The sequence below is a fragment of the Sturnira hondurensis genome, unplaced genomic scaffold (genome assembly GCF_014824575.4).
Source record: "Sturnira hondurensis isolate 20B ecotype Veracruz unplaced genomic scaffold, ASM1482457v3 Scaffold0015509, whole genome shotgun sequence".
In the NCBI taxonomy this organism is placed as follows: Eukaryota; Metazoa; Chordata; class Mammalia; order Chiroptera; family Phyllostomidae; genus Sturnira; species Sturnira hondurensis.
This window is the reverse complement of record NW_028088140.1, coordinates 12014127-12302484: the sequence shown is the minus strand read 5'-3', so window position 1 is coordinate 12302484 and position 288358 is coordinate 12014127. Positions and strand designations below refer to the sequence as shown.

The following is a 288358-nucleotide window of genomic DNA, read 5'->3' as shown; positions in this document are numbered from 1 at the left end:
AACAAAAGTAAAACATGAAAGAAAAAGATTTATGCAGTGTATGGTGAAGGTGCTGCAACTTATCAAATGTGTCAAAAGTAGCTTGTGAAGTTTTACACTGATTTCTTGCTGACAATGCTCCAGGTCAGGTAGACCATTTGAAATTGATAGCAATCAAATTGAGACATTAATTGAGAACAATCAATGTTCTACGACAGGGGAAATAGCTGACATACTCAAAATATCCAAATCAATAGTTATTGGTGAAAATGAAAACTGTGTCTTTTATTTTACAGAAAAACTACAGTCTTTTCAGCCAATCCAAAATTTAAAATCAGGGAACATGAAGCCGCTAGCTCAGTTCTTCTTTTTCAAGATTGCCTTGGCTCTTCAGGGTCTTTTATGGTTCCATACAAATTGTAGGGAGGGTTCTTTGTTCTCTTTCTGTGAAAAATACCATTAGAATTTTGATAAGGATGGCATTTGATCTGAAGATTACTCTGGGTAGTATGGAATGGAAATTTTAACAATATTAATTTTTGTAATCTGTGAGCATAAAATATCTTTCCATTTTTGTGTCTTTTTCAATTTCTTTTATTGAGTTGTTTAATGGCTTGGTTAAATGTTTTTCTAGGTATTTTATTCCTTTTGATATAATCTTAAATGGGATGTTCTTAATTTGTTTCTGATAGTCCATTATTAGTGTATATAAATACAACAGATTTTCTGCAAATAGTGACATTTTTACTTCTTTCTTACCAGTTTGTATGGCTTTTATTTCTTTTTCTTGCCTAATTGCTCCAGGCAGGCTAATATTATGTTGAATAAAAGTGGCAAGAGTGGGCATCTTTGTCTTGTTCCTGATCTTAGCAGGGAAAAATTTAAGCGTTTCACAGTTGTTAGCTGTGGACTTGTCATATATGGCCTTTATTATGTTGTGGTATGTTCCCTCTATACCTACTTTGCTGAGAGATTTCATCATGAATGGATGTGGAATTTTGTTAAGTGTGTTTTCTGCATCTATTGAGATGATCATATATTTTTATCTTTTATTTTTATGATGCAGTGTATCACATTGACAAATTTGCGGGTGTTAACCCATCTTTATATCCCTGGAATAAATCCTATTTGATCATGATGTATGATCCTTATACTGTATTGTTGAATTCGGTTTGTTTATGTTTTGTTGTGCATGTATTTTCATTAAGGATAAAGGCCTGTAATTTTCTTGTGGCATCCTTGTATGGTTTTTGTATCAGGGTAATACTTGCCTTATAAAATGATTTGGAAGCATTCCCTTCTCATCTGTTTTGTTTTCTTTTTAAGAGTTTGAGAAGGATTGGTCTTACTTCTTGGAATGTTTGATAAGATCCACCAGTGATGCCTTCTGGTTCTGAACTTTTGTTTGTTGGAAGTTTTTTTGATTCCTGATTTACCTGTATTTTTCAGACCATAAGATGCACCTAGGTTTTAGAGGAGGGAAATAGGGGAAAAACTTTTGAAGCAAAAAATGTAAAATATTTAATAACAGAAATAACATAGTATTTCACCAATGTAAATGTAAACAGAACTCAACAGCAGCGTTGACAACCATTATTCCTCCCAAATTTGGGAGGCAGAGGGAAGGGGTGCGTCTTATAGTCCAAAAAAGTGATCACCTTACTTGTAACTGGTCTGTTGAGATTTCTTATTTCAACATGATTCAGTCTTGGTAGGTTATATCTTTCTAGGAATTTACCCATTTCTTCTAATTTGTCCAGTTCATTCATAGTAGCCTGTCATGATTTTTTTGTATTTCTGTGGTATCAGTTGTAAAATCTTCTGTTTCATTTCTGATTTTATATATTTGAGTCCTCTCTTTTTTTCCTTGGGGAGTCCAGCTAAAGGTTTGTCAATTTTATCTTTTCAAATAACCAGCTTTTAATTTCATTGTTTTTTTTCTGTTGTCCCTTTAGTCTTATTTCATTTATGTCTGCTATAATCTTTGGTATTTCCTTCCTTCTACTAAATTTTAGCTTTGTTTGTTCTTTTTTTTAGTTCTTTGAGTTAGGGTGTTTATTTGAGATCTTTCTTGTTTCTTGAGGTGGGCATTTATTGCAGTGAACTTCTTTCTCTTCAGAACAGCTTTTGCTGCATCCTATAAATTTTGGTATGATATGTTTCCATTTTTATTAATCTCGATATTTTTTGATTTAGCCATTACCAACATCCTTTTAGAGCATAGAATGCAATAATTCTATTATCTTATTTTTTAAAAGTATTCACAGGAGAGCTTGAAAAGAGTACTTGTTTCTAGTTCCAAAGATTTTTAAAGCAGTTAGAGACCATCTGCCTGGCTGTCTTAGGGAGGAAGATAGGAGAGACCCATGAAGCCTGAAGGAGGCTCATTGTAATGTTCCCTTTTTCTCAGAAATAAGCTAAAACTGGTATAATTTTGGTTCATGTACAGTTTTGGTAAGGCATTTGTCTTGGATTGTATTTAATAGCTGGGAGTGAGAGAATACTTTTTGGTCATCTTGGAAGCAAGGAACCAAGAGCCCCACTTTTTTTCTTATAAAAACACTTTTGTGCTTTAGAAGCATTATGACTGATGTGATTGCTTTGCAATGGCTGCCTTTGCCCTCCTCCTGGCCCACTTGGATACTTATGCCCCCAGGAAGTAGAACATAGGGGCATTCCAAGTAAATTTACATATTTTATTCACAAACTAGGATTTCTTGATAACTGGTCACCAGCCCAGAAGTATCTCAAACTCTCTTTCACCTAGTCTTTGTTTTAAAAGTCTAGACAGAGCCTGTGTGAGGTGTGTGTGTGTGTGTGTGTGTGTGTGATATGACTACAACAGTCTTATATTTGAAACTCAATAAGGAAACAACTGCATTCCAAAACAGATAAAAATGAAGGTCCAAAATAATAAAAGTATTTTTTAAACTGCCACAGTCATCAGTACTGCCTGAGCAGCAATGTAGATAAATACCACTCCAACATGTCATGGCATAGGAGGTTATCCCCAAATGTTATCAGACCTAATTACCTCTAAGCAGTAACGCATAGTGGCAGGTGACTTTTTCTTCAGGCCTGAAGATGATTTTCAGTCAACAGAAAGAGGCGGGAGCCACCATCTCTGCACTGTGGTTCTAAGGGATTCCTGACGGGCTCAGTGATTACATGAGATCTGTGAAGGCAGAGACCTCTTAGGCCACCTGAGTAAGTTGTAAGTAATTTGTGGAAGAGACCTTTCTCTTAATGTACGTTTAAGATACCATATATAATGTGCCGTAGAAACACCCTACATTTTTGTAGTTTCTGCTGAATGATTTAAGGTGACATTGTCCTATGACTCAATTTATTTTAGACTGAAAATTATAGTGTTTTAAACATCTCTGGAATATGTGCTGTCAAATCCATGACTTTATTTCTTAGTGATGATGAGCATTTGTCATATGAGGAAGAGCTAGCCCTCTTGTTTGCGATATTATTTATGATTTAGACATTTTTCCAGCACAATAAAAATCCTCTTGTGCTTAATGCAAAAAAATTCTTCACAACTTGATTGTTTTTCACAGTCATCTGAAAATATGGGGATCCCACAGAAATCAGTAAGTATTTATTGAATAGAAAACTGGTGAGTTTTACCCTCAAGAACAGTTTTGTGCATTTTATTTAAAGTCCTATGCATTAGTAGTAGCTATTTTTAATCTTTTAATTTCCTCAGCACCCCAACAAGGTTTCCTGTAATCAGACACCATTCATGTTTATCGGTTTCCCAGACTGACCTTAGCTCCAGTCAATATCCAGTGCATCTTCTAGAATATATCAAGTTCATTACCCACAGCCCTCAGTTATCATATGATAGAACCCTTTTTTAATACCGGTTTTGGGAAACAGGCTTAACACTTGCCTATTACATTACATTTCTATTTTGTAGAGTTATATTCTGGAGTATATGATTTGACTCACATTTTATTTGAACTATTAAACAATAGTCTTGTTACAATAGGGTTCTACAGTATTCCCTTCATTAACTTGTCCTCAGCTCCTCACTAATTTGTTATTTTCTATATTCTCCGTCTTGAGGATTACTATCTGGTCTGGGTTGAAGGAATATTTTCTTGGACACAAACATGCATCATCAACCAAAACAAAAGAGCTGTTCTCCCTTGATGTGTCTTCCTCCTTCTTCCTGGTCCTGGGATGGGGAGGCTGCAGTTTCCAGCTGGCTCTGGCAGCCAGCATTTCTGGGATGAATTAAATGAGCACACATGATTGAGGTATAGCTGGACTATATCACTGTCTTCCCATTATCCTAGAAGATCAAAGCAGAGCGCAAATAGAGGCTTAGTCTTTAAAATATTTAAAACAGATGGTTGATTCTTTTTGGTGAAAATTCAGGTTTTAAGGCAAACAACATGTTAGCAAGATTTCATTTCTTTTCATTGAAAGATAGTCAACACTGAATATATACCATCCTTTCTTCCTCCATTTCAAGACAAGAATCACAAATTTTTGTATGAGGAGGGATTTGGCGAACCTAGAAAACTCTCAGACTATCTGGGTTCAGTTTCTTTTCTTGTAAATATAAAATAAGCTATTCAAATTTTGCATTTGTCATTTTGGTGTTAAGTGAAAACATCTTCAAAGTTTACATTGTCATAGTCATTTTGTTGGTGGGTCACTGTTTAAAATTTTGCATTCATATTGTTATATCTTCCAGAAATTAAACGAAGAAGTTCATCTCTAAATTTTGTTTACAAACTGAAAAGCACATTTTCCACAGTCCTTATCTTTGACATCTGTGGTTTGAAGTTTTTATTGTTTGGTTAAAAACTGGCTGAAATGAGAAAAGAACTAAAATAATATTTATTGGGAGTCTACCTCATACCTACACGGCATTAGGTATATCGATTAAAATGCCTATCTAAAACAAATACTAAACAACATATTTTCTCCAACAGAAAACACTATGAAAGGTGCAATAGAAAAACCCAGTTCTCCACAAGAGACAAGGGTTCATAGAGGAGGTGATATGTGAGCTGCCTCTTGCAGGAGCACTAGGCATCTGCCAAGCAGGTCCAGTATTAGATAATGAGACAGCATTTGCAGAGATACAGAAGCATACCCAGCATAACAAATTTGGTATAATCTTGGTAGTTCACTATGAATAGTCAATAATTACCTACTTCTACATAACACATTACCCCAAAACTTGTCAACATAAAACAATAAAACTTTGTTGTCTCAGTGGTTTCTGTGGGTCGGGGATTCAGGAGCAGCTTAGCAATGAACTTATCCTTAGTTCTTACTTGGAGTTTCTTAGGGGATTATAGTCAAGCTGTCAGGTGAGATTGCAGTTACCCAGTTCTGGGGTGGAGAATCCAGTTTTAAGATGCTCACCCACAGTTCATGCTGGCTGTTGGAGACAACCTGCCATTTCTTACCTTACAGCCTTGTCCACAAGGGTGCTGGAATGTCCTTGTGACACAGTGGCCAATGTCACCCAAACTCAATGATTCAAGAGAGGAGAATGAGGAGGAAGCCGTAATGTTTTTTGTGACCTAGAATCAGAATTTACAAACCATCAGTTCTACTGCATTCTATCCTGTAGAAGCCCTCACTAAGACCATCCCATAGTTGATGGAGCAAAGTGTCTTAGGCTCTACATTTTGAAGGGAGGAATGTCAGAATTTATGAACTGATTTTAAAACTGCCGCAGAGTGAGGGTTGGGGGGCAACAAGCCATGAGGCTAGTGTAGTCAGCAGCAGGTATCACAGAGACCTTAGTATGCCATGCAGTCCATGCAGGATGGATGGAAAGGGGCAAATGCTAGAAACAAGGCCAGTTAGGAACTACTTACTCTGTTCTGGAGAATACTGCTGTGGGCCCAAATGGCTACAATAATAGAGGCATTCCAGAAATGGGAATGTATTCATTATCAAGAAGCTTTGGCTCTTCTACAAATGTCCCAAGTTGTTTTTAGTCTTCTTTGTTTTAGAAAATAGAGAACACAATATGAAAACCCACTTACAGTTCAGAAAGTTCACTTGCCCACAGGAACTATTGTGATAGCAGTGAGATAAAGCCTTCATGTTCTGTAATTGGTCAAGGTGAAAAGCAGCAAGCTGTGATGCAAGTAACATGTCCTAACTATATTTACAAGTCAGGTTGCCTCTCTGGGTCTTACATTTTTCATTTAGAAAGTGAGGCAAGGAGAAGAAGGTAAGCAACCTAGATCTCCAAAATGTCTAACATCTTTATGTTCTGTACTCAAAATGAGTACAGGATGCTATTTTGATCCAATTAGTGTTTTATACTTGTTTAACTTGGAGACTGTATTACTCAATGGAAATATTTGACCTGTCACAAATATTTAAGTCAGGTTATTCCAATGTCAAGGGATTTTCACTGAACATTTCCTGGAGTTAAAACTAAGTTAATTTAGTCAATTTCTTTATCAGTTTTCTCTGCATGTAGTTGAAAATGTCTAATTTTTCAATATTCTTATTTTATTAAGGCATTTTAATATCAACTATTTTCCATATGTAAAATTTTATAAAGATTTTATTATTTATAAAATTTTTGTTTATTTATTACACAGGGTTTTGTGTATATGAAATTTTGCTGATTATAATTTTCTGCAACTGTGAATTTTTTTATGCCTATGGTTAAATATAAGACTATTATTTTAAACTAATCTGTGAGAAAATTATAAACATTTCTTCTCTAATATTATAGTTACCCTGTTATCTGGAATTGGTCTATCTTAAGAATTGGCAGACATTTTTGTAAAGGCCCAAATAGTAAATATTTTATGCTTTGTGAACCACACACCCTGTCAAAACTATTCTGTTCGCAGTGCTGGATTTGGGCCGTAGACTATAATTTACCAGCCTCCAGTCTGCTGTATTGCTTATCCAACTCTTTGTCCTTCTCATTACTTCCTGTGCCATTATCTCACCATCCACAGTCACCGAATATACAGTTAAGGGCAAAGATAGGGTTAAAATGTCCTCAGGGTCTGATGTCAGCTGACTTGCATTTTACAAGTACTCGAGTCCTCAGAAGGATGGACATTAGTATTCCCATTTTACAGAGGGTGAAACAGATTCTTGGAAATAACAATAGGTAGTAATTATAGAAGAAGCTTAGTATGTGGTGGACATATGGATTATTACAATTCCACAGAAAGCACTGTCCCAGAAGTGACTTGTCAAAGTCTCATAGCTGGAATGTTGCAGGCCCTGGAGTTAAGCCAGACAGTCTATCTATAAAGCCCATGCCCTAAGTCCTGCACTGCCTCACAGAGTCATCAAGACAGCGCAAAGATTTTATACCACATAATGTAAGTCATACAATCGGTCTATGCTAAGGAATGTCTCTGGGTAAAAAAGCCTTTTTCCATCACAGTCTCTGAAACCCAATGCTCAGGAATTAACATGATTACCAGCGAAGGGCCTGTATGCTCATGCCTAAGGTGTTTTAATGAGTCAGGACCATGTCCACAGCCAGCTGCATTGCCTTCCCCAGCATTAAAGAATAGAGATGTCTGTGTCTGCTTGAAACAATGTGAGATGCCACGGCAACTTTTGCCAGAGAAATGTTCAAATAGATAAAATTCTTAGTTATGATCATGAAATGCAGAAGCCTATAGTTAAGTTAACTTAATTCCATGGCTAACTAACAAAAACTTTCATGAGGAAAGTAACTAACATGAGAGCACATAAGGCAAGCAGCCAGGCAAACAACTGCTTTCCTAGAAGGTACAAGTTGGAATTGCTCCAAGAGACCCACAGGAACTCCAGAAGAACCTGGCCTCTGCCAAGCAGACTATACTATGTGTGCATTTGTGTGTGTACACATACGTGTATCTTCAGTAACATGTGAACCTGATGCTTTTTTCTCAAGCACAGAATATGTGATCCATCAAGATGGGCATATTAATGAAATCTTCAGGTATATTGAATGTACGGCACTGAACTCACAACATAGTCTGACAAATATGTCAGTCTTAGGAACACTTTGGCAGTGTTCTTTGAAGAGATACATCTGGAAATGACATGTGGCTGGTTTATTAGACGAATAACAGAAGCATATCAGACCAAACCACATGAGATCTTAGTGCTTAGATGAATAAGATGGCAGAGGCTTTGTGCCCCGTGGATAATCCAAGATGGCTTTCTCTTTCTTGTCAGCAGAAGCATCCCATATGTAAGGGGATTGTAGCAGCTGAAACCCACAAGATGACTAAATGGGAAGAATCCTCCAAAACTGTGTGGCGCATGTATCTGGGCATATTGGTTAAAGTGTGGAGATAGTTATTCTTCCTCTTAGTCACAGTTAAAGTCTATGGCACCCACAATGTATGACTCCCTGAAAAGAGGCCACAGCAAAGCACCAAATGAACAGATTAACATGATGAAGAAAAGGTGTGTTTCTTCATTCTCTTGTCCCTTTTCTTCTTTGCCTTATCTGCAGAGTTTCTGTCTCTTTCATTCTGTTTCCTATTTTCTAAACACCCATAGTATACAATAGGTACTCTGATTATATCAGAAACATGGTCTGTATCTTTTGTATTTCCTCACTAAAACTGCAACAAATTTGGATGTGGGTGCCTATACTAAAACGTAGGGTTAGAACATGGTTTATAAAACAATTATAAAGACTCTGTAGAAACTTAACTTTTTTCCTCCCGCTGTGAAGACATTTCACAACTGCACTAGGAGCCTGCTTACTCTTTGTCAAGTCATGCAGCTTCATAGGCTTCAGCCCAGATGTACCACATTTATGGTTCCTTGGAATGTTCTCCCTCAGCCTGTCTGTCTCCACCTTATTTTTCCACTTGCTAGTGCTCTCTCAGGGCCTGTCAACTTTGTCAAAATGCTAGGCTTTGCTCTTTATGATCATTCTGTCTCTCCCATTCCATTGTGACTGCTCCACTATGCCACTACACCTCCAAATTGATCATCCGTCAGCATGTAAGGAGCCCTGGGTTAGATAGAGGGAATCAGGGCACATGGACCCTTCTTCCAAAGACTGGATTGTATGTACACAAAGGCTTGGAATGCTGCAAGCTATTTAATCCTGAATTCCCTTGGCTGTTAACCTACAACATGTAACATCAGTCACAACTTGGAAGATTTTTAGTACTTCTGTGCAGAGCCTGTTTTGTCAGTCTCGTTTATATCCTCAAATAATAGAGCTTTGCTTAGGTATCAATGACTAGTAATATAGAAATGGGGGAGGGGGAGGTTAATTCATTTACTGTATGGGAGGCCTTATTCTCAAATGAAGGAAATGGGTCCGGCCAAGATAAGGCTTCCTCCCACAACCAAAAGAAGGACAACAAATTTAAGAACAAAGAACAAGCAGAACTGCCAGAGAAGGTCTGTATGGAAGTCTGAAAACCAAGGAGTTAAGGAAGAAACATTCATTCAAACTGGTGGGGGGAGCAGACACAGGCAGCTGGGGCAGAAAGGACACACAGCAAGGCGACAGCTGGAGAAATGGGCAGTCCCACATTTGCATGTGAATAAACTGGGAGGAACAACTAGGAAGCAAGATAGACCATACAACCTAGGGTTCCAGCATGGAGAAATAAAATCTCAAAACCTCTAGATGTAAAAACCTATAGGTGTTGCGGTGGTGGGATAAACTCCCAGCCTCACAGAAGAGTTCTTTGGACCCACGGGGTTCTAGAACAAACCCACCTACCGAGGAATCAGCACTAGAAGGGCCCAATTTGCTTGTGGGTAGCAAGGGAAGTGACTGAAAACCAGCTGAGGGCTGAGCAAGTAGCACTGTTCCCTCTCTGACCACTCCCTGACATAGAGTGCCACAACAAGGCAAAGTGGGTTACTCTGCCCTGGCAAATACCTAAGGCTCCACCCCTTCCTACGTAACAGGAATACAGAGACAAAAAAAATATGGCCCAAATAAAAGAACAGATCAAAGCTCCAAAAATAGAACTAAGCAATGGAGAGGTAGCCAACCTATCAGATGCAGATTTCAAGACACTGGTAATCAGGATGCTCACAGAAATGGTTGAGTATGGTCACAAAACAGGAAGAAGTGAAGGCTATGCAAAGTGAAATAAAGAAAAATATACAGAGAACCAACCATGAAGGGAAGGAAACTGGGACTGAAATTAACAATGTGGACCAGAAGGAAGACATTAAACATTCAACCAGAACAGAATGAAGAAATAAGAATTCAAAAAAAAAAAAAAATGAGAGGCTTAGGAACCTCCAGGACAACTTTGAATGTTCCAACATCCAAATCATAGGGGTGCCAAAGGGAGGAGAGATAGAGCAAGCAAGAAAGAAAACTTATTTGAAAACATAATGGAGAACTTTCCCATTCTGGCAAAGGAAATAAACTTCCAGGAAATCCAGGAAGCTCAGGGAGTCCCAAAGAAGTTGGACCCAAAGAAGTACACATGAAGGTACATCCTAATTACATTACCCAAGATTAAAGATAAGGAGGGAGTCTTAAAAGCAGCAAGAGAAAAGGAGACAGGTACCTACAAAGGAGTTCCCATAACACTCAGCTAATTTCTCAAAAGAGACCTTGCAGGCAAGAAGGGGCTGGAAAGAAACATTCCAAGTCATGAAAGGCAAGGACCTACATCCAAGACGACTCTATCCAGCAAAGCTATCATTTAGAATGGAAGGGCAGATAAAGTGCTTCCCAGATGAGGTTGAGTTAAAGGAGTTCATCCTCACAAAGTCCTTATTATATGAAATGTTAAAGGGACTTATCCAAGAAAAAAAAGAAGATGATCAAAACTATGGACAGTAAAATGACAATGAACTCACAACTCTCAACAACTGAACCTATAAAAACAAAAACTAAGCAAATAACTAGAACAGGAGCTAGAATCACAGAAATGGGAATCACATGAAGGGTTATTAGCAGGGAGTGGATGGATGGAGGAGAATGGGAGAAAAGGTACAGGGAATAAGAAGCATAAATCGTAGGTACAAAATAGACGGGGGGTGGGGGGGTGGTTAAGAATAGTATAGGAAATGGAGAAACCAAAGAACTTCTATGTATGATCCATGGGCATGAACTAAGGAGAGGGGGGTGAACGCTGGTGGAAGGGGAGGTACAGGGCAGAGGGGAGAAAAAAATGGGACAACTGTAATAGCATAATCAATAAAATATATTTTTAAAAGAAAAGGGTAGGAAAAAGTCTTCATAACTTTTGTTTTTCCCTAATCTTTTTTCCCACTCAAAGCCTGGATTACTCCCAAGGTAAAAGGGGGTGATGTCTGTAATTATTAATCCAGAGATTTGTTCTTGGCATATAAAAACTTCAGAAAGAATTTGCTTTTTAAATATGATTTCCTGATTGACTGTGACAGACATAAATCCAGGAAGGACAATTCAGTCAGCGCAGCCAAAATCCCTCCTAGAGTCTCAGATACATGACACTTTATGGTGCATGTGTATGCGTGTACTAGAAATAAAGATTGTTCACATGGGTAGGTCAGGAGGAAAGAGAAGAGGCAGAGAGGAAAGCAGAAGACGAATAGTGTGTGGAGACAAAGCAAAGCTGTGGTAGGTAAGGGTGGACACCCATGCCTTTTCTGGAATTAGCTGCCAGCTCACTGAGAGCCTAGCATTTTGTCAATTTATAGTAACAGAAGGAAAAAGTTAAGGAGACTCCCTTAGTGCCTCCTGGCCTGACATGGTTTCAGTTCTTGAGGCATTCTTTTGTGCTCTCAGGTCTGTGGAGTTCTAAGCTATACTAAAGCTGAAACTACTGTCTCAGAACCTTCTGCTCAGATCCTTCCTCCCATCCTACCCTTGCATCCCTCTGCCAATACAACCATACACATGGCCATTTTCATACACACACCCAATTGCAAATGTTTCTCACCTGTTTTTTTCCTATTTCCAACTTTAGCAGTAAGAGATCAAACTCTTATATGTAATTTGTCTTTCTCTCAATAGCACAGGTACCTGTTTCTGATATGTTTACACAGCTACAGATAGGTAGGTAAGTGGAGGTTGCTATTTTCTATTTTCCCCCTGCATTCCAAGTGATAGGTAAACTCTCTTTCCACTCCACCAGTAACCTCTGAGGCCACGTTCTTGTTAAGCACTGTTTAATGAGGAGCCATGTCTATCAAAGGCTTCAGACACAGAATGAGACTCTCAGTGGCCACAGTAGTAGACTTCTAAATATCTACATGGTCTGTTTTGTTTGATTTGACACTGGAGTTGAAATGATAATATGACTACTGGCAAATTGCTTTTGTGTACTCTCCCACTCTCCTGTGTATACACACAGCATTCAGGCAGACACCTTTAACCTGACCTTGAAATAACTGCTAATCATAGAAGAGTCTCCTGCAGAGACTGGCCTCTGTTTGGGAGCTCTTGTACAGATAAGCTGTCAAATCTCATACTTGGCTCTTTTCTTCTATCTGTTCCCATGGAGTATTTGAAGGAGCCAAAGGATGTAGCCCTATAAATTAGACTCACCTCCTTTGTTATGTTATTCCTTATCTTTTGAGATATTGTCAAGGCTAAAAGATTGCTTTCGTTTACTCTGAGCAACTCCGCTTGGCCTTCCCCTCTACACCCAGTGCAATTGGTACATTGCTTTAAAGAGAAATGATGTAGTAAGGTTGTCACTGTGTTTTGCCCAGAAAGTAACAAGCAAATTGCTGTTTTTCAGCTCCATCTGTCTAGCAGACATGTAATAATGCCAAGAAATTCTGTGGCACCTGAGTACAGCAAACCTTTACAGCAGGGCTACTTTAGACATCAGACCTCACAGATCAGAGTGCAGCGTGAGTGATCAGTTTCAGCACTCAAGTGTGTGCACAGACATGCAAGGAGTGGAAGACAGTCATTTTGCCTGAGGCCAACTGCCTACCAAGATTTTCCTTTCAAATCCAGCATCAGCATCAACTTTCATTTGGCTTGCTAACCTCTCTCAACCTTTTTGGCCTTCCCCCCACCCCCAACTCCCCACCCCATGCCTAGACTTTGTCCCCTGTGGTTTGTTATTAAGTTCTGGAACTTTATAGTGGGGAAGTCATGCCACTATTCATTTTTATTTTTTATTTTATACACACACTAATATGTAACCCCTACATTGTTCACTAAAATACAACAAGTGATTTATTGTGGAGAGCTAAGCCTCAAGCCAAGAACTGAATCAAAGATGCTTTCCTATCTTTATTAGTTCTTAAGATCAAGGAAGAAGAATTTTGGAACACACACCTGCTCCTAAGCAATTCTGAATCTAGTGGGGTGGGTGGCTTTCCTGATTCTGGTTATCTCACTGTCTCTCAGCTGACCGTCCCTTCAGGGTGTGTGATATGTGTGCCCTTGATTGGTTAGCTTGTAATACATTCTGTGCCTCATGATAACAGTCTCTCCACTCAAAGACCATTTAACTGCACTGTCTTTATCTGGACATACTTGTGTGCCCCCTTGTCGGTTAATAATCTTATTTTCATGTAAGTTACAACTTTTCAAGTATTAAAGCAAGTACTTGAAATAGCAACAGCCATAACATCCTCCATTAACACATGAATAGATGGGCTCATCAGGAAATTTCCTTCCTTCATTAGTGGGCAGCACTCACCATACACACGCTGCTGTCTTTCTGAGTAGCATTTATTATACTGCATAAGATAGGATAGATTTTCACTGAAAGGAGAGTAAGTAGACAGAATGCAGTTACCAGCTCTATAGTTCGAATTTCAAGATTTATTTTATTCTTTTTATTTCCAGTTTCTTCTTTTTTCTACTTTGTATTGTTTATTCTATTAGTTGTCCCAATTTTTCACTTTTGCCCCTCCCCACCTAGCCCACCGTGTTTCCCACAATCACCGCACTGTTGTCCATGTCCATGATCTTCAACTAATCCTTTCCCATTCCTTCCACCATTCCCTGCCTCCCTCCTCTCCTCCCACAGATGTCAGTCAGTTCCATGTTGCCATGTCTCTGGTTCTATTTTTCTCGTTAGTTTATTTTGTCCTTCAGATTCCAGTTGTAAGTGAGATCATATGGTATTTGTCTTTTGCCAACTGGCTTATTTCACTTAGTATAATACTCTCCATTTCTATCCATGCTGTCACAAAAGGTAGAACTTCTTTCAGCTGTGTAGTATTCCATTGTGTGAATGTACCAAAGTTTTTTGATCCACTCATTTACCGATGGGCACTTAGGTTGCTTCCAGCACTTGGCTGTTGTAAATAGCACTACTATGAACACTGGGGTGCATAAGTTCTTTTGAATTTGGTGTTTCAGGATTTTTAGGGTATATTCCCAGAAGTGGAATCTCTGGGTCAAAGGCAGTTCCATTTTTAGTTTTCTGAGGAAATTCCATACTGTTTTTCACAGCGTCTGCACCAGTCTGCATTCCCACCAACAGTGCAATAGGGTTTTCTTTTCTCCACATCCTCGCCAGTAGTTGTTTATTTATTAATGATAGCCATTGTAGCAGGTGTGAGGTAATATCTCATTACAGTTTTAATTTGCATCTCTCTGATGGCTAGTGATTTTGAGCTTTTTTTCATTGACCATCTCTATGTCCTTTTTGGAGAAGTGTCTATTCAAGTCCTCTGCCCATTTTTTAATTGGGTTGTTTGTCTTCCTGGTATTGAGTTACTGATGTATTTTGGAGATTAAACCCATGTCTGTTGTATCATTGGCAAATATGTTCTCCCCTACAGTTGGTTCCCTTTTCATTTTGTTGATGGTTTCTTTAGCCGTGCAGAAGCTTTTTAATTTAATGTAATCCCATTTGTTTATTTTTTATATTCATTTTATTATAAACCCTGTTTCCTATCTCCTTACAACTTTGAGTACAGATTTTTTTTCCTTCATATCTGTATAAAGAAATTGAGAATCTTTTGTTTTGTTTTGTTGGAGTGATAATGTATCCTTCAAGATAAATTGACAACAGATTTTTGAGCTTTATAAAAGAAAATGATTCCCACATTTTTTAATATTGCAGAACCTGTAGCCTTTTATAATTTTTATAGACACGCCTGCACTGTAACAAACCATAAAGCCCTTTAAGTCTGAGAGCTTTGGTTGTTACTCTAAGAACAAGATATTTCTATTTGTAATAAGATTTCTAATTAACATCTCTTCCTCTCAGTGACCTTGTTAAAAATTTCATGGCGGAAAGCTTTTCTGAAAGAAAGGGTTTATTGAGCCAAATGCTAGCCAGGGAAGAACAGGTCCTGGGGGTGCAGTCTAAGCCATTGGCAGCAGGGCTAGATGGAGAAGGCAGCATGTCCTCTGCCCTTGAGTTCATAGGATCTTTTATATGCAGGGGTGGGCAAAAGTAGGTTTCCAGTTAGTACAATACAATACAATAATTATACAATAATACAATGATTAATATACAGTAATACAAGAACAACTCGTGTACTTCAAACTGGAAACCTATTTTTGCCCATCCCTGTATATAAATTATGTTTTGAGGAAGAAAGGTTTAAGTTGTTTTGAAAGAATTTGTATTAGCTACAGATAAGTGGGTGGGAAAGATGAAGGGAGGCTGTTCTTAAGGAAGGTGCATAGTCCTTAAGGAAGAATATTTACTATTGATTGGTGCTGGGCAAGTCCTGGAAGTTCATGCATAAGCAGGATGTGGTGGTGTCTGGTGGCTGATTACTTCTTTTTAGATGGCCCCTTGGGATTTAACACTAATTCAAAATAATATATGCACCCCTGTGTTCATTGCAGCATTATATTTGCAATAGTCAAACTATGGAAACAATCTAAGTGCCCATCAATAGATGAGTGCATAAAAAAAACTATGCTACATATATACAATGGAATTTTTAAAAAGTGAAATTGTACCCTTTGCAACAGCATGGGTAGACCTAGAGGATATTCTACTAAGTGAAATAAGCCAGTCAGAGAAAGACAAATACCATATGATTTCAGTGATATGTGGAATCTGCAGAACAAAATAAATGAACAAACAAAATTGAAACAGACTCAGAGAGAACCGGTAGTTGCCATATGGCAGTGGGGTGTAAGTGGTGAAGAGACTAGGAAGACAAATTGATAGGCTACAAAACAGTTATAGGGAAGTTAGTAAATCATGGTAAATATAGTCAATAATATGATAACTATGTGTGGTACCAGTTGGGGTACTGGAAATATCAAGGGGAACACTGAAGTATATGCTTGTGTAACCGCTGTACTGTGTACCTGAAACCAATGCATAATTTAAAAAAATATAGATGGCCCCTTGGGAATTGATTCAGAGCTCCAAGGAATGGAATTCAGGAATGTGGGCCCTATATTGTTAGTTGGTCCATAGCTGTTAATGGGAACTACTTTTGTCTGTTTCTCTCACTCTCTCCACCTGCTGTAATGTAATTCAGGACATCTCAGAATTAGTCTTGTCAACCTAGAGGTCCATGGACCTGAACTCCTAGTGGTAAATGAGTATTTATTATTCCTCTCATTTACCCAGTGTTAAAGAAAAAAATATTATTTACTTGTTAACGAACAGTAAGGCAGACTTTCTTTACTCGGGACAATCATGGTAGGTATAGGGACCACTGCAAGGGGGTGTTAGGTGGGGGGAGATGGTGCTCCACTCCAAATATAAGGAAAAGTGAAAATCTATTGCCAAGGAGGATGGTGGAGGCCAGTGGACAGACACTTACTAAGTGGAAACAAACATCAGGGATAAGGGGGATTCTGGTTAAATAGGGTTCTTCTTAAGATAGGCCAGAGTGACCAGACAGCACTTAAAAGATGGTGGAGGACAAAGAATCTTGTCAGATATTGAGCTTGATCAAATATCAAGGATGGGATATTCTGTTGTGGATTTTTTTTTCATTTTATTAAATTTATTTAGATGACATTGGTCAATAAAATTATATAGGTTTCAGGTGTACAATTTTATATCGTTGTATATTGCATTGTGTGCTCATGACCCAAAGTCAAGTCTCCTTCTGTCACCATATATTTGACCCCCTTTATCCTTTCTGCCTCCCCCACCTCACTCCCTCTCTGGTAGCCAGCATGCTATTGTCTGTGTCTGTGAGTGTGTGTTTGTTTGAGTGAAATCATATGGTTCTTTTTTTTTCTTTTTTTTTAAACTATTTAATTCTTGTTCAAGTACAGTTTTCTGTCTTGTATTCCCAGCCCTGCCCCCACCAGTGCTCCCCACCTCCCTCCCATTTCCACCCCCCACCTTAGTTATTGTCCATGTGTCCTTTATACTTGTTCATGTGAGTCCTTCCCCTTTTCCCCTGTGATGGTTCTTGACTTTTTCCATCAGACTTATTTTGTTTAGCATAATATTCTCAAGATCCACCCATGTTGTCACAAATAGCAATATTTCATCTTTTCTTATGGCTGAGGAGTATTCCATTATATATATGTACCACATCTTCTTTATCCAATTATCCATTGAAGGACGCTGGTTGTTTTCTTGTTTTGGCCACCATTAATAATGCTGCAATGAACATAGGGGTGTATATATATATATCTTTACAAATAAATGTTTTTAAACTTTTCAAGTAGAATCTCAGGAGAGGGATTGCTCGGTCGTATGGTAAGTCTATTCTTAATTTTGGGGGGAACCTCCATACTATTTTCTCTAGTGACTACACCAGTTTCATTCCCACCAACTTAGGTGGGAAAGAGGGTGAGGATGAGAGATTCTATAAACCAACTTAGCAGAACTCTTGCTGGAAGTAGTGTAGAGATGAACACAAAAGCCTAAAATTTGAACAAAGAATCTTTGGCACCAGAATACAGATAAGGGGGATGAGAAGTTAATGGATCCTAAGTGATTTCCTGGTCTACTAGTTCCCATTAGTTTTATTAACTAATAATAATATTAGTTAATAAAGGGATGCTGTAAGGGATGCTGAGGAAGGAACGCTGTTTAGTATAGAACCAACATTCTAAGTACTTAGTAAATATTTGTAGGAGAAGTAACATTATTCTGGATTTGTTGCTTTTTGCCTGTTTTTATTTCTGTTTTGGGAGATAAATATAAGATAGTCACACTTTATAAAATTTGTTTGGGGAATCAAATCGATATAAAAGAAAAAGTTTTGAAAGGGGGATTAGGATTTGGAGCTCTGAAGTGCCTTGCCTTTAACTTTAAGTTATCTTTTAATTTTTTTTGAAATTTTAGGCTTTTTTATGTGTTCCTAAAAGAAACACAGCTGTGTTATAACAGAAATTTTTCCCTTAACTGTTGCTCTCTAACTAAGCCCTCAAACTCACTCTCAAGCTACTGAAACTTTCCAGATTCCCAGTATGTTAATAGGATTTATTATGGAGATGATACAGGTGTACCTTAAAACCTATTCCAAAGTTTTGATTTCTTTATATGTTATCATGAGGGTGTAGACTAGGTAGGCTTGTTTTTGTCCAGTGTATCCCTTGCAAGAGAAGTATAAAATAAGAACTATTTTAAATGTATTTTTTTGGTTAGGATTAAGAATAAGTAAGGAGTATAACACCAAAAACATTTAGGAATTCCATTAATATCCTTCTGTTTGTGCTTCCAGTGGGAAAGCTGATTAAAAGGTTGGTTCTCAGAGACCATTAAGAATAAAAAAACTTGCTGAATTTCATAACTTGACATATGAAGATTAAGTCAAACTAAGCACTCAACTCAAGTCAAAAGGTTTACTTAGCAATTTAAGTGTTTGCTTTAAGTAAACTTCAAAATTAAAGTTAAAACAAAGAAATCATGAATTTATGCATTTTAATTCTAGTATACACTCAACATATTAGTTCTATTATTTCATGATTTTTAAATGTAAATTAGGACCACATCTTATTTCTGATACTCCCATCAGACAATGGCATTCACTAAATGTTGGTTAAGTGAATTATATAACTTTTTAGTTTAAATATGTGTGATTTGACTTGCAGTATATCTGATTAGTGTAGTAAAAATTTTACAAAGGTTTACTATATTTTCAAAAAGTCTGTTCTTTCACAAAATAGCTGTATTTAAGTGAGAATATACACAAAACTCTAAACCTTTGTGAAGAGACTAATACTGTCCTTCATCTTTCTCATCCTGATGTATGTCATTGACCAAGAAGATAAAGTTAGTTATTAAGGGGAAAAAGACTTTGAGACTGGACTCATGAATTTTATTTTCTTGCCTCCTTTTTTACCTTTTAGAATTTAGCTCTGTGCTGAGGTTTCTGGACAAGTGTACCATTAAGAGAATAATGCCTCTGGGAAGTTAATATGTTAATTGTTCTGGGGTTTTTTTGATGTACCGACGTTGGAGGACAGAGGTGTGATGGTAACCCAATGAAAAGCTAGTACTGCCACTAGCATATATATAGTTATTATGTGGACAGTTGAACTCTCCTCTGAAGACTTCACAGATGGAAGAACAAAAAGATTTTGTAGCCAATTAAGGGCAGTGAGCTAACCACAGAAGAATCATAGAAAATATAAAAATAATTTGCCAGGAATACAATAAATAGTAGCTTTAAAAAAAAGTAGCATCTTTGAAACAACAAAGCATTGGCACTCAGAAGTCAAATACCTTAAGCCCCAAATAATTTTCAGCAGCTATCAGTCTTTGTGATGCAAATATTCCATTCCTCTCCAAGTGAGGTCCTACAATGTGTTGCTACCAACTAACCGATATTTAGAGTAAGTGACACAGAAACAGTAGAGTGGGAAGAAAAAAGCAGACCATGTAGGAACTCATTAGGGACCTTTGGCTCTGCACATTCCATCCTGGTATTGAGAAGCTGAAAGTTCTAAGAAAGTATATTCGGATCTCATAGATAAATGGGCTCCATAAATGGAGTACTTAGAATTTCCAATTAAATCTGTATAAGACAGTGCAGGAGCAACCCATCTATATTCAAAAGTCCTTAGCCACCAAACCTTACATAAGAGAAAAGAAGGTTAATAAACCCTTTGGGAGGATCACGGTCCTCTGTCACCATATGTCATCCAACGCTGGTCTCTAAAGCCACGTTGAGGATCTAATATATAAGCAAATAAATCCTTGCCAAAAAAAAAAAAAAAAAAAGCCCTCTTACCAATAATTAACCAATACATCTCTCATCCCTTTTTATAATTTAAATTATTTTCCTTAACAATGTGGTGAACATAGGATTGGGAGAATATGGCTGTTTTGGCGTTATACTTGATACAAGCAGAGATTATAGGGGGGGGTTTAGAGGCTGTGTTAATAAGTTCATTTTTAACTTTAGTTAAAAGCTAAGTATAGCTTTTAGTTCTGTAGCTATAGAACTAATGTTACTTGACCACATTTCTGATTGTTTCTGAGAGGACTCCTTGTCAATGCGCTAAAGTTGTATGTGGACGAAAGACACAATTTACGGATTCTATAAGGCATCCTTTTCTCCTTGACGAGTGTCCCTCTTCCCTCTCGAGATTAGGCAATGGCAGTTCTACCTTGTGGGAAATGCAATTTCTTTTCTAACTGGCCTACCCAAGTTTTAGATTGAGGGTGGGGGGAAGAGATAAGGGCATTTCCCACAGATGACATGGGTGTCATGGTTAATGTGAGTGACATGGTTAAATGTGGCTTGTCAAGAAAGACTAGAGTGTTGTTTGTTGTTTTTTTTTTTTAAGGATAGATTTGGGAACTATGCTAGTTGGGCACTTTCATATACTCTCACATAGTAAACTGTAGGTTTTTGTTTTTGTTTTTTAGAAAGCAATTCTTTTTGACATCAGAAGAAAGAACAAATATCTTGTCCATTTCATTGAATAGATTTTTATTCTAGGAAAAAAATTTCAAATTCCATCATTTTTTAACTATTCAGTTGGACTTTAAAAAATTACAGTGCAGAACACTGTAGTGTTTTCTAAACAGTTAGCACTACATGAAATGCATTTAAATCAGTTTGAAATTCATCTCTAAAAATGGGGACCTAAAATGTCAATTTTTTAAAATTCTCAGCCATGGAGTAACAAGCTTGTGTCTTTCCATTTTACTGTGAGAAACCTGACCTTTTGATTATTGTCATGTATAATATTGTCCCCTTCCCTGACTGGTCATACTATTTTATGCCAGTTTTTCAATTCAAATGGTAATTACCTAAATCATCTTGTGTAGCCTCACAGCCCAGATGTAATGCCAGCCACACACACATGCACACACACAGAATGGTAGTCAGTTGAACAAACCCAGTGATTTTTTAAATCATTTTTATCAATGCACCTATGAAAAAATAGACAAGTCCAAGCTAAAAAAGGGGGAAATTAAAATAGATTAGCATTGCTTGGAAGCATGAGGGATGTGCTAGTAGAACCACATGACTAGACAATTTAGTTATTGAAGGGCAGATTGTACATGCACTTAAAAGAATATTGCCTTTAAAGGTTACATTTTGGAATTCTTTCTGAACTTTCTACAGCGTATGCATTTATTTTCAGAAATAAAATAGGGTTTTTTTAGAGAGATTAATGTTGTTTGTGAAAAATTGTACAATTTCCCATTGTCCGTATCCTTGGTTTTATTGAACCAATCTCTTCCTTTAGCAATTGGTAGTGTTGATATGCCTGTCGTAGCATAGGTAAGAAATGCCAGCACAGAACTGGTGCCACTAAGCCTGCCCATCATGGGTCTCTTATAGAGCCCAACAGGTTTTCACACCAGCACCTAAGTGTTTAACCTTTGCCCTTAAATAATTGTCTGTATGTGAGAGATTAAGAAATAAAAATAATGCTAAAATAAACTCACTTTTTCTGGTTAGCCTAGTCAGACTAACTTCTATATTGTATTATAATACATGGGCATAAACTCTGAACTCTCATCTTTCAGTAGGCTAAAGATTGTTTTAGCCACTAAGCCCCGGCTCTTCTGTCTTTTAATTTGTCATGGAAGTAATATTAGAAATAAACAAAATGTGGTATATTTATAAAGCAGCCATTAAAAATTATGATTTCCATTAATAGTGTAACTTTGTAAAGAGTACTCGCAGTATAACAGTAAATTGGTAAACAGTATGTCAAGTAAATGTAAAGTCTGACAGTTATTAGAAGTTGATTAATATAAGTTACTAAAAAACTTGGGCCCTGGCTAATATGGCTCAGTGGATTGAGCACCAGCCTGTGAACCAAAGGGTTGCTGGTTCGATTCCCAGTCAGGGAACATGCCTGGGTTGTGGGCCAGGTCCCCAGTAGGGGGCGCTTGAGGGGCAACCACACATTGATATTTCTCTCCCTTTCTTTTCTCCTCTCTAAAAATAAATAAATAAAATCTTAAAAAAACACTTGGAAGAAAATTACTAAAATGTTTCAGGTGGTATTTTGTTGTTCTACTTGTTTATTTTGTTTTTTAAATTCAGTTATTGATAGATATGTACTTATTGCCATTTTATTGTTTATATTTTCTATCTTTTTTTCTTCTTCAAGAAGACCCTTTAACACTTCACATAATACTGGTTTGGTGGTGATGAACTCCTATAGCTTTTTTCTCGTCTGGGAAGATCTTTATATGTCCTTCAATTCTAAATGATAGCTTTGTTGAATAGAATAATCTAGGTTGTAGGTTCTTACTTTTCATCACTTTGAATACTTCTTGCCAATCCCTTCTGCAGAGTTTCTATTGAGAAATCAGCTGACAGTCTTATGGGAGTTCCCTTATAGGTAACTAACTGCTTTTCTCTTGCTGCTTTTAAGATTCTCCCTTTGTCTTTAACCTTTTATATTTTAATTACAATGTGTCTTGGTGTGGGCCCCTCTGGGTTCATCTTGTTTGGGACTCTCTGCACTTCCTACACTGGTATGTTTATTTCCTTCACCAAGTAAGGAAAGTTTTCTATCATAATTTTTTCAAATTCCTTACTCTTTCTCTTCCCCCTCTGGCATCCCATCATGCAAACATTAGTACACATGAAGTTGTCCCGTGGACTCCTGACACTGTCCTCATTTTTTAGGGAGGATTCTTTTTCCTTTTTGCTGTTCTGACTGGGTGTTTTTTCTGACTGCTTCCTTATATTCCAAGTCACTGATTTCCTTCTTGGCTTCATCTACTCTACTTTTGTTCCCTGTAAATTATTCCTCATTTCAGTCAGTGTATCCTTCATTTATTATTGGTCCTTTTTTATACTGTTGAAGTTCTGGAAGTTCATTAAGCATCCATATAACCAGTACTTTGCACTCTGCATCTGGTAGATTGCTTGTCTCCATTTTGTTTAGTTCTTTTTCTGTAGTTCTGTTCATTCATTTGGAACATGGTGTTTTTTTTTTGTCTCCTCATTTTAGCAGCCTCCCTGTGTTTGTTTCTATTTATTAGGTAGAGTGTCTATGTCTCCCAAGCTTAACAGAGTGGTCTAATGTATAGTAGGTGTTCTATACAGTCCAGTGGCCCAGCCTCCTCAATCATTCAAGCTGAGCCCTCAAGGTATGCCCTCAATGTGGGCTTTCTGCACTGTTCTGTTGTAGTTGAGTCTTGATTGCTGTTAGCACATCAGTAAGAGGGATTTGCTCTCAGGCCAATCAGCTGCAAGGACTGGCTGTGAACACTGACCTCTGACCACTGTGGAGGATAAGCTCTACAGGGGCCCACCTCACAGAACAGGAATTACTTCAGCAGGACTCTTGAGTGTGTCAGTTGTAGAGGTGGTTGGGTCATGGTGCTTTGATGTGTTCTCAAGCTGTTCACTGGGGCCTCCAGGAAGTGTAGGTCAAGGTCAGCCACCACCTGTGTTCTTCCCAGGACCACCAGACATGAACCACAAAGCAGTCTGCAAATGGTTGCTACTTGTGCTGGGTTGGGAGGTGCCTGGGCAAGGCCAAGCTGTGAACCAAGGCCAGCTGCTGCTGTTGCCTGGCCTGCGCCCCCCTAGCAAGAGGTGCAGGGTACACTGTGGTCAGATGCTGCTTGTTTGAGAGATTTTAGGAAAATCTGAAGTATGAGCCAAGACAGACCATTTGTGTGAAAAAGCCACTACAGACAGCTTACGTGGGCCTGAAAGTTGAATGGGATGGGGCCTTGGAGCTAGGGCAGGGCAAACAGCGTGAGCCAGGTCAATGGAGTGTCAGATATGGTACCCACGTGCCAGCTCTGTTGAGGGTGTGGGATTTCAGAAAAGGAGCAATGGCTTCTGCCAGCACTTCTGTCTGGCAAAAAGTTGCCCCACCCCCAGTTCTTGCCCTGATGCTTGACAATTTACTTCCTCCTTGTATGTCTCTGGTGCCTTTCAAGCTGCTGCTTCAGGACTTGAGCTCAGAAGGAGTGGGTCCCAGTAAGGCTGTGCATGGGCCCTTTAAGAGGAACTGTCTGGCACTCCAGAAGCCCTCTGTTTCTCTCAGCATCAACCCCCCACTGGTTTTTTACAGCCAGAAGTTATGAGGATTTCTCTTCCTGGCACTGGAATCCTGTGCTTGGGGGCCTGGGGGGGACTGGCACCACTCATTTCTCAGACAGTACCTCCACAGCTAAAATATCTCTCCCAATTTTTATCCACTATACATGGGTGTGGGACGAGCACATTCCACTTCTCCACCCCTCCTACCAGTCTCAATGTAGCTGCTTCTTTAACTCCCTAGTTGTAGGAATTCCAGTAAGCCAGATATCAGGTTGTTCTGAATGATGGTTGTTCTGTAGTTTAGTTGTAATTTTGATGTAGATGTGCAAGGAAGAAGGTTCTGCATTTGCCTATGCTACCATCTTGACCAGAAGTTCTCAGGTGGCATTCTTGATGGAATATCTGTAGGCTATTTTATTATTTCTTTTGTAGTTTTACATGTTTTTCAGAGTAAAATATGTGTTGATTTTGTAATTTAAAAGTATATAATGTTATTTTCTTAAAAAAAAAAAAACTTCTAGAAAGGAAAGCAGCAGTCAGTCCTCTGAGGAGGCCAGGGAGAAATCAATGTCACTACTGAAAGTCAGATTATTGAGCTCCCTATTCATTCGGTAGGTCAGAGGTGTAATAATGATGAAAATGCCAGCCCAGTGACATATGACAGGTGCACACCTCTGCTTTGCAAACCCTGGGAACATTTTGAGAATTGCCAGCATTTTGGCCATGTTTTGCAGCTCTCACAGCTGTTGTGTATCAAGCAGATGCTGCTCTAACATTTCAGTTCTGAGATGTGAGATAGGCCCCAACTGTTCCTAAACACCCCAGGCTTTGACCAACTACCAACTACCTGACCCAAGAGTACTGTCATGAGAGCTGTTAAATGAAATTCTGGGGCAGAAACATCTGTTATTTAATGTGCTTTCAAAGGCAAAGGAAGAGTTGTTCATCCAGGGCGAAGGGAATATAATATTTCAAAAAAAATAGAACAGGACCACTGTTCAGGAAAGACACAGAACCAATGTTACAACTGAGAGAATTTCAGAGTCCATGACTGTGAGTCCAGTATTTGGTGTTACATAAGGAGTTACCAATCGCTGTTTTAAAAGAATCTCAGATAGCCACTATGAAATGAACAACAGGAGCTTATGCCAGGATGAGGCAGGTTAGTAATGAGTTCACCCGTCACATCTCTTGGCCAAGGAAAACACCCATCTTCTCCAGAGACAGACTTTTTCTTCCATTCTAGGAGAAGGAGGAACACATGAAGTATATGTTGTTCAGTTTTTCAGATGAGCAAATTTCACTAGCAATATTTTGTAACCTACTCATAAATAAATGGAGAGAGAAATTGTGAGGTAACTAGAATCTTTATCAGAAATGTCATCCCTATATAACATTAGTCCTGTGCTTTAATCCCCTCCCAAAGTATGGCACTTTCAGTCTCATTGATCCATTAAGCCAACATTCCCTATTCGTCTCCCAGGATGGTAGTTGGGTGTGACACTGTAAATGTGCAGGGATGTGGAACTGTTTCATTTTATAATCCTGAAGTTGTCAGTAGTCATTAGAAGAGCTTTAGTCTTTTGTCAGTTTTCTTTGATTTGGGAGGCGTAAAGATACATAAACTTCTCATTTCAGATTGACCTTGACTTTCCTCATTTTTTTTCACCTCAGATCATTCAGCCTCTCTTAGAACTTGATCAAAATAGAAGCAAATTAAAACTGTATATTGGACACCTGACAGCCCTCTGCCATGACCGAGACCCCCTGATCCTTCGTGGGCTCACTCCACCAGCTTCCTATAACTTGGATGATGACCAGGCAACTTGGGAGAATGAACTGCAGAAGATGACCCAGGAACAGGTAAGTTGCTTGAATTTTGATAAGACCCTATTAAAATTCAACTGATACTTGAGTTGTTGTAATAAAAGCTACCTTGGAGAATTTAGTGCTCATATTCAAGATTCTTACCAGTGGTTCATTCTTCAACATATACTAGGAATTACCATGTGAAGGAAGTGCTACTTTATTCTTCCCTCAGTATAACTTGCTCAAGTATCAGAAAGGGTAATTTAGATGGAAGAGGGTAAAGGACAATCTGTTCACATGCCATGAATTATTTCATAGAAGTGATGGACACTAATAATTATAGCCCCTGAAGGAAAGTCTAAGTTAAGGATACTTGGGTAAGAGATTTCTGACAAGTCAGTAGCACATATCTTTACTTGTCTCTGGGGAACTATGGGTTACAACATACTAAGTTTTTAAGAAAAGAACCATTAGATGAATTCGTTTAGGTTATCATCCCCATGCTGTGTTTTCTGATCACTGTTGCCTGTTGATTCACTTTTTTTATGTTGTGATTTTTTTCTAGTTCAACAAATAAATGAGAAGGTTAGTCTGGAGACAAAAACTATGAATTAAATAAAGAGAAAACAGAATGAGGATAGGGATAAAGAACAGATATGCAAAGTGAAAGAAGGAAAAAATGAATAAATACTTAGAAATAGAAAAAGAAATAAAATAGTTTTTAAAACATTAATTCTAAGCTCTTCTGTTTCTAGTTTAAGTGTTGTAAATTTACTAAAACTCTTCATCAGAATTTGAAGAGATGATATATATATAAATACATATATATATATATATACTATTCTTCAGCCAAATGCTTCCTGTTTGGTAAAACATTATCTGTTATTCATAATAAGTGAAGGAAAACTGTGTTTAATACAAAACCTCTCATAGTTGTGATGTTAAATATAGCAGTGATGACTCACAGGTCGAGAAAGATGAACTAGAATCTAAGAGCTGTGCTTCCTTCCCCGTGGAGTATATGTTGCCTAATAATAGACATAGTTAGCCACCTGATTAGTTATTTGCCTTATTTATTTGATGTGAAAAGATAAGAACTACCTTTCAAATTTAGCATGTTGCTGAAGAAATTTTAATTCCTTTCTTCTTGAAAGAGGGAAAGTATAAAGGACAGAATTAAATGGAATCCTAATATCTCCTTTTGGTATTAATAACCATATTGTGAAAATGCAATGGAAAGCCCACTAGATACAAAGAGCATGATGGGTTTTAATTTTAGAAGCTTTTACTTCAAAATTTTGCAGAAAGACAGTGCTTCTTAAAGCACTAACATAGTGGTGTGTCAAAGTTTAATTGACATTCAATTATTTCTTTGTAAACAGCTTGTCTTTGAAATGGAAAAAAGTATTTTTATTCTCAGTCCCATTTTTCAGTATGTCCGAATGGACTTAACTCAGCTTTCCAAGGGCAAAAAATATCTTCAGGATGAGACCAAGATAGAAAATTTCAAACTAAGAATTTTTCAGAAAGTTTTGAATGAATGAAACGAGAAATTCATTAATAGATTTGCCATTGCACATTATGTTACAGTCAAGCTACTGTGATTCTCAAAATAATTTTGCTTACATGCATGACTTGTGTTGATGTTGTCGTGTTCTCCTTGATTGAGTATTTGCTTCCATTACTGAAGTTATTGCTTGAGATATGTGGAATAGTATCTCCAGCAGGATTTCCTGTGAAACAGGTGACTTAGATCATCTGTGAAGGAATGTAGCATCTACCACCACCTTCGATGAGCTTCTCCATGACTGCTAAAGATTGTTAGAGAGATCAACCAATATGCTGCCCCCTTGCCTCAAGTAAAAATTTGAGAGAATAACTAGGGAATAACTATTGAGAAAAATGACCTCTAATACAAAATGACTTGCCTCTGACAGTATTGTGATCACAGTTTGATTTCAGTTTTTGAAGCCCCAGAAACATAAGATATGAATCACTGCCAGATACACATAGTTTATTTTGTGCGTATGTTCTGTTTATATTTTTCTTTTGGAGATGTAGAGCCTTCTGTGACTGACATTTGTGTTATTGAACTCTGTATGTCCAGTGCATTTCACTGCTACCATGCTCCCTCAAATGGCATCCCCATGAGGGCAGGACAAGAGCCTTGTCTATCCTTTTCAATGCTGTATCCTCTGCACCAAGAACAATGCCGGTGACATAGGATCTGCTTGATAAATATTTATTGAATGAGGACTTCCACCAAGATGGAGGCGTAGGTGGAAACACCGTGCCTTCTCCCACAACCAAGTTTGAATACAACAAAGGTTTGGAGAAAAAAGACGAAACCAAAGAACAGGAAATTGAACTATACAGAAGTCCAACAACAACGAACTGTTGAACCAGCACCGGTAAGAGGGGTGGAGCCAGCAGCGGAGCAGGGACAGGCAAGAAAGATCCCCCGACCTCAGATGCCCAGGCAGCCCTGTGTCCGGCTGACCCAGTGAGGCCTCGGGGCAGGGGGCTGGCTGCGGTCACACATTCCTTGCAGATAAACCGGCAGGGAAGTGAGCAGTGAGATGGACCGAGAAGGCCCCAGTAGCGAATCCAGCAGTGGGCTGACCGTGGTCGCACATTCGCGCACACACGGCACAGCACGAGGTGGTGGCAGAAGGCAGCAGAGGAAGCCCGACATACAGCGTCACAACCCAGCGACTGAGTTGCCCTGCTCTGGTGAACACCTAGGGCTCCGATCCTGATACGGAACAGGCACAAACGGTCCAAAATATGGCTCAAGAAGAACTCAAAGCCCCAGAGCCAATAACTCTAAGCGACCAGGAAATAGCGAACCTCTCAGATGCACAATTCAAGACACTGGTCATCAGGATGCTCTCAGAACTGGTTGATTATAGTCACAAATTAGAGGAACATATGAAGGCTAAACTAATTGAAATGAAGGGAGATGCACAGGAAACCAATAGCGATGGAAAGGAAACTGGGACTCAAATCAGTGGAATGGATCAGAAGGAAGAATGAAACATCCAATGAGAAAAGAATAAAGAAACAAGAATTCAAAAAAATGAGGAGAGGCTTAGGAACCTCCAGGACATCTTTAAACGGTCCAAAATCCAAATTATAGGGGTACCAGAAGGGGAAGAGGAACAGCAACAAGTGGAAAACTTATTTGAACAAATAATAAAGGAGAACTTCCCCAGTCTGGCAAAGGAAATAGACTTCCAGGAAATCCAGGAAGCTCAGAGAGTCCCAAAGAACTTGGACCCAAGAAGGAACACACCAAGGCACATCATAATTACATTAGCCAAGATGAAAATGAAGGAGAGAATCCTAGAAGCAGCAAGAGATCAGGGGACAGTTACCTACAAAGGCGTTCCCATCAGACTGTCAGTGGATTTCTCAAAAGAGACCTTACAGGCAAGAAGGGGCTGAAAGGAAGTATTCCAAGTCATGAAATCCAAAGACCTACATCCAAGATGGCTCTATCCAGCAATGCTTTCATTTAGAATGGAAGGACAGATAAAGTGCTTCTCAGATAAGATCAAATTCAAGGAGTTCATCATCACCAAGCCCTTATTATATGAAATGTTAAAGGGACTTATCTAAGAAAAAGAAGATAAAAATATGAACAGTGAAAGGGCAGCAAACTCACAGTTACTAACAACCACACCTAAAATGAAAGCAAACCAAGAGGACAGCTAGATCAGGAGTGGAACCATAGAAATGAAGAACACATGGAGGGTTAGCAACAGGGGAGTGGGAGGAGGAGAAGAGGGGAGAAGATACAGAAAATAAGTAACATAGATGGTAGGTAGAAAATAGATAGGGGGGAGGGCAAGAATAGTAGGGGAAATGTAGAATCTAAAGAACTTGAGACACATGGTCATAAACTAAAGGGGGAGAATGGTGGGGGAGGGGGTGTGCAGGGTGGAGGGGAATGAAGATGGAATAGAACAACTGTAATGGTTTAATCAATAAAATATATTTTTAAAAAACAAAAATATTTATTGAATGAATGAGAGAGAGTAAGAGGAAATCAGGAGGATAGGATAAAGTTCATATTCCTTATCATATCACACAAAGCCTTCTTTCATTTGGCCTAATGATTAAATGTGCATCCCTTCCCACCTTATCCTTGAAGCATACCAGACCACTTACAATTTTTTTAACTGTTAAACTACTTAGATCTTTCATGCTTCTGTCCATTTAGTCATGCTGACTCTTCTGCCTGAAGTACCCTTTTCTACCTTTCCTACCCAGGAAATACCTAAATAAAAATCTGAGTTCTGAAACTCAGCTCAGACATGATTTTTTTCCATGCATTCTGTTCCTGAAACCCCCCCGCTCAATGTGCTGCTCCCTCTTTAGGGCTGCCATAGTACCTATAATAGACTTAAATATTTTCATGTCTCTCTCCCATTCTAGACTTTTCTGTTGAGGACATGAGCCAGATCATTTTCACCTTGAAATTAGTACCAGCTACTTGTTACTTGCTCAATAACTTAAATGAGTATGTGAATTCTAGTGACTTTATAATTTTGTATTTCATATTTGTGATTCTTAATCCTCCAGCTAGATAAGTTTCTTCATTGCCAGAACCATGTCTTGTATTTCTAAATTACCTCACATGATACTATGCATGTCCAGAATGCTTCATATATGCTTAGCTGGTTATTTATTGGTGACTCGAGATAATTTCCTCAGTGTAATTTAGTAGCTTTAGGTAATCTGACTGTTGATGTCAGGAACCACTTAGACTCCATCCTGCATCATGACCCTATAATTTCTAACTGACTGGCTTATAGAAATATAACCTGAATGGACTTTAAAGATTTCCCAGAGTTGTTTTTTTTCTTTGCCTTCTTAGAAACTGGCTACCATACCAACTAAATTTATGGATTTGTTTATTTTCTTACCTTATTAATTTTTGCTTTATGTGTCTTGAAGCTATTATTAAGTGCATACATGTTAAAGATTGTTAGGTCTTCTTAATGAGTTGACTCTTTTATCATTATGTAATGTCTCTCTTCAAAGCTGGTAATATTCCATGCTCTGAAATCTGCCTTGTCTGATATTAATGTAACCACTCCATCTCTCTTTAAATTAGTGAGTACCTGGTCAGTCTTTTTCCATATATTTGCTTCCAAGCTCTGTCTTTGTATTTAAAGTGAGTGTCTTACATACAGCATATATCTGCCAGCCCAGAGGGCACAGGTCTAGGGTGCAAGATTATCTCTCTTCCTCCTTGGTTCCAGAGGGTAGAGCTACCTCCTTGGTTTCAATAGGCCAGGCTGCCACTGAGGGCCAAAGGGCTGGATCTGCCATCCCAGAAAGCCTGGAGGGCAGAGCATCCAACAAAAGAGAATTATTCTCAAACCTTAAAATCTAATGGAATTTTCCCTACTAGGTTTTGGACTTGCTTGAAACCCATAATCCCTTTCTGTTCTTTCCAATTTTTCCTTTTTGGAATGAAAATGTCTGCCCTACCTCTTTCCCACCATCATGTTTTAGAAGTAGATAACTCCTCTGATTTCAACATGTTCACAACTAAAAAAATTGTGCCTCAGGATAAATCATATTTTGACTTTCACCCACATTTGGTTTCGATGATATTTTGATGAGATTTAGAACTTAGAGTTGATGCTGGAATGGGTTAAGACTTTTGGGCTTTGGGAATGGGGTTGAATGTGTTTTGCATGTAAGGCCATGATTTGGGGGCTAGAGAGCATGGGATGTTCCAGGCTGAATTGTGACCCCCAAAGTTCATTGAACCCATAGATTCTAGACTGTGGCTATGTTTGAAGATAGGGACTATAAATGAGACTGATAGTGTGGGCATAATCCAGTCTGACAGGTGACCCTATAAGAAAAGAAGATTAGGACATATATGAGACATCAGGGGTCTGTGCTCACAGAGGAGGAAAAAAAAAAAACACGAGAGGACACAGCAAGAATGCAATCATTTATAAGCCAAGAAGAGAGCCCTCAGAAGAAACCAGTCCTACCAACACCTAAATGTTGAATTTCTAACTTCCAGAACTGTGAGAAAATAAACTTGTCAATAAGCCACCCAATCTATGGTAGCTTGTTATTGAAGCCCTAGTAGACTAATATACTTTTTTTTTTTTGCTCAATCCTTCGATTTTCCCCAACCTCCCATATACCTTCATTTTGAAAAATACTCTTCTCTAGGTATAGAATTCTAGGTTGTTTCTAGTTTGTTTCGGTTTTTAATACTTTAAAGATGCTGTTCCATTTTCTTCTGTTAAAAAGTCTTATATATTCTCTTTTTAAAAAAATAGTGTATTGTTTATACTATTACAGTTGTCCCAATTTTCCCCGTTTGCCCCCCTCCACCCAACCCACCCCCCCCATTCCCACAATCAATCCCCACAGCATTGTCCATGTCCATGGATCATGCATATATGTTCTTTGACTCTTCCCTTCACCTTTTTTCAGCCAGTCACCACCTCCCTCATCCCTTCTTACAGTTGTCAGTCTGTCCCTGTCTCTGTGCCTCTGATTCTGTTTTGTTCATTAGTTTATTTTGTTCATCAGATTCCACTTATAAGTGAGAGCACATGGTATTTGTCTTTCACTGACTGGCTTATTTCACTTAGCATAATAGTCTCCACTTCCATCCATGGCATCACAAAAGGTAAGAATTCCTTCCTTTTTACTGCTGCATAGTATTCAATTGTGTAAATGTACCACAGCTTTTTTATCTACTCATCTACTGATGGGCGCTTAGGTGGTTTCCAGACCTTGGCTATTGTAAATAACTATGCTATGAACATAGGGGTGCATACATTCTTTTGAATTGTTGTTTTGGGATTCTTAGGATATATTCCCAGAAATGGAATTGCTGGAACAAAAGGCAATTCCATTCTTAATATTTTGAGGAAACTTCACACTGTTTTCCAGAGTGGTTGCACTGTCTGCATTTTCACCAATAGTTCACTAGGATTCCTAGGATTCCTTTTTCTCCACATCCTTGCCAGCACTTGTTGTTTGTTGATTTGTTAATGATGGCCATTTTGGCAGGTATGAGGTGATATCTCATTGTGGTTTTAATTTGCATCTCTCTGTTGGCTAGTGATGTTGAACACTTTTTCATATGTCTGTGAACCATCTATATTTCCTCCTTGAAGAAGTGTCCATTCAGATCCTTTACCTATTTTTAATGGAATTGTCTATCTTCCTGGTTTTGAGTCATATAAGTTCTTTATATATATATATTTCCCCCCCACTGTGCAGCCCACAAGCAGAGGCTAGGCAATGGTTCCAGGCCAGGATGCTCTGGCATGAGGCACTAAGTATATTTTGGATATTAAACCCTTGTCTGTTGTATCATTGGCAGATATGTTCTCCTATACAATTGGTTCCCCTTTTCATTTTGATGCTGGTTTCTTTAGCTGTGCAGAAGCTTTTTAATTTGATGGAGTCTCATTTGTTTATTTTTCCCTTTGAACGAAGGATGATATATATCCTTGCCTTAGGATATATATCAGCAAAATTATTGCTATGTGAGGTATCTGAATTTTCCCTCAGAATTTTTATGGCATCACAACTTATATTTAAGTCTTATATCCATTTTTAGTTTTTCTAATGTATGGTGTAAGTTGATGGCCTAGTGTCATTTTTTTCCCAAGTATTAAACCAATTCTCCCAACACCATTTATTGGAGACACTGTCTTCACTCCATTGTACGTTCTTGCCTCCTATATCAAATATTAATTGACCATAAATTGACCATGGGTTTATTTCTGGGCTCTCTGTTTCATTGATTTGTGTGTCTGTTCTTATGCCAGGACCAGATGTTTTGATTATAGTATAGTTTGATATCAGTTATTGTGATCCCTCCATATTTGTTTTTCTTTCTCAAGATGGCTGAGAATATTCAGGGTCTCTTTTGGTTCCATACAAGTTTTTGGAATAGTTGTTCTAGATCTGTAAAAAATACCACTGGTATTTTAATAGGCATCTCCTTGAGTCTACAATAGCTCTGGGAAGTATGGGCTTTTTAATGATGTTAATTCTTCCAGTCCATGAACACAATATATGTTTCCACTTATTTGTATCTTCCTCACGTTCTTTTTTCAATGCCCTTTAGTATTCTGAGTACAGGTCTTTTACCACCTTGGTTAAATTTATTCATAGGTACCTTTTTTTTTTCATGAGTAAATTACATTGTTTTTTAGTTTCTCTTTCTGACAGTTCATTACTGATGTATAAAAATGCCATCAATTTCTGAGTATTGATTTTGTATCCTGCTGTTTTGCTGAATTTATTTGTTAGGTCTAGTAGTTTTGTTTTGTTTTTTGGGTGAGAGTTTGGTTTTGGGTTTTTTTTGTTTTTTTTTTTTTTTTTTTGGTGGAGCCTATAGGTTTTTCTGTATACAATATCATGTCATCTCTGAATGATGACAATTTTACTTCCTCCTTTCTAATTTGGATGGATTCTATTTCTTCTTCTTCCCTGATTGCTGTGGCTAGGACTTCCAGTACTAAGTTAAATATAAGAGTGGTGAAAGCAGACATCCTGTCCTGTTCCTGGGAAATGCTTTTAGGTTTTGCCTATGGGGTATAATGTTGGCTGTAGGATTTTCATATGTGGCCCTTATTATGTTTAGGTATGATCCATCTATTCCCCCTTTGTTGAGAGTTTTTTATAATAAATGGGTGCTATGTTTTATCAGATACTTTTTCCACATCTATTGATAAGCTCACATGATTTTTTTTAAATATAATTTTTATTTAATTCTTGTTCAAGTACAGGTTTCTGTCTTATATTCCCAACCCTACCCGCCCCCCACCCCATGCTCCCCGCCTCCCTCACCTTTCCACCCGCCACCCTTAGTTATTGTCCATGTGTCCTTTATACGTGCTCATGTGAGTCCATTCCCTTTTCCCCTATGATTCTCTCCCCTCTCCCCTCTGGATCCTGACAGCCTGTTCCATATTTGAGTGTCATTGGTTGTATTTTGCCTCCTTGTTTGGTTTGTTTAGATTCCTGGTGACGGTGAGATCATATGATATTTGTCTTTCACCGCCTGGCTTATTTCGCTCAGCATAATGCTTTCCAGTTCCATCCATGATGTTGCAAAGGGTAGGAGTTCCTTCTTCCTTTCTGCAGCATTGAATTCCATTGTGTAAATGTACCATAGTTTTTTGATCCAGTCATTTACCGATGGGCATCTAGGTTGCTTCCAACTCTTGGCTATTGTAAATTGTGCTGCTATGAACATCGAGGTGCATAGGTTCTTTTGGATTGGTGTTTCAGGGTTCTTAGGATATACTCCCAAGAGTGGAATTGCTGGGTCAAAAGGCACGTTCATCTTTAGTTTTCTTAGAAAATTCCATACTGTTTTCCATAGTGGTTGTACCAGTCTGCAATCCCACCAACAGTGGACCAGAGTCCCCTTTTCCCCACAACCTCTCCAGCACTTGTTGTTTATTGCTTTGTTTATGATAGCCAATCTGACTGGTGTTAAGTGGTATCTCATTGTGGTTTTAATTTGCATCTCTCTGATAGCTAGTGATATCGAGCATCTTTTCATGTGTCTCTGGATTCTCTGTATGTCCTCCTTGGAGAAATGTCTGTTCAAGTCCTCTGCCCATTTTTTGATTGGGTTGCTTGTCTTCTTTGAGTGGAGCCGAATGAGTTCTTTGTATATTTTGGAGATTAAACCCTTATCTGAGGTATCATTGGCAAATATGTTTTCCCAAGCTGTTGCTTCTCTTTGTATCTTGATACTGTTTTCCTTAGCCATGCAGAAGCTTTTAATTTTGATGAGATCCCATTTGTTTATTCTTTCCTTTATGTTCCTTGCTCTAGGGGACGTATCAGTAAAAATATTGCTGCGTGGAATATCTGAGATTTTCTTGCCAAGGCTCTCCTCTAGGGTTTTAATGGTTTCACGGCTTATATTTAAGTCTTTTATCCACCTTGAATTTATTTTGGTGTATGGTGTAAGTTGGTGCTCAAGTTTCATTTTTTTGCATGTAGCTGTCCAGTTCTCCCAACACCATTTGTTGAAAAGGCTGTCTTTACTCCATTTTATGTTATTGCCCCCTTTGTCGAATATTAATTGACTGTAGAGAGTTGGGTTTATTTCTGGGCTCTCTGTTCTATTCCATTGGTCTATGTGCCTGTTTTTGTGCCAGTACCAGGCTGTTTTGATTACAGTGGCCTTGTAATACAGTTTGATATCAGGTATTGTGATCCCTCCTACTTTGTTCTTCTTTCTCAAAATTGCAGCAGCTATTCGGGGTCTTTTCTGGTTCCATATAAATTTTTGAAGTGTTTGTTCTATGTCTGTGAAATACGCCATTGGTACTTTAATAGGTATTGCATTGAATCTGTAAATTGCTTTGGGTAGTATGGACATTTTGATGATGTTAATTCTTCCAATCCATGAACACGGTATATGTTTCCATTTATTTGTGTCTTCCTTGATTTCTTTCTTCAGTGTTGTGTAGTTTTCTGCATACAGGTCTTTTACCTCCTTGGTTAGGTTTATTCCCAGATATTTTATTTTTCTTTTTGCTATATCGAATGGGATTTTTTTCCTGATTTCTGCTTCTGCTGCTTCATTGTTGGTATACAAAAATGCCTTTGATTTCTGGATATTAACTTTGTATCCCGCTGTTATGCCAAATTCATTTATTAGTTCCAGCAGTTTTTTGGTAGAGGCTATAGGGTTTTCCATGTACACTATCATGTCATCTGCAAACAATGCCAGTTTTGTTTCCTCCTTTCCGATTTGGATGCCTTTTATTTCCTTTTCTTGTCTGATCGCTGCAGCTAGAACTTCTAATACTATATTGAATAGAAGTGGTGAAAGTGGGCAACCTTGTCTTGTACCTGATCTTAGTGGAAAAGCTTTTAGTTTTTGCCCATTGAGTATGATGTTGGCTGTAGGTCTTTCATATATGGCCTTTATTATATTGAGGAATGTTCCCTCTATTCCCACCTTGCTGAGTACCTTTATCATAAATGGGTGTTGTACCTTATCAAAAGCTTTTTCCGCATCTATTGATATGACCATGTGGTTTTTGTCTTTGCTTTTGTTTATTTCGTGTATTACATTTATTGATTTGCGTATATTGAACCATCCTTGCATCCCCGGGATGAATCCCACTTGGTCGTGGTGTATGATCTTTTTGATATATTGTTGGATGCGATTTGCCAATATTTTGTTGAGGATTTTAGCATCTATGTTCATCAGTGATATTGGTCTGTAATTTTCTTTCTTTGTTGTGTCTCTATCTGGCTTTGGGATTAGGGTGATGCTGGCTTCATAGAAAGAGTTGGGGAGTTTTCCCTCCTTTTGGATTTTTTGGAATAGTCTGTGAAGAATAGGGGTTAGCTCTTCCTTAAAAGCTTTGTAGAATTCTCCTGTGAAACCATCTGGCCCAGGGCTTTTGTGTGATGGGAGTTTTTTGATTACTTCTTCAATTTCATTTGCTGTTATTGGCCTGTTCAGGTTTTCTGCTTCTTTTTCATTGAGTTTTGGAAGATTATATTTTTCTAGAAATTTGTCCATTTCACCCAGGTTTTCAAATTTCTTGGCATACAGTTCCGCATAGTAATTTCTTACAATCCTTTCTATTTCTGTGGTATCAGTTGTAATCTCTCCTCTTTCATTTCTGATTGTGTTTATTTGTGTCCTCTCTCTTCTTTTCTTAATGAGCCTACTTAAAGGTTTGTCTATTTTGTTTATCTTTTCAAAAAACCAACTCCTGGATTCATTGATCTTTAGAATTGTGCTTTTAGTCTCTATGTCATTTAATTCTGCTTTGATCTTGGTTATTTCCTTCCTTCTACTTGCTCTGGGCTGTCTTTGTTGTTGTTCCTCGAGTTCTTGCAGGCGTTGGGTTAGGTTGTTTGTTTGAAATGTTTCTATCCTCTTTAGGTGAGCCTGTATCGCTATGAACTTCCCTCTCAGGACTGCCTTCACTGTGTCCCATAAATTTTGGGTTGTGGTGAGTTCATTTTCATTTGTTTCAAGGAGTTTTTTGATTTCCTCCCTAATTTCAATCTTGACCCATTCATTGTTCAATAGCCTACCATTCAGTCTCCATGATTTTGGGTGTTTTGGGTTTTTTCCTGTGGGGTTGGTTTCCAATTTCAGTCCCTTGTGATCAGAGAAGATGCTTGGTATGATTTCTATTTTCCTGAAGTTGTTGAGACTGGTTTTGTGTCCTATCATGTGATCTATCTTTGAAAATGTTCCATGTGCGTTTGAAAAGAAAGTGTATTTAGTTTCTTTGGGATGGATGGCTCTATATATATCAATTAGGTCCATTTCTTCTAGAGTGTCGTTTAATGCTGCTATATCTTTGTTGATATTTTGTTTGGAAGATCTGTCCATTTTTGACAGTGGGGTGTTAAAATCCCCTACTATAATTGTGTTGCTGTCAATATCTTTCTTGAGGTCCTCTAGGATTTTCTTTATATATTTGGGTGCTCCTGTGTTGGGTGCGTATATATTTATGATGTTAATGTCTTCTTGGTGGATTCTTCCCTTGAGTATTATGAAGTAACCTTCTGGGTCTCTCTTTATAGCCTTTTTTTTGAAGTCTATTTTGTCTGATATGAGGATTGCCACCCTGGCTTTTTTTTCATGTCCATTTGCTTGGAAAATTTGTTTCCAGCCTTTCACTTTCAGTCTGTGGTGGTCTTTTGTCCTGAGGTGGGTCTCTTGTAGGCAGCATATGTGTGGGTCATGCTTTCTTATCCATTCAGCTATTCTTTGTCTCTTAATTGGTGCATTTAATCCATTTACATTTAAAGTTATTATCAAAAGGTACTTATTCATTGCTATTTATGTACCTGTGTTCCTCTCTGTCTCTCTCTTTTCCTTCCTTTCCTTAAAGCAGCCCTTTTATTAATTCTTGTAGAGCTGGTTTTGTGGAGGCGTATTCTTTTAGACTTCTTTTGTCTTGGAAGCTCTTTATTTGGCCTTCTATCTTGATTGAGAGCCTTGCTGGATAAAGCAGTCTTGGTTGTAGGCCTCTGTTTCTCATTACTTGGAATATTTCCTGCCATTCTTTTCTTGCTTGGAATGTTTCCGTTGAGAAATCATTAGCCAACCTTATTGGGACCCCCTTGTATGTTACTTCCTTTTTCTCCCTTGCTGCCTTTAGGATTCTCTCTTTGTCCTGGAGTTTTGCCATTTTCATGATGATGTGTCTTGCAGTAGGCCTCTTTGAGTTCCACCTGCCTGGGACTCTCTGGGATTCCTGGATTCGTGTGACTTTCTCTCCCCTCATCTTAGGAAAATTTTCTGTTATTACTCTTTCAAGTAGGTTTTCTATCCCTTGTTCTTCTTCTTCCCCTTCTGGTATTCCTATTATTGGGATATTACTATGTTTCATATGGTCTTGCATTTCTCTTAGACTCTCCTCATTTTTTCTCATTCTCTTTTCCATTACCTGGTCCGTCTGGGAGATTCTTTCCACCTTGTCTTCGAGCTCGCTTATGTGGTCTTCTGCCTCATCAGTCCTACTCTTCATACCTTCTACTGTGTTCTTCAATTCAGAAATTGTATTTTTCATTTCCTCTTGGCCTTTGCTGATGGTTTCTATTTCCTTTTTCATGCTGTTATAGTTTGCGGAGAGTTCATTGTAGCTCCCCTGTAGTTTCTGGTAGCTCGTTGTAAGCTCTTTGAATTTCCTAATAACCAGTGCTTTGAATTCCACATCTGATAGTTGACTTGCCTCTGTTTCATCTAACATTCTTTCTGAGGCTTCCTCCTTTTCTTTCATTTGGGGATTGTTTCTTTGTCTCCCCATTGTTTGTGCTGCTCTTCTCGTTGGCCTCAGCTTCTTAGATTGATCTGTTCTGGTACCCTGAGTTTATGGCGTGAACTTCTGTGGAGGATACCTGTGGAATTCAGTGGTGCAGTCTCCTGTAGGTATCTTGGTCTTCTCTGCTCCCACTGCTCCTCCGTTTGGTGTCCAAGGAGTCAAACCGTCTGGTCTCACTAACTGCAGCAGCCTGAGGGGCTGTTGTTGTGGCTCTTCTCGTGGTACACTCAACTGGTCTTGCCAGTACCCCCCAAGATCCAGACTGGCGCCTCTCACCCGCGCCCTACTGAGAGCGGATTTTCTCCCAGGCTTCCCAGCCCTGGTCTGACATGAGGGTGCGTGCTCCCAGCCTGGCTTTCTTATTCTCGTAGTCTTGGGTGTGGACCTTTCCCTGTGTTGTGTCTGAATACACAGGGCAACTCACAATTCTCCCAAACCAACAGCAACAGCCTGACTCCCTGTGTTTCCCTGTCTGCACCGACTGAGTAGGGGTGAAGCTGGCGACTGCCTCTCTTCCAGGGGCCCAGCCAGCAGCCAGACTCCCCGAATTTATTCGCCAGCAGGTGCAGGTCCTGTGCCACAGGGATTACCTGGGCGACTCTCAATTCCCCAAGCCAAGGGTCGGCGCAGACCCCGCCCCACCGGAAAAGCAGGGGAGACTGGCAGTTCCCCCAGTACACAGCCTGCTCGCGGCCCCTCGGGGGGCCGGGAAGGCGTGCGCCCCAAAGCCAATGAAGCCGGGGGGCCGGGAAGGTGCGCGCGGCTGAAGGAGCAGGCTCCGGCGATGGTGCAGGGGACCGGCGGTTAACGAAACCGGGGCCGGGAAGGCCCTCCAGACTGGTGGTCAACGAAGCCGGGGGAGGGGGGGGCTGGGAAGGCTCGCGCGCGGCTGAGGGAGCAGATGCAGGCAATGGCGCGGGTCGCCCCGGGGGCGGGAAGGTGCGCGCTACCCGCGGTCGAGGAAACCTGGGGCCCGGGAGGGGCGCGGGACCGGTGGTCAATGAAGCTGGGGGGCTGGGAAGGCGCGAGAGGCTGAAGGAGCAGGCGCCGTCGATGGCACGGGTCGCCCGGGCGACTTGCAGCCGGTCAAGCCGAAGATCAATGCTTGACTCACAGTGTCTCCTAGTCTGCGCCAGCTGAGCAGGGATGGAGCTGGTCTGCGCCACCAGGGGAGCAGGGATGGAGCTGGTTTGTGCCGGCTGAGTAGGGATGGAGTTCGCAACTGACCCCCTTCTGGAGGCCTTGCCAGCAGCCCAAGACCCCCGGGACTGCTCTCAGGCAGGCACGGGCCCCTCGAAGCAGGGAGTGCTCTGGCAACTCTCAGTTCTCCCAAGCCGGCAACCTGACTCCACGGGTTATCAGAGCTGTCTGGTGTGCTTCCAAATGCTCACTCCTCTCTCTGCCACTACTGGCAGACCAATCTCTTATGGTGTTTTCCAACCTGCGCCCTGCCAGACGGGGGTGGTGCCAGTGACCAGTTCTCTCCCAGAGACGGTGTTGCCCACCCTCGGCTCTCAGAGACCTGGGTGGCTGGCCAGGGCCCTGGCTCGGCCTGGCAGGGGGCCCGCCACCACCTCTGCGCTGCTCTCTCGTACCTTGTTGATCTGCGGTCATCTCCTCTCCTCAACCTCTGGTCATTCAGTGTCCGCTACAGTCTCTGGAGTCCTGCCTTCTTATATGCTGGGTCCCAGTTTGGCATCTGCTGTGCTCTTCCGCAGATCAGCCAGGTCCTTCTCTGGTGCGTGGAGAGAAGCGAAATCCTTTGTCCTACTCCGACGCCATCTTTCCTGATCTCCTCAAGCTCACATGATTTTTATCTTTCATTTTGTTTGTGTGGTGTATCACATTTACTGATTTGCAAATACTGTACCATCCTTGCATCCCCATGATGAATCCTACTTAATCGTGGTGCATGCTGTTTTTAATGCATTGCTGTATTCAGTTTACTAATATTTTATTGAGGATTTTACCAACTATGCTTTTATTTCTTTGTTGTGTCTTTGCCTGGTTTTGGAATTAGGGTAACACTGGACTCATAAAAAGAGCTTGGAAGTCTTCCCTCTCCTTGGGATTTTTTGCAAGTTTGAGAAGAAACAATGTTACTACTTCTTTGAATGATTGGTAATAATTCACCTGTAAGATCATCGGATCCAGGGCTTTTGTGTGTCGGGAGTTTTTTTATTACTGCTTCAAGTTCATTTGTTGTTATTGGTCTATTCAGGTTTTCTGCTTCTTCCTGATTCAGTTTTAGAACACTGTATATTTCTACAAATTTATCCATTTTGCCCAGGTTGTTCATTTTCTTGACATATGGTTGTTCATAGTATTTTCTTACAATCCTTTGTTTTCTGTGGTGTCAGTTATCACTTCCCCTCTTTCATTTCTGATTTTATTCATTTGAGTCTTTTTTCTTTTTTTCTTGATCAGTCTGTTTATAGGTATGTCTATTTTATTTATCTTTTCAAAGAACCAGCTCCTGAATTCATCAGTCTTTTACACTGTTTTTTTATTCACTATGTCATTTATTTCCACTCTGATTTTGATTATTTCCTTCTTTCTGCTCACTCTGTGCTTTGTTTTTTGTTGTTTTACTAGTTCTTTTAGGTGTAGAGTTAGATTGTTTATTTGAGATTTTTTTCTGTCTCCTTTAGGTAGGACTGTAATGCTATGAACTTCCTTCTCAGAACTGCTTTCACTGTGTTCCATAGATTTTGGATTGTTGTGTGTGCATTTTGTGTCTAGGTGCTTTTGATTTCTTCCTTGAAATCATTGATGACCCATACATTTTTTAATGACATGCTAATTTAGCCTCCTGTGTTTGAATGTTTTTATTGAGGTTCCTTCCTAGTTTCATGCCATTGTGATCTGAGAAAATGCTTGATGTGATTTCAGTTTTCTTGAATTTGGTAAGACTTATTTTATGTCCTACCATGTGGTCTCTTTTTGAGAATGATGGACGTGCACTTGAGGAAAATATGTGTTCTGTTGCTTTGGGATAAAATGTTCTTTAAAAGCAATTAAATCTGTTTGAACTAGTGTGTCATTTAAAGTCACTGTGTCCTTGTTGATTTTTCATCTGGAAGATCTATCCATTGGTAACATTGGAGTGTCAAAACCCACTACAATTACTGTATTGCTGTCAATCTCTTCATTAAAGTCCAGCAAGATTTTTATATATTTATGTGTTCCTTATTTTGGGTGCATATATGTTTACAAGGGTTATATCCTCTTGTTGGATTTATTCCTTTGGTATTGTGTAGTGACCTACTTTGTCTCTTGTTATGACCTTTGTTTTGAAGTCTGTTTTGTCACTTATAAGTATTACTACCCCAGCTTTTTTTCATTTCCATTTACATGGAATATTTTTTCCATCTGTTCACTTTCAGGCTGTGTAAATCTTTTGTTCCGAGGTGGGTCTCTCATAGCCAGCCTATATGGTTCATGTTTTCTTATCCATTCTGCTAACCTGTATCTTTTGATTAGGGCATTTAATCCTTTTACATTTAAGGTTATTATTGGTAGGTACTTATTCATTGCCATTTTATTCCTTTTCCCTATGTTCCTCTATCTTTTACTATTTCTTCTTTTAAATCAGTCCCTTTGACATTTCTTGGAGTGCTGGTTCGGTGTTGATGAGCACCTTTGGCCTCTTTTGCCTGAGAAGCTCTTTATTTTGCCTTCAATTTTAAATGATAGCCTTGCTGAATAGAGTAGTCTTAATTGCAAATCCTTGCTTTTCATTACTTTGAATACTTCATGCTAAGCCATTCTTGTAAGAAGTGTTTCTGTTGAGAAATCATCTGACAGCATTATTGTACCTCCCTATAGATAACTTACTCACTCTTGCTACCTTTAAGATTCTCTCTTTATCTTTAAAAACTTTGCCATTTTAATATGATGTGTCTTAGTGTGGGTGTCTTTGGGTTCGTATTGTTTGGGATTCTCTGTGTTTCCTGAACTTGTGTGACTTTTTCCTTCACCAGGTTAGGGAATTTTTCTGTCATTATTTCTTCAAACAGGTTTTCTATTTCTTGCTCACTTTCTTCTACTTCTGCTACTCCTGTGATGTGGATATTGTTATGTTTCGCATTATCACAAAGTGCCCTTAACCCATTCTTATTCTTTTTCAGTCTTTTTTCTTTTTGTTGCTCTAGTTGGATGGTTTTTTTTCTACCTTATTTTTCAAATCATTGATTCAATCCTCTGCTTCATCTACCCTGCTTTTAATTCCTCCTAGGGTATTCTTCACTTAAGATATGCATTCCTCATTTCCAGCTGGTTCGTATTCATAGTTTCTATGTCCTTTTTTATGCTGATGTAATTCTCACTGAGTCCCTTATAGTTCTCACTAAGTTCTTTAAGCATCCTTATAACAATACTTTGAACTGTATGTCTGATAAATTGCTTGCCTCAATTTCATTTAGCCCTTTCTCTAGGGTTCCTGCTTTTTTTTCTTTGGGGGGTTATTTCTTTTCTTTTTTTTTTTAAAGATCTTTTATTTATTTCATAAAGAGAGGGGAAGAGAAGGAGAAAGAGAGGGAGAGAAAGAAATACCAGTGTGTGGTTGCCTCTCACACACACCCCCACCCCGGGAACATAGGAACCTGGCCCACAACCCAGGCATGTGCCCTGACTGGGAACTGAACCAGTGACCCTTTGGTTCTCAATCCGTTGATCTAACCCAGCCAGGCAGGGGGTTATTTCTTTGTCTCTCCATTTTAACTGACTCTTTTTGTTTCTATGTATTTAATACATCTGTTTTGACTCCCTGTCTTCATGAGGTGCATTTATGTGGTAGGAGTCCTGTGGGACTCAGTGTTGCCCTCTCCTTTATCCCCTGAGCTGGATGCTCTAGAAATGTCCTTTGTGTGAGTTATGTGGGCTCTCCTGTTGTACTTGGGTCTTGATTGTTGTTGGCATATTCATTGGTGGGATCTTCCCTCCTGCTGACTGACTGCAAGATTCAACCCCCACTTACATCTTTCATGCTTTTGTATAGTTGCTGACAGAACAAAACAACACAACTCACACACACACAAAACCAGACCTAAATCAAGTTAAAAAAAAATCCCTGAAAAACAACAGCAAAATCAACAACAAAAGAGTAAAGGATAATAAGAGTGGAAAGAGAAATGGAATAGTAAAAGGAAGAAAGTATACAAGAGGATCAAAGGAAAGGAAAATGATTATGAGAGGAGAAAAGGAAGAGAAGCAATAAAAGTAAGGAATCAAAAGGGGAACACCAAAAAAGAAAACAGAAAGGGAAAGAAAAATAAGAAGAAAGGAAAGAAGGGGGAAATGGAGTAAGAAAAAGGAAGAGTAAAATAGGAGATATGAAAGAAAAATTGAGAAAAAAGGAAAATGAAGAAAAAATAATAAAAATGCTCAAAAAATTAAAATAATGTAAAAGAACTTTGCTGTGTATAATGCACTCCCATGTATAATGTACACCCATGTTTAGTTGCATTTTAATGTGTGAGTATAAATAAAAGAATTAAAAACATTTATATGGAATTAGTACCTCCCATGTATAATGCACATCCTTATTTTTCCCTCAAAAATGTTCTTTATGCATGGCAAGTTACAGTAAGTGAATTTGTTTCAGCTGATTTGAGTGCTCACCTACTGCGTTTTTTTTGGATTTGGCTCTGTTGTTGCCTGAAGCTGGTGTAAGCCAGTATCAGATTATGTCTATGTCTAGCCCTCAGCACTTTGTGACTGCCTCTTCCAGGCTTGGCTGTGCCCTGGGTGGGTGTTGCTATACTGTAGGCTGGCTTTTTTCAGCTCAGGGTACAGGTGTGGATCAGCAATCCTCCAAATGCAGCATAGGGTCTACTGCCTCCTGCCTCTGCCTACTGACCTTCTGTCAGTTTTAGTCTAGCTGCTGACCCAACTGTTTCTGAGAGGGCTTCTGGCGGAATCACAAGGATGGGGATCCCTGGATCTCACATTGCAGGTACTATTCAGACTTCAGGGAAGATGGTGGGTTAATCCCCCATCCCCACAACACACTGCTGAGTCTGTCACAGATTATTTTCCTGAACTCAGCAGGGCAGAGCTCCTAGTAGGAAAGCAGATGGGGCCTCCAGATCCCAGAGAATGGGTCTGCTGGAAACCAGGAGGGTGTTTCTGTGGCTCTCCTGTGAGGGGGGAGCACGGGTCTGGTTCCCAGAAACATGTGTGGAACGGCTACACCCTAAAGCCAATCTCTGACACACTCAGAGACTGCCTATTGCTGTCTCCTCAGCAGGGGTTAAGATGTAGGGTGGGGCAAAGTAAGGGGTAAAAAAGATGCAGGGTGGTCCAGCAGAATTCCATAGGGTAGGGTAGGCAGGATCCCAGAGGATGGGGCAGTTGGTTTCCCACAGGGTGGGGTAATTCTTTTATCCTTGGAAGGGGCTTGCTCTTCTCAAGAAAAATGGCTGCTGCAGTATTGAGATACATGTAGGCACAGGCAATCCAGTAGGCATTCCCCAACATCTCTCCCCAAAGCCTCCCTCTCCAGACTCTCCTCAGGTGACTCCAGTCTGCACCACCCTCCTTTCACCTGAGCCCGAGGTGAATGGCTGCAAACAATGAATGTGTGCTTTGGCCCCATAGGAAAAAAAAACAGTGGCTTTTTCTCCCAGTGGACTCTGTCTCTCTCCTACAGACAAAACCCTGCAGCTACACAGTAACCACTGGATACTACAGGGTCATCTCATCCTGGCACTGGCATTTTGTGCTTGGGAGTCTTGTTGAAGGTTCAGGCTCCACTCCTCTCAGGGGAAGCTCCCACAGTAGCACCATACCTCAGCCTGCCACCCCTGGGAGCAATGCAAGCCCCTTTCACATCCCCCCTTCCTACTCATCTGGACATGGTTTCTTCCCATCCTTGGTTTAAGAGTTGCCTCTTCAGGTAGCCTTTGGGTGTTTATTTCAGGTGGCTGTGCCTCTCTTTGTTTTTATTTCCTATTTGGTTCTGGGAGATAGTGCGAGATGACAGATCCTCCTACTTGCTCCCCTTCTCTTTTTTTCCTGTCACGTTTCTTTTTTCTCTACTATCAGGATTTTATTAATTATTTTTTGTTTTCACACATTTGAATATAATGTGCCAACTTCTCATGTTTGTTTTTCATGTTTGGGCTAAAACTCTGTTTGGGATCTCTGATTCTCTTGGATTTACAATTTGTTAGTTGTTTTTTAAATATATTTTATTGATTATGCTGTTACAATTGTCCCATTTACCCCCCTTTATTTCCCTCCACCCTGCACACCCCCTCGCACCTGCATTCCCTGCCTTCTCCATTTCCCATACTATTCTTAACCTCCCCCTGTATATTTTCTACCTCCCATTTATGCTACCTATTCTCTGTACCTTTTCCCTATCTATCTCCTCCCACTCCCCCTCTGATAACCCTCCATGTGATCTCCGTTTCTGTGGTTCTGTTCCTATTCTAATTGTTTGCTTAGTTTGTTTTGTTTTAGGTGTGGATGTTAATAATTGTGAGTTTGCTATCATTTTGCTGTACATATTTTTTTATCTTCTTTTTCTTAGATAAATCCCTTTAACATTTCCTATAATAAGGGCTTGGTGATGATGAACTCCTTTAACTTGACCTTATCTGAGAAGCACTTTATCTGCTGTTCCATTCTCAATGAAAGCTTTGCTGGATAGAGCAATCTTGGATGTAGGTCCCTACCTTTCATGACTTGGAATACTTCTTTCCAGTCCCTTCTAGCCTGCAAGGTTTCTTTTGAGAAATCAGCTGACAGTCTTATGGGCACTCCTTTGTAGGTAACTCTCTTCTTTTCTCTTGCTGTTTTTAAGATTTTCTCCTTATGCCCTGGCTGGTGTAGTTCAGTGGACTGAGCACAAGCCTGTGAAGCAAAGGGTTCCCAGTCAGGGCACATGCCTGGGTTGCAGGCCAGATCCCCAGTAGGGGACACATGAGAGACAACCACACATTGATGTTTTTCTCCCACTCTCCTTCCCTTCCCCTCTCTCTAAAAATAAATAAATAAAATCTTTTTAAAAGGTAATTACACTATAAAAAAGATTTTCTCCTTATCTTTAGTCTTCATAATGTAATTATGATGTGCCTTGGTGTGTGCTTCCTTGGGTCCAACTTCCTTGGGACTCTCTGAGCTTCCTGGATTTCCTGGAAGTCTATTTCCTTGGCCAGATTGGGGAAGTTCTCCTTTATTATTTGTTCAAATAAGTTTTCAATTTCTTGTTCTTCTTCTTCTTCTGGCACCTCTATGATTCAGGTGTTGGAACATTTCCTGTTGTCCTGGAGGTTCCTAAGCCTCTCCTCATATTTTTGAATTCTGCTTTCTTCATTCTGGTAGAATGTTTTACTTCCTTCTCCAAACCATTGAATTCACTGAAACAAAGTGAAATGAAAATCAATGATTCAGTGAAAATTGTTGATTTTCACTAAAAACAAAGAGAGGCACTGATTTCTCTTCCCTTCACTGTTGGCTCCCTGTACATTTTCTTTTATTTCACTTTTCATAGCCTTCATTTTTTCCTCTATTTTGCAACCATACTCAACCAATTCTGTGAGCATCCTAATTACCAGTGTTTTAAACTGTGCATCTGATAGGTTGGCTATCTCTTCATAGCTTAATTGTATTCTTTCTGGAGCTTTGATCTATTCCTTCATTTGGGCCATTTTTTCTTTGTCTCAGTGAGCCTGTTATGTAGTAAGGGGCAGAGCCTTAGGTGTTCACCTGGGCGAGGTAACTCATGTCCCTGCATTGTGACACTGTGGGGGGGCGTAGGTTCCGAGAGGGAACAGTGCCACTTGCTCTGCTCTCTTCCTGCTTTAAGTTTCTTCCCCCAATACCCACAAGCAAATTGGGCCCTTCCGGTGCTGATTCCGGGTGGGTGGGTTTGTGTACATTCTAGAACCCTGTGGGTCTCTCCAGCAAACTCTCCTGTGAGGCTGGGAGTTTCTCTTCCCACTTCATCCCCCACAGGTGTTTTTAGTCAGAGACTTTGAGGCTTTATTCCCCCAAACTGAAACCCTGGGTTGTGCAGTCTGTCTCGCTCTTCAGTTGTTCCTCCTGGTTTATCTGCATGTGAATGTGGGACTGCCCAGTCCTCCAGCTGCCACCTTGCCTGGTCCTCCAGCCCCAGCCTTGCCTCATGTTCTCTCCACCTGGCTGCCTGTGTCCACCCTTCCTACCAGTCTTAATGAATGTTTCTTCTTTAACTCCTTGGTTGTTGGGCTTTCATACAGTTCGATTTAATTTGTTATAGTTCTCCTTTTGGTTGTACAGGAGACACAGTGTGTCTACCTATGCCTCTGTCTTCACTGGAAGTTCTACATTTTGTTTTTAATTTGGGAATTCTTAAGTCAGTTGCTAGCAGTGAATTTTAATTTTTGAGTTTAATGTGTCTGGCCTAGAATTTTATACTCTATGGTGTTTTCTTTGGGTGTGATATATTAGTTTTCATTGGGCTGATTTGATAGATGGGTGCATAAATGACAGGCAGGCATATATACATCAGTGCCTTGTGATACTCATATATACATTAGTGCCTTCTGATACTCATATTATTATTAACTTCAGTGTCAAATGAGAGTTAGGGGCACACATTTTACAGTCAGTTACAAGTAGATTTCTACAAGTAGATTTGTGTTGTTTACCTCTCCTGACTACCTGATCTTAGTTTTCTGAAAATCTCTACCTGTTCTTTCATCTTTCTACAGACATAATGTTGTGGGAATTATTAATGCAGGTAGACAGTAGTTTTTAATGCTATTACCATCATCATTATTTTCAGTTACTATTTTACTAAGATTCAGCATAATGGGCCCCATATCAACCTTGGAATTTTCCCACATTCTAGAATCTTTTTTTTCTAATTATTTTATTGTTGTTCGATTACAGTTGTCTGTATTTTCTCACCACCCCTCTCTCCCACCCCCTCCAAACCCACCTCCCTCCTTTGCTTTCATCCTCCCCCTTGCTTTTGTACATGTGTCCTTTATAGTAGTACCTGGAAACCTTCTGCCCTCTATGCCCTCCCCCCTCCCATCTGGCTATTGTTAGATTGTTCTTATTTTCAATGACTCTGGTTATATTTTGTTTGCTTTTTTCTTTTGTTGATTTTGTTCCAGTTAAAGGTGAGATCATATGGTATTTGTCCCTCACTGCCTGGCTTATTTCACTTAGCATAATGCTCTCCAGTTCCATCCATGCTGTCGCAAAGGGTATAAGCTCTGTTTTTTCTCTCTGCTTTGAGGATTTCCTTTTGTGTAAATGTACCATCATTTTTTTTAACATGTTTTTTTAAATATTTTATTTATTTATTTATCTTTAGAGGGGAAGGAGAGAGGGAGAGAAACATCAATGTATGGTTGCCTTTCATGCATCCCCTGCTGGGAGTTGGCCTGCAGGGAATCGGCCTGCAACCCAGGCATGTGCCCTGACTGGGAATCGAACCGCGATCCTCTGGTTCGCAGGCCCGCGCTCAATCCACTGAGCTATACCAGCCAGGGTACCATCATTTTTTGATCCACTCATTTGCTGATGGGCACTTAGTTTGCATCGGGCACTTAGTTTGCATCCAGCACTTGGCTGTGATAAATTGTGCTGCTGTGAACATTGGTGTGCATAGGTTCTTTCGGATTGGTGTTTCAGGGCTCTTAGGGTATAGTCCCAGCAGTGGAATTGCTGGGTCAAAAGGCAGTTCATTTTTAGTTTTCTGGGGAAATTCCATACTGTTTTCCACAGTGGCTGCACCAGTCTGCATTCCCACTAACAGTGCACTAGGGTTCCCTTTTCTCCTCATCCTCTCAACACTTGGTTACTGATTTGTGATGGCCATTCTGACCCATGTGAGGTGGTATCTCATTATGGTTTTAATTTATTATGCCTACTTCAGGTTTTTTTAGTACTAAATATAAAGCCTTCTTTGTTCTCCTTCTCAGTTGCTTTTTTTCTTTTTCATCTGCAGTAGGAAGTACAGTCCTAAGTTGATGTGCATTTTTATAGTTCATATTTTTACCTTTTTAAATACACATTTGTTTTTATAAATAATACATAATGTTTAGTATGATATAAATTTGAAACAGCTTGTATCATATCATACTACTTAGGCTATATTTTTGTTCATTATTGTTTACTGAACTCAGGCCCTCTAGACATTTACGTTAGAAAAAAAGACATTGTTGAAATTTTTCAGATAAGTATAAATCTTATAATATTTTACATATGGTTCTGGAAACCTAAAGAAGCTTTCTTTGAAAAAATAGATTGGGGTAGTATCATGGCAGGATGTTTTTATGGTACACAGTATCTGAAAAAGGTTTTATTAAATAATTTTATATTTAAACATCTTCATTTATTTCAGGACAGTCTCATATTTGACCACTATCTGTTATCTTACAGAATCATAGCTCATAATTAAAATTCAGGTTGAGGTTTCCCACACTACATGTCTGCCTTCTCCTTCTGCATAAGATGCCTTCATTTCTTTACCATGCCCTCTTGACACCTCTTGGGAAGAAAACTGTTTTTAGTGTCTTTGTGACTCTGGCATTGACACTTACTAACATAGAACCAACATCTATTTAAGGATTTGAGTTATGGGTTCTTAGGTTGACTATTCTAAAGCTACATGAAAACTGTGGGAAATTTTTAAATAAAACTTTTCAGACAGATGACTTTTCCCTTCAATATAAATGTAAACAACATGAGATTTTAAATTTTTTAACTTAACCATATTTTGCCATCTATAATTTGCACTATTTTGCCGAAATTTTTGATGGGCAGAACATTTTTTGGAAAAAAATTTTCCAAATTTTTGGAAAAATAAGGGTGTATATTATACATGAGTATAATAACCCTGCATATAATTTGTACAAAACCATGGGTGTGCATTATATACAGGAGCACAGTATACACATCAAAATACAGTACTTATTTTCATAGAGATCAGGAATTTGTGTCCTGGTATGTTTGAGAGTGATCACAGTGAGGCTAACATAAATGTTATGTGTTCTTAAAAGATTATACTGAACATATGCTACATATCAGTTTTTTAGTTTCAGGAGAATGCACTAAGGAGGGACACTCCAGATGCTTGCAGGTACAGATATTGGAAAGACCACTCGCTTATGTGTAATCTCTCTTGTAGCACCAGGTGATTGTATTCAACTTTACAATGAGGTGAAAACATTTATAAGTCTCCTGTGGCTCTCTCATTCATACTCTGCTGTGCTGTATAACATGATTTTCCTGCAGCCATAAACTTCAACTTTTTAGTTTGTCACCTGTGCAATGGCTCATATAGTTATAAAGTGAATGGGGTAACTAACTTGGAGCATAATATTGTTCTTGGGTCAAAATATATCTTAGTTTGAAGAAACTTTGTGTATTGTGATTTCTACCTACACTGGCCAGAGCCAAATAGTCACCATAAACTAAATAGATTTGGCTTGGGGTACCTATGGTTAATTGTATGCACTTTAAGTATTCTGGTTCGCTGGTGAGTGGATACATGCAAATTTTATTTTGAAGCCTCAAGTGTTTATATCCTATTCCTTTGGTTTTATGTTTCTAGACTTTACCAAGTACCATATTTTGCCATGTATAGTGTGCTCCCATGTATAATGCACACCCACGTTTTTGGCCCAAACTTTCAGGAAAGAAAATCTTTTGTTTAATTTTTTTAATTCAATTTGATATTGTTTTTGTATAATAAAGGAATTTTAGCATTTATTTTTGAACATATTATGGTGCAAGAGTTACACTTTTAACTTATAAACATAAATAGAAGAATTAAAATCATTTATATAAATATGGAATTAGTACTACCTGTGTATAATGTGCATCCTTATTTTTCTCTCAAAAATTTGTGCCAAAAGCTTACATTATACATGGCAAAATACGGTATATATTGTTCAGGTAATGAATTTAAGGGCATTTTTACTTCTGGCTATAATCTTGCCAAGTTCCAACAACTATAGACCGATGGTTGCCACAGGGGAGAGGAGTTTGGGGGACTGGGTAGAAAAGATGAAGGGATTATGAAGTACAAATTGGGAACATAGTCAATAATAATGTGCTAACTATGTGTGGTGCCAGGTGTATACTGGAAGTATCAGGGGAATGCTTTGTAAAGTATAGGATTATCTAACCACTATGCTGTACAACTGAAACTAATATGAGATAATATTGAATATAAATTATAATTGAAAAATAAAATTTAAAAAACCTAACTAAATAAATTTGGAACAAGTCACATTTGAGATACTTCACGGCCAAGGATTGCTTATTTTTAAATGTCTTATATACATGAATAGTCATTATTTTATCTCTTTGAAATAATTTTTTCTAGTTTGCATTGTATATTTTTACTTCTTACATATAACTAGAAGTTACATTCATTATTTTATACTTGGTCAACTTTAAGGTTAACGGGGAGCATGACCCAGATGATGGAGTGAGTAATCAGAAACTCAGGTCTAATTCTTACAGTACTCCAAAATGACTGAGCAGTACTTCTCAGAGAGGATAAAGGATGTCAGAACCCCCTAAAGAATTCTCCCTTTTTTTAAAATTTTTAAAATTTATTTGTAGAGAGAGGGGAAGGGAGGGAGAAAAAGAGGGAGAGAAACATCAATGTGTGGTTGCCTCTCACACACCCTGCACTGGGGAACCTAGCCCACAACCCAGGCATCTGCCTTTACTAGGAATCAAACCAGCAATCATTTGGTTCACAGGCTGGTGCTCAATCCACTGAGCCACACCAGCCAGGGCAAGAATTTTCCCTTCTTCATTCTCAACTACTTGATTCTAATAAGGGAGAAGGAGGTCAGAAAAATACAAGGTAAATCCAGGAGTGAGCTCTCAGGCACTGTCAAAAGAGAAATTTGATTAGTTATGGTTCTCAGATCTGAGAGAAATTGTTTTTTGGCTTTATTGAGATATAATTAACATACAGCTAGTATAGATTTATGGTATACATCATGTAGATTAAATACACATATATTATAAAGTGGTTACACCATAGCATTAGTTACCATTTCCATTCTATTACATAATTATCATTTTTTTTTTATGGTAAGAACATTTAAGACCTACTGTCTTAGGAACAATCAAGTATATAATTACTTGCTACAGTATTACTAGCTATAATCACTATCCTATATGTTAGAGCCTCAGAATTTATTAATCTTATAACCTGAAGTTTGTACCCTTTGACCACTATCTCTCTATTTCCCCAACACCCCAGCTCCTGGTAACTGCCACTTAAAGTACTGTCTGTCTCTGAGTTAGGCTTTTTTGTTGGATTTCACATATTAGTCATATCATACAGCATTGGTCTCACTTATGTCACCTAGTATAATGTCCTCAGTGTTCATGCAAGTTGTCACAAAGAGCAGGACTTTATTCTTTCTCATGGCTGAATAATATTCCACTGTGTGTGTGTGTGTGTGTGTGTGTGTGTATCACATCTTCTTTATCTGTTCATCATTGACAGACACTTAGGTTGTTTCCATATCTTGGCTATTATGAATATGCTGCAATGAACATGGAAGTGCAGGTATATTTACAAGATCCTGATTTCAGTTCCTTTGAGTAATACCCAGAGTGAGATTGCTGGATCATATGGTAGACCTATTTTAAGTTTTTTGAAAAATCTCTATACTGGTTCCCTAATGGTTATACCAGTTGGCATTATCACTAATAGTATACAAGCAAGGGTTCCTTTTTGTCTTCCCCAATACTTGGGATATCTTTTCATTTGTTTGTGTCGTCTTCAGTTTCTTTCATCAAAGTCTTTTTTTCAGTGTATATACCCTTCTTGGCTATATTTACTTCTGAGTGTTTTGTTTTTGATGCTCTTGTGAATGGGATTGTTTTCTTTATATCTTTTTCAGATGTTTTGTTGTAGTATATAGAAACAAAACTTTTCTGTGTATTGATTTTGTATCCTGCTACTTAATTGAATTTGGTTTAGTTCTAGCAGTTTTTTGGTGGAGTCTTCAGGACTTTCTATATATAAAACCAAATGATCTGCAAACATAATATTACTTTTTTCTTATCTATTTGGAGGCTTTTTCTTTTCTTTTCTTGCCTGATTGCTATGGCTAGGATTTCTAGTACTATGTTGATAGGAGTGGTAAGAGTGGACACCTTGTCTTATTCCTGATCTTAGAGGAAGAGCTTTAAACCTTTTATCATTGAGGATTGTGTTAGCTAGAAGTACGTCTAATTTGGACTTCAGTGTGTTGCAATAAGTTACTCCTGTACCAATTTGATAAGTGTATTTATCATGAAAGGATATTGTATTTTCTCATATGCTTTTTCTGTATGTATTGAAATGATCATAAAAGAAATTTCTTCTCCATGGGTCCTTTTAAAGAATCAAACTGGGCCTTCCGGTCAAGATGTTACATGGGTAAACACAGCTCACCTCCAACATTTGCATAATATGGGTGCTAGAAGGAGGAAGAAATTGAAAATCTATTTGAAAAAATAATGAAAGAACATTTCCCTAATTTGGTGATGGAAACAGACATGAAAATCCAGAAAGCACAACAAGTCCCAGACAAGATGGATGCAAAGAGACCCACAACAAGACACTTCATAATTAAAATACCAAAGGTTAAAGATAAAGAGAGAACCTTAAAAGCAGCAAGAGAAAAGCATTTAGTTACCTACAGGGGAGTTTCCATAACATTGTCAGCCAATTTCTCAAAAGAAACTTTACATGCTAGAAGGGATTGGCAAGAAATATTTAAAGTCATGAAAAGTGGGGACCGACAGCCAAGATTGCTCTACCCAGCAAAGCTATCATTTAGAATCAAAGTGCAGATAAAGAACTCCCCAGACAAGAAAAAAAACTAAAGGAGTTCATCATTTCCAAACCATTATTGTATGAAATGTTAAAGGGGCTTATTTAAGAAAAAGAAGATGAAACCTATGAATAATAAAATGGCAATAAATACATATCTATCAACAATTGAATCTCAAAAACAAACCAACAAGAAGAACAAAGAGAGAATCATGGATACAGAGAGGGTTTCGATGGTTGCCAGATGGGAGGAGGATGTGGAGGGATGGGTAAAGAGGTAAGGGGATTAAGAAGTACAAATAGGTAGTTACAGAATAGCCACGGGGATGTAAAATACAGCATAGGAAATAAAGTAGCCAAAGAACTTACACACATGACCCATGGCCATGGACAATGGTGGGGGGATTGCCTCAGGGAGTGGGGGATGACGAGTGGAGGGAGCAAAGAGAAAATTGGGACAACTCTTATACATAATCCATAAAATATAAGTAAATAATAAAAAATCAAATTATAAGCAACATCTTCAATAGTGTACACAACAGTGACTTCCATAGGCCGTTTTTTTCCTTAATATCTCAACAATATTATAACACCAAAGTTTATTTTAATAAAAACCATTTTATAGGAAACCCTAAATGTTGCTACCCAAGTGCTCAGATATCTAATGTGTTATTTTATATAAGTAATAAATTTCAACTCTTTGGAAAGTATTCAAGCAGTATACCCTAAATATTAGCCTTATCGAAAAGTTTTATATGGTAAGTAGTACTAGATTTAAGTACTTAGTTCCTGACAGAAACTAGTATGTAGGTGTTTTGTGTTCCTCTGAAATACAGTCAGCCAATTTACCCCTTCCTCTTTATCATGGCTGAAGAATTAGCTAATATGGTCAATGGGGCTGAGGCCAAGTCTTTGGCAGATATAACCAAGATAACCAGCAGGACAAAGGGTAAGGATTTGATCAGTATTGCTGGAATATTTGGCCTGGAGCTGGATCCATGGATTGGAGCATCTATATTTGGTGGGACCAAGGATTCTGCCAGCACAGCTGATGTATTTAGTGGGCAGGGGCCAAGGACTCGATCCACATTACTAGCATTTTGGCATGGTCTGGATGAGAATTCCTGTGGTACAGGGGAATTAGTAAGCCAGGACCAAGATGGTTACAGACATGGGCGGGAGATTGGTTACATAACAATGAAGTTGAACAAATGAGTAAGTATATTGAGGATAATAGGAGCCAGATTTGTCACTATAGGAGAAGGGTCTAGTAAATATAGAAAGGTAAAGGCAAACCCTGTGATCTCAGATTGTTATTGGAGGTATTGATAAGGGTTCATGATTTTTAATAGGTAAATTAATTATTGATTGATTGGTTTAGATTTCTCTGTGTATGTTTGTGTGTGTCCATCTACATATATCTATCTATCTACTTATATGTTTCCTAGCCTTATCTGCTGAGAGGACTTAGAAGCAGTGATACACCAGTAATTTCTAGATGCACCAGTAATTTTCCCATCAAAAAGAGTGAGGGCTTCAGGAGACATGGCTGAGTCTAGGGTGTGTATGGCAAAGTACAACGTAAATCCAGCACATCATATACCAGAAAGTAAGAAAGTATTCCAAGAATGTTGAGGATATGTCAGAAGAACACAGGATTTCCAAATGATAAAATCCTGAAGATCTGAGCAGCAAAATAAATAGTGATGGTAACAGGTTATAACCCATTTAAAATGGAATTGAAATAAAACAGAAATATGTGACTCTGTATTGCTATAACGAAGTCAATTAACAAACAAATATGGAAGAACTGAAAGCTGTGTCCTGACTTCCGCCAAGATGGAGGCATAGGTGGAAACACTGTGCCTTCTCCCACAACCAAGTTTGAATACAACAAAGGTTTGGAGAAACAAAGACACAACCAAAGGACAGAAAATTGAACTATACAGAAGTCCGACTACATCTAACCTTTCAACGGGGACGGTAAGAGGGGCAGAGCCAGCAGCGAGCAGGGTCGGGCAGGACAGGGCCCCCGACCCAGGCGCGCAGGCAGACGGGAACCAGTTGGGGTGCGGGGCAGACCGCGGGCGCATATTCGCGCACAGTGAGACAGACCACGCAGGCCCCAGGGGGCGAGGGCTGACGGCGGTGGCACACTCTCGTGCAGTGGGACGAAACGCGTGGGCCCGGTGACGGCAGCAACTGCGGCACCGGTGAGGGCCGTGGCAGCAGGCAGCAGACAGGACACCATAGTCCCTGTTTGACCCCGCCCCCACATACAGCGTCACAACCCAGCGACTTAGTTGCCCTGCTCTAGTGAACACTTTAGGGCTCTGATCCTGCTATGGGACAGGCACGAACAACCCGAAAGATGGCGCAAGAAGAACTCAAAGTCCCAGAGCCAATAACTTTAAGCGACTGAGAAATTGCCAGCCTCTCAGAAGCACAATTCAAGACACTATTTATCAGGATGCTCACAGAACTGGTAGATTATAGTCACAAATTAGAGGAACATATGAAGGCTAAACTAATTGAAATGAAGGGAGATGCACAGGAAACCAATAGTGATGGAAAGGAAACGGGGACTCAAATCAATGGAATGGACCAGAAGGAAGAACAAAACATCCCACCAGAAAGGAATGAAGAAATGAGAATTCAAAAAAATGAGGAGAGGCTTAGGAACCTCCAGGACATCTTTAAACGTTCCAACATCCGGATTATAGGGGTACCAGAAGGGGGAAAGAAACAGCCACGAGTGGAAAACTTATTTGAACAAATAATAAAGGAGAACTTCCCCAGTCTGGCAAAGGAAATAGACTTCCAGGAAATCCAGGAAGCTCAGAGAGTGCCAAAGAAGTTGGACCCAAGAAGGAACACACCAAGGCACATCATAATTACATTAGCCAAGACCAAAATGAAGGAGAGAATCCTAGAAGCAGCAAGGGATAAGGGGACAGTCACCTACAAAGGAGTACCCATCAGACTGTCAGCGGATTTCTCAAAAGAGACCTTACAGGCAAGAAGGGGCTGGAAAGAAGTATTCCAAGTCATGAAATCCAAAGACCTACAGCCAAGATTGCTTTATCCAGCAAAACTTTCATTTAGAATGGAAGGACAGATAAAGTGCTTCTCAGATAAGGTCAAGTTCAAGGAGTTCATCATCACCAAGCCCTTATTATATGAAATGCTAAAGGGACTTATATAAGAAAAAGAAGATGAAAAATATGAACAGTGAAAGGACAGCAAACACACAGTTATTAACAACCACACCTAAAACAAAAGCAAACCAAGAGGACAGCTAGATCAGGAGTGGAACCATAGAAATGAAGAACACATGGAGGGTTAGAAACAGGGGGGTGGGAGAAGGAGAAGGGGGGAAAAGGCACAGAAAATAGCATAGATGGTAGGTAGAAAATAGATAGGGGGGAGGGCGAGAATAGTGGGGGAAATATAGAATCCAAAGAACTTGAGACACATGGTTATAAACTAAGGGGGGAAGAATGGTGGAGGAGGGAGGGTGCAGGTGGAGGGGAATGAAGGGGGGGAATAGAACAACTGTAATGGTATAATCAATAAAATATATTTTTAAAAAAAGTATAAAGAAAAAAAAAAAGCTGTGTTGTATAGTAGAATGCCAGCTAATAAATGTAGAAGGAATGATGGAACTAGAGAATAACTATATGGCATCCATCATAGTAATAGCTAGTTTGAGCAGTGAATGTGAAAACCAGTGGATAAAAGTTTGTAGAATAGGATATTTTCATAGTTTGAAAGTATCTCATCACCAAAAAATTATATTAATTATTTAGCCCAAAATTCTTTTAGTTTATTTACATTGGTAAAACCTGGGATACACCATCTAAACCAGGCGACTAATGTTAACATCACCAGTAACAGGACAAATCAGCACTGTGTGCTTCCTGATAGTATGCATTGAGAAGAGCACAGGTGGGTATTCCTGGAAAGTAATATGTAATCTTAATTTAACAATTAGGGAACATATTTAGAGAGGGAGTTATATAGCTATACATACAGATTAGATAGATAGATTTGTATACATACACAAATCTACATCTGTATATCACAAGAGAAATGAATGATAAGGCAAAGATAGTAAAATGTTAGCAATTTGGGAGAAGGGTATGAGTTTTTTGTACTATTCTTACAACTTTTCTATAAGTTTGAAATTTAAAAACAAAGAGTTATTAAAGATTTAAGTCAGTATATTTGAGGTTCAGATTTTCATCCTCTTCTTAAAATGGAGATACTTTTCAGTATCCTCTTCTGAAAAACCAATATTGTTAACAAGAATATTGAGCCCTGGCTGGTGTGGCTCAGTGGATTGCATGCTGGCCTGCAAACCAAAAGGTCACCGGTTTGATTCCCAGTCAGGACACATGCCTGGGTTGCAGGCTGGGTCCCCAGTGGGGGTTGTGCAAGAGGCAACCACACATTGATGTTTCTCTCCCTCTATTTCTCCCTCCCCCTCTTTCTAATAAATAAATAAGTAAATAAAATGTAAAAGAAAATAATATTGAGAATACTTATTAAAATGCATCAAATTGTACATTTAAAATTTGTACATTTTGCTGTATGTCAGTGATGGTTTAACTTAAAACAAAAACGGAAAGAAATTGTACCCCACTACCAGTCTCCTTTTGAACTTTGTGAAGCAGTTTGACAGATGGGCAGATTCTGCTAAAAAGCTAAAAATCGAATTTCTCCCTAGAGTACAAATTATTTTTTTCCACCGTGAATGCCAGCCTCCCATCAGGGGCCTACCGCACTGGAATGAACTTGTATCAGCTGGCCTGCTCTGTGGGTCATGGGACTTTGGATTCCAGCTCCCTTTCCCAGCACTCAGTCCCATTTTTAATTTTCAGGGAAGTATTGTTTCAAAACTTGGCTAAGACCTTGTCCTCTCCTTGGATTCCTTCCATTTGTTTTCTCGATTTTGATCAATCACTCTTTGGCTTGTACCCCTCTTTTCAAGGTGGTGAACCAGACAGAGAGTGTGAATGCTGGGCCAGAACTGGGCACAGAACCTGAAAGTCATCTCCCTCACTCAGGGAACGCATCCATCATGAGTCACGACATGACATTCCATTCTTCTCTCCTGAATGCATTTGTAGATTGTTGTACTGCACGAGTGAGCTGAATGGACATCTGAGCTGTTGGGGGCAAGGGATAAGGGGAGCAGGGAGAGAAAATAAGAAAAAAAGAAAACAGAAGAATGGTTCTTTGTGGGGTGACAAACTTTGTTCTGGTTCCCAGCCTGAATGTTTCTGGTCTGGTTTTCTTCTTTTTGTGATGTTTGAAATTGTTTCCTCAGTTCCAGTGTTGAACTCTTGTCAGAAAAACTAAGAGCAGCCGAGTATGAGAGGCTGAGAGGGGCAAGAGCAGCAATCCAGCAGAAAGAACTGCAGAGCCATGAAGATAAATGTGTGTCTATATCGGGCCTGGGCTTGAGAGTGTGTGTGTGTGTGTGTGTGTGTGTGTGTGTGTGTGTGCATGTAGTAACAAATTTACAAGAAAAACCCTGTGGAGTAATCTTACTTTTTTCTCTCCTCTCTGCTCTCAGAGTTTGGCCCTTTCTCCTTCCTCTGGAGCTGCCATTAACCCTTTTATACAAAGAGCAGAGTATCTTGTCAGTTGCATTTGAAAATCTGGCAAAGAAAAGCTTCTTCAAAAATAGAGGAGGAAGACGTGGAACAGCTGGGCAGACACCACAGGCATGAACAGGGGCAGACAGGGTGATAAGTTGGGCCTGAGGACACAAAGCTACTACCTTGCTTCTTGATAAAAATCCCTTAAAACTAAGAATTTTGGGAAAGGAAGAGGAAATGAGGATTGGGAAAAAGAGAAGAGGAACTCTTTTACATAGTTGAAATTACACAGATATTAAGCATTAATTGAAATTAACTCTCATTGTGAGGGTAGCCTGTGGTGTAAATACAGGCAAGATTGCATACTCTATGTAGAATGATAGAGTGTAAATGTAGAATGATCTTGTTTGTGGAGAGAGAAATAGCAGCGAGAGATCTAACTAGGCCAGATTGTTTCTGATACAAAAGATCCCCTCAACCGTTTTCTCTTTAACTTGTCTCAGAAAAGGGGAGTTCTGCTCTCTGTGTTGTCTGCAGGCCTTCCCCACACTTCTTGACTAGGACTGGTATCTGCCTGCAACTTGCTGGGACTGAGATTGAACATAAAACACCTACTCTGTATTCAGGTCTCATGGGCCCTTGGCTTTGCAGCAGTGAATGCAAGAACCTTTTTTTAATTTAACTTTTATTAGTTTGGTTTTGCACTGGACTCTTTAGAGTTCTGAAATATGAAAGTGGATTTTTTTAAATCACAAAGTTTTATATTTATAGAGATCTTAATTTTTTGTTTTTTATTTATTTTTGTATTTATTTTGCTGCCCTCTTAGCATGTGATCCCTTGTGGTTCACGTGCTTTCATGGGAGAAGCAGGTTAGCACTCTTGGTTCCCTGTGGTTCCTGCAGGGGCAGTTATTTACCATCTTGGAATTTTAATGAGTCCTGACAATTACTATAATTCAGAACATTAAACATGTGTCTCTCCTCCCCAATGTCAACTTCCAGAGATAATTTGCTCCCCCATCTAAGCAAAGAAGAAAATTAAGTCTTATGAATGAAAAAAAAAATGACCAGAGTCAGAACTGCAAACTTAAAGCCAGTGGATCTTTTAAACCTTGGAACTGACAGTTTTTCAGCTTATTCAGAGCATTTGAAATAAATTATCCTGTTTTCTTCCAAGCTCTATGATTCTTTACAAAAGGTTTGGTGGGATAATCTAGAAATAGAAATAACTTAATCTACTGTGGTACATGCAGGTGGCTCTCAACCATATTTTTTGCCCCAGCACCCCTGAAGAATATGAAACTCCTATAGTAACAGTGGCTATGTGCAGTAGTAATTCTCTAGGGAAACCTGTGTAAAGCTTAAAAAAGCGAAAGCTATATGACCACACACCACTCCTGGTGAGGCATGACTTCCCAGGTATAAAATCAAAAGGGTATTGCAATATATAAGCAGTCCTGTTTTTGTATACAAAGGCAGTGCTGCTGTTGCCACCTGACTCCCCTGTACCCCATAACTTAAAGCCCTGCTGCCCCCCGGAGAGCTAGGAGAAATACTGCCACAGTCTCCCTTCAAACTATTAACTAGTCCGAAGAGCCCCTGCTACTTGAATGACCCCGCCTTCCAGAGCAGCCACTAGCTGCTTTCTAGCTATGGTTGCTATTAGTTATCCTGAACTTCAAAGAGAATCTCCTGCACCTCTTAGAAGTCCTTCTGTGGGGCTACTGCCATAGAAATGAGGTTTCCCTGAACTCCTTCCAGTGCTTTGTAAGAAAGGTGGAACTAGGACACACTCACTTGCCACTGGAGCAAGTGAAGATGTGTTTCTGATGTCTGGAGTTAGAACTCAGAAGGCATCTTCCACTAGATAAAATGTTATGAATGGTGGTTAGGTTGTGTGACAATATTGTATTTGTTTTCAAAGCTTCCATAGCATAGGACCATGGGCTAGATGGCTTAAACAACACAAATTTATCTTCTCGCAGCTCTGGAAGTTAGAAGTCCAAGATCAAGGCTCCTCCTGAGGCCTTTCTCCTTGGCTTGCAGATAGCCACCTCTTTGTATCCTGTGTGGCCTTTCCTCCGTGCACGTTTCCCCAGTGTCTCTTTTGTGTCCCCATTTCCTTCAGAAGGACACCAGTGAGATTGGAGTAGAACCCACACAAACAGCCTCATCTTAATCTCCTTAAATTACCTCTCCAAATATATTCACATTCCGAGGTTATAGGGGTTAACATGTCAACCTGTGAGTTGGGGGAAGGGGCATGATTCAACCCCTGACTACAGTTATAGGTGAAGAGTCTTATGGGGCCTACTTGGGAACCCAACTACTACTTAGGTAATTTTTTCAAGGTTTCAAACAACTGACTTCCAAACAAACTTTAGAAACTACTTTCCAAAAAAATCTCAGGGCCCTGCTGATGATGGGAGACAGGAGAGACAACTATAGAATCTGTTACTCACACCCAGTAATTACAGCATACTCCCTTAGGGAGACGTGGGCCTGCTGGTGACTTTAGTCCCAAATAGGATGTGAAAGGAACTTAGTAACTGAACCTTTCTTAAAAAGCTATGTAACAGACATACTGTTTAGTGCAATGAGTGCAATGAGGAATTTTCTGGAGATTAAAATTGTGATGTTCTTCTGTACTGTATAAATGCTGTCATACTGCTTTGTCTGCCTCTTTTATACAAAAGACCACCTAGGCACAAAGAAAATGCCCCTACCTAGCATGTGCTGTCCTGGTGAAAGGCGCTTTTCATTTTAACACTGTAAAAAACAGTTTTTACTGTAAATTGCAGCAATGCTGAATACCCCCAAAAGATCAGGTTTTGATTGATGGCATTTTTCATGGAGTTCTTGTTAAAGTTACATAGTGGTTTTAATGTTATCAAGCTAAAAATAATCTTACCTTTTTCAAATATAAAGCCTAATCCAAACTTCATACATTAACACTTTATTGCCAGCTTAACAAAAAGCATGCTATGGTAGTGGTTTAAAAGAAGTGTGAGACATTTGATAAAGCTCCTGCCTATGTGCCTAAAATTTCAGTGGCTCAGTTTATTCCTTTGAATCAAGCTTCTCTTTAAGGCACTGCCTTTTAAAATGTAGGTACAGCATCTGAACACTATAATGGTAAGATCAGTGAGTGACTGGGAAAGAGTTCAAGAAAGGACAAAACTGCCAGATTAAAACCAACTTCATCTCCTCCTCAGGGGCCCCCAGGCCTAGTGATAAAGCTCATTACCCTCTAGGTTCTCTGACTCTCATGTTGTTTGACAGTCTAGAGCCTATGGAAATAACATCAACCTGTGCGTGTCTTTAGCCTAAATTTAAGTCAGTGGATGTTTTTTCCTGAAAGGAAGTTTTCTAAAAGTAAGATGGGTGTCAGGATACAACGATCAGGAGGGTAGGGAATCATGGAAAAGATAAAATACTGACTTTTCTCTAGCACCCCACAGTGAGACCCAGAGAAGGTGCAGCAAGAAGCCTTCTTCAGCCCTGGCTGGCGTAGCTCAGTGGATTGAGCGCGGGCCTGCGAACCAAAGAACCACAGTTCGATTCCCAGTCAGGGCACATGCCTGGGTTGCAGGCCAGTTCCCAGCAGGGAACTCACGAGAGGCAACCATACATTGATATTTCTCTCCTTCTCTCCTTCCCTTTTCCTCTAAAGATAAATAAATAGAATCTTTTTTAAAATATTTTATTTATCTTTAGAGGGGAAGGGAAGGAGAGAGGAAGGAAACATCAATGTATGGTTGCTTCTTGTGCATCCCCTGCAGAGAACTGGCCCCTGCTGGAAACTGGCCTGCAACCCAAGCATGTGCCCTGACTGGGAATCGAACCGCGATCATCTGGTTAATAAATAGAATCTTAAAAAAAAAAAAACAGCCTTCTTCAGAGCCAAGAACTCCATCAAGAAATAGCCTGCTGGCAACCACTGTCCTAATGTTATTGAATCCAGAATGAGCTCTATTTATTCAAAAATTATAAAAGCTGAAAGGAATTTAGAGATCTTCTTATTTCCTTTTTTGCACATAAGGAAGCTGAGGCCAGAGTGCTGAAGTGACTTGCCCAAGATGCTAAAGTTAAGTGGCAGAATTGGACTAGACATTTTCTCCATTTCCAAACTTTACCTACTATTTTACCCTGCAGATGCCTTGGAAGAAGATCCTTAGCCTGGCAGAGGAAGCTCTAGTAACAACCGTTCTCCTGAAGCAATGCTAAATCATCCGCAGGTGGTACAAGGCACTTTCCTTCTAGCTCAAGCAGTGAGTGTTAGTGATAGACACTGGCAGATAAGATGCTTTTCTGTCCTGGGCACTGTGTGCTGACCGAGCACCATGACTTCCTCTGGGGGAGAAAAAGGAATAGTAGGTAATTCAAAATGTGTGAAGTTTCCTTAACCTCCTTCAGTGCTGTGGCTTTGCCAGCATCTCTTGTTCCCTGCACTGTCGTTTGGACCTCATAAGCCCTACTGAGTATACTGCAGCCCACAGGCAGCAGTTCTGCAGGTGTGAGCATTGCTGGAGAGCGCCCCGTGCAGACATTGCTGGGGCTGTTCACTTGGATTTGCCTCCTCAGATGTGTGCAGTCGGGTGACCCACAACATCCCCATCTTTTCTTGCCTGTGTAGAGCTTGTTTTCTCACTTGACTGCTTCTGAGATTGAGCCCACCTCCCTCTCCGGCTCCTTTCTTGGGGAGAAAAATAGAGAAAAAAGATGGTGACCCTGCTCCTCTTCAGTAGTCTAGGTGAAACCTCCCAGAAGTACTAGTTTGGGGTGGACATTCCTTTCCTGTGGAAATGAAGCTGAATGTGGCTATTTGAGCCCTGAAATGCTGTGGCATTGTCCATACTCTCTGGAGGAACTTTGCTCACAAGCGTAGTGACTCTTAGGCATTCACTGAGCCAAACTGGACTAGATATGTCAGAGTCTCATCCTTCTTTACCTAAGTAAATAAACACTGGCTACACAATTCTCTGAACATTAGGGGGCTATGGGAATATTTTTCTTTTAACCCCAGCCTTCCCCAGTAACTTTCAAATCACATCACATACTTTTCCTTTTAGCAATCCAGAATTAGTGGTGTGTAACTCCAGACCACCTCCGCCTCACCCTCAGCCTTCTTCCTATCAGCCCAATCAGACACCATTTGCTACGTAATCATATTGTGCTTGTCCCTCTTCACATGGCCTCCATGGATGATCATGTGAGCCCAGGGTATCACTCAGAACAGCCCACATGACCCCAGAGCCTTGATCAGTAATGACGCCCCTTCCATGCTCCTGAATTACTGAGCCAGGAGCTTGTACCACACTAAAAGGTCATTTCGTCATCTCACCAGGGAGTCAAGAGACACCACCCACTAACAGCAGAATTAAGGAAATTTCAGTTATACAATATGGAGGTATCACTGTAGTCACAGTTGGCTCGTTCTTTGAGTGACATGCTACATCACAGTTCCATTGGTGTTCCAGAACATTTCCACATGAGAGATGACTCTTGGCTCTTGAAATTTAATGTGTGGGGCCAGTCAAACCAAGACCCATAGTTACCTGTGGAAGCCTTTCCAGTCTTCCTGTCACACTGGCCCTAGAATCAGACACTGCTGGAAATAGCAGATGGCAGTCTTGGACACAGACCATGCATTGAGCACATGCCACTGTGGTGGAAGAAACTTTCTTCTTGCTTCCTGCTTGGTCAGAGAGATTGGCTAGACATGGGTTCAGCTTTGTACTAGTTTAGCCCTCAAATTTCAGCTGTAACAGAATCTTGTTCTTTGAACTGGCTTGTTTTTCTGTTTCTTTGTTTTCCAGCTCTATCAAGATATAATTAATAAATAAAATTTAAGATGTTTAAAGTGTACAATGTGATAATGTATTATGCATATACAATGTGAAAAGATTCTCATCACTGAGTTAATTAACACATTTATCACCTAACATATTTACCTTTTCTTTACATTCAACTCTCTTAGAAAATTTCAATTATACACTACAGAGGTATCACTGTAGTCACAGTTGGCTTGTTCTTTGAGTAGCATGCTACATCACAGTTCCATTGGTGTTTGTTCCAGAACATTTTCACATGAGAGATAGGTCTTGACTCTTGAAATTTAATGTGTGGGGGACAATCAGACCAGTGTAAGTGTCCTATGGGGTATGGGAGGTAAGGTGTCTGTTCCCACTTTTACCTTTCATGGTCCTGCCTTCTGTTTTCCTGCTGTACCCTTTCTTGTCCACTCCCTCTCCTCACTTGCTCAGAGGAGGTCTAACGCCTGTATCAACATACAATCTTTCAGGAAAGCTGGTAACGTAGGAGGTTCTTTTGGCACAGACTATCACATAGAAAAAACTCATTATCTCAGCCAGGGAAGAATGCTTTCTTAGGCAGGGAAGCAACCAGTGTTTTAGAAGTGTCTAGACATACAAGTAGGTTAGAAATCAAGGTGTTACTACGTTGTTGACATCGGCAAATACATAATAGAATCATCAGAAAGCAAAAGTTTGTGTTGGTTTATGTGCAGATACCTGTCTAAAACTGGATTGTTAACGCCCATTCTACATGCCAGGTTCCAGGTCTTGCTATGTGTAAGGAGATTAATTTGGAGTGAGAGGTGTTAGCAGCATGTGTTTTGGCCCCGTAAATTGCGCTGACCCCAGGTCATTTGTCTACTTTTACCTGCATTACTTGACTTCTTCTCAGTTGTTGGTTTTCACAGAATCATGACTGACTCTAACCTTCAAAAGAATGATAAGCTACGGTGAGTGATGTGACAACTCTAAAAGGCTGGTAGTTAGCCAGCAAGACCAGATTTCTTGTAAAACTACCTGTGATACAGGGGAGACTTATTCTTTTTCTTTATGGAGAATGTGTATATCTGGAGATGGTAGAGTTTGATTTCCTAACCACTCACTGGTTGGGCTTCAAGGAAGGATAATACGTAAGCTTCCCTGAGGCAAATGTTTATGTCTGTCTGAATGCCAATAGCCACTTTACCTCTGCAGTCCTCAGCTGTCTTCCTTGTATGGTTAGAGAATTGAACTTGTAGTCCTGTTTGCTCCCTTCCAGGTTTATGAGTCTGAATGTCAGAACTGGCCTGCTTTTAGGTTTGATATTTTGTGGAGCAGGGGGTTAATACAGAATATGAAATTGTGTGCTGTGTATTAATACAGATTCACCAAAAATCTTAACTATTTGTTTCCTTCGGGAGTAGAGAGTTGCTGGTATCACAGTGTAGAACTTTGAGTGCATTGGTAGAAAGCAGAGAAGCTCTTGATTTTGTTTTCATTTTTAACTTTTTAAAACTAAAGGTAAAAATACATAGTGATATAGCATTAAAAAGTTGACCTACCCTAAGGCATATGGCAAGCTTTCATTTGATAAATATTTAGGGAGCTACATATACTATATGCCAGTCATAAAGTGTTCTCGATAATACTAGAAAATAATTATATGACTTTCATTCTTTGAGAGGCTGAAACACTTGGGGTTCCCTCCCACCTGATGTTTCTGCCATGAGGATAGGAAAGGAGGAAGTTCCTTTATATCACCAGAATCTGGAGGAGCTTACTGTGGAGTATCACACTGTTCAACAGTGACACTGTGGGTCATGTATGTACAGGCCCTCTTGGTGGGATGGAGCCAAACTTTTATTTTTATTATGCCATTTTGTTCAATATTAGTTATGGGAGAGCAGTAACATCTTATTTACTTTCAGCCTAAGCAACAACAGCCTTTCCTTCTTGTAAAAACAAATTCAGATATTGCCTGGCAAAGGAGTTCACCACAAAGTGGGGGAGGGAGAAGGGACAAGGCCCAATAGCAACCTCATGATCATTACCACTTCCAGCTGCACAGAGCCCAGAGCCATGGTGCAGCTACTTCCAGCTCCACACAACAAGCACCAGGGGTGGGTGGAGACTTAGAAAGCAGGGAGAGTCAAGCTGCAAGCTCAGACTTGAAGTATTAGTCTCAATCTGTGGGAAATAATCATAGGACAAATTCTTCAAGGGTAACTTTAGTTTTCCCTGGTACTAAATGTTAGAAGGATTCTACAGAGTAAAAAAAGTGATCAAAATACCTGTAGAAAAGTAAATGACTGGACAAGAAATATCTACTCTGACCACCTAAGTTATATGTTTGCTGCTTTAGCCAACACATTATTACAAAATATATTTCTGCTTATTCTGGTTATTCAAAAATCTAAAGTCAGAAGTTATTTTGTCCTCGTATCTCCTAAGCAGATATGTCTAAACAGCCTGCTGATTTGGTCTGGGGGCTGCACCCAGATCTGGACAGGACAGAAGGGCCATTTCAGCTTGACCATCATCTCTAAAGGCTCCAGTCATATGCCAGTTTTCAGCTAAGACCTCATGGCCTGTGCATCCTAGGACCTAGCTGTTAAAAACCTCAAGTTCAGATTCTTGTCTGCTTAAACCAAACTAATCATCTCTGTAAAATTCTCTGCCCACCACCAAACCATCTACAGAAGGGAGTTCATCTGAGTCACTGCCAGCCACAACTGACTTCATCCAGTAACCTCTCATTCTTTATACCCAGCTATACACCTCATGTTTTATGAATGTGAATAGAGAGTTGTTTACCTTGAAATAAGGCTGTGTTCTCTCTTTTAAGATTTTCTTACTTCGTGGATTTCTCCTAGCACTCCCTAATGCCCTCACTCAGCTATGGAAAGATGGAATACCTATTGTAAAATCAGTCTTGTGCTGAGCTGTAAATGCCCTGGGGCAGTTTCCCTGATTCAGTCAGGCCATCCCTCCGCTGTACTTCCATTCCTCCATCCAGCCAGGCTATGTTCCTTCACACTATCAGATCTGTTCCCTAGCCATTATCCTAACACTGAAAGCAGGAAGGGAGCTCAAGTGGTTTCCTTACGGTCAGCCTTTCACAATAATGCTTTTGGGGGTATGAGATTGTATAACATTATCTCTGAAATACCTCACTTTACTTCTGAGGCTTCCTCTGTCAATTTCTCCCCTGAAAAGTGGTGGAGGCTCAAGTGTTGCCTTTTCTTCTGGAGCACACACTCCAAATGTGCATTGCTTTTAGCAACTCAATTCAGATTGAGTTGCTATTGCATTTGTGATTCTTGGCTCAAGGCCCTCTAGAAATCATATTACTACTCTGAGTTCAGGGAGGGCTGGAATAGCTATTAAGAACAGAATACATTATAATAGCATTCAGCAGACAAAGCCAGAAAACTCCTGCCAGAGGCCACCTTGGTGTCCTGTACTTGTCCCATATTCCATCTTTTGGAAACTTTAAACAAAATGGGGTAGGGGGTGACCACGTGAAGGAAGTAATCCCTTGCTCAGCTGTGGACCCCAGTAGAGGGCAAAGTCCAGAAGGGGAAGCGGATCACAGGAGATTGAAATGTACCAAAGAAGAGTTCTAAGAGGATATACTCAGTTGTCCTGCTGTGATTGAAAAAGATACTACTGTCTTTTCCCACTTTACAGGTTCCTGAATTCTATTACTGTAATGATTAACTCTACTTGCTTACATGCTACGTCTATTTACTATTCTTTACTCTCACCTTACCTCAAAATCTGACCACCCGCAACCTCACTGCTTTCTAGATACAACTCACAAGCCTTCCCTCCCCAACAAGAGACTTATCTTTGGTCTATCCTTTCTTAAAATTGACAAATTGGGTTGAAGATTACAGTTAACCCTGTGTAGAGCCTAAAGATCGTCTTTCTCTTCTCTACCAGCTGTGACTGTAAATATCATAAAGTACTCTCCTGCTGTCATAAACCATTTTGCCTCCCCCTCCAGCTGATCACACACACACAAAGAAAGGAGTAGGTGGAAGCAGAGAACATCAAGATACCTGCAGGAGACTGTACCACTGAATTTCACAGGTATTCTACCACAGAAGGTCACATGATAAACCCAGGGAGTCAGAACAGATCAATTTAAGAAGCTGAGGCTAACAAGAAGAGACTCATAAGCAATGGGAAGACAAAGAAACAATGCCCAAATGAAAGAAAAGGTGGAAGTCTCAGAAATAATGTCAGATGAAAGAGAGGCAAGTCAGCTATCAGATATTGAATTCAAAGCACTAGTTATCAGGAAATTCAAAGAGCTCACATGAGCTACCAGAAACTAGAGGGGAGCTACAATGAGCTCACCGCAAACTATATCAACATGAAAAAGAAAATGGAAACTATCAGCAAAGGACAAGAGGAAATGAAGAATACAATTTCTGAACTGAAGAACACAGTAGAAGGAATGAAAAGCAGGATCGATGAGGCAGAAGATCTGATCAGCGAGTTGGAGGACACAGTAGAAAGAATCTCCCAGAAAGAGCAAGAAAGGGAAAAGAGGCTCAAAAAGAATGAAGATGGACTAAGAGAAATGCAAGATAATATGAAACGTAATAATATCCGAATAATAGGAATACCAGAAGGAGAAGAAGAAGAACAAGGGATAGAAAACCTATTTGAAAGAGTAATGATGGAAAATTTTCCTAATTTGATGAGAGAAAAAGTTACACGAATCCAGGAATCACAGAGAGTCCCATTCAAGAGGAACCCAAAGAGGCCCACTTCAAGACACATCATCATTAAAATGGCAAAATTTCAAGACAAAGAGAGAATCCTAAAGGCAGCAAGGGAGAAAAAGGAAGTAACATACAAGGGAGCCCCAATAAGGTTAGCTACTGACTTCTCAATGGAAACACTCCAAGCAAGAAGAGAATGGCAAGAAATATTTCAAGTAATGAGAACCAGAGGCCTACAACCAAGGCTACTTTACCCAGCAAGGCTCTCAATCAAGATAGAAGGCCAAATAAAGAGCTTCCAAGACAAAAGAAGTCTAAAAGAATATGCCTCCACCAAACCAGCTCTACAAGAAATACTAAAAGGGCTGCTTTAAGGAAAGGAAGGAAAAGAGAGAGACAGAGAGGAACTGTGGTACAAAAATGGCAATGAATAAGTCCCTATCAATAATAACCTTAAATGTAAATGGATTAAATGCTCCAATCAAAAGACATAGAATAGCTGAATGGATAAGAAAGCATGACCCACACATATGCTGCCTACAGGAGACCCACCTCAGGACAAAAGACCATCACAGACTAAAAGTGAAAGGCTGGAAACAAATTTTCCAAGCAAATGGACAAGAAAAAAAAGCCGGGGTAGCAATTCTAATATCAGACAAAATAGACTTCAAAAAAAGGGCCATAAAGAGAGACCCAGAAGGTCACTTCATATTGCTCAAGGGAAGAATCCAGCACGAAGACATTAACATCATAAATATATATGCACCCAACATAGGAGCACCCAAATATATAAGAAAAATCCTAGAAGACTTCAAGAAAGATATTGACAGCAACACAATTATAGTAGGGGATTTTAACACCCCACTGTCAAAAATGGACAGATCTTCCAAACAAAATATCAACAAAGATATAGCAGCATTAAATGAAACTCTAGAAGAAATGGACTTGACTGATATATATAGAGCGCTTCATCCCAAAGAAGCTAAATACACATTCTTTTCAAATGCACATGGAACATTTTCAAAGATAGACCACATGGTAGGACACAAAATGAACCTCAACAAATTCAAGAAAATTGAAATCATACCAAGCATTTTCTCTGACCACAAGGGACTGAAATTAGAAACCAACCCCACAGGAAAAAACCCCAAACATCCAAAATCATGGAGACTGAATGGTATGCTATTAAACAACGAATGGGTCAAGATTGAAATTAGGGAAGAAATCAAAAAGTTTCTGGAAACAAATGAAAATGAACTCACAACAACCCAAAACTTATGGGACACGGCCAAGGCAGTCCTGAGAGGGAAGTTCATAGCAATACAGGCTTACCTAAAGAAAATAGAAACATTTCAAACAAACAACCTAACCCGACGCCTGCAAGAACTCGAAGAACAACAACAAAGACAGCCCAGAGCAAGTACAAGGAAGGAAATAACCAAGATCAGAGCAGAATTAAATGACATAGAGACCAAAAGCACAATTATAAGGATCAATGAATCCAAGAGTTGGTTTTTTGAAAAGATAAACAAAATAGACAAGCCTTTAAGTAGGCTCATTAAGAAAAGAAGAGAGAGGACACAAATAAACACAATCAGAAATGAAAGAGGAGAGATTACAACTGATACCACAGAAATAGAAGGGATTGTAAGGAATTACTATGAAGAACTGTATGCCAAGAAATTTGAAAACCTAGGTGAAATGGACAAATTTCTAGAAAAATATAATCTTCCAAAACTCAATGAAGAAGAAGTAGAAAGCCTGAACAGACCAATAACAGCAAATGAAATTGAAGCAGTAATCAAAAAACTCCCATCACACAAAAGCCCCGGACCAGATGGTTTCACAGGAGAATTCTACAAAGCGTTTAAGGAAGAGCTAACCCCTATTCTTCACAGACTATTCCAAAAAATCCAAAATGATGGGAAACTCCCAAACTCTTTTTATGAAGCGAGCATTATCCTAATTCCAAAACCAGATAGAGACACAACAAAGAAAGAAAACTTTAGGCCAATATCACTGATGAACATAGATGCTAAAATCCTCAACAAAATATTGGCAAATCGCATCCAACAATACATCAAAAAGATCATACACCATGACCAAGTGGGATTCATCCCAGGGATGCAAGGATGGTTCAATATCCGCAAATCAGTAAATGTAATACACCACATAAACAAAAGCAAGGACAAAAACCACATGGTCATATCAATAGACGCGGAAAAAGCTTTTGATAAGGTACAACACCCATTTATGATAAAGGTACTCAGCAAAGTGGGAATAGAGGGAGCATTCCTCAATATAATAAAGGCCATATATGAAAGACCTACAGCCAACATCATACTGAATGGGCAAAAACTGAAAGCTTTTCCACTAAGATCAGGAACAAGACAAGGTTGTCCACTTTCACCACTTCTATTTAATATAGTATTGGAAGTTCTAGCCACAGCAATCAGACAAGAAAAGGAAATAAAAGGCATCCAAATCGGAAAGGAGGAAACAAAACTGTCACTGTTTGCAGATGACATGATAGTGTACATGGAAAATCCTATAGACTCTACCAAAAAACTGCTGGAACTAATAAATGAATTTGGCAAAACAGCGGGATACAAAGTCAATATCCAGAAATCAAAGGCATTTCTGTATACTAACAATGAATCAGCAGAAGCAGAAATCAAGAAAAAAATCCCATTCGATATAGCAAAAAGAAAAATAAAATATCTGGGAATAAATCTAACCAAGGAGGTTAAAGACCTGTATGCAGAAAATTACACAACACTGAAGACAGAAATCAAGGAAGACACAAACAAATGGAGACGTATACCGTGTTCATGGATTGGAAGAATTAACATCATCAAAATGTCCATACTACCCAAAGCAATTTACAGATTCAATGCAATACCTATTAAAGTACCAATGGCATATTTCACAGACATAGAACAAACACTTCAAAAATTTATATGGAACCATAAAAGACCCCGAATAGCAGCTGCAATGTTAAGAAAGAAGAACAAAGTAGGAGGAATCACAATACCTGATATCAAACTGTATTACAAGGCCACTGTAATCAAAACAGCCTGGTACTGGCATAAAAACAGGCATGTAGACCAATGGAACAGAATAGAGAACCCAGAAATAAACCCAGCTCTCTACAGTCAATTAATATTCGACAAAGGGGGCAGTAACACCAAATGGGGTAAAGATAGCCTCTTCAACAAATGGTGTTGGGAGAACGGGATAGCTACATGTAAAAAAATGAAACTCGAGCAGCAACTTACATCAAACACCAAAATAAATTCAAGGTGGATAAAAGACTTAAATATAAGCCGTGACACCATTAAAGTCCTAGAGGAGAACATTGGCAGGAAAATCTCAGATATTTCACCCAGCAACATTTTTACTGATATGTCCCCTAGAGCAAGGAATATAAAGGAAAGAATAAACAAATGGGATCTGATTAAAATAAAAAGCTTCTGCACAGCTAAAGAAAACAGAATTAAAATAAAAAGACAACCAACTGTATGGGAAAACATATTTGCCAATAATACCTCAGACAAAGGTTTAATCTCCAAAATATACAAAGAACTCACATGACTTCACTCCAAGAAGACAACTAACCCAATTTAAAAATGGGGAAAGGATTTGAACAGACACTTCTCCAAGGAGGTCATACAGAGGATCCAGAGACACATGAAAAGATGCTCAATATCGCTTGCTATAAGAGAGATGCAAATTAAAACTACAGTGCGATGCCACTTTACACCGGTCAGAATGGCTATCATAAACAAAGCAATAAACAACAAAGTTGGAGAGGGTGTGGGGAAAAGGGGACTCTGGTCCACTGTTGGTGGGATTGCAGACTGGTACAACCATTATGGAAAACAGTATGGAATTTTCTCAGAAAACTAAAATTGGACTTGCCTTTTGACCCAGCAATTCCACTGCTAGGATTGTATCCTAAGAACCCTAAAACACCAATCCCAAAGAACCTATGCACCCCGATGTTCATAGCAGCACAATTTACAACAGCCAAGAGTTGGAAGCAACCTAGGTGCCCGTCAGTAAATGAATGGATAAAAAAACTATGGTACATATACACAATGGAATTTTATGCTGCAGAAAGAAAGAAGGAGCTCCTACCTTTTGCAACATCATGGATGGAACTGGAAAGCATTATGCTGAGTGAAATAAGCCAGGTGTTGAAGGACAAATCCCATATGATCTCACCTTTAACAGGAAGCTAAACAACAAAACAGACAAGCAAGCAAAATATAACCAAAGACACTGAAATAGAGAACAGGCTGACAGTGACCAGAGGGGAGAGGGGAGGGAATTTCAGGGGAAGTAGAGGAGGGATTTAGAGGAACATATATAAAGGATACATGGACAACAACTGAGAAGGGTGGAAATGGGAGGGAGGCGGGGAGCACGGGGGTGGGATGGGATGGGAGTAATAGACAGAAAACTGTACTTGAAAAATAAATTAAAAATTGGGGGAAAATGTGGGGGTACAAGAGTATATAGTTTATGTGCTCTGCTATGAGGTCTGTATTTTCAGACAATCTTGATTTGAAGATGGTTCAATTTTTACCTAAAGAAGTTCTTTGGAAAGTTATCAGTGTTCCCCCCCCAGGATTAGCATCTATTCATTTAGTTTACTCCCTAGTCATTTTTCAACTGTTTGCTGTGTGTTGGGTGTTTTGCTAGTCAGCATTGGTGTGTGAAAACTCATCGAGAAGTTTATGGAAATGTTGGGTAATTAACATATAGCCAGCTCTTAAAATCTGAAATAAAATTAGTACACTAGCAGTATTCACCTCTGAATAAAAAAGGCTTCACAGAGAAAGGGGGAAGCTGAGCCCAGCCATGAAGGATGACTGAGACAGGGACGAAAGGTGTGGAGGAGATAAGACTGTCCATGTTGTAGCATGAGAGAACTACGTCGAAGTTAAAAACAAAGACCAGGGAATGACAAGGATGTACCAGCAGGTGAAATCAGAAAAGGATGATGGGGCTGCCAGATTGTGGCTGCCATGCCAAAGAAATTTGGACTCCATCTCATAAGTTAGGAAACTATTTAAGATATTGGAAGAAGAAGAGGGAACCTAATCCAACCTATTTTAGAAAGATTGCCCTTACAGACCAGGGCAAAGTAGTTGTGAAGCTACTGAAATCAGCAAAGGATGTTAGGGGGTGGCAGCTGGTGTTTAGGGCTGTGTCCAGAAGATGGTCAGCAGTAAAGAACCTAAACCAAAAAGCAACATGGCCAGGCATGGGCAGTAACCAGATTCTCACAGGAGAATTGTTTTTGAGAAGAGTATTTAATCACATGAAAAACTATTTGTAGTAATTATTACATAAAAAGAGTAGTTTATTAAATAGTATAAACAGTATGATTTGATGTCTAAGAGCAACATTCACAAAGAAATATTTATCAGGCATTTGAAAAATGTGAGTCTGACACGTAGGAAAGAAGGGAACTAGCATCATAATTATATTGACAAACCTCGATAATGGTTACATTTATGTCATGTAAGGGTCATATTTACTATTCTCTTTTATCATATGTACTATTCCCCTTTGTGTATGTGTGGAATTTTCTGTGGTAAATAGAAAGTTTTATTTAGAAAAACATACCTCAACAGAAATAATGACATTGGCAAAGAAAATGGATTACAGGTGTTAGTGTGCTAAAGCACTTGGGACAATACCTGGCCTATAATAAATGGCTAGTAAGTTCATCGCTATTATTATTACTGCTTTATAAAGCTAAGATAGATAACGTTACTTAAGCCCAGGGTGTAAGAGGAAGAACACACCTCTTAGACCTCAGCAATCCCCTACATGTGTGGGAGGAAGCAGAAAGAAGAGGAACAGTAGCAGGACAGAGAAGAAAAATATGGTCAGTCAGAGGAGAGCCAGAAAGTCAAGAGGGGAGATGATTTTAGAAGGAGGTCTTATCAGGGGCAATTATCACAGAAGGAGCTCAAGTAGGATGAATGAAGACTGAGTTAGGTAAACATTGAGATTTGTGTTGTCAGGGGTTTTGAAGTTTTGGATTATACAAGCATACAAAAAGTACACAAATATTGTGTATGCAACTCAGTGAATTTTTGAATGCTCATAATGAGCACCTAGAACAGGAAGTGGAGTCTTACCAGCACCTCAGAAGCCCCTTGTCTTGCCCCTGTCCAGTCACTACTTCCCCCAGCAAGGGTCAACTGACTTTTTTTTCTTTAATTAATTAATTTATTTATTTATTTATTTTTTATTTATTTATTTATTTATTTTTAGAGAGAAGGGAAGGAAGAGACAGTGAGAAAAATATCGATGTGCTAACTGGGGGCGACCTTTTGGTTCACAGGCTAGTGCTCAATCCACTGAGCCACACAAGCCAGGGCCAGGCCTTTTTTTAAATTGTGTTTTATTTATTATGCTATTTCAGTTGTCCCAATTTTATCACCTTTGCCACCCTCTTCCCAGCAGTCCCCCCACTATTGTCCATGGCCATGGGTCATGTGTATAAGTTCTTTGGCTACTTTATTTCCTATGCTGTACTTTATATCCCCGTGGCTATTCTGTAACTACCTATTTGTACTTCTTACTCCCCTCCCCTCTTCACCCATTCCACCGCATCCTCCTCCCATCTGGCAACCATCAAAACACTCTCTATATCCATGATTCTGTCTCTATTCTTCTTGTTTGCCTAGTTTGTTTTTTGAGATTCAATTGTTGATAGATATGTATTTAGTGCCATTTTATTATTCATAGGTTTCGTCTTTTTTTTTCTTAAATAAGCCCCTTTAACATTTCATATAATAATGGTTTGGGGATGGTGAATTCCTTTAGTTTAGTTTTTCTTGACTGGGAAGCTCTTTATCTGCACTTTGATTCTAAATGACAGCTTTGCTGGGTAGAGTAATCTTGGCTGTCGGTCTCCACTTTCCATCACTTTGAATATTTCTTGCCTAACCCTTCCAGACTGCAAAGTTTCTTTTGAGAAAGTGGCTGACAGTCTTAGGGAATTCCCACATAGGTAACTGACTTCTTTTCTCTTGCTGCTTTTAAGATTCTATCTTTATCTTTCACCTTTGCATTTTATTTATGATGTGTCTTGGGGTGGGCCTCATTGCATCCATCTTGTCTGGAACTCTCTTTGCTTCCTGGACCTGCATGTCTATTTTCTCCACCAAATTAGGGAAGTTTTCTTTCATTATTTTTTCAAATGGATTTCCAATCTCTTGCTTGCTCTCTTACCTTTCTAGCACCCCTGTGATGCAAATGTTATTTATACCTCTTGAAGTTGTCCCAGAGGCTGTTTACACTATCCTCATTTTTTTTTGGATTCTTTTTTGATGTTGTTGTTTCTGATTGGTTGTCTTTCGCTTCCTTATGATCCAGATCATTGATTTGATTCTCAGCTGCATCCACTCTACCGTTGTTTCCATATAAATTGTTCTTTATTTCAATTAGTGTATCCTTCATTTCTAACTGGATCTTGTTTATGCTGTTGAGGACTCACTAAGTTCCTTGAGCATCCTTACAACCAGTGCTTTGAATTCAACTCTGCATCTGAAACATTGCTTATCTCCATTTTGTTTAGCTCTTTTTCTGGAGTTTTGATCTGTTCTTTCATTTGGGCTGTGTTTCTTTGTCTCCTTGTTCTGGCAGCCTCCCTGTGTTTGTTTCTGTATGTATTAGGTACAACTGCTATGGCCTAATGTAGTAGGTGTCTTGTAGAGTCCAGTGGCACAGCCTCCCCAGTCACCCAAGTTGGGTACTTGAGGTGTGCCCTTCATGTGGGCTGAGTACAGCCTTCTCTTCTGGTTGAGCCTTGGTTGCTGTTGGCAGGTCAATGGGAGGTATTTACCCAGGCCGGTCAGCAGCAAGGAATGGCTGTGACCACTGAGCACCAACTTCCAACCTCTGTGGAGGATCAGCTGTGCAGGGGCAGGGTGATGTTGCTCCAACGTGGTCTGTAGCTGTCCACTGGATGCACAGGCTCTGGTATTTCCCAAGTGGTGCATGCCAAGGTCAGTCTCCACCTGTGGTCTGCCTGGGGCCACCCTGCATGAGCTATAAAACAATCTCAGATGGCTGCTACTTCTGTTGGGCTTGGAAATTCCCAGCCAAGCTGTAAATACAGGCTGACTGCTGCTAGTGCTGGGCCTGGATCACTTAGCCAGAGCTACAGAGGCTGGGGGCTCACTCAGGCAGGCAGTTGCTTGTTTGATAAGATTTAGAAAGTTGTGAAGCATGAACCAAGGCCAGCCATTCATATGAAAAAGCCACAGTTAACAGCTTGGTTGGGCTGGTAAGTTGGGTGGGACAGAGTCTTAAGGAATCTCCAAGGCTGGGCAAACAGTGTTAACCAGGTTGATGGATTTTCGGGTATGGTGCCTGCTTGCCATCTCTGTGGCTCTGTGGCAGGAAGGCTCCAAAAAGGGACAGTGGCCTCTGCCCTCTTTTCTATCTGGGAGAAAGCTGTCCCTTTGACTTGAATTACACTGAATCTGTAGATTAATTGGGACATAATTAACACTTTTATTAATTCAACATTGAGTCTTCCAATCCATGATCATGTCATATCCCTTCATTTAAGATGTTTTTTAAGTTTAAGTCAAACAAAAGACAAACATCATATGGTTTGATTTATTAATATATGTGAACTCTAGCATTTTAAAAAATTTCTCCAAATGATGTGTTATAGTTTTCGATGTAGAGGTCTTAGTAACCATTTGAGAAAGCAATTTTGGTGACAAAAATTAAAAGATGTTAAGGAGGGAAATGAGAAACAGGTAGCACACATAGACTATTTATTCCATTGAAATGCTTCGTGAAGAAAGAAAAAGTTGGTCCTAGCTTGTGAGAGAAACCGATGAAAAAGGTCTTTTCAAAATAAGTGCCCTTGGCAGCCCTGGGGAAGGAGGGGGTGGGGAGAGACTGGGAGCGCAGTGTTTGTTGGAGGGATGGGCAGTGGAAGAGTGGCCCAGGTCGGCCTGGAGGGGGAAGAACATGTGCTGTTGTGGGACATTTGGAGGTAGGATGTTTGGTGGCTGCATTCCCTGTGACAGTTTCCTCAGAATCACTGGTTGTTTCTACAGCGAGTGGCGTTGAGCCACCATCGTGTTGTGCCCTTTGCCACTCAGAGCACCACACCCCACCCCACAGGCAGGAAGTTGGCAGCAGCCAGACTTGGTGCCCTCATGGTCATTCTAATCCACATTTTCAGATCCCTGTTTCTTTTAGCACAGCATATTATTTTATATTTTCTCTATTGGAGGGACATACCTGTACATTTATTGTTCCAATAGTCCTTTCCTCCAGAGTGTTAGTTAAATTAAGGTTTGATGGAAAAGGGCTTTTCACTAAATCTTGAAGTGCCCAAGGGCTTGAGGAAGATTTTATAGTATAGATCTTTTGTATATGAAGAAAACTAAGATGCTGAGATATGAGGTTTAATGCACAAGTTATAGAAGATGTTTGCAGGATTCATGGGAACAAATTTGTTTTGCGATTCAGTGGAAAGTATTTTACTTTGGAAGTGATTTTAAGTTTGTTGTTGTTTGTCTTTGATGCAAAGCTTTCAATACATACACAAAAAGTTGTTCATATTCAAAGAAGGAATTGTGTAAACTTATGTGCTGCACATATAGTTATAGTGCTTTTAAGAAAGTAAAGAAGACAGTATTTTTCACTGTAGTTACTTGCAGTGATGGAATTTACCTGCCGATACTAGAGAGCAGAGAGTAGGAAATGGAAGATTGGATTGCTGGGTCTAAGTTTGAATTTGTAGCTGAAGGGAAAGAGGGAGAGAGAAGAATTGAATTCATTGCAGCTAGGATATAGTAAGCATTTTCATTAAATCCCAAACATTGCATGTTTGTTCTTTGGGTAAATTCTTTGCTGATGTTAAGTATGAAGGGGTGTTTCTTCGGGAAGAAGGTGAGAGATGGATAGGCAGGCGTGGAGGGTGTTGGGCAGTGGCGGGGGAGAGAGAACAAGAGTATCTTGAGTGAGATCTGGTAGATTAGATTTCAGAAGCTGAAATACACTCTTCCCAATGTATCCATCGGACCTGCTGCATATGGAAACCATACAAAAACTTCCTTTTTTACAAGTGATGCACATGCTAATGAAAGACTTTAAAATAACAAGACACTAATGCATTTCAAGATTTGTTTTCACACCTGTGCTGTGTAAGTGTTTAGTTTGGTTACTTGACACTGCCTTTCTTTCCTAAGTGGTCTAAACAGTTTAACAATGCTTTCCCGTGCTCCTTTGACTTCTGAATGACTGAAGCTTTGCGTTTCAAAGTCAGAATAAAAGCCCTCATTTTCAAAGTAATTCCTATTTCACAAGAAAAGTTGATCTTTGAGATTTTTTTTTCAAGACAGGAAATTTTAGCATATAATGGATCAAGTGCCAGCGAAATCTCTCCGCTGCTGTACCCACGTTTAATACTGCTTTCAGATAAAATGCAAGCCACTCATCCCCCTTGGGGAACAGAGAAGGGCCTACCAGATGTAAAGCAACTGCAGTTAACGAAGGAACACTTCCTTCTCTAAACTTTTTGATTCTTCTGATCCCTTTATTTTTTTAAACACCTTTTCCTAGGCAAACCATTCATTAGACCTTGGAAAAGGCAGAGCCTAATGGTCTGCCTCTGGCTTTTCTGTCCCCATCTTTTTCCAGCACCTTTAGTTATACCTCCTCCTCCAGTGTGGATCACTCTGCCCGCTTCTTGTTTATTCCCTTCTGACATTTATAGGTAATAATCACATTCCCTCCCCTTGGTGTTCAGTTAGTCAGGTCTACGATTTAGTTCTTCTAATCCTGCCTCATAAAAGGATCCTGTCAGCTTCTTAGTCATGCCTGCCACTTTTCTTTGAACTTATTCCAGTTTGTCTCATTCTTCTGGTAATGAGGTGCCTGGAATGAAACACAGTTCCTAGGTGTGGCTTCACGGCAGCCATGTAATGGACCAGGAGTGGAAGGTTCTCTGAGGGATAGTGCCCAGGTCTGGCCAGCCGGGGGCCTTTGTCACCCTCAGAAAGGAGGCATTGCTTCTATGAAGACCAAGTATGTCTCGTATTCCTGGGCTTCAATAAGCAGCCCGGTGTGTTTCCTCCCTCATGCCTCATCAGTTTATTCTCCTTTTCCATTGGGAACAACCCTTTTTTCTGTCCTCTGATACCAGTTTCCACTTTTATTCTCCTCCTCCTTTTTGCCCAGCAGAAGGCAGTAGCACTTTAAGCCTTTCTGACTTACTGCTCAGTGTTTTGCATGGAGGACTCAGTCAGTAGTTTTTTATAGTTTTATTGAGATAGAGTTTATACACCATTACAATATACCCATTTAAAGTGTATTACTCAACAGGTTTAATATGTTTTCCGAATTACGCAACCATCACCATATGCAAGGGTGCAGCCAGGGGACCCCCAAAAGAAGAATTTGCAATGGGGTCCAGAACTCAGGGTGTCCAGGAAATATTAAAATATGGGATGTCTTCACCCCCACAAGTCTGAGCTGGGGGGATGGGATACATGGAGCAGGGCCATTGACTTATTTTGCTTAGCAACAGCTTTGCAGATAACCTCTAGCATGGTCATTTAACATATCTATAACCTTTAAGTGGTTTCATACATAGTTAAATAGCCATGGCCATACGTTGATCCAGGGAGAAGGAAGTGACTTTTGTTGCATCCACCAACCACGAGAACAAATGTCAGAGACTTTCAGGGTTTCAAAGATGTTACTTTATTGGCCAAGTTTAACCTGCGCAGGGGCGAACTCTCAAAGTGTCCGGAGACACGGTGCCCGCAGGGGCTGCAAACGAAAGTCGCGCCTAGCGCTTACAGCCAAGTCCTTATATAGGAGCAAGCAAGCAAGCATTACACAGAAGATGTGGTGGTTAGCTATTGGCTTACAGAGCCCACGCGCAGGAACAGGGTGGGGTCTGACTCAACTGAGAGGAAAGTTTTGAAACTAAACAGATGGCAATCAACTTACAGGATATTTGCTAGGGACCCAGGCTCCTTGGGGCTGAGACTATTTTTCTTGTTCCCAACAACTTCCACCCAAGATGTAACTGGGAGGCAACTCCCCTGCCCCCATTACAGCACCTGTGTAAGAGCTTGGAGATGATTGGCTCCGCACCATGGGGCCACGCCTGCCCAGACTCACTATGGCAGCCCAGTAAAGCTGGGAGGGTATGGAAGTGCTGGCAAGTGTAGCCGATTGTGGGAGTGTTACCGAACAAAGAGTCCAAGGGGGGGGCAATACTTGGCCCACCGAGGGATGCCAAAAACTGCTACAGAAAACAGGGGCCCCTCCCAATGACGATACACTAATATCTATAGGGCTCTTCTGTCCGCCGCCAATTGGAAAGACATCTCTCAATGCCAGAGATTTGTGAAAAGGAAACAAAATGTTTATTTAATGGTATTCAGGCCTAATGCCTTCCTTAAAATATTAAAGTCTTTAAGGGTATACACCTACACACACACACACACAGCGCTCCCTTCTCCCACTGTCCCAACTCCGGGTACCGTAAATCAGGAAAAGAGCACACGTCCGTTTTTCTCCCAGGCCGCTGGCACGTGAGCTGTGTCGCCTGCCTGTCCAGGCAGGATCTCCAAGTAATCCAAAGTCATGTGGCACCTTTCACCGGCAAGAGTTCTTTGTACCAAGTTCCAGTCAAAGTCTCTCCTGCTTTCCAGGCCACTCAGCCAAAGGGAGCAGGCCAAAGCTGCGTGGGCCTCTTCTACCAAAGCTGCACTCCACCAAAAGTGCGCGTTTTTCTTCTCCACCCGGCCGCAGGGATCTCCATTGTGGCAAAGCTGCGTGGTCTTCCCTTTCACCTGGCCAAAAAGGGGTCTTCACTCTGCTAAAGCCACATGCATCTCTCGCAGGCACTCTCTCAGAGAAGCAGCCCCCGTTTTCTAGCCTGGTTAGCCGCCACTCTGCTAAAGCCACATGGCTCTCAAGCAGGCCCTCTCTCTCAGAGAAGCAGCTCCCGTTCCAGCCTGGTTAGCTACTCCTCACTTCTCCCTGGCCCAAAACTTGGCCACAGCTCTTTAACATATCTATGAAACCAGTTAAAGGTTATAGATATGTTAAATGACCATTCCCGAGGTTAGCTGCAAAACTGTTGCTATGCAAAACAGCTCTCAATGGCCCTGCTCCATTCGTCCCTTCCCCCAACTGACACCTTGGGGGGGGGCGGGGTGAGGACATCTTAATATTTCCTCCAATATTCCTGTACACTTTGAGTTCTGGACACCATTCTAAATCTTTTCTGGGCCCCCCCTTGGCTGCACCCTGTATCAGGAGGAGTCAGAAATGGGGCTGCAGAGGAAGATTGGTGTGGGAATTTAAACCCAGACATGGCAGCCATTGAAGAAAGAACCACGTGCTTTTGGCCAGAATGGGGACTCCCGCAGCCATGAGAAGAATCACCACTCAGCTTTAGCAGAGAATCATCATGTGGCTTTCTATTTCTTTTCCCGAGATACGGTACCTTGGACTGGGCAAAGGAGGGGAAGAAGGACCGTGTGTGTTTGTGGGTGTTTTAAGGGACTTTGGGATTTTGATGAAGACATTAAGTCATTACTCTTAAGTCTGTATAACTTGAATAAATAATTCCTTTCCTTTTCATCAATCTCTAACATGGAGAGCTATAATTCTCTGGTGAAGGGAAAGGTGAACCTAGTACAGGGGAACCCCCTTCCTTGGCGGCCAATCAGGGAAAACCACAGGAGACCACATGTGCAGTAGCTTTACAACTACTTGTCACAGTAAAAGCCTGCCAAAACTAGCCAGGAAGGATCCGCCCTATAAGAATAGAGTCCCTCCAGTCCACAAGGTCAATCTCTGCTTGGAGTTCTCAGCCAAAAACTCTGGGTGTTCGGGTCAATTCTTTGTCCTAATCACCAAGAACCCGGTTACCTGTGTCCACCTGTAATAACCACAACTGATTTTCAAACATTTTCATCATTTCAAAAAGAAATCCGTACATAGCAGTCACTCCATATCACCCCATCCTACCCCAGCCCAAGTTGGCGCCTTAGGTTATTAGGGCAGTCTGGCACCTCTTACATTGGACATTTTATAAAAATAGAATCATACAATATGTAGTCTTTTGTGACTGGTTTATTTCACCTGATGTGTTCATGGTTCATGTTATAGCAGGTATAGTTTATATCAGATCTTCATTCCTTTTCACTGGCAAGTCAGTCGCTGCTTTTTGAGTGAGTATTGTATACATTTCTGTGTTCCTTCTCAACGTCTTAGAATACAAGAATTACACATTTAAAATGCATGAAGCTTTGAATATATTACATACCTTTATTTATATTTCTTTTTTTAAATATTTTATTTATTTATCTTTAGAGGGGAAGGGAAGGAGAGAGGAAGAGAAACATCAATGTATAACCCCTTCTCCTGCATCCCCTGCTGGGAACTGGCCCCTGCCAGGAACTGGCCTGCAACCCAAGCATGTGCCCTGACTGGGAATCGAACCGCGATCATCTGGCTCGCAGGCCCGCGCTCAATCCACTGAGCTACGCCAGCCAGGGCCCTTTATTTATATTTCTTATCATAAAACTGATGTTGCTTCTGGTATTAAGTAATATGGAAGTATACAGAGTAAAACTGGATGTCTTTCCATCCACTCAAACCAGCTACTCAATAGTGTTGTTTTTGCTTTTATACATATTTTTATACATAGGTCCATCCAAGCATAAAGCTTTCTCTTGCCTCTTTTTTGACACTATGTTTGTTAATATATTTTTGCTCTTATAAATTTCCTTAGTAAACATGCTTATGCATACATTCTTGAACTTCTTACTGGTATTTCTATAGAATATTCTTTTAAAAGTAGAATTATTTGATCAAAGGATACATACAATTAAATTTGGTTGGTAAGATCATATTGTGTGCCAGTCTACATTCCCATCAATAGAGGTATAAAGAGTACCCATTTCCCCTAATCCTTACCAATTCTGATTTTTAGCAGTCTTTGAAACTTTTGCCAATGTGATAAGGGAGAGAAAACCCTATCATGTTTAACTTGTATTTCTTCCATTTTTAATGAAATTGCACATTTTATGTGCTTATTATCCATTTGTATTTTTTCAATGAGTTTTTGTTTACTCTGACCATTTTTCTAGTAAGTTATTAAACTTATATTACCACTTATAATATATTGATATTAATCCTTTGTCATTTTGTTCTTTGTCTTATTTATCATGTTTCCTAAGCCATCACTTGTATTTTAATTTAAGTTATATCTCCTCTGTCTTCATAGAATCATTTTAAATTTCTGTACAGTCAAATTTGCCCTTTATTTTCCTTTTATGGCTTTCTTTAAACACATTACCATCTGGTATTTTGCTATAACAAAATACCATAGCTTTTCTTTGGTATTTTAAGAACGCTATAAAAGGTATAACAAAATACCTTTTATAGCTTTCTTTAAACACATTACCCTCTGCTATAACAAAATACCATAAACTATGTGGCTTATCAAAAACAGAAATTTATTTCTCACCATTCTGGAGTCTGGCAGTCCGAGATCATGATGCCAGCATGGTCAGGTTCTGGTGAGGACCTTCTGCTACCTCACAGACTGCCTTCTTCTCCTTGGATCCTCAGATGGGGGAAAGAGCTCCAGCCAGCTCTCTGAACTCTTCTTATAAGGGCACTGTTCTCATTCATGCAAGTTTTACTCTCATGACCAAATTATCTCCCAAAGGCCCCACCCCAAAATACCATCACACTGAGATTAGGATTTTAACATACATATTGGGAGAGAAGGGACACAAACATTAAGTCTATTGGAAAATATAAAATAAAAAGCATTTACCAGTCTTCCAGCCCAAGATTATTTTAAAATGCTCCTAAATTTGCTTCTATACTTTCATGATACAATTTTTACTGAGATATAATTAACATAATATCATATTAGTTTCAGGTGTGCAAAATAATGATTTGATATTTGTATATATTCAAAGTGATCACCACCATAAGTCAAATTACCATCCATCACCACCCATGGTTACTTGTTCTTTTTTGTGATAAGAACTTTTAAGATCTAATCTCTTAGCATATTTCAGATATTCGGTACAGTATTATTAACTGTAGTCACCATGCTGTATATATTACATCTCCAGGGCTCACTTCTTTTATAACTGGGAATTGTACCTTTTGACTCCCTTTACCCTTTTTCCCCACCCAGTCACCCCTCACCTTTGGCTGTTCTGCCTATGATTTTAGTTTGTTTTGTCATTGTTGCTTTCTGTAGGTTCCACATATAAGTGAGATCATAATCGTATTTACCTATCTCTGTGTAGCTTATTTCATTTAGCATAATACCCTTAAGTTTTATGTGTATTGTTGCAGATGGCAGAATTTCCTACTTTTTTCAGCTTAAATATTTCATTCTGTGTTTGTGTATGTGTGTGTGTGTTTACATTTTCTTTTTTTTAATATATTTCATTGATTATGCCATTACAGTTGTCCTATTCCTCCCCTTCATTCCCCTCCACCCTGCACACCCCCTCCCCCACCATCTCCCCCCTTAGTTTATGTCCATGTGTCACAAGTTCTTTATATTCTACATTTCCCATACTATTCTTGGCCTCCCCCCTGTCTATTTTCTATCCACTGTCTATGCTACTTATTCTCTGTACCTCTTCCCCCTTCTCCTCCTCCCACTCCCCTGTTGCTAACCCCCCATGATCTTCATTTCTTTGGTTCCGCTCCTGATCTAGATGTCCTCTTAGTTTGCTTTTGTTTTAGGTGTGGTTGTTAATAACTGAGTTTGCTGTCCTTTCACTGTTCATATTCTTTATCTTCTTTTTCTTATATAAGTCCCTTTAGCATTTCATACAATAAGGGCTTGGTGATGATGAACTCCTTGAAGTTGACCTTATCTGAGAAGCACTTTATCTGCCCTTCCATTCTAAATGAAAGCTTTGCTGGATAGAGCAGTCTTGGATGTAGGTCTTTGGATTTCATGACTTGGAATACTTCTTTCCAGCCCCTTCTTGCCTGTAAGGTCTCTTTTGAGAAATCAGCTGACAGTCTGATGGGTACTCCTTTGTAGGTGACTGTCCCCTTATCTCTTGCTGCTTCTAGGATTCTCTCCTTCATTTTAATCTTGGCTAATGTAATTATGATGTACCTTGGTGTGTTCCTTCTTGGGTCCAACCTCTTTGGGACTCTCTGAGCTTCCTGGATTTCCTGGAAGTCTATTTCCTTTGCCAGACTGGGGAAGTTCTCCTTTATTATTTGTTCAAATAAGTTTTCCACTCATGGCTGTTTCTTTTTCCCTTCTGGTACCCCTATAATTCGAATGCTGGAACATGTAAAGTTGTCCTGCAGGTTCCTAAGCCTCTCCTCATTTTTTCTAATTCTTGTTTCTTCATATTTTTCTGTTTGGTCATTTTTTTCGTCTTTCTGGTCCACTCCATTGATTTTAGTCCCAGTTTCCTTTCTACCACTATTGGTTTCCTGTGCATTTCCCTTCATTTCAATTAGTTTAGCCTTCATTTGTTCCTCTAATTTGTGACTAAAATCAACCAGTTCTGTGAGCATCCTGATCACCAGTGTTTTGAACTGTGCATCTGAAAGTTGGCTATCTTTTGGTTGCTTAGAATTATAGGCTCTGGGGCTTTGAGCTGTTCTTGAGCCATAATGTTTTGGTCTGTTCATGCCTGTTATGTATGAGGGGGTGGAGCCTTAGGTGTTCACGAGGGTAGGGGCTACCCAGTCGCTGGGTTGTGATGCTGTATATGGGGGTGGGGTCAGAGAGGGGCAGTGGTGTTTGTTCTGCTCTCTCTTGGATTTCAGTCCCCTCTGCTTCTTCCCACAAGCAAACCTGGCCCCCCTAATGCCGGCTCCTGGGTGTATGGGCCTGTGCACCCTCCAGGACCCTGTGGGTCTCTCCAGCAAACTCTTTGTGAGCCTGGGAGCCTCTCCCAGCACCTCAACCCCAAAAGTCTTTCCAATTGGTGCTTTCAGGCTCTAATTCCCATCGCCGGGACCTTTGCCTGAGTGGTCTGTCTCACTGCTCACTCCTTCGCTTGGTTTATCTGCATGCCAATGTGTGACCATGGTCAGCCAGCCACCTTGCACCCTCACTGGGTTCGTCAGTTGCCATCCCACACCTGGGATCCACCAACCGCCGCCTGCGCTCCTGCACGCCTGGGTCGGTCCAGCCAATCTTTCTTGCCCAGCCCCACTCCACCGTTGACTCCACCCCTCTTGCTGGTCTGGCTGAATGGTTTGTTGTTGTGCAACTTCCTTACAGTTCAATTTTCTGTGTTTTGGCTGCATTTTTGTTACTTAAACTTTGTTGTCTTTAAACTTGGTTGTGTGAGGAGGCACAGTGTTTCCACCTGCGCCTCCATCTTGGCTGGAAGTGATCTACATTTTCTTTAGCCATTCATCCATCAGTGGACGCTTAGTTTGCCTCTATCCCTTGGCTATTGTAACTAATGCTGCCATAAGCATGGGCGTGCATATATCTTTTTCAGTTAGTGTTTTCATTTTATTTAGATAAATATCCAGAAGTAGAATTGATGGATCATATTGTAGTTCTATTTTTAACTTTTTGAGGAACCTCTATACTGTTTTCCATAGATGCTGCATCCATTCACATTCCTACCAACAGTACATGAGTGCTCCCTTTTCTCCACATCTTCAGTAACATTTATTATTTCTTGTCTTTTTGATGATAGCCATTCTAACAGGTGTGAGGTGATGTCTTATTGTGGTTTTGATTTGTGTTTCTCCGATGATTAGGGATGGTGAGACCTTTCTCATTTACCTACTGGCCATCTTTGGGTTTTCTTCAGAATATGTCTATTCAATACCCCGGCTAGTATTGCTGAGTGGATTGAGTGCCAGCCTGCAAACCAAAGGGTCTCTGGTTCTATTCCTACTCAGGGCACATACCTGGATTGCAGGCCAGGTCTTCAGTTTGGGGTATGTGAGAGGTAACCACACACTGATGTTTCTCTCCTGCTTATGTTTTCTCTCTCTTACTGCTTACGTTTTCTTCTAGAAGTTTTTAGATTTCAGGTGTTACATTCAAGTCTTTAACTCATTTTGAGTTAATATTTGTGTATGGTGTTAGATAGTGGTCCAGTCTCATTCTTTTGCATGTGGCTGTCCAGTTTTCCTAACACCCTTTATTGAAGAGATAGACTATCCCTTCCCTACTACATATTCTTGACTTCTTTGTCATAAATTAATTGATCATATATGTGTGCGCTTGTTTCTGGGCTCTTTTCTAGTTCATTGATCTATGTGCCCACTTTTATGCCAGCACCATACATTATAATTACTATAGCTTTATAATGTAGTTTGAAATCAGGGAGCAGGTACCTCCAGCTTTGTTTCTTTTTCTCTGAGATTACTTTGATTATTTGAGATCTTTTATAGTTTCATATAAATTTTAGGATTGTTCTATTTCTGTGAAAAATGCCATTGGAATTTTGGTAGGGATTGCATTAAATCTTCAGATTGCTCTGGGTAGTATGGACATTTTATTAATTTTCATTATTTTCATCTGTGAGCATGGAATCTTTTCATTTACTCATGTCTTCAACTTCTTTCAGCAACATCTTAGAGTTTTTAGTGTACAGGTCTTTCACCTCATTGGCTGAATTTATTCCTAGATACTTTATTCCTTTTGATAGAATTATAAATGAGATTGCTTTCTCTTTCTGAATTCTTTATTTGTTTATAGAAACAACAGATTTCCATATATCGATTTTGTTCAATAGTTTTAACAGTTTTTTGGTTGAGTCTTTAGGGTTTTCTATATATAATATTTCATCTACAAAGATTGTCAGTTTTACTTCTCTTTCTATTTGGATGCCTTTTTATTTCTTTTTCTTGTCTAATTGCTCTGGCTAGGACCTCTAATGCTGTGTTGAAATGGCAAAGTGGCATCATTATCTTGTTCCTGATCTTAAAGGAAAGCTTTCTTTTCAGCTTTTCACCATTGAGTATGATCCTAGTTTTAGGAATGTCATGTATGGCCTTTATTATGTTGGGGTACATTCTCTCTGGTGTACATTTGAATTTGGTCAAATGCTTTTTCTGCATTTATTGAGATGATCATATGTTTTTATCCTTCACTTTTCTAATGTGGCGTATCACATGTATTGATTTACAAATGTTAAACTACCCTTGCATCACTGAAATAAATCCCACTTGATCATGGTATATGATTTTTTAAATGAATTGTTGAATTGGTTTATTCATATTTTGTTGAAGGGTCTTTGCATTAGTGTTTATTGTGGATATTAGCCTTCAGTTTTCTTTTTGTATGGTGTCCTTATTTATTTTTGGTATCAGGGTAATGCTGGCCTTATAAGATGAGTTTGGAAGTTTACGCTCCACTTCTATTTTTTGGAAGAGTTTGAGAAGGATTAATATTAATCCTTTAAATGTGGGGTAGGATTCACCTGTGAAGTCATCTATCTAGTCCTGGAGTATTGTTTGTTGGGAGGTGGTTGATTACTAATTCATTCTCCTTAGTAGTGTTCAGTTTGTTCAGATTTTCTATTTCTTCATGATGCAGTCTTGGTATGTTTTATGTTTCTAGGAATTTACCCATTTCTTCTAGGTAATTGATTTCTAGTTTCATACCATTGTGGTCAGAATAGATGCTTGATGAGATTTTAGTCTTCTTAAATTTATTAACACTTGTTTATGGTATGATGTATGACCTTTCCTGGAGAACATTCCATGTGCACTTGAGAAGAATGTGTATTCATACTGTAATTTTTAAATTTGGATCTTCAGCCTGTTTGAAGTTGATGTGTATGCATGAATGAGCAGGACTCTAACTGCAGCTATGCCCAGACAACCTAAAATAGTCATGGATTATTTCTAATGCCTCCTGATTATATTCTAAGTCCCACTGATCAAATTTTATCAATAGAATACTTATAAGTAATATACTTTTATACTGTGTTTTATAATCTGGTAGAGCAATTCCCATGTCATTTTTATTTCTTTGAAATATTTTTGACTCTTCATATTTACACTTCCGGATAAATTTTAGAATCAGTTGCAAAGTTCTAGAAAGAGTCTTTGGGAATTGATTTGGAAATGTATCTATAGTATACTTTTAGGTAAAAATAAAAACAGTGTATAATATCATTGCCATTTTGTTTCCAAAATTAGATGTGTGTATAATAAAAGTCTCAAAATATATATGACAAAATATATAGCAGTGATTACCTCCTGATGCTAATGTTGTGATTTTTTTTCTTGGTGCTTTTCTTATCCAAACTTTCTACAATGCATATGTACTACTTTTTAAATTCAAAAAAACCTGGAAAGTGTTATTAAAATAAAATGTATTTATTAGTAACTTCTTGTTTACCTACTCAACATAACAGAATCCAAATAGAATTTTTAAATATTTAGTGGGAAATAAATATGCAACTTGTACAGAGTCAAGTACAGATACCTGGCTCCGAATATAAACCAAAGTTGTTCAGAATATTCTTGAGAATAATCTGAAGCAGTACAACCTGACATCGTCCTTACTCACTTTGAGTGGTTGACTTCAGTGCCATTGACGAGCCTTGAGACTTGTAGTCCTTTCACATAGCAGTATTTCTGGATTATATTTCTGGATTGTATTCTGTGCACCTGGCCTTCTTGGTTTCCCCATTTCAGAGATTTATATTTATATGACACAGCCAGGCCTTGTTATGCACCAAGACTTAGTGTGGTCTAAAGCCAGCCCTTGCATGTCAACATGTAGCAGAAAGAAGATTTCTGAATCTGTTCCCAGCTCTTTGATATGTTTGAAGAAGTGGCATGTTAATTCTTGGCTCAGAGCATCTAGATTCTATCAACACTAGTTAGAACTTGGTTCTGTTTGCTTTTTAATCTACATGGACTTTTGGGGTAATCTTACTGATTTAGTAAAAACACAATAATGATGATTACAACAACATCTAACATTTATCAAGCATTTTCTATGTATCAGACATTATACTGTACCTTATAAGAATATCTAATTAGCCCTGGCTGGTGTAGCTCAGTGGATTCACCACGAGCCTTCGAACCAAAGAATCGAGGTTCGATTCCCAGTCAGGGCACATACCTAGGTTGCAGGCCAGTTCCCAGCAGGGGATGCATGAGAAGCAACCGTACATTGATATTTCTCTCCCTCTCTCCTTCCCTTCCCCTCTAAAGATAGATAGATAGATAGATAGATAGATAGATAGATAGATAGACGGAAAGAAAGAAAGAAAGAAAGAAAGAAAGAAAGAAAGAAAGAAAGAAAGAAAATCTCATTAAATCTTGACAACAACCCTGTAAATGTTATTGCCCCATTTTATGAATGAGGAAACTGAGGCTCAGAGAGGTCCACGTCATACAAACTAACAAATGGCAGAGCTGACATTGAAACCCAGGCAGCCTAACTCTCTGGAGCTTGTGTTCCTAACTACACTTTAAACTCAATTTTTAATTTTCCTCCTTCCCTAAAACCTGCTCTTCTTCTCATTTTCAGTCTTATTTGTCTAATATTCCAAGCTAGAACTGTCAAAATTATTTTCCATTCTCTATCACTTTTAACTCCTCCTCTTATCAGTCCTACCTTTGGGAAGTCTTACATTCATCAGCTCCTCTCCTCTCCGAACCCCTACCTTCGTTTTAACCCTCCTTAACTCTCACCTGGGCTTGTAACAGTTACCCCCCTTGACTATTCTTTTTCCACTCAGTCTAACATGTTTTTATCTTTATAGCTATCTTCTAAGAAAATGAAGCTGATTGTGTCTCTGTACTGTTCAAAACCTCTTGCACTTCCTCTTGTTGTTGTTGTAGTTGTTGCCTTAACCAAATTAAATCTGAATCCTTAGCTTTACACCCACAGTTGGGCCCCAATCATGTCTCTTCAGCCTCATTACCTCTCATTCCCCACCCACTCCCCCTACCTTGTGTTCACACTATATTGTCTGTCTCAGTCCTCCCAAAACCTGTGCCAAGCCCTTTATAGCTCTGCATCTGCACTTGTTTCATCTGCTGAAAGCCTCTTCTGTCTTTGATTTCGCAAACAAACTCCTATTCAGCTCTCAAGATCCAAATCATATGTCGCCTTTAGTAACATCTTGGATTCCTCCAGGATGAAAGCATCATTCTTACGTCTTCCCTGTAGCATATGTCCATGCCCAGTTATGGTCCTTACCATACCGGGTTGTAGTTATCTGGTTATATGTTTGTCTTTTTTATTAAAAGGATCTTACTAAATGGATCTTGAGGACAAGAACCAAATCCTGGCTCTTAGTAAATGTTGGTTTAATACTTGAAGGAATATCTAAGAGGGTATTTAGAACAATAGGAAGGTAGAAATATACTTAACCCTAAACAAAGACTACCTCATGTCTAAATTAACAGGCCTAAGGTAGGGTAGTTTAATGCACTGAATAAAAGTGGTACATGGAAATAGGAGAAGTCTTTTAAATCATAAGTTTCCTTTGGTCATGGACCATTATGTAAGATTAAGGTCCTATCTGGGATCATCCATGCACCTGTGTGATATTCAGGCACAGTGGAGAGAACACTTGGATTCTCACTCACAAGTTAACACATTCATTATCTCACATAGTTCCTTTTTTCTTCATGAGAACACTTATGCTATACTCTGTTGGCACATTTCAGTTTTACACTGCGGTATAATCTGCTATTGTCACCATGTTTAACCTTCGATCCTCAGACCATACTCATCTTGTATCTGAAAGTCTGTGCCCTTTTAGCAGCCTCTTCCCACCTCCCCCACTCCCCAGCCCCCTGGCCACTACTGTTGTACTCTCTGATTTTATGAGTTCCACTTTTTCTTTGTTTTCAGACTTCACATTTAAGTGCTACCTTGCAGTACTTGCCTTTCTCTGCCTGGCCTATATCATTCAGCATAATGTCCTCCAGGTTCATCCCTGCTGTTGCAAATGTCATTTCTTTACTGGTAAATGATAATTCTTAACTCAGTGCAAATAGGATTGTTTTATTTTATCTTAAATCCATCTTTCCTCTCCCTTTCAGCTTCAAAAGGAGTTGGAGAAAGTTGAGCGGGACAATGCAGAGCTGCAGGAGTTTGCCAATGCCATCCTTCAGCAAATAGCAGATCACTGCCCCGACATCCTGGAGCAAGTGGTCAATGCATTAGAAGAGTCATCCTGACTCTGCTTCACAGAGCTTGGCAAGCCCAGCAGCCCGATACAGTGCACCCAGGAGCCAAGAAAAGATAACTGCAAGGAACAGGCACCCCGCAAACACCCGAACTCTGTCCTGCCTTGGTTAGTACTTCAGCACCTTCCCACAAGTCCGTCATCTCACTCTGCCTTTCTACTTGGGGTGTTTTCTCTCCACTTATTTTTTTGATGTCCTGGGTGGGTAAGTGACCAGGTCTCCATGAAGAACTGCCATCTAGTCATGAACAGTGAAGAACTCTGGAAGCTGGTGGCTCTGCCCTCACAGAGGAACATGGAGTAGGGAGGGAGCCTCTTACCTTCTGTCCATGACCTGAGAACTAAATCTAGAATCTGCTTGAAGTTCAACATCCTGAGAGAAGAGAGCTGTGTCCTAATATCACAATAGGTGCTTTTCTCCTAAAAAGGTATAAAAACATCAAAGATATTGTTAGAAAAAGAGAGAATGGGGACAAAGAGAAAACCAACTCTTCTTTTTATAGTCTCTGTGTTTACTTTCTATCTGTAATGTCTTGAGCTGCAAGCAGGCCTCCCTGTGGCCCCATGAGCACTAATGCCCCGGCCTTCCCATCTCATTTACAGCCAGTTAGCAAGAGGACGGTGCAGGCAGTTCTCCCTCTGGTTCCTCTCATGTAAGACCTATGGCTTTTTACTTAGTTTGCCAGATGGTGCAGAGGAGAGGGGTTTACATGAGGACCATCATCCCCAGCTCTGCATCCATAGATGAGCATTCCTCAGGATCAGGCTGGTTTCTCCTGAACATCTTTCTCATCAGGTCCCTGAGCCCCCCCAAAATGCTTCTGCCTTCCCACCGCCGTGCCCCAAGCTCTTGCAGCCCAGCACTCACTGAACTTTGTGACCCACCTTCCACCCTTACAGCCTTACTCATGATTCGCACTTGTAGAACTTTGGCCTCGTGCATTGCCCGGAGCCTCCTTCTGGCACAAATGAATGTTTCTCATCTCCCATGCTTTCCTTCCTCCATTCTTTCATTCAAAGAATATTTATGAAATGCCTACTGTTAGGCAATCATCCTTGAAAAACAGTGAGGGAGAGGTGTAAAGGATTCAATGAGATATACCTGCCTAAGTCAAAGTGGTAAAAGGCACACCATTCCCCACCTCCATCTTAAGAGAGGTATCTTTTTCCAGAAAAGTTTTTCACAAACAGCATTTCTCATTTCTCACTCTAAAGGAGTGATGAATTTGGGGTTGAGGGCTGAGCCACTTACTTGCCTGCAGGATCCCATTTGGTATTGCAGGATTTTTGTTTATGTTGTCACCCTCAAAGATTGTGCTGTGCAGGGGTCTGTGGTAGTGGGTAGTGTTTTCTTAACACATTTGTGCGCTCCTCCTGGCACTTGGCCAGCTCCATGTCACAAATCAGAAAATTGACCCCAAAGTTGCAAATCCACTTGAGGTATTGGCATCTTAAAGGGTGGTTTTCCCAAGCATGGACAGCGGCACTCGTAAATAATCAGGCACCAAGAAATAGACCACTTAACCAACTCTAGGCCTTTGACCACCTCTGTGGCCAGACGCCCACATCTTATAATAAGAGTTGCTGGGCTAAATGTCTTTGTCTTGCATTTTCTCCTTTGCCCTTTCCCAGTCACTCACCCACCCAAAGAATCTGATGCTGCCTGTAAAGTCATCACAGCCATCAGTTCAGTATCTTCCCACCAACAAACCTTGACTGTCTCATTAACTTACATGGTCACATCTCCCACTGTCCTGACTCCCTATTCTAAAACACTCTTTTCCTGTGTGGAGCTGTAGAGTGTACCTTATTGAAGGTTTAAGTGGACTCTGCTCATAAACTTCTTAACGATATACTTCCTGATACCAAGCCTGGCCAGAGTTGGGGTGCAGAGGTTAGATATTAAATGGTGGTCAATTACCTCAATTCCATTTATTTATTGCACTGCCCATAAATCATGTAGATAGCCCCTAGTATTTTATGGCTAGAGTATTAGAATCTCACTTTAAATACCATAATGCAAAGAACTGAAGTAGGCTAGCACCCTTCACAGGACTGCCCCATAGCAGAGAGAGCAGAGGAGGCCACACTCAGAGAACTGGCCTGGCCTGGTGCCGACTCCTGTGGTCTGGCTGGTCTGGCAAGGAGGGCATCAGTCTGGTCTTTCCCTGGGTCCTGCTGATCCTGCCTTTACTATCAAATACAACCCCTGCCACTCTTGCCCACGTGTTGCATGACTCTCACTGCACCGTCTTCCCTTCCCTTCTAATTTCAGCCCTTCCCATTGCTCTCCCTCTAAACCGTTATGGGAGTTCTCTAGACAAGTGCTGCTGAGAAGAAAAATTTCTGGTCTCTATGAACCATAGCAGGGAATCTCATTCATCCTTCCTGGTATGTGGGGACTGCCCAGTCCTTGATGAAAATAGGCTCTGGCTAAAGCTTAATGGTGAATATGACCTGTACCTATAAGGGCAAACTCAATACAGTTTTGAACATTTAGAGTATCTTATTGAGTTTAGCTCATTCACTGAGCTGGCATTTACTAAATGCACAATTCCTGTCATATAAGGACCTGTCATTTCATGACCTTCTTGTGCTATTCAAAGTTTCACAAGGGCACTCAACTACTACCAAAGGTCTGTAGCCTTGAAAACCCACTGCAGGTTGCCAATGAAGTTCACTAACCTCATCCATTCCATTGGCAAATCTAGTTTCCCCTTAACATCTGTGCTCCACATGAAGATCATCCTAAAGGGGACAAGAAGAGTGGATGGAATCCAACCTGGAGTTCATGAGTGAAGAAATACAATGTGACTTTCATCTTTGCATATACCTCTACCCCAGGTGCTCACTGAATTCTTGGTGAAGTATCTGAATTGAGGTTTATAAGGACGTTGGATACCATTTGAAATAGAAAAGACTTTAAATAGTCTTTAATGCAGTAAGAAGTTTGAGTGGGAATCCCAAAATTCATCTCAATTCTAACCTTTGACTTTGTGCATTGCAACCTAAAGAATATCTAAGTCCTTTTCTCTTTTTCTTACACTTGAGCTTCAAAAATACAAATAAGGCAGACTGGACCCAAGACCACCTTCAGTGTCAGTAGTGACAGTGTGACTTGGCACTTTTTGTCAATGAAAGTATTTGGTTTTCCATGAAGAGCTCATTGGCTCACCCGTCCTCAGAGTGAGAGAGAGAAAAGGAAGAAATGTCACCATGGAGTTTCAGTCAACTGGGAAGCAAGCCTTTCCCCTGCCAATGGCTAGGACTAGCATTTGGATTTACTGCTAGAGAGTCCCGCCAACCCCAGGACCATCCCACCCTCCTGTTTGACCCCATTAACTTAAGCAGAGGCCTACTGGCTGCCCTCAGGGTCTTTGAGGAGAGAGCAAATCAAGGAATATGTTACTGCATAGAGTGTGACCCTCACATGACACTAAGTTTTGGTGTGCCCTGTGTCAGCAATATCAGTGACTTTCATGCCTGCCTCCCCAGTTTCATCTTCCTACCTGCAAAGGTTCAGAACTGTGGGGAAGGAGATGAGAAGAGGATTCAGGCAGCCTGCCACCCTTGGCAGAACCTGCAAGGCCACCCATCCATCCATCACTGCCAGTCCCTGGGTTTCTCAGGACAGTGACGTGAACCATTTAGAGAAATGTTTTAAAAGAATCTGGAGTTTTCCACCAGGTGAACCAAGGGAATACTTGGGCAAGAAAAAAACATACATTACAAGGAAATCCTTCTGAACAAAATGGCTGTTCTTATTCTTTTAAAGCAAAAACGATTTCCAGACTTTTTAATGTTAAAACTGTAACCAAGTGTCTCCTGGTTTTTCCCTAATGTATTAGTGAGTGCTGTGACCCTGATGTAGGTGTTTCTTCTCCTGACTCTGTTGGAGGGGAGGTGGTTTTAGGGACTGACTGGGGGATGGGCTTTGTCCCACCCCACCTCCTCTTCTGTTTCTCTGCTTGTCAATATTGTCTGTTTGGTTCTGAGGGTTTGGGCAGTTACATTGTGTCCATTGTTGAGATTATTAAGATATTAAAAAGTAGTTGTACAACTGAAAAATTAAAGAACTGTGTTTTAAACAATGCAAACCAATATCATGTTAAAGGAATTCAAGCTATGGGGCAGCCAAATTCTTCCCCTCCTCCCGAGTTGGCTCAGGTGGCTGCTGGGCTGGCTGCTTGGGAAGCACAAGGACCGCAGTCCAGGTAGGTGACCTCCTGGCTGGACAACAGCTGCTGAGGGAAGGAATGGGAGTCTGGGGCTCAGAGTTCCAGCTGTGCCAGCGTTTTCCTATACATCCTCAGGCCCTCTGGGTACAGGTTTCAGTTTGTGACCCCATAACCACTGTCACCCCCACATTGGCCCAAGCTCAGTGTGTCTAATACTGTGTGGTGACCAAGGCTTGACCCTGAAGCCCCACACCTGGCAGCAGCCCTGTACAGGCCACAGAACCTCCTTCTTGCCCACTTGGTGCTATATAATCCAGTGACCATCCAGTACAGGCTGAGCACTGGCCAGCCCAGGGGCTGCAGTCCCAGAGAATGAATTGTACTTGGATCTCAATTACTTCCGGCTTCAGTCCAAGATTCTTTCCTTTTAAAATTTTTTGAGACCCAAGATCTCCTGGGCCAGGCCGTCCATCTTGGTCCCTGAGATGTCATGTTCAGGAAAGGAAGTGGACCTTGCCGAAGCCAGAGCAAGCCCTCTCAGCCCAGCCCTTGTGTCCACACCACACCAGTATTGCATTGCCCTCCAGTGCAGCTAGGCCCATCAGGGGTGGCACGCCACCCATTCTGGCCTGCCTGCCGCATGCAGGACTAGCCCCAGAACCTGCCCACACACCCAGATGTCCTAGATGGAGACTTGGCATCTCCCTGGGTTCCCACCCCTCCGCTGCAGAAGAAAAGTGCTGCACTTTAGCTAGGAGCTGGGGGCACTGGCCACTGACTCCTTATAGCTTGAGTTCTTTCAGCAACAGTAGCAGCTGCAATGGTGGTGTCTGTGATGCAAATGCACCCACTGCCTTCCCATATGTGTGCAAGTGAGTGTGTGTGCGCGTGTGTGGTGGCTGGAGTCGTGTTACTGTCAGGATAATGACACTACAAAGAAATTGTGTTATAGTCAACTTTGCCTTGATAATTATTGTAAACACTTTGTTCATTTTTTTCTTTTTTATTCACAAACTAAATTCATCGGGAAATTATGAAATTATTTAAAAATTGTTTCGTGTTTTTCTTTGAGTCTCATTCGATCTGATAATTCAAGCAAGATATGTCCTTTCATGCTGAAAAAGCAGGGAGAGGCCAGTAGTCCCCAAGAGGTCAAGTCCAGTGGTTGACAACCGGAGAACCAGAGGTGCTGGTCCCTAAGGCAGGCAGAGGAGTTGAGGTTACCCTCCACCCTATCAGGCCTAGCTGGGTGATCTCAGAGAGAAGAGGAAGCCTCCTTTAAGTTCCCACCTGAACTCGGGGTTGGCAGCCCCTCAATTGCCTTTAAAAATCAATTTTCACCCCCCTCTTTCCTACCTTTCAACCTAGACCCTGAGTCATGTTCCCCATTTCTGATCTCACTGTGCATCAGAGCTTAAAGTAAGCACCCACAGCTGAGGGGTCATGCAGTGGCTCAGGCTCAGATGGCAGAGCAGTGGGGAGGGGCACAGCTTGAAAGGGTTTTTTTCACAACTGGGATTTGAGCTTCCCTGGGTGTACTCATCTTCTGATGTTTTAACTCTGGGATGTGTGAGCTGCATCAGTCAACAGAAGCATGGATACCAGCAGTGAGAGGGGCCAAGAGAACCTGTGCTTCAGAAATTCCCAGCCTTGGCATTTGTCTTCAGCCTGATGCTCAATAAGATGTCATTCTGGGCCCTGGCCAGGTAGCTCAGTTGGTTAGAGCATTGACCCTATACACCAAGTTTGTAGGTCCCATCCCCAGCCAGGGCACATGAGTCAGTCAGTGAATGCATACATAAATGGAACAACAAATTAATCTCTCTCTCTCTCTCTCTCTCTCTCTCTCTCTCTTCTCTCTCTCTCTCTCTCTCTCTCTCTCCCTTCCTCCCTCTCCCCACCGCATCCTCTCTCTTAAAAAAATTCAATTTTTTAAATTATTCTGGGGAATTTCTTTTATGAAAATTTATTTTCTGCTTATACTCATTTCTGTGTCAACCCCAGAAATGAAGCAGCCTGCTTGTTGCGCTCCTTTCCTTCCCTGGGAAGTTCTGTTGCCCCCTGTGTGTTGATGCTTAGCTACAGCATCAGAGCCCCTGGCAGGCTCTCCAGGTGACTGCCAGGCTCTGCCCTGCCTCACCCTTTGCAGCTGGAGGGCACCAGGTGGAGGGCACTGGAGACACAGGGCCACTCGCAGGACTGAAACCTGGTGCTGCTCATCATCACAGCACGAAGCGGGATCCATTCTACGAGCAGAAACATGCTGTACTCCACACTACAGAACAATCACAATCACAAGCAGATGTGTCCACAGAAAGCTGTCAGATTGCCCTGGTCAGCTGTTTCCAGGGGTTTCTATTAATCTTTTCCACTGTTTGTTTATTCACTCTGTGGTCTACCAGCGCTCAGCTTCAGACAAAATGGATGCAGAGACCATGAGGCTTAAGGAAAATATGAGAGAATTTGCCATTGAGAATTCCATTCATTAGCTCAGTTTTTTTTTCTCTGAGTTGGGAAAGGATGCTATTATTTGATTTTTTGAAGTGGAATATCTCAAGCTGGCTCAAAGTTTATTAAGATTAGTCTGACCCTCGGGTGAGGGGATGTTCTGAGGAAGCTGGTTGGAGATCCACAAGCTCTTCCAGATGTCCTGGGAAGAGCCCTGGACTCACACCCTGGAGCCATTGGCTGCCCTTGACCTCTCAGCCTCCCTTTCACCTGTCCCTCTGTAAAGCAATGCCTCCATCATCTAGCTCACAAGCAATAAGCCATAGGAGGATAATAAATAGCTATGTTTTTCCTTTTTGAAAGCTCTTTTAAGATAAATAAAATCTTTTTTAAAAAAGATTATGAAGCATAGAGTCACTTTCTTCACATCTACAATTTGCTTTAAAATTATCCAGTGTGTGTTGGGGAGGGAGCAGAAAATAGAACAGGATTGACCATGAGTCAATAATGATTGACAGTAGTCACTGGTGGGCAGGTTCAGTACACTCTTCTCTATTTCAGTGTGTGTTTGAAATTTTCCCACATTACATATTCACATCTTTCAATTGGATTTGCTCAGTCATCACTCATAATGCTTCCCCAGCTCCCCGCCCCAGATCCAAGTAACCCACACTTCACAAACTGCCACCACAGCACTCAGTGTCCACAGTGTCCACAGTGTCCCTGTGTTACAAGGACTGGGCATACAGATAATACCGGCACGTGCCGGGTTCTGTTTGCAACTCTGCACACATCTCCATGGCATCATGAGAGGTACTGTTATCCCCATTGTATGGTGTTGGGAACCCCTGGCTCTGCCTGGTTTCAGGAGTTGTAACTGCCCCCCATGGCTAAGGCTAAGTGAGCAACCTCCAGAATGCGAGCCACTGAGGAGACAAAGCTTGTCTCTGGTAGCAAATGCTACCTCTGCTTCCTCCCCTACCCCCAAAGCATGGTCGGTTAGTCAGAGATGGGTAAGACTCCTCAGAGGAGGGGCAGCCTAAGCCAGACATGATCACTTGTGAGGCCATCATGGAAGGACTCGGGGCTGCAACAATGAGGGAGTGATGTACCCTCCACCCCCTGGCTATGGGACATAGCCCGAGTCCCCATGTCCTCTGGGAGAAGTGCTTCCTGGCTCTAATCCACTTGAGCCTGAAAACCTGTGATGGGGACAGCAGTTCAGTCAGCCCTTTGCCAGCTGGAGCAGGTTCCCAGGTGATCGGGCATAAGAAAGAATCCATATAGTCCTATGAAGCCTGCTTTGCTAAGAGTGCTTTCATTCATATGATAAGGGTCAGAGCAGGAAATGAGTATGTCTCCCAAAGTTTCTGCAACCCCCTTTCCTGACAGACACTGACTCAGACTAAGCCCTCAGATTTCTTTGAAATGTTATCTAGTGTTTGATCCTTACTGCCTGTATTCCTGTGTATTACAACCCCATAAAAGCCGTTGAGGAAGGGGCTCTTGGCCTTTCTCCTCTGAGAAATTGGCCACCTCCCCAAGCAGATCATGTCTTGGTAGTTTCACTTTCATCTGTGGCAAGTGGTGGGGGGGACTTGCGGGAAAAGTCGCCCCCACAGTACAGATGAGGCACTAGTGGCTACCCACCTACTGCCATGCGTGTTTTGTTCCACCAGTGGCTGCAGCCACGTCTCTCAGGGAGCTCACACCCAGTGGAAAAAACTCACCCTGGTGAGAAGTGTGGGAGCAGGCAATGCTTGTCACAGGCCTTCAAGTCTGCCTTGAAAGAGGAATTGAGTTTTGCCAGCAAATGAGTTCAAGAATGAAGGGGGCAGAAGACAGCCTAAGCAAAGACAGGGAGGTAGGAAAGGCCATGGGATATTCAGTCAGCAAGAAGTCCAGAGTTGGTGGGTCAAATACTGGTTGGCTCCAGAGCATAGAGGAGATGACATGGGGCCGCAACTTCAGAGGAGGATGGACAGGCCTGTAGCATGAGAGGTCTCTAATGCTCTGGACAGGAGGGCTGTTTGGGGAGAGAGCATGACCCACACCACCAGTGGCCACAGCCCCCGCATGAGGCTGGTCAAGAAAATAAGGTAAGATAAAACTAAAAACAGTACCAGAGTATGTCTGCTCTGCAAAGCCTCCAGTCTTGCTGCCCCAAGGGCTGCTGGAGAGAGTGAAGAAAAGGCCTTGGCCTGGAGCTGTCTGTTAAGGAGAGCTACACAGCCAGGACCTGACGGACCTGGGCTGCAAACCAGGGTGGGGCTGGTTCCAGACTGGCTCACAGCACCATCAAAGGCACAAAGCCAGCTGGACACTGAGGAGACCTACCAGCCTTGGAGGATCGGAGGCATCAAGGCCAGGCGGTGGTTGGCGGGGGCTCAGATGAAAGAGGGAAATAATGAGCCTGGCTTGCCCAGCAGGGTGGACATGAGTCACATCAGGAATTCATGCTGTGCTGAGCTCTGGGTACTGTTTATTCCCCTAGAATCAGACAATGAGGCACTATGAATGTTCACACGTTCTTCGGGCCATTGGTGGGAAAGGAATGAGGCTAGAAGACTTGGTAATTCCATGTCAGCCCTCCACATCCATTGAGACTACTCCTTTGACATTTTGTCTGGGGAAGAAGCTATTACTCTTCCATGAGTGGTGGTTCACAGGGCGACCGGGGCACCCACAGCCATTGTGGGCCTCCTGCAGAACCAACGCTCTGTCTTCCTTCCAACTGCTCCCTGACAGACCGCTGACATCCATCTTTCCCTTCCTGAGTTGATACTCCCGACCCCCACACGCAGTCCCCACAGCCTTGCTTGCCAGCATGAGAAACTGAGCCAGGTTCCATTTAAGAGGGAGACTTGGATATGTGAGGAAAAGCTCCATCAAATGCCTGCAGTCTCAATGCCAAGAAACCATCTCTGACCTCTCTGATGGGAGTCACACTCGAGAGGTGATTCCAGTTTGGTTCATCTTGAACTTGAATTTTTTTATTACGATTTTGTTCTTAAGTGTTGTCAGAAATGAGGCTTCAGCGGGCATCTGTTTGCAATCTGAACTTGGACTTGTGTGCATGTTTTAATGGGTTGGTGTCCCTGGGCTCCTCCCTGTGTGTTTGTGCTGAAAACACACCCAGGCCCGAGAATGGCTCTGCAACAGCACTCCAGCCACTGCCGCCCCACCCACAGCAGCAGGACCAGTGCTGAGGCACACAGCGAAAGGACTAGGCAGCACGGTGCACACACAGGGCAGGCTCCAGGGTGTGTAGGGGCCTGGGGGGGTTTGCATCCAGTTTCTGTTATGAGTATTGATACTAGCATAACCCTGCAGCTTTTAGGAGTCAACTGACGCTTTAGGGGAGAAGGAAACTCAAGAAGCCTGTCAGCCTTTCTCATCACCTGGATCATCACTGGATGTCTCCACATTGCTAGCTCCCCACAGAACACCTGCCTTGAGGGACTGTGTGGGCTTAGGGTGCCTGTCTCCGGCTCCCCTGGCTCCTCACTCAGAGACAACCTCTGTGAAGGCTGCAGGGAGTTTGCGGAACAGGATGTGTATCTTAATGAATGGGCAGAGAACTGGCTTCTCCATTTCAGGGCAAAGTAGGGCTTGGCCTGTGGGAACCTTGGCCTTGACCATGAAGGCAGGTGGACCAGGAAATGAAGGACCTGGGTTCCTGTCCTGGCTTTGGTGCTTATGGGCTTTGTGGCCTTGGAGAACTCCCTTGACTTCTTTGACCTTCAGTTCTCACTTTTAAAATAGGAATAATATGCCCTCGCCAGTGTGGCTCAGTGGACTGAGCACCAGCCTGCAAACCAAAGAGTCTCTGGTTTAATTCCCAGTCAGGGCACACGCCTGGGTTGCAGGCCAGGTTCCCCGTAGGGGATGCGTGAAGAGCAACCACACATGGATGTGTCTCTCCCTCTCTTTCTCCCTCCCTTCCCTTCTAAGAAATAAAATCTTAAAAAATAAATTTTAAAAAGTAGAAATAATACTGTACACTTCACAGGTATTTAGTGAAGGTAACAAAGACAGCATGGGAAAGCATCAGGCCCCACCCAGCCACAGCAGGCAACTGTAACCATCTGCCCAATTCGTCTCTGCAGGTCAGCTCTCACTGGGCAGCACCCACCGTGTGCGGGCCAGGATTGTCCCCGTGGCCTGTGAGGGAATCCACACATTGCTTTGCCCAAAGCTTTGAGAATAAGACCATCCCTTTCCTCACATTCTGACCAGAGCCTCTCCGAGGGCTATTCCCTTCTGTACGACACCTGCCTAAATGTGGGGGTTGCCCACACTTGGGCAAATTGAGTCCCAGAATGGGCAGTCTCCTGTGATGAGATTGCTGACCTACTCTCCTGGCCCCTTTTCCAGGCCCCCTTCAGATCCTCCCCAGCTCGGGTTGTGAGCCCAGTCTCTGGGCCTGGGCTGCAGTCCTCTCCACCAGGGGAGTCAGGTGCCAACAATCATATTACTTCTGCTTTAGAAGGGAAAAAAACCCAGATGCCAAAGTGCCTGCCTCATCAGCTGGGACCGCGCTGCCCTCCTACAGGATGAGTCCCTGAATGCAGGCTTTGTCTGCCTTGCCTGTTCGTCACTGTGACAAAAGAGACCCAGGACGTGGACACTTTGACCAGGATGTCACACGGTGGAGTCCAGGCTACAGCCCACAAACGAAATCAGGCTCCAATACCCTGAGCCCTCCTACACAGACTAAAACTTGCAAAAGTCACTTGAGGTATCCCCATTCAACCCCAGAATTGAGGACACTTTGATCTCCGTCTCCTCCCACCCAATGCCCTGGCCTGCTCTTCCACCTGTCCCCTGAGGGCAGGCAATGCATCTGTTCTTCCTTCTGGGTCCCCTACATGCCAGTGGCATGTACTCACGTCCACAGTACAACTTATACCAAGTTGGTTCAAACTAATTGCTCACTGGTCAGCTCTCATGAGATTTGTATTCCAGGAAACTCTTCACAGCTGGCCCAGTTTTAGCCTCTGTCACTGGAAATGTATCAGTCCCTGAAGTATTAGCACCGACCTCTATAATGAACTGAACATTCCCCATGGGCAGGACATGTCAGAACCAGCCCACTCAGGACACCCTGGTGTCACAGTTCCTCTGACTGCTCGTCCTGTGCAAACGACTTTGAGGGAAGCAGAGTTTGGCCCCAGAGCCCCTGGCTCCTGTCAGAGGATTTATTGTGACCCACTCTACTTTTCCCTGTGCCAAGCTCTGCTAGGCTCCCCTGGTGTCCTTGAACTTTTACTTCCTTCCAGCAGCTCTCAAGAATTCTGAGAAGGCTCCTTCCCTACCTCGTTGACCTCAGTAAGGGAGTGACAACTCAGAATCGACTGCAGGTATTCGTTCTTCAGAAGAAAAGTTTCACGCAGAAGGGCTCATTCGATGTTTTGGGAACTTGCCAGGGACTGAAAAGCAGCCAGTGTTTTTAAAGATCCCTCCTCTCCCACCAAGTGTGTGCATGCACATGCCACCATGCAGCCTAACTCTGCGTTCATACACACATGCAGGCTTGGGCCCAGTGCGAGGGTCTCCACGAGATGAAGGAAATGAGTAAACAACTTCAACATTTTTATTTCCCTCTGAGGCTTGCAAAGAAGGTGTTAAGAGCACAAGATTTAAATTATAAACTCTATTAAAAGCCAAACAGTCCAATATGTGACTCCTGCCAACTTGGACAGTCTTTGGGGTGAAGCTACACTGAGCTAATGCAGAAGGAATCAAACGATGGGAGACAACGGGTGGGACTGGCTGCATTGGCCCGGGAAGGTGGGGTGGGCTCTCCATGCACCCCATCCTGAGCTCTGACTCAGCCCCCAACTAGCAGAGCCCAGGTAAGACCTTTAAACTACTCATTTTTTTCCTTTCCTCACACTGTTTTCTAAACAAACAGAGCTTCATTCTTGCTTAAAGGACTCATGGCAAGGTAGGACAGCACCTACCCTGGCAAGTTCCAGAACTGGCCTAAACTACCCACTGTGCAGGACGCGAGGGACAAACAGAAGAGGGAAGCCACAGCCACTCCCCTGCTAGGCTCCTCTCCCTCCAACCTGAGAATCACCCTCTCCTCCAAAGATTAATTGCCTCTACTAGGCCTGGGACCACACTCAGTATCTCACAAAGGCACAGAAATAGGAATAAGACCCCTGCTTGCAAGGAGTTCTAAATCCAGACGAGGAATCAGAACGAAGACACGAATCAACAGCAACGTAATTCAGGCGGGATCAGAAGGTAGGGAACCAACCAGAAGAGCTATCACAGTGCACGGGGGACCACGCTCACCTCCAACCTACATTCAGCTCCATGCCATCCTCCCAGTGGCCCACCGAGCTCAGGCACTTCACTCACACCAGGCCTGGCTTCTGTCCTTGATCTGTTTCTACTGCGGAGGGCATTTCTGCACCACTAGGGTCTCTTGTGATTTTTATGTCATTGAACTTGCAAGTGCCTCATCTGCCCTCTCTCACACAAACTTGCCCATCTGCTCCTGCTCCCTGCAGGAGCCCATCTCTGGGCCCTGGGACAGGAGCCACTCCGCTCTATACCTGACACAAGCTCTCTGTCCATGAATTGGCCCCTCTGAACTCTTTGACCTGAGGGTGCCGCTGAGGACATAAAACAACAGTGGTGCCAGGAGGAAAGCATGGAGCCCCAGGTCACGGGCATGGGGCCGTGGTGATCTCCTTCTGGCTAGTTAGACTGCAGTGAATTTCAGGAGACCCACTGATCTTTCCTGTCTTAGCAAAAGTATTGGCTTTATTATAAGGTGTTAAAAATCAGCCCTGGCCAGGTGGCTCAGTTTGTTCGAGTACTGTCCTGATGCCCCGGGTTGCCAGTCCAAACCCTGGGCAGGGTGCCTGCAGCAACCAACCAGGAGGTGCACGGATAGATGGAACAGCAGAACTGGTCCATCTCTCTTCTTCTCTCTCCAAAATTAATTTATTAATTTTAAAAATAAGGTGTTAAAATCATCAGCACAATTCGGGACTGGCTACAACATTCTTACGGACCTCCTCAGTGTAATCTCCTGGGAGTATGGAGGGAGGGCTTTGCCCAGAACCACTGAGACCTTCACAGCTCAGAGACCTGGGAGTGGGTCTGGCCAGACTTCATCTAAGCCCCTTGTAGTAATTTCCCATGTGTGTGTGTTTGTAGCAGTGTCTGTAAATAGTGATTAAATATTCTTGACAGGATATACATCTGCAAAGCAGGGCTTATATTAAATGTAATGACTTCCTTCTGGAGTTCCTTTGAGTTCTCCCTCCTAAAAGAGAGAGGGGAGGTGTGTGCTTCAAGCCGTGCAGTGAAGCGAGGGCCTGGAGGTGGCTTGCAGGCTGCAGTGGCTGCTCATGTCTGCCTGGACAGCTGGGAAATGCCCCTTGACCAAAGCCAACCACTTGGCCCTGGGGGGACACCTCCTCCAACCCCATGACTATCAAGCCCTTCCTAGCAGCTGCCCTTATTTTCTTTCTCTTCCACTCAGCACCCTCCCCACTTGCTTAAAAAGACCCTGCCACAAAAATCTCTTCTCCACTTGTAGCAACCAGATCAGGATACGCAGGGGCCTGGACAATGCTGGCCTGCAGGCAGAGCTGCTCGGGCAGGTGCCTACCAGGGTCAGTTTCAAGGTCTGGTCTGTTCCCAGCAGGCTGGGAAAGAATAGGTCTGAGTCTCCAGGACACAAAACCCCAGCTGTGGTGGCTGTTCCAGGTTGGTGGGAAGTGTCCTGACCCAGACTCCTTTTTTTATGTTCTGTGTCTCTCACCAGCTTTCCTCGGGATGCCTTTGAGGTTTGCTGACCTGTGTTGGTCTCCAGGTTTGCATCAGTCCCAGCTGCCTATGGGTAGCTGTCTTACCAGAGAAAACCCCCGCGCCAGCACCCACGGCCCCACCTTCTGCTGCACCGCCTTCAAACACAGACCACCCCTCGTTTGTGGAAGCAGCCAGGGCTTGTTGTTATTTTTTTCCACAGTGGCCCTCTATGAGTTTTAAAAATGAGAGTTAGAAGGGAGTTATTTACAGGAATACTCAACAGGACATTATTTATACAAGAACATACAGAATCCTTGATCATTCAGCTGCTGAGTTAAAGGGAAGGAAAGAGCTCTTTATTAGGTGCCTATGATGCATCAGACACTGAGCTATCCCTTTACATATGTTACTGGGGAGCGCTGTCCGCATTTCATACAGATGTTCAATGAGACCACAGCCCACATCTGTTTCGTCATCTGTGTGTCCCTGTGTGTAGAAAAGTGGCTGAAGCATTCTAGTGTTCCACAAAACATGATCCACAAATGAGCCGGAAGGGAGCGGCGGCTCTGAGCGGAGGCTCTGAGCGGATGTCACTGGCGTGGTCCCACAGGCAGCTGCATGGAAGCCCGGACCTGCCTGGCCCAGAACAGCTCCTCCTCCTCGCCTCCCTCATACCTCCTCTGTCTCCTCATGATGTAGCTTGTGGGACTCTGTCAAAGGCCATCCCCAACTGGTATGGTGGTTCCTCAAAAAAACTAAACTTAGAACTACCATATGATCTGCAGTTCCACTTCGGGGTATACCCAAGGAACTGAAGGAAGGGTCTCACAGAGACGTTCACAGGCCCATGTTCGCAGCAGCATCGTTCACACTGGCCAAAGGTTGAAAGCAACCCAAGTGTCTATTGAGAGACAAATGGATAAAACAAAATAGACTTATGATGGAATATCATTCAGTCTTGAAATGAAGGAGATTCTGAGCCTCTGCACTGTGTGCTGGCAAATAGTTAAAATTGTAAATATTATGTTATGTGTTTTTACCACCATAAAAATTGTTTTTTAATTTAAAGGCTGCTCCCACGCCAAGTCCATGCTGCCTCAGGTGCTGCTTTGGTCACTAAGCTCCTCCTTTCAGCCTCAACGTGGACAAAGCCCCAGGGCCTCAGCCTGGTGCCAAGGCCTGTCCACCAGCCTGGCTGCTGCTCCCTGCCTCCCCACCTCGGTATTCCTGGGCCTCCCCGCCCCATTGCTCAGCTTGGGCCCAGGGTAGGGCTCCTGTCTCCCTGCCTGCTGGCGTCCCTTCCCTCCCTGCTACCCTAGGCTGTCTGGCCACTCTTTTGGCCTCCTTCCTTCCACTCTAAAAGTACACCTGAGTGTGTCTTCTATTTTCCAAACTGGAATAGGGCTCAGGGGGTCAAGGAAACTACCTTTCATCAGATTTGTTTGGCTTAGAGCAGAAGCCTCCTGAGAAACTCACTTTCTGTTAGAAGTAAAGAAAGGCGGCTTCCTACTGAGAGCAGGTGTCCTGAGAGAGCACTGTCCTGACTTCCCGCTCTCACTCTCTAAGGCAGCTAGGTCTAGTTTTGAAAGTTAGAAAACTTTCTCTTATAGATTCATAGTTGATTAGAACTGGAAAGGACCTTTAAAATAACCCTGTCCTGTCTGTTTATTTAAAGCAGAAAGAGGTCTAGAAACACTGAGCAGTGTAGTTAAGATCTCACAGCCGCCTAGTGGGGGCCTAGCTTGCTCCAGCCCTGGGGCTCCCTCCACGAGGCACAAGGGACGGCTGAGCTGGGGCAACCCGGGCCCAGCTGCATCAGACACCAGTGCGGGTCTCCCCACACTGCCAGTTCTCTCTCCTGCCTTGGCCCCGACGATATCCCTGCGGCCAGGAGAACCTCCCTGCCCAAAGGCAGTGAAGAACATGTCTTCCCCAAGGTCAACCCAAAAGTTAGTTAACTAGAGGCCAGACACAGGCTGGGCCTGGATCCCATCCCCCATCCCTTTCTACCTCAGCAAGAATCAACCTGTTTTCTCAGAAATGGCAAAGATCAACACTATTTACTCCACCTAGAAATGGATACCCCACTGGGGCCTCTGAAGGAAGCCATATCTCATCTCATTTAATAAGCTATTGTGGTCTGGTGGATACAGCACATAACTGTGATGCAGCTTCCAAACCAACGTTCACTTAGATCCTAAAACTGCCACAGCTACAAGTGCACATGTGGATCTTTGGGGTCTGGTGGGGGTTTACCCAGCCCCCATTCTGGAGCCTTGAACGATGCCCGCTGCCTACCTCGGTACCAACTTCAATTGCTGTATCTGACAAAGAGGCTAATATTGTTCACCTTCACACACTGCCTCTAGAATGGCTTACAAAAGAGCCCAAATAGCTTTCAAAAATGACTTTTTAACCCAACTATAAGGCATATGGAATAAACTTTCAGATGAACTATTACAGTATCTTAAAAATAAGAGACAAGGTATTTACACTTTTAAAATATATGTATTTTATTGATTATGCTATTAGAGTTACCCCAATTTTCTCCCTTTGTCCCCCTCTGCCCAGTACCCCCATTCCCTCTAGCATTCCCCCGACTTAGTTGAGCCATCATGGGTCATGCATATAAGATCTTTGGCTTCTCCATTTCCTATACTATTCTCAACATTATGCTGTCTATTTTGTACCTACAAATTTATGTTTCTTAATCCTTGTACTTTTCCCCCTATTCTCCCCCCTCCCAGATGGTAACCCTGCAAGTGATCTCCAGTTCTGTGTTTCTGTTCCTGTTCAGCTTGTTTGCTGAGTTTTTTTTTTTAAATTTGGTATTGATAGTTGTAGATTTGTTGCCATTTTGCTGTTCATAGTTTTAATCTTCTTTTTGATAAATCCCTTTAACATTTCATATAATAGGGGCTTGGTACCCTGGCTGGTGTGTCTCAGTGTATTGAGTGCTGGCCTGTGGACCCAAAGGTTATCAGTTCAATTCCCAGTCAGGGCACTCGTTTGGATTGTAGACCAGGTCCCCAGTTGGGGGCATGCAAGAGGCAAGTGACTGATGTTTCTCTCCCTCTCTTTCTCTGTCCTCTCCCCTCTCTAAGAATAAATAAATAAATAATTGAATAAGCAAATAAATAAATAAATAAAGTTTGCTAATGATGAATTCCTTTAACTTTACCTGTCTGGGAAGCACTTTCTTTGTCTTTCCATTCCAAATGATAGCTTTGCTGAATAGAGTAATCTAGGTTATAGGTCCTTTCCTTTCATGACTTTGAATACTTTTTTTCCAGCTCCTTTTTTGCCTGCAAGGTTTCTTTTGAGAAATCAGCTGACAGTCTTAGGGGAACTTTTTTGTAGGTAACTCTCTGCTTTTCTCTTGCTGCTTTTAAGATTCTCTCTTTACCTTTAAACTTTGGCATTTTAATTTTGCTGTCTTGGTGTGGTCCTTTTTGGGTCAACTTGTTTGGGACTCTCTGTGCTTCCTGGACTTGTATGTCTATTTCCTTCACCAAATTAGGGAAGTTTTCTTTCATTATTTTTTCAAATAAGTTTTCAAGTTCTTGCTTTTCCTCTTCTCCTTCTGGCACCCCTATGATTCAGATGTTGGTACCTTTGGAGGTGTCCTAGAGGCTGCTTACACTGTCCTCATTTTTTTTAAATTCTTTTTTCCTCTTGCTGTTCTGATTGAATGCTTTTTTTCTTCCTTATGTTCCAAATCATTGATTCGATTCTTGACTCCATTTCCTCCACTGTTGGTTCCCTGTAGATTTTTTTTATTTCACTTAATGTAATCTTCATTTCTACCTGTGTCTTCTTCATGCTGTTGCCTACTCAGTGAGTTTTTTTAGTGTTCTGATAACCAGTGTTTTGAACTCTGCATCTGATAGGTTGGTTATCTCTGTTTCATGTAATTCTTTTTCCGGAGTTTTGTTTTCTTCTGTTTGTTTTGTTTCATTTGGGCCATGTTTCTTTTTCTTCTCAATTTGGCAGCTGCGTTAGTTTCTGTGTATTAGGTACAGTTGCTTTGACTCCCTATCTTAGTAGTGTGGCTTATTGTAGAAGAGCAGACCTGTAAATTGTGTTGGGTGGGGCCTTAGATAATCAGCAAAGCAGGGCAACCCATTTCATCACTTTGTGGCTCTGTGTTGGGGAGGGCTCAAAGGGTGGACAATACCACTGCCTGGCTTCTGGAGGTTTGCCCATGAGGAAGATGTCTGCTGAGCTGGTCCTGTTTCCAGTCACTTCACTTTCTCCCCCTGTTTCAGTTGTGCTCTTCCAGCTATTGCTTTGGTGCTGAATACCAGAGGTGGTGGGTCTGCATAAGTCCTAAGTCCATGTGGGCACTTTCAGAGGAGTCTTCTGATAATCAGGAGTTTCTTCCATGCCCTGGCCACTGCTTTTTACAGCCAAAAGTAATGGGGATTTACCTTCCAGGCCTGGAACCCTGGGCTGCTGGATGGTCTGGTTTGGGGTTTGAATCCCTTGCTCCAGAGGATCCCTCCTGATTTTTATCTACCACATGTGGATGTGGGACCGCCGGTTCAGCTTCCCCTCTGCATCTCTTCTCTCTGCATCTCTACCCCTCCTGTCCATCTGGATGAATGTGGCTTCTTTAATTCTTGGTTTTTGGACTTCCATACAGCTCAATTTTCTGACAATTCTGGATGATATTTGTTTTGTATTGTAGTTGTATTTTTTTGTAGGTGTGTGAGGAGGCAAAGCATGTTTACCTATGCCTCCATCTTGACCAGAAGTCTATTTACACTTTTTTTTAAATTTAAAGATTTTATTTATGTATGTATCTTTAGAGGGGAAGGAGAGAGGGAGATAAACATCAATGTATGGTTGCCTTTTGTGCGTCCCCTGCTGGGAACTGGCCTGCAACCCAGGCATGTGCCCTGACTGGGAATCGAACCACGATCCTCTGGTTCGCAGGCCTGTGCTCAATCCACTGAGCTACACCAGTCAGGGCCTCTATTTACACTTTTAAATTTTAACTCCATGCATGAAGAGACATGTCACAGGTTTTCCCTGGTATTTTGGCATGACCTCGGAAAGACTACGTGAACTGAAGGACTGGTGTGCATGTCCACAGCATTGCCCTCCCCTGTCCTGTGCCTTTCTCACTGAAGCAGATAATTCAATCAAAAGAAAATGATTCTAATTTGAGCAAACCTATATTAGGTCATACTGTTCAACAATTTCTTTTCAAAGTGCATCCAGAAACTTTAATAATTTTCTCTAAATTTTTTGCTGGAGATCAACATTATTTTTAAAGATTTTATTTATTTATTTTTAGAGAGGGGGGAAAAGAAGGGAGACAGAGAGGGAAAGAAACATCCATGTGTTGGAGAAACATCAGTTGGTTGCCTCTTGAATGCCCCCAGCTGGGGACCTGGACCACAACCCAGGAATCTAACCAGTGACCTTTTGGTTTGTGGGGCAAAGCTCAACCCATTGAGCCACACTAGTCAGAGCTAATGTTCTTTTGTTTTTGTTTTGTTTTTTAGATATTGGTGTTTGAACGGCCAGAGTATATGTTGGCAAACTTTTTCTCTAAAGAGCCAGATATTAAGTATTTTAATAAGGGCCAGATTCATGAACAGGCACAAGACCCTGGGTGTAGAGGGGCTACCACACTTTGTTTAATGCTATACTGTTGCCATTGTGAAATTCTTTTTTTAATTTAATTCTTGTTCAAGTACAGTTTTCTGTCTTATATTCCCAACCCTGCCCGCCCCCCGCCAATGTGAAATTCTTAATAATTTTTTGTAATAAGAAGCCCCACATTTTCATTTTATACTACAAATTTTGTAGCCAGAGTTGATCTTGGCTTTGCAATACATGCAACTTCTCAATTGTGCTAAAGCAGACCTAGGCAATATATAACAAATGTATATGCCAATAAAACTTTATTTGTAGACCTAAAACTTGAACTTCACATAGTTTTCACATGTAGTAAAGTATTATTTTTTAAAAATGTTTTTTCAACCAATTAAAATGTAGAAGCCATTTTTAGCTTGTAGGCCATTCAAAAATATGCAGTGAACCATGAGGTATAATTTGCTGACCTTGGCCTGGAGAAAAATAATTTTCCTCTTGTCACAATTCTGGACAATGGCCCAAGTGCCTAGGAATTTCCTAAGCTTGCTCTGCACAGGTTGTACCAGCATGCCGCTGTATTGGTAGAGGAATGGGGTGTTATCAGTAATAGAGCTGTCTATACCATGGTAAAGAGGATGGAAATGTACCTTTTGGTAACACCTCTGCAGGGAATTCACCTATTTCTTCTGACCCAGCTAATGAGAGCAGAGATGGAGGTTCAACCACCACTCCCTTTCTCTTCCTCCCTCTCTCTACAAAGCCACTTAACTCTTCAGAGCTGTGGTCCTGGATCTGATTCTGCCTGACCAGAGAACAGGAGAGACACTAGAGACCTTGGCATTGGCACATGCGGCTGGAATCCATTTTTCTCATGGACTCCACGGCAGTTTTCCCAGGAACCAGTTTAGATGTCAGAGTCCTGGCCGACTCTTGAGCGCCAGGGCTCAAGCCAAAGCTTTTTTCAGAAGGGTACCCTTTGCAAAGATGACCCAACGTCTTCTTGTCTCATGACAGTTCCTAGAGCCCTTTGAGAAGCAGTAGAGAGCAGAAAGGAGAGGCGGCTCCTCCTACTCACTGTCTTTGACACTAGCTCCTTTCCCAGCCATCTGAGTTTCATAAACACCTTCCTCCCACTGCCGTGTCTCTTCAAAACCTCAGTGCTGACTGATGTTACGAAAGGTGATGAGGTCAGGCCCACTCAGAGCAATGGCCCAGCCCTTTCCCCAGCCACTAACTAATTTTTCTTCAATTGCACTTTCTGTAGCTCCCTCCAAATTTGCTCGTCTGAAGAGATGATGACCACAGCTATGAGTGCCAGCGTCTGAGTTCATTCCAGACATGGGCCAAGTCAATCCCCAAAGGAAGGTTATAAATGCTGAAGGAACTAATCCTGAGGCAGAGGTGGGTGGATTGCAACTCAGAAGTTGTAATAGACTCAGAAGTTTGAGTCTATTGCAACTCAAACTTCTCCATAAAAGAAGAGAAACAAGAAGAACAATCAATGGTGACTGGTCTTCAAGCCACCAGCAACCCTAGCAGTAAGTGTGCCTGATGCAGGATGGGCCAAATAGCTGACCAGGAGTGAAAGTGGACATCCAGTTGAGAAAAAGCTCTCATTATTAGTGGCTGTTTGAAAAACAGCAAACTGGGCTGAGCACTGTTGAGAACATGAAACAGTGTAAGCTAAGAAGCTCACCATCTGGTTAAATAGGTAAAACTAACATGGAAATACATATTCAACATCAATACAAGACCATATGTGATAAGTTCACAATTCACTTCCCCAACAAGCCCATGCCAGTGCCTTCTGTGTGCGAGTAGAGACTCAGGTTCTTGTGTGTGAGGAACATGGGGCCCCAGGTGTTCAGGTAGTCAGGGCAGGCTTCGTGGTCAGTGACGCTGAGTCAGGAAAGACAGAATCTAGATGGGCTAAGAACGCTGAAAGGGTGAATGGGAGCTAAAGACTGTGGGCCAAGCAGTGTGGGGGCCATAAACTATTTCAGTCAGACGAGACAGGTCATGTGGAGAGAAGGAGGAAGAAGCACCGGACTTTTCTTAAGGAAACAATCAGGCAGAACCTTGATTGCTTCAGCACCAAGCCAAGGACTTAGCCTTCATTTGAAGGTCGCCTAGACTTGTGGGGGGAGAGGGAGGAGTGACATAAAGAAGGTTGTGTTTAAAGAAGGACATAAGCTTCCAGAGCTTGTGCCGATGAGCTTACATGGAAGGAACCATATGGGACAATCTGAGATGGGCCATTCGGGTCCTAATGACTGGCATGAAGTGCACGGGGCTTGTTTCTGAGATGATGGCAACTTTGTCAGGCAAAGCAGAAACTTGACCATTTATTCTTGAAGAGAACAGGCTTTGAGATTAGAGAAACTTGGTTTGAAACTCAATTCTGCCTCTTTGGGCCTTGGTCTCTTGTTTATGAAATGGGATAAATGTACTTCACTGACCCACGGGGACAGCTCAGTGAGATGATCCCCCAAAAGAGCCAGCTTGGGGCAAATGCTTTATGATGCTCACTTTCCTTTTCTTTTTCTTTTTTTGGCCACAAAATTTATTTTTTTAAAATCTAATCACTATTGTATTTTTTCTATTTCAATTTAGGTCCCTAATACCTCCCTCCCCCTGGCAATCACCACACCTGACTTTCCTTTTCTTCCTTGTCTCTTGAAGGCTTTTTTCTAGTATTTTTTAAATGATTATAGATTCACAAGATATTACAAAAATAGTACAGAAAGTTCCCCTTCTTCTGGTTTCTGCCAACAGTCTCATTTTACATAACAAATCAAAACCAGGAACCTGATTTTGATTTGCACCTGATGGTGCAAGCTATGGGCCTTACTCAGATTTCACCAATTTACTCCATGAGTGTGGGGTGGAGGTGTGGGGACGGTGAGGTCGATGCAATTTCATCACATGTGTAGATTCTTGTCAATCAAGGTACAGAATTGTTCCATTGCCACAAAGTCCTCCCTACATTTAATACTCATACCAATTTTCCTCCTTCCCACCTCTAACCTCTGACATCCACTAATCTATTCTTCATCTTTATAATTTTGTCATTTCAAGATTGTTATATAATTGGAATCATGTAGTATGTCACCTTTGAGATTGTCTTTTCTCTGAAGAATACCTTTGGGCCTTTGAGATTCATCCAAATCCTTGCATGTGTCAATACTTGGCTCTGGGTTACTGCTGAGTAGTACTCCATGGTAGGAATAGAGCACTGTTTAAATCTTTAGCTATTGTTTCCAATTCGGGGCTACTACAAATAGAACAGTGGTGTGCAAGTGTTTGTGTGAACATAAGTTTTTATTTCTCTGGGAGAAATTCCCAGGTGTGTAATTACTGGATTGTGATAAGTGCCAAACTATTTTCCAGAGTGGCCAAACTGCTCCACACCCGCACTGGCCATGTGTGAGAGATCAGTTCCTCCACATCCTCACCAGCATTTGGTGTTGTCACTACTCCCATTTTAGCTGTTTAATAGATATATAGCAATATCTCAGAGTGGTTTTAACCTGCATGTCCCTAGTGGTTACTTAATAACATAATAAAACTAAATAAACATTAAATTTGGTGTCAGGTATGAGTTTTAGGTTGAGGTTCACATTTTTCATCTATGGATCTCCAACTGCTGCAGCTGCATTTGTTGCAAAAACTGCTTTTGCTTCATTTAATTGTTTTCCCACTCTTGGTGGAAATCAGCTGGGCACACTCCCATTGGCCTGTTTTGGGGTTGGCCTGCTCTCCTTCCAGCAAGACCACACTGGCTCGACTGCTCTCTCGGCAGCTGTGCAGTTGTGAGTACGCAGAACAGAGTTTATTCTTGTATTATTGATTATTAATTATTGTGCTATTTTCTATACAAACAACTGTAAACCTACTTTTTTATAGTAAGTTTTCACATCAAATATAATAATTTCTCCCACTTTATTCTTCCAAACTGAGTGGATTTTAAGACAGTATTCCCCATCAATTTCATTCCAGGCTGAGACAAGCACAGGAAATTTCAACATAAATTGACTGTTTAGGAAGATTCTTTTTTAGGAACCTGGAAAAAAGTGTTTTTTCCACACAAAAAATAAATGAGCATATCCTCTCTTTTGTTTTTCTTATTACAGTAAAATATGCCTAACATAAATTTTACCATTTTAACCATTTTAAGTGTACAGTTCAATAGTGTTAAGTGCCTTCGCATCGTTGGGCAGCCATCCATCAGAACTTTTCCTCACCCCCAGCCCAAACCCTACCCATTAACAATGAGTGTCCACGCCCTCTCCCGCCAGCCCCTGGCAACCAACATTCTACTTTCTGACTCTATGAGTCGGACTATTCCTTGTGTAAATGGAATCACACAATATTTGTCCTTTTATGTCTGGCTTATTTCACTGAACAAATTGTCTTCAAGTTCCACCCATGCTGTAGCTTGTGTTCAAATTTCATTTCTTTTTAACACTTAATAATGTTCCCTTGTTATGTTTATACTGCATTTTGTTTACCACTCATCAGTCAACAGACATTTGAGTTGTTTCTACTTTATGTCTATTGTGAGTAGTGCTGCTATGAACATGGGACCCTGCCCTAAGTTCTCTGGGGCACATACCTAGAAGTGGACCATTCCACCTAAGTGGACCATTTCACCTTACATCAGACTCTAGATTCACTTAAGACCCCAGGGGCCATCAGCAAATGGGTCCATTGGGCCACTAGGGGGAGCTCCCTACCCTGTGATTCGGTGGGGTCTTTGCAGCCTCCAGTCTGGTGAAGGCAAGAAAGGAATTATTTTTTTTCAAGATAGTGTTTTGTATTTTTAATAGATATATTTTATTGATTATACCATTACAGTTGTTCTATTCCCCCCCTTCATTCCCCTCCACCCTGCACACCCCCTCCCCCACCATTCTCCCCCCCTTTGTTTATAACCACGAGTCTCAAGTTCTTTAGATTCTATATTTCCTCCACTATTCTTGCCCTCCCCCCATCTATTTTCTACCTATTGTCTATGCTATTTTCTGTACCTTCTCCTCTCTTCTCCTCCTCCCACTCCCCTGTTGCTAACCCTCCATGTGATCTCCATTTCTATGGTTCCGCTCCTGATCTAGCTGTCCTCTTACTTTACTTTTGTTTTAGGTGTGGTTGTTAATAACTGTGAGTTTGCTGTCCTTTCACTGTTCATATTTTTCATCTTCTTTTTCTTATATAGGTCCCTTTAGCATTTCATATAATAAGGGCTTGGTGATGATGAACTCCTTGAACTTGACCTTATCTGAGAAGCACTTTATCTGTCCTTCCATTCTAAATGAAAGCTTTGCTGGATAAAGCAATCTTGGCTGTAGGTCTTTGGATTTCATGACTTGGAATACTTCTTTCCAGCCCCTTCTTGCCTGTAAGGTCTCTTTTGAGAAATCCGCTGACAGTCTGATGGGTACTCCTTTGTAGGTGACTGTCCCCTTATCCCTTGATGCTTCTAGGATTCTCTCCTTCATTTTGGTCTTGGCTAATGTAATTATGATGTGCCTTGGTGTGTTCCTTCTTGGGTCCAACTTCTTTGGCACTCTCTGAGCTTCCTGGATTTCCTGGAAGTCTATTTCCTTTGCCAGACTGGGGAAGTTCTCCTTTATTATTTGTTCAAATACGTTTTCCACTCGTGGCTGTTTCTTTCCCCCTTCTGGTACCCCTATAATTCGGATGTTGGAACGTTTAAAGATGTCCTGGAGGTTCCTAAGCCTCTCCTCATTTTTTTGAATTCTCATTTCTTCATTCCTTTCTGGTGGGATGTTTTGTTCTTCCTTCTGGTCCATTCCATTGATTTGAGTCCCAGTTTCCTTTCCATCACTATTGGTTTCCTGGACATCTCCCTTCATTTCAATTAGTTTAGCCTTCATATGTTCCTCAAATTTGTGACTAAAATCAACCAGTTCTGTGAGCATCCTGATGACCAGTGTTTTGAACTGTGCATCTGAGAGGCTGGCTATTTCCTGGTCACTTAGAGTTGTAGGCTCTGGGACTTTGAGTTCTTCTTGCACCACTTTTTCGCTGTTCGTGCCTGTTAGGTATCAGGATCGGAGCCCTAGGTGTTCACCAGAGCAGGGCAACTTAGTCGCTGGGTTGTGATGCTGTATGTGGGGGGCGGGGTCAAAAAGGAGCAATGGTGGTCCCGTCTGCCGCCTCCCGCCACTGCGGCCACAGCTGCCACTGTCACCGGCGCCCGTGCATTTCCTTCCACTGCACGCGAATGTGCCACCGCCGTCAACCCTCTGCCACTGGGTTCGCCCGCTGGGGCCTGCGCAGTCTGTCTCACTGTGCTCGAATGTGCGACCTCGGTCAGTCTGCCCCGCACCCCGACTGCTGTGTGCCTGGGTCGGGGGAATCTTTCCTGCCCGACCCTGCTCCGCTGCTGGCTCCACCCCTCTTACCGGTCCTAGTTGAAGGGTTCGTGGTTGTCGGACTTCCGTATAATTCAATTTTCTGTTCTTTGGCTGTGTCTTTGTTCTCCAAACCTTTGTTGTATTCAAACTTTGTTGTGGGAGAAGGCACAGTGTTTCCACCTATGCCTCCATCTTGGCGGAAGTTCCAAGAAAGGAATTATTAAAGTGAAGGAAATAGCAACCCTTCCATGCTCCCAGAAGCCATTTTTCATGAGTTAACACATTCACAGCCTGAGCAGGCTTCAAGGTTCTTGTTCTCTGGAGTTCCAAGAACCACCTCAAAATTGCTTTATTAAAAGAAATGTGTCTCTGGCTACAGGAGTGAGAGATTGAAGAATCAAAGAATTGCCCTTTCCTCAATCCTTAGGAAAATTGGTTTCCTGCTTCATTGTAAACTTGGACAGACTACATACAAAAAGCATGTTGTCTTCCAACATTTCTGTCAAGTTCTGCAGCCCAGCTCTTCCTCTCCATTATTTATAGAATTAGAGCCAGAGTCGACTTCCCTCCCGCCCCTGAGTAGTTGTAGGGAGGTAGGATGTATGTGGTAAAAGGGGCAGAGAGTTTGGCCTAAACAGCAGCAGGGATGCCCCTTTGTGTCTCTCCAGATGGGCTTTTCTAAACTGGTGTGAAGCCTGCTCTGGTCCCAGTGGCTGCAAAATCATGGGTAGGTACCTTGACCTCACTGGGTCTCCGTTTTCTCACGTGTAAAATGGGGTAATAATTGCGCCGACCCCATAGAGTTGTTGTGAGGATTAAATTCCTTAACACATTGCAAGCACTCAGTTAGAATGGGTCATTATTATTATCATTGTCCTGCTGTTGTAACAACCTGGAGAAGTTAGTCCTGAATGGAAGCAGGTGTCCCTCCACAGTCTTCCTTATAGCACATGTCAGTATAATACACAAAAAAACTAACATTTCTATGGTACAGTGCAACTGACAAACACCCTCATTTAATAACTGTGGACACTGAAATCCAAAAGCTTTTCCTGAGGGCCAGACTCCAAAATCTGTACCACCAAAACAGTGGTTCTGATGCTAGATTCTACTCGGCCAGGTGTTCCGTCAGCCCCGCTGCAACCACCAGGCCTGGGCCCCGGTGTAAGGGGTCCTGGAACACCCAGGGGGCCTGCTTGAGGAAAAGTAGAGAGGAGGAGGTGGCCAGGGTCTGGTTTGCAAGAAGCCGGACATCTTCTTCCTCTTATCCAAGTTGGAAACAAGGACCAGGTGAAGTCACTTCACCTCCTTACTCTTCTCTCAGCTGCCCTCTAGAGCAGAGAAGGGGTCAAACAGGGAGTCACAGAAACAGCCACAGGGTAAGTGGTCCCCAAGTTGTTGGAGCAGCCCTAGCGACAAGGACTTAGTTGACAGAAAGGACAGCACACCCAGGATCCCATCCCCGGGATCCAAGTTTATACCTGTACTTTCATCTGTTAAAATCACCCTTTATTGCTACCAGCTCCCAGCCTCTCTCTGGCCCCAGAGAGACTGGAAATAGTCGCAGTGGGGGTTGGGGTGTGAGGGGGCCTGTGTGGGAGAGACACACCATGCTCTTGGCAGCCTGAATCTGGAACCCACCCCTCAGCAGTTATCATCAATACCCTGCCCTCCCCCCTAGCCTCTGACAAGGACAAAGCTGAGATTACACCCTTTGTTTCAAACAGGGGTGAAAGCTCAGCCCTGGCCCCTCTAGCCCTCATGGTCTGCGGTGAGGAAATGGCCCTGCACACCCTTCTCACACCCCCTCAAGACACCTAATATTTCAGCCCTAGATCCCCCTCTCCTACTTCTGGCAGCTCGTAGACAGCTGCTCCCCAGAGACAAACTTCTCTTCCTCTGCTCACCCTGGCCCAGCTGCCTACCTGACTGCTCAATTCTTCTCCTTCGCCGCAGGAACACACGAAAGGCTCTCAGGCCGAGGCTTGGACCTCAGTAAGTAAATACCTATGTGCCCAGTGTTTGGAACAAGTGAGCATCCCCTGTCCACCGGGGCAGCTGTCATCAGCCAGCACAGCCAGCAGGGTCAGGCTGAGGGCTCTCTAAGTGCAAAAGAAGGTTTTAAAGTATTTATTGTGGGGACTTCCGCCAAGATGGTGGCATAGGTGGAAACACTGTGCCTTTTCCCACAACCAAGCTTGAATACAACAAAGGTTTGGAGAAATAGGGCACACCCAAAGACCAGAAAACAGAATTATACGAAAGTCCGACAACCACGAACCCTTCAATGGGGACGGTAAGAGAGGCGGAGCCAGCAGCGGAGCAGGGTCGGGCAGGACGGATCCCCCGACCTAGGCAAGCAGGCAGCCCGGAACCAGTCGGGGTGCGGGGCAGACTGTCCTCGGTTGCACATTTGCGCACAGTGAGACGGACCACGCAGGCCCCAGGGGGCGAACCCAGTGGTGGAGGGCTGACGTCGGTGGCACACTCGCGTGCAGTGGAAGGAAACGCGCGGGCCTGGTGACGGTGGTGGCTGCGGCGCCGGCGCCGGTGGGGGACACGGCGGCAGGCGGCAGAGGGAAGCCATTGTCCCTTTTTAACCCCGCCCCCACATACAAGGTCACAGCCCAGCAACTTAGTTGCCCTGCTCTAGTGAACACTTTAGGGCTCCGATCCTGCTCTGGAACAAGCACGAACAGCCCAAAAGATGGCGCAAGAAGAACTCAAAGTCCCAGAGCCCATAACTCTAAGCGACCAAGAGATTGCCAGCCTCTCAGAAGCACAGTTCAAGACACTATTTATCAGGATGCTCACAGAACTGGTAGATTATAGGCACAAATTAGAGGAACATATGAAGGCTAAACTAATTGAAATGAAGGGAGATGTCCAGGAAACCAATTGTGATGGAAAGGAAACTGGGACTCAAATCAATGGAATGGACCAGAAGGAAGAATGAAACATCCGACCAGAAAGGAATGAAGAAATGAGAATTCAAAAAAATGAGGAGAGGCTTAGGAACCTCCAGGACATCTTTAAACATTCCAACATCCAAACTATAGGGGTACCAGAAGGGGGAAAGAAACAGCCACAAGTGGAACACTTATTTGAACAAATAATAAAGGAGAACCTCCCCAGTCTGGCAAAGGAAATAGACTTCCAGAAAATCCAGGAAGCTCAGAGAGTGCCAAAGAAGTTGGACCCAAGAAGGAACACACCAAGGCACATCATAATTACATTAGCCAAGATTAAAATGAAGGAGAGAATCCTAGAAGCAGCAAGAGATAAGGGGACAGTCACCTACAAAGGAGTACCCATCAGACTGTCAGCTGATTTCTCAAAAGAGACCTTACAGGCAAGAAGGGGCTGGAAAGAAGTATTCCAAGTCATGAAATCCAAAGACCTACAGCCAAGATTGCTTTATCCAGCAAAGCTTTCATTTAGAATGGAAGGACAGATAAAGTGCTTCTCAGATAAGGTCAAGTTCAAGGAATTCATCATCACCAAGCCCTTATTATATGAAATGCTAAAGGGACTTATATAAGAAAAAGAAGATGAAAAATATGAACAGTGAAAGGACAGCAAACTCACAGTTATTAACAACCACACCTAAAACAAAAGTAAAGTAAGAGGACAGCTAGATCAGGAGCGGAACCATAGAAATGGAGATCACATGGAGGGTTAGCAACAGGGGAGTGGGAGGGGGAGAAGGGGGAGAAGATACAGAAAATAAGTAGCATAGACGGTAGGTAGAAAATAGGGGGGAGGGCAAGAATAGTAGGGGAAATAAAGAATCTAAAGAACTTGAGACAGGTGGTTATAAACTAAGGGGGGGAGAATGGTGAGGGAGGGAGTGTGCGGGTGGAGGGGAATGAAGGGGGGGAATAGAACAACTGTAATGGTATAATCAATAAAATATATTAAAAAAATAAATGATATGACAATTGGAAAAAATATTTATTGTGATCAGATTCATTTTGATCCTTTAATTCTTAAAAGGAAGGCATCTTTTTGTTTGTTTTTGTTTTTTACTTTTTGTTCAATCAACTTTTGATTATACTCAGACAAGTTCAATTTAACTATTATCTTAAAAGCACACACACATCTTGACTGCTCTGGATTTTCTAGTTCCAATTTCTTGCTTTAATATCTTCAAACCACCTCAATGCTTTAGAGCCTTTTTTGGAAAACTTGCCTGAGACACAGAGCTTCAACTCTGTGACTGAGGTTGAAAGCATGTCTAACACTGACACTCAGAACAGCCCCCAGAGAGGGAAAATCCTGAGGACTGGGCATAGGTTTTGATTACCTGGGTCTTCACTGTCAGCTTCTAGAGACCTTGTCCCTGACACTTTCTGCAAACCCAGATGGACATTGAAATTAAGGAAATCAAGCAAGCAGCTCCTCGCCTCCTGCCACTGTCTGGGATGGTGGGTGCCCAAGCAGTGCCCCTTAGGGAGTGGACTGGAGGAAGGCAGCTGCCTGGGTGGTAAGATCTAAAGGCTAGGTCAGCTCCCATCAGCTTCCCCACAGACCCCAGGACCCCAGAAGATCTCCTCCATTCAGATGCTGCAGTGCCTGGAATTCTACCACTGGATGATCATCTGCTGTGGATCTGGTAGCTTTCCTCTTCCCAGAAATTCCTGCATAAAATGCACCACAGATGGCAGCCCGGAATGAAATGTAGGTGGGGATACAGGTATGGTTACCGGGTTACAAGAAAGACAGAAAGAAAATTAAAAGGGGAGGAAGGAGTGTAGGCCTAAAACAGACCAGTAGCCACGTGCATGAGGGTGAGATCACTGGCCCTTTGCTGCCCCGGACAGGCCAACTCTTACCTTGTTCTCTCCTTGTCTCCCTCCTACCTTCTTGGGTTTGGGAAATGAAAGTCAGAACCTCCAGCACACTACTGAGGCTATGAAAACCAAAGGTATTTTTCTGTTCATTCTCCTCTAAGCATCAAAGGTGTTTAAGGCCCATATTTGAATCCTGAAAGGCAAGGAAATACCGAGTGTAATTGGTCTCTTTGTTAATCACCTTCCTGATCTCACTGTCCTTATGTGGCCAGTGCACGAAGTCTCTAGAAGGACCTCTTAGAAGGGAGGAGTGTCAGCGTCTCATTGCTGTGGCAGCCGAAGGCTGTCCTCTGAGCCACCGCTGTTGGGATCTGTGCAGGATGCTATTAGCTATGTGTCAGGACCCAGATGGCTGCATAACTACGCAGACTGAAAAATTCAGAGAACAAGGGAGGCTGTTGGGCTAAATGCTATCAACTTAGCTTCCTAAATGTTAACAATTTTGCATTCTCACTTGTCAATGTTTGCCTCTTGTGGTACAAGCATTTTTCCCTCAAGCCAAACAAGTGCTTTAGATAGGACACTGCCTAGCAAAGCCTCCCTAGTCACAGAGCGGAATTCAGGAGTTTATAAATGCCTTTGATAATTACAGGTCAAGAGATGAACCATTACTTACCTTGAGATGTGTTGGATTAGCTGTGGATTTCCTTGATCATCCTTATTAGTACCACTGAGCAAAAACCATTGTCAAACACGATGGCAAAGGCAGGACCTGGAGCCCAGTCTCATGCAGGCTGAGCACACTGCACAGGGTCCTCGCAAAGGCCAAGCTAGGAAGGAACAAGGCCAGTGGAAATCAGGCAGATTCTGGCTCTCTCATTCTTCTTCCTTCCCACCTCCATTGCAGTACCAGTGGGACTTCACTGGTACATGCTGTGGGGCTTCCAGGAAAGCCCTGGCCTTATGCTGTTTTGCACTATACATTTGAATGAGCATCTCTCCCCTCCTAGAAGGCTTACTGCGACCTTGCGGTCAGGTCTCAAACAGGGCTGAGGATCAGGGGCTAAGGCCTCTGTGGGGCTTTAACAGTCACGGACCACAACCGTGTATAGTTAGAAGATCCAAGGTGCAGCCCAGGATTCTGCATTTTTAACATCGTCTCCTGGGAGATTCTGATAAAGCAGCGATTTACCCATCAATGCCAAGGAGCTGGTTCAGATTGAATGACCTTCAGATGCCTCTTGGTCATGTGGTCCCTGGGTGTCTGTCCCACTTGGGCAAGTCAGTGCTCCTCAGGGAGGGCTTCTCACTGCCATCGCACCCTTCCTGCTCCCCTCTTCTCTCCTCTCTCCTGCCTTTCCTGTTGCCCCAACTATCCTAACCAACCAGCTTTGGAGAGGACAGACGAAGGGGTGTCTCATGCTCAGGAATGTGAGCCCTCACTGAGCTCTTGGCCTCTCTCCACCCAGCCCTTTCCCATCCCTTGCTAACAGCAGGGATTTCTCACCCTCCTCACTTTTCTTCTCTCTGCTTTCAATCGTGTCCAGGGCTCCCTTATTGTGGAAAAAAAACATTACTAGATCACTTGACCCCTGAGCCCTTTCTCTTTCTTCCAGTCCCCCTCTCTTCTCAGTTAAACTTGTAGGGATTACCCACACCCCCTCACTGCCCCTTCCTGCCTTGACCCCTGGCTGGCCAACTTTCAGTGTTATTGGTTCACTTCACTGAAACTGCCTCTCCAGCCACCCTGACCTCTAATCACCTTCCAGTTCTCTATTTCTTGCTGTCAACACTTGGATGTCCCCAGTGACACTCAAATGAAATGAATATGAAGTCAAATTCATTGTCTTCCACCCACACATCCATCTTCCTCAATTTCCCCCTTGACTCAATCACAGATTTATTTAGTGAGGACACTGAGGCCCAGAGAAGGAAGCGACCTGCCCATAGTCAAGAGCCCCTTGAGAAGAGGAGGCAGTGAGTCCAGGCCTCCAGCCTTGCCCCTGAATAGCCTGAGCTGTGAGGGCTTCGGCTCCTCAGGGTGCAGACACAGGTATCTGCCCTTTGTTCCCATTCGTGTGCACCCTGGGTCTCCGTGCAAACAGAGCCCTTGAAGGTAGGTACCCTGTCTCATTCCCTCTGAAATGTCCCTCAGTACAGAGTACATGAAAGGACTTTCGTCAAAGTTGAGAAGGGCAAACAGGAGAGACATGGGGATGCTACAGATTCAAAAGGGAAAGCAGGGCTTTGTGTTGACAACAACTCCAAAGAACACTGAGAAGCTTACTATCAGGGCCACACTCACCAGAACTACCCACTCTCTCTTTATGGGACCTCAGCAGGTGGCACTGTCAGGATGATGGACCCTCCTGGCAGCCACCTGGGGCCATGGATTTGCCAGCACTCAACTGCTTCCATCTAGGTATTTGTAAAGCTATGACTCATTCAAGGAACTATTTGGGATTCTGCCTTCTCTTAGAAGAAAAAATGGGGTTAAAATCTGGGAGTTCAAGGACTGAGAGTAACATTAGATTGTCCAAATGAAGAACTAGGTCATATCTATTTAATAATTATCATACCATTGTTAATATTTACTGAGTGCTACTATAGGGAAGACACAGTTCTTGGTTTCTTTAGCTGGACTATCCTATTTAATTTTCACATTCCCATGAGGAGGGCTGTCTCACCGCCACTGCCTTCCCAGATGAGGAAACTGAGCCTTAGGGAGATCAGTGTCTTGCCCAAAATCCATAAGGGAGCGAGTCTGGGTTCTCTGTGGGCTGGTCCGCAGCCACTGGCCCAGTGACCATGTTAGACCCCCTCCACGGAGGGTGGTTGCCTCTCTTTGGGGAAGAATTGGTCAGGGGAGAGCATCCAGGGAGATGAGCAGGACTATTCTCATTTGATGGATCTCAAATAAGCTAAAAATGTAAAAGCAGTTTACAATCTGGTGAGTTCGCTGCACGTCTCAGGTGTTAAGACTGTCCGTAGTTTAGCCTTTCTTCCGCCTTTGTACAGGTTCCTTCAGCTGCTGGATTCTTGGTGCCAGCATTTTTCCCTACAAGTCAACTGCAGAGTTTCCTTCTTAGCAACCCTGTGCTTTCAGCTCTTAGAATTCCCCTCATTCAGATGTTTCAAATTGCCTTAGCTATTGGGAGTCTGTGGGAGTAATCCAGGGACAGGGTTTGGACATTTGGGTCAGAATCTATCAGTTTTTGAAACCCTTGTTTTTAGAAAAACATCTAGATAACCAGCATGAAATGAACACTGAATAACACAGGGAACAGAGGTAAAGTGTCTGTTGGGATAAAAGGTTATTATGGGGATAAGATGTTATTAGTTTGCCTCTCCATTTCATCCTGGCTTCAAAGGCGCATCTAGTTGGTTCCTCCGGGAAATTTTCTGTGCATCCCAAGTAACCCCTTTGAAAAGGACCAGAGAAGCCATCTGGGGCGGAATGAAGGACTGTCCTGAAAAGGCTGGTTTCCTCTGGCCACCAGCAGCAGTAAGAACAGCAGGGCCACCCGAAGCTCTTCCTCCTGGTGTTGGGCTGGGAAAGGAACAGTTACCCTAAAAATGCACAGCCCCAGGGTGGGAGGACAGTGCTAGATGTACCTACCCCATAGGAAGGCCATAGGGAGCTAAGGAGATGGAGGAGGCTGACTTCTCTCTGACTCTGGCAGGATCTTCATTAGGCATTTTGGCTTGGAAGAGACCTCTGAGTATGGTTGGTGGCTGGAAAAGCATGACCAGGGAGGGCGAACAGTGTCTCCAAAAAATAGAACAGAAATCATCACAAATTTCCATGTGTCCAAATACGTGTTTTTCCTTTCTTTTGTTTCAGCCACAAATGCCAAGTCAGGATATGTTTTATTGAGGGGAGAAGGCAAGAGACCCCACCCAGGAATCACAGACAAAACATGGTGAGATCTCTCTCATTCCCTGCAGTGTCTGCCTCCAGGGGTGGCTGTAGACTCCCCAGCAGCTCAGTGACTCACGCAGCAGGGCACTCACCACTTCCCTTGAGAAGTTGGCCCAGAGACCCTCATTCAAATGTTTCCCAGCTGTTCAGCCACAAGCTCCTTTCCAGGAGACACTGTAGTTTCCCTTCCTGGGCCATAGATTTTGACTCATCTTGGATGGAGATGGTGGGAGGTACAGGGCTATGTGTAGGATACTCAGCTATCTGTCTCCTGTTACCTGCTCTCTTCCTAGGCTGTCAGCTGGAAACCAAGGAAAGTTGTCCCTTGTGCTTATTCTAGGCCTCGAACAAGAAATTTGTCCCCCACCCCAATATGATAGTGGCAAATTGTAATGGGGACTTGTAACCCACCCCACCATTCTTTTGACATTGTTTCCCTAAGTGCTGACTCTGACTAATATGTAGCTTGTAGATAAACAACAGCATGTTTGTATAAGAATCCTAGGAACTGACTTCAAAAGATACAGACCCCGACCTTCAGGCATCCCAGCTCTGGGAGATTTGCAGATTTTCAACTGTGGATCCAGGATGACAGGAAGTCAGGATGAAGTGAAGCCAGGATGACTAATCCAGGATGATGCACACCGGACCACCACTTGCCTTATCAGTATGCACTCTGCTCCTCCACACGTAGAGAACTTCACACCCCTCATCTGTCTGTTCCCCTCTCCCTCCTTATGAAAACCTCTGCCTCCACTGAGAGGTGGAGATGAGCTTTGAGACATGAGTCCCCCATCTTCCAGATGGCTGACATCTGCAAATAAATCACTTTACTTTATTTACATCATCATCTGTTTCTTGAGAACTGGCTTTTGTAGCCAAACCTACTTTTGGCACCAACCCTACTCCTTCAGATGGGGAACTGGTCCCAGTCATCTCTGTGTGCTTGGAGCTCCATAAATGTGTGTGGAGTGAACACCCAAACATTCCCAGGTTGCATTCCAGAGAGACTGGGGCCTTCTGGACAAGGCCTTCCCTGACCTCCCACAAAGTCTCTGACCTCAGAGCCCAAACTATTCTGAGAAGAGGAAGTGCAAATACTTTTAATTTGACAAAGTGGACTCAAAGCTATTATGCCTGCTTTAGACTAGCTCCTCTCCCTGTCCCATCTGTCCCCAGAGATAAAGCCTTGAACTAGCTCCCCCAGGTGAAAACAGCTCCCTCCCCGCTCCCCCCTCTGGCAATTATAGACCATTCATTTAAAGTTGCTGGTCCAGGGCTCATAAACCCCATTCACTCCGAGGTGAGAAAGTCATAGTGAACCTCCGGCCCAAGCTAGCAGGATTCCAAGGCAGCTTTTCCCTCTAATTAGTCTGGTATTTGCTGAAAGAGTTTGTAGTTTCCTTATTGTAAAAACCAGAGGACAATAGCTCCTTATTGCCAACCCAATGTGGTGGGCTCCTGGTCACTCTCCGAAAAGAGAAGGCTGCGCCTTGTTTGGTTACTAATTAAGAGAAGGCAAAACCTAGGATTATTTCTATTGTCCCTCTCGCACCCCCCCCCCCCATACTGCATTCAAAGGCAATTTCTTTAGCAGGGCAGCCTCCTACTCACTCAGGGAAGAGGTGTGTTTCAAAATGNCTTGTTTGGTTACTAATTAAGAGAAGGCAAAACCTAGGATTATTTCTATTGTCCCTCTCGCACCCCCCCCCCCCCATACTGCATTCAAAGGCAATTTCTTTAGCAGGGCAGCCTCCTACTCACTCAGGGAAGAGGTGTGTTTCAAAATGTAGAAGAAAAGGCTGTTGGAGGGCAGACCTCAGACAGCGCTGGCTACTCTGGGTTGGCGCCCTGTTACAGGAGTCCGGAGCAGGGTCCGGAAGCTGGGGGGTCAGAGCCTGCATTGCACGGATCTTGGCTAACTCCCGCTTGACAGGTCACCCAGGAGTCTTATAAGGCAACTACTAACAGGACTTTGAAACTTCAAAAAAGGTATTTAAACTTTGATCTGAGCTAAGGTTAAAAACTGGACTCGTGGTATTTTCAAGCGACTATGGGGCCACTTTTCTGGGCTTTGGTTTCCACATTTAAAAAGTTAGGTGAAACTCTACCCTACAGCTGTCACAGAAGTGATGAAAGAATGCATCGGGAACATTTTTCTCGGTGTGCCACCCCACACCCATCTGGGACAGGATTTCCTGGCCCAGAGATCTCTCTGTTGGGTGCTGTAGGAAAAGGGCCGGGAGAGGAATGACTTGGGTTGGTAAAGAGGAAATAACCAATCACACTCTACTGCTTTGGGGGGGTTCAAAGGAAGATAAAGAGCGTGTAAGAGTTTGATGTAAATGTAAGAGTTACTGTTAAGTCTCTCCCCTCTCAGAGCCTCTTGCTCTGCAGGCCCTGAGGTGCCAGCGCCGGGCGGGGCGCCCACGGGGGTCCTCTCAGGGCACTGGGTCGAGTTCCGGGAGCAGGAGGCAGTGGGTGCGCTGGGCCGGGGAGGGGGTGGGGCTCGGGGGCGGGGCTCCCCACCATTCCCTAGGCAGGGCTGGGGCCGCTCAGCTTGGAGACCGAGGGAGACGTTGTGTCCGCTGGGCGGCGGGCAGGTGTGGAGGTCAGGGTCCCAGCGCCTGGGAGGAGCCCTGGGAGGGGAACTCGCGGGCCCACGAGTGGGAAGGAGCAAGCGGGCCGCGGCGGCCAGGGGCGGAAAGGAGGGGCGGGGCGGGGCGGGGCGGGGGAGGAGGCGGCGGGGGCCGGAATCCGCTCGCGCGGCGCCTGCCTGCCCTGCACTCCTGGCCGTGCCGCAGCCGCTGCCCGTCTGACGCCGACTTGGCCAAAACTTCTTGGGGTCCCGCGCTCCAGAGAAGAGGGTGCAGCCCAGCGACGACCGACGGCAGGGCCTGAGCTGGTGCCCAGGTCGCAAGGCCTCCCTTCATTGCAGCGCGGTCTCCACACCCGACTTCGCAGCCGACCGAGCACAGGGTCCAGGTCGCCGAGCTCCTGGCAGCAGGAGCAAGCGGGGCTCCCAGTGCCGCGGCCGCCCGGGCGGGCAACGCGCCTCCCAGCATCCGGGCTCTGGCAGACGCTTCGGCGGGATCCCCGGAGCGCTGTGCACCCAGGCGCGTCTGCAGAGTCCGGTGCCGCGGCCCGAGCGGCCGGCGCGCTGAGAGGAGCGGCCCCTGCTCGCTGCGGCGCCCGGACGACCTAGTGCAGTAGTCGCTGGAGGAGCCGGAGCCCGCGAGCCTGAGGAGCGGCGGGACAGGCAGGTAAGTGCCGGCCGCCCGCTGTGGGAAAGGGGGAGCTCTAGGGCCACTGTGCCCCCAGCCCCCGGCCTCCGAATTCGCCGCCCGGAGACGCCCCTCCTGGGCTCCCGCCTCCGAAACTTCCTAGAGCTCTCTGGTTCCCGCCCCCTAGGCGGCCACGGGTGCTCAGCGCCCCCCCCCCCCCCCCGCGGGTGGTGGTGGTGGTGGGGCCCTGCCCTCCGCAACGCGACCTGGTGGAGCTGGCTGGGAGTGGGCTGAGCCCCATCAGGTGGGGGTAGGGAACGTGAAACGGGAATAGGAACCCAGGTCCCAGGCCACGAACAAAGCTGGGGCTGCTTGCCGCCTCCAGCCCGTGTGCCGGCCGGGCGCGGAGCGCGTGCAACTAGGGTAGAGTTTTCTCACCCTTCCCAGCAGCTCCAGCGCTTGTGGCTCTCGGTCCCCGAGGGTTGGGTGTCCAAGGAGGTGGCCGGGGAGGTGCGGCCCGTCGGCGTGCAAAGGGGCATCCCCGGGGCCCTGCCCGCGCCTGTCGGAGAAGGGTGAGCCCCTGTGACCTCCTTGCTCACTTGTCCTGGCGTGGTCCGGCCAAGCTGGAACGCTCTGCCTGAAGTCTGCGCCCGCATCAGCCAGACTGGGCGAGGGCTACATCTGGATTATTTTAGACCCCAGAGCAGTGTTAGTTTGGTGCCTGAATTCCTGCCTGATCTCTGAGCAGGTCAAGCCCTGAGTGGTGGTCTAAGGTTTCAGTTTTCTTTCATTGTCCTTCTGCTTCTTGCACTTATCTATCCCTACCCTGGGAAAGGGGGGAAGTGACCTTTCTCTATCTTCTGGCAAGTTCTCGTGCATATGTGGCCATGCACTTCAATCAGAGCCAGATTTTCTGGATTATTTTCATTCTCAAATCGCTGTGAGATGTCGTTCGCTTGAGGCTTGATTGGTTCTGTTTACAGAGAGAAAAACTGAGGTTGCTCATTCCTGCGGCGGGAGGGGTTCCCAACTCTGAATGGGTTGACCTGCTCTCCATCTCCACCCACCTGGCCTTCTTCGCTGCTTTTGCCAGGGGTCCACACTGGCACCAGCTGTACTGTTACCCTGATCAGAGTTTTCAGAGTTTCAGCCTGGTACCTGGAGGAGAGAGGCTCAGGATCCTGTTACCAATCTCCTGAACTGCTCTGGTCACTGAGAATGTGCCCATCTGACAGAGCTGTGATGGGACATCTGTGTTGTGCCATCAGTGTGGGGGCAGAGATCTCTGGGTCAGTGGGGCAGGGCCACACTCCTGGCCACACATCAGCATTTGTGAGTGCACAGGGGTAGGAGTTTAGGGGGACCTCTTCTGTGACTGGCCCTGTGGTAGCATGGGGCCTTGGGAGCAGTGGGCACACCCTCAGAAAGCCTGAGTACCCTTTCCTGGTGCCAGCTGCTCCTGTTGATCTCTGGTTCACTGGTGGGGCGGGACTGCCAGTCTCAGGCACAGGTGAGTGGGTGCTGGCTCCAGTGTGTGCCCACACACCTTTCCAGGCACACATACACACACACAGGTCCTGGCAAACTTCAGGAGGTGAAATGCTGAGTGGTGGTTTTCCTCCATTTCAAAACAGTGTTGTCTCTGTGACACAACAGATCTGTGGTTATAAATAGCAGGACTTGTTTGCGAGGCTCCTGTGAAGGAGAGGCAGTTGTGAGAGGAGCGACACAGCTGGGCCCAGGAGCCCAGGAGAGAAGGCAAGCTTAAAGCTAGGTCTCCCCACTTCAGGGCGCAGCTGGAACCAGCACCAGGGCAAGAGGAGGGAGTGGGGCAAAGGGACCTGAAGAGACAATATGTGAATAAATAGCTAAGGGCAGCCAAGAGCAACAGCCCCCTTCTTTTCCTAAAGAAAATCAGACGGAGGGTGTGTGGGATTTGCCTGCCAGGGGAGCAGGAGCCAGCCTTGGAGGAGCTTGCTGGCCCTTTCCATCTGTGGATTTCCTACTTTCCCAGACCCTGATTTCTTCTGTATTTGAGTGTGAGTGTGTGAGGGAGGGTGTGTGTGTGTGTGGGGGGGGGTTTACTCAGGGTGTCTAAAGCCGCTTCTCTTTTTAGTACATTTGCTGATAGTACTATCTCCAGGGGCATCTTACTGGCTTGAAACAACCCTTTTCTACAAAATTTTCTATCCTGTGGAACTGGAAAGCATTATGCTGAGCGAAATAAGCCAAGCGGTGAAAGACAAATACCATATGATCTCACCTTCAACAGGAACTTAAACAACAAAACAAACAAGCAAGCAAAATATGACCAAAGACACTGAAATTCAGAACAGCCTGACAGGGACCAGAGGGGAGAAGGAGAGAATTTCAGGAGAAAAGGGGAAGGATTCACAGAAACTAGTATAAAGGACACATGGACAACAACAAAGGGGGGTGGAAATGGGAGGGAGGTGGGGAGCATGGGGCAGGGGCTGGGATGGGAGTGGGAGACGGAAAACTGTACTTGAACAATAATTAAATAAAAAATTTTAAATAAAAAAATTTTTTTATCCCAAAAGTGTAAGGTAAAGGGATATTGCCAAATTGCTGGGAGCCATATGTGGCGAAATGAAAAAACCTGGGATTGTCTTCACCTGTGCATTTACCCTTCTCTTGCTGCAGTGACAGCTGAAAGATTTTTTTGTTTGCACTTCTTCAGGAGGGCAGAGGACCACGCTAGTCTGCTCTGATTTTACCTCCCGGGACAGTCCTGCCGGTTTCCAGATCGCCCAGCCTGGCACTTCTGGCAGGAGAGGGCATTTTTATGTGAAGTGATACTTCTTGCCTTCTCTGAAATAAAATCCAATGTGTCCACAAAAGCTTTTCTGTTGGCCATTCTGATTTTGTTCTCCCTAGGGTCCTTTCAAACTGCCTGTCATTCATTTCCTAATCTTCTTAACGAGTCTTCAGACTCCGCCTTTGTTCCAGCCCCACACCTGAAGGCAGCCCTCACAATCTGTGGTGGTGGTGGTGATGTTTGTAACTCTTTCAGGCCTCTCAAGGTTCGGAGGAACCATAGATATAAAAATCCCCCAGTGAGGAGAGGATATGGGGGCTCCTCACTCTCACCTCAGGGCATCCTTGGCTGGTTTTCTATGGAGTATCTTCAAATTGAATCCAGGAGTCCAGAAACAATCCAGCAGAAGGGTTGGGAACAAATACTGTGATAAAGATGAAAAGACCTGATAGTTTTTAATCTGAGCAACTGAGCCACTTGTTAAAGTAAAAATAACTTCTGCCCATCTCTGAAGAGTACCCTGTCTACTTCCCTGCCACCCTGTTGGTGGAGCCTGGGAAGCAGGCCTGTTGTTTGTGGGGTACAGTTATGGCCCTACGTTCCCTTCAGTGAAAGGAGCAGGTGATTCCCTGCTTTTACCAGGGCCTCTCCACCCAGCAGCTCTGTTTAGCTGCTAAATTTAAACTTCTGCCCCCTCCAGCCTAGTTGACCCACTGGCTGGCCATCTGGCCACAGGCTGGCTCCTTGGGCTGCAATTCCTGATGTCTTGGCCCCTGTGGTTGCAGTTGGGCCTTTTAGTGCTGTAGGAATCCTCTTCCAGACTTTCTAAAGTTGGTCTCTCTCCTCCCTGCTTCTCCACCCACGTGACTTTCTTCCCAACTCTTTCTCCTCCTGGGTGATTTGCACCTGGCTGGTTCTAGGGGGAAGACTGTCCCCTGACACCTCCAAACACCATGCATGAGGTTTCAGGACGCCTAGGCCCAGGCTGCCTTGCTAACTGTCATTGCCCAGCCCAGCCTGGGCCCTGGGGTCCCCTCTGAGCAAGTCCAGTGCTGGCAGCAATGCATTTTCTGAGAATTCCTTTTTGCACTCCCAAACTCCTGAGGAACCTGGCCCTCTCTTATGTCCTCTTCTTTGCATCACCATCTTCTCTTGAGGTTTTACTGGGTAGGCTTATGGGAGTAGGGGAATGGGGAGAGAGTGTGGAGGGGGGGCACATTATAGCTTCTCCTTGGGGTCTCAGTTATCTCTTCTGTGAAGTGAGGGTGTCGTATGAGACTGTGCTAGAGGCCCCTTCCATTTCTCATGTTCTGTTGTTTTAAATAGCTTTAGCTGGCTCAGTTTTGGAAATCTCTTTGCTGTGAACCAGGCCTGGGGGTGGGGAAGCAGCCAATCAAAGGAGGGGGTTCCCACCAGAGAAGTGGAAAGGCGGGGAGGGGGGTGGCTGCAGCCCTGCTGCTTTCACACAGTTACTGTTTCAGAAACCGTGGTCTTGCAGGCAGGGTTTGTGGTGGAGCTGGAGGCTCAGGTTGTGCTCCTGGCTTTGGGCTCTGGCCTGGCAGGGGCCTCTGTGGTTAGCCAGCCTCTCGAGGATTACGGGGAGGCTCTGTCTACAGTTTTGGGTGACTTCAGAGCTGCTGCCTGAGTGCTGGGGGGAGGCACCCGGAGTTGTTCTTGAACGAGTTTCCAGTCCTCTCTTCTCTACAGGTTCATTGAGTCCAGAAATGCTCACCCTTCAAAGGTTAGTCTTGTTTGACTAATTGATAAAGGGTCAGGAGTGGATTTCCTGAGGTCTGAAAAGTTATAGCTGGGTTTAAGTTGGAAAAGATAGTGGATTAAAAGTTCTTGGTTTACAAACTCGAGACCCCAAAGATCACTTTGGAATTATCTGGAATGTTCAATCAGTAGATTTGCTCTGAGTCCTGCTGGGGGAGCAAAAAACAAGGTAATAAAGCTATACTAACAGTAGCCCAAGGTAATACTGTTTGCTGCTGAGCCTTCCTCTGCCCTTAGAGGGGAGCTGGACTTCACAGGGACAAGCGCAGAGCATCCATGGGGCCCCGGCTCTGTCACTGACGGGTGCCTGCTCCTGTGGCATCTGCGAGGCCTGAACCAGGATTCATGCACCCCCACCCATTTCTCTTCCCAGTGGACTCCCCGGGGGTGGTGGGAGGTTCCCATTGCTGTAGGGGGGTGGAGTGGAGGGAGTCCCTTCCTAAACTCATCTCTAAGATTATATATTTTACCATATTCATCAAGGGGTTTCTCCTGAGAAAATTTGAGCAGTGAATTACTAAATACTTCATACTAATCTTGTTTGGGGTAATCAAACCTTTAGAGAGATTTTATATAGAAGTTTTGACCTAGAAAATGCCACATCACATTCAAAGCAGGAGCTGGTGAATGGAGGGAGGTTTCTAGATTATACTATCAAGATAATCCCTGAGACCAGAGGCCAGAGAAAGCTAAGACAAGAGCCCAGGGCTTTAGAGTCAGGTGCTGGTGTGAATCTCAGCATGCAGCCAGCTACAGGGACCTTAGCCAGGGCAGGTGACCTGACTTCTCAGTGCCTTGGTTTTCTCACTTGCGAAATGCAAATAGAAACTCAAAGCTTCTCTCCTGTGATTGCTGTGAGCTAGTGGTGGTGCGGACGCCTGTGTGTGCAGCACTAAACCAGGCTCAGGGCATCCTGGGCTGCAGCAGTGTCAGCTCTGGCGGCACTACTGATGGGGCCCAGAGGCAGAGTGGTGAGAGCACCCTGGGCCCTGGGCCCTCGGCCCCGGACTTGCTCTGCATCGGAGGCTGCTTTAGATGGGACGTCACAGCATACCCATTGCTGTGTCAGCATGTGCTCACCAGACTTGGAGGGAATGACTCTCATGAACACCCGTTGTTCTCCAGTCAGGCGCAGATGTCATTTTGATCATTAATAGAGGGTCCCAGTTTGAGGAATGACCGGTGATAGGAGAGGACAAATGTTCAGGGTTGACTATCATGAAGGGAAGGAAAAAGTGAGACATTCTCTTTTCCCTTGAACACTCTCAGAGTGACCTGTTGCTCAGGCTGGACCCTTGGCTGTTCTAGCGGGGCCTGGAGTGTCCCTCTGTGCTGCCACTGCCAGCAGGAGAGTCTGCACACATGTGTGAAGGGCCAGCGAGGGACGGTGCAGGACTGGGGTAGGGGCTCCACCAGTGCTTCACTCCCGCTCCCGGTACCTTGAGCCTCAGGCACAGCCGTCTACCTTCCAGGTTGTCCTTTCAGATGTCTGGCACCATCTGGAAGTTACTGGAACTCATCTCTTTGGTCCCTGGCTGCCCCAGCACAGGTATCCAGCAAAGCCTGGTTGAATATAACGTGAGAAGAACCGATAGGAGAAGCCCTCCATTTCGTTCCCTCTTCGATGCGTATTCTTCCTGCAGCTTCTGGGACACCTCACTCCCCTAGTCTCCCTTCTCCCTCACTGGCAGCGGCTTTCCTGCTCTTCTCTCTTCTTAAACATTGTCTCTTCTCTAATACACTCTGATGGCTGTAGAGACCACCCACATGTCACTAATCTCACATTTTCCTCTCTGCCTGCTCCTCTCCCTGGTCCTTCAGGTGGCTTAAGCAGCACTTTCTGCAGGAGATCTGCAAGGTGTCCCAGTCTGACCTTCCGACCTTATCTCTTAAACCTGCTCTTTGCACAGTGTTCTCCATTTCATCCTTCTAGTTGCTCTTGCAGTAAGCTCTGCAGTCTCCCTCCCTCTTTACCCCCACCACCCACATCTAGTCCATCAGTGAATCTTGCTAAGTCTACTTTCAGAAGACACTCAGAGTCCTGGCCACTTTCCCCCTCGCCCACTTCTCCCCTCTCCTCCTGGCTAGAGTCTCACTCCTGTCTCACTCCTCCCCTCCTCCTTCTGGTAGAGCTCCATTCTACCAGAAGCTCCCTTCCTAATTGTAACAGCCTCCTAACTGGTCTCCCTGCTTTAGTCAGCCTCAGCGATTCTGCTGAAATCTGTCAGGCCGCTTTTCCCATCAGAGCCCTCTGATGGCCTTTAGTTCTACGTGGAATACATGCAGAGCCCTTAGAGAGCTCATGAGCCTGGGTGATCTGAGCGCTGCTTCCCCTCTGTGGCTTCATCGAGTCTGTACTTCACGCTAGTCTAGCAGGCTGGCATCTTGCTTGTCTGTGAGCTCCAGGCATGCATCTGCCGGGGGTTCCCAGATGGTTTGTTCCTCTGCCTTCCCCTCCTCTTCTGTCCCTTTCAGAGCCCTTTCCTCAAGTGTCCTCCCAACAAGGTCTTCTGTGATTCCCCTGTACAAGCTGCAGCCCTCCTGCCTGTTCCTGAGCCCCCTTCTCCACTTTATTTTTCTCCATTGAACATACATATTTTATACATTTTACTTATTTGCTCTCTTGTCTGCTTCCTCTTACTAGAATATAAAAACTAAGAGGGTAGGGATTTTTGTCTGTTTTTACCGTTGTATATGGCGCATATGGAACTATGCCTGGCATGTAGTGGATGAGGAATTATGTGAATGAATGACGGGGTCTGTGTGTCAGCAAGGAGAGTCTAATGGTAGAAGGGGTTGACTGTCCCCCGGTCTATGATCTCCCTGTCCTTGCCTTGCACCTCACCAGCCTGCAGAGGTTAGGCAGCTGATAAGGACGTATGGCCAATTACATATCTCTACTTACTTAACTGTTGAAATTAAGACACGTTCACCAAAAATCACTGCTTTCCCCCCCACTTTTCTGCCCCACTTTTCTGTTTCCTTTTTTAAAATCTATTTTATTGATTATACCATTACAGTTGTTCTATTCCCCCCCCCTTCATTCCCCTCCACCCGCACACTCCCTGCCCCACTATTCTCCCCCCACCCTTAGTTTATAACCACATGTCTCAAGTTCTTTAGATTCTATATTTCCCCTACTATTCTTGCCTCCCCCTATCTATTTTCTACCTACCGTCTATGCTATTTTCTGTGCCTTCTCCCCCCTTCTCCTCCTCCCACCCCCCTGTTGCTAACCCTCCATGTGTTCTTCATTTCTATGGTTCCACTCCTGATCTAGCTGTCCTCTTGGTTTGCTTTTGTTTTAGGTGTGGTTGTTAATAACTGTGAGTTTGCTGTCCTTTCACTGTTAATATTTTTCATCTTCTTTTTCTTAGATAAGTCCCTTTAGCATTTCATATAATAAGGGCTTGGTGATGATGAATTCCTTGAACTTGACCTTATCTGAGAAGCTCTTTATCTGTCCTTCCATTCTAAAGGAAAGCTTTGCTGGATAGAACAATCTTGGATGTAGGTCTTTGGATTTCTTTGTAGGTGACTGTCCCCTTATCTCTTGCTGCTTCTAGGATTCTCTCCTTCATTTTCATCTTGGCTAATGTAATTATGATGTGCCTTGGTGTGTTCCTTCTTGGGTCCAACTTCTTTGGGACTCTCTGAGCTTCCTGGATTTCCTGGAAGTCTATTTCCTTTGCCAGACTGGGGAAGTTCTCCTTTATTATTTGTTCAAATAAGTGTTCCACTCATGGCTGTTTCTTTCCCCCTCATGGTACCCCTGTAATCCGGATGTTGGAATGTTTAAAGATGTCCTGGAGGTTCCTAAGCCTCTCCTCATTTTTTTGAATTCTCATTTCTTCATTCTTTTCTGGTTGGATGTTTTGTTCTTCCTTCTGGTCCACTCCCTTGACTTGAGTCCCTGTTTCCTTTCCATCACTATTGGTTTCCTGTGCATTTCCCTTCATTTCAATTAGTTTAGCCTTCATTTGTTCCTCTAATTTGTGACTATAATCAACCAGTTCTGTGAGCATCCTGATCACCAGTGTTTTGAACTGTGCATCTGAAAGGTTGGCTATTTCTTGGTCACTTAGAATTATAGGTTCTGGGGCTTTGAGCTGTTCTTGAGTGATAATGTTTGGTCTGTTTGCACCTGTTATGTATGAGGGGCGGAGCCTTAGGTGTTCACCAGGGCCGGGTGACCCAGTCTCTGGGTTGTGACTCTATATGTGGGGGCGGGGTCAGAGAGGGAAAAAAATGGCGCTTTGCTCTGTTCCACTCTCTCAGATTTCTGTCCCCTCTGTGGCTTCCCACAAGCAAACTGGGTCCCTCTGGTGCTGGTTCCCGGTTGTACGCCCGTGTACTCTCCAGGACCCTGTGGGTATCTCCAATGAATTCTCTGTGAGCCTGGGAGCTTCTCCCAGCCCCTCAACCTGGAGCAAGTCTTTCCAGTTGGTGCGCTCAGGCTCTAATTCCTGTCGCCGGGGCCGTAGCCTGAGTGATCTGTCTCACTGTTCGCTCCTTTGCTTGGTTTATCTGTGCGCAAATGTTTGACGGCAGTCAGCCAGCCGCCCTGCACCCTCACGGGTCTCTCTGTCGCCACCCCACGCCTGGGATCCACCAAGTGCCTCCACCTCTGCTCCTGGGTCAGTTGGACCGAACGATCTTTCCAGCCCGACCCCACTCTGCTGCTGACTCCGTCTCTCTTACCAGTCTGGCTGAGTGGTTCGTTGTTGTTGGACTTCTGTACAGTTCAATTTTCACTGTTTTGGCTGCATTTTTGTTTCTAAAACTTCGCTGTCTTTAAACTTGGTTGTGGGAGAAGGCACAGTGTTTCCACCTACGCCTCCATCTTGGCTGGAAGTCCATCTTTTTTTCTTAGATAAGTCCCTTAAACATTTCATGTGATAATGTTTCTTCTTTAACTGCTTGGTTGTTGGACTCCCATACATTTCGATTTTCTGCCATTCTGGTTGTTTCTTGTTTTTTAATTTGATGTTGTCCTTCCTTTGGTTGTGCAAGGAGCCACAACCTATCTACGTATGCCTCCATCTTGGTCAGAAGTCCCAAAAAATATTTATTTTTTGAGAGAGGAGAAGGGAAGGAGAAAGAGAGGGAGAGAAACATCGATTGGTGCCTCTCACACACCCCCAACCAGGGACCCGGCTGGCAACCCAGGCATGTGCCTCGACTGAGAATGGAGCCAGTGTCTTTTAGGTTTATGGGACAATGTCCAGCCTACTGACCCACACCAGTCAGGGCCATGTGTATGTTTTTTACATGCTTGTCTGCCTTCTGGATGATAATGAAGATAATAATCTTCAGTGTCATTATGGCCTAGTGAATGGCAGGTGCACAAAATTATAGATTAAAGGGGTGAATGGAGAGTGTGGTAAGTAGTTGACATCTGGGCAGAGCCAGTCCCACTGGTTTCTTTCCCTTTTTGGTTCCTAAGCTGTATGGTCAATATGTCTTTACCACTTTTGTTTCCTGGTGGTTCTAAGACTGTGTTTCTAAACCTTGGCACTATTTATTACTTGGGACTCAATAATTCTTTGTTGTAGGAGGCTGTCCTGTGCATGTGGCCAAATCTCTGACCTCTGCCCACTAGAGGTCAGTAGCACCTGCCTATTGGTGATGACAGCTAGAAAGTCACTAGTCATTGCCAAATATCCCACTGGAGGCCAAATTGCCTCTTGTTAAGTACTACTGTTCTAAAGTGTCTCTATTTTATCCTGACAATCTTTCCTTATTTTCTTTTCCCCTAAATCTTTTGGAATTGCTATGAGGTTCTCATCCTATTTCTGTGCTGCCATACGAGTGTGCCCTTATACATCAGATGTGAATTCTGTTCCCAGCTTTCTCACTAGCTGCTTGTCCTCAGCCCACTCCCAACAGGACCTCTCTCATCTGCTCCCAGAGGAATCACAGGTCATCTCAGTCCCCCTGTTGCTGATCTTGGTCCCCTTCCTGCTCAGAATGCTTGAGTGACGTACGACTCATTTCCCTGCTGAATTCAAGTGATATATTTACTTTGGTATTCAGTATCCATCCAAATCTTTATAAAATATATTTTATTGATTATGCTATTAAAGTTGTCCCAATTTTTCTCCCTTTGACCCCTCCGTCCTGTACGCCCCTTCCCTCCAGCAACCCCCACACTATTGTTTATGTCCATGGATCATGCATATAAGTTCTTTGGCTTTTTCATCTCCTATACTACTCTTAACATTCCCTGTCTATTTTGTACCTACTGTTTATGCTTCTTGATCACTGCACCCTTTCCCCCATTCTCCCTCTTCCCCCTCCCAGCTGATAACTCTCTGAATGGTCTCCATGTCTGTGATTCTGTTCCTGTTCTGGTTGTTTGCTTAGTTTGTTTTTTTTAGATTCAGTTGTTGATTGTTGTAGATTTGTTGCCCTTTCGATGTTCATAGAGTTGATCTTCTTTTTCTTAAATAAGTCCCTTTAACATTTCATATAATAGTGGCTTGGTGATGATGAATTTCTTTAGCTTTTCCTTGTCTGGGAAGCACTTTATCTGTTCTTCTACTCTAAATGATAACTTTGCTGGATAGAGTAATTTTGGATGTAGGGCCTTGCCTTTCATGATTTTGGGTACTTCTTTCCATCCCCTTCTTGCCCGCAAAATTTCTTTTGAGAAACGAACTGACAGTTTTATGGAAATTCCTTTGTAGGTAACTGTCTCCTTTTCTCTTACTGCTTTTAAGAGTCTTTCTTTATCTTTAACCTTTGGCATTTTTATTATGATGTGTCTTGGTGTGGTCCTCTTTGGGTCCAACTTGTTTGGGACTCTCTGTGCTTTTTGGACTTGTATGTCTATTTCTTTTGCCAAAATAGGGAAGTTTTCTGCCATTATTTTTTCAAGTAAGTTTTCAATTTCTTTCTATTCCTCTTCTTCTAGCATCCCTGTGATTTGATTATTGGTGCATTTAAAGTTGTTCCAGAGGTTCCTAAGTTTATCCTCATTTTTAAAAATTCTTATTTTCTTCCTTTTGTTCTGATTGAATGCTTTTCCTTCCTTGTGTTCCAAATCATTGATTTGATTTTTGGTTTCATCCTCTCCATTTAGTGTAACTTCATTTCTTCCCTTATGCTGTTGCTGCACTCAGTGAGTTCTTTGAGCATCCTGATCACCAGTGTTTTGAACTCTGCATCCAATAGATTAGCTATCTCCTTTTCGTTTCGTTCTTTTCCTGGGGTTTTGTTCTGTTCTTTCATTCAGGCCATGTTTCTTTTCCTCCTCAATTTGGCATCCTTCCTGTGTTTGTTTCTGTGTATTAGGTGGAGCTGCTTTGACTCCCTGTAAAGGGCACCTGTAAATTGTGTGGGGTGTAGCCTTAGGTAATTGCCTAGTCAGGGCAGATGGCTTCACTGTTTTGTGGCTGTGTGTGCGGTGAGGGCTCAGAGATGGGACAATACTACTGCTTGGCTTTTGGAGGTTTGCCTGGCACTCGCCCCATTTCCAGTCACTTCACCCACTTTCCATATGCAGCTGACGCCCTTCTAGCTATTGCCTTGGTGGTGAATCCCAGAGTGAGTGGGTCTGCATATGTTCTAAGTGTGTGCGGGCCCTGTAAATGAACTTTCCTGAAAATCTGACATTTTCTTCCATGCCTCAACCCCCACTAATTTTTACAGCCCAAAGTTATGGAGATTTATCTTCCTGGTGCCAGAACCCTGGGCCGTGTGGTCTGGCCTGGGGTTCGGTTGATCACTCCCAACTTTTATCATGAATGTGGGGACCACCCATTCTGCTGCTGCCTCTGCCACCTCTCTGCACCACACTGAGTCTCTGTGCCTCTCTACCTGTCTCTCACCCCTCCTGCCTGTCTTGATGAATATGGCTGTTTTAAATTCTTGGTGTTTAAAGGCCCATGCAGCCTGATTTTCAGATGGTCCTGGCTGTTACTTGTTTTAAGAAATAATTGTAATTCTTTCTGTGGTTGCACAAGGAGGCAAAGCATATCTACCTATGCCTCCATCTTGATTGCAAGTCTCCTTCCAAATATTAACCTAAGCAATGCTTGGAGACTCTTCTCCTACTGCTCCCCTATATTGCAGCCAAACCAGGAGTCCTGCTTCCTAATGATGGCTCATGCATTTGTTCCTTTCAGAATCCCTTCCTCTTCCTTTCTCCCTATTCATACCTACCTGTTCTTCAAGGTACAGCTCAGGTGCCATCTCCTTGATCACCTCTGTCAGAATGATCTCTCTATGGCTGGGAGTCTGCTCCCCAATGGACAGTCATAGTTCTGAGGATGTTCATTGTGATGGCCCTTTGCGCACTTTGGTTGATATTGTAGTTCATATTTGATCTTCACTGCTATCTCTGTGGCTGGTTAAGCTGTCTTCTCAGGTAGATCTTAGGTGAGTCCCTACATACAGCGAGGACTGTACCAGAGAATCACCTCAGAGCAGTGAATAGCCATCCTCCTGATTAAATGGGTGACTAAATTGAGTGAGGTGTCCTATAACAGAAGGGACTTTGTTATTTACTATGAATTTAAGTACAACATTAGCCCTTCAGACTTCAGTTTAGTATAGCATGTGTCCCAGGCTTTTAAAACCCTTCACACCCCATGCTTTCTGTTCCCTGTCCAATAGAAAGCACATGGCTTTTGGAGGCACATGGACTTGGATTTAAATCCTGACTCAGCCACACACAACCTACAGCTATTTAGTTTTCCTGAGCTCTCAGTTCTTCATATTTTGAACAGGGGTAATAATGCCCAACTAATAATATTATTTTGAGAATTCACTGTTATCATTTACTTGAATTTGGGTGATTCCTGCACATAGTATGTGCTCAGTGTTAGCTCCCTCCTTTAACTCTGCACCAAAAAAAAATGAGTGTGTCAGGAAATTGTCACATTGATGCTCCAAATACCACGCTGCTCAGGGTGTGGTCCTAAAGAACTGAGTGTCTTACAATTTGGTTTCTTTGACATTGAGGAGACAAAGGAGACCCAGAAATTCACTTAAGTGATGGCTATTTTTACCAAAGCACTGTGAAAAGCTCAGCAGCTTCTGGCCCTTGGGATTTCCCAGGCAGGGCCCAGTATGAGAGGGGGGTTCCTGGAAGGTAGCAGTGATGTTCACTCACCTTCATTCCCGCCCCCCACAGTCCCAGCAGCTGGGGTTGTTACCATTCAGTAATGCTGATAAACTGATGCAGTAGTGACTTCCACAGTCACAATCCCCATGGATCTAAATCACCATATTTCATCAACACTAAGACACATTTTAACATATTCATCTTAAAATCAGTGTGTTGTCTAATTAGGGGTACTTTTCTTTCTTAGGTACAAAGTAATAGTGCATTTTAGAATTGATAGCATATGAAGTTTGGTGAAATGAGGTAATGTTATTGATTGCTATTTACTGAGATGACCTGTTGTCTTTTCCTAAAGCCCGCCTTAGTGCTCCCTTGGATAGGTACTTCTGTTGTCTTGCAAAATAGAGTATTTAGAGTGACATCGTCATTTGAACATCTGGTGTCTGAGTTAAAACTGAAAAAGGAAATTCTAGGCAAAGACCAGATGTCCCATGGACTCTCGCACCCCAGTGTGAGAGGACAGATGCTCCTGCCTGCCCCTGCCCTCGTGGTCTCCTGTGAAACACAAGTCTATGGTTACTGTCCCTGTAACCAGAGATCTTGGACAAAATATACCTTGGACAAGACTCCCTGTCCTCATTTGTAAATGCATTCACAAGGTACCACCCTGCCTGGCCTGCATCACAGAGCTGTTGTAGGGTTAAGAGATACAGTGTGCATGAAAGTGGGTTATATCAGGGTAAGGCACCCTCTGTGTTCACAGGATGTGAAGAGCAGACAGATATGTGACCAGAGAATTATTAGACCCTCCAATAAACCACAGCCCCAAGTGACTCAGTGTTGATTCATGCCTGGCACTTGTCTTTTTATTTCTCTCTTTCTACTAGAGTTTTTGAAAAGTTTATAGAAGCTTATCTGGCAAAGTGAAATAGTATCTAGAAGTATCAAGAAGAAACATCCTGTAACTAGAGTGTGAGCTTCCCACTCGCTCATTGTATACTTTCCGGTTTACTGCCTTGGCATTAGAACAGATAAAATATCGGTAACATTAGCACAGATACCTTTATCATGAAAGAGTAAGCTAAATCTCTTATGCATAGAGCTTAAGAAATCAAGGTCTGCAGCCCAGCTGGTGCTGGCTCAGTCCTGGCCCCCAAACTCACCAGCAGTGTGACCACCACCCAGAAGTGACCTTGGGCAAGTTACCCAAACTCTCTTGACCTCAGTTTCCTCATCTGTTAAAATCTTCTAGGGGCCATTGTGAAGATTAAATGGAACACATGGAAAGCACTTAGCAGGGCCTTGCATACAGAAAGCACCCAGTAAGTATTTGCTTTAATTATGCTTCTAAATGACCACACCAAAAACAAACAAACAAAAATGCTATTGTGCAATCTCTAGGGACTAGTTCTGCTGACTTCATCAAAAACTTGGTTATGTCTGAAAAGAAGTGATAGTGTTGGTGTTATTTTCATACTCAAACATGGTATTAATAAACTACACAAATATGTCAGTTCTACAGTAATCTGATCTCCATAATATTGTATTTTCAAATACATAGTTTGTTTTACTGTAACTAAATCTGGAGGATCCTGGTCAAAACCTTACCAGACAGCTTTTAAATATTTTCTTTCAAGTCAGATTGTTGCAATGCACTGTCAGCCATCCCATGGACCGAGGAAGGGTCCTGAGTGGCATCTCACTTTTATGCTTCAAAGCCTGGGAGGCCTGCTTCTAAAAAATATCATGAACTTGCTTCCACAGTTTGTCTGTATTTGAGAGTTAGGGGGAGTCTCGGCAGTGTCACAGCTCATGAACTTCATGTATTCTTCACATGGCCGAAGGACTCACCTAAGATGGTGATTTACTTGCTTTTTCTTTTTAAAGATTTTTTAAAACTTATTTATCTTTAGAGGGGAAGGGAAGGAGAGAAGGAGAGAAATATCAATGTATGGTTGCCTCTTGTGAGTCCCCTGCTGGGAACTGGTCTGCAACCCAGGCATGTGCCCTGACTGGGAATCGAACCTTGATCGTGTGGTTTGCAGGCCTGTGCTCAATCCACTGAGCTACACCAGCCAGGTGCTTTTTCTTTCTAATCAACTTTATTGAAGTATAACTTGCATATAATAACACTGTAAGTATATAGTACAATAAACTTGGACACATTTTCACACTCATGCAACCACAGCCCCAGTCAAGATATGTCTACTTCCCTGGCCCCCCAACAGTCTCCATAGTCCACTCTCCCGCCCCCAACTCAGGCAACTACTCATCAGATTTACGTCAGTCTAGATTAGTTTTATCTGTTCTAGAATTTCACATAATAGAATTATACCTGAACTCTTAGTTTCTTTTCCTTAGCTCTTTGTTGTCCAGCTTCTTTGGCTCAGCATAGTATCTGTGAGATTTTTCCATGGTGTTGAGGTATTAGTAGTTCATTTCTTTTCATTGCTGGAGAGAGTTGTATTGAGTGAATATGCTATAATTTGCTTATGCACTTTTGATGGACATTTGAGTATTCCACATTTTCGTTAATATGACAATCTCTGTTAGTTAATTAGGATGTTTAGTCTATTTACATTTAATACCATCTTTTAACTTTTTATTTTAAAACCACTTTAGACTTACAGAAATGTTGCAGAAATGGTGCGGAGAATTCCTGTATGTATACTCTTTGCTTAGTTTCCCCTAATGTTAACATTGTACGACAGAAAGTTAACACTGTTAACAGTATTAAGTAATTTACAGATTTTATTCCAGGTTCACCAGGTTTCACTTAATGTTTTTTTCTGGCCCCAAATCCAGTTCAGTATTACACATTAAATTTGGTTGTCACATGTCCTTAGTCTTCTCCAGTCAGCGACACTTCCTCAGTGTCTCTTGTTTTTCATCATGTTGATGCGTGGAGGTGTGCATTTGTGAAGGGCCCCCCCCTCAGCTCCAGCTGTCTGGTGTTTTCTCATGAGAAGCCTGCAGCTGTGTATTTGGGGCAGGAATGCCACAGAAGAGATGTTATGTCTTTCTTTGTGCATCATGACAGGGGGTACCTGATGGCAGTGTTTCTTACTGTTGGTGATGTTAAGTTTTGATCAGTTACTGTACTTTTTATATAGTTTGATTTAAGTCTATCATGTTGCTATTTGTTTTCCATTCATTCCCTCCTCTGATTTTTTAAATATATTTTATTGATTATACCATTATAGTTGTTCTATTCCCCTCCTTCATTCCCCTCCACCCGCACACTCCCTCCCCCACCATTCTCCCCCTTTAGTTTATAACCACGTGTATCAAGTTCCTTAGATTCTATATTTCCCCCACTATTCTTGCCCTCCCCCTATCTATTTTCTACCTACTATCTATGCCATTTTCTGTACCTTCTCCCCCCTTCTCCTCCTCCCACTCCCCTGTGGCTAACCCTCCATGCGTTCTTCATTTCTATGGTTCCACTCCTGATCTAGCTGTCCTTTTGGTTTGCTTTTATTTTAGGTGTGGTTGTTAATAACTGTGAGTTTGCTGTCCTTTCACTGTTCATATTTTTCATCTTCTTTTTCTTAGACAAGTCCCTTTAGCATTTCATATAATAAGGGCTTGGTGATGATGAACTCCTTGAACTTGACCTTATCTGAGAAGCTCTTTATCTGTCCTTCCATTCTAAAGGAAAGCTTTGCTGGATAGAGCAATCTTGGATGTAGGTCTTTGGATTTCTTTGTAGGTGACTGTCCCCTTATCTCTTGCTGCTTCTAGGATTCTCTCCTTCATTTTCATCTTGGCTAATGTAATTATGATGTGCCTTGGTGTGTTCCTTCTTGGGTCCAACTTCTTTGGGACTCCCCGAACTTCCTGGATTTCCTGGAAGTCTATTTCCTTTGCCAGAGTGGGGAAGTTCTCCTTTAGTATTTGTTCAAAGAAGTGTTCCACTTGTGGCTGTTTCTTTCCCCCTTCTGGTACCCCTATAATCCGGATGTTGGAATGTTTAAAGATGTCCTGGAGGTTCCTGAGCCTCTCCTCATTGTTTTGAATTCTCATCTTTTCATTCCTTTGTGGTTGGATGTTTTGTTCTTCCTTCTGGTCCATTCCATTGATTTGAGTCCCAGTTTCCTTTCCATCACTATTGGTTTCCTGGACATCTCCCTTCATTTCAATTAATTTAGCGTTCATATGTTCCTCTAATTTGTGACTATAATCCACCAGTTCTGTGAACATCCTGATAAACAGTGTCTTGAATTGTGCTTCTGAGAGGCTGGCAATCTCTTGGTCGCTTAGAGTTATGGGCTCTGGGACTTTGAGTTCTTCTTGCGCCATGTTTTGGTCTCTTTGCACCTGTTATGTATGATGAGCTGAGCCCTAGGTGTTCACCAGGGCAGGGCAACTCAGTCGCTGGGTTGTGACGCTGTATGTGGGGGCAGGGTCAAAGAGGAGCAATGGTGTCCCGTCTGCCGCCTCCTGCCGCAGGCACCACAGGTGCGGCAGCTGCCACCGTTACCGGGGCCTGCGCGTTTCGTCCCACTGCACTGGAGTGTGCCACCGCCGTCAGCCCTCCACCACTCGGTTCGCCCTCTGGGGCCTGCATGGTCCGTCTCACTGTGCGCGAATGTGCGACCAAGGTCAGTCTGCCCCATACCCTGACTGGGTCTGGGCTACGTACGTGCCTAGGTCGGGGGATCTTTCCTGCCTGACCCTGCTCCGCTGCTGGCTCTGCCCCTCTTACCGTCCAGGTTGAATGGTTCGTTGTTTTCGGACTTTCGTATAATTCAGTTTTCTGTTCTTTGGCTGTGTCTTTGTTCTCCAAACCTTTGTTGTATTCAAAGTTGGTTGTGGGAGAAGGCACAGTGTTTCCACCTATACCTCCATCTTGGCGGAAGTCCACCCTCCTCTGATTTTTATTGTAATTGCTCTAGGGCTGTCTGCATCCTAACTAACCAGAATATTAAAATATATCTTTTTTTTTAAAGATTTTTTATTTATTTATTTTTAGAGAGGAAGGGAAGGAGAGAGGGAGAGAAATATCAGTGTATGGTTGCCTCTCCTGCATCCCCTGCTGGAAACTGGCCTGCAACCCAGGCATGTGCCCTGACTGGGAATCGAACCTCGATAGTCTGATTCGCAGGCCCTCTCTCATCCACTGAGCTACACCAGCCAGGGCTAAAATATATCTTTAGAGTCACAGTGTACTTTAGAGTTCACAGGTGTGATGAACTTAAAACAGGATAGTTCCATTTACCTGCTGCCATGTCTAAGTACGTTGTCATATCTTTTACTTCTGCATCTGCCATAAACTCTTCTTATGGAGTTAGTACTTTTGCTTTAAACAGTCATTGTCTTTGCAGTAAATTATGAGAAGAAAATAGTCTTTTATATTGAGTTGGCCAAAAGGCCCATTAAATTTTTCCATAAAATAAAAGACACATTTTTCATTTTTACCAATAACTTTGTTTATTTGTATAGTTTAAGTATGTCAGCTATTGACTGCTATTGGCTTCTAGTGGGAAGAAGCCAGGAATGCTGCTAAACATCTCCCAATGTATAAGACAGCGCCACAGCAAAGAATTATTTTGCCAAAATGTCAATACTATCAAGGAACTTCACAAAACACTTTTAAAATATATATATATTATTGATTATGCCTTATAGTTGTTCTTATTCCCTCCTTCATTCCCCTCCACCCCGCACACCCCCTCCCCCACCATTCCCCCCCTTTAGTTTATGACCACGTGTCTCAAGTTCTTTAGATTCTATATTTCTCCTACTATTCTTGCCCTCCCCCCTATCTATTTTCTACCTACCGTCTATGCTACTTATTCTAACCCTCCATGTGATCTTCATTTCTATGGTTCTGCTCCTGATCTAGCTGTCCTCTTAGTTTGCTTTTGTTTTAGGTGTGGTTGTTAATAACTGTGAGTTTCCTGTCCTTTCACTGTTCATATTTTTATCTTCTTTTTCTTAGATAAGTCCCTTTAACATTTCATATAATAAGGGCTTGGTGATGATGAACTCCTTGAACTTGATCTTATCTGAGAAGCATTTTATCTGCCCTTCCATCTTAAATGAAAGCTTTGATGGATAAGGCAATCTTGGCTGTAGGTCCTTGCCTTTCATGACTTGGAATACTTCCTTCCAGCCACTTCTTGCCTGTAAGGTCTCTTTTGAGAAATCAGCTGACAGTTTGATGGGTACTCCTTTGTAGGTGACTGTCCCCTTATCTCTTGCTGCTTCTAGGATTCTCTCCTTCATTTTCATCTTGGCTAATGTAATTATGATGTGCCAAAGGAAGTCTATTTCCTTTGTCAGATTGGGAAAGTTCTCCTTTATTATTTGTTCAAATAAGTTGTCCACTTGTTGCTGTTCCTCTTCCCTTCGGTACCCCTATAATTCAGATGTTGGAACGTTTAAAGTTGTCCTGGAGGTTCCTAAGCCTCTCCTCAGTTTTTTGAATTCTTGTTTCTTCATTCTTTTCTGTTTGGTCATTTTTTTCTTCCTCCTGGTCCACTCCCTTAATTTGAGTCCCGGTTTCCTTTCTATCACTCTTGGTTTCCTGTGCATTTCCTTTCATTTCAATTAGTTCAGACTTCATTTGTTCCTCTAATTTGTGACTAAAATCAACCAGTTCTGTGAGCATCCTGATGACCAGTGTTTTGAACTGTGCATCTGAGAGGCTGGCTATTTCCTGGTCGCTTAGAATTATCGGCTCCGGGGCTCTGAGTTCTTCTTGAGCCATAATGTTTTAGTCTGTTTGCACCTGTTATGTATGATGAGCTGAGCCCTAGGTGTTCACCAGGGCTGGGCAACCCAGTCTCTGGGTTGTGATGCTGTATGTGGGGGCGGGGTCAGAGAGGGGCAATGGCGGTTTCCTCTGCTGCTTCTCACCGCTGGGGCCTTCATGGTTTGTCTCACTGCTCTCTCCATCGCTGGTTTATCTGTGCCTGAATGTGTGACTGTTGTCAGCCTGCCGCCTTAAGCTCTCACTGGGTCTGCCCGTTGCTACCCCACACCTGGGATCTACCAACAGCTGCCAGTGTGCCCGAGTTGGGAGATTTTTCCTGCCTGACCCCCGCTTCCGCTGCTGGCTCCGCCCCTCTTTTTTTTATTTTTAAAAGTGTTTTTTTTTAAGATTTTATTTATCTTAGAGGTGAAGGGAAGGAGAGAGAGAGAGAGAGAGAGAGAGAGATGTATAGTTGCCTCTCATGCGTCCCCTGCCGGGAACTGGGAACTGGCCTGCAACCCAGGCATGTGCCCTGACTGGGAATCGAACCGCGATCATGTGGTTCGCAGGTCCGCACTCAATCCACTGAGCTACACCAGCCAGGGCTGGCTCGGTCTGTCTTACCGGTCTGGGTGAATGGTTCGTTGTTGTCAGACTTCCGTATAGTTCAGTTTTCTGTGTTTTGGCTGCGTTTTTGTTACTGAATCTTTGTTGACTTTAAACTTGGTTGTGAGAGGTGGCACAGTGTTTCCACCTACGCCTCCATCTTTTTTTAAAAAATATTTTATTTATTTATTTGTAGAGAGAGGGGACGGGAAGGAGAAAGAGTGGGAGAGAAACATCAATGTGCGGTTGCCTCCCATGTGTCCCCTACTGGGGACCTGGCCTGCAACCCAGGCATGTGCCCTGACTGGGAATCGAACCAGCAACCCTTTGCTTCACAGGCCCGTGCTCAATCTACTGAGTTACACCAGCCAGGGTACCATCTTGGCGGAAGTCCCGCACAAAACACTTTAGACACATTTGATCAGTCATGGCACCTTCTCCATACACTGTACAATTCCTCTTTTTTTTGTTGTTTTGCTTTCCAGATGTGTTTTCACCTTTCTTGAAATAATAAAGCATAATATGCTGAAAATGTTGTGTATCTTCTTCCATCTTCAGTATTAAAATGGCTGCACAAAAATTCACCAATTTTGATAAGTTTTTAAAAAAATGCATGCTGTGGATGGAACTGGAAAGCATTATGCTGAGTGAAATAAGCTAGGCAGTGAAAGACAAATACCATATGATCTCACCTTTAACAGGAACCTAAACAACAAAACAAACAAACAAGCAAAACAGGCTGACAGTGACCAGAGGGGAGAGGGGAGGCAATTTCAGGGGAAAAGGGGAAGAAGGGTTTACAGGAACAAGTATAAAGGACACATGGACAAAAACAGGGGGAGCGGGCAGTGGAAACGGGAGGGAGTTAGGGAGAGCTGGGGGAGTAGGCTGGGATGGGAGAAAACGGCAGAAAACTGTACTTGAACAACAATTAAAATTAAAAAATGCATGCTGAAATGACAGCTGTCACAATAAAATCTAACAATATTGTTTTGATTGAAGTTAAAGATAGCTAAGCACTACTAGAGCCATCATATGGAAGACAATAAATGAAGTTTTTGTCCAACCAGTACTCACACTCTTATTTACCATTTCAGGTATTCATTCTTTCTTACAGACCCAGGTTTCCAGCCTGATGGATGTCTCTTTAGTGTTCCTGGTAGTGCAGGTCTGTTTCTCTCAGCTTTTGCTCACCTGAAAATGTCTCTACTTCATCCTTATTTTTGAAAGATATTTTGCTGACTATAAAATTCATTTTTATGAGTGTGGGCCTGTGAACCAAAATGTTGCTGGTTCAATTCCCAGTCAGGGCACATGCTTGGATTGTGGGCCAGGTCTCCAGTGGGGGGCAGATAAAAGGCAACCATACATTGAAGTTTCTCTCCTTCTCTTTCTCCTTCCCTTCCCCACTCTCTAAAAAATAAATAAATAAAGTCATTTAAAAATTCATTTTAATATATTTTATTGATTATGCTATTATAGTTGTCTCATTTATTTTCTCCCCTTTATTCCCCTCCACCCTGCAACACCCCTCCCACCAGCATTCCCCAACTTAATTCATGTCCTTGGGCTGTCGTACATATAAGTTCTTTGACTTTTCCATTTTCTAAACTATTCTTAACCTCCCCCTGTCTATTTTGTACCTGTTATTTATGCTTCTTATTCCCTGTACCTTTTCCTCTACTCTCCCTCCTCCCCCTCCCCACTGATAACCCTCCATGTGATCTCTGTTTCTGTGATTCTGTTCCTCTTCTAGTTGTTTGCTTTTTTTTTTTGCTCAAGTTGTTGATAGTTGTGAGTTATCATTTTACTGTTCATATTTTTTATCTTCATTTTTTTAGATAAGCCCCTTTAACATTTCATATAAGGGCTTAGTAATAATGAACTCCTATAACTGGACCTTATCTGGGAAGCACTTGATCTGCCCTTCCATTCTAAATGAAAGCTTTGCTGGATAGTCATGTTGGGTGTAAGTCCTTGCCTTTCATGACTTTGAATACTTCTTTCCATCTCCTTCTTGCCCATAAGGTTTCTTTTCAGAAATTGGCTGGTAGTCTTATGGAAACTCCTTTGTAGGTAACTGTCTTCTTCTCTTGTTGCTTTTAAGATTCTTTCCTTCATTTTAATCTTGGGTAATGTAATAATGATGTGCTTGGTGTGCTCCTCTTTGGGTCCAACTTCTTTGGGACTCTCTGAACTTCCTGGACGTCTAATTCCTTTACCAGATTAGTTCTTCATTTTTTCCAATAAGTTTTCAATATTTCCTCTTCCTCTTCTCCTTCAGCACCTCTGATTCAGATGTTGGAACATTTAAAGTTGTCCTGGAGGTTCCTAAGCCCCTCGTCATGTTTTTAAATTCTTGTTTCTTCATTCTGTTCTGGTTGAATGTAGTTTCTTCCTTTTGATTCGTATTGTTGATTTGAGTCTTGGTTTTCTTGCCTTCATTGTTGGTTCTCCATATATTTCTCTTTATTTCACTTTGCATAGCCTTCACTTCTTCCTCTATTTTGTGACCATACTTAACCATTTCTGTGAGCATCTTGATTAGCAGTGTTTTGAACTGTGCATCTGTTAGGTTGGTTATCTCTTCATTGCTAAGGTCTGTTTTTGGAGCTTTAATTTGTTCTTTAATATTTTTTTGTCCCCGCTTACCTATTATGTCGTAAGAGGTGAGTGAAGCCTTAGGTGTTTGCCAGGGTGAGGCAACCTTGCACTGTGACCCTGAATGTGAGGCAGGGGTCTGAGCAGGAACAATGCTGCTTGTTTGACTATCTGCCAGCTTTTAGTCACTTTCTCTACTACCCACAAGCAAATTGGGCCCTTCTGGTGCTGATTCTCAGGTGGGTGGGTTTGTGTACATTCTAGGGCCCCGTGGGTCTCTTCAACAAACTCTCCTGTAAGGCTAGAAGTTTCTCCTGCCACTTCAACCCCCACAGGTTTTTCCAGTTAAAGGTATTGAAGCTCCTGATATCAAACTGTATTACAAGGCCACTGTAATCAAAACAGCCTGGTACTGGCACAAAAACAGGCACATAGACCAATGGAATAGAACAGAGAGCCCAGAAATAAACCCAACTCTCTACAGTCAATTAATATTCGACAAAGGGGGCAATAACATAAAATGGAGTAAAGACAGCCTTTTCAACAAATGGTGTTGGGAGAACTGGACGGCTACATGCAAAAAAATGAAACTTGAGCACCAACTTACACCATACACCAAAATAAATTCAAGGTGGATAAAAGACTTAAATATAAGCCGTGAAACCATTAAAACCCTAGAGGAGAGCCTTGGCAAGAAAATCTCAGATATTCTACGCAGCAATATTTTTACTGATACGTCCCCTAGAGCAAGGAACATAAAGGAAAGAATAAACAAATGGGATCTCATCAAAATTAAAAGCTTCTGCATGGCTAAGGAAAACAGTATCAAGATACAAAGAGAAGCAACAGCTTGGGAAAACATATTTGCCAATGATACCTCAGATAAGGGTTTAATCTCCAAAATATACAAAGAACTCATTCGGCTCCACTCAAAGAAGACAAGCAACCCGATTAAAAAATGGGCAGAGGACTTGAACAGACATTTCTCCAAGGAGGACATACAGAGAATCCAGAGACACATGAAAAGATGCTCGATATCACTAGCTATCAGAGAGATGCAAATTAAAACCGCAATGAGATACCACTTAACACCAGTCAGATTGGCTATCATAAACAAAGAAACAAACAACAAGTGCTGGAGAGGTTGTGGGGAAAAGGGGACTCTAGTTCACTGTTGGTGGGATTGCAGACTGGTACAACCACTATGGAAAACAGTATGGAATTTTCTAAGAAAACTAAAAATGAACGTACCTTTTGACCCAGCAATTCCACTCTTGGGAGTATATCCTAAGAACCCTGAAACACCAATCCAAAAGAACCTATGCACCCCGATGTTCATAGCAGCACAATTTACGATAGCCAAGAGTTGGAAGCAGCCTAGATGCCCATCGGTAAATGACTGGATCAAAAAACTATGGTACATTTACACAATGGAATTCTATGCTGCAGAAAGGAAGAAGGAACTACTACCCTTTGCAACATCATGGATGGAACTGGAAAGCATTATGCTGAGCGAAATAAGCCAGGCGGTGAAAGACAAATATCATATGATCTCACCATTAACAGGAATCTAAACAAACCAAACAAGCAAGCAAAATACAACCAATGACACTCAAATATGGAACAGGCTGTCAGGGCCCAGAGGGGAGAGGGGAGAGAATCATAGGGGAAAAGGGAATGGACTCACATGAACAAGTATAAAAGACACATGGACAATAACTAAGGGTGGGGGGTGGAAAGGGGAGGGAGGCGGGGAGCATGGGGTGGGGGGCGGGCAGGGTTGGGATTATAAGACAGAAACCTGTACTTGAACAAGAATTAAATAAAAATTATATTAAAAAAAAATAAAGGTATTGAAGCTTTGTTTCTCTGGGCTGGAATCCTGGGTTACAAGTTCTGTCTCTTTCCCCAGTTGTTCCTCCTTGTTTATCTGCACACAAATGTCGGATCACCCAGTCTCCCAGCCGCCACCTTGCCACATATCTTCTTCAATTCTGCTGCCCCTCTCCACTCATCCTACCAGTCTGGATGAATGTTTCTTCTTTAATTCCTTGTTTGTCAGACTTCCATACAGTTTGGTTTTCCGGAAGTTCTAGTTATTTTTTGTTTTTAAATTTGTTGTTGTCCTTTCGGTTGTGCGAGGAGGCATAGTGCCTCCATCTTGCCCAGAAGTTCATTTTTTTTTCTTTTAACACTTAAAGGTATTGTTCATTTTGTTATGGCCTTTGTAGTTTTTGATGAGAAGTCAGCTGTCTTTAATATTTTTTTTTGGTTTTTATAAACAAAGGACAAGGGGGAGAGAGAGCGAGGGAAAAGAGAGAGAGAAACATTGATTGTTGTTGTATTTATTTATGTCTTCATTGGCTGTTTCTTGTATGTGTCCTGACCAGGGAGAGAACCTACAACATTGGTGTATTGAAATGATGCTGTAACCAACTGTGCTACTTGGCCAGGGCTAGCTGTCTTTTTAAACAAACCTTTGTTTCTGTACATATTGTCTCCCCCACCTCCAAAATCTTCACTGCTTTCAAGATTTTATTTTTGTCTTTCAGAAGTTTGACTATGATGTGCTGAATTATGGTTCTTTTTATGTTTGTCCTTCTTGGATCTTGTGAGCTTCTTAGATCTGTAAGTTAGTGGTTTTCATCAAATTTGTGAAGTTTTGGTCATAATTTCTTGAAATATTTTTTCTGACCCATTCTCACCCTCTTATCCTGATTTTTTTTAATGCACTGGATAACACTGGTTAATAACATTATTTAGTTATTTAATTTTTTGGTGTACAAGATTACAATTTGACGTCTGTGTACTAGGTTGTGTTTTCCCTGCCCAAAGTCTAGTCTCCTTCTGTTACCACATAGTTGACCCCCTTTGCCCACTCCATCCATCCCCAACTTGACTTCCACTAGGGAAACCACCATTTTGTAGTCTGAATCTATGAGTTGGTTTGTTAGTTTGTTACTTTTTATTTTACATTTCACATGTAAGTGAAATATTCTTATGTTTTTATTACACTTATATTAGACTGATATTATCATTCAGGTTTCTAAAATTTAGTTCATTTTTCTTTAATTCTTTTTTCTCTCTGTTCTTCAGATTTGATAGTTTTTATTGATGTGTATTAATGTTCACCAATTCTTTTTTATGATCTCTGGTTTGTTTTTAAGATTATCCAGAGAATTTTTTATTTTTCTTATTGTACTCTTTGGGTCTTAAATTTTCATTTGGTTCTTTATATAGTTTCTATTTATCCCCTGAGATCCTTTATTTTCACATTAAGACCATATCTTTTATTGATTTTTTTTTTTTAGAGAGAGACAGAGAAACAGGCACAAGACACAGAGACATCAATTCTGTCATTCCACTCATCCATGCAGTCATTGGTTGCTTCTCATATGTGGCCTGACCAGGGATCAAACCTGCAACCTTGGTGTATCAAGATGACACTCTAACCAACTGAACTACTTAGGCAGAGCAAGACCACATTTTTAAGTTATTTCAACATATTTTCCTTTTATGACTTAAATATACTTATAATAGCTGCCTCAGAGTCTTTATCAGCTAACTTCAACATCCAGGATATGTCAAATTTAGTTTATTTTGACTTTTTTTACTCAAGTTTTCCATGTTTATTCTTTTGTCTAGTGATTTTTGGTTGAATATTGGGCATTGTGGTAATACATTTCAAAGATTCTGGATTTTATGGTTCTCTGAAGTTAGTTCTTGTTTTGGCAGACAGCTAAATGACCGGCTCGTCACTTTGTGTTGGCTTAGTTTGACACTCTTAGAAAGCACAAACTTTAATTTGGCTGGCCTCAAACATTAGCGCCATCTCTCCTGCAGAATTTATTAGGGCTCAGTTTCATATTTTATTAGATTAGGTATAGAAGAGGTTTTACTCAGAGCATGGTCTTTTCTCCTAAGGCCTGTCTCCACTGGATTCCAGGCATGTTAACTACTGCTTAATTTTTATATGTGTGAAAGTTTATTGAGATTTAATTCACATACCATACAATTTACCCATTTAAAGTGTATAATTCAGTAGTTCTTAGCATGTTCACAGAGCTGTACAACCATCACCACAGGCAATTTTAGAACATTTTAATCTCCTCAGTAAGAAAACCCATATTCATTAGCAGTCATTCCATTTCCCCCCAGCACCCCTACAAGTTCTAGGCAGCCACTAATCTGCTTTCTGTCTGTACAGTTGCCTATTCTGACATTCCATACAAATGGAGTCATACAATCTGTGGTGTTTTTTATTGGTGTCTTTCATCTGGCACAGTGTTTTCAAGGTTAATCCATGTGGAAGTATGTGTCAGTACGTCATTTCTTTTTACGGCTGAATAATATACCACCTTTTATTTATTCCTTCCTCAGTTGATGGACACTAGGGTTGTTTCTACTTTTTGGCCAATTATGAATAATGTTGCTATCAACATTTGTGTCCAGGTTTTTCTATAGAAATGTTTTCATTTTTCTCAGGCAGATACTAAGGAGTAGAATTGCTGGGTCCTTTGGGAACTCTGTGTTTAATTAACCTTTTGAGGAACTGGAAAATTGGTTTTCAAAGTGGCCATATCATTTTATATTCCCACCAGCAGTGTGTGAGGGTTCCAGTGTCTCCACGTCTTTGTCAACTTGTTGTTTTCTGTCTTTTTAAGTTATAGCCGGATCCTAATGGATGTTGCTATGGATTACAGTACGTCTCCCTCCACGTTCACATGTTGAAGCCTGAATTCCAATGTAGTGGTATTTGGAGGTGGGGACTTTTGGAGCTAATTAGGGCTAGATGAGGTCATGAGCCCTCATTATGGGATTAGTGCTGTTATTAGACAAGATGCCAGAGCGACTGTTCACTCCCTCTCTGCCATGTGAGGACACAGTGAGAAGTTATCTGAGTACAAACTAGGTATAGAGCCTTCACTGAAACTCAGCCATGATTGCACATTGGTCTTGGACTTCCAACCTCTAGAACTGTGAGAAAATAATTTTCTGTTGTTTAAGCTACCCCATTTATGGTATTTTGTTATGACAGCCTGAGCAGGCTAAAACAGGTATGAGAAGTGGTATTTCATTGTGGTTTTGACTTGCATTTTCCTAATGTGTAATGATATTAAGTATCTTTTCACATGCTTATTGGCCATTTGGCCATTTGTATATCTTCTGTTCAAATTGTTTGCCCACTTAAAAAATGGGGATGGTGTGCAGTAAAAGGTAAAGGGGGCCAATTATATGGTGACAGAAGATGACTTGACTTTGGGTGGTGGGCACACAATGCAATGTACAGGTCACATGTCATAGAAAGGTACACTTGAAACCTGCATGACCCTGTGAACCAATTTCATCCCAATAAATTTAGTGAAATTTAAAAATAAATAACAATACAGAAAAAAATGAATAAAAATTAAAAGTTGGATTGTCTATCTTTTGAGTTCTAAGAATTGTGATTATATTGTACCATACACACACACACACACACACACACACACACACACACACATGTATGCATATAAAACTTGCAATACTTTCTCCTGATTTGTGGGTTACTTACTTGAGGATGAAATTTTGTGGGGTTTTTTGCCACTAAAGATGAAAGTTTGAAACATGTTAAGTAGCTAATACAGGTCTCTGAGGCTTCCTGGTTAGTTATCAATAGAGGAAGTGACCTGAGCATCTTTAGAAAGTCCAGTCAAACCATGATAAATTGACAAACTGTAAATCTTTGTATATTTGGAGTATTTAATGTTATTTTCTTGTATAATAAGTAGGAAACCCTGTAACTGTCACTAATTTGTTGGGTTCCAGGAGCTCAGAAGTCTTGGGACTTTTCTTTGGGGCTGATGATTATGTGTTAAGGCCCCATCTGACAGGGGCTTGTTACAGGGGAGCACTGGCTTAGCAAGGCACCTTAGTGGTTAGAGGTGAGGGATCTTAGAGATGTTCAAATGCCACAGTAACTTGAGCTTTATGTCCTCAGTGTCTTTGCACAATTTTAGAAGTTCAGGGGTGAATGGAAGCCCTCTGAAAATAAAAGTAAACTTTTCTGGAATGGAAACTTGAACATGTTGTGACAGCTCTTCTCTCCCTTATCCCAAGGTATTACATGGTGTATGTCTTTTAAATAAATGTGAATTGCAATGCATTTAGTTTTGTGTTTAATGATACTGCTTAAGATAATTGGAGCTAATTAGAGATGACACAAAATTGTAACTGAATATTATCTTGTTAAGTATTCTGAAAAGTATTTCTAGGAGTCATATTTCAATGGCATGTCCAGCGTTGGTGGTCAAGTCTCCTCACCAGGCTGTTCTTTCCGTCGATTGACAACCTTGTAGTGTAGGGAATCATTTTACAAGAGTAGGTGATAATACGATAATGCTTTGCATGTGTGTGTGACCTCAGGCAAATCACTTTATTCTGCCATTTGGCCATTGGTGTGGTGTTAAGAAGCCTTTGAGGTGTTGGATTAAAGATGAGACAGGCAAATCCTGACTTGGAAAGATCTGGACTTGAGAACTGCTGTCTGGTTTTGGGCTTGTTCTTAAACTTCCTAAGTTTCTTTGGGAGCCAGTATGGGCCCTGCCATTTCAGTGAGGTTGTAAGGACCAAATGAAGTAACAGATGTGAGAGTCCATGAAATTGCACTTGTTTGCACAAATTCGAAGGATCCTGGGAGGCGCTATTAGGGTGGCGTCATGCCAGCTTGTAAGCTGATTGCTTGCATCAGAGCGTGGTGAGAACCAGGACTGGGATGAGAACTGTGGGAACTTCACCTTTGGGGCTTGTGCAAGGTCTCCAAACTGGGGGGCTGTGTGGCCCCCAGACTGCCTCTGTACAGCCCTGTTTACTAAGCTTTCTTCCCACATGTAACTTCCACCCGATGACTTCTGTGGTCTTTGGAGATCTATGAATCCTGTGTTCTTAACTGGCTGTCATTTCAGAACTGCAGAGGCTTGTCAGCATTCAGCACGGCAGATCCATTTAATCCTCATGGAGTTTCTCCTGCGCTGTTTCCCTGGGGACACATTTTCTGTCAGCCATTCCATGTTAAACATACACGCATACCTCAGGTTCAGGATTTAGGGGGGTACATACGGCGAAATGAATTAAATGAATTCCTGTGGAGAAACATTTCCCTCCAACATACTCTGTGCTTTCTTTAGAGGTGATCTTTCTCCAGAGAAGAAGTAAAACCCTTTTTAGGACAGATAACTGGGAAATGTGGCTCACACCTGGGCCATACCTAAGTGTATAAGATTGGGATTTCACTGTGCTTTGTGTTGTAGCACAAGTCACACTGTGTACCCTGAAATACAGCTGGAGCCATTGAGTGCATTGCTCTGTCAGAGCTCCTATGTAAAGGCACCTACGTGGTGCTGGCTGTGATGGAAGCTGGGTTTCCACAGACTGAAGTGAATTCATCAGTCACCTGCACAAAGGCCCTGTATGACCACTGGGACAACCAGGCATCAGATATTGGCTCTGAAGCAGTGACAGTGAGTTGCTGGTTGTCTCAGAGCCTTGCACCCACCTTTGCCTATTGGTGTAGTTGGTTTCCACATGTGTGATTAACCCCATGTTGCTCGTACTGCCTCAGTCTGCAATGAAGGTGGTTGTGCTTAGGTGGTGGAGGACACGTGTCCTTTCAGAAGAGTTCAGGCAGGCACTCCAGAGCCGAGCTGGGCACTCACATCAGACTTTGCAGAGGCTGAACTATTCAGGAGTGTGAGTGTGAGATGTCCTCAGGTGTCCTGATGACTAGGAGGGTACCACTTCTGTCCAGGCTATATAATTTATCATCTGTTCTTCATTTCCTTTGGTACCTTTGTGTTACCATTCCCTTCAATATGGCAGGCCACAGAAATGCCAATGCTGCTGCAGTGAGAGGGGTTCTTGGGTAGAAATTATTTCAATCAAGAACAAGTTAATTGCTGTTTATTTTGTGGAAAGATGCTATGTTAGGATCTGCTGAATACACACAGGACTAAGACATAGTTCTTGCCTGTAAGGGGTTTACATTCTACAGGAAATATAAAAAGAAAAAATACATAAATCACTATCTTCCAAGGCAGAACCATTTTTTAGCTCTGACACCTTGGGAGAGTCATTGAACTTTCTGAGGTTCAACTTCCACATCTCTAAAGAAGGGTTGTGTGTCCACCTTGGAGGGTTTTAAGAATGAAATGCAAATATTTTTCTTTCAATTTTTGTGTGTTCTTTCAAATGGCTACTAAATTATACTTTGTCAGCAGTCAAGATTCTCCCAGTCCCATGACCCTGGAGGTCACAGGTTTCTTTTAATACTGATTAAGTAGTTTGGATTGAACAACTTACTAAATGGGACTATCAGGGTGTTGTTTTTAGAGGGGGGTTTGTGTGTGAGTTTTTTGTTTTGTTTTGGTTTTTGCCCAGGGACTCCATGAGAAAATTACTGAGATGTTAAACTTGACATGAACCAAGAGGTTTTTGACTCAAATGCCTTTGGTCTTATGCTAGACTTTATTTTCTTTATGTGAAGAAAGAAAAACACTGCCAATTACTCAGGATACATTGCTTCTAAGACAGCCCTGTGAAACATGAGTGTATGCCAGCCTCTCTTTGCAACTTCTATCATCCACTCCAAGGCATTTGTTCCTTTCCCTCGCCTCCAGCTGCAGTTGTCTGTCCCAGGATAAACATATCTGAGGAAGAAGTAACCCGACTTCATCTGCCCGAGTGTCTTCCTTTCTTAAGTCCCATTAAGTTTTTGGTAATTGTTTTTCAATAAAATAAGGAGTTGAGACTTCCGGCCAAGATGGAGGCTTAGGTGGAAACACTGTGCCTCCTCGCACAACCAAGTTTAAAGACAACAAAGTTTTAGTAACAAAAATGCAACCAAAACACAGAAAATTGAACTATACGGAAGTCTGACAACAATGAACATTCAGCCAGACCTGTAAGAGGGGCGGAGTCAGCGGCTGGTGGAGCAGGGTTGCGCTGGAAAAACTGGCCAGACCAACCCAGGTGTGCAGGTGGTGGTTGGCAGATCCCAGGTGTGGGGTGGCAACGGGTGGACCCAGTGGGGGCACAAGGCGGCTGGCCAACCGCAGTCACACATTCACACTCAGATAAACCAGGCAAAGAAGCAAGCAGTGAGACAGGCTAGGACCCCAGCGACGGAATTAGAGCCTAAAAGCACCAATTGGAAAAATTTTCAGGGTTGAGGTGCAAGGAGAAGCTCCAGGCTCAGAGAGAGTTCATTGGAGAGAACCACAGGGTTCTGGAGTGTGCACAGGCCCACACACCTGGGAGCCAGCACCAGGGGGCCCTGGTTTGCTTGCGGGATGCAGCAGAGGGGACCAATATCGGAGAGAGACTGTGGAACAAGCGCCATTGCCCCTCTCTGACCCCGCCTCCACATACAGCATCACAACCCAGAGACTGGGTTGCCCAGCCCTGGTGAACACCTAAGGCTCTGCCCCTCATACGTAACAGGTGCAAACAGACTAAAACATTATGGCTCAAGAAGAACAGCTCAAAGTCCCAGAGCCAATAGTTCTAAGCAACCAAGAGATTGCCAGCCTCTCAGATGCACAGTTCAAAACACTGGTGATCAGGATGCTCACAAAACTGGTTGATTTTAGTCACAAATTAGAGGAACAAATGAAGGCTGAACTAATTGAAATGAAAGGAAATGCACAGGAAACCAAGAGTGATAGAAAGGAAACCGGGACTCAAATTAAGGGAGTGGACCAGGAGGAAGAAAAAAATGACCAAACAGAAAAGAATGAAGAAACAAGAATTCAAAAAACTGAGGAGAGGCTTAGGAACCTCCAGGACAACTTTAAACGTTCCAACATCTGAATTATAGGGGTACCAGAAGGGGAAGAGGAACAGCAACAAGTGGAAAACTTATTTGAACAAATAATAAAGGAGAACCTCCCCAGTCTGGCAAAAGAAATAGACTTCCAGGGAATCCAGGAAGCACAGAGTCCCAAAGAAGTTGGACCCAAGAAGGAACACACCAAGGCACATCATAATTATATTAGCCAAGATGAAAATGAAGGAGAGAATCCTAGAAGCAGCAAGAGATAAGGGGACAGTCACCTACAAAGGAGTACCCATCAGACTGTCAGCAGATTTCTCAAAAGAGACCTTGCAGGCAAGAATGGGCTGGAAAGAAGTATTCCAACTCATGAAATCCAAAGACCTACAGCCAAGATCGCTCTATCCAGCAAAGCTTTCATTTAGAATGGAAGGGCAGATAAAGTGCTTCTCAGATAAGATCAAATTCAAGGAGTTCATCATCACCAAGCCCTTATTATATGAAATGCTAAAGGGACTTATCTAAGAAAAAGAAGATAAAAATATGAACAGTGAAAGGGCAGCAAACTCCAAGTTACTAACAACCACACCTAAAACAAAAGCAAACTAAGCAGACAGCTAGATCAGGAGTGGAACCATAGAAGTGGAGATCACATGGAGGGTTAGCAACAGGGGAATGGGAGGAGGAGAAGGGGGGAGAAGATATAGAGAATAAGTAGCGTGGACAGTAGGTAGAAAATAGACAGGGGGGAGGGCAGGAATAGTATGGGAAATATAGAATCTAAAGAACTTGTGACACATGAACATAAACTAAGGGGGTGAATGGTGGGGGAGGGGTGTGCAGGGTGGAGGGGAATGAAGGGGGAAATGGGACAACTGTAATGGCATAATCAATAAAATATATTAAAATGAAAAAAAAATAAAATAAGGAGTTTAGGTGTTCCTCTCATGACATTTTATTTACTAATGTAGAATTTATATTCTGCTTCCCTGCCTTTTTGTGTACCAAAAACTTGGTGTTTCAATGCTGAATCATGATGTCATCTTCCTGAAAATTTTTTAAATGGCAATTAAACTTGGTGTGTGTAGTACCAACGCTATGCATTACTCAACTGAAGTGACAACAGTATGAATGACTATGACCAAGCTCTTGTCATTCAGATTCAGTAATGATGTCAGGACGGCATACCTGCATCATTGGAATTTGTTTGGCAGAGAGCATTAGAATTTGCATTTAGATTTCAGAGTCGTTAAACTGTGATAAAATGTATGCATGTCATCTTGAGTGTCAGCTTTAATTGACTGATGGTGGCCTCCTGGGACTGTCTCCTTTGTTAGGAAGAATTGTGAGACTAAGTCTGGGTTCAGCAGGAAAGTGCTGTAATTCACTTTTGTGTCTTTTAGTTGATGTATAGTAAGGAAGAGGGAGAGGAGGCCTATGTGTGAGGATTTGCCCTCCCAGGGTGAGAGGATGGGGGACATTTAGAAGGCTGCTGTAATAGGGTTCAGGGTGACGCAGTGAGACCCGGAGGAGTGGCACAGATGTAAGCTGTAGCATGGAGGTCAGTTTTGTCAGACTTGTTCCGAAGCAGTCTGGCTGCCTGAAATGTGGTTGTGGGGCTCCTGAGAGTAACTAAGTTAGGGGCTGGCTGGACTGGAGGGGAAGTGGATGGATTAAAATGGCTACATAAAAATTCATCAATTTTGGTAAGTTATTTTATTTTTTTCTATAAAAATTCATTAAATTGAAAAAGACACACTTTCTACATAACAGATAGTAAAATTCTTGGACATGTCACATTGGAGGTTTCTTGTCTAACCAGGAAGTTGTAACTATGGCACTGGCACGTCTTTCAGGAAGTTTGGCTTTGAAGGATAGAAATTGGGCGGTAACTTGAGTGGGCAGCAGAGTCGGGGAAAACTTGAAGGTAGGTCGGAAAGGGGCATAAGATGCTTGAGAGAGGAGTGTGACCAGAGAGCAAGGTCCCAGAGTCCTTGGGAAGGGGGAGGACAGAGAGTAGAGGCAAAGGGTTGCCACTGTAACTATTCATACTAAGTGGGTAGATTACAGAGGACCAGCTCCTGCCATTTAAGGTATTCTTTTTTTTTTTTTTTTTTTGCTGGACTGGATATTGTAATTGAACAAACAAAAAATGGAGGTTCAGTTGCTTGTCTCTGCAAAAGCCAAACTCACGAGGCAGATGCTCACTCTCAGTAAGACCAAGACAAAGCCAGTGTCCAGGGTTCCTGCTCTGATTTAAAGTGCAGTCTTTTAGAGCCCACAGGTGGCTGCTCAGGGGTCGCAGTCCCCCTCCAGGTAGCGTAGCTTGTTCCCAGCTGCCATTGATTTCAGGCTTCCTCTTGGACCTGCACAGGCTGTGCAGCCATGGGCCACGCAGCTGCCGGGGCCACGTTGTCACGTCCTCCCAGGCCAGAGAGTGTGTGAACACACCTGCCCGTGCATCAGCAAGTGGAAGAGAGACAGACAGACTGCTTCCCGGAGGCCATGGCCATGTGGCCTTAGGCGAATGCATCTTGTGAGTGCAGGTCAAAAGCAAGTCAGCCATGAGCAAAAGAGAGTTTCTTCCTTGTTCCCCTGGGTGTGGCATGGACTTAGGTATTCTTTAGCCTTTTCCGTTTTCCTTCCTTCTCACCCCAAGGTTATCTGATGTTTCCTCTCCCTCTTCATGTGGTTGTGCTGTGCTTTCTTACTAGACTCTTACTACTTGTAGTTTGTCTGCAGTCAGGATTCCTTCCACGGTGCTCTGGCCCCTGAGGACACAGGTTTCTTTTACTTTAAGTTGGAAGCTAATCTCTTCGTGGCCTCCTGATCCCTGTCTCAGCCTTTCTTGGCACTTGGAGATTTTTTTGTGAAACTGCCTCATATTTTCCAAACTTGCCTAACTTACTGCAATTGGTCAAAAAGTTCATTTCATTTCTTCCATACGATGGCTCTTGGTAGGCTTTCATTGCCTTTAACTTCATTCCAAACAATTTTGTTTGACTGTGTTATGACAGCTGTTGTGTCAATGTGCATTTAAAAAATTACCAAATGCACATTTCATTGTCTTTTTTCTTTATGTTGTGAGAAGAGATATCTCTGATGTGCTAAACAAACTTGTGGAGAGAAATGACCTGTGTGATCTATCTTAGCCGTGTCTGCCAGTCACCTTTAGACAGATGCCCATAGCTTCCTGATACACTCTGTGTTTCTTTGCATTGTGTGATGTGTTTGTCTGTTAAGAAAGTTGAAAAAGTTGTGTAAATGTTTTAGTATCTGTTATGTAGAAAATGTGTCTTTTTCAATTTAACCAATTTTTATAGAAAAATATAACATCAAAATTGATGAACTTTTATGTAGCCATCAAGATGTTCAGCACATTATGCTTTATTATTTCAAGAAAGGTAAAAGTGCTGCTGAAACGCAGAAAAAGATTAGTGCAGTGTATGGAGAACGTACTGTGACTGATTGAATGTGTCAAAAGTGGTTTGTGAAGTTTTGTGCTCGAGAGTTCTCACTGGACAAAGCTCTATGGTCAGGTGGACCAGTTGAAGTTGACAGTGACCAAATCCAGACACTAATTGAGAAAATCAACATTCTAGCACATGGGAGATAGTCAACATACTCAAAATGTCCAAATCAATAAAGTTATTGCTGAAAATTAAAAATGTGTCTTTTATTTTAGGAAAAGACGGTATAGATTTTTTAAAAATATATTTTATTGATTATGCCATTACAGTTATCCCATTTTCCCTCCTTTCATTCCCCTCCACCCCTGCACATCCCCTCCCACCCACCTTCCCCTAGTTTAGTTCATGTCCATGTGTCATAAGTTCTTTAGTTTTTACATTTTCCACACTACTCTTGCCCTCCACCTATTTTCTACCCACTGTCTATGCTACTTATTCTCTGTACCTTCTCCCCTTCTCTCCTCCTCCCACTCCCCTGTTGCTAACCTTCCATGTGATCTCCACTTCTATGGCTCCACTCTTGTTTTATCTGTCTGTTTAGTTTGCTTTTGTTTTAGGTGTGGTCAGTAGAAACTGTGACTTTGCTGACCTTTCACTGTTCATATTTTTCATCTTCTTTTTCTTAGACAAGTCCCTTTAACATTTCATATAGTAAGGGCTTGGTGATGACGAACTCCGTGAATTTGACCTTATTTGAGAAGCACTTTATCTGCCCTTCCATTCTAAATGAAAGCTTTGCTGGATAGAGCAATCTTGGTTGTAGGTCCTTGCATTTCATGACTTGAAATATTTCTTTCCAGCCCCTTCTTGCCTGGAAGGTCTCTTTTGAGAAATCAGCTGACAGTCTGATGGGAAGTCCTTTGTAGGTGACTGTCCCCTTATCCCTTGCTGCTTCTAGAATTCTCTCCTTCATTTGAATCTTGGCTACTGTAATCATGATGTGTTTTGGTGTGTTCCTCCTTGCATCCACCTGGAAGTCTATTTCCTTTGCCAGAGTGGGGAAGTTCTCCTTTATTATTTGTTCAAATAAGTTTTCCACTTGTTGCTGTTCCTCTTCCCCTTCTGGTACCCATATAATTTGGATGTTGGAACATTTAAATATGTCCTGGAGGTTCCTAAGCCTCTCCTTGGTTTTTTTTAATTCTTGTTTTTTCCTTCTTTTCTGTTTGGTCATTTTTTTCTTCCTCCTGGTCCACTCCATTGATTTGAGTCCCAATTTTCTTTCCATCACTATTGGATCCCTGTACATTTTCCTTCATTTCACTTAGTGTCGCCTTCATTTTTTTTCACCTAATTTGTGACTAAAATCAACCAGTTTTGTGAGCATCCTGATCACCAGTGTTTTGAACTGTGCATCTGATAGGTTGGCTATCTCTTGGTTGCTTAAAAGTATTGGCTCTGGGGCTTTGATTTGTTCTTCTGATTAAACCATTTTGGGTCAGGTCTCACCTGTTACATATGAAGGGCAGAGCCTTAGGTGTTCACCAGGGCACTGCCACCCAGTCTCTGGGTTGTGACACTATGTGGGGTGGGGTCAGAGAGGGAACAGTGGCACTTGCTCTGCTCTCTCAGATTTCAGTCCCTTCTGCCACTTCCACAAGCGGGCACCTTTTCACTCGGTGCTTTTAGGCTTTCTTTCCCATCGCTGGGGCCCTGGGTTGCATGGTCTGTCTTGCTGCCTGTTTTTGCCTAGTTTATCTGCACGCAATTGTGTGACCCCAGTCAGCCCTGCACTGCCTACACTTTCAGGTCTGGCAGCCACTGCCTTTTCCTGCCACGATCCCTCTCTGCTTGTCGCTGACTCCAACCCTCTTACCGGTCTGCTTAAATGCTTGTCAGACTTACATACAGTTAAATTTTCTGTCCTTGTTGTGTTTTTTATTCTAAATCTTTGTTGTCCTTAATTTTGGTTGTGTGGGGAAGCACAGTATTCCACTTACTCCTCCATCTTGGCCAGAAGTCTCGGTATGGATTTTTTGGCCAATCTGATACTTCTGATTGAGTTTTTCTTGCTTTATCTTTTGACCCCTGTTGTTTCTCTTGGGACTCGATCTTACTGCTACCTTCTGCAGCATCTGTCTTCTCACTCTGGCTTTCTGGGTCTCCTGGCTGACTCCTCACCATCATCATCACACTCTTGTGAAGTTGTGTCCCACACTCAGTTTCTTAGAATAAATGTTAGTGTGTATGGAACCCAGTTATATTTTGATTACTCTGGTTCCAGCTTAATGACTAATTTTCAGTGTGTAGAGCAGTGAATTTTAATGGCTGAAAGGTAGACTGGAAACCGTCTAATCCAGCATTCTCCAACACCTGTTCCTCCTTAGAGGTTAATTGGTATTTGGTGAAAAAAAAAAGGATTGAGTGATCAAATAAGTTTGAGAAATGCTGGTTTCAACCAAAATTAAACACTTACCCCCCCCCCCCAAGAACTGTAATATGTTTCATATGCAACATAAATCCCTCAGGAGAGGGAGTNAATTAAACACTTACCCCCCCCCCCCCCAAGAACTGTAATATGTTTCATATGCAACATAAATCCCTCAGGAGAGGGAGTGTTTCCCATACTTACTTGACTATGGAACCCTCTTTGTCAGAGCAAGTCACTGGGCTAGTCCCTAGTCCTGCTTAGTAGATGAGCAAACTTGCAAGGTCTGAGACTCTGAATCACAGAGGTTACTCATCTGGAATAGACTCTGGTGACTGTATCTCGGCTGAATGGGGCCATTGTGACAGTGCTAGTCCATATGATGTCATGAACCTCTAACAGTGCGTTCAGCAATGGCTTTAGCTCTGCTGTGAATTGATGCCTCAGGAAATCTGTTCTGAACTTTCCCAACTGGAAATAAGAATGAGATACAGAATATGGTGAGGTCATAGCGGTGTAAGACCCTTTCATAAGGGATCCAGTGTGGCCCTCCTGCGTGTGGAGGGCCGAGCCCATCCTGCCCAGCTCGCCCATCCTGCCCAGCTCACCCAGGCGTGAGCCTTGGCGCATGTTCATCCCACAAGGAACACAGTGCCCTGTGCTCCTTGGGAGCCCCTGGGGCAGCCACCCTTACCCAGATTCCCTCAGAATTGCCCTTCTATCCACCTCGCTGACCTCCCCTAGGCAAAGTTGCTTTCTCCTCAGTGTTTTCAGAGACATGTATACACTAAAATTCTAACATATAACCTAGCACATTTCTTTGACTATTGGCTTCAGTTGTCCCCTTACCAGACTCAGACCCTCAGAGCCTGTTCCTAGTCACTCATCCTGGCCTACAGCAGTGCAGTGCTTGACCCAGCACTGGTCTTGGTGAGTTTGGTAAATAAGTGATCCTCTTATGGTGAGACTGACTGGTCAGAGGAAGCTGCAGGAAAACACTCAGAGTGGGAAGTCCATGGAAGCCTTTCAGAGAGCAAGGGCGTTGAGGAGACAGGGAGGAAACCATCAGACTGACAAGCAAGGGAGGGAAAAACTCTTCCAGGTGCAGGTAGAGTGGAAAAGGAAGACAACAGAGACATGACAAGGAAAAAAGGAACTAGGAAGAAGAAGAAATTATTATCCTGGGCAGAGTGGGGAAGTGAGGAGGGCAGAGGCGCAAAGGAGTGCTGTGATCTGGCAGAAGAAGGGCTGTAAGGCTTTGAAGGGGAGATGTGGGGAGGGGAAGCGGGTAGGAGGCCGTATTGGCTGAGGATGCTCCATGCCCATATGGCTTCCAGCTGCTGGGTGGTTCTCTGGCCAGTCAGTCGCTCACCCAGATGTTTGCTCAGTGCCCAGGCCAGGCTCTGGCTGGCTGTCAAACATTTAGGTAATGGAAACCATCTCAGAGTAGGCTGTATTTTAAGCCAGGACTCTGGCTGTGGTAGGCAACAATTCTAATCATCCAGATGGTAACTGGAGTGGCAGAAAGGCTCAGATGACCAGGGAGAATTGAATTCTTCTTCTGACTTCCCTCCTGACAGACTGTGAGATGCTGGGAAGGCCTCCTGAGCCTGCCTTCTAGATCCCACCATGCCACTTATACCAGGGGATATGGCCAATACGTACACAAGGGGTTGGACTTTAAAAATGAATATAGGGCATGTTCCAGTTAAAAATGGTATGCCAAAGTATTAGTAGTGGTTCCCTCCAGGTGATAGGGTTTTACATGCTATTTCTTCCCATTTATTTCTTAGCCATATTTTGTGATATTTCTGGACATGAACAGGTAATAAAATAAAACCCAAACATTATATTTAAAGATGAAAAAACTAATGAATTAAAATAAAAACTTTGATATGTTGTATGTGCTTCAATACCAGCTTATACCTCATCTCTTTACTTGAATTTGACATCAACTTATCGATAGAGTCAGTCACTTAACTTCTCTGTATCTTTTTTTGTGTATTAAAAGAAAATTTAGACCCTAGCTGGTGTAGCTCAGTGGTTTGAGCACGGGCCTGCGAACCAGATGATCGCGGTTCGATTCCCAGTGAGGGCACATGCCTGGATTGCAGGCCAGTTCCCAGCAGGGAATGCACGAGAGCAACCATGCATTGATAATTCTCTCCCTCTCTCCTTCCCTTCCCCTCTAAATAGAAATAAATAATAATTTAAAAAAAAATTTAGGTGTCCCATGGATATGGACAAACAGGGTGGGGATTGAGGTAGGGTGGGGGGAAGGTGGGGCAGGGGGGAAATAGGGACAACTGCAATTGAGCAACAATAAAGTAAAACAAAGTAAAAAGAGATTCAGAATGCCAGCTTTTAAGACCAATATTAGGAGTGTTATGGTAGCATGCCATTTCAGTGAAATGACGGGTTCCTTGGCTGCAGTCTGAGTTTGTTCTCTTCCTGAGGGGGCTGTATTAGAAGCTTCACTTTCATGGCAGTGAGAGGGAGGGGCTGAGTTGGGAGAGTCCTTTCTTCTCCCTGATGATGGGCAGCAATTCCTGAACCCCTGGAATGCCGTGCCAGCTTCATTTGATCTCTAATTACGTAGGATGAGAACCTGTTACACACAAGTTGACAGTCAGAAGGCCTCCATGAGTCTTTAGGTCTGTGGGATGCTGCCAGCTATCAAGTTGAAAGCAGAATACTTCTTTTTCCACATACCGTCTGGTGGCATTAGAGCTTGGCCACTCACTGAGCCGAAGGGGCTTCACGTTCTCACAGCGACTCATGGAAGAAGACCTTCAATTTATTCAATTACCAGGCAGGTTCACAAGCATTATTGGTTTTTTCATTATGATAAAATATTCATTAACTTCAAATTTATCGCCGAAACCACTTTTTAGTATGTAGTTCTGTGACTTTAGGTGAATTCACAGTCTTGTCAAACCATCACCCCTCCTGCCCATCTCTGGAACTTCTTCCTTATCCCCAACTGAACCTTTGTACCCCTTAAATACTAACTCCCCAATCTCCTCTCTCCAGCCCTAGCAACCATTGTTCTATCTCTGTGTCTATGAACTTGGCTGCTCTGTGTATATCTTACATAAGTGATATCACACAACATTTGTCCTTTTGTGTTTGGTTTGTTTCACTTAGTATAATGTGCCCCCTGGTGTCTCCATGTACGTACCATAGTTATTTACCCAGTCACCCATCCGTGGAACATAATTGTTTTTTAAAGTTTGCCTAGTTAGGGTCTTTAACATATATATTTTAAATGTTTTATTTATTTACTTTTAGAGAGAGGGAAGGGAGGGAGAAAGAAAGGGAGAGAAACAGCCGTGTGTGGTTGCCTCACACACACCCCTCACTGGGGATCTGGCCTGCAACCCAGGCATGTGCTGGGAATCAAACTGGTGACCCTTTGGTTCACAGGCCAGCACTCAATCCACTCAGCCACACCAGCCAGGGCCTTTAACATATTTTTAAACTACCTGATGATGTGTCTGTCTTCTCCATTAGACTGTGACCTCCTTGATGATTTTATTTATCTTTCTGCTTCTGCTGAAGTGCTGGCCAGTCAGTAAATGTTGAATGAATGAATAAATGGATGAGCTGGCTGGTGCTTTGATTCGAATATTTGCCTAAGAAGCAGAACCCAGCTTTTTACCTGAACCTGATTTTCCAGGTGAGATTGAGCTGCAAGTCTTTATCCTCTGAGCCTTTTTATCTGTGACATTAGGGAGGTAACATTTACTGCTAGATTATTTGCTTGGTTCAACACTCTTTGAGATTTTTAGGTTAAGGTTGCTATTGAAACACTGAGGATTAACAGTAACACTTTTTTCCCCCAGAAGATTTTCTTGCATTTAGGAAATTTAAAAGCTGCTCAATTTAAAACCATTCAAGACTTAATGATTTATGTTTTTAAAAAACCCTATTGTTGTATGGAAAGAAAAGAACTTGAAATATGTCAAAACTTGTGTCTCCCTTTCCTTTTAAAGCTAGGTCCTCCTCCCCCTGGGAATCCCACCTGCCTTCAGTGCCACCAGACTTGTTGGTTTTTCTCTCCTCTTTGTCCTTTTCTGAGACCCTGAATTACAGTGCATCTGCCTTTTTTCAACATAATTTTTCTAACTGCATCTAACCTGTTATCACTACATGGATGGTTCATAAATCTTACTGTCTGGCCCACACTGTGCTCCAGTTGGCCCTCGTTATCTTTCTAGAAAAGCTCATGTGTCTGAGACTGAACCTACACTTCCTCCCACGTCCCACCTTCTCCCCAAGAACCCATCTTTACTCCTCCTCTTATCCAGAATGTCTCATTACTTACTCAGCAAATATGTATTGACACTGGATGATAGTAAATGAGGAGTGTCAGGCAGAGCTTCAGGTGTGGAATTAGCTGGTTGATTCTAGTAACTGAGAACATCAGTTGCCAGGCCTTTGATACACAATCTCTGACAACCCTTTTGCCTCTGCTCACTTTGCCATCACATTATGAATTAGTTTCCTAGGGCTGCAGTAATGAAGTACCACAAACTGTGGGCTTAAAGCAACTAAAATGGATTGTCTCACACAGTTCTAGAGGCTGGAAGTCTGAAATCAAGGCCTCAGCAAGACTGGTTCCTTCTGAGGCCATGAGGGATAATCTTCTCCGTGCCTCTGCCCTAGCTTCTGGGGGCTGCCAGCAATCTGTGCTCTTCCTGGGCTTGTAGATGCACAGTCTAGCCCTCCTCTCCACTTGGCTTCTCCATGTCTCTTCACCATTTCTTCTCTCTGTGCATGTCTGTGTCCAAATTTCTTTTTTTTATAAGAACACCAGTTATATTGGATTAGGGTCCGCCCTAATTGACCTCATTCTTACTTCATTACCTCTGTAAAGACTCTATTTCCAAATATGGTCACATTAGGAAAGGAAGGGAAGGGAAGGGAAGGGAAGGGAAGGGAAGGGAAGGGAGGAAGGACGGAAGGAAGGAAGGAAGGAAGGAAGGAAGGAAGGAAGGAAGGAAGGAAGGAAGAGGGGGGGAGGGAAGGAGGAAGGATATAGTAAAGTTAGTCTCAATCTACCTTGCCAACCTCATGTCCTATCATTCCCATTCAAGCAAAATACTTGGCTTCTATTCTCCATTCTGTTCCCTTTCTCAGTCTTCTCGAATTCAGATTTTAGCCCTCATCCAAGGCCCAGCTCCAGTTCCACTTCCATGATATCACCTCCCCAGCTGATACTTGCCTTTTCCTATCCCTCAGAGCACTTAACAGGTGCCTTTTCTGTGGCATGCTTGGCTTCAGCTTTGTGTTACAGTAATTATCACAGAACTTTTCTGTTAAAAGGAATCTTAGGAGATGGACCAAGACTAAGATGTCTACATTTGACCACTTGGGAACATCTTAAAAATCATGACACACCCCTGAGCCTTACACTTGGAGATTCTAACTGGTGGGTCTGTGGTGGGACCCTGGAATCTGTACTTTTAAAAGCTTCTCCAGGAGATTCTGATACATAGCCAAGATTGAGAACCACTAATCCAATCCAACCTTCTTATTTCACTTGTGGGAAAACTGAGCTCCACAATTGTTGTATGACTTGCCCAAGGTCACATAACAGGTGGTACAGCCATCCCGTTTCATGATTCTCTTACCTTTTCAATCAGATTTAAGCAGTTGAGGAATAGTCTCTACCACGCTTGTTATCTTTGTAACTATGTAGGACTGCCAGTGTGCTTCACTCAAGACAAGCAATTTGCAATGACCGTTATTATTTAATGACTAGACAACTGGCCAGATGGAGAGCTCCAAGAAGACAGGCACAAATGTATTTTTGCTGATTTTTATTTGTAGCACCTAGCATAGTGCCTTGCAATAGCAAGATGCTCAGTTTAATATTGGTTGAGTAAATGAAGCATCTATTGCGAATCATGCACTATAGTAGATGCTACATATAGATCATCTCATTTCATTTATACCAACCATAACCCTATGAAATAGGTTTCAATATTCCCATTTTATAGATGAGGAAACTGAGGACTAGAAGTTAGATAACTTGGTCAAGATTATACAGCAAATCATGTACATAATTAAGTTTTAAACCCCAGAGCTCTTTCTACACTGCTGCAGAATTTATACATTCTTCATATTCTGTTCAGAGAGCTGTGGGTCACTCCAAAACTAATATAGAGTACAGAGGTACTTAAAAACCCCAGCCGTTTAGAAGCTGCAGTTTGGTTCCTAACCCTAACTTAGCCCTGCTGTTCCATGTGGTATTATAAAAGGTTGTTCTATTGAAAGTTTTATTGTGTTATATTATAGAACATGCTGTACTGCATGCTTATATGTGTGTGAAGCAATACTGTCAAAAGCTTTATAAGTATTTCATCCTCTTCCTCTTGTTTTCACAGTGCTGTTAAAATTCTCTTCTCTTTGCAGGGCACAAATGCCAGGACCAGGGCAAGCAGAGTTCAGAGAGTATCCCAGCATGAACTGTTCTAATACCAGGTTTCAAATGCGAGCTAATGGTTCAGAAACCTGAGGGCGGGTGTGAGTTGTCCCTACCCACCTAGTCCCCTGCCCAGATCACTTGCACAGTAGGTGGGTTTCATCTGTACCAGAAGTGTTACATGTTAGGGACTTGGTGTCTAGAAATGACAGGGCTCTGATTCTAGTTGTCAGGCATGAAGGGGAGACCTATGTAGCGTGCATGTTAAGAGATAGAGTTTCAGTTTTGTCATCTGAAATGTTTCTGTTACTTTTTTTCCTTTCCAATTTGATGTTTTACTTGGATCTTGGCCTTGAATTTATACTATAGACAGTTCCCTCATTCCTGTGGCCTCCTTTTCATTGCTGTGCTTCTGTGACCAACCCTTTCTGAACCTCAGTGTCACCCACTCCTCCAGTCTCAGTGGTATGGGGATGTGTAAGAGGGCCCAGGACACCCCCCATCAACAGGCTTTCAGAGTCTGATACCTCTGCATCAGCTGTCCACACCTACTTCCACCCTGTCCTTCAACTTTTCAAATAGGTACATGCATTTCTTTCAAATTCTTACTTATTTTCCCTTCTTTTAAAAGACTTTAAACATGTGTAATTATTTTTTTGAGTTTTTGTAAGAATTTATTTAAGCCAAAACTTACCACAGTTGCTGGGAAGCAAGATAAAAAATGCTCACGTTAATGAGTTTTGCAGTTTCCTATTGAACATAATTAGTTTAATAAAATCTCTGGTCTGGTAGACAACCCAGGAGTCCTTACTGACCAAGCTGGGATCTTAGAGCCCACTCTGTGCCAGGGTAACAAATTATGTCATATCTGACTACCTGGTGCAGCTCCCTGAAGTGTGGGAATAAGGTCCTTAGGGGTCTGGGCAGTGTTGTCTTAGTGTTGGGTTTTATAATATGGTGAGGATCTTGGAAGCCACCTACTGACTGAGTTATTGAATCTACCAACATGAGACCAATATATACAATTTAGGCAAAAACCTTTTTATAGTAAAATCTAAAACTCTATCCAAACACTTTAGTATCATACTAGACTCTTGCTGATTCATTTTACTGGACTATGTAGACCATAAGCTGGGTTTGAGGGTTTTTTTATTATTGTAGTAATATGTGTTTAATGGAATCTGACCTGTATTACTTCTGCCAAGAGGCAGTCAAAATTACCAATTGGAATTAATTGGTACAAAGGACTAAAAACTTCTCATTCTCAGGAAATGAACAGGAAGGAGGACTTTTTAATGAAAGGATTGAGTCAGTAATTTTTGTGGCTTAATATCGCCATATGTAGTTCCATAGGTTCAGAATAGATTCTCAAAGACAATTCTCGTAGCAAAAAGAGCAAAGGATTAAGCAGTCAGGAAACTATGTGCCTATGACATGGGACTAAACTAGATAAGTGGCTTTTACGACAGAACTTTGTGAGACAGTCCTTACTTAGGGGCCAGTGTGGAGGTCCCTTCCCCTCTCCAAGTTTCAGCTGCATAAATGTTTTTCTTTCTTTTGCTTCAATATACCATTTTAGTGGGAAAGCAGGAGTTTTGGTTCTTTAAAAAAATAGATTTAAAACCACTGGACTAGAATATCACTACTTCTAAACCTTTGTGATTCAATATAAGGGCTACCCATCAAATTCTCTACACCACTGGATAGTGTTTTTAGGAAAGCTCCCTACACCCATATCCCAAGTCATCCAGGTTTAGCATGTAGGGAAGTTCATTTCTTGGGACCCTTATGCTAGAATCCAAACCAGAAGGACCTTTTGGGCAGTCAGGCAGGGATTCTTATCAGACTGACTAAGTCTGGGCTTAGGTGGCAGTTTTAGAACAGTCAGAAGAGACACAGCTCTCCAACACCTTGACCATCATGGCTGGAGTAAGGCAGGCCTAGTAGAGAGCTTTGGAATAGAAAATTAGATTCCACCTGTCTCGACTTTCTAAGCTGTGTAGTATGTAATTCAGTCTCTGTGGCTATGAAATCAGGACCAAGAGAATTTTTTTTCTCTTTCTTAAAAATATATTTGATTGATTATACCATTACAGGTGTTCTATTCCTCCCTTCATTCCCCTCCACCCTGCACACTCCCTCCTCCACCATTCCCCCCCTTTAGTTTATGACCATGTGTATCAAGTTCTTCAGATCCTATATTTCCCCTACTATTCTTGCCCTCCCCCCTATCTATTTTCTACCTACCATCTATGCCATTTTCTGTACCTTCTCCCCCCTTCTCCTCCTCCCACTCCCCTGTTGCTAACCCTCCATGTGATCTTCATTTCTATGGTTCTGCTCCTGATCTACCTGTCCTCTTGGTTTGCTTTTGTTTTAGGTGTGGTTGTTAGTAACTGTGAGTTTGCTGTCCTTTCACTGTTCATATTTTTCATCTTCTTTTTCTTATATAAGTCCCTTTAGCATTTCATATAATAAGGGCTTGGTGATGATGAACTCCTTGAATTTGACCTTATCTGAGAAGCACTTTATCTGTCTTTCCATTCTAAATGAAAGCTTTGCTGGATAGAGCAATCTTGGCTGTAGGTCTTTGGATTTCATGACTTGGAATACTTCTTTCCAGCCCCTTCTTGCCTGTAAGGTCTCTTTTGAGAAATCCGCTGACAGTCTGATGGGTACTCCTTTGTAGGTGACTGTCCCCTTATCTCTTGCTGCTTCTAGGATTCTCTCCTTCATTTTGGTCTTGGCTAATATAATTATGATGTGCCTTGGTGTGTTCCTTCTTGGGTCCAACTTCTTTGGCACTCTCTGAGCTTCCTGGATTTCCTGGAAGTCTATTTCCTTTGCCAGACTGGGGAAGTTCTCCTTTATTATTTGTTCAAATATGTTTTCCACTCGTGGCTGTTTCTTTCCCTCTTCTGGTACCCCTATAATTCGGATGTTGGAACGTTTAAAGATGTCCTGGAGGTTCCTAAGCCTCTCCTCGTTTTTTTGAATTCTTGTTTCTTCCTTCTTTTCTGGTTGGATGCTTCATTCTTCCTTCTGGTCCACTCCCTTGATCTGAGTTCCAGTTTTCTTTCCATCACTATTGGTTTCCTGTGCATTTCCCTTCATTCCAATTAGTTTAGCCTTCATTTGTTCCTCTAATTTGTGACTAAAATCAACCAGTTCTGTGAGCATCCTGATCACCAGTGTTTTGAACTGTGCATCTGATAGGTTGGCTATCTCTTGGTCGCTTAGAATTATAGGCTCTGGAGCTTTGAGTTCTTCTTGAGCCATATTTTGGACTGTTCATGCCTGTTATGTATGAGGAGCTGAGCCCTAGGTGTGTTCACCAGGGCAGGGCAACTCAGTTGCTGGGTTGTGATGCTGTATGTGGGTGTGGGGTCAAAGGAAAGCAATGGCAGTCCCCTCTGCCGCCTCCCCCTGCCGGGGCCCAGGAGGTCTGTCCCACTGCGTGCAAATGTGCGACTTCGGTTAGCCCACTGCCTTGTGCCCTCGCTGGGTTCGCTGCTGGGGCCTGCATGGTCAGTCTCACTGCCTACTCCTCTGCTGGTTTATCTGCGCGTGAATGTGTGACCGTAGTCAGCCTGCCCCGCACCCTCACTGGGTCCTCCCGATGCTACCCCGGCCGCCTGCCTGCCTGGGTCGGGGGATCTTTCCTGCTTGACCCTGCTCCACTGCTGGCTCCGCCCCTCTTACCAGTCCTGGTTGACTCCCGGTTTGTTGTTGTTGGACTTCTGTATAGTTCAATTTTCTGTTCTTTGGCTGCAGCTTTGTTTACTAAACCTTTGTTGTATCCAAACTTGGTTGTGGGAGAAGGCACCGTGTTTCCACCTATGCCTCCATCTTGGTGGAAGTCCTCTTCCAGGACCAAGAGAATTTGATTCTATCAAATCAACAAGGTGATTTGAGATGAGGCGATGAGAACTGTGATGAAAGGACAGTATTTGCTTGTTATTAGTTGGACCTTTTCTTGATGGCGTGCTTTTTGGGTCTCCAGTGGTTCTTCCTTTTCCCTGTGTAGGGCGACCCGTCTCCAGGAGTTTTCTCCCACACTGGCAAGGAGAAGCCGTCACCGCTCAGCCAGCTTAGTTTGCCTCCACTCAGCTTCCTTCTGTCTCTTATTCCCAGTCTGTTTTAGATCATTATTTCATAAAGTGTTTCCTGACTTATGGAAGTGAAATGATCCAACTTAGTTTATAAAACCAGGAAATTATTCTTCTGGAACAGAGAGAAAGACAGACAAAACAAGAAATAACAAACCAAAAACAGAATATGTGAAAGGAAGGCGTATATTCTATATTGTTCCTATTAAAATGAAAACTCCATGGGGAAAGAAATTGCAGCTGTGAAATGTGTAGTAAATTTCTTTCACATATGGACACTCAGTAAGCATTATTAATGAATGATAATGATTTGTCAAATGATTGAAACTGTTTCAGGCAAAGAACGGGGAATGAAATATGGAGATATTCCTACACCTCAGGGGGGAACTGCTAAGCAGGTCATCCAGATCTGTTTTCTCTGGGGTATTGTGAATTCCTTGTGTGTCTAGCTATTACTGTGTGGACATTGTTTGCTTTCTTTGGAGTACGTATTTATCATTTTATGTGTGTGTGTGTGTGTGTATATATATATATATATATATATATATATATATATATATATATGAACATACACATGAGTACATATATACATTGATGTAATTAAAGCATGCTTCCTTGAGGTCACTGTGGGCTGGGCAACACAAAGTATAATCCTGAGACATTAAAAATAACCAAGAATAAGCCCTGGCTGGTGTAGCTCAGTGGATTGAGCTCGGGCCAGCGAACCAGAATATCGAGGTTCAATTCCTAGTCAGGGCACATGCCTGGGTTGCAGGCCAGTTCCCAGCAGGGGACTCACGAGAGGCAACCATACATTGATATTTCTCTCCTTCTCTCCTTCCCTTCCTCTCTAAAGATAAATAAATAAAATCTTTAAAAAAAATAACCAAGAATAATTATCTTTAATAATATAATCATAATAATCATATTAAAAACATTTTCAAAAGTGTGGGGTAGAATACTTTAAATTTCATACAGAACTAAAAGGAAAAGATGGATTCATCTTTCTACACATACTAATATAATCAGTGCTGTCTTTGTATGCATATATGTGGGTGTTTATGGAGATTGTATGTAAGTCAAAGGAATGAGAACATAAATTCATCTCTCTTTGTCTTGCCTTAACTTTTTTCTCATTTGCATTTTTCTCTCCTTTGTAGGTTGAAGAAAGGGTAGTGGTTGTTTGTGTAGATTATTTGTGAGGTGAGGAAACTACTGGTCTGGGAGTGGGAGGGGCAGATGGTTAAGGGAAGGTAGCCAATAAAGGGAGGGTTGCCAAGCTGGTTACCACTGGGGGTTATAGGGGTTGAATACCCTGGGGACCTCAGCCAGGGTATAGATCACACGCTCCAAGGGCTAGAGTGGTTCTATACCAACTCTTGTCAGTCATTGGCTAAGGGCTGTCCCAGGGAGCATTAATTCTGGTGTTGAATTTCTCTCAGGATGAGCAAGGAGGTCTTGCAGAGAAATGCAGGATCTCGTGTTAGAAGGTGAGCTTCTGTGCTCTGAAGCAGTGGCAATGGGGGGATTTGGTCTAACACCAGCTGTGTGCTCTACACTTGCAGAAAGCACTTGACAACTTGAGATTTACTTCACTCTTTACCTATGGTTGTTTCCTGGATCTAATAGTGAGGCTTATGTCTAGTATTTTACCTGGTTTTTCAAGAAAATGTAAAGCAAAAGATGGTCAGGAACTAAATGAGCAAAGCACGATAGAACCCATTTACTACTATTTTTGCCTGTTTTCATCTGATCATATACTAAATAGTCAATAAATCTTTGAAGATAATGCATGGAGACCAAACAGTATTCTCCATGGTCTCTCTTGATGCTTATCCTTTTGGTGGTCTCCTACGTGGTGGTGGTGGTACGTAATGAGGGGGAGTAGCAATGTTGGGGCAAAGTCCAGACTGCCAGTGCTGTTTATATCTCAGCCCCTCTTACCCTCTGGATGAGAGATCACTGCAACACAATGGCAAATTAAATATGCTTCTATTGTCAATAGTCCTTGACATGTGTGGCATTTATCATTAATAATCAGTTGTGGTACTTCTGATCAAGATGGCAGCACAGGCAGACATGGCTTACCCCTTTGCATAACCACATCAAAATTACTAAAGTGTAGAACAACCATCACCCAGAACCATCAGAAATTGAGTTGAATGGAAGTCAACTATGGAATTAAAGGAACCACATCCATCCAGATTGGTAGGAGAGGTGCAGATGCCAAACAGGCTGGTCCCACACCTGTGTGTTATAGATAAAAATTTGGAAGGGATATCTCAGGAGTGAGGAGTACCAGCCCCATGCCAGGCCCCTCAGCCCAGGGTTCCAGTGCCAGGAAGATAAGTCCCCACAATTTCTGGCTGCAAAAATCAGCAGGGATTGAGTCCATGGAAAAAACTGCTAGAGCCATAAGCAGTTCCCTTTAAAAAACCCACACATGGACTCACCTACTCAGGCTCACCTCCTCAAGTTCCAGCATCAGGGCAGCAGCTTGAAAGGCACCAGTGGTATACAGGGAGAAACTGAAGCGTTTGTTATCAAGGCAAGCAGAGGCCAATGTCCCTTTTCTGAGCCCTTCTCCCCACAGAGCCACAGAGCCACAGAACTGCACAGCTGGCAAGCTGGTGCCACATCTGAGATTCTATCAACCTGGCTAACACTGTTTGACCCACCTTGGAAATCCCCAGAGACTCCACCCGACCCAATTTACAGGTCCACCCAAGCTGCTTTTCTATGGGAATGGCTGGTCTTGGCTCATGCTTAAGAACTTCCTAAATCCTCTCCATCAATCAACAGCTGGCCTCAGTGAGCCTCAGGCCCAGCACTAGCGCCACCCAGCTCAGATTTACAGCTTGGTTTTGCCTGGGAATATCCAAACCTAGCACAAATAGTAGTCATCTTAGATTGCTTTATAGCTCAGTCAGGGTAGCCCCAGGCAAAACACAGGTGGGAACTGACCTTGGCCTGTACTACCTGGGAAACCCCATGGCCAGCACACCTAGTGACCACGTGGGAGCACCAGCACCCTGCCTCTGCACAGCTGACCCTTTATGTAGGGTGGAGGTTGGTGATCAGTGGTCACAGCCAGTCCTTGCAGCTGACTGGTGTGGGCAAATCCCTCCCAATAATTGCCAACAGCAACCAAGGCTCAAATATAGGAGAAGGGGGTACTTAGCCCACATGAAGGGCACACCTCGAGTACCCAAATTGGATGATCAGGGAAGCTATGCCACTAGACCCTACAGGACACCTACTACATTAAGCCACACTACCAAGACAAAGTCAAAACAGATTTACCTAATATATAGAAACACACAGGGAGGCTGCCAAAATGAGGAGACAAAGAAGCATGGCCCAAATGAAAGAGCAGATCAAAACTCCAGAAAAAGAACTAAATGAAATGGAGATAAGCAATCTATCAGATGCAGAGTTCAGAACACTGGTTATAAGGCTGCTCAAGGAACTTAGTGAGGACCTCAACAGTATAAAAATGATCCAAGCAGAGACAAAGGATATACTAATTTAAATAAAGAACAATTTACAGGTAAACAAATGTGGATGAAGCCTAGAATCAAATCAGTGATTTGGAACATAAGGAAACAGAAAGACAACCGATCAGAACAAGAAGAAAAAAGAATGTACCTGGCTCGTGTTGCTCAGTGGATTGAGTGCCAGCCTGTGAACCAGAAGGTTGCTGGATTGATTCCTAGTCAGGGCACATGCCTGGATTGCAGGCCAGGTCCCCAGTAGGGGATGCATGAGAGACAACCACACATTGATGTTCCTCTCCCTTTCTTTTTCCTGCCATGCCCCTCTTTAAAAATAAATGAATAAAATCTTTTAAAAAATAAAATAAAAAGTCTCATGTATTTTAAAAAAGAATAAAAAAATGAGGATAGTACAAGCAGCCTCAGGGACAACTTCAAGAGGTCCAACATTCTCATCTTAGGGGTGCCAGAAGGAAAACTGAAGGAGCAAGAAATTGGAGAACTATTTGAAAATAATAATGAAAGAAAACTTCCCTAATTTGGTGAAGGAAATAGACATGCAAGTCCAGGAAGCACAGAGTGTCCCAAACAAGATGGATGCAAAGAGACTCACTCCAAGATACATCAGAATTAAAATGTCAAAGGTGAAAGATAAAGTGAGACTCTTAAAAGCAGCAAGAGAAAAGAAGTTAGTTACCTACAGGGGAGTTTCCATAAGACTGCCAGCTGATTTCTCAAAAGAAACTTTGTAGGCTAGAAGGGATGGGCAAGAAATGGTCAAAGTCATGAAAAGCAGGGACCTACAGCCAAGATTGCTCTACCCAGCAAAGCTTTAGTTTAGAATGGAAGGGCAGGTGAAGAACTTCCCAGATAAGAAAAAAGGAAAAGAGTTCATCATCACCAAGCCATTATTATGTGAAATGTTGAAGGGAATTAAGAAAATGAAGATCAAAACTATGAATAATAAATGGCAATAAATACATATCTATCAACAATTGAATCTAAAAAACAAACTAAGCAAGCAAGTAGAACAGAGACAGAATCATGGATAGGGAAAACATTTGATGGTTGCCAGATGGGAGGAGGTTGTGGGGAAAGGGTGAAGAGGTGAGGGGAGTAAAAAGTACAAATAGGTAGTTATGGAATAGCTATGGGTATGTAAAGTACAATATACGAAATGAAGTAGCCAGAGAACTTATACACGTGACCTATGGCCATGAACAATAGTGGGGGGATTGCCTGAGGGAGTGGGGTTGCTGGGTGGAGCGGGGCAAAGGGAGAAGAATCAGGACAACTGTAATAGTATAATGAATAAAATGTAATTTTTTAAAAATATATTTTATTGATTATACCATTACAGTTGTTCTATTCCCCCCCTTCAATCCCTTCCACCCGCACCCTCCCTCCCCCACCATTCTGCCCCCCTTAGTTTATAACCACGTGTCTCAAGTTCTTTGGATTCTATATTTCCCCCACTATTCTCGCCCTCCCCCCTATCTATTTTCTACCTACCATCTATGCTATTTTCTGTACCTTCTCCCCCCTTCTCCCCCTCCCACCCCCCTGTTTCTAACCCTCCATGTGTTCTTCATTTCTATGGGTCCACTCCTGATCTAGCTGTCCTCTTGGTTTGCTTTTGTTTTAGGTGTGGTTGTTAATAGCTGTGTGTTTGCTGTCCTTTCACTGTTAATATTTTTCATCTTCTTTTTCTTATATAAGTCCCTTTAGCATTTCATATAATAAGGGCTTGGTGATGATGAACTCCTTGAACTTGACCTTATCTGAGAAGCACTTTATCTGTCCTTCCATTCTAAATGAAAGCTTTGCTGGATAGAGCAATCTTGGCTGTAGGTCTTTGGATTTCATGACTTGGAATACTTCTTTCCAGCCCCTTCTTGCCTGTAAGGTCTCTTTTGAGAAATCAGCTGACAGTCTGATGGGTACTCCTTTGTAGGTGACTGTCCCCTTATCCCTTGATGCTTCTAGGATTCTCTCCTTCATTTTGGTCTTGGCTAATGTAATTATGATGTGCCTTGGTGTGTTCCTTCTTGGGTCCAACTTCTTTGGCACTCTCTGAGCTTCCTGGATTTCCTGGAAGTCTATTTCCTTTGCCAGACTGGGGAAGTTCTCCTTTATTATTTGTTCAAATATGTTTTCCACTCGTGGCTGTTTCTTTCCCTCTACTGGTACCCCTATAATTCGGATGTTGGAACGTTTAAAGATGTCCTGGAGGTTCCTAAGCCTCTCCTCATTTTTTTGAATTCTCATTTCTTCATTCCTTTCTGGTGGGATGTTTTGTTCTTCCTTCTGGTCCATTCCATTGATTTGAGTCCCCGTTTCCTTTCCATCACTATTGGTTTCCTGTGCATCTCCCTTCATTTCAATTAGTTTAGCCTTCATATATTCCTCTAATTTGTGACTTTGTTCCTCTAATTTGTGACTATAATCAACCAGTTCTGTGAGCATCCTGATAAATAGTGTCCTGAATTGTGCTTCTGAGAGGCTGGCAATTTCTCGGTCGCTGAGAGTTATTGGCTCTTGGACTTTGAGTTCTTCTTGTGCTATCTTTCGGGTTGTTCGTGCCTGTTCCATAGCAGGATCAGAGCCCTAAAATGTTCACTAGAACAGGGCAACTAAGTCGCTGGGTTGTGACGTTGTATGTGGGGGCGGGGTCAAAGAGCGACCATGGCTCTCACTGGTATTGCAGGGCAACTAAGTCGCTGGGTTGTGACGCTGTATGTGGGGGCGGGGTCAAAGAGGGACTATGGCGTCCTGTCCCCCGCCTGCCGCCATGGCCCTCACTGGTGCTGCTGCAGTTGCTGCCGTCACCTGGCCACGCGTTTCGTCCCACTGCTCGCGAGTGTGCCACCGCCGTCAGCCACCGCCCCCTGGGGCCTGCGTGGTCTGTCTCACTGTGGGTGAATATGCGCGCGAGGTTTGCCCCGCACCCCAACTGGTTCTCGTCTGCCTGTGTGCCTGGGTCAGGGGCCCTGTCCTGCCCGTCCCTGCTCGCTGCTGGCTCCGCCCCTCTTACCGTCCCCGTTGAACGGTTAGATGTAGTCGGACTTCCGTATAATTCAATTTTCTGTCCTTTGGTTGTGTCTTTGTTTCTCCAAACCTTTGTTTTATTCAAACTTGGTTGTGGGAGAAGGCACAGTGTTTCCACCTATGCCTCCATCTTGGCGGAAGTTAAAAATGTAATTTTTTAAAAAGTCGGTTGTTGCTATGATCACTTGACTAGACAGTCCTGCAAACACTATTTAGAATCTTGCATGTGTTTTAGAGTTGTAGCTGCACTTGTGTATATCTCCAAAAGCATGTATTTATATGGCAGGAGTTATGAGACACTTTTTTAACCAGCAAAGCTTAAGCGGCGTAGCTCATCAAGTGCATAATGCTTGAAAGATGGATCCTTGAAATATTATAATCAGATATGTTGTTTCTTTGACTTTGAAATGGTTACCTTGGGACAGGGACACAGCAGTTATCAAAGAGTGACTTTTTAATAAATCTATTTTTTAAATAGATTTCTTGCTTAGGTTAGTTCAAGATGACCGTGCCCCGCTTAGGGTCGTTATTAACAGCTCCATCTGCCTTCTTCAAGTAAGCATCACTTGAGCCTCATGTGAAGAGTATGTATCTTCTGTTCCACTTCTCCTCAGATATTCATTCAACACCTGCTCTTTACCAGGCACTTCCCTGAGTGTGGGGGTTACCAAAATGAAGACAGTTCCTGTACTTCAGTCATTTGAGACCTCACTGCTTCACTCCAGTATTTCTGTAAGTCTGAGGTTCCTTACCTGCCAAGGGGGTTTCAGAGACATCATTATCAAGGGTGGGAAGGGATGACTGACACTGTGGGCCATGAAAGGAATGGCACCTGGATTTGCCTGGGTCAATCAGGAAAGATTTGGAGTAGTGAAGAGAGGAAGATTTACAGGCAGATAGGCAGTGACAGCATTTTAGGGGAGAGAATGCAAATTCATTAACGGTTTTGGTGGATGAAACATTTTTATACAACTTTACTGAGATGTAATTTATGTACAACAAACTGCTGTCATTAAGAATATGCAATACAACCTGGCCTGTGTGGTTCAGTGGACTGAGTGCCCACCTGTGAACCAAAAAGTCACTGGTTCGGTTCCCAGTCAGGGCACGTGCCTGGGTTTCAGGGCAGGTCCCCAGTGTGGGACATGTGAAAGGCAACCAATGGATGTTTCTCACCCATTGATGTTTCTCTCCTTCTCTTTCTCCCTCCCTCTCCCTGAAAATAAATAAATAAAATCTTTAAAGAAATTCAACAATATTTTAAAGAATATAAAATAAAATATGCATTATGGTCCTAACTGGCATGGCTCAGTTAGTTGAGCATCACCCCACAAGGTGACAAAGTAAAGGGTCACTGGTTCAATTCCCAGTCTGGGCGCATGCCTGGGCTGCAGCTGGTCCCTAGTTTGGGCGTGTACAAAAGGGAACCAATCAACTGATGTTTCTCTTACACATTTCTCTTTTCTCCCTCCCATTCTCTCTAAAAGTAAATAAATAAAATATTTAAAAAACCCACTGTTAACTACATTTTGGCCATTTTGGTTAGTAAGATGTACCAGGCAACCTCAACTGTCCTTAGATCTCAGCCCATCTGGTACTTAACAGAGTCACTTGCACTGGACTACAGAGTCCAGGTGTCCTGGCTTATCCCCATCAGAGTGTGCCAGGAAGGAACCACAGAAGCAAGAAGGAGCCATTGGAGAATTGTGACCAAGAAAGTGATTTATAGCCCTGGCTGGTGTAGCTCAGTGGATTGAGCTCGGGCCAGCGAACCAGAGTATCGAGGTTCAATTCCCAGTCAGGGCACATGCCTGGGTTGCAGGCCAGTTCCCAGCAGGGGGCGCATGAGAGGCAACCCTACATTGATATTTCTCTCCCTCTCTCCTTCACTTCCCCTCTAAAGATAAATAAATAAAATCTTTAAAAAAAGTGATTTATATGTTAGATTTGTGCATTAGGAAAATCACTCTTGGAACTTCAAAGTGATGAGGATTGACCTAGAGCAGTTGTGGGGGGAAGAGAGGAGGGCAAAGTGCTTGGAACCTAGAAAGCAGAACTGACAGGCTGGGATATGCTGGATGGGCATAAGGGTGTGGGGTCAATGAGAGGAGGGGAGGAATCAGACATCCATAACCTGGCTGTAGCTTATTTGGGCAGGTAGAGTAGATTTCATTTTAGACATGTTGGGTGGGACACAGGGAAGAGATGATGTGGGTCCAAAGGTCTGGGCTGAACATTTGAGGATCACCACTGTTTGGATGACGCCTCACTTAAGAGAATTTGTTTGGCCCTGGCTGGCGTGGCTCAATGGATTGAGCACTGGCCTGTAGACTGAAAGGTGGCAAGTTCAGTTCCTGGTCGGGGCACATGCCTAGGTTGTGGGCCGGGTTTCCAGGGTTGGGGGTACTTGTGAGAGGCAACTGATTGATATTTTTCTTGCACATCTTGTTTCTTTTCCTCTCTTCCTCCTTCCTTTCCCCTTTCTCTAAAAATAAATAAAATACTTTAAAAAAGAAAATGTGTTCAGAACTTCCCAGCGTGCAAGCAGCAGTGCTAGGAAGGCGGTCTCTGACCCTAGACCAGCTTAGGTCCTCTTGACTTGGGCTCCTCACCCCCAACCTGTACTCAAAATATTCATCACATGGGAATTATTTAGTAATTATTTCTCTCTCCCACAAGGCTGTATACTTTGTGGGACTGGAAGCAAGCTTCATTCACCAGAGCAGGGCATCTGGTAGAAACTTTTTTACTTGCCAGTTGAATGTTGCCCTGATCACCCATGACTAGGAGACCCTTCTAGGGAAAGGAAGGAGCCCTGACGTCAGAGCCGCCACAGCATGTGTAGAGACCCAGCGGAGAAAGTAATAGGTTTTGCAGAGTCGTTATGAGCCAGGCCTTGAAGGGTAAGGACAAATTCTCCAATCAAGACGGGGAGAGGAGAACCATCTAGGCCTGGGGGTACAATGTGTGATCAGAACAGAGGCAGGACTTTAGAAGGATGAGGACTGGCAGAAGGTGAGAACAAGGAGTAACAGGACAGTGAAGGCATACACTCCTGTTAGAAGTTGGGACTTTGTTGTTTATACAACAGAAAGCTAGCAGAGGTTTTTAAGCAGAATAGCAATATGACCTGTTTACATTTTTAGATTTTAGAATCTCCAGAGAAAGAGTAGGGAGTGTTGGAACTCCCCCACACCCTGGCGCAAAATGCCTTTTTAGCATGAATGTAGATGACTCTTATGTAGGCCCACCAAAGACCCATCTGGGGAAACTGGTGTGAATGAGGAGCTGGAGTAAGTTAAGGCTGTTGGTAAAGGAAGGGCCTTGGGAGGCAGAGACAGTGAGAGCTGGCAAAGGCCACCCCAGCTGGGCAGCTAAAGGAGTCTTTAGAACCTTCTTCTGTAGGATCTGAAATTCAGGGCCTCGAAAATCCTAGAGCATCAGAGATGGTAATGCACATGGAGCCTGGCAGTCCCGCCCTGTGCCTGAGCTGCTGGCTGGATGTGGGCAGGCAGCTTTGGGCACACAGTCATGCCATTGTGTGGTCAGCAGGATCCTGCCTTCCTTAGAGACTGGATCTGGCCACAGCCCCCGGGAAGGTGTTGGTAGGAGTTCATTGGAAATATTAGGGGCCTTCTTTTACAAGTCAACTCTGATGAATTTGAGGATGACTTCAGAACCATCTTCTGGCTGGCAATGATAAACACATCAGCCCTGGACTAACAGGCAAGGTCCAAGGACATCATCTGAGTGAAAAGTCTGTATAGACAAACATGAACAGACTCTGTGGACTCTTAAGAATAGTATTTTCTGTGGACATATATAGACAAATAAGCAAAACCCCAAGGGAGGAAAAGCTTTTATTAAAATAAAGCTAAACATCCCCCACAGCTTTATCCTCCTTTGCTCACTGGGGTTTCTTTATTTCACTTTGAGATGAAAGTAGTTCAGTGTCTCAAGAGATGCTGATTAAAGTTGAACAAAAATAAATTTCCCTTTCCTTTTTCTTTCTTTTCTTCCTCTGTTCCTTTCTTTTTTCTTTTCATTTCCTTCCTTCCTCCCTATCTACATCTCTGTCTCTGTCCTGAATATTCCAGCCATAAGCGTACATCTTTGTGTATGGCTGCAGTTAATGCAGTTACTTTGAATAAATACTGACACTATGCCCTCAGGACCCTGAGGAAGAAGGCCTCCTCACTAGCTGGGGAGGATGCTGTACACGCAGCCTCCACTCTAATGCTCAGTAGGACCGTCTCTGGTCCCAGTCACCTTCTCCACCCTAGTCCACTGTGACCCTTGCCCCTGGAGTGGCAGTTGGCCCCTGTCCATGCTTTGTGTTGGGGTCTGGAGCTGACAGTTGTGGGAGCGTATGAAGGCGCCTGGTGGCTTCTCAGGAGAGAAACAGTGAGTGGAGTGTGTGCCATTGGTTTCCATGGGCACGCTAGAGCCAAGTGATGGGGCTGCTGTCGCTGTGGCAGTGTTTTTGGAGAACTGTCTGTACTTGGGCCCTGGGGCATCGTTACGGAGTGGTGTGCAGGTTGGGCTGAATTTTCTCCTTTGCAGGATCTCTGGTGGAAAAGGTCCTGTCCTGAAGAAGCAGCTCAGGGGGCACTTCCCTTGCTGTGAGGGCCGCCAGCACGAGCATCTGTGCCTGCACTGAGAGGCTCGTGGCAAATTATATGCAGTGCCTTGACACAGCCCAGCGGGTTTCTTTCTGTCCATATTGAACTGGCTTCGAACAGGAGGAGGAAACCTTGAATATTTCCTTTTATTCTCACAAACCCTTTCTCTAATTAAACAATTCCTGGAGATGAAGCAGAAAATAATTCAAATGCAGGGGAGGGCAAAAGTAGGTTTACAATTTTAATACAGATGAATAACACAATAACTAGTCAATTATAATGTAAGAATAAATGGGCATACTCACGACATAAAGCTACTTTTGCCCACCCCCATAATCATTTAGGTCAAGGATCTGCTTTGGCTTGACCCTCCTTGGAAACTTTCCAGTCTGTGCTATGCTGATAAAGTCCAGGCAGGTTAAGCTGATTCGCTAAAGGCAGGTGACAGTCCCAGGGATTGGGGTGGGGTGGGGACAGTGCAAGCTGTTGGGTGCTTGTTTGGCCCCTCACTCAATATTTTTGTTCCACTGAAATCTGCTTGAAACTGACATCAAGAGCAGGTCCCTCGGGGAGAGACCCAGAGGCCAGCAGTTCAGGCCTGGAGTGGGAGCGGCTGTCACCCTCCAGGGAAGTGAGGGAGGTAGTACTGTGTTTATACAGACCTTGGTTTTGCCTCCTTATCCACCACTGGCTGTCCGCCCCCCCCCCGCCCCCGCCCCTCACAGATTGCTCTGTGAGACAGCGACCCCAACTTGTCTTTTATTTTCCTCCCGATGGACACACGTGGACGCACACCCGTGGGCCACAGGCTGCAGCAGGGACACGTCAGGCTGTGGCTGGGGGCATGTCCTGGGAAGTCCCACTGCCTTCTGTCGCACTCGGGAAGCCACCCTCCACAAGTAGTGTGAGGCGTTATTCTGTGTCCCCAGCCCTGCGCACAGAACTGCAACCTATAATAGATGCCAAATAAATATCTACTGAGTGAAAGAGAGCCTTGAGTCGACACTAATCTGTGCTTTTAAAAAGTCATTCATAAACTTTAGCATTGTAACTGTCAGTTAGCTGTTAATCTCAATAAACCAGCAGGATTTTGTGATTGTGAATGAGGGTTGTATGGGTTGGTCAAAAGGAATATTTGTTCACATTTTTATAGGCTCTTTTTAAAAATATATTTAATTGATTATGCTATTACAGTTGTCCCATTTCCCCCTTCACTCCCCTCCACCCTGCACACCCTCTCCCACCCACATTCCCCCCCTTTAGTTCATGTCCATGTGTCATAAATTCTTCAGCTTCTACATTTCCCATACTGTTCTTGCCCTCCCCCTTGTCTATTTTCTGCCTACCATCTATGCTACTTATTCTCTGTACCTTTTCCCTCTCTCTCCTCCTCCCACTCCCGTGTTGATAACCCTCCATGTGATCTCCATTTCTGTGGTTCTGTTCCTGTTCTAGTTGTTTGCTTAGTTTGTTTTTGTTTTTGCTTTAGGTGTGGTTGTTAATAATTGTGAGTTTGCTGTCATTTTACTATATATGTTTTTGTCTTCTTTTTCTTAGGTAAGTCCCTTGAACATTTCATATAATAAGGGCTTGGTGATGATAAACTCCTTTAACTTGACCTTATCTGGGAAGCACTTTATCTGTCCTTCCATTCTAAATGAAAGCTTTGCTGGATAAAGCAATCTTGGGTGTAGGTCCTTGCCTTTCATGACTGGGAATACTTCTTTCCAGCCCCTCCTTGCCTGTAAGGTCTCTTTTGAGAAATCAGCTGACAGTCTGATGGGTACTCCTTTGTAGGTGACTGTCCCCTTTTCTCTTGCTGCTTCTAGAATTCTCTCCTTCATTTTCATCTTGGCTAATGTAATTATGATGTACCTTGGTGTGTTCCTTCTTGGGTCCAACTTCTTTGGCACTCTCTGAGCTTCCTGGATTTCCTGGAAACTATTTCCTTTGCCAGAGTGGGGAAGTTCTCCTTTATTATTTGTTCAAATAAGTTTTCCACTTGTTGCTGTGCCTCTTCCCCTTCTGGTAACCCTATAATTCGGATGTTGGAACGTTAAAAGATATCCTGGAAGTTCCTAAGCCTCTCCTCATTTTTGAATTCTTGTTTCTTCGTTCTTTTCTATGTGGTTGTTTCTTTCTTCTTTCTGGTCCACTTCATTGATTTGAATCCCAGTTTTCTTCCCACCACTATTGGTTCCCTGTATATTTTTATTTCACTTAGTGTAGCCTCCATTTGTTCATCTAATTTGTGACCGAATTCAACCAATTCTGTGAGCATCCTTATCACTGGTGCTTTGAACTGTGCATCTGATAGGTTGGCTCTCTTTTTGTCACTTAGTTGTATTTATTTTGGAGCTCTGATCTGTTGTTCCGTTTGGGCCATTTTTTTTTTTTGTCTTGATGCACCTGTTACATAGTGAGGGATGGAGCCTTAGGTATTCACCAGGGTGGGGCAACCCAGTCTCTGGGTCATGATGCTGTTTGTGGGGTGGGGGTCAGAAAAGGAACAATGGCACTTGCTCCTCTCTCTGTTGGATTTAAGTCCCTTCCGCCACTTCCCCCAAGCAAACTGGGCCCTTCTGGTGCTGGTTCCTGGGTGGGTGGGGCTGTGTACATTCTAGGACCCTGTGGTTCTCTCCAGTGAGGCTAGGAGTCTCTTCCTGCACCTCAACCCCAATAGGTGTTTTCAATCAGTGTCCTGAGGCTTATTCCCCGCACTGGGGCCCTGGGTTGTGCAGTCTGCCTGGCTCCCAGTTTCACCTGGTTTATCTGTGCGTGAATGTGGGACTGCCAGGTCCGCCAGCCGTCTTGAGCGCCTCGCTGAGTCTGCCCCCTGCCACCCAGGGTCCACCCACTGCTGTCTTGCCCACCTGGGATCTGCCAGCCACCGCTTTTCTTCTTTTTTTTTTTTTTTGCTGCGACCCCTCTCTGCCCGGCTGCCCGACTCCACCCCTCCAACGGGTCTGGATGAATGTGTCTATTTTAACTCCTTGATTGTCATTGGACTTCCATACAGTTCAATTTTCTGTCAGTTCTGGATGTTTTTTTGTTTCTATATTTTTGTTGTCCTTATTTTGGTTGTGTGAGGAGACACAGAGTGTGTCTACCTACACCTCCATCTTGGCCGGCAGTTCTTTATAGGCTCTTAAAGGAGTTTTAGAGCCATGATTTATACAGCCAGGCACAAGCTTTATCAGCCCTGTCCCTTGGCCATCAGCACCATGCAGATAAACTCATAATTGGTTCCTAGGAAGAACTTGAAGGGATTCTTATGCAGAAGACCTGGGAAGAGAGATTTTTAATGTTCTCTGATTACCAGAGGTCCTTTGGGGGCTTAATCTGTGCTGACAAGTGCTTAATTTCAAGGTCTCATATAAATTAATAAGATGATTCTCTATTAGACCCAAATTTGAAGCTTTTGTCACCACTGTTGGCCACTCTGAAAGCTGGAGTGGGACCCAAATGGATCTAGCCCACCTCGTCACCTGGGTCATCCTAGGGGAGGGAAGTGGTATTACATGAGGATTGATGGTCAGTTTTGCCTTGTCATCCAAATTTTTCTATTCTGGACAATTGTTTTTAATAAGGATTTGAAAAAAATAAGGATTTCTGTATCACTTTTAAGGATGGTCTTATATAGGCAGGCACATCTTAGTAAAAATTACATTTTAAAATTGTAGTGTAGAGGCAGCCAACCAAATACAGTAATGATTCTCTCTCACCTGGCCTCCACACATGTGGAAGATTGGGGATGGATTGGAGGGCAGAGCTGGGAAGCAGAGAGCCAGAGTCAGCAGTGCAGCCGTTCCCACGGAGCCTGCGGGTGCTGATGGGAGACTGTTAGGCATGGGAAAGGTGATTTAGAGAGTTCGGTGACCCAGATGATGAGCATGTACACGATGAGTGAACAGGGAGAATTTTGGAAATACAAAGCAATGCAGCAGAGACAATTTGAGGAGTTACGTGTAGCCTCTGGTTACCAAGAGCCTGAGAGAAGAAGCTAGAAAAATACCACTGAGAAGTAAGGCTCCCTTTCTTCCTGTACGTGACCCCACTGGTGCAGTCTGGAGACAATACTGCAGGTGCTCTTAGTTGGACTCAAGGACATTTCCCAGCTATCTCAGGCATGCCAGTTGGACACAGGGAACTTTGGACTGATAACATTTCAACCTCAAGATATAATTTCTTTTTTGCTTTAGACCTTGAACAAAACTTTCTTAATTTTAAAGCCCATACTTAGTACTTAATTCTAAATATGTTCATCTTGTTTTTTGAATAGAAAATTAAGGAAGTTGGTCTTAAGCTGGTTTTTAGATGCCTGTATGATCGAATGAGTTCACAAGATGTTTGTTTACATTCCAAAGTTCTAAAAATTTTTCCATTGCTCTGAAAAATCTGAGATGTATCTTTATTACTATTTTATTAAATGATTATTTCCAAGTTGCTATTTTACTCTTCCCCAAATTATTGTTGGTAGGAAGAGCAACTTCTAAAACAGCTGGTATTGCCCTGGCTGATGTAGCTTGGTGGATTAAGCGCAGGCCTGCAAACCAAAGCATTGCCAGTTTGATTCCCAGTCAGGGCACATGCCTGGGTTGCTGGCCATATCCCAGTATGGGATGTGCTAGAGGCAACCACATATTGATGTTTCACTCCCTCTCTTTCTTCCTCCCTTCCTCATCTCTCTAAAATAAATAAATAATTAATTAAAAAAATAAAACTTGTATTTTGTTCAATGTAGTTTATTAAAAGAGTGGAGAAGTATAAGAATATCAGCGAACACCAAAATAATGGGGATCAGCCACACACAGACGTGGATAGGCATTCTGAGCAGCAGTTCAGGAATGCCTGTCCGGGGGGGAAGCTCAGAACCAACAACTCTCCCCATCAGGCAGACTTATCTCAAGCCAGGCCCCTGAGGCTCTGCTTTAGAGATAGGCTACCGTCTACTTTGATGCTCTTGAACTTTCACTTCACCTCTTTAAAGAAGTTCACCTTCACCTAGGGTAGGGAGATTACTCACTCCGGAGAAAGCTGTCACAGCACCTTGACGACCAGCAGAAGTCGGTCAGCAACCTGACTGCCATCATTCTGGAGGAGGACTCTGAGGGCTCCAGCCTCCCATGCTTTCTTTGGGGAAAGGAGATGATCCCCTCCAAAAACACACAGAAAGGAGTATGAAGGTCAGCATAGTAAAATATTAGCATGATGTCTGCACTAAGTATTAAATGCAATATAGTAAATGTAATAATTGTGCTTCTCTCCATATAGTTCCCAATTTCTTAGGGTTCTTCTGAGGGAGAACTGAAAAATTAAGGCAAATGTGTCAATAAGGTAATTGTACTCATGAAAGCAGACTTCGGTTGGCTTTGGGGGGTTTGGTCAGGTTTTTGTTTGTTTTTGGCCAAAGGTATTTTAGGGACTTTATAGAAAGGACCTGAAAATGATCATTCAGCCTGGTATTTATTTTGAGGTATATGCTGACTTTTAACTTTCAGAGCTAATCTGCCTAATCCCTGGTCATCCCAGAATGAGTTTAGGAATTTGTGATCATTTCCTTTTTACTGGGTGTTTGCATAGGGCCAACCTGAAATTCATGAACATTTGTGTATAAATGACATCAGAGAAGGTCCTTCAAGGTAGATGGGGAAGACAGACTCCCTCCTGTAGTGTACATTTTAAAATAAAGATTCCAAATAGGGTAATAAAAATGGTTAATATAAAATATTAACCATTTTTATATGTGTTTTGCATTAGGGGTTTTGTGGGTATTTGCTCAGTTTTGAGGGGAAGGGTCAATGTTACAAATAAGGCAAAGAATATCTGACAAGATTGGGAACATAACCTTTTGCCCTCCCCAGGCGAGGAAGCTCAAAGGAAGGCTCTCAATCTTAGCAGTGTATGGGACGCAGTGTGAACTCCCCTCTCTGTGTATGATGGGGTGAGAGGTTAATGAATGGGTGCTCTCCCCACACACAGATCCTCTTCCATAGTGGTTTTCCAAATAGGGGCTTAAGTGGGGTCAGAATGGAACCTGTGCATTGCTCCCAAACTCTCTAAACCCTTCTGAAGCTATGATGTTCAAAGGTGACATCCTTCCATCAGAGAAGGGGGGGAGGCGAGGCTTCTGTGTCGCAGATCTAGATGGCTACCACTGGCTCACTATGTCTAAAAGCAGGACCAAATGGAAAACAGAGCAGGAGGGAGGCCCTCACTGCCCCCTGTTCTTCACTAGTAATCCCTTAAAAAGTAATTGCAGACCCAAACCTCTGGCCTCCTGCACATTTTCCACTTGATTAGAGGCCTTTGTGAGGTAGGGGAAGGACCTGCAGACTTGTACATTGTACAGAGGCCTTAAATGTCCAGCTGGGATTTTTTTCCATCAAAAAGGGATTTTAGTAAAACCATTATCAGGGGCTTAAAGGAGAAAAGCCGTTGAGCTGCAAGTGAAGGGGTAGGTTAGCATTAGCAGGCTTGTTTTAGGCACTAGTGGGAGGGTGGGAAGGTGTTTGCAGCCACTTGCACCCAAGTGCCTCAGTTTCCCCGCAAGTTATTGGCAGGTGCAGAAGTGTGAGTGGACACAGGAAGTGGGAATGAACAGGTTTGAGAATGGCACACAGGGCTTCAACTCGGGGCCATCGAGTGGAAGGCAACCCAAATCAGGGAGTTACCTTACAAGCAAGGTAACGCATGGTACCTGCTTGGTGATGTGCAAGAGGCCTAAGACTTGCTTCATTGTGGATCATGTGCATCCATTATCACCTGGAATCCCCCCACCGCAACCCTCTCCATGCCCCTCCGCTGTCTCCACACACGGGACAATAGAAAATCAAGAACCCGGGAAGTGGCCATGCCCGTTACTGTCAGAGCAAATGGATGCCCCTGTGGATACCTTTATTTTTTGCTGGGTGGGACTAAGGGGACAGAGGAAGGTCAGGAAAGCAGCAGCAGTGGCTGTTGAGTGTGCAAAGGAGCATTCTAGCCATGTGGACTTGCGACTGTGCACCAGGGTCAGGCTCTGGGGAGCGTCACCTAAAACAGAATCTCTGTGTTCTTGCAAGGACCAGAGCTGTCAGTTGTGTCTTCACAGCCAGGACTGGTGTGGGGCTGGTGGGCAGTACTGAGGCTGCAGGAACCCACTGCTGCCCAGAGAGCCTGTGTGAGGGATGTCACCCAGCAGCCTACCCTGGAAACACTTGCTTTCTGTTCCTCCCTGTAGACATGTCGTCCGTGCCTGTTCCCTGTGAAAATGAGTAATGGATCAAAAACAGCATTTGCTGGGACACCAGGAGTGCACTGGGCACCCAGTGGCTGAGGGCAGGGCAGAGCAGTGCAGCTCACCTACCTGAGCAGGATGTTCGGACTGTGGGGCTATCACCAACCATCCAAGCCCTCAGTCACTGGTTCACCACAAGCCAGCCTGGTGGTCTGGTTGAAATTTTTGTCTCAGGTCAGATTCAAACAACAGAGAAAGAGAGCCCGTTTTCTTAAAGGCATGTGCTAGCCCAGGAAAGCTGTTCTTAGAGCAAATCAAAGGGTAACCCTTCTGGTTCACTCTGCGGACCACTTTTAGGAACTACTGGTCGGTAATGGTTCCTACTTCCCCTCACTTAATTTAATTTCAGGCCCCGTGTCTTTGTCATTCTGGCTCCTCAGCCTGCCCGGTACTTTTTCCTCCTCAGCTTTGTGTGGAGTGATAGATGCATGGTCTCCTTCTCTCCCCTGCCTCCTCTTTTCTTTATTTGGGTTGTGTTCCCCGAGTCTGTACTTATTCGGTATGGTCACTAACAATGGCATAATTCAGTAAGGGTGTCCATAAAGAACCCTGGGAGATTGTCTGCTTTGATAAGACCTTCATAAGTGGTGCCAGCAATGGTAATCTGCTTCTTGTCTGGGCCCTGAGTTTCAGCTTTTCCTTTCATTTCTCTCGTCCTCTAACCAAAAATGACCTTTGTGTCACCCAGCTAATGAGCTATGCCTCATCCTGCTGATACAGCTTGTTAGGAGCAGCCACAGGGGATTCCCAGCTTTTACCTTCCCATTTTTATTCCACATGAGTACCAACTGCCCTTCAGATTCATGCTTTGATTCCCCAGGACAGGCTGTTGAGCTGCAGAGGGCAAGAGCCCCTGGACCTTTCCTTGTTTTTTCTCAGAAGATCTGTAGAATTTTTCACCATAGACAATACTTTCTATTTTTTGTATGAACTAGTACTTTTGTTCTTGCTGTTAAAATTTCTATCTTCAGGTAGGATTGTAAAATTTTCCCCCATTTGTCCTCTCCTATTTCCCAAACATGGCAATCTAACAGGATTTGTATGGGACAGTCTTTAAAAGAGAAGCTGGTGTTTCATTCCCACCGCCACCAAAAGCAGAACTGCTGGCTAAACCTGGACACAGTGAGGAGGTTGTATCTGTTAACTTGCTCCAAAAACAAAGTGCTCAGCACCTAGGTTCCTTTGAGTAGTTTAACTGATATTTTACTATTCTGGTTCATCTCTTTGGAGACATGAAATTCCTCTTTTGTCAACTCTTACACCCTGGAAAAATTATTTCTGGGTGTGTGTGGGGGGGGGGAGGGTGCTGGGGAGAGGGATGGGAGGTGATCAGAGGTCATTTGTGGCAGGGGAGGAAGGTGAGGTTCTTTCCCCAGTGGAAATAGCCAACTCACAGACAATACTGCCACCTGCTGACAAAACATAGGGTTTGCAAACTTTGTGAATAAATAAATTTTCATTTTTTTTCACTTTCCATCTTCCGCATTGGGAAACAAATATCTAGAGTTTTGCATTAACTGTATATTTTCTTCCTTATAGTGGATCCTAAAATCATCTTTTAATAACCTTGAGGTAAAGAAAAACACCAGGTGGGACTTCCAGCTCCCTGATACTGATCCATACTGATACAATTGTGTATGAGTGGGTCGGAAAGGGTCTTTTGTTTGTTTTCAGGGGGAATGGGGAGGTTAAGGAACAACCCAGGAGACTAAACTGACATTCCACCCTTGCCTCTCAATACAGTGCCCAACCACTGGGTCCTAACTTGCATGTACACGTTTTTGTTTCTAAAGCGAGCAGTGAGTTGTATGCTGAGATCCTGCTGCGCTTCCCCACATCTTAGCGGGTTTCTGCAGTTCCTCTTGTGACTCTGCTGAAAACGAGGCCCGCATGTGTGGGAAAAGGGTAGGCCAGCTATCTTCCTCTGGGTCCTGCTGTTCTGATCGTTGCCATTTGACTCTGCACACAGTGGCAGGGCATCTGGCTCAAGTGCACAGACATCAGCTAGGGCTGGGAGAGCCAGTCATCTCCATCGCAGGCTCAGAAAATTTGAAGGCCCTCTTTTCTTTCTTCAACAACAAGTTGCAAGCTTGATGAAGCTTGGGAGAGCACAGAACTTGGCCGTACAGTTTTTCCTCAAACAGTCTAAGTCTGTGCCTTTGAAGTGAACTAGAACTGGGAAATTGTCATTTTAACTTCATCATTGTGATGTTTTTTGCTTAAGTCGCACCTCCTGGTTCTTTTGCAGGGGGAGTTCACAGCAGTGGGCATTTGAACTATGAAGCTAAGGTTTAACACACTGAAGTAAAAATGGAAGGCATCTAAGAACATTAAAAATTTGAGAGGCTTGAATGTTGTAATTTCTCCATTATTTTACTCATCTATCCAATTTTAGCTTTAGTTATTTTTTACTAAAGATTCTATAGGAATGACAGGACTTTTCCTTTTTGGTTTCTCCCTATTCAGAGACCGCGTCTCAAAAAAGCAGACTGGAAGCAGGTGGCTATTCTTCCACAAATGTCAGTTTGAGATAAAGATTTCCTAAGGATGAATATTATGGATGCTTGCAGTAAACATTCATATTCTTTGTAGATGAAGAAAACAATGATTTCCAAGCCATATTAAGTAATTCCACACTATTTATTTAAAAAATTAATCTGGCCTCAAAGATCTATTTTCCCACACTCTGATTCCATGAACTTGGATCCATGATATGAGTGTAATTTTTGACAGACAGCTGTATGCTGGGCCTGGCCCTTCTGGTGTGTGGATTACATAAATTGAGGAGTAATAAACGTAAGAAGCTGCCTGATATTAACAAATTAGACCCTTTTACTCTTCTAGACAAGTGGGATCTGTGAAGTCTAGCCTTTTTATCCTTGCATGAAAATAGCTAGTGTTCCCACAACCTGATTCTACTTTATTAAAGGATTGTGTGACAGACATTTGTAAACGTGTTAAGCATATGTAAGTTCTTAGGTTCAAGGCTATTACAAGCACAGACTTCCAGTGTTTGTATTTCATATTACTATTTGTGACAAAGCAAGTGTTTTGGAAACTGGCTCCTGTACTCTGGACATTAACAGATAAGATTGGACACTACTGGCTACTTGGGGACCTTATAGCCCATTTACCAACTTACTGGGTTTTTTTGCTTGTTGTATAACCCAGTATATAATGCTTGCAAAATATATCTTGAGTTTGCATAACTTAATGCTTATTAAATAGTGCCCTGGCTGGTATGTCTCAGTGGACTGAGCACAGGCCTGTGAACTGAAAGGTTGCTGGTTTGATTCCCAGTCAGGGCACACGCCTGGACTTCAGGCCAGGTCCCCAGTTGGGGGTGTGCAAGAGGTAACCACACATTGGTGTTTCTGTCTCTCTCTCCTTTACCCTCCCTCTAAAAATAAAATCATTTAATAGAAAAAAAGAAATAGTAATAACCTTCACCGTTTGGAGGTTTGTTTGCTTTTTTTCGCTCCCAAAGAAAGTATGCTCTGATTAACCACTTCTCTGAATTGAGGGATCAGGGCAGTCCTTTGCAATGTCTCAAGGGAAGATCAAAGAGCTACCTGCACGTTGGTCACTCTTTGATGTGGTCATTAAAGCCTGGAGCAGCCCTGGTTTTGAGGTTGACTCATCATGGCACCTAGGCAGGGTCTTTTCGCCCTTGTCAAGCTTCTTTCCTCATTTATGAAAGTACATGTACAGTATCTGCCAGCTTTTGGAAAACAAAAATTTTGAGAAGGGAAACTGACCACTGTGTAGGACTAAATTCTTCTAGGAGTCCACATTCAAATCCTGATGCTGTCTCACCTGGGTTTCTTTGCTGCTGGGGACCTCATTCTTCTCCTTTGTAATCGAGACTAGTTTCTACTGTCACAAATAAATGTTCAAGAATATGTGGCATTTGTTTTTCAAAGTGGAAGAGTAATGAGATAATAAAAACTTGTCTTTATTTGGGGAGGATGCTAAACATACACCACTCTAGTGCAGCTTTCTTTCTTAGGCACCCTAACTGGAAGACCTGGCTTTACATAGTGCCAATGCATGGGTTGGTGCAGGCAACCCCACCAGGCAGAATCAGAGCAGTCCCTGCAAAAGACGGAAACTGACCATCTGTCGACATTTAAGTCTATCAATTGCCTAGAAATATCCCTTTCCTAACCAAGACCTGAAAGTATCTGGCCTTTGCCCTGCTGTGTACTTACCTTTGATAAGGTCCAAATTATTAATAGTTGGCACTGACCCAAGTGTGAATGTCTCATCTGTTTAACATTCACTTTTTCAAAAAGTTTCATCTGCTGCCTAATCTTTGAACAAGTCCATTGACAAAAATGAGATAAATGTGTGGCCTAAACATCAGCTTAGGTTTGAATGTAGCTTTTCAATTTCAAATCCTGTGCTTTACCCATGACATACATTATTTAATAAAAAAGCTGCGGGTTCACAGTGGCACAAAATGTAGGTCTTGCCCTCTGCTAAAGGGGTGGAATTAACTTTGTAAAATGTTTCAAGCAGGGAAGAGCAAGACCACAAAGGTCTGCTGCTGGAGGACTCAAAGCAGCCCCTTCCACAGCAGAGCAGCTGAGAACAGAGGCCAGGGGCTCCCTTCAGGGTCTGGGAAGGGCTGGTTGTCAGAAGCTACATGAGGTCCCGGTTTTGTTTCACAGATCTGATCTTTGAAACACTCAAAACACTCTTATACTTTGGAGACACAGTGGCCCCTGGAGGCCACTACCATTATCCCTTTGAAAACATGAATTCAAATTCTCTAAGCCCGAAGTCAAAGGGTTTTTACTTCTCTCCCAAGACCAGCATCTATCTAGTAACCACTGCAGGAAGCAGCAGTGTTTGGGGAAAGGCCAGGCTTCAATTTACATATCATATGTCCTTAATAAAGAAAGTTCTTACTTTTAGAAACTCCATTAAAAAAAAAACATTTGTTTTTTCAGACCCTTGTTTGATTTAAACCAAGAATAGGATCAGCATGAGTTTCCTTAACTATTTAAGGATGTACATTAGACAAGCATCCTTGTCGCTGTTGCCAAATGTGGAATCAATCAAGTGGGACCCCCCCTCCTTAGGGCTGAGGAATTCAGCAGGAAGGAGTCCATAGCGGGGAGAATTATGCAGCGATGTCCAGCTCTCTTAGACAGAGGCTGACCCTGGTCCTCAGGGGCTGAGAAACTATCTGAACCCCCCAATCTTTTCAGTACAGACCTTACGGGGCTACTGCCAATGAGGAAAGAAAGGCATGTGAAGCCCTGTCTTTAACTCCTACCCAAAGAATTTCTCTTGAGGTTTATTACTTTTAGATGATACAGTTTATAGACTTCCTATTTTGGTTTTTCAGTTCTGAAGTGTCAGCAAATACCTGAACTAGATTTTTTTGGCATCCTAAAAGTTGCTCTTAAGTGACTTTAAACTTTCGTACCACCCACAAACTATGTATCTACCCATTCTCTTTAGTACTTCTAAAGAAGTACAAGGAAATGCTTTTAAAGAATTCCACTTTTGTAGGTATGGTGGAGAGTGAACCCGCCCCTGTGCCCTTTAAAGTAGAGCCCCCTTCAGCATAACCTTGTCCACAGTTTAAAACAGCTTCTACTCCTGGGAGGTTGTCCTCCCTGGAAGCCAAGGTATAAGTAACATAACCTCACAGAGCAAAAGGGAGCTGAATTTCAAAAATAGACCTGGTTTGAGTTCTGACTCCCCTCAGCTAGTGGTGGGGGCAACTTAAGAGGAGCAATATGCTTTATCTGGAAAACAAGGGACCTATTTCAGCAGGTTGCTTTGAGGACTAAAGGTAACATTTATAAGTACCATGCAAAGCACACCATAGGTTCTCAGCACATATTCCTTTCCTTCTATGCAAAAACATTGAGACAAGAAGATAACCATAAGGGATGAAAGTAAGTGGTTTATTCGCCTTTTCCAGAGATGCTCCAGATATATTTATTAAGTATGCCCAGTTCAGGATGAAGACACTAGGCCCACGATCTTTAACTTTCAAAACACTAATTTACCAGCCTTTAATTAAGGTTGTATTTCACTTTAAAGTAAAAACCAAACAGAGAGGCATAATAGCCTTCCAGTTACAGTTGGATTATTTTGGGTATTAAAATGAAGACTGACTGCAGAGCCTAGGACTTAAAAGGTACTCAAATTTTTATCGACCGAATCTCAACAGCCAGGCAGTCCCTGGACGAAGAAACAGTCTAAGAACGTTCAGTTTGTGTAACCTTCGTGCACAGTAGTGTCAAATGCTGAATTGGAAAGCTGACCCTAACTCAAAGTCCCTGCTTCTGCGTGGGGTTCACACATTTTCCCCTAGGCAATAAGTACTGTAACCTAAGAGGGAAGAAAGAGATCCACACCTTCCCTAAAGAAAAGGAAGATGGATCTAGTGTCAGGCTCAATTAGACCCAATTATGATAGCTCTCCAAAAAGGAACAATGCAGCTTTTGTATATGCTCAAGCAGAAAGCTTGGGATATTGTACAGAAAAATCTTATCCCCAGAGAAACCTGGGTTCTAGCTCTCTTCCTGGAAAGAGGTGCCAATCCAGTAAAGTATTATAGTACTCTTTATCACCTGTTGATGGGATCGTTATTTTTCATTTAAAAAAAGAAAAATCTCAGAAGCAACTATGAAAGACCTGTGTGAACCCAGGAATATGCATTACTTCACTGTTTGAACAGTTTTACTTTTCCTTCCAAAGCCTAACCACAGTGTGCCAGATTTTTTAGTTATTGTCTATCAAAGGGAATGCTTTGCTAGAATCGTTGGTATTCATTTATCTGCCCTGAAATTCAGGCTAAGAACCATCACCCTCAGCGTTTGGAAGTGCTTAAAATGCAAATGTGCAAGAACTCCTGGCTAACCTCCCCATCCCCCAGAAAGTTCTCAAATACCGCCAGGCCTGGAGGAGAATGTTAAAAAGAGGGGTTGGACTGCCCTCCTCCTCCCCCCTAGGACCCTCCCTCACAGGGAGATCCAGTATGCATGACTGAGCTAGCCGCCTGGAGCAAGGACAGCCCTCTTTCAACTTTTCTGAACAATGGCTTCAGTTGCCTCCAGCCTTCACCGTTTCACATCCTCCCCACACCCAATCAGAGTGTAAAGAAACAGCATCTTTCTCCCCAGCTTCCACATCTCATGACTTGTTTTTTGAACATTACCCCTAGATGTCATTTCCACCCAAAGAAAAATTGGCTACCCCGGGGAAATTGTGACTTTTATAAATCTGGTTTTTAAAAAAGCTTCACTTTGTTCAATTCCTTTAAATTTCCTTTTGATAGTTGAAAACCGAAAATTATAGAAATCTATCTAACCACATTTCTAGCAACAAAACATTTGGTAGTAAGCTCGCACGAATGTAAAGCAAGAATCTTTAACTGTGAGCGTAGGCACAGCATGCAGGGCACAGGCAGCACCTCCGACTTGGGCATGCACCCAAACACATTCTGCCTTCAAAATAATTCACAGGAAACAAGGTTTGGTTTGTTTGTTTTTTTTCAAAAACATACTTCATATTTCCTCTTTTATTATATAAATATCAGTTTAACCTTTTACTGTAAGAATATAAACGTTTTAAGAGGATTTGTTATTATTTATACAAATTCACAAACAGTACAATTAATTGATAAAGGTGTCTGGGTTTCTTTAACTCCATGGTCTCGAATGTTGCTGTGGAGGATTCTAAAAAAAATAAAATAAACAAAAAATCCAACAAAAATATACATCCCACTGAAAAGTGATTTTTTTAAAGACACAAGTCCCATCCCCCACCAAAATAAAGTCATCTACTCCTCCATTTATAAACAATTTTTTAAAACCCACAAATTCCCACTTTATTAACAGAACAGAGATAAGACATGAATTTCTGTCTCCTCCCCTTCACATCACAGCCCCAAGGGCTCTGGAGGCCAACTCTGCTCCTCTCCTACCAACAGGAAGCCTCACTGTGGGACCTTTTTTGGTGGGGAAAGTTGGAAGAGGGTGTGGGTAGGGCAGATTTGCATATATAATAATAATTTTCAAGACAATCTGCATCTCAAACAAGCAAAACGCTTAAACTCTCACTTCTCCCACACACATTTGTGCTATAAATTAAGTCAAGATTTAGGAACATGGTTGGGCCCTTAAATCTCAATGGACAAGGAGAAAAATAACTACAGCCAAAATGTGGACACGGGACATACTCCATGGACGGGGTTGGGGAAGAAGCCAAAATAAAAAAGATGTACAAACCCAATGGTCATCTTTCCAGTCTAGGCACAAAAATGTTTCAGTCTCAAAATAGCTCTCTTGTAGAATTTCAGGGCTTCAGAGAAAAAAGTAAACTAAAACGAGGTAGCCAGACATATATATTATACATATATATATATAAACATAAGATTTATATATATATATAATATATAGAATATATTCAGCAGAAAAAAAAGACCATGCTTCAAATTTCTTCAAAAGAAAGAAAAACGATAAAAATGAAATGAGCATGAGTAACAGTACTGTAAAAAGAGAAGTGATGAGAAGAAACTGGGATTAGTTACAAAGTGGAAGAAGGGTGAAAAGGCCGTTGTAGTTGGGTTTGCTTTCATACATTTCAAAATAAAAACCAGATCACAGTATTAAAATGAAAGCTTAAGTGAAGGCAGACATTTTCCTCAACTCCCTAGGGCTGAAAGGACTAGTTATTCCCCACCCCCACCCCCATTTTCAAATGCAATGCAGTGGGGATACAGTAGCTCAATCGGCCCTCCATTCCCAAATGGAGAGAAGTGTATGAGTAAGTAGCAGAGTCCCTCTCCCCATCCTCAGGGAAAAAAGATGGGAGTATGTCAGGGGTAGCAGAGGAACCCCAGAAGCAATCAATGCATGGACATTTAGTGGGCAGGGGTGCTGGAGGAGGGAGGAGAAAATGAGCCTGAGGCTCCATATCACTGTCCCATCTCATTCACTGCAATGATCTACCAATAGGTGTGCATGTAGAGTGAGAAGGGAGGGAGGATGGTGGTGACAGGAGGATGGGCAGGGCAAGGCAAGGGGAGTTGGTGCTGCCTCCCTCACCTGACCTTCTCACTGTCCGTCATCTGCCAGAGTCCCAGATTGAGTACCTTGAGGCAGGGCAGCTGGGTGATGCGCTCCAGGCCGCGCTTAGTGATTCGGGTACAGCCATACAGGTCTATGCCAGTGAGCTGGCTCAGGTGTTCAGCAATCAGCTCCAGGCCCTTGTCGGTGATGCGCACACACTGCCCAATGTTGAGCGTGCGCAACCCATGCATTTGCCGCACCATGCGGTTGATGCCATCATCGCTGATGTGGCAGGAGCAGAGGGAGAGAGACTTGAGACCGTCCAGCCCCTGCGCTATGTAAGCCAGACTCTGGTCCCCTACCTTGTCACAGAACGACACATCCAGCCCTGAGAGGCGCAGGCTGCCCATAGCCAGATGCATGATGCCCGTGTCACTAATGTTATCGCAGGAACGCAGGTTAAGGCTGCGGAGGCTGCCCATGTGCGACAGGTGCAAGAGGCCAGCGTCGGAGATGCCTCCGCAGAAGCTGAGGTTGAGGAGCCTCAGGCCCGTCAGCCCCCGAGAGATGTGCTTTAGAGAAAGATCGGTGAGCTTCTGGCAGTCCTGCAACGTGAGCTGCTCCAGGCCCAGGCAGCCCTCTGCAGCGCTGCGCGTCATGCCGGCCAGGTGCCCTATGCCCACATCGGAGAGGTGGCGGCAACTGCGAAGATTAAGGCTCTTGAGGCGCTGCAGGCCCCAGGCGATGAGCAGGAGGCCGGTGTTGGTGATGTTGCTGCAGCCCCCCAGCTCCAGCACCTCCAGGCCCTTGAGGTACTGGGCTATGCGGCCCAGGCTGCTGTCGGTGATCTGTTTGCAGAGGCTGAGGTTGAGAGCCCGCAGGGAGCTGATCTCCTGCACAAACGCGTGGCCCAGTCCGTTGTCAGTGAGGTTGTAGCAGCCGCTCAGGTTGAGGCTCTCGATGTTGGCCATGCCCTGGATCACGTAGCTGAGGCTGCGGCGGAGGCTCAGGATCTGCACCCGGCGGATGCCCCGGGCCTGCAGGCTGGGGAACAGCGACGGGTTGGCCCGGCGCAGGTGCAGCTTGGCCTCCACCCCCCGCCACACCGATTTGTGGTAGGCGGCGTCCCGCCAGGCCGTGCACACCTGCGCCGCGCGCCCCTTGTCCCGGACGTCCAGGTAGCCGAAGATCATAGCCAGTAGCTCAGGGAACAAGCATGAGATGTGGGTCTCCATCTTCCTCCTCCCCCCTCCGCGGAGCCGGGGGGAGGAGGCGACGAGAGCAGTTGGCCCTGGCCGCCGCCTGGGGCCCAACAGACGGCCCCTCCCCGCCTTCCGGCTCCGGCCTCCGCCGCCGCTCCTCCTCCTGGTCCGTCCGTCCTTCCTTCCTTCCTGCCGGCTTCGCCTCCCTTCCCTTCCCTCCCCCCCGCCCCGGGCTCCGCTCGGTTCTCACATCCCGGGCGGGGTAGGTGCCCCTCACTCACTCCCGAGCCGGCCGGGACGCCGCCGCCTGGGGTCTAACCACGCCGTACTCGGGCCGCGCCGCTCCGCCCGCGCCGCCGCCGCTCCCACGCCCCCTGCAGCATCCTCCGCCTCATGCCACTGCCACTGCCACTGCCACCGCCACAGCCGCTCCAGGCCAGCGGGCCGCGCAGGACCCTGGGGGCTGTACGCACCGGCTCCGGGTGCCGTAGAGGCTTCCTGCTGCCTTTGTCTCTCGCCCGCTTTTCAAACCTCCCAGCCCGGGCCGCCCGCACTCCGCCGCCCAGGCGGGGGGACCAGGAGTCCACTTCGGGCCACCGGGCGCAAGTTTCTAACCCCCCGCCGTCCGCGGGCCGTTGAGACCTGCCAGCCCGGAGGAGGACACATCAGCCAGGAGGCCTGAGAGCTGCTCGGAGTAGACCCCAGGGCGAGCAGGCGGGCTGCGCGATTGGTAGCGTCCAGGACGTACCCTCGGCTCGGAGGCTCCTTCGCTAGGCCCTCCTCCCTTCGCGCTCCCCCCCCTCGCGCGTTGCACAGTGGTACAGACCGCGCTGCCGGAACTGTCGGAGCCGTTACCACGGAAACCGAGCTCTGCCTCCGCGCCGCCCCTGAGTTTTAACCCTGTAGACACCATCTGAGAGCTGCTGTCAGCAAAGCTCATTCCACCCTTCTTTTCACCCCACCGCCCGCTAATTGAGCCATTCCTTTTCTGGGCCACGCCCTAACCCTGTGCTGTCTCCTTTTCTTTGCTGTTGATGTCTGCAGTCTTTTCCCATAGTTGACCCCAACAATTCTGACCCTTACTTCACACCCTCTCCCTTTATTATCCCTGCAAGACCCTCCTCCCAGCTGTAGTTCTCAATAATCATCACCCCGACTTTCTCTCTCTCTTTCTCTTCTGTTTTTACTGTCACTAATGACCCTTAACAAGTCTCTGTTATCACACTTCAGTTCTTCCCAATTGAGAGTGTGAAGGTTGAGGTTGAGAGCCCGCAGGGAGCTGATCTACGATCAGCTTATTTACGATTATTTAATAATCGTTATTTACGATTCCTTTCTCCCCCAGTGTTTGCCCTAAAGTAGGGAGAAATTCAGATGTATTTATTCAAACTTTAGCTTAACACTGATCCTCTCTAGTCCCCGTTCTAGATTTAGCCATTACTGCTACCTTCTAGCATGTTTTGGATATTTCCAGACACCCGTGTGTGTCTCCCTCAGTACTTTATACATCCAAACTTCCCTCCACTTGGCTGCACTTGCTGCTGAATTGTCGGGGTGCTACCGATGCCCTGGTACCTACTCAGCCTGCTTTGTATTTCTAAGGCAGCAGCCTTGTTTTATGATCTTTTCTTTCTCATCAGCCTCTTAAACTATACATAAACTGTGCGGGCCAATTTTGCTGATAGCCAATATATTTGTGTGTGCTAACACAGACTTACTTCTTTATAAACTAGAACGACTGTTGGACTTGGGTAAGGTGCTCCAGCAAATGTCTATTGGTGTAGAAACTGTTTTATGGAACCAGGGCAATGCTCTGGGCTAAGTGTGGCTCCCCGGTCTTAAATGCCCATGCAGAGGGTAGGATTTCAGAGATTCATGTTAACTGCTTCCAAAACAAGAATTTTTGAATCAGAGAAAATGACCCTCCATATTTTTTATGAATTTATGGGTCCTCACTACAAGATATAAGACTACCTGACTTAATTATAAAAAATGAAGATGGTTTTATTGATTCGCTGAGGATCTGAACAAGATTTTGAATGGGTTCCATATTCAGCCTATGAGATTGTTAACTTTTGACCACTTCTCTTTTGCGTAAGAAACCAGTACTAGACCAAGTACACAGAGAATCACTAACAGGCATAAGACATTTTAGACCCCTCCTACCTCTCTTCCTAAACCAGGAAATGCAGAAGCAAACATTCTTACAAGTTTGCTATATTGCCCACATTACACATGGTGTGAGGCCCATAGATTTTTATAACCTTTCTGCAGTAACAGACTGTACTATTAGTCATACAGATAATTCCAGATGTGCTGTGGCATTGTTTCACAATTCTGGGGCAAACCTGGGCTAATACTCTTTTCCTAGAGTGTATCTAAGCTTATTGTTGTCTCAATCACTTGTGCTTAAAATTTTACCTTGAACTCCACGTGAAAGTCACTTTGTTGTTGTTGTGTGGATGTAGATGTCTTTGTGTTTGTGTCAAGGTCTTAATCCAAAACACTTTAATCCTACTGAACACAAAACGAAGTGCTCTATCACACCAGGGTTATGGTAGGGAGGAAGAGGGAATGTGTAGACACGGGCCTGACTGAAAAAGGAGTTTGGAGGTCTTTCCACCTCTAGACAGGCTTCTGTTCTCAAGTCTAAAGGGTCATTTAGATATGCCTGGAAGTACTTTCTCTAGAAAGAAGTTGGCCCTGTAGTCCTAATCTAGCAAAACTTTTTCTTGACTTGAGTTCTAGAATTGTATTAATACAGAGCCGTTTAAAGCATTCAAACAAATAAGGATTTGCAGCAGTATGATTATTTTCACATTCAATAAGTAGGAAAATAAATGTCAAGAAGCATCTAAGAAAACAAACATTAGTGGGGTTGGGGGGAAGAAGTATGGCATCAAATGAGCCCTAAGCTGTCTGGAGACCTTTATGGAGGAAATGACTCTGTTTTTCTGGGTCTCAGTTTCCTCTGAGTCAGTCCTGCTGTCTGTCGTGCCACCTCAACCCTGGGAGTAGGCATTGTTCCTACCGTTGGCCAGAGATTAAGAATATTTTTATGTGTAGTGGCTTCCTGGGGGTTTTGGTTTAGATTCAGATTTGGGACACAAACGCAGATAAACATTATTATGGGGCAGAGACTCTGATGGACCAGAAAAGATGTGCACCAGTGTAGATCCTGTGGATAACTGTGCATATTTTAAGGACAGGTTGAGATTTTTGTATGATTCAACAATCTGCAACTAGAATGAAATTTTTTCTGAATGAGCGATGAATTTCTGTTTAGAAGCAAAAATGGTAGACTTGTGTAGGAAGACTAAAACTTTACTGAGAATTTTAAAAAACTATGCTTTTAGATAGGGTGTGTTTTTCACCTGGGTAGGGCCTCGGAAAATTGAGAGGTCCAACTCAAAGATCAGGCTTCCGTAAGGATATACACTTCCTAATTCAAGACAGTCTGTCAGAAAAGATCAAAAGGGATCTGTAGTTTTTTAAACTCATTAAAAATATATATACAGCTGACCTGTACAACATGGGTTTGACTGCTTGTGTACACATATACTCTGATTTTTTTTCAATAAATGTACAGTTGGCCTTCTAAATCCCAGGTTTTGCATCTGAAAAGGATTCAACCAACCACAGATGGGAAACAGTATTTTTAGTCTGCGGTTGGGAATACACAATGCCAACTGGGTGCATTGTTCTACACCATTATTTATAAGGGACTTGAACATCCTCAGATTTGGGGATCCGTGGGGGCCCTGGAACCAATCCCCCAACCTGATGGATACAGAGGAACTATACAAGGCGGGGAGGCCCAAAACTTGGAATTTATTTATAAAAAATTGTGTATGTATTCTTATGTTTAAACTTCAGTCACCTTCAAAGTACTCCCCACTTGATACAATACACCTATTGACACATTTTTTCCACTGCTCAAAAACACTTTTTGAACTTGATTGTGATGCCTCTTAGTGCTCCTGCCATGTTTTTGTTTCACCTCTTCCACATCAGCAAAAATTTTCTCTGTGAGGACTTTTTTCATTTGGGGAAACAAAGTTGCTTGGGAGGAGAGTGGGTAAATAGGGAAGGTGGGGCATGGGGGACGTGTGGGTTTGGTCAAAAACTGCTGAACACTCAGTGTGGTGTGGGCCAGTGCACTTGTAAATAACCCATCATGAAATGGGCAAATGCATTGAAAGAGTCTTCAAAACAAATTCACTGAAGCCAAACACAGCCTCTCACAACAATGCCAGCTGCTACACTGATACAGATGGGCTCCTAGGACACTCACCAGGCGGGGGAAGCCTGTAGTACAAGGGGCCTGCCCTCCAGAAGATAATTCCAGTTTGGGGGGGGTTCCCCCCTCATAGTTAAGTTTTGGGAGAGTCAGAATTATAAGAGAATTTTCCACTGTGTGGAGGTCAGCCCCTAACCTCACATTGTTTAAGGGTCAATTATATATCCAAAAACTGTGGCCCAGAGTCCAATTGGTGGGTAAGGAATGAAAATATTGGGTGTTTTGTATTAATTCCAACTTATTCATGGTGCAATGCCTGCTATATAGTAGGTGCTCTGTAAATGTTGTTGAACTGAAATGAATGAGAATTATAGTGATAATGTAGTATCTTTATAAAAGATTTCATACATATCAAAACTCTCCAAGAGTTCTCAGGTTTATGAAATGGTGCCTTTCCAACTTCAAGATTCTTGAGAGCAAAATTCTCTGTATTCTTAGTATTTCAAAACAGGAGAGTATCTTGGGGCATGTCTTGATTAGAGAGTATTAAAGATAAGAGAGAGTGAGATTTGATCCAGTGCATATAGAAGACTAAGCAGCAGCAAAAAACCCCTCATATGACCTAATTTAAAGTGGGCAAAGGACTTGAATAGACATTTCTCCAAAGAACATATGGAAAGATCCAACAAGTGAATGAAAACATGCTGGACATCAGTAATTGTTAGAGAAATGCAAACCAAAACTACAATAAGATATTACCTCAAACCTATTAGGATAGCTACTCTTGATAACACAGTAAATAACAAGGGTTGGTGAGAATGTAGAGAAATTGGGACCTTGCACTGTTAGTGGAAATGCAAAATGGTACAGCCAGTGTGGAAAACAGTGTGGCCATCATTCAAAAAATTAAAAGTACCACATGATCTAGCAATCCCACTTTGGGGTATCCACCCAAGAGAAAGGAAACCAGAGTCTTGAAGAGCTATTTGTACCCTGTGTTCATAGAAACACTATCACATTAGCCAAAAGTTAGAAGTAATCCAAATGCCCATTGATGGATGAATGGATAAACAAATGTGGAATATACAGGGGTGGGCAAAAGTAGGTTTACAGTGGTGACTACACAGAACATAGATTATTCTTGTATTATTATTTACCAATTACTGTATTATTTAATTATATCATTTGTCTTATTATTGTTGCTATTTTGTATTCTTCTTATGATTTATCTTTTAGGTAATGATGGCTGGTAACTTAACCTACTTGTGCCCACCCCTGGGCGATGGTATATTATTCATTTTAAAAAGGAAAGAATTCCTGTTACAGACTGTAGCATGAATGAACCTAGAGGAAGTCATGCTGAGTGAAATAACCCAGTCACAAAAAGACAAGTATTGTGTGATCTCACTTGCATGGTGCCTAGATGGTTAATATTATCGACACAGAACGTGCAGTGGTGGTCTCCCATGTCCAAGGAAGGCGGAGCTGGGAGTTGTTGTTTGTTGGATCTAGGGTTCCATTTTTGCAGGATGAAAACATTTTGGTTACCTGTTGTGAATATATTTAACACTATTGAATTGCACACTTAAAGATGTTTGAGATAGTAAGTTTTTTGTTATATATATTTTACACAGTTAAAAAATAGAAGATTTCACAACATGGGCAGTATACAAACACAAGTCTTTTTAATCGGTGCTTTTAGGCTTTATTTCCCGGCGCTGGGGCCCTGGGTTGTGTGGTCTTTTTTGCTGCCCATTATCGCCTGGGGCCGCCTTGCGTGCCTCACTGGGTCTGCTCTTTGCCTCCCTGTGCCCTGGCTCTGCCAACTACCTTCTGTGCACCGAGTCCACCAGCCACCGCCTTTTCCTGCCTGGACCCCTCTCTGCAGGCCACTGACTCTGCCCCTCTTACTGGTCTGGATGAATGGTTGTTGGACTTCCATATAGTTCAACTTTCTGTCAGTTCTGGTTGTTTCTTTATTTCTAAAGATTTGCTGTCCTTAATTTTTATTATTACCTACTCTTTTTGCTCCAAAGTGACTTTTTAAAAATATCAGGTGCCTACACTTGGATTTCTGGCACCAGGAATTAACTAATCAGACACAACCTCATTATGCAGTGTGACCAATAATATGCTCCTTTATTATGCCCTGGCTGGTGTGGCTCAGTGGACTGAGTGCCAGCCTGCAAACCAAAGGATCGCCGGTTTGATTCCCAGTCAGGGCACATGACTGGATTGCCACCAGGTCCCCAGTTGCGGGCGTACAAGAAGTAACCACACATTGATGTTTCTTTGTCCCTCCCTTCCCCTCTCTCTAAAAGTGAAAATAAATTTTTTAAATTTATTTATTTATTTATTTTTATAGTGAGGGGAAAGGAAAGAGAGAGAGGGAAAGAAATATCAATGTTGCCTCTTGTACAATGTTGCAACCCAGGCATATGCCCTGACCGGGAATTGAACCAGTGACACTTTAGTTCACAGGCCTGTACTCAATCCACTGAGCCATACCAGCCAGGGCGAAAATAAAATCTTTAAAAAAAAGATGCGTCTTTATTATATTGTGTATAATATTTATGGTTCAAGACAGGGCATTCACACCTGAGTACTGTTGCTGTGTCGGTTGTTGACAATCTAAGGGAAAAGAGGTCAGTGACCCTGACTAAATAGTCAGGTATTGCATGTTTTAAAAATTCTTGAGGCACAGAAATAAATTCTTGAGGCAACAGAGGTTTTCTGTTGAAAATCTCTTATTTAAAGGATCACCACAGGGAGACCTAGAATTTGAACAGGCATTGATGGGAGGAAGGTCATTACATAGGGTTGAAACTTAAAGAACAAGCTAAAGTTTTTCCTTCCTTGTTTAAAAAAATAAGAATGCATTAATAGCAACCATACATTGTCTCATATTGGTATGGTTCTTCCATATTGAGTCATCAATTAGGTTAATTTTAAAAAATCACCTTTTCATACAATTCTTAGCTTGCTTGTATCTTTTCAAGGATGAGGAAACCTTAACTCTTATTTATCTAGAACTGGAATTCTAGTATCTGAAGTCAGAAAATTTCAGTTCATGATTTGGACCTTGCTACTGTTTTTACAACTAAGATTGCCTTGGAGAAAACCTTTTAAAAATTGTCTCTCTTGTTTGCTCAAGTCACCTCTCTCTGACAGTAGAGCTTACACAGTGAGGTAGGGATGGAGAAGGGGAGCCATTTGGGGTTCTGCCTGGCCCCTGGGAAGGCTCAGGTGCAAGTGTGGCTTCCATGCGTGTCTCCCTTGAGTGCCCGTGACAGGAGGGCTCCTCAGCACACCTGTTTCCAAGGCAGCATTGTGAGCTAAATTTACACCAGGTTTGGAGTCTGAATGGTGCATTTGAACCTTAGATCTCCCATTATAGTTGCATGACCTATGGCAAAGTGACTTAAATTCTTTGAGCTTCAATTTCCTCATCTATAAAATCAAAGTAATTCTTTAAATTTTTTTTAATTTATAAATTTTTAGAGAGAAAGAGGAAGGGAGAGAGAGAGAGAGAGAGATATTGATTTGTTGTTCCACTTATTTATGCATTAATTGGTTGATTCTTTTATGTGCCCTGACCAGGGATCAAACCTGCAACCTTGGCATATTGGGATGATATTCTAACCAACTGAGCTTCCTGGCCAGAACTAAAATAACTCGTTTGGAGAATTCATGGAACAAAAAAAGTACCTAAGACAGGAAAGTTCAAATGTAGAATGTGGCACATGTAGGGAGCTAATAAATGTCATTTGGGGTTTTTCTTTTACAAATGCCATGTGAAAAACTCCCACACTGATATGCCCCCAAAATTGTTCAAATGTATATTTTCTGACATTTGAACAATTTTTAAATGTTATTTCCTGTTTTTAAGAAATGTACAGTTTAAAGGAACGGAAACATAGCAAAAGTACAAGAGTGTAAGAAAGTGATCTCTCACTGAGAGCCAGCAGCCTGCCTCCCTGCACCTCATCTTCTCCTCTGTACATCAGGAAAAGGGGCATGCTCCTTTTGGTCACCAAGATATAGTTCCAGGCTCCTTTTCTGTCAGACAAGCATCTGCCTGTTGTCTTTGATCTATGTTTTCACTACCAATCCTCACACTTTCCTTTGCTTAGAGCAGGGGTTCTCAAACTTGCATTTCCATCAGAACAACTTTGAAGGCTTCCTAGTCAGAAGGTCTGGGTTTGGGCCTGAGAATTTGCGTTCCTAGCTAGTGAAGCTGATGCTGCTGACCTGGTACCATAGCACTGAGAACGACTGGTTAAAACACCCTCCTATACCCACTTTTCTTCCTCTTGTCTTATTTTTTTTAAGTTTATACATATTTATTGACTCCAGGAAGAGAGATAGAGAAACATCAGTGTGAGAGAAACACTGATCAGTCGCCTCTTGTATGTGCCCCAACCAGGGACCAAACTTGCAACCCAGGCGTGTGCCCTGACTTGGAATCAAGCCTCAGCACTTTGGTGCACAGGACAATGCCCCAACCAACTGAGTCACACCAGCTGGCACTTCCCCCTGCTTTTAAAACCTTTGTTAAATTATACTGAAAGTCTCTCACTTTTTGGTAAAAGTAACATTAAAAAAACCTACATTTTCTCCCCCCACCATCTTTTGTCTTTTAGGTGATAAGCTCCTCTGATATGAAGACTGAATTTTCCCCCCAGTGATATAGTGAAATAACATAAATTTGTAGCCAGACAGATTCTAGGTTAAAATCTTTTCTCTTTTTTGTTGTTCTTTTCTGTTGGGGCTAAAATCTTGACTCTATTACTTATTAGCTCTGTGACATTGGGTAAATTATTTTATGAGTCGGGGCCTTAGTTTTCTTGTCTGTAAAATGGAACTAGTGATTTCTATATCTTCTGAGTTTGGTGAGGACTGAATGGGATAATGTGTAACCACCTAGGGCAGTTCCTGACCATAGTGAAAATAGCTAATATCTATTGAATGTTAGACATTCCTTCAAGGTCTTCACATATATGAATTTATCTATTCTTTCCAAGAACTAATCTCCACAACCTATGAAGTTTTCCTTATTATCTCCATTTTACAGAAGATGAAACTGTGGCATAGAGAGAGAAGTAGCTTGAACTGAAGATCAAATAGCTGGCTGAACTGGAATTTGAACTCTATAATCTACTATAACTTCTTCAATAAGGTTTTTAATCCAGCCCTGTCCATTTGTCATGTGAATCTAGGTTAACTCGCCTTTGAAATCCAGAAGTTACACCCCTCAAAGAGGTTGTTAACCCTCAAAAGAATAGGTAATCTTGTAATTCAATTCCTGCCTTGCTTTCTTTAATCTTTCTTATGTTGTCACATTAATTTCAAATGCATAAAAGAAGCCGCAAAACTGTTATTCTGCAGAGCATTTAAGATCTTGCTCCCTGGCATATGTTGTCAGTTTGGCTCAGATAATCTCTTATAAAAATTCTAAAAAAACAAACAGAAAACACATGAGTTTAGTATTGCAACTTGCTAGGATGCAGTTACTATATGACATGAATCAAGAGAGGTTCATGAGAGCAATGGTTAACAGTGAATGAGAGGACTTCTGGTCAAGATGGCAGAGTAGATAAATGCTGTGCTTGTCTTGTCTTTCAACCACATCAAAATTACAACTAACATATGGAAAAAACACCCTTGAGAACATCCAAAGACTAGCCAAACAGAACTTCTATAACTAAGGTTATAGAGAAGAAGCCCTGATGAGAGTGTAGAGAGGAAATGGGCTGGTGCCATACATGCATGTGGTGCTTAAAAATAGAGAGGGATATCTTGGCTGAGCAGGTCCCCCTGAGAAGCAAGGGACCCCAACCCCACATGGGACTCCTCAGCCCAGAGCACCAGTGCTGGGAAGAAAAGCCTCATATCTGCCTGTGAAAATCAGCAGGGGCTCCACCTGGGTAAGACAGAGGGCTGCTGTAGGCACAGGTATCCTCTTAAAGGGCCTGAGCACAGACTCACAAACATTCAACCTAAGCTTCAGCAAGTGGGCAGGAGTTCGAAAAGCACCAGGGATATCAGGGAAGATCCGAATTGTCTGGCTTCAGGGCGAGGGCTGGAGCAGCACTCTCTCCTGGAAGGAAGTGCTGGCAGGTACCATTGTTCTTTTGTTGAGCTCTCTCACCAACCCAACCTGCAGGTACAGGTAAGCCTCCAAATTTGAATCTCCGTAACCTAGCTAACACTGCTTGCCCTACCCTGGTGGTTCCCTGAGACCCCACCCCATCCAACTAGCACACTTGTCCAAACCTCTTTCAGCAGCTGTTACACATAAGTGGCAGCCTTAGCCCATGCTGTGACTTTCCTAAAATCTCTTAAATGTCCATGAACTCCAAACAAGCAACAGTTGGCCTCAGTGAGCCCTGTACCTCTTGCTAAGCAGTCTCAAGCATGGTATTACTGGAAGCTGGCCTTGGTTCAAAGCATATTCTCTCACAGGCATCTCCAAGCTCAGCACTAGCAGCCACCAGCCACAGATCACTTTCTAGCTCCTCTTACCAGGTGATCTTGGCTGGGTGCAGGAAATGGCTTACCTTAGCCTGCATCAGAGACCCTCCCAAGAGGCCACAAAACCAACACACTCAGTAGCCAGCTTCACAGCATACCAGAGTACCACCCAGTTAGCTCCACAAATAACACAAGTGAAGGGTAGACTTGGCAAGTAGCTGAGCCTCAATAAAGGCAACCCTGCTCTGTGGGGTCAACTCCTGCACAACAGCTTGTCTGCCACAGACACAGCCAATCCTGACAGACTGCAGGTCAGTTTCACCCACTGATGTGTCATGAGCAATTAAAGTGCAACTGAAACAGGAGAGTACATACTACCCACACAAGGAGCACCCCTAGAAGACTCAGATTAAGTGACAAGGGAGACTGAGCCACTAGGCCCCACAGAACACCTACAATATAAGACAACTGCACCAAGACTGGGAGAGATAGTGGATATGCCTAATACCTAGAAATAAACATAGGGATGCTGCCAAAATGAGGAGGTAAAGAAACATATTCCAGTGGAAAGAACAGGACCAAACTCCAGAAAAAATTACCAAAATGAAGGCTACAGATACTGAGTTCAAAACACTGATTATAAGAATGCTCAATGAACCCTGGCTGGTGTGGCTCAGTGGATTGAGTGCCAGCCCGCGAACCAAAGGGTTGCTGGTTGGATTCCCATTCGGGGCACATGCCTGGGTGGCAGGCCAGGTTCCCAGTTGGCGGCACGTGAAAGGCAACCACACATTAATGTTTCTATCCCTCTCTTTCTCCCTTGCTTTCCCTATGTCTAAAAATAAAATAAATAAAATCCTAAAAAATATAAAATAAATAAAATAAAAAATAAGAAAAACGTTTTTTTAAAGAATGCCCAATGAACTTGAGTGGAAGAATAGAGGAATTCAGTGAGAACCTCCACAAAGAAAGAGAAACAATAAAAAAGTCAGGAATGAAAAGATACAATAACTGAAATGAAGAATACATTAGATGGGATCGACAGCAGATTATATGAAGCAAAAGATAAAATCAGCGACTTAATACATAAGGTAGCTGAAAACACCTAACTAGAACAGTAAAAAGAAAAAAGAATGTAAAAATTAGGATAGTTTAAGGGACTTCTGGGACATCAAGAATACCAACATTCACATCATAGAGGTGAGAGAAAAAGGAGTTGAAAACCCATTTGAAGAAATAATAACAAAATTTCCCTCACCTGGCAGAGGAAATAGACATACAAGTCCAGGGAGCACAGAGAATTCAGATGAATTCAAAGAAGCCCATACCAAGACACAAATAATTAAAATGCATAAAGTTAAAGACAAAGAGATCATCTTAAAGCAGCAAGAGAAAATCAGTTAGTTACCTAGAAGGGAGCTTCCATACAACTATCAGCTGATTTCTCAACAGGAACTTTGTAGGCAAGATGGAATTGGCACAAAATATTCAAAGTGATGAAAATTAGGGATCTACAACCAAGATTACTCTATTACTCTATCCAGCTAGGCTATCATTTAAAACCAAAGGACAGATAAAGAACTTCCAAGATGATAAAAAGCTATAGGAGTTCATTACCACCAAACCAGTACTATAAGAAATGTTAAACAGCAATCTTTAAGAAAAAGAAGGGAGAAAGAAGATTAAAGATATGAATACTAAAGTGGCAGCTACATACCTATTAATAATTACTTTATTTTTTAAAGATTTCATTTATTTTATTTTTTTAGAGAGGGGAAGGGAGAGAGAAAGAGAGGAAGAGAAACATCAATATGTGGTTGCCTCTCATGTGTCCCCTTCTGGGGACCCAGCCCCTAGGCATGTGCCCTAGACTGGGAATTGAATTGGTGGCCCTTTGATTTGGAGACCAGCACTCAACCACTGAGCCACACCACCCAGGGCCTATCAATAATTATTTTAAATGTAAGTGGTTTAAATGCTCCAATCATAAGACACCAGCTGGCTGAATGGGTGAGAAAACAAGACCCATATATTTACTGCCTACCAGAGATCCACTTCAGGTCTAAAGACACACACACTGACTGAAAGTAAAGGGATGGAAAAATAAATTTCATGAAAATGAAAACAAACAAAAAAGCAGTGGTAGCAATACTTATATCAAACAAAATACACTTTGAAACAAAGGTATAATGAGACAAAAAAAGGACATTTCATAATGATGAAGGGATCAATCCAACAAGAGGATATAATCCTTGTAAATTGCACGCACCCAATGTAGGATCACTTAAATATATACAGCAAATTTTGATAGATCAACAATAATGCAGTAATAGTAGAGGACTTTAACACCCCATTGACATACTGGACAGGTCATTCAGATGGAAAATCAACAAGGAAACAGCAGCCTTAAATGGCACATTAGACCACACGGGTTTAATTGATATTTTTAGAATATTTCACCCAAAAGTAGCAGAATATTCTTTATTTTCAAATGTACATAGAACATTTTCTAGGATAGATCATATGTTAGGCCACAAAACAAGCCTTAAATATAAGAATATTGAAATTATATCAAGTATCCTCTGCAATCACAAGAGTATGAAAGTAGGTATCAATTACAAGAAGAAAACTGAAAAGACAAATATATGTAGGCTAAATAACATGCTGCTAAACAATGAATGGGGTAACAATGAGATCAAAGAAGAAATAAAAAGATACCTTGAGACAAAATGATAACACAGCAACTCAAAATCTATGAGGCACAGCTAATGTAGTTCTAAGAGGAATTTCATAGCAATACAGGCCTACCTCAAGAAACAAGAAAAATATCAAATCAGCAGTCTAATCTTATACCAAAAGGAACTAGAAAGAGTGAGTAAGCAAAGCCCAGAGTGAGTAGAAGCAAAAACATAATAAAGATCAGAGTAAAAATAAATGAAATAGAATCTAAAAAATAGTACAAAAGATCAACAAAACCAAGAGCTGATTCTTTGAAAAAAATAAACAAAATTGATAAACCTTTAAACAGACTCGTCAAGAAAAAGAGATAATCCAAGTAAATAAAATAAAAAATGAAAGAGGAGCCATGGCTGGTGTGGCTCAGTGGATTGAGCGTGGGCTGGGAACCAAAGGTCCCAGTTTGATTCCCAGTCAGGGCACCTGCCTAGGTTGTGGGCCAGGTCCCCAGTATAGGGGCCACATGAGAGGCAACCACACACTGAAGTTTCTCTCCCTCTCTTTCTCCCTCTGTTCTTTACTCTAAAAATAAAAAAGAAAAAAAAAAGAAATGAGAGAGGAAAAGTAACAATTGACACCACAAAAATACAAAAGACTTTTGAAAAATACTACAAACAATATAATGCCAACAAATTGGAAAGCCTAGAAAAAATGGATAAATTCCTAGAAATATACAATCTTCCAAGACTGAATGGAGAAGAAACCAAAAATGTGAACAGACCAATAACTACTATTGAAATCGAATCAGTCATCATAAAACTAGATTGCTTCACAGGTGAATTTTACCAAATATTCAAAGAAGAATTAATAATCACCCTTCTCAAACTATTCCAAAAATATTAAAGAGGAAAGAAGGGCTCCCAAGTTTGTTTTACAAGGCTAGCATTACCCTGATTACAAAACCTGATAAAGACATTACCAAAAAAGAAAATCACAGGCCAATATCCCTAATGAATATAAATACAAAAATCCTCAACAAAATGTTAGCAAACCAAATTCAACAATATATTCCAAAAGTCATAATCATGTGTGATTTATTCCTGGGATGCAAGAATGGTTCAATGTCTGCAAAACAATTGATGTGATACACCATACAAATGAACTGTATGATTTTTCAATCAAACAAACAAACATAAAATCAAACAAAATTGTATGATTATTAAACAAACAAACATACAAACAAAATTGTATGGCTATATGAATAGATGCAGAAAAATCATTTGACAAAATGTAACATCCATTTTTCATTAAAAACGCATAAGCAAAGTGGGAATAGAGGGAACACACCTGAACATATATGACAAATCCCAAGCTAACATCAGACTCAGTGGTGAAAAATTAAAAGATCAGGAAGAAGACAAGGATGTCTACTTTTACCACTTGTATTTAACATAGTAGTGGAAGCCCTAACCACAGTGATCAGACAAGAAAAAAAAGTAAAAGCCATCCAAATTGATGGAAATAGACATGTCTTGGGGTGGTGAACATACAACACAATATATACAGATGACATATTATAGAATTGTACCCCTTAAACTTCTACAAGTTTGTTAACCAATATAATCCAAATAAATTCAATTTTTAAAATAAGGCATCCCAACTAGAAAAGAAGTAATACTGTCATTATTTGCAGATGACATGATACATAGAGAACTTTAAATATTCCATCAAAAACCCTACTGGAACTGATAAATAAGTTTAGTAGAGTAACATGGGGTTTTGGTTTTGGTTTTGGTTTTTAGGTTTAGTTGTTGATAGTTGTGAGTTTGTGGTCATTTTACTGTCCATAGTTTTGATCTCCTTCTTTTTCTTAGATAAGTCCCTTTAACATTTCATATGTTAAAGCCTTGGTGATGAGGAACTCCTTTCACTTGACCTTATTTGGGAAGCACTTTATCTGTCCTTCCATTCTAAATGATAGCTTTGCTGGGTGGAGCAGTTTTGGCTGTAGGTCTCTAATTTTTATGATTTTGAATATTTGAGGGATTTACCCAGGCCATTCTCTTCTAGCATGGAAAGTTTCTTTTGAGTAATCAGCTGACAGTCTTATGGGAACCCTACTGTAGGTAACTAACTTCTCTTGCTGCTTTTAAGATTCTCTCTTTATTTTTCAACTTGGAAATTTTAATTATGGTATGTATGTCTTGGAGTGGGCCTCTTTCATCCATCTTGCTTGGGACACTCTCTGCTTCCTGGACCTGCATGTCTATTTCCTTCACCAAATAAGAAGTTTTCTTTCACTGTTTTTTTCCAAATAGAATTCCAATTTCTGGCCCTTTCTCTTCTCCTCCTGGTACCCCTCTGATGCGAATGTTGGACCTCTTGAAGTTGTCCCAGAAGCTGCTTACACTATCCTCACTTTTTTGGATTTTTTTTCTTGTTGTTTTGATTGGTTGTTTTTTTTTGCTTCCTTGTGTTCCAAATCATTGATTTGATTCTAGGCTTCATCCACTTTACTGTTGTTTCCCTGTAAATTATTCTTTATTTCAATTAGTGTATCCTTCATTTCTGACTGGATCTTTTTTATGCTGTTGAGGTCCTCACTAAGTTCCTTGAGCATCCTTATAACCAGTGTTTTGAATTCTGCATCTGATAGATTGCTTATCTCCATTTTATTTAGCTCTTTTTCTGGTGTTTGATCTGTTGTTTCATTTGGGCATGCTTCTTTGTCTCCTAATTTGGCAGCCTCCCTGTGTTTGTTTCTGTATATTAGGTAGAGCTGCTTTGACTCTGTGTCTTGGTAGCATGGCCTAATGTAGTAGGTGTCCTATAGGGTCCAGTGTCACAGTCTCTCCTATTACCCAAGCTGGGTACTCAAGGTGCGTCCTTTGTGTGGGCTGTGTACACTCTTCCCTTGTATACTCTTCTCTTGCTCAAGGTCACTAGTCATCAGAGAAATACAAATAAAACCCCAATGAGATATGACCTCACACTGTCAGAATGGCTATCATCAGTAAATCAACACATGTGTTGGAGATGATGTGGAGAAAAGGGTACCCTGGTGTTCTGTTGGTGGGATTGCAAATTGGTGCCACCACTTTGGAAAACAGTGTGAAGATTCCTCAGGAAATTAAAAACTACCATATACATAGCAATTTATCTTCTGAGTTTTATCTGAAGAAATCCAAAATGCTAATCCAAAAAAATATATGCACCACTGTGTTCGTTGCAGCATCATTTACAACAGCTAAGGTATAGAAGCAACCTAAATGTCCACTGATAGATGATTAGATAAAGAAGATGTGGTACATAGATACTATGGAGTATTACTCATCAATAAAAAGAATGAAATCTTGCCACCTGCAACAAAATGGATGGACCTAGAGGGTACTGTGCTGAGTGAAGTTAAGTCAGACAGAGAAGGACAGATACCATATGGTTTCAATTACATGTGGAGTGTAGAAAACAAAGTCAACTAACAAAACAGAAACAAACTTATGGCTACAGAGAACAGACTGATGGTTGCCAGATGGAAGGGGGTTTGGGGGACTGGATGAAAAAGATGAAGGGCTTAAGAAGTACAAATTGGCAGTTACAAAACAGTCACAGGGAGGTAAACAGCATAGAGAATATAGTCAATGGTATTATAATAACAGTGTATGGTGCCAGGTGGGTACTAGAGTTAGTGAGGAAACACTTCCTAAGTTACATAAATGACTAAGTGCCATGCTGTACACCTGAGACTAATATTATATTAAATGTCACCTGTAATGGAAAAATTAAAAGAATTTAAAATGAAACTAAAAAGATGAATTTCCTTTCAAAAACTGCAAAACATTCCCTGCTCCCTGCCCCCAACCTCCTCCCCCCCAAACAAAAACAAAAACAGGGAATGAGATTAACCATACAATGAGCAGTATTGGTCCAAGGTGAGATGGGCTTTCATTTGAAACACTTAAAGGCCCTGGTTGATTTGCTCGCCAAAGTAGGTCAGTATTTGTGTGTTTGTGTGTATGTGTGTGTGTGTGTGCGCGCGTGTGTGTGTCGGGCGAGAGAGAGAACACGCAAGTGGATGTAAGTGTGCATTCTGTGAGTGGATGTGCTGCTAATTCACTCTATGCCTCCAGGCCCAGAGCTGGCTGGCTGACTGGCTGGCTCTGGCCTTACATGGTCCCAAAGGAATGTGCTTGTGTGTAATTATGTCACCCTCTAGTGGTTACTTCCCCATTAGCCCTTTATCCCTGAAACAACCCACTCTTGGTGTCAGTGACCTCTCTTCAAATGAGATGCAGTGAGCAGAACCTCTGGGAGATATTGGCTGGGAGGGGCAGTGCTGAGGAAAGAGTCTGGCTGAAGGCAAGAGTCTGGCTGAAGGCAAGAAGAGAGGTGGGATCCCAAGAGAGGGAAAAGGGCTACCACAAATAATAATACTTTTGGCAGAGAAAAAAAGAAAGCAGAAAAGACAGAACATTGGAAAGAGGGAGAGGAAGGAAGATGTCTCAACTGAGGTTCCTGAATATCAGTTTTTATTGAGTGGCATTTTATACAGTATTTGTGGGGTGGGACAGTTAGCACATTAGAACACTCCAGAGTTTCAGTATTGAGGGCTGGAGTTGGGATGGAGAAGGAATATTTTTAACCAGTTTCAATTCTCTTTTCCAAAGGTAATAGGCAAAGACTGTGACTAACAAAGGCTAACTAAATTCCAAACTTTCACTATCCTGATTTGGACAGCTAAGAACTGCTTCTCAATAGCCTGAGGCTGTGTTCTTTCTGCTGGTAAAGGTCATTTTTAGCAAGATTTTGATAGGTTTGTATTCAAAAGGCAAGGAGGGGATCAAGATTGGTCTTACTCAGAACTGGTTTACAATTCTCCATCAGGCCTGGGACTCTGCTGTCCAATGCCTTACCAGGTTATTCCCCTTTTTTTGGAAAGGTGCTGACGCTGAAGCAGGCTTTGCTGGGAAATCCTATCTGGATGAACTGAGCATGTTCATTTCTTACATAATGCCAGGCCCAGAGGAGTATTAGGGGCTGGCCCTGTCTGCAGAGTTCACAGCCAGGTCGCCTTTTCTGCCAAGAGGTTAGGGTAGGGTTAATGGTTTTAAAAAAAATAGCCAGAATCTCAAGGGGTGAAAAAGCAAAGCAGGGGCTTTGCTCATGTTAACTCCTCACACTCCAGAAAAGATGGTTATGAGATAAAATCAATTTTTGTAGGCTGTGATATGCTGTTTCGCCAAATACCAGTTATTACCAAAGATACCAAGAGCACATACCATGCACTGGCTTTTCTCCCTGATGGGAGGGATGTGAAAACAGTACAAATACCCTGTTCATGTTTTTCTAAAGTTAGAAAAACTTGTCTCAATCTGGAGACCTAGCATTTAGAGAGGTTCTTTGTTTTTGTTTACTTTTTATGTTTAAACTTCACTTACTGTTTAAAGCCAAAATGTCCAAGTAACTTAAGTAATCAATGCCTGCAGTTTCAACCATCGAGAATCTTTGACTTAGTTTCTGGTTGACAGAAACTAAACTGGAGTTTTCAACATTTTGGCATAATATCAAAACTTAGTAATTATGTGACACCTCTTTAAAAGCTTTGAGAGCTTAGCATAGATGCTTAATGACAACACTGTTTTGGGTGTGTTTTTTGAAATAGAAATAGAGAAAATAAGACCTAGAATAAAGAAGTGACTTTCTCAGGGTCATGGGAACAGTCAAGGGGGAGCAACGCTATCTTCCCTATGACCTGCAGAGCTTCTTTGAGCGCTCACACTTGGGCTCACCATTGCACTCGATGTTTCAGTAAAACTCGGGCATGATGGGAAAGGTGGCCAGACACGGGCAGAAGCACACAAAAGTGCCATCACTTATGCTGCTCCGTGATTGGTAATTGATATAGCTGCAGGAAGGGAGGAGCAGCAGACGGGTTAAATGGCCTGAGCACGTGTGTCACCTGGCCTGTCAGGGGCTGTGGGCACACAGAAAACACAGACTTTGGGGTCCATTCCAAAATGGAATCTCAGTTCTCTGTTTTCCTGATTTCATGTCTTTAAGTTTAAAAATGTCGGCAGGGCTTAAAAATAATATATAAGCAAAGAAATGACCGTAGCTGGTAGAGCCTGCATTGCAGTTTCATCAGCAGCATGCCTACAGTGGCAGTGCTTCACTGTAGGAGTGTGCATCTGCTTCCTGAGGCTGAACTTAATGTGCTGAGCATTGTGATGTTCAGTGTAATCTGAGCATTGTGATGTTCATTTATTAAAATAAAAGATTATATAACACCCTGTGAGGTGCTATAAACTGGTAGAAAGTTGTGACTAATACATGAATCAGTATGCTAACTAATATTTTTCTGTGTTCTGTGGTATAAAATAGGAAGTGCTTAAAATTTGAGCATTTCTTTTTTTTTAAAGATTTTATTTATTTATCTTTAGAGGGGAAGGGAAGGAGAGAAGGAGAGAAGTATCAGTGTATGGTTGCCTCTTGTGGGTTCCCTGCTGAAAACTGGCCTGCCACCCAGGCATGTGCTCTGACTGGGAATCTAACCTTGATCCTTTAGTTCACAGGCCCGTGCTCAATCCACTGAGCTACACAAGCCAGGACAGCATTTCTTTTTTAAAAATATATTTTACTGATTATGCTATTACAGTTGTCTCATTTCCTGCCCTTTATTCCCCTCCACCCTGCATGCCTCCTCCCACCCACATTTTCCCCCTCTAATTCATGTCCATGTGTCATTAGTTCTTTAGCCTCTACATTTCCCATACTATTCTTGCCCTCCCCTGTCTATTTTCTGCCTATCATCTATGCTACTTGTTCTCTGTACCTTTTCCCCCTCTCTGCCCCTCCCACTCCCGTGTTGATAACCCTTCATGTGATCTCCATTTCTGTGGTTCTGTTCCTGTTCTATTGTTTGCTTAGTTTGCTTTTGTTTTTGTTCTAGGTGTAGTCGTTAGTAACTGTGAGTTTGCTGTCCTTTCATTGTTCATATTTTTCATCTTCTTTCTTATAAAAATCCCTTTAACATTTTATATAGTAAGGGTTTGGTGATGATGAACTCCTTGAATTTGACCTTATCTGAGAAGCTCTTTATCTGCCCTTCCATTCTAAATGAAAGCTTTGCTGGATAGAGCAATCTTGGATGTAGGTCCTTGCATTTCATGACTTGGAATACTTCTTTCAGCCCCTTCTTGCCTGCAAGGTCTCTTTTGAGAAATCTGCTGACAGTCTGATGGGTACTCCTTTGTAGGTGACTGTCCCCTTATCTCTTGTTGCTTCTAGAATTCTCTCTTTCATTTTAATCTTGGCTAATGTAATTATGATGTGCCTTGGTGTGTTCCTCTTTGGGTCCAACGTCTTTGGGACTCTCTCAGCTTCCTGGACTTCCTAGAAGTCTATTTCCTTTGCCAGATTGGGGAAGTTCTCTTTTATTATTTGTTCAAGTAAGTTTCCACTCATGGCTGTTTCTTTCCCCCTTCTGGTACCCCTATAATTTGGATGTTGGAACGTTTAAAGATGTCCTGGAGGTTCCTAAGCCTCTCCTCATTTTTTTGCTTACTTTATTCTTTTCTGTTTGGTTGTTTCTTTCTTCCTTCTGGTCCACACTGTTGATTTGAGTCCCAGTTTCCTTCCCATCACTCTTGGTTCCCTGTGTATTTTCCTTCATTTCACTTAGTGTAGCCTTCATTTTTTCATCTAATTTGTGACCAAATTCAACCGATTCTGTGAGCATCTATCTGATTACTAGTGCTTTGAACTGTGTGCATCTGATAGGTTGGCTATCTCTTGGTCACTTAGTTGTATTTGCTGTGAAGCTTTTATCTGTTCATCCATTTGGGCCATTTTTTTGTCTTGTGCCTGTTACATGTGAGGGGCAGAGCCTTAGGTGTTCACCAGGGTGGGACAACCCGGTTGCTGGGTTGTGACACTGTATGTGGGGGCGGGGACAGAGAGGGAACAATGGTGCTTGCTCTGTCGTATTTCATTCCTCCCACCGCTTCCCCCAAGCAGACTGGGCCTTTCTGGTGCTGATTCCTGTGTGGGTGGGCTTGTGTATGTTCTAGGACCCTGTGGGTGTCTCTAGCAAACTCTCCTGTAAGGCTGGGAGTCTCTCCCTGCACCTCAACCCCTACAGGTGTCCTTAATCGGTGCCCTGAGGCTTTATTTCCCTGTGCTGGGACTCTGGGTTGCGTGGTCTGTCTTGCTTCCCAGCTTCACCCGGTTATCTGCACTCAAATGTAGGACCGCCTGGTCAGCCAGCCACCTTGCGCACAGTGCCTCGCTTCGCAATTGCCACCTGGCTGGGTCTGCTTATTGTCACCCTGCTCACCCAGGGTCCGCCCGCTGCCGTTTTGTGCACCTGGGGTGCCCTATGCACCTGGTGCCACCCCTTTTTGTGCTGCAGCCCCTCTCCCCTGGTTGTCTGACTCCGCCCTGCCTACCGGTCTGGATGGATGTGTCTATTTTAACTCCTTGGTTGTCCAACTTCCATACAGTTCAATTTTCTGTCAATTCTGGTTGTTATTTTATTTCTAAATTATTGTCCTTATTTTGGTTGTGTGAGGAAGCACAGTGTGTCCACCTACACCTCCATCTTGGCTGGAAGTCTGAGCATTTCTTAATCCTTGACCAACATCAAGAATCAGATGGTTAATAAACATTATCATCTTATGTTACATGTGGCTTTGGGAGAGCTGCTTGTTCAATTCCAATGCATGGATCATGTCCCAAACAGGTTTTTTTGTTTGTTTGGTTGGTTGTTTTTTGTTTTTCTTTGAAATGGCAATTTTCAACCTTTTTCATATCATAGCACACGTAAACTACTAAAATTCTGCAGCATGCCAAAAATACATTTTTTGCTGGTCTGACAAAAAATAGGTAAATTTTGATTCATTCACACCAGATGGCTATGGTTGTGTTGGCTGTTGTCATTTTTTATTTGACAGTCTAAGGGAAAAAGGTCAGTGCCCCTGACTAAATAAAGTCAGATATTTGATGTTTTGAAAATGCTTGTGGCACACTGGCTAAAGGTTGCTTCTTTAAAAGAAACCAATTTTATCCTGTTCATTTAAATTCTAAGACAATGCTGGAAGAGGGAGACTGGGAGACCTAATAACAATGCTGTGACTATTGCTGCGCTTCCCTGGAAAAGAAATGGCTCACAGAGGAAAAACGTTGGAGGGACCTAGGTTTGTGGTATTAATGCAAGAGAGAGTACCCAGATTACATATTAAAGTTACACTGCTTCACACCCTGTTCCTAAACATAAGGATGCAAATATATGGCAAGAGTATGTTGAAGCCTAATGTTTTCTTAAACATTTCTTAAATGTTAGAAAATTCTGTTCTGAAGCAGTGAGTGCCTAGGCCCTGCTCTGAGAATGTTTCCCAGATCCAGCCTGAGCGGACCTCCTCCCTCCCCCACAAAAGAGTAAACTCTCTCAATACCAAAATAAAATAATCAACAACAACAATAACACAACTTTTGGAAGGCATATTAGAGACCCAGGGCATTTAGAAATTCTGTTCCTGCCTTTCTCTGCAGCTCCTCAGTTTGGGTTTGCTTCGTAGTTAGATGGTACTTGATCCGGGGGTGGTTTTGTGAGTATGTGCATACAGGGGTGGGCAAAAGTGGGTTTATAGTTGTGATACAAATAGAGTTTATGCTTACATTTTTTATGCTTATATGTTTATAAATACAAATACAGTTTATGCTTATATTATTTATTATCATATTATTATATAATAATAAATAATATAAGCATAAAACTGTGTTTCATGTGCCCATAATTGTAAACCTACTTTTGCCTACCACTGCATATAAAAATTAATAAAACTGGATATTTAAGATTTGTTCATTTTACCCTGTGTACGGTTTTTTCAATAAAAAAGTTGTTTGGCCCTGGCCAGTGTGGCTCAGTTGGTTGGAGTGTAATCCTGTAACCAGAGAGTTGCAGGTTTGATTCTTGGCCAGGGCACTTACCTGCATTGTGGGTTTGATCCCTGGTCCAGGAATGAATGGGAGGCAACCAACTGATGTTTCTCTCTCACATAGATGTCTCTCTATCTCTCTCCTCCTTCCTCTCTCTGTAAAAGCATGAAAAAATGTCCTCCAGTGAGGATTTTAAAAAATGTTGTTTGTTTGTTTGTTTAAGACAGAGGAGTTTTAATGGGTCAAGGAAAGTTTGCCTCTCTGTATACAATGATCACAAGTTCTGTTTATTCAACAGGCTAACCACACAGGGAGAGATTCTTCAGCAACTGCTGCCCAGACTGTAATAGGGATGGGCACCTGGCCCCACCCCTGCCCTGCCTTCCACTCTGGCCTGTGATTACCACTCCTTCCCTGGACCTTCTCACCTGGCTGCTCTCACTGCTGAAATGGCAGTGAGGAGAGGATTTGTCTTGTTACTTTTTCACCTGCAGGCTTCTGCCCTTCCCCATCCTTCAGTATGGTGTATGCAGTCAGCACTCAGTAAATTTCGACTTAAATTCTGGTCACTTTTGTTTGGCTAATATGTAATGGGTGTGGGGTGTGGAGTGGGAGAGAAAAGGGAAAAGAAGTTTTTTAAAAAGACTAGATCGGTGAATCTGTCATGGAAGGAACCTGGGTCTGGGCAGGAGCTGGGATAGAAAACACAGGCATTCCTGTATTTGCCTCAGTCTTTGAGAATGTTTTCTTAAGCAAAAATGCAGTAATTTTATCATTTGCTGCATACCATTCCATGCTGTTCCCTACCGTACCATGTTAGGTCACATTATACTTGCTGTGTAATGCTGTGCTGTTTTCCATTGACTTTTTGGTTGATATTGGCTTTTAGGGTTGGGTGTGTGGTTTCTATCAGTAGAAACATGAATATATTTTACCACCAAAATTTTCCTAGGAGTCTGGTCATTTTTTAGCTGGAAATTGTTATTTGGATGCATTTTCACATTCCTGTTTTTGCTTTCATTTTGGGCTGCCACCCATAGTGGGCTCTCTGTGTTCAGCAGCTGTGCTGATAGGAGTAGAAAAAATGAAGCTTCTCCTATGCAGCCAGGAAGACACGGAAACCATGGTGATACTGTATGCCATCCACCCACATATGCTTGTGGTGTACTGGAGCTTCCAATCCAGCTGTCTTTGCCTATTACTCATCCTAGACAGTGGCATCCATAGGATCAAGACCTTTTGCAGAAGATTGGGAACACTCTTCCCTTATTCTTGTTCCAGTGGCTGAGATCCAACAGGGCTCCTATGAATGTTTCCTTCATTTGAAGTGGGGGGAACTGGCTATGGGGCAGTTTTTTTGAAGATGAGTCTCATTAAAATTTCCTTGTCAATTTTTAATTTAATGTATTTTATTGTTTGTAATCCCTTCACCTTTCTTACTCAGCCCCTAACCCCACCCTCTTGTTAGTTGTTTAAATTTGTTTTTAAAACTAAATGTGTAAGTACTTTTGAAACAAATAGTGTTGTTCTGTTTTGCTGATAGAACCCAGATGGCAGGTGAGAGTCGTTTTTTTCCAATTTTTGCATCACCACACATGCACTGTCACTGAGACACGGAGGGTAAAGTCAGGGCAGTGCTGTGACTTCAGAGCATTTTTAGGTTTGAATGTCACTGTCTGTGTGACTTCAGCACATATCTAGTTACAGGGCTTCTTTGGTGAAAACAGATTTTTGCGCTGGAGTTAACCAGGCAAATCCAGTGTCTCCCTGGCCAGTTGAGTTTGAGGACCTATCTGCCTCACATATCATTAACAGCATTGTTTGTTCAGGGCAGCTCTGTAGAATCTTTGTTCATGCACAAGTAGCAAGAGGATCACACAACTCAGCTGGATTTCCAGGTCCTGGGTGGTGTAACCCCTTTGACTTCTTAACTGAGAAAATTGGATGTGGCCATCACAGAAAGAGAATAAATATGGAACCCCACATGCTATGCTTGCAGCCACCTTTATTCCACCAAATTTAACACCTAATGAAAGGCAGGCATACTTTGGGAGGCACAGAGCTGAACCAACCAGGAGTCCTATAGTTCTTTCGGTTCAGCTGGTGACAGTTCTGGGCAAGACACTTTAGCCCGGTTTAGTTGGCCACTGACTGAAAGACACGGGCAATAATATCCCCTTCTGCGATCCCACTGCAGGAGTTCTAAGCTTAAACTATATGACCTCTGAATGAGGAAATACATGCGACTAAGTAATGTCTAAAAGTGTATGCCCTCACTAATAATTCAAGAAATGCAGTGTAAAATGAGATAGCATTTTTTACTTATCATGAGAAAATACTTTTTTATCTTTTTAAAGATTTTATTTATTTATCTTTAGAGGAGAAGGGAAGGAGAGAGGGAGAGAAATATCAATGTATGGTTGCCTCTCATTCGTCCCCTGCCAGGAACTGGGAACTGGCCTGCAACCCAGGCATGTACCCTTGACTGGGAATTGAACCGCGATCATGTGGTTCGCAGGCCCGCTCTCAATCCACTGAACTATACCAGCCAGGGGGAGAAAAGACTTTTTTAAATACTATCCAAACATCTTGATTAACTTTTGTCATGTAAAACTAAAGCTTAGTTTGTGTTTTTTTTAGGTTGGAAATTTAAAAAACACTTTATTTTAAAAGAGGAATAAATTGCCCAATAAATTTAATAAGCCAGTTTAATTGAATTGGTTGACTAATCAATAGATGCCAGAGATGTTAAAGTGCAAAAGACTAGCAATTTGTGTGGTTCAGCCTGTCATTCGTTAGTAGAGAAATCAGGGGCTTACAGAAGTTATGTGACTTCTCTAAGATCACACAGTTGCGAAGAGCTGGAACTGCATTCGTAGAATGTGATGCACTGCTAGTTATATCTTGCTGTAGATAAATAGCTTAATACGGGATTGAGCTTTCTTTTTTAGTACCTGGAGGCATTTATGCCTTACTGTCTTTCTATCAGGGGAAATGTCAGAGACTTCAAAGAGTGGGAATTCAGACACTGTTTCTCCATTCACTCTGTCCTCACGTGACTGAGTGGCTGGACACCTTGACGTGGTGGGTAGGGTAATAATAGGGGTATAACAATTTATAGTTTTAATTTGAACACGTCACCTAAAATGTTATGTGGTGTGCTTGAGTTTGATATTATTATGTTACAGCATTACATGCTTATCATTTTGTAATAAAAAGAGGGGCGCTATTTGTGCTGGACCCTGTATATATATATATTTTTAATGAGGATAACAATTTGCCCACAATTGAAGTCCTTTGATCGTCTTAATTGGAAACTACTTCTTGAGCAACTACAAATAAAAATAAGTCTAAAAATAGATTGTGTTTACAGTCTGAAAGTTTTATTTTAAGTATACAGATGAGCCTTACATAGAGTAGAGTAAGGATTATAAGAGTTTGTACTAGTTAAGTAGTAAACAAATGCCCAAATGTAAATTAGCTTTAAAACCAGCCCATGTAAAAACCAAAATGCATGTTCCTTATTTGCAGGCCATTCTCCAGGTGGTGATTCTGGGACCTGGGCTCCTTCTGTCCTACTCTGTCTTTAGCCCTCACTCTGAAAACTTCCATTCTGACCGGCATCAGGCTGAAAGACGGAGAGAGAGCATGAACGACTGCTTCTTGGAGGCTTTCATGGGCCAGGCCTGGAAGTTGCAAGCATCATTTCTTCTAAGATTCCGTTAGGAAGAACTCACTCATAGGACCATGTCTTAGTGCAAGAGAGGCTGAGAAATTCAGTGACTGTTGAGTGAGCTCAGCCACAAATAGCTTTGGTGGTTCAAAGTGGGAAGACAACAGATGAAGGTGAAGTAATTCTTTTTTTTTTAAATATAGTTTATTGATTATACCATTACAGTTGTTCTATTCCCCCCTTCATTCCCCTCCACCCGCACACTCCCCCCCCCACCCTTCTCCCCCCTTAGTTTATAACCACGTGTCTCAACTTCTTTAGATTCTATATTTCCCCTACTATTCTCACCCTCCCCCCTATCTATTTTCTACCTACCATCTATGCTATTTTCTGTACCTTCTCCCCCCTTCTCCTCCTCCCACTCCCCTGTTTCTAACCCTCCATGTGTTCTTCATTTCTATGGTTCCACTCCTGATCTAGCTGTCCTCTTGGCTTGCTTTTGTTTTAGGTGTAGTTGTTAATAACTGTGTGTTTGCTGTCCTTTCACTGTTCATATTTTTCATCATCTCTTTCTTATATAAGTCCCTTTAGCATTTCATATAATAAGGGCTTGGTGATGATGAACTCCTTGAATTTGACCTTATCTGAGAAGCACTTTATCTGTCCTTCCATTCTAAATGAAAGTTTTGCTGGATAAAGCAATCTTGGCTGTAGGTCTTTGGATTTCATGACTTGGAATACTTCTTTCCAGCCCCTTCTTGCCTGTAAGGTCTCTTTTGAGAAATCCACTGACAGTCTGATGGGTACTCCTTTGTAGGTGACTGTCCCCTTATCCCTTGCTGCTTCTAGGATTCTCTCCTTCATTTTAGTCTTGGCTAATGTAATTATGATGTGCCTTGGTGTGTTCCTTCTTGGGTCCAACTTCTTTGGCACTCTCTGAGCTTCCTGGATTTCCTGGAAGTCTATTTCCTTTGCCAGACTGGGGAAGTTCTCCTTTATTATTTGTTCAAATACATTTTCCACTCGTGGCTGTTTCTTTCCCCCTTCTGGTACCCCTATAATCCGGATGTTGGAACGTTTAAAGATGTCCTGGAGGTTCCTAAGCCTCTCCTCATTTTTTTGAATTCTTGTTTCTTTACTATTTTCTGGTTGGATGTTTCGTTCTTCCTTCTGGTCCACTCCCTTGATTTGAGTCCCATTTTCCTTTCCATCGCTATTGGTTTCCTGGACATCTCCCTTCATTTCAATTAGTTTAGCCTTCATATGTTCCTCTAATTTGTGACTAAGTTCCTCTAATTTGTGACTGTACTCTACCAATTCTGTGAGCATCCTGATAAATAGTGTTTTAAATTGGGCTTCTGAGAGGCTGGCAATCTGTTGGTCGCTTAGAGTTATTGGCTCTGGGACTTTGAGTTCTTGCACCATCTTTTGGGCTGTTTGTGCCTGTTAAGTAGCAGGAACGGAGCCCTAGGTTTTCACCAGAGCAGGGCAACTCAGTCGCTGGGTTGTGAGTTGTATGTGGGGGCGGGGTCAAAGAGGGACAATGGCTTCCCTCTAGCGCCTGCCTCTGCAACCCCCACCAGCACCGCAGCCACCACCGTCACCAGGGCCACGCCCCCCGCTCCACTACACGCGGGGGTGCCACCGCTGTCAGCCCTCCACCACTGGGTTCGCCCCCTGGGGCCTGCGTGGTCCGTCTCACTGCGCGCGAATGTGCGACCTTGGTCAGTCTGCCCCGCACCCCGACTAGGTCCGGGCTGCCTGCGCTCCTAGGTCTGTCCTTCCTGACCCTGCTCTGCTGCTGGCTCTGCCTCTCTTACCGTCCCCGTTGAACGGTTCATAGCTGTCGGACTTCCGTATAATTCGGTTTTCTGGTCTCTGGGTGTGTCTTAGTTCTCCAAAACTTTTGTTGTATCCAAACTTGGTTGTGGGAGAAGGCACAGTGTTTCCACCTATGCCTCCATCTTGGCGGAAGTCCGAAGGTGAAGTAATTCTTGTACAAATACATATATAGCCAGGAATGCAGAAGTTACTAATAATAATCTCTACTATTAATTCTATATCTTTATTATATTTAATAAAGATATTTCTGCTGACTCATCCTAGGTAGTGTATGTACTTCCTCCAGCTGTTTGTTTTTTCAGTAGTGGTGACTCTTTCTGATCAATGGCAGGTGTTTGCAAGATGGTCCGATCCCATGAAGGTCAAACCGGTTCCAACTGCCTAATGCAGCCTTAGAGATTAGCACAGAAATAATAGCTCTCACCAAGACCACATGCAGATATAATGTGACCAGTATCCTTTATTTCAGTTCAGTGGTGACCAGCCAAGTGGGTTGAGGGCCTCTACTGGTCGTTGGTTCCCACTGCCAGCATTTGCCATTCCCATGGTTACAGAATGCACAGACCACACCCCCTCCCCTCCTTTCCACTCAGCTGACAGTGGATTCTGGTTCTGCCCCTTATCGTGTTTCTACTGGCTTAGCTTTCCCAGCTGGGTTCCCAACCTCTAGACTCTACTCTCTATACTCCTTCATCATCATTGGCAGCAAACTCTGGCCAGTTTTCCTGAATACACATCTGGTGATGCCTCTCTCCTATTCAAATGCCTTGCATGGTTCCTGCAGATTGCAGGATGAAGCCCAGACTCCTAGTTGGGGCCTCAAGGTCTTCTATGAAGAGGTCTTACTTCACCCAGAATCAAGTGAAGTAAAAGTGACTTTTACTGTTCTTTGGATTTTGCCTTTGATTCTCTCTCTCTCTCTGTTTTCTGTAGTTGAATTTTGGACATGAAATTGATTGTCATATGATGTTTTTGTCATTCTCAAAATGTATTGTGTGTTTTTAGGCCTCTGCACATTTGCCTTTTAGAAGGGCCTCACCCTTCCATCTCCCTTGGTGGAAATCCTGCCTGTTTTCTTTCGGGCAAGTCCGTAGACCACCCTCATTATGAAGCATACCCTCCTTTGGAATTAATTAGTCTTTCTTGGGAATTATTTATTATAATTCTTTGGATAACAATAGGACAACAATTGGTATCTTCATTACAGCATATCACTCTGCTAAATCTTGTAATCTCTCACTGGTACAGAATTCTAAAAATTTCTCATACTCGTCTTTGAGTAAGATCTAGTAGTTGCTCAATTATATTTATTGACTTGAATTAGAGTGAAAACTCATGGACATGGGCAATAGTATGTGATTGCAGGGGATGGGCAGATGTGGAAGAGAGTGTAGGAGGAACAAATGATGATGGACAGAGACTTGACTTGGGGTGGCAAACAAACAATACAGTGTATAGATGATGTGGTGTAAAGTCGTGCGCCTGAAACCTGTAGAAATTGTTAACTATTGTCATGCCAATAAATTCAATGAAAAGAAAAGAATTTTTTTTAATTAAAAAAATACTAGAGCCCTGGCTGGTGTGGCTCAGTGGATTGAGAGCTGGCCTGAGAAGCAAAGCGTCGCTGGTTTGATTCCCAGTCAGGGCACATGCCTGGGTTGTGGGCCAGGTCCCCAGTGGGGAGCAGTCAAGAGGCAACCACACATTGATGTTTCTCTCCCTCTCTTTCTGCCTCCCCTCCCCCTCTTTAAAAATAAATAAATAAAATCTTTTAAAAAAAGAATACTAGAAAAGAAAATATCTTGTCATTTATTCATTTAAGAAGCTTATGCTTAAAAACAAATTTTACTCTGAGTAGCAGTTACAAAATTAGTACTGATTTTTTTCTGATAATGGGAAATGGCTCCCAACTTCATTACAGTGTCTGCTTTTTCCTAGTGAGGTTGTCACTGGAATGCAAAATGTTTATTTTCCTGGCTCATAGGTGGGGTGTTTATCCTAGACCATTGCTTCCAGAGTTAGTTGCTCTTATCCAAGTGCCCATAGTATTTTGCATGCTACTTCTCTTATAGTCCTTATTCCTATTATAACAAACTTAACAATAGATTCCTAATGGTGCTTTTGGTTTGGAATGAGTGACGATTTGTTCTCTTATCTGGTTTCTAATGTGAACTAACACCATCTATAAACTGTTTGTGATGATGGAAATGTTTATAATCTGTGTTGTCCAAATCAATAGCCACCAGACACATGTAGCTATTGAGGTGAGGCCACTGCTACCAAGGAACTACATATTTGACTTTAAACTTAAACAGCCACATGTGTCCAGTGGCTGCCATCGTACTGGAGAGCACAGACACTGACTCTCCTAGGAGAGTGACATCATACTAATTTATTGTGATCTCCTACAGAGTTGGTAGCTGCTCAGTAGGCCTACAACAAATATTTGTTAAGTGATGAACATTTAACATTTATTGAGCGGCTGCTGAATGTGAGGTGCTCACAGGGGCCATCTGCGTGTTCTGTTAGTTTTCCCAGAGCCTCTTGTGGGGGCAGTGCAGGCGGCATGCATGGCCCCATCATTGCCTCCAGCCTTTGTTGGGAAAGCCAGCGACCATGGGAACAATTTAGCAAGAATGCTGGGAACACTGTGAAAAGAGGCCGGGCAGAACCATAAAAGAAACAAAAGAATCTCAGTGGAGAACCAAATGCCTCTTAATCCTGCCCAGGCCTGAGTTTGGTGATCATGCTTTTTCCTGAGGCAGTCACAGAAGTTATTTAATCCCCCAAATCAGAACCTGTGAGACCCACAGACCTACCTGGCCTGTGGACTGCTGGCAGTGACTAGTCCTGGTAGAGGAAATGGGAGTGCCTCAGCACTGACGAGGGAGAGATGAAAAGAGGGAGACAGCTTGATTTGACTGGTCTCATCTTCAAGGAAGGCAATGAGCTTGTGCCTGAGAGGACTGGGCTTCTTTCTGCTCCTGGTTTTCATTACAAAGTTGCTTGGCACACCCTCCCTCTGAGGGTTCCAGGACTCTTGCACAGTCTGAGGATCAGTTTGAAACATAGGGGCAACAGCTAGAGACAGTAAATAGAGACCCACATAACTTAGAGTTACTAGTTCCCCCTCCCCAAATAAAAAACCAGGTGTCCTTTCTACATGAGCAGTAAGTTACAGGGAGAATTACCTTGCGCTCTTTCACACTGTGCCACAGGGGCCCATCTGGGCATAGCCATTATTTGCCATTTTCCCAGGTGTACCTGACTGGTGATGGCTGAAGGACAGTCTCCAGCAGTCGATATTTAGAACATCTGTGGATCCGGACCTGCTGCGCCTGCTATTCTTTTCAAATTCCCTGGTGTGAAGAGAGTGAATGGAGCAAATCCAGGAAATTCTGGACCCCCGTCATGGGCAGGTTGATGACCTCTCTCTATGCCATGGGCTAATTAGAATAAAAATGTAAAGGCAATATGCACTTCTCAGGGGTTTATAAAAATGAAACAACTATACCGTCCTTCCAAATGGAAATTGCCAATTTTGGAATCAGATGGTTGGCAGCTTTAATAGATTTCAAGAAAGCAAGAAAACTAGAATAAGGTGAGGCAGTAACTTTCAACCAAACCTGGTTTCTGGGATGGAATTACAGAATTTAGAAAAAAAATTATTCTAGCTACTTTCAGAAAACCCTCCCTGTATGTGCAAATCCAGATTTATAAATAGTTCAGAGTGATTATTCATGTAGTAAAACGACCATTATATATGTAATATAATTATAATATAAAATAGCCATATTGAGTTTTCTTTAAACAGAGTGACATATTGTACATAAAAGCCTGTGGACACCAGACAAGCAAAATAAATGTGCCAAGCAGCCCGGAGAAATGCAATGGAGGGCAGAAGGGATTTGGGAAAACTAGGGGGTTCTTCCTTCCCCACCCACAAAGGCATTCATATTCCAAAGTTTGGAACACAAAGACATTGTGTTAGCCACTGAGATTTAGTGTTTCCCAGTTGGTGATCCCTGCTTTTTTAAATGGTAAGATTTCCCCAGGTTCTTTGAAAAGAAAAAAAAGCTTCAGTTTGCAAAAACAGGAACACATTTGCTTGGTAGCACAAAATACATTTTTTAAAAATATTTTATTTATTTATCTTTAGAGAGGAAGGGAAGGAGAGAGGGAGAGAAATATCAATGTATGGTTGCCTCTGCTGAGGACACACAATGTATCGTGTGTCCCCTGCCGGCAACTGGCCTGCAACCCAGGCATATGCCCTGACTGGGAATCGAACCGCGATCCTCTGGTTCCCAGGCCCGTGCTCAATCCACTGAGCTACACCAGCCAGTGCTGTTTACATTTTTATTCTAATTAGCCCATGGCATAGAGAGAGGTCATCAACCTGCCCATGACGGGGGTCCAGAATTTCCTGGATTTGCTCCATTCACTCTCTTCACACCAGGGAATTTGCAGAGATGGGTGGCAGTTGCTCAAGTCATTGTCTTTCCCCAGAGCACCAGACCTGGGGGGAAGCAGGTACTGGGAGAAAGGTAGGAGTGCCCAGATGGCTTTCCCTAAGCTCTCCAGCTCCCTTGAAAACACTGGTCTGTAGCTGTAAGTTTCTGCCTTTTTTTCTACAGCATCTTTTGAAAGTATTTTAATTTATCAGGATTCAGGAAGAGGGAAAACTCCCTCTTTTTTTATCTTTTTCCCAGAATAACACTTCCAGTGGCATTTTGCTTGAGACCCAGGGAGGAAACTGTGCTTTTGCAAATAAGATCAGGAGTCATCCTGGATCTGCCACTTCTGGAACTGCCAGGGACCTGGAGTCCTGGCCGACTTGGCCTGCCAGCTCCGTGGGGTGTGTTTGGCAGGCTGGGAGTGGGCCACCGCTCAAGGCACCAGGGGGGAGCTGGAGGTTTGGGAACCACCCTTCTCTGAAACATCAAGAACTAGGTTTTAGTGTGGGGGTCTCAGGGTCTACTTCTGGGTCCTTCCCACCATGCACTGTGATTGGATCTGTTTTGCTCTATTGACCCCAAATCATGGGACATTTATCGCTGTGAATAACAAACACATTTCCGAGGAAGGGTGATTTTGCACCTTTCTTGAGGGCCAGAATTAAAATCTCATCACTCCTTCATCCCCCACCCACAAGGCGTTATTTCTTCACCAAGCTAGAGAAACCCTGAGAGCAGACACTGGCTATGTGGGAGATAAGGGCTGCTGCTACTCCCTCCAAAAGCCCACTTTTGAATCTCATCTTCACCAGCTGTCAGAAAGTAGACACACAAAGGACTTATGTGCCTTCAGGCTAAGAGGATTCAGTGAGCAAAGCTGGGAAGGAAGCACTAGACAGACCTAGAGACAGAGAGAAGCCCTTGGGAGAAATAATTAAGGCTGGCAGGGAAAGGCTGCATTAATTGAGCTGAGAAGAAAGGTGAGCATCTGGGGATTCTTTTAAGAGGTTATGGAATTTTCTCGTACATCATTGCATTCATCTTTGGTCACTACTTAAAAATATAGTTTTAAGGGAGAAAAGTATCTGAAAATATTCATGTAAGAGAAACAGCCAGCTACAGGACAAAATAGTGATAATTGACCCCCAATGCCCCCCCTCCCCCAAAAGAGAAAGGGACAGAAGGTGGTTTTGCCAGATTCTCATTTCCTGGCATGAGAGAGAAGAAACAAAATGCCAAGCTGCATGGTCCCAGCAGCTGCTGCTTCATGTATAGTTAATCTGGGCCTCAAGCTCCCTGTAAGTTCCTATGTGGTTTGCAGTGAACCCCCGTGCTCCCCACTGGCCCCAGCTGCTCCCATAGTAGTTACCCCATGTGGTTGTCTCTGTACCTAAATTTTCCAACATGTGTTTAAAATAGGGGTTTCTTTTTGGGTATGAGGACCTTTTTTCCAGCCCCTGCAAAAGGTCATGTTCCCCATGAGACTGAAGTTGTACTTTCCACTAAAGAGATATATAAAGATCCCCTCAAACCATTAGGTGTAAGTGAGACTTTTTCTATTTTAAATGCTTTTTCTTGTGTAATGTAACACACACAAAAGACTCTTGAACACATATGCACAACTTAGTGAATTGTTTCAAAGGGAAGCCCCACACACCCCTTACCCAGGTTAAGAAATCCAGCATGTCTGGCACTCCAGAAATCCCTTAGTGCCCTGTCCTCTTACAACCACCACCCCCCTCCGCCCCCACTCCCACTGTGAAGAAACCACCCCCCTCACTCTTACAGTAAACATTTCCTTGCTCTTCTTTGTGGCTCAACCACCTACTTATGGATCCCTAAACAATATGGTGGTTTTGCTGTAAATGGAATCTTGGTTTACATATTCTTTTGTGACTAGCTTTTTCTCAACATTATGCTGGTATGATCCATATGTGTTGCTGCATGTCACTGTGGCACCTTGTTTTCATTACTGCCGGCTGTGTCCCTTGTGACTGCATTGCAGTGAGTCAGCCTGTCCATGGAGGATGGATTGTCTCCAGTGTGAGGCTGTGAATGGCAGGCTATTCTGTGTGCCCTGGTGTGCACAGCTGGTTCTCTAGAGAGTGGAATGGCTGCATCATCAAGAAGACTTTTTTAAAAAACAAAACAGCTTTATTGAGATGCAATTCACATAATGGACAATTCAGCTGTTTAATGGTATTTATTTATTTATTTTTAATATATATTTTATTGATTATACCATTACAGTTGTTCTAGTCCCCCCTTCATTCCCCTCCACCCGCACACTCCCTCCCCCACCCTTCTCCCCCTCTTACTTTATAACCATGTGTCTCAAGTTCTTTAGATTCTATATTTCCCCTACTATTCTTCCCCTCCCCCCTATCTATTTTCTATCTACTGTCCATGCTATTTTCTGTGCCTTCTCCCCACTTCTCCTCCTCCCACCCCCCTGTTTCTAACCCTGCATGTGTTCTTCATTTCTATGGTTCCGCTCCTGATCTAGCTGTCCTCTTGGTTTGCTTTTGTTTTAGGTGTGGTTGTTAATAACTGTGAGTTTGCTGTCCTTTCACTGTTCATATTTTTCATCTTCTTTTTCTTAGATAAGTCCCTTTAGCATTTCATATAATAAGGGCTTGGTGATGATGAACTCCTTGAATTTGACCTTATCTGAGAAGCTCTTTATCTGTCCTTCCATTCTAAATGAAAGCTTTGCTGGATAGAGCCATCTTGGCTGTAGGTCTTTGGATTTCATGACTTGGAATACTTCTTTCCAGCCCCTCCTTGCCTGTAAGGTCTCTTTTGAGAAATCAGCTGACAGTCTGATGGGTACTCCTTTGTAGGTGACTGTCCCCTTATCCCTTGCTGCTTCTAGGATTCTCTCCTTCATTTTCATCTTGGCTAATGTAATTATGATGTGCCTTAGTGTGTTCCTTCTTGGGTCCAACTTCTTTGGCACTCTCTGAGCTTCCTGGATTTCCTGGAAACTATTTCCTTTGCCAGACTGGGGAAGTTCTCCTTTATTATTTGTTCAAATAAGTGTTCCACTCGTGGCTGTTTCTTTCCCCCTTCTGGTACCCCTATAATTTGGATGTTGGAACATTTAACGATGTCCTGGAGGTTCCTAAGCCTCTCCTTATTTTTTTGAATTCTTGTTTCTTTATTCTTTTCTGGTTGGATGTTTCGTTCTTCCTTCTGGTCCATTCCATTGATTTGAGTCCCAGTTTCCTTTCCATCGCTATTGGTTTCCTGGACATCTCCCTTCATTTCAATTAGTTTAGCCTTCATAGGTTCCTCTAATTTGTGGCTATAATCAACCAGTTCTGTGAGCATCCTGATGACCAGTGTTTTGAGCTGCGCATCTGAGAGGCTGGCAATCTGTTGGTCGCTTAGAGTTATTGGCTCTGGGGCTTTGAGTTCTTCTTGCGCCATCTTTTGGGCTGTTCATGCCTGTTACGTATCAGGAGTGGAGCCCTACGTGTCCACCAGAGTAGGGCAACTCAGTTGCTGGGTTGTGACACTGTATGTGGGGGCAGGGTCAAAGAGGAGCAATGGCGGTCTCGTCTGCTGCCTCCTGCCACTGCCGCCGCAGCTGCCACCATCACCGGGGCCCACGCGTTTCATCCCACTGCACACGAATGTGTGACCTCGGTCAGTCCTCCACCACTGGGTTCGCCTGCTGGGGCCTGCGCAGTCCGTCTCACTGTGCGCGAATGTGCGACCGTGGTCAGTCTGCCCCACACCCCGACTGGTTCCAGGCTGCCTGCACACCTAGGTCGGGGGATCTGTCCTGCCCGACCCCACTCCACTGCTGGCTCCGCCCCTCTTACCGGTCCTAGTTGAACGGTTCGTTGTTGTCGGACTTCTAATTTGTAATTTAATTTTAATTTAATTTAATTAAATTACATATAATTTAATTTTCTGTTCTTTGGCTGTGTCTTTGTTCTCCAAACCTTTGTTGTATTCAGACTTGGTTGTAGGAGAAGGCACAGTGTTTCCACCTATGCCTCCATCTTGGTGGAAGTCATGTTTAATAGTATTTAATGTAGTCCTAGAGTTGTGCAACCATCACCACAGTCATCAGTAGCACTTCAGAATGAACTAGTATTTTATTCATCACAAGGGTCTACGGACATGTAGAGCCCCAGAGTAGAAGTAGGTGGGCATATTTATTCATCCTGGAGATGGTGCTTGATTTGTATAAGTTCTGTGGTTCTATGGCCCCCAGAAGTCCTTAACCCCCAGGGGGGAACCACTGGCTTAAGACATGGCTATGTAGACATTTTCCATTAACATGCATATACATTCTTGAAAGATTTAGTGCTTTAATTCATTACATATTCTATAGATGGCTTTATGGCAGTGTTTCTCAAATTTTTGTAGGCATCAGAATCATTTAGAAGGCTTGTTAAAAACAGATTGCTGAGCACCACCCTCAGAGTTTCAGATTGAGTAGGTCTGGGTGGACATTGAGAATTTGTGTATCTAATCACTTTCCAAGTGATACTGATACCGTTAAGCTGGAGACCATACTTTGAGAAAACTGGTGGCTGGCTGTTACCTTGGAAACTAGAGAAGACTATGGAAAGAATTCATTCCATCAGTCAATAGATAAGAATGGGACGAAAGATGCAATTTGTTGGAGGGAAAATAGGGCAATTAGCAGGCTCTTGTAGCTCAGAGCATGGCAGTGGGAATGGGGACTAGGGAACACATTTTTAAAATATTATGGAGATACAGTCAAGAGGCCTTCATGAGGCTTTTTACCAGGATGGATGGTAAAAGAGAGGGAGGGGTAAAAAATGACACCAAGATTTTAGTGCTGGATCAGGAAGAGACTGGAACACAGGGAATAAGCAGGACTGTGAGGAAAGAGTGTAATCAGTCAGCATCTTAACTTATGTATTTCTTGGCTGCCTAGGAAATTTTACTCAACCATCATTTCACGGTCCAAAGATGACTGATCCTCTGAGCCCCATTCCTGCAGTGATGCCCCCAGAAACTAAAAGCGTGTGATCACAGGATTTTTTCTGGACAATTGATATTGAATGCTCAGTGGGAATTCAATGTCAGATTTGAGAGGGGCATATAAAATTAATAACAAGAATGATTCCAAGAACATTGGGAATTATCAAAGTCCTTTTTTGTGTATTGCAGTATCTCTCCTACCCTTCCAAAAACACCTTGAAATTTTCTCTTTTTGACCAAACCGCATCTTTATGTGAAACCCTTCCTGCTCTTTTCCTCCTATTTAAAGCTTACACATTCTTCAAGGCCCCATTCCAATCCCACATCCTGACTGTAATCACTCTCTTGGACTCCTCAGGCACTTCATGGGTCCTGCGTTTCAGAGTAGGTTTTCCATTTCCCCCAGCTAGACCAAACCTCCTCAAGGAGCAATGTCTTTGACATTTTCTTGTTATTGTATGATAAGCAGGCTTAGGAGTTGAATGGTACTATGTCTTTGAAGAAAAGGTAGAGGCAGAGCTGGAACCTGGAATCTCCAAAATCTCAATTAGCAGCTGAGAGTAAATTCCCAAATAAGGGGATACATCAGTAGAGGAGCCTTTTTGCCGGTCACTGGGCAGGACCATGTGGAAGTTGAGAGGACTCCTTTGTCTCCATGGGAGGCTGACCTCAGTGGCCTGTCCCTTATATCCTGGAAAGCCAAAGAAGGCTATTGACTTTTTTTCAATAAACAAATATTTATTGAGCATCTGCTAGGTATCCTTGGATACTATCCCAACTACTAGGAGAAAATAGTGAACAAGATCATTTGTGGAGCTTATGAGGGAAGAAACAGAAACACAAACATGCGAAATCATGCCACACTTTATGAATGTTGTGACAAAAACATGTGGGAAGCTAGGAAGAGAATGATGGTGGTGGGGGTATCTGCTTTGTATTGGATGGTCAAGGAAGGTATCTTTGAGGGTGTGCCCTCAAAGGCAGAGGAGCCCGACCTGCACAGAAAAAAGGGAAGCCATTCCCACAAGTCAGCATGGCACACAACTATGGGAGTTGGGAAGGAAGTATATACAGGCAGTTTGGGGGTTTGGGAGCACAAAGTGAAAACCAAAACAGGATGGAAAGGTTGGCAGGGCCCAGTTTTGAAAGGCCTTGTATAATGTGGTCATGGGGTTTGACTTCATCCTTTAGGAGGCAGGGAAACTTTGAAAAACATGAACACCAGCTTGCTAAAACTGTTGTAATTTCTCCAGCTGTAAGCAGTCTGTCATCACTTTGGTTGGCAGAAGTCTGGCTTTTTTCCACCAAAAAGGCTGTGTGTGTGCACAGTGTGTGTGTTTATACTAATAACTTTACAATCAGCCTGCTTTTTTAAAATAAACATTACTTTTTGTGCTACTTCCTATAAATCAGAATGTTGTTATCTGGCTTACTGTCTCACTATTCACAGTCTTAGCAATAGGGCAATGGTGAAAAGAATAAAAGCAGAGCGGAGAGAGTGCTATGTTCCAGCGACAGGGAGGAGCTACCAAGTATGTGATGTGTTTACCTGTGTTGGGGAAGAGTGGAGAGACCTGGCTTCCAAACCAGGGTCTACCATTCAGTTGCAGTCTGAACAAGCTACTTAACCTTGTTACACCTTAGTTTTCCCGTATTCAAAGTGAGGATAATAATGGCATATACCACACAGAATTTTGGTGAATAGTAAATGAGACAGTGAATGTAAAATGCTTGGTTCGATGCATGTAGTAGGTGCTCAATAAATGTTCACTAATATCAGGTATTGTCTCTGATTATCAACGCAGAGCCATTTATTACTGCCTTGTCTAGGTACCTGGGGGCATAGATGGAAAGTGGAACAAGTAAGTTTGTGTTTTTAGGAAACTTTTGATCACTGGAGAAGTAAGAAAGACACACAGTTCCAAGATAGTATATCTGGCCTAAGGTGGTACTGAGTAGATACCTGTACTCATAAGTGCTGAGGAAGTCCCAAGTAAGTGGAAAGATTTTATGGTGTTGGGTTAATTGGGATGGTTTTATGGAGGAAGTGAAACATGAGCATGGACGTGAAAGTAGTTTGAGGTTTGGATTGCTTGCTTGGATGTGGTCTGTGGGGAAGCCTCCCTGGGAAGAGATCAGAATGAGGTCTTGCGGGGAAAGCAGGGGTTGGGATTGTTCTATAAGCAGGAAGAGATTGGAAAAGAACAAGAGGGAAAATGAGGCCTCGTTGGGAAGTTTAGAATACCTACACTGGGAACCACTGTGCATTTTCAAATGGGAATATTATGCACCATTTGTATTTTAGGAAAATGTGTTGGAGCTATCTGGTTAGAGCACAAAGAACTGTTCTGGTGCTGAGATGGAAGGGGGTGAGCACTTACTTGGAAATAGGGAAGGAAATGAATGAACTTGGTGTACACTTGAGAAGCTCTTAGTCAAGATTGACAAAAGGTCTTTCTGTACTCTTTATGGTGGTGGAAATGAAGTGACTAAGGAAAGAGCTGTCATTCCTGCTCCTCCTCGACCTGCACCCCCCACCCCCAAATCACTTAACAGCAGGCCAGTACTTCATAGCAGGGCAGCCAGGAGTTCACAAAGGGAAGCATTCCCTTTCCAAAGATGCTAGGATCATCTGCCTTGCTGTCCCAGAGATGCTAACAAAATTGCAAATGCATGTTTAAGTTACATATTCAGTAGCTCTTCACTGGGTCACCCAGTAAGAATTAGCCAGTGGCAACCCAGAAAAGGCTGCCATTGAGGATCTTGGTTATTTCTTGGTGGGTTTGCAGGTGTGAGGGTACCTGTCTGGGCATGAGACAGGTGTGAGATGGGACACCATTTTCTGTGTGACTCAAAAGCTGCTTAAGTCCTGAACACCCGGTAATGGTTTTTGTGAGCAGAGCAGCCAATTACCCTTTCAAGCCCTTGTTTGGCAGGTTGAGATTTTCATTTTGGGCAAGGTCTGAATATGTGTGGAAAGCACAGAGCTATCTCCTTATGGACAGATTTGCTGGGGTCTCAGCTCTGCCTGTCCAAGTCTCTCTTTTTGTTCTCCTATGTCTGGGCTGGTCAGCTGTAGCCCCCTAAGAAAATGAAAATTGGTAACCAAATACAACCAGAAAAAGAAAGAGAACTTGTAGGTCCTGTTTTCAAATAGGCACCCCTTTGGTTGTGATGGTGAAGCAGGGTGGTCCAGTCTCGGTAAGGACCTTGGACATGCCACAGAGGGCTCAGGAGGTACAGCAGGATTATACCTTCCACCTGCATAGTGGTTTGGAGAGAGGTAGCGTGAGCAGATAGTTTAGAGTGTGCCTTTCCCCAAGGACCCTAAGTAATGTAACTTTTCACCCCTTATTCTTTCCTTTTTATTGGGGTGACATTGGTTAATAAAAGTATGTAGGTTTCAGGTGTACAGTTCTATAACACACCATCTGAATATTGTATGTATAGGCTCACCACCCAAAGTCAGGTCTCTTTTCATCACCATTTGTCCCCCTTTTACCCTCTTTTATCTCCCCCATTCCCATTTTTCTCTGTAATCACCATACTGTTGTCTGTGTCTGTGAGTTTGTTTGTTTTTTGCTTAATCCCTTCACCTTTTCACTCAGCCTCCCAATTGCCCCTCCCCTCTGACAGCTGTCAGTCTGTTCTCTGCATCCATGAGTCTATTTCTATTTTGCTAGTTCATTTTGTTCATTAGATTCCACATATGAGTGAAATCATATGGTACTTGTCTTTCTCTGACTGGCTTAGCAGCCCTTATTCTTGATTCTTGTCCCTGCTTGATTTTTTCTTGTATTGTTCTTATAATATTATGTACAGTTGACCCTGAACAATATGGGTTTGAACTGCACAGGTTCACCTATACACAGATTTTTTTCAATAACTACTATAAATGCATTTCCTCTTTCATATGGTTTAAAAATTTTAAAAGATTTTACTTATTTATTTAGATAGAGCGGAAGGGAGGAAGAAAGAGAGGGAGAGAAACACCAATGTGAGAAAGGAACATCAATTGGTCCACTCCTGCATGCTCCCCAACCAGGGACCAGACCCACAACCCAGGCACATGCCCTGACCAGGAATTGAACCAGTGACCTCTTGCTTTGCAGTATGACACCCAACCAACTGAGCCACACCAGCCAGGGCTCCTTATGATTTTAATAACATTTTCTTTTCTTTATTTTATTATAAGAATACAGCATATATATATATATATATATATATATATATATATATATATATAAAATACATGTGATATACAAAATTTGTGTTAATTATGTTCTTGTTAATGCTTCTGGTTAACAGTAGGCTATTAGTAGTCAAAAATTTTGAACTGGTTGGGAGGGTCAGCATCCCTACACTTTGCCTTGTTCAAGGGTCAATTGTATATTTATTTGCTCATTGATGTATTCCTGGCACTTAGAACAGTAACTGGGATGTACGAGGCCCCTAATGCATATTGGATTAGTGAATTTATTGAATGAATGGGTAACTAAATATAGAGGCAGAGCAGATGTGTCTGACCAGCCCCTCCTGGCCCTCTGGAGGGTCCTGATGGAGAATGCATCTCTGCCTCCCTGCAACCTCCCAGTCTCTACCAAGAAAGAGAGACCCTGGATTTGCTCAACCTTGACTGTGTTTGGTGTGTCTGAAATGACAGCTGTCACAGGAAAAGGAAACCATTTAGTTTGGAGGGGTGAGGAATCTCTAGTCATTACTAAGGCAGCAGAAAGAAATCTCACTCCCTGCCTTTTGGATAATTATTAGATCATTCTTCCTCCACAAAGAACAGCCTGCCCTGGTTGAGACCTAATGTAAAACTCACCAGTGACACACAAACAGGGCTTCAGATGAGTCCTACTCATGAAGACCAAACCATCAGTACCCTCCCAGTCTGGCTGAGGCAAGAAGTTTCCTTTCTGCCCACACTAGTGAAACCAGTCACCTACATTACCTTTCTCCTCCCAGCCCCGCATGTGGAAACCAAAGAATGTAAATGAGGGCAGCAGTTCTGTGACCACTCAGAGGGCTGGCTCACATCTGGAAGACAGAGAATGAAGCCACCACACATGCTCCCATCTTTGTTTTTCTTTTTTAGGTTTTAAACATATCTTTTTTAATGAACTGAGAGTTGGACAGAGAGCACAGGGTGGTGGCAACAGCTGCAGGGATCCATCCTGTCTCAGTGTATGAAGTGGTGGGACAGGACTAGCAGCTCTTGGGAAGTTGGGCCTGAGCTAACCTGTCAGTTTGGCACTGGGGTGTCAAAGCCACAGTAATGGTTAGCTGGCACTGACTCCTATCTTTGGCTCAGAAACAGTGGCCCCCAGTGTGGCCTCTGTCACACCTAGGACTTGCAGAGCCAGAGATTTCATGGGGGCCTGATGAAAGGGTGTGACAGAAGCGAGACTCCTGTGTGAGGGGTTATCCTTGGGGATAAGAAGTGTCACCAGCTACCTGGCATGGGAATGTGTGGGGATATGTGTTGGTGGGAGTAGGGGGTTTGCAGGCAGCATGGTGGTAGGGATGGCCCTGCTGTTGGGAGGGAGGAGGGCCACCAGGAGTAGAGGCAAGTCTGACTCTGAGTCCCCAAGAAGGACTGGTAGGTGGAGCTGAGGATGTTTGGACATGGGAACTCTGGAGCTTTTCCTCTCTTCCCTACTTTGGACCTGGCCCCCTCCCCTCCATAAAGCCATTAGCTTCTGGTGCCAGCCCTATCTCTGCTCCATCTCTCTCGGTTCCATTCGGTGCACTCACAGACCTCCTGCCCTGAGGGACAGGGAGGATTTATGGTGGGTAGAGATTAGAGGGGGAGGGGGGCTTCCTTTAGAGGAGGAGAGGTCTGTTAGGGAAGTAGAGTGTGGAGAGCTGTTAGTCCACTGGGCTAGAGACCGAATCATTTCCGAGGTAGCTCTGCATGACAAAGGGGAAGGAGCAAGTTTCTTCTTTGATCTGCCCTCTACCGGCCCCACACACCTGCCTGTTGATGGCCTGGCCCCAGCTAAGACCTCTTGAAGAAAAACCAAAAGGGGGTGGGGACAGGCTGTGGCCCAACTTCCCTGGATCCTGCTTAGGTCACCTTCTTTTCTTGGTGACCCCAAGACAAAAAATATCTGCCAGGCTGATGACCCAAAGCACCTGCTGTCCCCTCCCTGAGAGCCCAGCGCCCCAGAACTGCATGGTGAGATGGGGTGGGGGCGTTGTGAGCGCGTGCGAGCGTGTGTTTACATGTGTGAAGTTGGAGGTTGTAAGAGGTCTTGGGGAGAAAACTCCTGGTACAGAAGAGCCACACCCTTGATGGAAGGTGAGGGAGAGATGAGGTGAGGGTGAGCAGGAGAGGCGTGTTTTTACCGACTTGCTCCAGGATTCAGCAGCAGGGTTTTCTGTTTCTGAGAGCTCCAGGAAAGGTGTTTGCTGGGGAGGTAGGCGTAGGCAGTAGTTAGAAACAGCTGGAGGCAAAGATGCAGGAGTCTCTCCTGCTACAAGAGAAGGAAGGGTTTGTTGGTTCTGGAAGATGTGTCCTCAGCACGGACGCTTGAGGCAAGGGGTGCAGATGAGTTGGAGGTGCTCCCAGTGCTGGGGTGGGGGGCCATGAGGGCCACTTAGGAAGGCACTCCCCAGCCTCCAGAGCTTTAGGGGCCCTGGTTCACCGTAGGCTTTTCCATTTCTCAGAGAAGTTGCCTTGAGAAAGAGAAAAGTCCTCGCCTTCTCCCTATTTTTCCTGGTAAACAAAGGTTGGGATTTAGAAAACTTATTTAGAGTGAGGGTATAGATTGAGAGGGAAGACTCATGTTTGGCTGTGGATCAAGCCAACTCACAAGTTGTTTTTTAGCCTCATAAGAGTTGGAGTGAAAGGTAAAGGGGATGGTGAAGGGATGGTTCTCCCCTCTGGAAGGGCAGGTGTGCATTGCAAGAGCCTAAGCTCTTCCTAAATGCTGCATAGAGCATGCTCTGTTCTTGACATGGTACATTTTCATTTCTCTCTTCTCATTTCTGAGCTCATTGTTTCCTTTGAAATCAGGCCCCAAGTAGAGTCTTCACAGTTTGAGCTAAGAGACGTGGAGGCAGTCTTTGGTGAGAGGATGAGCAGGAGGATTTATGGAGGTTAGAAAAAGGCTGAATTTCTCTGAGAGCAGAAAGTGATGTTTTCTGTCCCAGAGCTCACTCACTCCCCTGTCTCCCCGCTCTCCCCTGTCTGTTGTGTTTCCACATTGATTCTCTCTCCATTCCTGTTTTCTCAGGGAGCCCAGTTTTGGAAGCCGGCAGTCCCTGGGGTCTTCCCAGGGCACTGGGGAGGGCTGAGGCCGACCATGCCGGGCCTGCTGCTGCTCACTGCTACATTGCTCTCCAGTTGGGCTCAGCTTCCAGCCGAAGCCAGCTCCTGGTGGTGAGTGAGGGGGGCTGAAGTCCTACTCTACAACCTATGCCTCCTTTGGTAATTGAAATGTGGAAAAGGTCACCTTAGGTCCTGATCATCCCTTTATTCATAGGAATCCTAAGGGCCTCTTTTATCCCAGGAAAATCGAGGTGATCCTTTTCCTTTCTCAAGCCCCCAGAGGTAAAGGTTCCACAGGATAAAGGATTAGTTCATTAGTCTTTTTCTCTGATTCTGTGAATTCCCCTTTTCCTGTACCCCCACAGGTGGTTAGAAATATCTTTTGTTTTTATTAGATGGATAAGAATATTGGGGTTTTTGTTATCGTTGTTTTGTTTTGTTTTTGTTTTTGCTAGTGGAGGCAAAGAGAGTAGAATTCCTATTTTATAAGTATGAAGACCAGATGAGGGATTTGCAGGACCATGTGTGGCTTTTTTGTGTGTTTTTAAGACTATTGTCATTGCCAGTCAACATGGAAATGGCAGGCACTCACCATCTGGTCTATGCCCTGATCACATTTTCACACAGGTGGCAGACATACAGCCTTCTCATCTGACTTAATTCTTTATTGTGTCTGGTGGATGATGAGCAGAAGGGAAAGACTGTGGAATGACACAGAGTGGGTTAGGGGACGTGTGGGTCAGGTATGGAGTGAAAGCATTTAGAATATATTATGATGTATGTAACTGGATTCAATTTTAAAGGCATAAGGGGAAGTTCTGTTTAAGGGAATTTATTGCTTTCCATCACATATTCTGCACTCGGGCCAAAGTGAATGAGTCACTCCTGCTCCTTGATTAAGCCATGTGCTCTCCTGTTGAGGTTTAGCTCTCTTGCCCTTTGCCTCAGGTAAATAGCCTGACCTCTCTGATGTGTGCTCCTCCTGCCCCACACTGTGTAAGACCCAGCTTCTCCCCAGCTATAAGAGTTCTTCCCTTCTCTGATCACTCTGGGTCCAGAAGTTCAAGTCTGTCTCAGGCATCTGGCATCTCACATGTCATCTGTGTCTGTGCCTTGGTTTCCCCAATTTTCTTTCCAAGCCCTTAGTGCGGGGCCTTATTCACAGAAAGCACCCAATAAATGTGTTCAATGACTGACTTGCTGCTGCACACAGGCATGTGCTCACTCCTTTCCCCTTTCTGAATCGCTGCTGTAGGTCATTAGCTGTGAACCCGGTGCAGAGACCTGAGATGTTCATCATCGGTGCCCAGCCTCTGTGCAGCCAGCTTCCTGGGCTATCCCCTGGCCAGAGAAAGCTGTGCCAGTTGTACCAGGAACACATGGTCTACATAGGGGAGGGAGCCAAGATGGGCATCAAGGAGTGCCAGTACCAGTTCCGGCAGAGGCGGTGGAACTGCAGCACGGTGGACGACACGTCTGTCTTTGGGAGGGTCATGCAGATAGGTAAGCGGCCACCAGACATGGCTTGGCTGAAGGAGCTGTGCTCACCTGGCCTGGGTGCAAGCATGCTTTCTCTGGACGGGAGCAGAGAGAGCCCACCTGAGTGTCTAAGTGGGTGGTCTCAAGGTGTGGAATTGGCCTGCAAGGAGAGGAGGGAGGTGCACAGACAGCAGAGCCTCAGCTGATGTGTTAGCCACATAGCTCAGTGCTCAGGTAGCCCTCTGCTTCCAATTTCACCCTGTCCGGGCAGCCTGAGTGACTCAGTCTGGGAAGGGCTCAGACCATCTGAGTTGAGTTAAAGTGAGTTAGGAAATCCACCTACCACCAGTGCCTCATGCAGCACAAGGTCTTCCTCAGAGAGCCTCTCCTGAATGTCTGTAGGCTTTTTGCCTCTTCCACTTGGACCCTGAGAGACATAGAAACTTTGGGCCAAATTGGTGATTGTTGTCATTAACCTAACCCAGACCCAGTCCTGGCTATTTCGTTTGAAAGGAGGTGTGTGTGAAAGTGGGGGCAGGGGACAGACTGAGGAAGAAACAGAGAGGGCCACCTCTTCCCAGATTGCTGTTCTCTCCCCTTTCCCACTTTGGCTGCCCTGTTGCTGAGATGGAGGTGTGATCTGGGGTCTAATTGTTTTAGGTCCTTTTGAAATGTAATTCTCCTCTTTCTGGCAAGAAATTGAGAAATCCGGCCCTTTTCTACTGGGCCTTATCCCCAGGACCATAAAAGGAAGGTGTCAGAGTACTTAAGTCCCTGTTACACATTCCCTCTGAACAGCTTCCCCTCGAAAGACATTCTAGAGTTACCCATGGCTGGGATTTTTCCCAAGAATGATTCTAGCAGCAGGGGAGTTAGGAATTGAGATTCTGTTCTTCTCTATTACAGATACTTGGAAGGCCCCCTCCCTCTCCTAACTTCTTTCCCCTGTCTCCCCTGCCCCATATTGAGAAGTAAGGATCAGGGGAGATCACACTTTGAATCTCATTCTTTCTTGCTTCAGTGTCAATCAAGATCCATAAAGGAATGCTCAGGTGTTCCCATGACAGTCTTACTGGGCAGCTTTCCCAAACGAATGGACTGAGGGTTAAATGGGATTTGGTGATCACTTATCAATTCTTCTCAAAGATACTTAGTATCTGTCCCTTCTTCCTGGTAAAAGTCTAGGTCAGCAGCGCCCTCTGCCCCATGTTTCCAGTGAGGACATAAGGATGGCCTGGGTGTGGAGAGACCTAATCACTTTAAGGGAGTAACCTAATGAATGCCTGAGGTTGGCCAGATCTTTTCCATTTTATTTTATTTGAGTGAAGGCCAACAAATGAGGCTTTACTTTAGAAAGAAAAGTGTTGTCAGGAATAGAAGTTCTGCTGGGTGCAGGTTTGCATGGTAGAAGGACTTCTGAAAGCAGACCCTGTTCTGTACCTTGTTCTGCACAAATGGAGCCCTCCTTTTTGCCTTACTTTCACCATTCTTTTTTGTAGCTTCCCTGCAGACTTATGCTGCCTGGGAAGCTGTCTTCCATTCCTCCCCCTGGGCCCAGATTGTTCCTGGTGAGTCTTCTCACTAATGTCTTCTGTGTGACTTCCAAAAGATTCCTTCCTCCTTGGAAGCGGCTGCAGAAGTCTACCACCAAAGGGCAACAGCTCAGAGGGGGCCACTGGCGCTTCACCCAGCCTCTACCCAGGGGAGCATGGAGGCCCCTTCCTGGAAGTTGGAACAGAGAGGGCCTGATACTGACCTGCTTTTTCCTGTTGTCCTACTAGAGTAAGGTCTCTCTATTAGCTCCAGTAGCTACTGGTTTAATAGCCCTTTTCCTTGAGGTGGTTTGAGTTTCCGCTTTGAATTGTTTCATAGATAGAGACCCTTCCCCGACTCCGCATTGCCGATCCATTCTGAAGCCCCAGCTTATCTCTTGCTGGCTGAGAGTAGCACTAGCAGCCTGTACTTACCCATATGCCACCCATGAAGTCAGAGCCACCTGCACTCATCTGGCCAAAAGAGGTGGAGTGACTGCAAGAGACAGCTAATTCACTCAAGGACGGTTTGGGATCCCAAACCAAGCTGATAGGCAAGGACCATCACAGCACATAATGTCCGCAATACGCTGAGCAGCAGGTATGCTGTTTTAAAAGGCAATTCTGAGAGGGGTGATTCGTTTTTGGAAAATATGCCTGTTAAGGAATGGAAGAAGAAATCAGACATATGTAGTTTGGAAAAGAGAACACGTAAAAGGCATATTAGTTGCTTTCAAACACTGAAAGGCTGTCCTATGGAAAAGGGATTCGACCGTGTATTTCCAGCAGGCAGAAGTAGTAGGGAGGCCTATTTCAGCTTACTATGAGAATGTTCTGTTGATTAGAGTCATTAAAAAAAGATGAAATTGGTTGCCTTGAGAAGTTGACCCATTTCTCTGAGGAATGTTGTGAAAGGAATGCTCCCAGCAGAAGGAATGTGGCTCTAGGCTGCAGCCACAGAGGCTCCGTCAGGGCACCTCTACCAGGCTGAGGCCCCATTTTAGGAAGACTTCTCAGGCAAGACTCCCTCCTCTCTAAGAGCCTCCTAACCACTGGACCGTCTGCCCCGTCTAGACCAGATAGATACCCTGGTCTCTGGTGGTGATTCAGCGCTGGCTCAGATGTTAAGCCTGATGGCTGGATTATGAGTGTGACTTCCTGTGCCATCTGGGTTTTTCTTGGGCTGCTCCCAGTCCACAACTGACCAGAAGGTGACCCCTGGTTAATTGAAAAAAAAACTGACATGCCCATTATGGTCTGGTTGCAAACTTCACTGTGTCGTGACTAGGTAAAATGTAGTGTAAGGTGTGAGACCTATTAATGACTACAGACTGCTTCCCTCTCCACCCGCCAAGACAGAGTTGTGGGGTGTCTGCTTCTGATCATGGAGAGCAGAAACTCTGCCTGGTTCAATAGTGGAAATCAGCATTGAATCTGTTTTCTGCAAAGAACCACTCCCTTCCATACCTGAGGCCACAGGAGTATTACCTATTATTTGTTATAACACCTTTATTGAAATATAATTCATGTACCGTACAATTCACTACCATAGTATATAGTTCAGTGTATACTCACAAGATTGTACAACCAGCACTGCTATCTAACCCCAAACCCCCCTGAAGAAATTGCATGCCCATTAGTGGTCATTCTCCATTCCTCCCCCCTCCTCCACAAGCCCTAAGTAACCACTGATCTGTCTGTATGCATTTTCACATTATGAATATTTCATGTAAATGGGATCATTCAATATGTGGCCATTCATTCAGTATCTGGTTCACTATAGATACAAAATGCCAAGTTGAATCACTTAGCATAATAATTTCAATGTTCGTCCATGTTGTAGCATGTGCCTGTACTTTATTACTTTTTATGGCTGAATAATATCCCATTGCATGGATAATGCCACCTTTTGTTTACCTAGTCACCCGATGATGGACAATGTGGGTTGTTTCTACTTGTTGGCTATGATGAATAATGCTACAATGAACATTCACGTGGAAGTTTTTGTGTGGACAAATGTTTTTATTTATCTTGGATATATTTTTAGGAGTGGATTTGCAGGGTCATATGGCAATTCTGTGCTTAACCTTTTGAGGAGCTGCCAGACTGTTCCCAGTGCAGCTGCACCATTGAACATTCCCACCATTAGCACATGAGGGTTCTGGTTTTACTATATCCTCCTCAACTTGTTATTAGTTTTCTTTTTGATGATAGGCATACTTACACATGTGAAATGGTATCTTATTGTGATTTTGATTTGCATTTCCCTGGTGGCTGAGTATTATTTTTTATAAACATTTTTATTGAAGTACAGCGTACACCATGTGAGTTTTTAAGTGGTTCATTACAGCAAGGAACACAGCTCAGCCTTTCTACTAGAAATGATCTAGATATTTGGGGAGACCCTGCTGAGTGTCCCATGAATGTGGTTTCCAGTGCTGTGGGGTTAGGAGGCAGTGTGGACTCTGAAAGACAGGGAGGCAGCTTGGCTGATTCTGAATGTTGTAATTGTAGTTCACTTCCTGCTCCTGGTCTCTGCCACTATCTAGCTAGATAATGGCAGCAATGAAAAGATGGATGTGTGGTTCATAGAGTGGTGGAAAATTGGCATCTGTGAGGGGGAGATTTTTGAGAGGATAGAGTCCTGTTATTGGTCCCATATATATTCAGTCTCATTTTGTCGGTCCCATATGTTTCCTAGATTCCTCATTGTCCACTTTCCCCTGCCTTTAGGTCTGCCTCCTAGAAATCTACTGGTCATGTAAATGTCTCTGTAGGGGATGTTAATGTAAGCCAGGGCTGGAGGGAATCCCTGTATTTGGCATGACCATAGGGCAGAGGAGGCAAATTTCAGCTCATTATCAAGAGAAGTTTTAAACCATTGGACCCATGGGAAGTAAAAGGTGCTCCTCCTGACATTTTCTCCCCTCCTGGGAGTGTTATGGCTGAGGTTACAGCAGCATGGGTCTGGATGAAGCAGAGGGAAAGAAAGCCTCCACTTGAGAGCAGAGCAGATGTTCACTACCAGTCTTGCCTTGTCTTGCAGGGAGCCGTGAGACAGCCTTCACCTATGCTGTGAGTGCCGCGGGGGTGGTGAACGCCATCAGCCGGGCATGCCGAGAGGGTGAGCTCTCCACATGTGGCTGCAGCAGGACAGCCCGGCCCAAGGACCTGCCCCGTGACTGGCTGTGGGGCGGCTGTGGGGACAACGTGGAGTATGGCTACCGGTTTGCTAAGGAATTTGTGGATGCTCGGGAGCGGGAGAAGAACTTTGCCAAGGGATCGGAGGAGCAGGGCCGGGTGCTCATGAACCTGCAGAACAATGAAGCGGGTCGAAGGGTGAGCTGGACGCCCCCCCATCCCACCCCACACACTGAAGGAGAACTGGGCTGCCCCCTGTGTTGGTCTTTGAGCCATGACCTGGCCATGGAAGAGGTGGGCCTGTGTCAGGAGATTTTTACCTACAACTGCTGACCTGGATGTCTGCATTACTGAACTAATTCCTTTCAAAAGGGATTTCTCAGTGGGCACATGCACTTGTCATTTTTTTAACGTTAGTAATTTTTCTACAGGACATCTGTCCCTATGTAGCTTAGGTGGAGGCTTATGATCAGAACTTCAGACATGAGTGGATTTGAACAGATACAATGATTAGAAGTTTAGGCTGTTAGAATTAGTCAAGGGTTTATGGTTTCTCAAAGGCTCAGGTAAAAGCAGAGCTGACTTAAGAACTGCTGTTTTACAATGGGTTCCAGAATCTCATTCCAAACATTCGTTTAGGTCAAATGGCAAACACACTTGTGTGCTAGGAGTTTTAAATGTAAGTGGATGTGTGAAGACAAACCATTCTTTGAAGGCTCAAGTAAACAGTCTCACTGATCACTTGTAAGATATGATGATCTCTGAGCCTCATTTTCATGAGAAACTAAACTGGAGCTTTTGAGGTGAGCTTGCTTTATTGTATGTGCTGAGCATACCTTGGCGCCAGCGTTAGGCTTCCTTTATGGTGTTCTGGGGAGCATATTCCTGCTCCGCTGCTCCTTGTTTGTGAAGACCTCACCTTTGGGCACGTGCTGTGGACTCCTCTTTCCTTTGCTGCCCTATGAGGCCTCTGCCTGAAGACAGTGGGGACTCTCTCAGTCAAGCCGGGGTGAGGGGAGTGTGGAGTTACATCCAGGTCTCCCTGTAGGGAAGTCTGAGGTCTGAGTGTTGAGTGGTGGGACACTCCTGACAAAGGGCCAGGGGAACACAGACCTCTCACAGATAGCTTTCTGGGAGCGTTGTTCACATTCAGGTCTGTGTCAGGTCAGCTGCCTCGAGGGTCCAGGACAGGTACTTCAGTGAGAGCAGAGGGGGACTAACTAAAAAATGAGAGCAGAGGTTTATTGAGAAGAAATAAATCCAGAAATTTAATGTTGGTTCATTGGTTATTTGGTAACAGAATATGAATATATTTCAAAAAATGTGTTTATATATCAATTTAAAAATAAGTCATGTTTCATAGGAGTACAAGGCAAATAAATGGGATTGGAAATGTGTTTTACATGAATTGGTATCTTGTGATGTTGGTGTGGTACAACGTGGCGCACTTGTGTAAATGTAGCATGACCAAAAGTGACATAAAGTAGAAATTAGAATTGGTCATTTGCCCATTGTCTTCTGTATACATCACATATCCTGAGGCCAGTTTTTTTTAGCTGCATATGGGTGTGTGGCGGGTGGGATCGATCCATGGTGGTGTGAGAGGTACTGGTTGATGCTTCAAGCTGTGGTTGTTATGGTACAAACTGGGGCAGAGAGACTAGAACTCTCTCAGGTGACCGTCACTCTGATGACATCTGTGGGGCTGCCTCAGTCTCCAGGACTTCCTTCTGGTTTAGCAGTCCCTTAGGCAGTCTTTGGGTGTTTAACCATGACTGGAGGGTGATGAAAATGTTAAGATCTTCACTTTATCCTCTGAATGCCAAAATCGTACCCATTTTTCAAGGTCCCAGTGTAATAACATCCATTCCTTTGAGTCTTTTCCATCTCCCATAGGTGGCGGTCTCTGCGTCAGAACTGCAGTTTGTACTTTTCCTGAGTTGTGTACTTTTCCTGAGTTGTAGCTCACTCTACCTCAGCTCATGGGCCGCAGGTTTCTGAGGACAGGGATCTCCATGTATGCTTTTTTTGTAACAATTCTCCCTGTGTTTTACACAGGTGGGTGCATGTGAATATGCAGACAAAAATTTCCGTATTGTTTCTTATCCAGAGGTCAGATTCATGGAGGGCTGTTTCCTGTCTCTGCTCTGAGCTGTCTGTGGGGCATTGTGACAGATGAGGAGGTGACTAGGCATTCATCCTAATCTGGGCCCCATTTCAGTCCCAGTCTTGACCCCACTTCTGCTGGCTCCTCAACTTATTGCCGTTAGTTGTTTGTTTGTACTGGGCCTCATCTTGGCAGCCCCTTCCCTTCCATCTGCCACATCTGGCATCCGCTGTCCCTTACTCTCCTTCCCCTGCCTGTCTCCCTGTCTTTGGCCCCCCTTCCTCCAGTTCCACGCCTCCTCTATTGCCCTGTATCTTTCTCCCTTTGTCTCTGTCTGCTCCCTGTTGGGAATTCTTTTTTCTTTTCTCTTTTAATTGAATTTATTAGAGTGACATTGGATAATAAAATTATGTAGGTTTCAGGTTTACAGCTCTGTAACACATCATCTGTATATTGTGTTGTGTGTTCACTGCCCTGGTCAAGTCTCCCTTCATCACCATTTATCCACCCTTTACTCTCTTCTACCTCTTCCCACTCCTCTTTCCCTCTGGTAACACCACACTGTTGTCTGTGTTTATGAGTCTTGTCTTTTCTCTTCTCTTCCCTCTTCCCTTCCCTTCTTTTCTGTCACTTCACCATTTTCACCCAGCCCCACAACCCTCCTCCCCTCAGACAGCTGTGAATCTGTTCTCTATCTATGAGCCTATTTCTATGTTGTTTGTTTGTTTATTTTGTTCATTAGATCCAACATGTGAGTGAGATCATATGGTATTTGTCTTTCTCTGACTGGCTTATTTCACTTAGCATAATGTTCTCTAGGTCCATCTATGCAGTTGCAAAGGATAAGATTGCCTACTTTTTTATATTCCATTTTGTAAATGTACCACAGTTTTTTTGATCCACTAATCTACTGATGGACACTTGGGCTGCTCCCATGTCTTGGTGATTATAAATAATGCTGCAGTGAACACGGGAATGCATATATTTTTGGAATTGGTGTTTTGTGTTTCTCCAGTGTATTCTCAGAAGTGGAATTGCTGGGTCAAAAGGCAGTTTCATTTTTAATTTTTTGAAGTAACTTAGTACTGCATTCTACAGTGGCTGTGCCATTCTGCATCCCTGCCAATGGTGCACAAGGGTTTTCTTTTCTGGCCACCACTTGTTTGTTGATGGCCATCCTGATTCATGTGAAGTGGTATCTCATTGTGTTTTAAGTTGTATTTCTCTGATGGCTAGTGATGCTGATAACCTTTTTGTATGTCTATTGGCCATCTGTATGTCCTCTTTGGAGAAGCATCTATTCAGGTGCCCATTTGCCCATTTTTTAAATTGGATTGTTTGGTTTTTTGGTGTTCAGTTTTGTAAGTTCTTTATAAATTGTGGATATTAAGCCCTTATCAGATGTATCATTGGTGAATATGTTCTCCTCAGTTCTGGCAGATGCCAGATGTGGCAGATGGAAGGGAAGGGAAGGGGCTGCCAAGATGAGGCCCAGTACAAACAAACAATTAACAGCGGATTAGATTTCTTTATAATCTGTCAGTTCTGTCATTTTTTTCATTTTGTTGATGGTTCCATTGTTTTTCTTGCCTGAGGAGATAGATCAGCAAAAATATTGCAATGAGAAATGTCCACTATTTTACTGCCTATTTTTTTCTAGAATTTTTATGGTTTCTTTTTTTAATATATTTTATTGATTATGCTACAATTGTTCCATTTTCCCCCCTTCACTCACCCACCCCTTTAGTTCATGTCCATGTATCATACTTATAAGTTCTTTGGCTTCTACATTTCCTATACTATTCTTACCCTCCCCCTGTCTATTTTCTACCTACCATCTATGCTACTTATTCTCTATACTTTTTCTGCCTCTCACCCCCTCCCACTCCCCTGTTGCTAACCCTCCATGTGATCTCCATTTCTGTGGTTCTGTTCCTGATCTAGTTGTTTCCTTAGTTTGTTTTTGTTTTAGGTATGTTTGTTAATAATTGTGAGTTTGCTGCCATTTTACTGTTCATATTTTTTAGCTTCTTTTTCTTAGGTAAATCCCTTTAACATTTTGTATAATAAAGGCTTGATGATGATGAACTCCTTTAACTTGACCTTATCTAGGCAGCACTTCATCTGCCCTCTCATTCTAAATGAAAGCTTTGCTGGATAGAGCAGTCTTGGATGTAGATCCTTGCCTTTCATGACTTGGAATACTTCTTTCCAGCCCCTTCTTGCCTGTAAGGTCTCTTCTGAGAAATCAGCTGACAGTCTTTTCTCTTGTTGCTTCTAGGATTCTCTCCTTCATTTTTATCTTGGGTAATTATGATGTGCCTTTGTGTCCAACTTCTTTGGGACTCTCTGAACTTTCCGGACTTCCTGGAAGTCTATTTCCTTTGCCAGGTTGGGGAAGTTCTCCTTTATTATTTGTTCAAGTAAGTTTCCACTTGTTGCTGTTCCTCTTCCCCTTCTGGTACCCCTATAATTCGGATGTTGGAACATTTAAAGATGTCCTGGAAGTTCCTAAGCCTCTCCCCATTTTTTTGCATTCTTGTTACTTCATTCTTTTCTGTTTGGTTGTTTCTGTCTTCCTTCTGGTCCACACTGTTGATTTGAGTCCCAGTTTCCTTCCCATCACTCTTGGTTCCCTGTGCATTTTTCTTTATTTCACTTAGTGTAGCCTTCATTTTTTCATCTAATTTGTGACCAAATTTAACCAATTTTGCGAGCATCCTGATCACCAGTGTTTTGAACTGTGCATCTGATACGTTGGCTATCTCTTCATTGCTTAGTTGCATTTTTTCTGGAGCTTTGATCTGTTCTTTTGTTTGGGCCATTTTTTTTTTTGTCTTGACAAGTCTGTTATATAGTAAGGGGTGAAGCCTTAGATGTTCACCCAGGAGGGGTAACCCATGTCACTGCATTGTGACGCTGTATGTGGGGCAGGGGTCAGAGAGGGAACATTGGCACTTGCTTTGCTCTCTGCTGGCTTTCAGTCACTTCCCCTGCCACCCACAAGCAAAGTGGGCCCTTCTGGTGCTGAGTCTAGGGCGGGTTAGCATGTGTATGTTCTAGGACCCTGTGGGTCTCTCCAGCAAGCTCTCCTGTGAGTCTGAGTTTTTCTCACTGCCACCTCAACCCTCACAGGTGTTTTCAGTGGTTTGAGGCTTTATTTTCCAGGCTGGAACCCTGGGTTGCATGGTCTGTCTCACTCCATAATTGTTCCTCCCAGTTTATCTGTGTGCAAATGTGGGACCTCCTACTCCACTAGCCACCAGCACAGCCTTGCTGGCCAGCTGCAGCCTTACGCACCCTGCTCCACAATCCAGCTCTGGGTCCTCCAGCCACCACCTTGCCGAGAGTCCTCTCCTCGGGCCTGTCTCTTCCCCGCCTACCCATCTGGATGAGTGTGTCTTCTTTAACTCCTTGGTTGTCAGACTTCCATACAGTTCAATTTTCTGTCAGTTCTGATTGTTTTTCATTTTTTAATTGTTGTTGTTTTTCTTTTGGTTGTGTCAGAAGCCACAGTGTGTCTACCTACACCTCCATCTTGGCCGGAAGTCCTAGAATTTTTATGGTTTCAAGTCTCATTTTTTTGCACATATCAGTTTAGTTTTCCCAACTTTACCCCATTGTATGTTTTTGCCTCCTTTTTCAAATATTGACCTTACAGGCATGGATTTATTTCTGGGCTCTCTATTCTGTTCTATTGATTTATATGTCTGTTTTTAATGCCATTACCATGCTGTTTTGATTACTATGGCTTGTAGTACAGTTTCATATCAGGTAGCATGATTCTTCCAATTTTGTTTGTCATCTCAAGATTACTGTGGCTATTCAGGGCCTTTTCTGGTTCCATATAAATTTATGAATTATTTGTTCTAGTTCTGTGAAATACACCATTGGTATCTTGATAAGAATTGCATTGAATATAAATTGCTTTGGGTAGTATGGACATTTTAATGATGTGAATTCTTCCTATCCATGTATACACTTCCACTTATTTGTATCTTCTTCAATTTCTTTTTTTCAATGTCTTATAATTTTCTGAGAACAGATTTTATACATTCTTAGTTACATTTATTTCTAGGTATTTTTTAAAGATTTCATTTAGTTATTTTTAGAGAGATAAGAAAGGGAGGGAGAGCTGGCTGGTGTGGCTCAGTGGATTGAGTGCTGGCCTGCTAAACTGAAAGAAGAGAGGGAGAAAGAGAGGGAGAGAGAAAAGTTGATTGGTTGCCCCTCACATGTCCTTAACTGAGGACCTAGCCTACAACCTAGGTGTGTGCCCTGACCAGGAATCAAACTAGCAACCTTTTGATTGGAAACCAGTGTTCAGTCCACTGAGCCGCACCAGCCAGGGCCCTAGGTATTTTTTTGATGCAATTGTAAATGGGATTGTTTTCTTAGTTTCTCTTTGTGATGGTTCATTATTGGCATATAGAAATGCAACTCATTTCTAGATATTTATTTTGTATCTTGCTACTTTACTGAATTCATTTATTAGTTCTAGTAGTTTTTTGGTGGGAATCTTTAGGATTCTGTATATACAGTATCATGTCATCTACAAATAATGACAGTTTTACTTCCTTCTTTCCAATTTGGATGTCTTTTATTTCTTCTTATCTGATTGCTGTGGCTAGGACTGCTAGTATTGTGTTGAATAAGAGTGGAGAAATTGGGCATCCATGTCTTGTTCCTGATCTTAAAAGAAACTCTTTTAGTTCTTGCCCATTAAATATGATGTTGGCTGAGGGTTTGTCATAATGGCCTTTATTATGTTGAGCTTTGTCCTCTCCATTCCCACTTTGCTGAGAGTTTTTATTATAAATGGGTGCTGGGTTTTATCAAATGCTTTTTCTGCATCTGGTGATATGATCATGATTTTTTAATCCTCACCCAAGGACATGCTTATTGATTTCAGAGAGGGCAAGGGAGAGAGAAAGAGAGAGGGGGAGAAACATTGCTGTGAGAGAGAAACATTGATCGATTGCCTCTCACACATGCCCCAACTGGGGACCAAACCCACAACCTAGGTATGTGCCCTGACCAGAAACCAAACCAACGACCTTTCCATTTGCAGTACAATATTCCAATCAGCTGAGCCACACCATCCAGGGCTGATATAATCATGATTTTTACCCTTCATTTTGTTTATATAGTGTATCACATTTATTGATTTGCAGATATTGTACCAATGTTGCATCCCCAGAATAAATCCCATTTGATTGTGTTGTGTGATCTTTTTTAATGTATTGCTAGATTTGGTTTGTTAAAGTTTGTTGAGAATTTTAGCATCTATGTTTATCAGGGGTATTAGCCTATCATTTTTATTCTTTTTAGTGTCTTTATCTGGTTTTAGAATTTGGGTAATATTGGCCTCCTAAAATGAGCTTGGGAATCTTCCCTCCTCTTGAATTTTTGGAATAGTTTTAGAAGGATAGGAGTTAGTTCTTTGAATGTTTGGTAAAATTCACCTATGAAGTCATTCCGTCCAGGACTTTTGTTTGTTAGGAGTTTTTTGATTACTGCTTCAATTTTATTAGTTGTAATCTATTAGATTTTTTATTGTTCCTGATTTACTATTGGAAGAATGTTTCTAGGAATTTATCCATTTCATCCAGATTGTCTAATTTGTTGACCCATAGTTGTTGATAACGTTTTCTTACAATCCTTTGTATTTCTTTGGTGTCAGTTGTTACTTCTCTTTCATTTCTGATTCTACTTATTTAGGTCACTCCCTCTTTTTCTTAATGAGTCTGGTTAAAGAATTGTGTATTGTGTCTTGGCTGTTCAATTCCCAGTCAGGGCACATGCCTGGGTTGCAGGCCAGATCCCCAGTGGGGGCCATGCAAGAGGCAACCACATTGATGTTTCTCTCTCTCTCTTTCTCCCTCCCTTCCCATCTCCAAAAATAAATAAAATCTTTAAAAAAAAGAATTGTGTATTTTGTTTATCTTTTCAAAGAACCAGGTCTTGGTTTCATTGATCTTTTGTAATTTTTTAGACTCTATTTTGTTTATTTCTGCTCTGGTCTTTATTATTTCCTTTCTTTTACTAATTTTGGCCTTTGTTTTTTGTTCTTTTTCTAGTTCCTTTAAGTGTAGAGTTAAGGTATTTATTTGTATATATGTTCTTTGGCTACTCTATTCCCTATGCTGTAATTTATATCCCCATGACTATTCTGTAACTACCAATTTGTACTTCTTAATCCCTTCACTTTTTTCACCCATACCCCCAACACCCCTCCCATCTGGCAACCTTTCAAACATTCTCTCTATCATTCTGTTTCTGTTCTGTTTGCTTGTTTATTTTTTTAATTCAATTGCTGATAGATATGTGTTTAGTGTCATTTCATTGTTCATATTTTTTATCTTCTCCTCCTAAAGAAGATTCTTTAACATTTCATATAATGCTGGGTTGGTGATTATGAACTAATTCCTTTAGCTTTTTCTTGTCTGGAAAGCTCTTTATCTGCCCTTCCATTCTAAATGATAGCTTTTCTGGGTAGTGTAATTTTGCTTGTAGGTCCTGCTTTTATCACTTTGAATTTTCTTGCCATTCCCTTGCAGCCTGCAAAGTTTCTTTTGAGAAATCAGCTGACAGTTTTGTGGGGCTCCCTTGTAGATAACTAAGTTCTTTTCTCTTGCCGCTTTTAAGATTCTCTCTTTGAATTTAAGCTTTGGCATTTTAATTATAATGTGGCTTGGAGTGAGCCTCTTTGGGTCCACCTTGTTTGGGACTCTCTGTGCTTCTTGGACTTATGTGTCTATTTCCTTCAACAAGGTAGGAAAGTTATCTATCATTATTTTTTTCAAATAGTTTTCCAATTTCTTGCTCTTTCTCTTCTCCTTTTGGCATTCCTATGATGTAAATGTTGATATGCTTGAAGTTGTCCCAGAGGCTCCTTATACTATCTTTTATGGGGGGGTGGGGGGTATTTTTTTATTTGCTGTTCTGATTGGTTGTTTTTTGCTTCCTTGTGTTCCAATCACTGATTTGATTCTTGGCTTCATCCACTCCACTGTGGTTTCTCTGTAAATTGTTCTTTATCTCAATTAATGTATCCTGTGTTTCTAACTGGATCTTTTTAATACTGGTGAGGTCCTCACTAAGTTCCTTGAGTGTTGTTAGAACCAGTATTTTGAACCCTGCATCTGATAGATTGCTTTTCTCTATTATGTATTTTTCTCCTTGGTGTTTTTTTCTGTGTTTTCATTTGGGCCATGTTTCTTTGTCTGCTCATTTTGGCAGCCTCCTTATGTTTGTTTCTATGTATTAGGTAGAGCTTCCATGACTCCCTGTCTTGGTAGCATGGCCTAATGTAGTAGATGTCCTATAGGGTTCAGTAGCACAGCCTCCCCTATTACCCAAGCTGGGTAGTCAAGGTGTGCCCTTTGTGTGGGCTATGTACACTCTTCTCTTGTAGTTGAGCCTTGATTGCTATTAGCACATTCAAGGTCAGTGACCGCCTATGTTCTGACCAGGGTCACAGAGTACTAGGTACAAAGTGACCTGCAGGTGGTTGCTACTTGTTTTGGGATTGGAGGTACCCAGGAGAGGCTAAACTATGAACTAATGCTGGCTGCTGCTATGGCTGGCTTGGAACAACTTAGCAAGAAGTACAGGGCTTGCTGAAGCCAGATGCTGCTTGTTTCAGAATTTAGGAAAGTCTGAAGCATGAGTTAAGATAAGCCATTCACATGGGAAAGCCACTGGAAACAACTTGGGTGGGCTTGAAATATGGGTGGGGCAGGGCTTCAGTGAATGACCATGGTGGGGTGTCAGTGTAAGCCAGGTTGATGGAGTCAGATATGGGACTGTGTTGGGGGAGGGCCCAGAAAAGGAACAATGGCCTTTCTTCTGGGAGAAAACTGTCCTCCAGCTCTTGCCCTTCAATCAGATGCCAAACAGTTCATTTTTTCCCCATATGTTTCTTATGCTTTTTAATCTACTGCTCCAATACTGGAGCTCAGAGGGAGTAAGTCCAAGTAAGTCTGTGTGTGGGCCCTTTAAGAAGAACTGCCTGGGATTCCAGCAGTTTCTCTCTTCCACAGCCTCAGTTTCCACTGGTTTTTATAGCCAGAAGTTATGGGGACTTACCTTCCTCAAACTGGAACCCTGGGCTGGCAGGCCTGGTGTGTGGCTGTGACCCCTTGCTCCTGAGGTATCCCTCCCAATTTTTATTTGCCACACGTGGGTGTAGGACCAGCCCATTCTATGTCTCCATCCCTCCTACCAGCCTTGATGTGGTTTCTTCTTTAGTTCTGTAGCTGTAGGACTTCCATTCAGCTCAATTTCTGACATTTCTGAATGATGGTTATTTTGTAGGTTAGCTGTAATTTTTATGTGGTTTTCTGAAGAGGCAAGCTGTGTTTACCTGTGCCACCACTATGACTCTATAACATTTTTTGTAATACTGTTTTTGTGAGAATGAACTGCATTAGCTTTTTCTTGTCTGGGAAGCTCTTTATTTCTCCTTCAATTTTAAATGAAAGACTTGCTGGGTAAAACAGTCTTGGTTGTAGGTCCTTGCTTTTCATCACTTTGAAGATTTCATGCCAGTTCTTTTCAGCCGGAAATGTTTCTCGAGAGATAGCTGACATTCTTATGGGAGCTCCCTTGTATGTAACTGTCTTTCTCTATATGCTTTTCAGATCTTCTCTTTGTCTTTAACATTTGCTCTTTTAATGTTGATGTGTTGTGGTTTGGGCTTCTTTGGCTTCATCTTGTTTGGGACCTATGAACTTCCTGGACTTGTATGTCTTTTACCTTCTCCATGTCAGGGGAGTTTTCCGTCATTATTTCTCTATATACATTCTCAATCCCTTGCTCTTTTTCTTCTTCTCGTACCCCAAATGATACAAATGTTGTTATGCTTTGTGTTGTCCCAAAGGTCTCTTAAACCATCCTCACTTTTTTTTCTTTTTGCTGTTCTGATTGTGTGTTCTCTGCTACCTTGTCTTCCAAAATGCTGATTGATCCTCTGCTTCATCCAACCTACTGTTTATCCTTCAAGTGTTTCAGATATTGTATTTTTCAATTCTAACTGGTTCTTTTTTTATGGTTTCTGTGTCCTTTTTCATGCTTTTGTAGTTCCCACTAAGTTCCTTGAGCATCCTTATAACCATTTTTGTAAACTATATATCTAATAAATTACTTGCCTCCATTTCATTTAGGGTTTGTTTGTTTGTTTAGATTTCTCCTATTCTTTTATTTGGGATATGTTGTTTTGCCTCCCAAGTTTGGCTGCTTCTTGTGTTTCTCTGTATTAGGTAGATCCGTTACGAATTCCAGTCTTGGTAGATTTACCATATGTAGTAGGTGTTCTGTGGGACCCAGTGGCACAGTCTAATTGATCACCTGAACTGAGTACTCCCAGGATGACCCTTGCATAGATTATGGGGGCGCTCCTGTTGTAATTGGGTCTTGGCTGCTATTGACCCATTTGTGTGTGGGTTCTACCCTCAGGCTAGCTGGCTATGAGCGTCAACCCAGACCACATTGTATGAGCTGCTGTTGAGGTTCTGACCACACGAAGTGGAATTCAGTTCAGCAGAATCTGGTGCCTGCCTAGATCTTCCTTTGCATATGCCACATGTGAAGCTTAATGGATACTGCTTTTAGGTTGTCTGAAGCTGGCCACTGGGTGTATTGGTTATTGGACCTCTTGGGAGGGACTCTGGTGAAGTCCTATGCTGCAAGAGATGCTGCTGGTGACTGGCCCTGGGCATCCTGTTTGGAGCTACACAGCAATCCACAGTTTGTTACTGCCTTGGCTGGGCCTGTATGTGTGCAGTAAGGATCAATCTGCTCACCAAGTCTGGCTTTAACCAGCACTGGGCCCAGGGGAAGGTCATCAAAAGCTCCAAGGCATCCTGAGATCCACTTCCACCTGACCCTGCCTGCCAGCTGCCTCTTCATCTCAGTCACTAAAAAAGCCTTTGGTGGTGCTCAGGTTGGATGAAGTAGTTTCCCAGTGGGTCACTAGGTAGGGGCAAATGTGTTCACCAGATTGATACAGGTTCAAACTTGGTGCCAATGCTGGGTCTGAGGCCACTCAGCAAATATCTCTAGGTATACCAAGTTTAGCTGCCACCTTCTAGGTGCTCACATATCTTTGTGGTGGATTGGGGTCTTAGGGAGTCATCAGGGTGAGACCAGAAGAGTTTATCAGGCTCAAACAGAGCAAGATTTGGCTGTTTGGAGGGAAGGCTCTGCACCAGTGAGGTGTACAGGGAAAATGGTCCCCATCCTAGAACCACACACCTCAGCCTCCCAGATCCTGTCAGGAGCCCAATCTCAGCTGGGCATGGCTGCCAACTAGGAAGGTGAGGCTAGGAGAGCTCTGATGAGGGGGATGCTGGTCAGGCTTGGGAAAATGTAATGGGATTGGCCTCTGCCCCAGAACCACACAACTCAGTCAGTTCCAGATTCTGCTCAGATCTTTGCAGGGTAGAATCAGCAGTAGTTGGGAGAGTTGGGCCACCAGAAACCCAGAGAGTGGGGCAATCGGATCTATTGTGAGGGAGAGGCACCAGACAGGTTCATGGGAAAGTGGTAGCAATGACCCCCACTCCAAAGCCAGCCCACGTAGTCACTCATACCCCCCCCCCCCCGAGTCTGCTGAGATCTCTGCCTTCCAGCCCAGGCCACTGACGCCTCAGCAGGGTACAAGCTGCACAGGATGGGGTGAGAGGGAGTTCAGATAGTGGAAGTATTTCTGTCCTCCAAGCTCATGCTGCAGGAAAGGGAGAGCTCCACACAAGAAAGGTGGTGTCTGCAGTGTAGGAGAGGGATTCAGCACAGGAATTCTGGCTGCTTCCCTTCACCTCTCACTCCAGAGCCACAAACCTGTCTCTCCTCCCAGGATCCTAGATTACTCCACACTCCCTCTACCATTGCCCAGGGTGAGTGGCTGCAAATAAGATTTGGTGTGTTGGCACTTTAAGAAGGTACTTGCGGTTCCAGTAAGCTCCTGTCTCTTTCTGGCAGACAGATTTTTACAGCCACATGTTATATGGGTGCCTCTTTTTAGCTCTGGTTCTCTGGGCTGGAGAGCTCAGCTTGGGGCTGAGAACCCACACTTCTCAGACAGAACCCCCACAGCTGAGATATCCTCCTGGAATCTCAGCTGCCACCTGTAAGAGTTGGGCCAGCCCTTTGTATATCTCCTCCCTTCCTATTAGACTCACTGTGGCTTCTTCTGTAAATCCTTGGTTATAAGACACTGTTCAGCTAGTCTTCAGTTGGTTATTCAGTTTGCTTGCTCTATATTTTAATTGTAATTCTAGTTTGATCCTGAGAAAAGGTGAGTGTACACCCGCCTACTCTACCACCATCTTGGATCCCCTGAGTTGGGAATTCTTGTCCCTGTTTTTCACACTGTTCCCAGGGAACAGGCCTCAGCCATCAGTTATTATCTGAGGCCAGAGGCCTTCACGTCACACCTACACAAAAAGTTCCACAGAAAAAACTAAGTGATGGCAGGAATGGGAAATTCCCTGACCAGGTATTTCATAACCAGGTATTTTTTAATGGAATATCTAGGATTTGGTATCTTGACCACAGAATAAATCTTGAATGTACTTTACAAGAAATTTCTCTTGGCCTTTAAGAGTCTCTAGTGAATCAATTTTAGATCTTGATGGCAAGAGCAATGTGTTGATACTGCCTGGTCACTCAAGGGCTTCCAAGCATTTTCTAGTTAAAAAGCTGCCTAATCTGCCCTATCAGTTGGTTGAGCATTGTTCCACAAAGTGAAATGTCACCAGTTCAATTCCCAGTCAGGGCACATGCCTGGGTTGTGGGTTCAGTCCCCAGTTGGGGCACATGCTAGAGGCAACCAATCAATGTTACTCTCACATCAATGTTTCTGTCTTTCTCTTTCCCTTCTCCTCTCTAAAAGTAAAAAATAAAATCTTAAAAAAAAAAGAAAAAGTGGCCTGATCCATGTGATATGCCTGTCAGTTACCAAGCTCAATCACACCATCAGGGAGCATTGAAGAGGACTTAGAGGTTCACCAGGGGCGAGATGTAGAACTAAAAACATTTTTAAAAACATTGTGTTGCGCCCTGGCTGGTCTACACCAGCTCAGTGGATTGAGCGCGGGCCTGCGAACCACACGATAGCGGTTCGATTCCCAGTCAGGGCACATGCCTGGGTTGCAGGCCAGTTCCCAGCAGGGGACACATGAGAGGCAACCATACATTGATATTTCTCTCCTTCCCTTCCCCTCTAAAGATAAATAAATAAAATATTTAAAAAAAACATTGTGTTGCTTCTTCAGTTATCAGAAAGGGTAAAAAAATTGGGGTATCCCCCTCCCCCTTCTCCTGTAGGAGGAACTTATTCATTATCAATAGTAAAATATTTTAAAATCCAAATTCTATGTTTCTGCAGTGTCTTCCTTCTTAGAGGAAGGATGAAATGAATGTTTAAATAGGATCAGTGACACTCTTCCTCTTGGATTTGTTTTACTAAAATTTCTTTCCTGCCTTGGCTGGTGTGGCTCCATGGATTGAGTAGCAGCCTGCAAACTGATAGGTCACCAGTTCGATTCCCAGTCAGGGCACATGCCTGCATTGCAGGGCCAGGTCCCTCGTTAGGGGCGTGTGAGAGGTAACCAATGGATGTATTTCTCACACATTAATGTTTCCCTCCCTCCTTTTCCCTCTCTCTGAAAGTAAATAAATAAAATATTTTTAAAAAATTCTTTTTCCTTACTCTGTGAGGTCTTGCTTTCACTCTTTTTAGTCAAATCTTCCTAAGTGTTTGCTCTCAGTGGAGATGCTTACCCTCTTCCCTTAGTCAGTAGCAAGGTACACAGTTTTAGGCCTCTAATGCTTCCTCCTTCCAGCAGTGCCAGATGCCTGACCTCCCTGTCTAAACCAAGGGCCATTTCCTGAGGAATGTCAGGTTCCAGCTCAGACCTGGGGATTTGTGCCAGAAGGGTAATTGCAGGCTGTCTTTGAAGTGCCCTTTGGAATGGGGTATTGGTTCCTTTATGTCTTGGGCCTGGAGATGCCTGCCAAGTGTGGGAGCCTTTAACCTTGGGGAGGAGGCTGCCTTCCTTCTTCCCCCTAAGCTGTTTTTAAGCCCCAAGACTGAGTGCAGAGGTGCTAGACATTCTCAGTCCCTTCTGGGTGGCCCCAAACAGGTCACTGAGGCCCTCTAGAACTTCAGTTTTTCCATTATGAAATGGTGGGAATAATTCCATATAAAAAAAAACCCATCAGGAAGAATTTTCACAACAGTAATATAATGAGGTACCTGCAGTGATATCTGCATAGTGCTGAATAAAGACACAATCTGGGCCATCTTGAAAAGAAATCTGAGAAAAGCGCTTGAGAGATGAGTCCCTACTCAGTGGTGGCTGTAACCGTGGCGTAGGAAATTGTTCTGTGGTGGGCTCGCACTTTTATCCTGCTGTTGGCACCCTGTGCCTGCAGCTAGGGGTATTTGACACAATACCTCAGTATACTTTCATTATAAAGCACTTTGTAAACAGCTTCTGGTCTACTCTTTTTTTTTTAAAGATTTTATTTATTTTTAGAGGGGAAGAGAGGGAGAAAGAGGGGGATGGAAACATTGATGTGCAATAGATACAGCAATTGGTTGTCTCTTATGTGCCCCCAACTGGGTACCAGGCATGTGCCCTGACTGGAAATCAAACTGTCAATCTTTCAGTTTGCAGGTCAGCACTCAATCCACTGAGTCATACCACCCACACCTGGTCTACTTTGGCTTTTACATTTTGATCTGGGATAACCCAACTTCAAATCCATTCCACATTGTTGTGATTCAGTGACTTCAGGGTAGATTTGATTTCAGATGAATCACCCCTACAGATGGACCCACCAGCCTGCTGTTCCATTGCATGGGCCATGCTCCTCTCCCTCCACTGTCAACCCCTCTCCCATGGGTATCAGATGTGATGTGGTCTATGGTAAGGCTCCTGATGACTCTATGGCATTAATGACCATTGAATTCTTTATTATTATTATTCTTTTAATTTTTAGTTATTTAGCCCTGGCTGGCATGGCTTAGTGGATTGAATGCCGGCCTATGAACCAAAGAGTAGCCAGTTTGATTTTCGTCAGGGCACAGGCCTGGGTTGCAGGCTGGGTCCCCAGTAAGGAGCGCATGAGAGGCACCTACACATTGATTTTTCTCTCCTCTCTTTCTCCCTCCTTTCTGAAACCTTTCTCTAAAAATAAATAAATAAAATCATTAAATAATACAATGTTTTATTTGTTTGCTTGTTTAATTAAAATGACTTTTAAATTCATAGGGTATGTGTCAGGATTGGGACAGCTTTGGCTAACCAGGGCCCTGCCAGCAGTTTCTATTACAGGCTTACCTGTGTCGACTGGATAAACAGAACCGACTGGATTCTGTTTTCTTCCTGGTGTTCCACATCATGTGAAAGCTGGACACATTTTGTTTGGTTTTATTTGTGTTTTTTTTTTAAGATCAAGATAGAAATTCATTGTGACAAATTTCAAGTAATAAGAAATGGGGAAAGTAGGATATGCAAGCACCTCATGCCGCCCTCGTGGCGGGTCAGGCTACTGCATGCCTTGCCAACATGTTTAATTGTAAGGCCCCCTTAACTGCTGTCAGTGTGAGCAACTGAGGATCCTGGAAAGATTGTTGTTACAGTTGAAAAACTCCTCCTCCTCTCCCGTCAGCCCTGTTCTGCCTGTGGCCCATCTAGCCACCGTCTTGACATCTTCCATCAAGGGCTCTCTTTCTTATGTCCTTCTTTCTCCTCCCTCAGGCTGTGTATAAGATGGCAGATGTAGCCTGCAAATGCCATGGCGTCTCTGGGTCCTGCAGCCTCAAGACCTGCTGGCTCCAGCTGGCGGAGTTCCGCAAGGTGGGAGACCAGCTAAAGGAGAAGTATGACAGCGCCGCCGCCATGCGCATCACCCGCAAAGGCAAGCTGGAGCTGGTCAACAGCCGCTTCAACCAGCCCACCCTGGAGGACCTGGTGTACGTGGACCCCAGCCCTGACTACTGCCTGCGCAACGAGACCACGGGCTCCCTGGGCACCCAGGGCCGCCTCTGCAACAAGACCTCAGAGGGCATGGACGGCTGTGAGCTCATGTGCTGCGGCCGTGGCTATGACCAGTTCAAGAGCGTCCAGGTGGAGCGCTGCCACTGCAAGTTTCACTGGTGCTGCTTTGTCAAGTGCAGGAAGTGTACGGAGGTCGTCGACCAGCACGTCTGCAAGTAGCTGGGGCCACGCTCCTGGCCTCCTCTCCACTCTGCCTCACAGAAGATTATATTATATAAATATATATAAATATATTTTATATTTGTATAAATGAATGGATGGGTAATAATTAAAAGAAGAAAATGGAAAAGAAAAGCCTATTTAAGAGACGTTAAAGATCTTTGAGATTTGGACTTTGCTGGTTCTCAGCTCTCAGGGGGTGGGACAAAGGTCATCCCCTTTCTCTAGTGGTGACTCTCAGGATGTAGGGACTTGGGAATATTCTCTGTCTATCCATTATCCCTTGAGGAGAGAGGTGGTGGTTAGGTGAGAAGATGATTCTGTCTGGAAGTCTGGATGGAGCTTTCGCTAGGTAGATGACTGGACTTGACTTCAGCCTTTGGGCCCAGAGGCCCTATGGAAGGCAGCAGGAACTCAGCTTAAACCTTGAAATCTCCAGGGTTTCGCCCAGAACATTGACGGGCTCTGTGAAAGGGCCAGTGCTTTCCTGCCTTTTTATTTTTGTGCATACTTGCAGACATGAGGAGCGGCCCAGTGTTGTCTTTGACCATGACTCCAAAAGGACCCACACGTCCCTGGCCTGTCTTTTCAGGGAGAATTACTGTCCCTCCACAGTTCACTGTCACCTGCTACAAGTTCCCTGCACCAGGAGGAAAGGGGCACTTGGACCTGACATGTTAGGAAAGACACGAACTGAGTATTTGTGCCTGAGCTGCAGAAAGCTGGGCATGTAACTAGACTGAATGAATGTTGCACTGTGCTCCCACCCAGGGAGGGGAACCTTGTGATGCTGCTGCTGTCACTTCCTCCATCAGTGGAGGCCTCATGCATGACAGGATGCATACCTAGGTCAGGCTTGGCCAGCTTGGCATGGTCTCTTCATCTCTGCCCCAGATGTACAGTTTCTCTCTGACATTAAATACCCTTCATTGAAGTTTCTCTCCCTTTCCTTATTCGGACACATGATTACCTTTTATGAGTCTCCTCTTATTTTGACCTAATCCTTAGAGCCCTGATACGTGGTATACATATGAAAGAGGGTAAGGAAATTGAGACATTTCAGAGCTCTAGTTGGGTAATCAGAGGCAGGAACAGGAGGATGTTAAGAGAATTGAATAGGGTAATGCATTTAAGTGCTGTCCCCAACGGCCAACACAAAGTTAAATACTCAATAAATGGCCCTGGCCAAGTAGCTCAGTTGGATGGAGTATTGTCCCATACACCAAAGGTTGTGGGTTTGATTCCTGGTCAGGGCACATACCTGGGGGTGGGGGTTTGATTCTTGGTTGGGGCATCTATCAGAACCTGAGGTTTCTCTCTCACATGGATGATTTTCTCTCTCTCTCCCTCCCTTCTTTTCTCTCTAAAATCAATAAACAGCCCTGGCTGGTGTGGCTCAGTGGATTGAGTGCCAGACTGCGAACCAAAGGGTTGCCAGTTCGATTCCCAATCAGGGCATATGCCTGGGTTGCAAGCCAGATCCCCAGTCGAGGGGGTGCACAAGAGGCAACCAGTCATGTTTCTCTTCCTCTCTTTCTCCCTCCCTTCCCCTCTCTAAAAAATATAAATAAATAAAATATTTTTAAAATAAATAAAATGAAATTAATAAACATCAGGTAAAGATTAAAAACTCACTAAGTGGTAGCTATTAATATTACTATTATTAACAAAAGAATTTGGAGATATAAGTGTAAGCCTCACCTTTACCTACCCTTTCCCTTCTTCCTCCATTTACAGCCTACTGAGTTAACTGTGGTTTGTTTCCTGTCCTCAGAAGAGCACAGGCAACGGGATGCTCCTTGCAGGATTCTGAATGTAGCCAACTCCAGGTTTGGACTTCAGTAGCGGGGGCCAGTAAGAGACTGTAAGACAGAACCCGGGGTCCAGGGAGGGGGCTGTTGTATTCAAGAAAAGGAGGAAGCAGTTACTAGGAGAGACATTGATCCTGGCTACGCTGGAGTAACCAGCCTTCAGGTGAGCCAGTAACCACATAAAGACCAGTTTTGTCCTAGAAAAGTTTATTTATGGGAAAATAATGGAATTATGGGACTAACTTGAGTTGTAATGAACAAATAATCCTGCAAAATAATCTAAAAGAGCTTATTCTGCCTGAGTTTATCCATGGCCATATATACTACTTGTATCTTTAGTATCTGAAGAGGAATCTTCTGACTTGACATCAAAGAATATCAGATGTAGGGTTATTTTAACAGTAACTGGTCTTCACATTGTTACTCAGACTCTTTTGGTTAACATTGTCAAGATGGGTAGTTCACAAAAGAAGGTGCTTGAAGTCAGCTGGACTGCAAATGATCAAAACCATGTCTATGGCTTCAATTAGTTGGCATTTAACCAAATAAACTAACGGGCCACATGGACCGGTGGTGATAATGCGGGTTCTGAAACACTGGCTGGCATTATTGCTCTTTACCGCATCACTTGAAGAGGCGAGGAGAGGAGGGAGAGTTTCTTTACATCAGGTGCTCAAAGTGTTTAAGAGCTGAAATGCAATTTGTCCTTACAAACTACAGGAAATTAGTTGAGAGTGACTTGTCCACAATCCTAAAAAGTGTTTTCTGTGTTCATGAAGGGAGATGGGCCATCCCTATTATGTTGAGGTTTTCCAGCAGAGCCATGGCAAGGGATGGGGTGAATATTGAATGTGTCTTTCTGGCATGGGGAGCAAGTCATATGTTCAAACACCAGTGTGATTGTTGTATCCACTGATAACCAGGGTTAGGAAACACTTAATTTTCAGTGTGGGTTGGGATGAAGTTATACTTGCTGTCACATGCTTGTTAAATCCTGATAAATTGGCAGCTGTCTGTGAAGTGACCTGTAATGCTGTAGGCACGTGGCTGCAGAATATGGAGACCAACCTAAAAAACTTAGGTCTGCGTGGGGCCATCAAAGTTTTGAGCGGAGACAGAATGTGGCAGTCAGCTCTCCACGGGTAAGGACCTCCACCCCTTGAGTAGTTCCCAAACCTTAGGGTGTTATAAAAATGCGGAGGCCTCCAACACCAGAAATTCTTGTTCAGTTGGCCTGGGTTGGAGCAGGGACTATTGTCTGCACCTTTCACAAGGACCTGAGACAACATGCTGGTGGTCCAGAAACTGCACTGGACCTCTTATCATTAGAGCCAGCCCAAGATCTGCAAGGAGGCAGGTCCTGCGGGCCAGCCCAGGGCTCTGGACTGTCCTGTGCAGGATCCCCGTACCTATAGATTATTGTTAACATATTGTCTAATGGAAAGATCATTGCATTGAATGTAATGCCTGGACCAAGCAGTCCTGGCCACTCTGGGGAGCCTTTCTGATGAGAAGAGCAAGGGCATCTGGCACAGAGCAGAACTGACTTGCCTGGGGACATTCCATCTCTATCCTCTTCCTGGGACTGGTATGGGGAGCCTGCAGATCCATTATGACTATAGTAAGGAAGTATTTGCTTAGCTGTTTGTGTGTATTCACCTTGTCTTCAAGATAAAGTTAGGAGAAAGGTATGCCTGACTGTCTCCATTTAAGAGTAGATGAGAGGGTAGGAAGGCAGTCACAGCTGGAGTTAAGACCAGGACAGGCCTCTTCACAAAGGTGTTTTAATGAAAGTCTAAAGAACTTGTGTTGGAAACCTTGATTTGCAGAACTCAGTGGTCAACCACTCTTCATTCTTCAATGTGAAAACAAAACTTGCTACTTCTGTTAAAACCCTAAGTTGGTTATTGCTTCTGAAATTCTGACCTGCTTCCTATCTTAAATCATTTTTATTATTTTTTTAGAGAGAGGGAGGGAGGGAGTGAGGGGGAGGGAGAGAGAAAGGGATTTATTGTTGGTTTGTTTTTCATTTATTGATTATTTCTTGTATGTGCCCTGATGGGGATCAAACCTGCAACTTTGGTGTACTGGGACAATGCTGTAGTCAGCTGAGCTACCCAGCCAAGGCTTATATCATTATGTTCTTATTTAAGCTTTGTCATGCCCTGGAGTTCCAAGAACTAGCAACACATCTTTAATGGAATTTACTCCACAAGACGTAGCTGTTATGGCAGCAATAGCATATCAAAAAAAAAAAAATGCCTATTTCTTGGGCAGAGAGCCACAACCATCCTGAAAGAGTGGGGGAAATAGTCATTTCTGTTTTCAAATAGGCTCTGATGCATTGCCAGCCTCCACCAAACTGGTCATGTGTATTTTGGAAGCCCTCTGCACATATGTGCACACGGACCTGAAGGGGTGTAAGTGTGTGCACATACACATCCATTCAATGCACACAAGTATGAATGTTTTTCATTAGCTTTGGAAGGGAGATGGAGAGGTACTTGAGGCACGCAATATGTAAAAAATATGAAATAACTCACTGCTTCTGACTGAGATGCTGCAGAACATGAATTCTCTGTCTTCATTGGAAATCCCTGCTCTCTGGTTGGCTAGTGATGACAAGGTTCATATCTCCAGAGGCGTCCTGGGGAGGTGAAAGGGCCACCTGAGCTGTGAGTTTTAAGTATTATGGTTGGTCCTTTATTATATAAGAATCTCTGCATTGTATTTCTACTAATACAATAAATAAAGGAAGTAAAGGGTGCTTTCATTCCTGATTTTAAATAAGCACTATGGGTAATTTTCCCAAAGTAAGAAGATTTTAGCCCACATAGGAGGGTCAGACAATATGAAAGACGGAATCCCCACACAGTTAACTTTCTAGATTGCATGAAAATTTGGGTGTTCATCATGGTGGTTATCCATATTCTTTGCTTTCTCCTTCCTGCTGCCTGTCTTTTGGTTTCCACTTGGTTCATTTGCAGAATTCCAGAGGCAGCAACAGAAAATGGAACCAAATGAGTCAATTCAGGCTTTCTAAGTGGTACTGACAAATAACTGAGTGGGAGAGGGGTGGCTAAAATTAGATTTTGAAATTACCTGTAGATTGAATTTGTCATGTGTGTTATCTGTTGCCCCCCATGATAACCGGCAATAGACTGAAAGCTGCCCTCAGTCCAAGTGGACAGGAAGCTGCAGTATCAGGAGAGTTTGCTCAAGTGGCGCCTTCCAGCAAAGCATCAGAAGGGACCCTCAGCATTTGCACCAAGATGTAAGAAAAAAGACACCGTAGAAAGGCCAGCCTTTTAACCCAATGTTACTTTAAAGTCAAAAGGACTGTGTACTGTTTTAAGTGGCTCTGATCCTCTAATACATCGTCTAAGACTTGGAGCTTATGCTCTACTTTTTGGGTCAACCAGCCCTTTAGTTGGTACCTGATTTGAAGTTACCTCTTCTCTCATATGTCTACTTTATTTCCAGAGACCTTTTTAGTAGAAGAGAAGTCTCATAAAGGAAGGAATTTTTAAAAATCTCTTTTGTTCCCAGCTATGTCTCCTAGAATGTGCCTAGCACAGAGAAAGTATTCAATGAGTACTTGCTGAATGAATGGATGAATGATGATTCTCATGGAACAGATGAGGAATTGCAGGATAAGGAAATTAACTCTGGTTCACTGTGAGGTGTGTCCTCGAAAACTTGCAAGTAACAGAAATTGGTTTGAGCCAGCTTAAAAGCAGAGAGGTATTATAAGTGCTTAGGAGAGTCTGTTAGACCGCAGGGTCTTCGGGAACTGACTGAGACACCTGCCTTACTCCCCCGTCCCTCTCTCCCCTGTAGTTGGCTTCCTTCTGTGTCTCTGCAGACTAGCTTCCTCTGCTCCTCACGGTAGGAAACAGGGCAGTGAACAGCTTTGGAGTTAGCTGGCTACAGTTCTAGCCATGGAAGTGACTCAGAATCTCTCCTGATCCTTGTTCCAAATTTCCAGGGAGGAGCACCCCCCCAGGCCAGGGCTGTCTCCACCATCCTGCAGTAATTCAAGTCAATGAAGTGGAGGGGTGGCTCTGTCCTTAACAATTCCTCTGCTGATGGTTAGATCAGAGAATCCAGCTGGTTTTTGTGCATGAAGATCCCCTAAGAATTCCACCTGGAAATGCTCATGAGAAGTAGTCTTTGGTCTGTGAAAATGCATACCTACAGAACAAGACCTAAGACTTTTCTCAAGAGGTAAAAACCTGAGCTCACTAGTGTGAAGAGGAAGCCCTGTGTTTCCTAAATACCTTCAGGGATGACATTAATACTCATTTGTCTGTCTGATAGTGTTAAGGGAATCAAATTACTTAGCAGAGGACCAGGCTAAAAACAGTGACCACCCTGGCTGACATTCCATTGTGCAGATTTAGTAATTTTTTTAATATTGATCTCTATTTGAAGGGCTAATGATTCCTGTTAATGATTTAAAGGTATCTTCCCTTTGACAGTATAACTCTACAGTATTAATTGCTTCCTTCAGGCTTTTCCTAGTTTTTAAAGTTATGAGTATGTGCCAAGAAATATGTGAGCAAGATAAGGATTGCTAAGATTTTTCAGTAAATTTTCCACAGTTCCTGGAAAGCCATCTGCAAATGTTTGAAACTTTACATATGCCATGTGGCTAGCCTTCTTCTGTCCTTTTTGATTTGAGAGCACAAGCTATCCAGACTTCAAACCTTGGACTGTGGACAAGAGGTACACA

General features: G+C 42.9%; 3 protein-coding genes and 1 long non-coding RNA gene across 4 annotated transcripts in view; 2 read left to right on the top strand and 2 right to left on the bottom strand.

Moving 5' to 3' along the window:
* ERC1 (ELKS/RAB6-interacting/CAST family member 1) overlaps nucleotides 1-100137 on the top strand; it is a 549219-nt gene extending 449082 nt beyond the window's left edge. The window contains exons 19-20 of the mRNA XM_037064795.1: nucleotides 25930-26118; nucleotides 95908-100137. Of these exons, the coding sequence (XP_036920690.1) occupies nucleotides 25930-26118; nucleotides 95908-96045 (327 nt within the window). The 3' untranslated portion in view covers nucleotides 96046-100137. The remainder of the gene's footprint in view (nucleotides 1-25929; nucleotides 26119-95907) is intronic.
* LOC118999996 (uncharacterized) lies at nucleotides 14769-26007 on the bottom strand. Its single transcript, XR_005069217.1, has 3 exons — nucleotides 25925-26007; nucleotides 24378-24385; nucleotides 14769-14778 (listed from the first exon to the last, which is right to left on the bottom strand). It is a non-coding gene; the product is annotated as an uncharacterized LOC118999996 (long non-coding RNA).
* A 34216-nt stretch (nucleotides 100138-134353) lies between the features above and the next one.
* On the top strand, nucleotides 134354-282746 carry WNT5B (Wnt family member 5B). Its single transcript, XM_037064792.1, has 5 exons — nucleotides 134354-134420; nucleotides 258289-258434; nucleotides 259579-259826; nucleotides 264381-264673; nucleotides 281354-282746. Exons 2-5 carry the CDS (start codon nucleotides 258358-258360, stop codon nucleotides 281810-281812), a joined length of 1077 nt encoding a protein of 358 aa, XP_036920687.1. The 5' UTR covers nucleotides 134354-134420; nucleotides 258289-258357; the 3' UTR covers nucleotides 281813-282746.
* On the bottom strand, nucleotides 209841-213583 carry FBXL14 (F-box and leucine rich repeat protein 14). The gene is given in 3 exon segments (XM_037064793.1): nucleotides 209841-210210; nucleotides 210213-210244; nucleotides 211616-213583. Coding segments are annotated over 3 exon segments (1260 nt in total). The 5' UTR covers nucleotides 212815-213583; the 3' UTR covers nucleotides 209841-210181.
* Nucleotides 282747-288358: the final 5612 nt, after the last annotated feature.

What these genes read in the sequence shown, in the direction of transcription:
- WNT5B (XM_037064792.1), top strand. Translation starts at nt 258,358, where the DNA reads ATGCCGGGCCTGCTGCTGCTCACTGCTACATTGCTCTCCAGTTGGGCT. An exon ending in GCCGAAGCCAGCTCCTGGTG is followed by an intron (nt 258,435 to 259,578) that starts GTGAGTGAGGGG and finishes TCGCTGCTGTAG; the next exon opens with GTCATTAGCTGTGAACCCGG. An exon ending in ACAATGAAGCGGGTCGAAGG is followed by an intron (nt 264,674 to 281,353) that starts GTGAGCTGGACG and finishes CTCCTCCCTCAG; the next exon opens with GCTGTGTATAAGATGGCAGA.